The sequence below is a fragment of the Lepidochelys kempii genome, chromosome 1, assembly GCF_965140285.1.
Source record: "Lepidochelys kempii isolate rLepKem1 chromosome 1, rLepKem1.hap1, whole genome shotgun sequence".
NCBI classification, from domain to species: Eukaryota; Metazoa; Chordata; order Testudines; family Cheloniidae; genus Lepidochelys; species Lepidochelys kempii.
Window position 1 is genome coordinate 312,033,789 of NC_136380.1, and position 254,008 is coordinate 312,287,796.

The 254,008-nt window shown below is 41.6% G+C and overlaps 1 protein-coding gene across 6 annotated transcripts; it reads right to left on the minus strand.

Annotated features, from left to right (window-relative positions):
* Positions 1–16,500: 16,500 nt before the first annotated feature.
* On the minus strand, positions 16,501–165,509 carry POT1 (protection of telomeres 1). 6 transcript variants are annotated; one of them, XM_073328241.2, is made up of 20 exons: positions 165,214–165,509; positions 157,880–158,004; positions 146,092–146,164; positions 142,756–142,847; positions 117,381–117,491; positions 111,247–111,294; positions 101,540–101,654; positions 76,596–76,726; positions 67,453–67,743; positions 62,816–62,971; positions 46,330–46,493; positions 45,453–45,541; positions 43,414–43,455; positions 41,927–42,083; positions 38,673–38,878; positions 34,590–34,725; positions 31,895–31,986; positions 26,879–26,970; positions 21,699–21,804; positions 16,510–20,478 (listed from the first exon to the last, which is right to left on the minus strand). In XM_073328241.2, the coding sequence occupies exons 2-20, from the start codon at positions 157,991–157,993 to the stop codon at positions 20,366–20,368; spliced, it is 2,328 nt and encodes a 775-aa protein (XP_073184342.1). In that variant the 5' UTR covers positions 157,994–158,004; positions 165,214–165,509; the 3' UTR covers positions 16,510–20,365. The 6 variants fall into 6 exon arrangements, with proteins under 6 accessions (XP_073184347.1, XP_073184348.1, XP_073184346.1 ...); XM_073328242.2 differs by lacking the exon at positions 111,247–111,294; XM_073328243.2 differs by lacking the exons at positions 38,673–38,878; positions 41,927–42,083 and having other exon boundaries at positions 16,502–20,478.
* Positions 165,510–254,008: the final 88,499 nt, after the last annotated feature.

Below are 254,008 nucleotides of genomic sequence, written 5' to 3' on the forward strand. Positions count from 1 at the left end.
CAATGTCTTAATCACCATGTGCTCACTAATGCAATGTGCTGAAAAGAAAACAAAATGCCTCAGTGGAAGTATCCTTGTTAAGTGCGTGGTTTGGCTTTTGCCTTTAGCTAAATATTGGAAGCTGATATTGTGGTTGCTTTTTCTCCACATTTATTTATAAAGTGGCGGGTTCTGGGACAGATGAATTTTGTAATGAATGAACTTCAGTTTATAACAATGGATTGTATAATATACATTTACCAGTGAAACACTATTCAGCTGTTTTCTTAATAATCTTCCTTTATCAAGATGTTTAATTAACTATAACTGACAGATCTGATATTACATGGCATTTAATACTTTAATAAACTTTTGAATAAGCTTGCTCTCCTCTTAGCCAAATTGTGGACTGTAGTTTTAATGGTCACATGTGACACTAGTCATCATTTGTATGTAGTGCATCCTGAATGATTTTTTTTTTTTTTTTGGAAATGCAAGGCAGCAATAACCGCCATTAGAGGTAGGTCACCCTTGCTGTGCCAAGATAAAAATTATATCCCTAAATCTGCAAGGATGCTGTGGTCCTACCACAATATGAGCAATAATGACCAAGGCCTTTCTACATGACTGATCCCACTTCGTGCACTTACCAATCCTCCTTCTTGATCCTGCCATGGGCAACAGTGTAGCAATGCAGCCACCAGAGATCATTCTTGTGCCAGAACAGGCCCATCCCACAGCAGCATTTGTCATTCTAGTCTCCCACATCCATATGAAAGCTTGGCTCTGGCCCTGAAAATACTGCCCCCACCTGCAGCTCTCTCTCTCTCTCTTCGTGCATGTGTGTGTGTGTGTGTGTGAGTGTGTGAGAGAACTGAAAGTGATAATAGATCTTCGAGTAAGGACTTGGTCAACCATGCTTTGAGTTAGTTACAGTTCAGTATTTAGTGATGACTGTAAATTGCCTCTTTGTAAGTCAGTTTTACCTATGCACATTCAGATACCACCAGTTTCCACTGGAAAGTAAATACAATATTTATTTCCTTATAATTTCCTTATAAAAATCCCTTCTACATTTGCAATGACTTTCCCATACTGAGAAATAAAGTTGTGACATGAGAAAACACTGCAATTACACTGAAGGAAAGTACAAAACTGCTCAACCAGAAACATGGTGAAGTGGTATAACCAACTTGACTTGCTGCTCATAGAATAAAGAGTAACCTAGATCTGCTAGAAGCATACAATGATGTTCTTGTCACTAAAAGTACAGACAAAGAGAAGGTATTATGCCCTGATTAGTAGAGATTAAAGAGCATTACAATTTGATAACTGTCCAATAACTTATGTGAAGTAAATTGGTGATCTAGGACAAGTTCTTAGTCCACAGATCTACACACCACAGTGGGCACTTCAAAAAGGCTCCTAAACCATGTATGAAGGCTGACATTTTCAAACTTCCCTAGAAAGCTAAAATACAGCCAATTCAAGGGTCATCAACACAAGGATCTCACCACCATAAAGATGTTTTTATTCTTATCCTAGTCTCCGTGACTGCCAACTCTGTTTGAAATATACAAGTTTCTTCTAACAAAAAGACTGTCTGAATCGGGAGGTTCTGGAAGCCAAGATTGAAACACAGCTTAAGACAATGTATAAATGAATCCAATGGTCTCAGAAAAGTCCCTAGAGGATACCTATCCTAATTAAAAGAAATGAATACTGTTCAAAATTGTATAGTCAATTGCTTGACCACACTTGGTTTGCTAAAACAGACATATTTATGCTAAAGAATTGGGAAAATCAGAACAGAAGCATAGCCTGTGTTAGAAATGACTTGGTCCCTATTACACTGTAAATAAACTAAGTTAATCTTTGTATAAATGTAGGTTATTGAAAACAAGAGAAATGTAACACACTGTGGTACGATGTCACGATTTGGCAGTCCAAGATTAGAATAGTAATGCTGTTACAGATCCGGGTTAAAACATGCCTCTATTTTGAAAAGTGATTCTGTAAACCTGGAACCTTCTTACCCAAAAGATCTTGTGTATTCAGAGTCAGATCTGCAACTGTAGTGACTAAAATAATGCCTTTTACTTAATCTCAGAGAGCCAATGCAACTAAGGGTATGATTGGACTGAGTTGCTTTGAAATTTCAAGTGCATATTTCCCTGCTTATTTTGCTCCAAATTTACACTCATTTAAAAATAAATATCTATCCCTTATTGTTGTGAAGAAAACTTGAACTGAATACAAACTACTGCAGTGCTGTTTGCCTAACTCTGCTAGGAGATAACCTGAAACAACAGCTCTGAAAGATGTGTAAGCTGTTCCTATTCATCTCATTGATGACAATTTCATGATAACAATTTATGTCTGTATTGTTAACTACTTCACTGCTGATCAAATCATAAGAACATACGCAAAATCATGTTATGAAGGTCTGCACAATCCACTGTGAGTGGCAAAGTTTGGCTTGTCTGTAGAACTTTGGCACGTACTACCACTAATTTTTTGCCCAAGCTGACACCTGGTTAGGAAAGAGTCAACTGAACTCTATTTCTTCTTGGACATTGGCAGAATTGTTTAATAAGCTCTGATCAATTGTATGCAAGCTTGTTGGAGCCAAAAGGCTGCACAGATGTTACTGAGGGTATTAGCTGGCCTACAAGAATCTCTATCTTTGGTGATGACTTATGAGAAGACAAGAACCCAGCTCAATTTTCAGATCCCAGAAGAATTTTGCAAGACTGCCGGATCCAACACCAAACCAAAACATCTTTTTACATATAAGCAGAACACATTTGATCTGGAGGGCCTGACAGTAGATTTGGAAGCTCATTATCCCATTTTCACAGAGTCACTTTTCAGAGTGCACACACACACACACAGAGTTCAAAGAGTGCAAAAATGCAAAAAAAATCCCACCCTAATCTATTACAGGAATAATTCTATCAGATTAATTATTTGCTATATACCAAACCAATACATAATAAATTGGGGGTGGGGGGTTAATATATAATAATTACATTTTTGTTGTCAAGAGTTGAGCTTCAGCCTTCTGCCAATGAAATAAATGTTTTTTTAGGTGTAATGGCCATACCTATTGCTTTCCTATCATTGTTTTTGAGAACAACTCCGGAGCTGATGGCATTAAAATGTTTCTATTTGTTCATATGAACTAGAGTTTTGTTAGTAAGGCTAAAAGTCTAATTTACTGAAGCACTTTGAGGCCAACATCAGATCTTTGTTACTGTCTGTATTAGCTTGACGTTACAGCAGAACCAAACTCTGCTCACCTGACTAACATGAATAGTCCCAAAGGCCCAAATTTATGCCTGGTGTAATTCCTTTGAAATCTGGGGATAGACCAGGCATGAGTATAGTCCACTGACTTCAGTGAAACAACTCATATGAATAAGGCAAGAGGGATTTGGTTCCAAATTTCTAAAGATGATTTACCTGCAGTGATACAATAAAGTGATATTGTGATGCAGTGATACAATAAAGGCTTGATCTTCCGATGTGATGAGTACTCTCTGGCCTTGATTCAGCAAAGCACTTACTGACTCCAGCGGAGTACTCATGTGCTTAAAGTTCAGCATGTGCCTAAGTACCTAATTCTTATCTATTATTTATATTTACTGTAGCTCCTATAGGTTCAGTTGAATTGGGGCAGATGATTGTAACTTGCTGTGGATTTTATGAAGAAAATGTGTCAGGTTACTTAAAAATCAACACCTGTCTTATTGAATTATGCATTATTGATAGAAACTGCAGAATAAGACTGAAGTGCTATGAATACTTCTGCCCACTACAAACTTCAAATGTGATGTCTCCTGGTAGATTGTAATTTACAAATATTTTTTAAAGTAATGTTTAGATAGGTGCACATGCAGTAACATTAAGACGGTTTATATAGAGAACTTTCCTGCATGTGTTTCTTAATTATTTTTAAATTTATTAAATGACACACTTGTTTTGCCCTTCTCCACACGCCTAGTTCTCCTGTTAAATCTTTCAACACAGAAGAAGGCCTATTTATAATACTATTCTGCACGTCAATACAACTTTTCATTCAAGAATCTGAAAGTGTTTTACAACATGATTGACTTCATCATCACAGTTAGGGAAACTGAGGCACTGAGCAGTGAAACGCCTTGCCCATGATCATGCAGCAAGGGATATGTTTTCAAAAGACCAGCTCAGCATGCAACACCTCCCATTTAAGGACTTCTGAAAATCTAACCACTTCTTTTAGGTGCCTAAGTGGGAGGCGAGTTCTTTTGAAAATCAGACCATAAATCTGTGGCAGAATAAGGAATGGACGCCAGAGCTTCTTGACTAATCTCAGCATAGAATGAAGTCACACAACTCAGGCAGGGGTTGTGGTTTCCTCAGTGGCTAGCAGGCGACAAGGTGGGCCTATTGCCTCCCATGCACATTTTGCTAGTTTTACCTGTATCTTGACTTCCTTTCCCTCTCCACCCACATTTGTCTGCTTCCTCCATCTGTTGCACAGATTATGAGCTCTCTAGGCCAGGGACAGTCTCCATGTTGCTTGTGCACACAGTGCATAGTACAATGGGACCTTCCTTGACTGGGGCCTCTAACTGTTATGCCATATAAATAATGGATAATTATTAACAATAATATTAAAAGATTTCCAGGCAAATATTCTCCTTTTCTTTTTAGAGAGACAAGATGACTGAGGTAATATCTTGTATTGGACCAATTTCTGTTGGTGAAAGAGAAAAGCTTTCAAGCTTACACAGAGCTCTTCTTCAGGAGGTGTTAACTGTTCCACCTTGTATTTAGCTGTGACACTTGAAGTACATTTCCCAGCCCTGTTATATTTTATCTACACAGAGCTCTTATCTTGTTATATCGGCAATATCTCTTATCTTGTTATATATGGTACTGGCAGCCACCCTTTTCTCAGCAGCTATGAAAACACTAACCCGAGACTGTCTACCAAAGGGCATTGGCATCCAATATTGGATTGACTGCAACCTCTTCAATCTTTCTCATCTCCGTGCCAGAACTACAGTAATATCGGCAACAATAAACAAATTCCAGTGCACAGATGATTGTGCTGTAGTTGCACACTCAAAGGAGGATCTTCAAACAGCCCTTAATTGCTTCTCTGAAGCTTACAAAAGCCTAGGGCTAACTCTGAACATCGGCAAAACAAACTTTCTCCATCAGGCAGTTCCCGGTCAACCATCAGACCCAGCAAGGAAGATCTATATCGACAAAGAAGAACTGGAAAATGTAGAATACTTTGCCTATCTTGGCACCCATTTCTCAGAGAGGGCAGACATAGGCGTTGAGATTCAGCTCAGAATTCACTGTGCCAGGCTTGCCTTTGGCAGACTATCTTGCCAGGTGTTCAACAATCACAGCATCAGAACACATACTAAACTGTTAGTTTACAACAGGGATTGGCAACCTTTGGCACGCAGCCCGTCAGGGAAATCCGCTGTGGGCCAGGACGGTTTGTTTACCTGCAGTGTCCACAGGTTCAGCTGTTCGCAGCTCCCACTGGCCGCGGTTTGCCATTCCAGGCCAATGGGGCTGCGGGAAGTGGCATCCAGCACATCCCTCGGCCCACGCCGCTTCCCACCGCCCCCATTGGCCTGGAGCAGTGAACCGCAGCCAGTGGGAGCTGTGATTGGCCGAACCTGCAGATGCTGCAGGTAAACAAACTGTCCTGGCCCACCAGCGGATTTCTCTGACGGGCTGCGTGCCAAAGGTCGCCGATCCCTGGTTTACAAAGTGGTGGTAATCCCAACTCTCCTCTATGGCTGTGAGATTTGGATGACCTACAGAAAACACCTGAAAAACCTAGAATGCCAGCACCAGCACTTTCTTCGGAAGATCCTCATCATAAAGTGGGAGGATCATCGCACTAATGTCAGTGTGCTCACAGAGGCCGACATCTTCAGTGTTGAGGCCCTGATTATCCAGCACCAGCTGAGGTGGAGCGGGCACTGTGTGCACATGCCTGATGTACGCTTACCAAAACAACTCCTGTATACCCCACTCACCAAAGGAGAAAGGAAACGAGGAGACCAAAAGAAACGCTTTAAAGACACCCTCAAGATAAACATCAAGAGATGTGGCATCGACACTGTACGCCGAGAGACAGCAGCCCAGGATAGGGATAACTGGTGAAGACTTGTCAGAGAGGATAGACTTGTCCACTTTTGCGGAAAATCGCCTTGCCCTGGTCACAGAGAAATGCCAGAAAAGAAAGGAAAGACAACAGTTATGCAGCAATCGCGGCCCAACCCTGTCTTCCAACACCACCTGCAATGTCTGCCAATGAGTATGTGGCTCAAGAATCGGAGTCTTCAGTCCATGAAAAATAAAACGTGAAAAAGATCGACCACAAGGGATCGCTGCTGCTGCCGCCACCCCCGGGCTGAGAAGACATTTCTGATTACTTATCTATGGGCATCAAACAACTAGTACTTCAAACTGGATTGTCTTTCTAACCAGCAAATATGATTGTTCCAATTTTCAGGCTGTGTCCTCATTCTCTTAAGTAAATTAAAATGAAATACGCTTGCTGCTCTGATTGTCTAGAGGCATTTTCTGAGTAATGTGTGTTCTCTTTTGGACTGTTGTGCCAGGATTTTCCTCCTTGCTCCACTATGTTGTTTTTCCTGTCTCTCACTTTGTCTTATATGCTAAGTTTTAAATAAAAATTAAAATGCTAATGCTATCACCTGCCTACGGCTGGAAAAAAGTCAAGTAAACATTATAATTTCCGAATATTATAAATCATGTACACCCGGTTGAAATCTAGATCTGATCATTTAGAATAACACTAGTCCAGCCCCCCACTGCTGCTGAGAGCTCACTGCAACTGTTCATGAATGTTTTGTTCTCGGTTGCTCATCAAGCCAATAGAGAATAGCCTGAGAGGACTGGAAATCATCTATGTTTCGATCTGTCACTCATATGGCCCAGACTCAGCAAAATACTAAGCACGTGCGTAAATCTAATTGAAATCCAAAAAGATGTAAAGAAGTGCATAAGTGCTTTGCGGAACAAAGATGGGATTACTTGTGATTAAATCTAAACACGTTTAACAGGTGTGACAATTCAGGGCATAAGTCTTGGAATGCACTTTATTGCATATGTGTGCATAGATTTGCTTTAAGTATGCGAAGCAGCAAAATTTGCAGATGATACAAAATTATTCAAGATAGTTAAGTCCAAAGCTGACCGCAAAGGGATACAAAGGGATGTCATAAAACTATGTGACTGGGCAACAAAATGGCAGATGAAATTTAACACTGATCAGTGCAAAGTAATGCACATTGGAAAATATAATCCCAACTACACATACAAAATGGTGGAGTCTAAATTAACTGTTACCACTCTAGAAAGAGATCTTGGACTCACCGTGGCTAGTTCTCTGAAAACTTCAGCTCAATGTGCAGCAGTGGTTGAAAAGGCTAACAGAATATTAGGAACCATTAGGAAAGAGAGAGAAAATAAGACAGAAAATCTCATAATGCCACTATCTAAATCCATTGTACACTTACACCTTGAATACTGTGTCCAGTTCTGGTTACCCCATCACAAAAAAGATATAGTGGAACTTGAAAATGTTCAGAGAAAGGCAACAAAGATGATCAAAGGTATGGAATGGCTTCCATACAAGGAAAGATTAGGGCTGTTAAGCTTAGAAAAGAGAATTAATGGGAAATATGATAAAGGTCTCTAATATCATGAATGATGTGGAAAAAGTGAATAGAGAAGTGTTATTTACCTTTTCCCACAATACAAAAACCAGGGGTTGCCTGATGAAGTTAATGGGCATCATGTTTAATACAAACAAGAGGAAGTACTTGTTTTACACAGTTAACCTGTGGCCAAAAGTATAACTGAATTCAAAATAGAACTAGGTAAGATCATGGAGGATCGGATCACTTATGGCTATTAGCCAAGATGGTCAGGGATGCAACCCTATGCTCATGGCAACTCTAGCCCTCTACCTACTAGAAGCTTGACAGGGAAGATAGGGGTGGATCTTTCAAAACTGCCCCATTCTGTACACTTCCTTTGACGCTCCAGTACTGGCCACTGTAAACAGGGAGAGATGGGAATGGGCTAGATGCAACACTGGTCTGACCCACTTTGGCAGTAGTCATGTTCTTAATTATGGAAAACCCATGTTCTTCCCCTAAAGAACTACAGGAGGATGCAAACAATATTACCAACAAGCGCAATCTATCTCAAAAGGCTGGGTGGTTAAAAATGTTTTTAAACTTGCTCTTGCACTTGTACTCTCTTTATTGTAGATTTGATATTATTAAGTGTAATTTTAGAGTTAATCATGGATTTAGGATAGTCTCATGTTCCTCATCGCTCAAGATCTGTGTAAAATGTCTAGTAGAGTTTCAAGTTGTACATTTTCATAATGAGCCGATTCATCATCATCATAATTAGGACAATTTGTTGAATCAAAGCCTTAGAATCACATGAATGGTAGTTGCTGCACATTGAGGAATCTGGCTTCCATGTGTTCAGTGGAAGACTCAAGCACACAGATCTGATTTTTCGGTTGCTTGCCTTTAAACAGAAGCTGTGGGTCCTTAAAACTTCTGAAAACCTGGCCAACTCTGTTTACAGCAATAATCCAGGATACAATTCTAACTTCACTATTAATGGGATGCGTGTCCTCAGACAGGATTGGGAGGGAAGAGGTTGGAGAGGTAACAATTCCTAACACACACACTACATACAGATAGTATGAAACATGGAATTTTGAATAAAGAAATTGTGAAGTTCCCAACATCAGTCCTACAAAGAAAGTCACTCAAATGGGACCTTTTCTGGTGTGGTTCCCTTTGCAGGATCAGGGCCTTTAACTTGACAGATAAAGATGAACTGCTCATAGAACTAAAAATTAATGGCAGCTTTAGGTACATGTGCTCATGACTTGATGATATTTATAATGTTCAAAACTGAGTGAAGTCCAGCCCAGTAATATTTTTATATATAAAATCATAAATAAATATGATATATATATATCGCTCTGAAAGGGCCAGTTTCACAAAGCTGAAAAACAATTATGAGCCAAATCATCTAGAAGGAAGAATTTAATCAGAAAAAATGTGAATGATAAGTGGGAATTGTTTACCTTACTAGATACCCCCAAAGCCACCATCCCACTATCAAGGAAGAAGGCCATATTAGTTAAAAGCAAACTAGTTTAGAGGGGAAGTAAAGGCAGCTATAAAAATAATATATAGCAAATGGAAGAATGGGGACGTGGACAGTAATAACTATAAATGACTATAAATCAGAAGCTAGGAACTGTAGAAATTTGATATGGGAAGCAAAGAGACACAAGGAGAAATCTATGATCACCAGAGTTAAGGACAATAAGAAGGAGGTTGTTTTTTTTAAAGTATTTTAGGAACAAAAAGAATTCTAACAATGGTATTGGTCTATTAATAGATGGAAATTATAGAATTATCAATAATAATGCAGAAAAGGCAAAAATATTTCATGAATATTTTTGTTCTGTATTGGGGAAAACAGATGATGCAGTTATATTATACACAGTAATGCCACTTTTCCATTCCACTAGTATCTCAGACGGATGTTAAACAACAACTACTGAAGTAATTTTTAAATCAGTAGGTCCAAATAACTTGCATCCAAGAGTCTTAAAAAAAGCTGTTTTAGGAGTTTACTGGACCATTAATGTGACTTTCAATGAGTCTCGGAATGCCAGGGAACTTCCAGAGGATTGGAGGAAAGCTAGTGTTATGCCAATATTTACAAAGGTTAAACAGGAAGACCTGGGTAACTGCATTAATCTCAGGCAAGATACTGGAGTGGCTGATATGGGACTCGATCAATAAAAAAAATAAATAAAGGAGGATAATATAATTAATGTTTGTGGAAAATAGACCGTCATACTAACTTTCTCTTTTTTTAAGTACAAGTTTGATTTACAAAGGTAATAGTGCTGAAGTAATATACTTAGCCTTCTGTAAGGCATTTACTTGATACCTCATGACATTTTGATTAAAAAGAAAGATATAAAATTAACATGGCACACATTACAGGCAATAAAAACTGACTAATTGATAGGTCTCAAAATGCAATTGCAAACGGGGAAGCATTGAGTGAGCTGGGTCACACAAGGGATCGGTTCTTGGCCTTATGCTATTTAACATTTTTATCAATGATCTGGAAGAAAACATAAAATCATCACTGATATAGTTTGCAGATGACACAAAAATTGGAGGAATGATAAAGAATGAAGAGGATGGAGAGTGATGTGGGTTGCTCAGTAAGCTGAGTGCACGCAAACAATATAGACTTGAACCCGGTGAGTGCTGTAACTGTTGGACTATAGAATCAGTTGCTATTGCCCTCTCTCTCACCCAATGAATATTTAATTATTTATACAAAGTGGAACAGCTACAACAGGAAAGATTGACATACTCTCTCCTAAAGTAGCCCATAGCATGGTGGTGAGGTCATTCATCCAAGAGCTGGGAGACTCAGGTTTAAGTTCCTGGTCTGTTTGATTTGGAGCAGGGACATGAAGTTGAGTCATTGGAATAAACGCAAGACCTTTTGGAGTTCACAATGTGGAACAGCAATTTTTTTTGAAATCTCAAAAATTTTCAACAGATGAACAAACTGTTTCATGCCCAGGTCAACTAGAACCCTTGCTACGAAAAGTTCATTTATAAGGGAAGTGCTTATAGTGTGATGGGCTCTATAGATAAAATAGAAGATGAGATCACTCAAGTCACGTGAGAATGGCAGAGAACTTTCTCCACTTTTACCTTATCTTTTTGTGCCTAAAGAAAACAACATTTCCTCTCTTAATATGCATACCTTTGGGGCTGCTTTTAGTCTTCGGGAAGATTAAAAGACAACTGTGATGAAGTATCAGTTTTCTAGGTTATTAAAAGCCCTTGGCTTCAGTTTGCATCTCACATAGCACTAGACAAACTAATGGATAGTAATGCCAACTCATGACTCACGGTTGGGTTGTGGTGGACCGTCTCATTTCTAAGGGCTCGATTTAACACTACCATTATCTTTCTGGTTTCTGCACAGTGCAAGACAGATGGGTTATTTGTGGAATTAGGCCCTACGTGTTAAATTCTTCACTTAATGGAAATGTCTAAGTTCCATTAATGCCGGTTACCATTAGTCAGAGTTATGTGTGCACATTAAGAGGGAGAATGTGCCCATAAGTATTTAATAATGTGTTAAGATGTCTGAAAACACATCTAAGGTAAAATACTTAATATTTCTGCTAGATGGTATTTCATTTCTTAATTTGGGAAATCAAACCATTTATGACCATAACCAAACACATTTGCCTTTGCTAAAACCTCATTTCTGTTCATTTAATGCTGGCACCGATCCCTAAATGAACAGAGTAGAATATCTGGGTTAACAAAACCCTTCTTCTGGTTTACTCTTCAAAATATTACACTACTGTTTTGTTTTTTTTCCCATGTATGGTTCTTTACCAAAAGTCAGAAATAATCTCAGCTACTAATGGCAGTGTTTTAGTAACTAACTAGACAGAAGAGCCAGAGTCTCAATTACACTAAGGTCCCTTTACACTGCCAGTCACAACCAACTCCTTTGCATGCACACACACCTTTTAGGTACAAAATTTACTGGGTGGGTAGAGGTGCTTATCTGGCTCTGGGGAGCCACCCCCAGTCCCCGCCAAGATTTTTACGTACGAATTTTTGGGTGAAAGAGGCTTTTTATTCACATGATTCACTGTGAATAAATTTCAGCCTCCCAAAAATTTTACTAGAAAATCTACTTTCTGAAGGCAGAGAAATTAGACACCCATGTAAAGCTATGTGACAAGATACTTCACATTAATTTTCACTCTCCAAAAAAGAAGGAATCACCCCTTTCACACACCTTTCCTAGCCCCACTTGAGTGAGATGCTAATCATACTAAATTGTGGGACATGTTCAGGTTACTTTGTGATATCTACCAGGGAACGATAGAGAAAACCAACCTTATTTTCACCTATGAGCTAAGCTTCATCTGTGTACTGGTCTCCAGACCATGAGAAGATACAGTGTCTCAGACAGGTACTTTTTATAAATCAAAATTACGATATCATATGTTGACACTGAGGGAGGCAGCAGAGTCTCAGACTCTGGGAGACAGGAAATATGGCTCTATTCCCAGCCTTCACACCAATTTATTATGTGACTTTGCCTGAATCACAACACTCTGTGTCTGAGTTTTCCCTTATCTGTAGAATGCAGATAATGTTCAACATACCTACCCTCTTGCTTTAATGTTTTCAAAGTGCTCTATAAGTATTATTATTGTTCCATTCTGTTATTGCATCAACCCCCTTAAGATGTTTAATTCTAATAAAACTGATCATATTACCATTTCCCACTAGCTGCTAGTTACTGCCTCCATCATCTCCTTTACCTGACCATGAAATTGAGATTTTTTTTAGCTAATCAAGTCATGTTGTAACCAGATGGAGAACGATTCCATCCACCATCTGGTAAACATTCACAAACTCTTCCTTAACTTCTGGTATTATGGGGCTGATGCAGGCTTTCATTTCAACCAAGGCTGACTATTGTATTTTTCTAACATTATGTCTTCCTCAATAAGTTTAAACAACAGGGGTTTATGGGAGAAAAACATGGCTAAAGCAATTGTTGGTGAAATATTCAGCATTTTTTCCTTGCCTGCTGGATTCAGACTGCCAATCTAAATCAGTAAGTAACCCAAAGGTGTCAACAACTGATAGCTTTACAGTGGATTATGAGGAATATATAGATTGTTTCAGTTCAATGCCTAGTAGATGTGTCTATATGACACAAACCACAGCTGGTGACCAATTGACACCCTTGCTGACAATCTATGCAGGGACGCCAACCATTGCATGGGAATGGAGACCCTAAATACCCAGGAGTAGAAGCTTGATCTGTTCTGTACACAGATAAGATCAGTCTTTAGGATTGTCAATCCAGTACCTTTCATGGATTCTAAATTCTAGCTAACCAAGTACTTTTATGGCCCTCATCACCTAAGTAGGTGAACATGTTTAAAAACAAGCTTGCCAGTCCAGAATTCTCTAACAAAGCTAATTAACAAGCAGAAAATATCACATTTCCACCCGCCCCAGATTTCCAGTCATTGTATCAATTCCCTGCATTTCTGAATAAATTTCAAAATTCTTCTGAGTTACCATATGTGGGCTTGACCTTCCATCCCAACCTTGTGCTCTTCTGACCCACATTAATCAGCGTTCTCAACATTTAAACTGAAGATAACAGTACCTGGTCTAACAACCTCTTTGAAATGTGTTTCAAAAGCATGAGAATTTGCTGCCCATTTGTATAAGATTAGATACCTCTTTGCCCAGATTGAAAAGTAGGCTAAAGACATTCATGTTTTCCTCAAGTCCTAGAGGAATGAGCTTTGAAAATTTCCTATTTTTACTATGCCTTGAGATGCTTTCTATGAAAGGGCATTTTATAAGTAATGCTTGTGTGACCAAGTCCTTGTCAGAGAAGTGACAGACTGGTAACAGACTATAACAGTTGGCAAGGTGAAAGAGTTTTTATATTCAGTGAAGGGGTTTTACATTTTAATTCTGCTCAGAATTTTGTCCATAGTCAACTTAACACTTACAAGAGAAGTAAACTGACCCTTTTATAGGAGATTGTTACAAAGATACAAATTCCACGGATGGTGTGCAAAGAAATAGTACTGACTTCTAAATAGATTTTAATACCGTCTCTAAAACTATACTTTTTTTCTGGGTTTGTACACTGTGCTCATTACTGTAGCATCTGGGCACCTTCCTGTAGTGCATTAAGCAACATGACTATGCAGCTGTCACATAATATTTGTTCTCTTATCCTTTTTCCGGAGGGAGATGATTATGCAGTGAAGTGTCTTGTTTTGGTAGGGTTTTTATTTATTAATATTCATGCTATGTTTTTATATTAGAGAAGGGAAGATCAAAGAAATGCATCTTACAGTTGGAGTAGAAAGTGGTGAACTTTGTGATAATCCTTAGTTCCAGGGGAAGTTCATTCCACGGTTGCAGACCACCCTCAGAGAAGGGTATGTCTCCAGTACAGATAAACGTCATGCTTATTGTTGAAAGTTCCACTGTACCGAGGAGTGAAGTTGTCGACCACGGTCCTCATCGTGGAGCTTTAAATGGTCGTTTAGGTATCCTGGGCCCAGGCCATGGAGTGCTTTGAAGAGGACTGAGACTTTGAACTTGATTTTAAATTCTGTGTAGCAAGCAGAGGACAGATGTGATGTGCTCGTGGTAGCCTGTGTTACTGAGATGTGCTGCTGTGTTTTGTACAGATTGTAGTTTCTCAAATGCTGAAGGTTTCATGCCCATGTATATTACATTGCTGTAATACAGCCTGAGAGGTGACGAAGGTGTGAGTAAGTGAGGCCAGGTCTTTGTCCACTAGATGGGACAATTTCCCCTAGCCACTTGATATAGTAGAAAGCATTACTCATAGCTGTTGCAATGTGGGTGCTCAGCATCACTAAGGAATCCAAGATTACATTTAAGAATACGGACTGAATTGACCAATTGTGGATGTGAACCTTCGATCTAAGGAGATTGCACCGTGGCTACAAACTTCTTAAAAGGGGACAGTTTAGTAATGGATAGGAATAGTCTTTAAAGAGGTAGTCAACGTACTGATCAAATTATAGAGATAAAAATGTGTAGCAATTTTGCACCAAGACTTTTGGATTAAGAGATTGTATTTTGGAAAATGCACTGTCAGTTTTCATAGGAACTCAAGAAAACTGGATCAGTTTTAAACTAGATACTACATTAAAAAACCACCAAGAAACAATTACTATTTTCAAATAAAAATAAGGCCCATATTTAAACAGACAAAAGCAATCAAAGATTAAAAAGACATTGTCAATCTAAAATTGAGATATGAAGGTGGTTTCAGATACGGCCCCTGCCTCTAAGTGTCCCTGTGAAATTTTGTGGTTTTACAATCAGATTTTCCATGTTTAAAAATGTTTTTGTCTCCCCCATGGCTGTGGGAGGGACCCACACAAACACCAGGCGAAACTGACTATGGAGGGGAAATGGAGAAAGCACTGGTGTGCAAGGTGCTATCGAATGCATTAACAACCTGGAAGGGGATAAAAATTATTCCTCTCTTTAGTATCTTTCAAGTTATAGTGCTCTTAGGTGTTACTTGTAGCAACAGCAGGAAAAACCAAACCAAACTCACAATTCAGAGAGTAGATTGATTTAAGTAAATGGTGTTGCTTTCATACAGAGATGCTTAGTTTTGCAGTTCTGAAACTGTGGATTTCTGTCTCCAGAGATAACATGCTTGTTAACAGCAAAAATGTTTTAAAATAAATAATATATAGAGCTGAGAACAAATCTGAGAAGAAATTTAGAAGAGAGTGAAGAGTCCCAAGTTAATAACAAACGGTTGCAGTGCTCATAAAAGCACATCATCTGAAGAAGTGGTGTTTTACCCACGAAAGCTTATGGCCAAATAACTCTGTTAGTCTTTAAGGTGCCACCAGACCTCCTTGTTGTTAAAATGCACATACCATCTCATGTTAAAGGGAACAGGTACATAAATAAGAAATAAATGAAGAATAAAAGAAACATCTGAGATGGCAGCTCTTCAGTGAGTGATTGCTAACCTCCTTTTATCATAGCAGGAACCAGACACACAGAAGACTTGGAATCCTTTGTTTATGCTTCCCACAAATCCTAAGATTACTGAGGAAGAGAGGAGGAAGTGAGACTTGGAAAAGAGATAGTGAGGCAAAAGATTGCAACAGGAGAGAGGATTTCTTGTCTAAGCTGGGATGAATGGTCCATTCTATGGGGATTCTGCAGCCACAGAACTTCAGTAACCATTGAATTCATCACTGCAGTACTCCAATTATGCTCAGTCTAACTTTATTTATTTCAAAGGAGCTACACTATGCAGTGGTGAGTAGGACAGAGGACAATAAAAGAACAGAACCAATACAGAGAATATGGTGCACTCTTCAGATAGTAAGCATCTTGGAGAGAGGCTTTGTCATATGTTTTTTCTGTGGGCAGAGAGGGGAGTAGATGTGAATGAGGGTTATTCCAGGTATGTAGTGATCAGCAAGTAAGAAAGGAAAGGAATTTAAGGAACAGTGAAAGGGACAGGAGGAAATTATGGCAAAGATGTGATACAGATCCGATGGCTCACACGCAGACCCATGGGCCCATGTGAAACTCCACTGATGTTACTGGGACTCTGATTGGTACAAAGGTCCACCTGCATGCAGCAAGTCTCCAGGATCAGACCCTAAGTGTCTTAAAGGTGTAGAGAAAAAGCTGAATTGTTTACAGCAGAAAAAGAGGGATTTAAGGGTGTTTGAACCAGTGCTGCAGTGTTCTGGGTGGACTAGAAGGAGGAAAGAGTTTCCTTGACACCATAACTGCTTTACTTTATTGGACACGGATAGTTTCTGACATGGTTATAGTTTATCTTCTCCGTATACATGTGTAAAATGGTGTTTCAAAAAAGCTGCTGTAACTTGGTCATTTGTCTTTAATTCCAGAGATCTGAAATTCTTGAAACTGGTTACCAGCCCTCCATCCAGATGCTTTCTTTGTTTGCAAAATTTGTCCACTTTTGAGTTAGGGATGTTCAGATATTCTGAGTTTCAGATGCAGCTTAAATGGTTGAATTTTGCAAATAAGTTAATCTTTACAGAGGAAATATGGATGACAGCACTTACATAGCTGTCTGAAAAAAAGCTGAAATTTTGATCTGAAAAGCTGTTAAATTGCATTTGCACTAGCCTACTCCTCCTGTTTCTGCATATGCATTTTGTTCCATACTGTTTACTATATATGCAGTATGCAAAATGTCAGTAATTTAAATGTGGCTTTTTGTATACAATGATTTACATCTTCACAGATCTGTTCATTTTTAGCTGTAATTTCTATAGACTGATTAGACTGACTGAATAGTAGCTGTGAATTATAGGGACTATAACTTCATTGAAGGGATTCTGGTAACACTGTCAATCAAAGAGTACAACTCAAGTAGTTTACGTATCACCAGAACCCCAAAATGGAACACTATAACCCACTCATTAAAAATATACTGTATTTTAAAAATAGATCTGATCAAGGTGGAATTGATTTAAATCATGATTTAAATCACTAGTCAGGAAGACTCGATTTAATCATGGATTTCTACATAGAAGTGCATTCTTGTTGGTTGTTATAACCTTAATACATATTCTTCACAACTCAGAGACCGCTGTAGGTTTCATTTTTAGAAGTGATTTATTTTGAAAACTTTTCAGGTTAATTTTACAGCTGTATCAGAAAATGAATGATTGTTTGGTTATTTCATTTACCAAAGGTAACTGAAGGAGATATTTATGAAGTCATTGGGAGGTGAATTATCTTCAATTCAACAGGTTAATCATTAATCAGCTTTGAAATCACAGATATCAGATTCACCTTTCAAAGCATTCTGATTTTTCCCACATTAATTATATAAAATGTTAACATAACATTTTAAAATGTCTTTAATAAATTAATTCTATGGATAGCTACTATATCATCGATGGATCTCAGCAATCTCATTCACTCAATTCAGAAAGACAGTTTTGATTTATTTTTAAAATATGTTTTGAAACTAGAGAAATGTGACCAAGGGCCTGAAAATGGGAGATAGAATTTCTTGCTTCTGTGCAGAAGATGGTATCTGGTCCAGGTCGGTAGTGACTGAAAGTCATTACTGTAACAGGTGTGGCCTACAGTAAGTTGGTGTGAGTTTGTGCTCTCAATTCAGATCAGAGTGAAAACTGCCTGCATCACAGAAACTACTATCCCAATTGGCTTCCAAGTTGGCAGTCTCCACAGAAGCATTAAGGAATAAAACAGTCATGGAGATTGAACACAGCTCAATCACCCCTATAGAAGGATCCTTCAGGTCAACATTGAGACAAGTTTTGTGAACCGTGATCTTCGGTTCTGACAAATTCAACATCTTCCAAGAGCACTGAAAATCTCAAATAAAATACATCTGGTAAGACAATTAACTATTTGGGTTCCAATTCAACAAACTTATCTAAGAATGTGCTTTGCTGGATGAGGCCATTGGCAGCAAAGAGTGTTTGTGAATAGATATCCAAAAGTTAAGTGTGAGAAAAGAGCACATTATTTTAAACTGTGTTTATCAATCAGCTGAATATTACAATATTCAATAGCCAAACAACTTTAAGTGTCATATTTACAATCATAAAATGACTTGAAAACGTTCTGCCAAGAATCTCAAACATTAGAGATGGTGAAAACAAATATACACTGAAGTGTGACCCTTATATATTCTGATCTATTATTTTTCAAAAGGGTTACTTTAAAATAGATATTATTAATACCTGCAATGATGTATAGGAACATGACTTTTTATTTATATAAAAAACATTTACAATTTAACACTTACTTTCTAACAACGACTGGCAGTGCATAATATGGTTTGTGATGTCATGTAACACAACCAGAAATACAGGCTTCTATACAAATCTTATTCCAAAAGAGGTTTGGCTCTATAGTTTTTGTGATTAAACTATCCATTACCTAGCAAACAAACCCTTGTATATTTCTTATGGATGAGCACTTCAGGAGTTAAATTCCACTGAAATTATCTGGACACCCAAGTAGGTGTTCAAGTCTTAAAAATAATTCACTTATCAGTATCTCTCATCAGGCCAGGGGTAGGTAGGCAGCTGCTTTCAGAAATATTGCCAGTTTTTTTCCTTGCTTGGCAAGCTGATGGTCCCATTCAATCAGGCTGACAGTTTCTCCTCTCCTTGAAAGCGAACCATCGGCTTCCAATGTTAATGTACCTTCTACCCACATGATAATTGATAAAGCATATAACTTCTAGGTTCATGGCTCACTGTTTCCATTGCTCAGAGTGATTTTTAAAGTAACACACAAAATCTATTGACATTTGTATGAAACTAAGTGGATATAATAGCTTATTCTACTAATCATTTCTTAGAACACTGTAAAATCATTTGTATTTAGTATCAAAGTACTAGTCAACTGTTAGCACTATTTTAAATATCTCCATACTCCATTTAAAAAAGTCCGCTGTGCAAGTGTTATGTAATTTTTTCCTTGATGACAAGAAGCATATTCCCCTTACAAGAATTTTTACATTAAAATTATTCTCTAGAAAATTATTCTGAATTTGGGGCAAATATTAGAATGCAAGGTAAAAGAGCACGCATGTTTTTCACTGTGGTAGCCAACTAGTCACTCGTTGGCCTGAAAATGCTGTCTTAAAATTTAGCCATCCAATCCAATTATATAAAAGAGAAAAGCAATCGAGACAGTATAATCGGACACTAAATTTAGCCAAACTATGTGCAAGAACCTCTGCAAATACACACACAATTTAAAGGAGCAGCAATGTCAGATATGGTCCCAAATATGTCTGACTTTACCATCCTTACAATCTAATAAATATTAGTATTCATTTTAATATTTTAAATATCCCTGCTTTTATGGCCTGACTTTATGATTCTTAACCAGATGAGTAATTCTAACTCATGCGTATAGCTCCACTGAGGTCAGTAACACTACCTGTACACATAAGGATTGCAGGAAAAGCTTGCTACAATCTACATATCAATGAGAAATTAAAGTAAGGAAAAAACCCATGGTTTTTCAGAATCCTAAAATAGGTTTGTACAGAATAAAGTGAGGAAATACAAGTTAATGGAAGTTTATGTTAATGGAATACAAGTTAATGGAAGTTTCCACAGCTGTGCTCAAATCACACTCTTTTGTATTAGAATAGGTAAATAAACAAAGCATAATCATGCTGACTGTTCTTCATACATTACAAAACATGTTTACATTTTACAATGTTCCTTTAAATTCGATGCTGTAAGTCATAGCAGAGTTTAGTAACATTATTGATAATTTTCAATTGCGTAATAGCTTGGAATGTTTGGATATTAAATCACTTTTAACAGTTTCAACCATGCAGTGATCAATCCCATGAAGTACTGAGCACCTCAACTACCACTTGACTCACTGGGTTGGGCCCAGAGCAAGTAATAAATACCTCTTAGCATATGTCCAATTAATTTTAATTCAGAAACAGAAGAGCTAAAACCTTCATGCACAAGTGAGATGCAGAAAAAGGCATTTGTTTTCCTGATTAATTTTTCTCAACACATAACATGATACATTAAATGTTATACAAAACCTTTTATGGTTTTTATAGCTTCAAAACTTTTTTGTAATCAATGTCAATAAATTGCATGTCTCTTAAATTGCAATACATATCACTAGATAACATCTTCAGCAACCATAGTGTCAAAAATTTGATAGCAAACTTGCTGTTCCATTCCATCTTTGACATTATAAGACCTGATGAAGCATTCCAACCATGGCAAGTCATCTGCAAATCAAAAACAAATTACACATTTTGATAGTATTTCCAGCTCTTATAAGAAAAGTGGAACTTTAACACAGCCTTTAACTAGGAACACTAACACATAATTCAGCTGACTGAAAATGGATTTTGAAGTTTCTTATGCACAGAAGGGGTTGATCAGTCCCCATTGAGAAACACTTCTCCTCTCTGCTGGTACAGAGAGCCACCTGGGAGGAGGCTGCAGAGTGGGATCTGTATCATTATTCTCCCTCTGTTCTCACCAAAGGATTGTACTTGGAGAAGATAATGTAGCCTAGGGATATAATTTCTATTCCATGGAACACCCACTGCACTGGGTGGAAGAAGGTCCCCAGGGACAAAGGTGCCTGGGTGCTTTGGACTTGCACTGTGAGGAAAAAGAAAAGGAGTACTTGTGGCACCTTAGAGACTAACCAATTTATTTGAGCATAAGCTTTCGTGAGCTACAGCTCACTTCGATGAAGTGAGCTGTAGCTCACGAAAGCTTATGCTCAAATAAATTGGTTAGTCTCTAAGGTGCCACAAGTACTCCTTTTCTTTTTGCGAATACAGACTAACATGGCTGTTACTCTGAAAACTGTGAGGAAACAGGCTCCTAAGGGCCAGAGCTATGGCAAAGACAAACAGTTCTGTTCAGACAGCCCAAAGGACGCTTCCATTTTGGGCCCCCAGATGAAATGCTCAGAGGAACTCTGATGGGATCTTCATGAAGATTTCCTTACCCTGAGTCACTTTCCACAGGGATTTCCCACAGGAAAGGGTACTCCAACATTCTGTGTGCATTCAATGGAAGAATCTGGCCTAAAGTGAGGGGCTCAGACTGAATTCTCTATCAATTGTCACTATGCTTCTGTGACATTTTAAATAAAGGTCTTTTGGTTAACTTCCATATAAATGTGAATTACACATCTAGCTCTGCCTCGACATGCATATATACATACCAAACTGAATCTATGCCAACATGAGTGAACAGCTGCACACCCTCATTACCCTTTTAGGGACTGAATTATTACTCCTGTTCCCAAAGGCCCCTTTTTTTTAAAAAGGGCAAACCAAACATATTACACTAAACAAAAGTAACAATTTCCTTACAATTCTGTAGTATTGAATTTGGTCTGTGCTCTCATCATATTTATAATAAATTAATGGTGAATACAGCTTAACTTTACATATATAGTAGCAGATTACAAAAAGTGACAGCTGACCTAGTTTTGTTCCTGGAGGACAAAGTATATTCATGATCATTTCCATCTTCTCCTGAAGAAGACTACTGGTAAGGACTTCGGAGGCAGGAATCTGGAAAAACTTTTCCTGAGGAAAGGGAAGGGTTTGAGGAGAAAAGAAGAGAAAAATAAATCAGGTTGTCATTAGTTAGTGTCATTTTAGAAAGCTCTTGAATCTTATGAAGAGACTAAAATGACAAAAGGGAGCAATATATTCAGTTCTGTGTTTTTAAAATGATCCAAATACAGCTAGAAACAAACCAGAACATGCATGAGTAGGGCATTAACCCTGAGACATGTAGTATGCGCAATGACTTAGACCACCAAAAAAGTGCATTAATGCCTTACTAACACACATACTGCATGAAGATAAATCCAATAAAGATTGTGAGGTGCTCAAACACTATTAGAGCTGAGTGAATAATAGATTTTTCAGTTGGCAGGGGGCTGACTCAAAAAATGTGAAAAAACAAATTGGTTTGATTCAAACTGAAATTCAGTTTTTCATTTTTTTTTTCTGTTTTGAACCAATTAAAATGTTTTAGGTTGACACAAGATGATTATTTTTTTGTAATCAGTGTTGATTCAGTCAGCTTTGGGTGTTTTTCACCATTTTATACGGGTTTTTTTAATGGCACAAAATTTAAAAATGAAACATCATTTCACAATGAAAAGTCAAAAAGATATTTCAAAATGAAACATTTTGAAACAAAGTCAAAACAATATTTTCAAATGGTTGAAATGAAAAAATTTGACTTTTCGAAAAAACATTTTTATTTTCTTTTTTCAGGCAAAACTTTTTGACAAATTCATCACAAATTTGTGAATAGTTTCAGAGCCCCCAAAATGCATTTTTTTTTTTTTGGCAAAAATAATACCTCCCCCCCCCAACCCAATTGCCCAGCTCTAGATACTATAGTGATGGGGGCCATATAAGTATGATAGACAAACAGACAGAAATTATAGACAGGATTGTGCTATCCTTATTTAAATTCAACCTTACACCTCAAATAGTCCCACTGCTATGAATGGAAATCCTGAGGCATAAAATACCACTTACTCCTCAAGATTAAGGAGGTGAACAGGAGTAAGGGTGTCGGAATCTGAACCTATGCAAGTAGAACTCTTGTTTTGAATTTCATTCTTCTGTTTGAAAAGACATGTGGGTGGGTTTTACACAATTTATCCTCCCACTATAAAGAGTAGCTCAAGCAGATGATGAAATAAAAGAGTAGGGGAACTGTATAAAACCTACTCCCAACAATTTTCACTACAGCATAATTATTTTAACATAACTTTGACCAGACTTTCATTTTGTTCCTCTTTCCCCCACATTTCTTGGCCAACCTCATCTCTTTTTCTCCCTGGAGCCCAGCTGATGTGTCACCTAGCAAAATGGGGTCCTTTCTGGTTGACCTCTAGATGGCACTATAATATAAATGTTAAAGAACAACCGTTTACGGCAAAAGAGACACATTTTCAACTCATGCTTTCTCTTAAAAGAACTAATGTGGGAACAGTTTCTCCTCACTTTAATTTTTAAACTAGAAATCTAATGGAAAATGACCAAAAGATGGGGACATGTCAGAGAGGGACAATTACTCCCTCTGACCTCCGAAGTCCTTCCTGCTACCATACCATAATTTTTGCTGACTCTTCTCCCCAGCTCCTTTAACTCAGACAATCAGGTTAAGAAAATGAACTGGGAGCATGACTATAGAAATCTGATTGGAAGCTAGTTTAAAGTCACAATTCAAAGCAGCCCAGGTTCTTCTCAAGCACTGTTGGAGCACCTTAGTCTGAGCAGAGGAAAGTGGCAGTTTCCTTTTGAAGTGCAGGTAACACTTCAAAAGAAAACTACCTTTTCCCCCTGCAGCTCAGCTGTAGCACTCAGCAGCTCCCCCAGATTAGTTTCTCAATTTAGAAGAACAGCTTTCAAAGAAGGGGAGAGGGGCCGTGGAAAGGAAAGAAGAGGAGAAAGTGGGGATTGCTGGGCTTCAGCTTCCTTTTGCAGCTAAAGACCTTAATATTTTACGAGAAGAGCCTTTTAACCTGTTATACAGAATGTGCTAAAGAAATGGGAAAATATTTCCCCCTGATTGTCACTTGACACAGTGGGTAAAAATATATTTCTATATTAATTTGTATGTATTTGAGGTGAGGATGTTGCAAGCTGTGAAACACAGGGATCAAAAAGCCCAACTTGTTTTAGATAATTCCAAAGCTGCTGTGTAATACATTACAAATATAATGTTACATTAGATTGGTATTATCAGCATCTATTCATCTTATCAAAGTCCTCATACTTCTTAACATTTACATTCCTACCTGAAATTATCAGCAGGTATGCAACAACTGAAAGGACAGCTAAAACAAATGTCTATTGAATACAAACAACTATCTAAATGAAACATGAAGGCCCAACTACTCAAAATCTAGGACATGCAGAGTACTCACAACTAATTTAACTCTGCCATCATGAACATATGAAATAGGATTTTCCATTTCTTCCACAAAGTAATACATCTATTACATATGCATATGAAAAATAATATTGCATATTTACATAGCACTTTAGAATCATTTAGTTAATCCCTCACATTCCCATGGGCAGGCCAATATCATTTCTATTTTAGAAAATTGGGAAACGGAGACATGTAATTTAAGCAAAGTCTGTAAAGTCACAAAGAGTGAATGTATAATCTGATGTTAAATGTGGAGACCAAGTGTTTAGGTAAGACAAACAATCTTTCTAGAGCAGGGACTATTTGGAGGCTAGATGAATAAAACCTAGGAGGCACTAGTCAGTTCATGACAAGCAAGAGCCCCATTACCCAGACCTTTAGATCAAACAACTAGATTTAGAGGATGGACAGCTATATGGCTTTGGCTAGAATCTACCCAGTAAGGAAACAGAGTTTATACAGATTCATAGTTATTAAGGTCAGAAGGGACCATGATGATCATCTAGTCTGACCTCCTGCACAATGCAGGCCACAGAATCTCACCTACCCACTCCTACAATAAACCTCTCACCTATGTCTGAGCTATTGAAGTCCTCAAAACATGGTTTAAAGACTTCAAGGAGCAGAGAATCCTCCAGCAAGTGACCCGTGCCCCATGCTACAGAGGAAGGCGAAAAACCTCCAGGGCCTCTTCCAATCTGCCCTGGACAAAATTTCTTCCTGACCCCAAATATGGCGATCAGCTGAACCCTAAGCATATGGGCAAGATACACCAGCCAGAAACCCAGGAAAGAATTCTCTGTAGTAACTCAGATCCCACCCCATCTAACATCCCATCACAGGCCATTGGGCCTATTTACCATGAATATTTAAAGATCAATTAATTGCCAAAATCACATTGTCCCATCATACCATCTCCTCCATAAACTTATTAAGTTTAATCTTAAAGCCAGATAGGTCTTTTACCCCAACGCTTCCCTTGGAAGGCTATTCCAAAACCTCACTCCTCTAATGGTTAGAAACCTTCATCTAATTTCAAGTTGTCAGAGTAGTCATAAAATCCTGAGCTAACCCCCCAAAATAGTCACTCTCAATGATCAGATTGAAAGCAATCAGACAGGGTGATTTAACACCATGACAGAGAGAAACTCAGCCAGCTCAACCAGGGACTTTGTGGAAAAACAGAATGCTGTATACCTGTGACATATTGTACTTCAAAATAGCACTCTGTAGCCTACATATTCACCACTTGTGTATGGTTATATTTTGTACCAAGAATGTCTTGTTTCAGCAAATCATGAGTTTTCATAGGATATCTTAATATCCTATGAAAACTCATGATTTGCTGAAACTCATTGTTCTGTCAAAATATGTATGTCATCATTGTATATAGAATTATGAGATTTTGCTATATGGTTGTTACTTAAATATGTTGTGAGTGTAGGAGATGCCCATAGCAAGCTATCCAGTGGCAACAAAGGGGGTGACCCACACCCAGATGGGTGTTAAACGACCCTCCCTACCCGTTGACCAGTAAGGGAATTTCAAACAAGAGATTTACAATTCAGTAAGAGACAGTTGCTCAAGCTCTACATAATGGGGATTGCTTAACTCAGTGACTCAGCAAGGTATCAGGACTGGTGATGCTTGACTCCACGTTTGAGCCAGTATTTTTCCAGACACATGAACTGAGTATATAAAATAAGGGACAGTGGCATTAAGAGTCTGCCTCTTTCCTCCCCACCTACTCTGAAGGCAACAAGAACGTTTGGCAGAAAAGACTTTGAACTAGGAAATTGGTCCCAGGTTGAGCAGGGAGTTCAGCCTGTGTATTAAGAACTGTGAACTGCTTGCAACTTTGAGTGGGGTGAGAAAAACTGCTTGATTCAACTCTTGCTTAGTCTGATAAAGTTCATGATTTAAACTTTGATTTTCTCTTTTATTTCTTATGTAACCAACTCTGATCTCTATGCTTACAACTTATAATCATTTAAAATCTATCTTTTTGTAGTTAATAAACTTATTTTAATTCTTTATCTTCACCAATGAATTTGTCTAAAGAGCTCGGGGAATCTGCTCAAATTACAAAGTCTGGGGCACATCCACTATCCTTTGAAGGAGTGGTGAATTAATTAATGAGCTTATACTGCTCAAGACCTTCTTAATCAGCGCAAGATGGTACATTTTTGGGGTGCAAGACTGGGCCCTGGGGATTTGCTGGGGTCTCCCTATGTATAGTTCATGACAGGCTGTGAAAGCCTGCATGTAACTTTGGGTGTACCCTCATGTGCTAATGGCTATGTGACAGCAAAGCCAGAAGGGGCTGCTAGTTACTAGCAGAGCAGTGTAAGAGTACCCTGATCCAGAGTGTTAATGGGGACATACCAGTCCCACAGTCGAGGTTGTGCCCTGGTGGGGGGAAGCAGGAGGGTGTCCACAACTGCCACTCTAGTTCCTCTCTTCAGTCCATTTTAAGACTTGAACACACATTTTTCTCCCATTTTACCTTTTATCTAGTATTGACCTAAACAGCATTTTCATCAAAGGATAGTGCTAATAATTTGTACATTCATTATAATAGTTTGTTTTAAAACACTGCATATGACAAAGAGAATGTACAAATTCATATATACATGCATACATCTCTGAGATGATACTTAACAAGAACCATCATCTATTTACCCTCTGTTTACTTACATAATCAAAGAGGTATGCATCCAGTGTTCCTGTGCCATCATCAAGTGTAAACTTCATAACAAAGACATACTGGAGTGGCTCAATACCTAAAACTAGTGTGGGAAAAAAATTTTGCTTTAGGTACTGAGAACTCAAGACAAAATTATCACAACACAAGGTAATTGAAATGACTTGCTTTTAATGATGTGACTTATTGTAAGATCATAATTTAAAAATATAATTAGATACTTGGACAGGTGGTGGTTGTGGATTAATAATTAGAGCTGTGCGAATCACAGATCTTTCAGTTCAACACTGAACTGAAAAATAAACAACAAAATCTTTTCAGGTTGACCTGAAACAAAAAATTTTCAAGTTTTTTTTTTTTAAGCAAACAATGGAAATGTTTCATTCAATCTAAAACCAGACATTTTGTTTTGATTTCAAGGTTTTTATTTTTATATAAAATTGAGGGAAATTCCAAAACAAAAGGCATTTCTGAAATGAAAAGTTGTTTTTTTCCTCTCTCCTCCCACCAATACAAAAAATTCACCAAAATCTACTTGAATTTGCTGATTGTTTTGGTTGAAGCAAATCTGCATTTTTTCAGTGAAGCATGTATTTTCACTAAACATTTCACATAGCACTACATATATGATTCATGACAATGTTATTATACACTAAGTGAAAACATTTTGTGTTGCAGGTTAAATGAGATGCCCAGAAAGATTTACATATAGAGTACCACATTAGAATGGAAATTCAGTTTTGCTCAGGAGTTTAGAAAAATACAGAAAATGCTCCAAAGTACATCTTTTCTCTTTAGTAAAAATGTTGGAAACATTTGCATACATCCTAACTTCTATGTGTTAGGATCTCTTTCTGCCTGATCTTCCACTGAAATTGGTGAGAGTTTTGCCTTTGGTTCAGTGACAACAGGATCATGTTCTAAACTAACATACTGCAATATATTTGGTGAAATATATTATCTATGGGAAAACAATTTATTCCATATGATGTAATTAAAATTCCTGGGCAAGTTCTACTCAAATAAAAAAGCTGCCTGACCGGTACTCTGAAATTAACTAAACCCATCTGTGAAAATTCAATGGCTAGGTACATTCTCCCACGGATATTAACTATGTCATCTGTCAGACAAAAATGATCCAAAACTATGCATCTAATCTATATAATTATTGCAGCTACTTTCCAATCACACACTCTCCTGACTATCTTCAATTGAAAGTCTGTGTGTGGTTTATATTTGAATACTGCTTTAGATTCCTATTGGGTTCTGCAGGGGCCTGTCCAGGGTCTGGTCCCATTTAATATTTTCATTAATGACTTTGATAATGGAGTGGAAAGCATGCTTGTAAAATCTGTGGATGACACTAAACTGGATGGGGTTACCAGTACTTTGGAGGGCAGAATTAGAATTCAAAATGACCTTGATAAACTGGAAAATTGGTCTGAAATCAACAAGATGAAATTCATCAAAAGACAAGTGCAAAGTACTACACGTGGGAATGAAAAACTAAAGGCACAACTACAAAACAGGGAATAACTGGCTAGAAAAGGATCTGGGGGTTTAAGTGAATCACAAACTGAATATGAGTCAACGTGATGCAATTGTGAAAAGGGCTAATATTTTGGGGTGTATAAACAGGAATATCATATGTAATAAGACATGAGAGGTAACTATCCTGCTCCACTTGGCACCAGTGAAGACTCAGCTGGAGTACTGAGTCCAGTTCTGGGTGCCACACTTTAAGAAATATGTGGCCAAATTGGAGAGTCCAGCAACAAAAATGATAAAATGGTTAGAAAACCTGACATACGAGGAAAAGTTAAAAAAATGGGCATGTTAGTTTTGAGAAGAGACTACTGAGGAGGGACCTGGTAACAGTCTTCAAATATGTCATGGATGTGTTGTTCCTTGACTTTAGCAAAGCTTTTGACACGGTCTCCCACAGTATTCTTGCCAGCAAGTTAAAGAAGTATGGGCTGGATGAATGGACTATAAGGTGGATAGAAAGTTGGCTAGATTGTCGGGCTCAACAGGTAGTGATCAATGGCTCCATGTCTAGTTGGCAGACGGTATCAAGTGGAGTGCCCCAACGGTCAGTCCTCGGGCCGGTTTTGTTCAATATCTTCATTAATGATCTGGAGGATGGTGTGGATTGCACCCTCAGCAAGTTTGCAGATGACACTAAACTGGGAGGAGAGGTAGATAGGCTGCAGGGTAGGGATAGAATACAGAGGGCCCTAGACAAATTAGAGGATTGGGCCAAAAGAAATCTGATGAGGTTCAACAAGGACAAGTGCAGAGTCCTGCACTTAAGACAGAAGAATCCCATGCACCGCTACAGACTAGGGACCGAATGGCTTGGCAGCAGTTCTGCAGAAAAGGACCTCGTGGTTATAGTGGACGAGAAGCTGGATATGAGTCAACAGTGTGCCCTTGTTGCCAAGAAGGCCAATGGCATTTTGGGATGTATAAGTAGGGGCATTGTCAGCAGATCCAGGGACATGATCATTCCCCTCTATTCGACATTGGTGAGGTCTCATCTGGAGTGCTGTGTCCAGTTTTGGGCCCCACACTACAAGAAGGATGTGGAAAAATTGGAAAACGTCCAGTGGAGGGCAACAAAAAGGATTAGGGGACTGGAACACATGATTTATGAGGAGAGGCTGAGGGAACTGGGATTGTTTAGTCTGCGGAAGAGAAGAATGAAGGGGGATTTGACAGCTTTCAACTACCTGAAAGGGGGTTCCAAAGAGGATGGATCTAGACTGTTCTCAGTGGTAGCAGATGACAGAACAAGGAGCAATGGTCTCAAGTTGCATAGGTTTAGGTTGGATATTAGGAACAACTTTTTCACTAGGTGAAACATTGGAATGCGTTATCTAGGGAGGTGGTGGAATCTCCTTCCTTAGAAGCTTTTAAGGTCAGGCTTGACAAAGTTGACAATCCCTAGTTGGGGATTGGTCCTGCTTTGAGCAGGGGGTTGGACTAGATGATCTCCTGAGGTCCCTTCCAACCCTGATATTCTATGATTCTATGTTTGGGCTGTTACAAAGAGGATGGTGATCAACTGTTCTCCAAATCCACTGAAGACAGGACAAGAAGTAATGAGCTTACTCTGCAGAAAAGGAGATTTAGATTAGATATTACACACAAAAAAATGTACTGGAATATGCTTCCAAGGAAAGTTAAAGAATCCCTGTCATTGGAGGTTTTTAAGAACAGGTTAGACAAACACTTGTCAGGGATGGTCTAGGTTTAGTTGGTCCTGCCTCAGCACGGGGGGCTGGACTAGATAACCTCTTGAGGTCCCTTCTAGTCTTACATTTCTAGGATTCTGATTCTATGCGCAAATGATATATAATCAGCTAAAACTAGAAATATATTCACATACTTTTAAAATCAAATTGATAAAATAAGTAAAAATAATTGCTTGCAGTATATGTTTGAAGTTATGTGAGAATAAACATCTCTACAGAAACATTGTTGAAGTTTCTTCCAAGAAAAAGGTGGATGACCTGTTTACACACCACTTATTCAGTTTCTCCTGATGATTCCAGACTAGGTCACCTTCACGAAATTTTGTTTAGTAAGAGTCTAGACTCCACTAAAAGGAGTCCACAATTGTAAAATAGGGAAGACTTTGCATTTTGGGCTCTTACAGCCCATCGATATTTGAATATAAACAACTGATGCTTTTTAACACTCTTCTTGCCTTATAGACCTTCATATGAATTCAAATTCTTACGGAAATATTAGTTATATATTATATGCATTACTTTTGTATTATAGACGTTTATATATCTCTCCATTTTATACCTGTGCTATCTTTAATTGGACAATTCTGGGGAAAATGTAAATAGTCGATCAAGTATTTACCTATAAACAAGTCATGTACACTGTTTATGCTGCCATGATCCACCACTCAGTGACTAAAATACGTCAGGGAAGTACATTCTGAAAGCAAAGGGTTCAATCTAACCAAACCAAAGCTATTTATTCAGCCAGACAAAATTGGTTTTCATGCAGTAGCCACATTGATATGTTGATGAATTATGCTGTGAGGAATTACACATCTCCCAACTACTGCTTTTATTTAATTTGTTGGAAAGCTTTCATTTAATGAATTTAGTTGTTTTTTTTAATTTGGGGGGGAAAGTAAATTTCTAATGAACACAATTTGATACTGTAAGTTATGTGTTAGCTTATATTTACTAATACAGAATAAACATGAGAGGATATTTATGAGACACATCATGCTTCTGCAGTAGTCTGTATTCTTTAATAAAATCAGTCAGATTTAGATACTACTTGAGATTGCAAATCCTTATTAGGATGTGAACTGATTTAAAATAATTAAATTTAGAAACAGTTCAAACTGTTATCTTCTTTACCCATTGTATTTCCCAGGGCTCTGTTTTCCTTCCATCAGTTGATGAGACTATCTAAAGCAACACAAGGAATAGACAGGGAGATTTTTCAAAAGCAGAAAGGGGACTTAGGGGCTCAAACCTTTTTGACTTGGGCGATGAACTCTTCACCAATTCCCTGGGTTATGTAGTAGGCTAGCGTTTATGTCCTCTAAGGGTAGTGTTTAAAAAAACGATACAAACCTTACTATCATTTACAGCTAAGGAAGATTCACATTTTGCTCAAGTGAAAGACTTGTGCATGGTACAAATTTTATTCCTGATGCTACATATGTGTGTATAGCTCATCTATATACTCATCTATAAGTACAAAGATTCGTTACACCTGCACTATCTTAATTGTTAAAAATGTCACCTGGTTAGGAAAAAACACTAAACAATGAGCTCACATTCCAAAAGGTAAAAAGTTTTTCAGTTCATCTTTAATATAATATTCTAAAAAGGTAATCATATATGCAAATACACATGCATCCATAGGACACAAAGATCCGAGCAAAAGTGTAATCCATTCAGTGAGACAATTTGTATCTACCTTAAGAATCAAGACACAATCTAGTTCAGGTCATAATGATGTTAGCTAACCTCGTGCTATTTCAGTGGGCTCCCATGATGGTTCTTCTACTGCAAGGGAACTGAGACTCTGGATAGTCTTCTGATTCGAACACTGTTTGCACCTGACATTTAAAATAAGATGCTGTTAGTGTACAGACTTCAAGGTGATGAACTATTAGCTTGTTCATTCTATGCCAAACAAGTTTATTCAAATAAAGTTACTCAGTGGAGATGCAAACCATCTCCACTATGAAAAGGTCCACAGTGTACAAATCAGGTTTTTTAAGGCAGAGAAGCTTCGTACAACATCTAAAGTACTAAACTACATTAATGCTCCTTATGAATCACCAGCTACAAAAAGTAAGTTATTTTGACCCACAAAAGAGCCTAATTGAATAAAAAAGGCTAACTGTGCACTGATACCAACTGAGCACATATTCATACACTAGCACTTTTGGTTCTTTAACAATACTTATAAAGTGCAATTTTGTAACAACAGTAATAAATCTGAAACTCTACTATGTATTAAAATACATGATAGGCTTATAAGATTATTAGTATAGGAATTTGGATTAACCTGTGCCTAAAATATTTTAATTATGAGTTATTAAAAGAACCTCTCCTTTTTATTCCTGGAGTACTAATGTACCATCATCAAACCTTTACAGAATGTAAGACAGCAACTAAAATACTGTAAAGTGAATAAAAATATCTAATGTTGAGAGATGTCCATATAAAGTTATTTTCATTTGCCCTAAGAAACAAAGTTATGGTAGCATTATTCTGCCCTCAAAATAAGCTTCTGTGCTAGTATGTTACAGTTATAACATAAAATTGACATTTATTATCTTTAAGATTAGCTTTAAAAGCAAATTTGTCATCAGTGGACCTAATTCTGCTCCCACTTACACTGGTGTGAAGCAGATATCAATAAAGTCACTCTGGTTTTACAATGGAGAAAATATAGCAGAATTTGGTTTAATACGTTGCAGGAATATAATTCATACCTTTAAAATATGTTACATAGAATATGTGGCATTCAGAGTTAGGACAACTACATGGGCAATAAGATAATACCCAAAAATTCTACATAGATGAAATGTAAGACCGTTAATGAAAATTGCAAAGGCTGAGATTTTAGACGTACAGCTGTCAGGGAATTCAAGCATCGCCCCTACACCAACCATACCTTGGTGCACATTTAATTTTACTGTAAAGGTCTTAACGCACACAAGTGAGACTTTGAAACATCATGAACCTTCAAGTTTCCTAAATGAACTCCCAAGTTTGGAGGCCTTTGTGCCTACTATTATTCAACGTGCTGGCTGTGGGATGGGCTTCTCTTCGAGACAAACTTTGGGAGCTTTCACTACAAAAGAGAATCACGAACCTTCTGAATAAGGGAAACTATAATGTACAGGCCATGATTTGGTCTACACAGTAGACTGAACCACCTCTGCAAGGGACACATCCATACCCATGCAAAGAGGGCAACAAGGGTACAACCTGCCATCAGGCCAAATGAAAAACTACTGCTCCTGCTCCTCTGGACCTGACTAGGTTTACTGCCTGAAGATCTCAAATCCTGTTCTGGGCAGAAAATCTAGGGCTCTTGTCATATCTAAGATGGCTCCTAGGAAGGTGAAAGACTGCGTAGGAACCAGTGTGATTTTTCAATGTTTACAATAAAACCCAAAGATTTAAAGAGGGAAAATATCTCCTGTAGGGCATAGTTATAAGACTGGGCTCTTATGAGACAGACATCTCGGAACAAGGAAACACCTGCAGGCCCCATCTACGAAGCTGAGCTGCCAAACAGTTAGTGATCACATGGGGCATGCTGACAGCTCAAAGGGTGGTACTTTGTACTGGTGATGACCTGTGCCCAGCAGAAACCAATGCCTTTGCCTCAATGAGGTGTGTAAGTAGGCATGTCTTTATGATCAAGAGCGTTTCTATTTTTTAAGGCAGAAAAAACTAATAAGTTCAGATAACCATCTTTTCATAGGTTTCAGAGTAACAGCCGTGTTAGTCTGTATTAGCAAAAAGAAAAGGAATACTTGTGGCACCTTAGAGACTAACCAATTTATTTGAGCATAAACTTTCATGAGCTACAGCTCACTTCATCGGCTGCATACGAAAGTTTATGCTCAAATAAATTGGTTAGTCTCTAAGGTGCCACAAGTACTCCTCATCTTTTCATACCATCAAGTAGGGGCTGTAGCACATCATTTAAAGTGCATGGGAGGGCATATATGCATATAGTCAAGCATGACACCCCTAGCCCATGAGCTCCTATACCCAACGCCTCCTAGAAGCCTTGACCCTTGAGGAAACCCTCCTACCCCTCGCTACCATCCAGAGAATTATAGGAAAGTCTGTGGGCTGAGAATAAGGTTTTTTTAACCTAACGGGTAGTTTTTTTTAAAAAGCTGTCAGCTCCTGAAAATAGAAGTGTACCATGTAAGTTTCTTTTCTCTTAACTATAGTGGTGGTAGCATAAGTTTCACGGTCAGGATCCAGATCAATGTCTTCTTCTTCCATACAATTTTAATTTTTGCAATTATCATGGACAATTCTTTTCAAGAACAAGCTTTAGAAGGTAAAGTTATATCTGTTTGCAAGTGACACTGGAATTAAGTTACTGAAACAAACTAACTTACTATACATCTATTAATTGCAACCACTTCTAAACTATTAAGACTTTTTTTTTCTTTTAACATACCCATAATGCCATATTTTCCCTTGCAAAAGGAAGGGAGCTGAAAGGTCTAGTAACTCAAGATCTTCTTTTGTGGATCTCACAGGTATAATACATTTAAATCTTCTTGAAAGTTTTCTGATTTCTTTTAGCGTCCCTCCTATTAAATGTAAAAAAAAGTGTTTTCTTAATTGTATTTAATCCTAAATTACTTGATTCATCTGTCTTGGCCTATCAGATATCCATTTCAGCATCTGTAATTCATCACTATACGCAGGCCAGTGTTGACGAAACTCCTTAATGTACTGCATGTATTAAAAGTATAGGAACAACCACACAAATTTTTTAAAAGCGACTCATTACTGCATGCAAAGAGAACAAAATGTTAACACAACCACATGTGCTACATGTTCAATCAAAGCTGTAAGTTACCATAACATATGTTTTAAATATATGTCATGATAACAATAGTAGCTAACAAGATAACAGACCTTAAAGTAACTTTACTCAAGTTACATTTTGTTCTTTCTTTCACTACATTTCCAGAAATTTTAGTGGTTGCTGTCTTGAGAACAATCAGAACTAGAATACACTTTATACCACTAGAAAACAGCTTGACATTCCAGCTTTTAAGTGGTACAAGACATTAAATTTTAGCTAGCAATATGAGAGCAAGTGGCTGTTAAAACAGCATCAGAACTGAAAAATGCAACACAATAGTAAACATGATAATATGATTTTAAGTACTATGTGGTAACTTACCAAGACTAGAAATGAATGCTTTATATTACTGGAGAAGCTAGGATTTTCTGAGTCTAGCACAGGGGTGGGCAAACTTTCTGGCCTGAGGGCCACATCTAGGTATAGAAATTGTATGGCGGGCCATGATTGCTCACAAAATTAGGGGTTGGGGCATGGGAGAGGGTGAGGGGCCAGAAATGGGGTGTTCAGGGTGTGCGATGGGGCTCCGGGCTGGACGGGGCTCCACTTCGGTGTGGGGGCTCCGGCTGGGGGTGCGGACTCTGGAATGGGGCTGGGGATGAGGGGTTTGGGGTTCAGGAGGATGCTCTGGGTTGGGACTGAGGGGTTCAAAGTACGGAGGGAGATCAGGCCTGGAGCAGGGGGCTAGGGTGCAGAGGGGTTGAGGGCTCTGGCTGGGGACGAGGGGTTTGGGCTTTGGTGGGTGCTTTAGGCTGGGACTGAGGGGTTTGGAGGGCAGGAGGGGGATCAGGGCTAGGGCTGGGGCAGGGGGAGGGAAGGGCTCAGGCTCCAGGCGGTGCTTACTGAAAGCACAGCCAGGCAGCTCTACGCGCTGCCCCGTCCGTAGGCACCTCCCCCGCAGCTGCCAGAAGCAGCTGCACGCCCCTCTCCAGCTCCTACGTGGAGGCACAGCCTGGGCGGCTCTGTGTGATGCTCCGTCCACAGGTGCTGCCCCTGCAGCTCCCATTGGCCACAGTTCCTGGCCAGTGGGAGCTGTGGGGGGTGGCCCTTGGGGCAGTGTGTGGAGCCCCCTGGCCTTGGCTGCCCCTATGCATAGGAACTGGAGGGTGGACATGCAGCTACTTCCAGGAGCTGCACAAAGCCCTCAACCCCACTCCCCAGCAGGAACTTGAGGGCCGGATTAAAAGGTCCAATGGGCTGGATGTGGCCCGTGGGCCGTAGTGTGCCCACCCCGATCTAGTATCATGAGACATGCATTTTATCCCTTAGAGATACAGGAATGTAATTTCTTAAAATGATCAAAGGTCCTTCAATCACAGCCGTGCTTGTCTGATATGGTTGCTGGATTGAATCTAGAAACACTCTGACCTCAGACCAGTATAATTCTGTTTCCTTGTAATTTCATGAACCAGTTTGATACACTTAACCCTGTAATTATTGTTACACACGTAATAACCACCAGCTTTTGGCTAAATAACATTTGAATTAATTAGTTCATGAATGGATAATAGGAAAGAAATATAGCAGTGAATTTCCTGAAATAAGTAACTTTCTGCAAAAACAATTTTAGTTTAAATTAGATTTAAGATCTTACAAAAGCATTATTATATGAACTATGGCTTTGTCTCATATATTTTATTATTATTATTGTTATTACAGTTATTTATCATGCAGGAGTGACTAGAGAAACCAACCAGATCAGGGCCCAACTGTGCTAGGCACTGTACAAATACATAGTAACAGACTACCTACCAATAATAAAATCATAAAAGATGAATAAAACTTGGGAGGGGAACAGAGGCACAGAGACATGAAATGACTTGCTTGGGGTTACATAGCAGAGCCAAGAATAGAATCCAGTCCAGTGCCATAGCAACAACCTCTTCAGAACACAATGCTTGAAATGTTATGGTCAGACAAAGGATTTAAATCATGTGTTAAGCATAAAACTCAGTACAGCCTTAACTATGGAACCATTGGGATGCCTCCATAATTTAAAGGTATTTGGAATACAAAGTCAATCTAGACAATGTTTTCAGTGTACTAACAAATTAACATCAACAAATGTGTCAGATTAACAATAGCTGTCCTTTGAAATGAATCAGAGTGCATTTACTGGATAAAAACTGAAGTAAATGATAGTACATATTAATCTAAATATAATCAATATCTTAAACTACATCTTTTTTAAGGTTTGCCACAAATTAGTTCTATTTATGTTCATTAAAAGTTGTCTAAATAAAGGCTGACCTAGCAGTGAATCTGTTTCCTGGGTTTAGCTATCTCAACTCTCAGCTCAACAGAGGCAAAAAAAAATCCTCTCTGGGGAAGGGAGGATCTCATACTGTACTAAAGCAAGCTGCTTATGCAACACCAAGAGTAATATTTAGATCTACTTGGCCAGAAGAATAGCTGCTGTTGTGTGTATGTGCAGAAATTAAGGAAGGATGTATCTGGGAACACTCAAAAAATTCCTCCCAGAACTTGTAAATGAAAAAGTAAAAAGCCCAAATTCTGTGAGTAGCCATCTTTTTTAGAGACATTCCATTGTCAATATTCGGAAGGAGAAAAGAAAATGAACTGACATACTGGTCAGCTAAAGTTTCTTTTAGTAAACATATGAAGATTTACAATTGTGTCTTTCACTTCCACTCCACATGCTCTCACACACACACACACACACACACTCAGCTGCTGGGGCTTTAATATCTTCCAGTGATTTGCAGAGCAAGGTATACTGTTTGGTTATTTTGGGGGAAAAAAAAACAGACACAGAACTGGGGAGACAAGGTTTTTACAAAGGAAGAAAATTATATCAACAGACTGAAGAATGTGGGGACACACCACAAAGCAGACTACTGTTGAAACTAGTCAGATAATAAGCTAAGTAGCAAACAGAAGGGGCTTTGTCATTAACCCTAATGATCTGTCCACGGAAAGGGCCAACTGACTCACCCTTGCCCTTCTACCTTGATCCACTTGGATACTGTGACCTTGTTTTAAATTCAGAATGTGAAGCTGTGCAAAAATTTCTTATTTACATTCTATCCAAACATTCTCATTTATATCTTTGCCTAAATTGCTTTGTTTAAAGTTAGGTGGCTTTTTTTCTTTCCCCCTAAAAAATCAATCAGATAAAAAGCACACTGCTTCAGCTTTATTTATGTGACACAACACTGACATCCAGAGGCTGACAAAGTAAATAGTAGGTCTGCATTATCAGAAGCCTTTTATTTATCCAGCCACGTTTGCAGTCTTGCCAAAAATCTTCAATCACATTCCAAATCAGAATACCTACCTACCTAAAAGTCCAGCTGGAGACCGTACATTTTTTAAAAAAACTGCATCATGAATAAGCTTCTTGGTTTGGATCTATCAGATACAAAGGTATCTGACTCCTGTCTGGTTTACAAGAAATCCAACCCACTATTTTTGCAAGTTTAGATTTTATCTGAAAACTTCAGAGACTCAACCAACCACCTCTAACCTTAAAATTCTAATGGATTTTACCATCTCTTAATGCTGATTCTAATATGTGTGTGCTTGTTTCTAAATACAACTCACTAACTTTTTGTTTTTAAATCAGAGATATTTAAATCCTAAATTTCTAGTGGTAAAGACCACTGTGCCATCCTAGGTGGTATAACTGTAATTTAACTATCTTACCTTGTACCATAATTAAAGTATCTTCTGGCTCTTGAAGCAGCTCATCATGTTTTACAAAATGAACAGCTATTTTTCTTTGCCCCTGATTTTCTGTATCCCACACTGCAGAATCATACCACAATGAATTATGTACTTCTGGATTTGGAGCTGTAGCTGCACAGTCTCTTAATATTAAGTCAAAATCATCTCCATCTGGAACTTCTTGCCTAAAAACATTTGAGAAATCAATAGGTAAATAGTAGCAGCTTCTCTTTCAATAGTCTAGTAGTTGAAATGCAGTACTTTAAATAAAATTAAAGATACTGAAATATTATTATAACAGCATATACAGGAAAATTCACCTTTCCACACTGATCTTTGACAAAAGATAATATACAACAAGTTGTAGCAAAGGGTTTGATGGTGCACAGCAAAGGCGTGGAGTGTTGTGCATATAAGCTCAAGGAAAACTAGTCCTGCATTAATGAGCCTGCTGCTGCATGCCAAGAAAACTAATCCTGTCTATCAGCAGGGGTAAAGCCTAATACCTTCATCCAAGCCCACACTGAAATCAACAGAAAGATTCCCACTGACTTCACTGGGCTTTGGAATAGGCCCTAAAATGGCCACATAGCTACATATCTCTTTAGCACTGAAACCCAGATTACCCTACTCTATTTTACCATGCATTCTGCAAAAAAAAAAAAAGAAAAAGAAAACAAGAGCAGCAGCTGTTTGAGACCACTTTCCGCTACAAGACAATACCCTTACGTTGTGCCACACATAATCACTGTTTGCACTCGTGCTGGAGTGCAAACACATTGCATTCTTTGCTCTGCATGGTGGAATAGTTTGCAGGATCAAGCCAATGTATAAGTGTAACCATGAACACAAAGATAGTGGATTGCTTATGAAATTTTAACAGGAAATGTTCTGGCACACTTTCTGTTGGGGGGAAAAAGCCTTGCTGGCTTTGAGTGGAATAGCAACAAGGAGACAAGAAACATTGTTACACTGAAGAAAAAAAAAAAAAAATCTGTGGTGCTTTTTTTTTTTTTTTTTAAAAGATGTCAGAAACTCAGAATATCTCTATTTAAAAAAGCATTTATCCACACCAATTCCCTGCTCCCAAAGAAATCAAGGGCAAAATTCCAACCAGAGCATGCTTCTGAACGCATAACTGTACTGCATGAAAGAGTATTCAGTATTAATTGTGTCTGTTTTTTTCTTCTATTGGCATTTGTATTTATTTATTCATTCATTTGCTACATGATTTTTAAAGTATTTCATTCTGCATTGGAACTTATCAAATTTTGAAATTTTCTCACCAAACAAAATTTTTCCAGCTTTTTTGTTCTGGGTCAATCAAAACATTTTGGTTTTAAAATTTTCATTTTTAAAAATATTTTATTTAAAATAAAACAAAAATAAAAATAAAATTAAATATGAAATAAAATTTTGAAATGAAAAGTAACTGAAATAAAATGAAAAATCAAAGTGTTCTGATTTTACTGAAATGCTTCAATTTTTTGTCGGAAGTGACCTATGCCCCTGGAATGTTTTGATTTTGATGAATCGGCATCTTCCTATAAAAAAAATGTCCTATCAAATCTGACAGCTCTACTCAAATGAAGAACCCTCTCTTTTTTAAACCAGTAACATCTTTAATTTAATTGTAATTTAATTTTAATTGTAAAACACAGATGTTTGTCTAATACAGGACAACTTTCTTAAATTGTTAGAACTGAACTGTACCATTGATTATTAAAATAAAGCTAATTTCCTTGAAGACTTCACTAACTCGCCGTAGGTAAGGGCCTACTACAGAAGTGGGTGGCTGAGGCCAAACTAGATTATCATTATGGCCCCTTCTGGCCTTCAAGTCTATGATAAGAACACTTAGCTCTCATATAGCACTTTTCATCAGTAGATCTCAAAGCAAATCACAATCTTTACTGGATTTATCCTCACAACAGCACTTTGAGGTACGGAAGTGCTATTATTCCCCATTTTATAGATGGGGAAGTGGAATATATGGGTCCCCCTGATACCATGATGGAATGCCCCTCTCCTAAGCTCCATTTACAGAGCAACTTCAGAACAGTCCTTCTGCAGATTGTGGGGGGGAGGGCAGGAACAGGATAAAACTCCCCACTCTGGCTGTGACTTTTCAAGTGTATGTCCAGATGCAGTCAGAAGTTAGCCCAGTTTGTAAAGTACCTTGGGCTGAAAGCTTCTGTATAAATAACATATTGTAAGAAAGTCTCATAAGAGGACCAGTAAGCACTGATAATACTGCACAGTGATGTATACAGTGGTATACAGATGTATACATTTTCACCACAGAGAGGGCTCGATCTCGAAAGAAACTGAGTGGTCCGGCCGCATTTTAGCAAGGCATTTCAGCACATGCTCAACTTCAAGCATTTGAGTAATCTAAAGTTAAGCACGTGCTGGGGCAGAGAGCTCATCAGTTTTCAGGATCATCCTTGAATAACATTATTAACCCGCACAACCCTCCTCTATCAGAAAGGCATTATCCTCTTTTTAAAGATGGGACACCGAGAGATGTTAAAACTCTTTCCAAGGCCACATGGTGATTTTATGAGATCTAGGATTAAAACCCAGAAGTAAGACTCTTAAACACACATACTACTCTGCTCTTCATGATGTGCTAGAAGGTGAAATGATGTTAACGTCATTTAACACATTCAATGCACTTTCTTGAAACATCAAAGATTTCCTGAATTTTTACTTAACTTACAGTAGTGAGTTTTGCCAAGACAAAATTGATATCTGACAGTTTTCAAATGGTATTTTTCCCCCTTAAATAAAATAACTTTAAATAAAGCAAAACTCTGTCTCTAGTTGTACTGGCAGTCTCCACCATTCTAGAATTCTAAAAGCCAAAATACAGATAGTTATGTGGATACCAACAGATTATTGTGATGGGATACTCAAAAAATTGTAAGAGTAGGGTTAGGTAAATCTTGCTTCTAGGTCCAGGGCATAATTGAGTGCCATATTTGCAAACTGGAACAGAAACTAGAATTCTGGAGCCACTGAACAGAACTTATTAAGCATATCCCATATGATTACAGTTTTCCCCAACTAATTTCAGTAAGCTTCTAAGCCTTTGCTTGAAATGAAATGGATTTAAATTCAACTCATCTTCAGTGTTAAAAGAAAGATGAAAATATTTAAAAGATTATCTAAGACTCCTAAAACATACTGAGCAATCTGTAACTTTTACTGTTATTATGTAAAATACTTACAGTGAGTTGCATTTTGAACAATAAAGTTTAACAGACTGATAGAGCTTCTGGGGTTTAAAAGTTCTCAGTTTTGCTCTAATGCGATACTGTTGAGGAGCTGCGCTGTTCAAAATAATATTCAGTGCTGTGTCATCTAAATGCTGATGATCTGTTAATACTATAAAGCAATAAAAATACAACCTATTAAGCAATAAAACAATACCTAGAACAAAAAAGTGCACAATAAGGTGAGTGGATGGGAACATCACAGGGATGTGTTTAAAGAATTTTCACTGCTGTTTTTTTAATTTTAGAATTTTCTTGAAAAAGGAAAAGATACTCTATTGGATCTTAAAGTTTGAGAAATTACTTTTGCAGAACCTGTGTGCAGCTGTAGCTAAAACTGATAAAGGTTCTAAGTAAGTCAGCTGATAGCTGAAATTACAATTCCCATGGAACTGATTGTTAGATTTGCAAACCCTGGTAAAGTAAAATGGTCTTCTTGCAGCACTTAAGCCAGTTTTGACAAATCACATGTCCATTTTTATGAAAAGAGTGGCAGCAACAGGTATGAGCTGAGCTGACAGAACTCTTGAGAAATGTATTTGTGGCTGCAGCCTCCGCTTTACAAGTACAATGTTTCAAATGGTTCCTTTGGCCTTTCAGACACAAGACATTCCCAAAGTCTGCCGTGATTTAAGCCTGGGTGAAAAGGATTCAAGTAGGGAAAAATTCTACATATTTTAATAAGAATGTAATTTTGTAATTTCTTAAAATATTGTAATTTCTTCCCATTTAAAAATGTTCCAATACAATGAAACAAATACAATACGATATTTCAACAAAGGTGACTAGAACAAGATACTGCCAATTGAGAGGATGAAAATACAAGGCTGAATATATTAGCATCCAATAGATATAACTGCCCAATTTGTAGTGTGGCTTTATCTACATCTAAATGCATATCTTCCTTAAAAACAACATTCATAATGGTAATTAGACAATTACATTTACTTCAACAGTTTTGTAGCTAACATCTCAACATCCATCTTTATTACTTATAAGTAGGGTTGGCAAAATTTGATTTTTATTTTCTTTTAATTTTGATGGATAATATCTATTTTTATTTTTAAGCTTTTTCTATTTTTATCATTTTAAATTTTCACATATATTGGAAATTATGGGGGGGAAGTGGTCAGACAATTGGGAGGGTTCAGACAGTAATGATTCAAAAAGTTAAGCTTTCTAACCATTAAAACACAAATTGTCAACATCACATGTCAAAATATACAAAGCAAATATCCTTAAATTAAACTCCAATAAGTTCTCTAGCAGCATTTTTGTTACTTGGACCATCTGTAAATTCTGATGATCATCAATGGAAATATTTTTTCATCAGTATGTGTGTGTACACTGAAATTGAAATTTACTGAAATGTACAGATAAACTTCTAAGACTATTTATACGAAGTCTACCACCTTGGTATAAAAAAAAAAAATGCTTCCTACCTGTAACAGATAACTGCTGGCATCTCTCTGAATATGACTGGTCTGTTAAAAAATGACATATTTTGAAGGAAAAGTAATTGTGTTAATTGAGTATAACATTGCTACTAACCACTTAACATTGTACGATTGTTATTAATTCTGAGTTATAGATAACTGCTGCATTTCAGTTAATAGGAAAAAATTAATGAAATCACTGATGAAAACTTGATACTCTACATAAAACTACATTTATATTTGTCTTGATGTCATTTGTAGTTGAGAAATTTATATTTTTTTAGCTGGGCAAATCTCTCTCCTATCTACACTGCTAATGGTATAATTAGGCACCCCCTAATCATTCAAAAATCCACTTGCTTTTGATCCCTGACTTACGCCTTGTGTTTTATTTTATTTTTCATAGGTGTTTGTTTGTCCACTAACTAGACCAAATGTGGTCCAATGGCAGACAATTGAAATGTATGATCATATAAGTGTGTCAATTAAAGTGTTTTAAACCATGAAAGATGCTTTACAATAGATTAATACCTACATCTGATAATGCCTCTTACTATAAGAGGGTCCATTCCATTCTGTTTAGGCAAGACCTATTTTTCATTATCACAGTATCCTTTAGGTTTTGCTCAAACTGTATAGGAGAAGAGACTAACAGTAAAAGGCTTCATCAGGTGCAGGTATCTTTATTCATATATAATAATATTTATCTTAGATTTATGTTTACACAGTGCATATTAGTACAGCCCTCGTTACTTGTCACATTTGAGCTGCACTTTTACTTTCACCCAAACCTTGTTTTCTATATTTGTTAACAAAGAATGGCATTACAGTTAACATCTCTGCAATTAGATTCCATACACTATAGGATATCTGGTGCCTTTTACGGACATAGATTTCTGTTGAGCTCAAGGACACTAAAAAGTGTTTTTTTCCTGATCAACAGCTCTGGACATTAACTTCTCCTGCCTGGTAGACTGAGTTCTAGGAATAATTTATTCACTATTCTCATTGTTCCGGACCTCATCAAAAGTTCAGAAGTCTATAACTTCATAATCCGACAGCTAACAGGTAATTTGCTTTAAAATAAACCCAAGGCCTTATTTCTTAGTCTTATAGCAATTCTGAGGTTCTGTCTACAATGGTGTTCACCACAGCGGAATCTAAGAGCAGTAAGGGTCTCCTAAATAGATTCAGTTCCACAGGATTCCATTCTACACAAAAAAGAATTAATATAAGAGATAACTATTGAAAAGGTATATTAAGTATGAATCCAATAGTAGCTGCAAACTTCTCCCTCCAAATATAAACTTTTTTTAAAATAAAAATGTACTGAATTTCTAAAACCACAGCACCATTCCCTTGAACATCTGTATATTAGCTCATAAGAGTCTATTGTTTTTTTGATGAGTGAGAGATTTATGCAGGTAACAGACACAGAATGAAATGGAAGCAACACTCGTGAAATACCCAGAAAGGAGAATAGATTCTTGAATCTTAGTTCTTCGAAACAGAGATAGTGAGTATTTTGCTACTATTCCTATGTGTCATCATAGGCAAAGGATAGGCTCTTTCTTAGGTAGACACCTTACTTTTGATGTGAGTTTCCTTAAACCAGCATTCTGTTTTTTATGAACATGCTTCCTGTTAAGGGTTTGTACACAGTGGGGTAATGCACACTAGTTGCACATTAATTGGTGTGTACACCCTGCTGGTGTGCACTAAATGTTCTCTAGTGTGTTTTAACATAGTGCTGTTTCAAAACAGTGCTACGTTACAGTGAAGTGAAGATCTTACCCTCTGTGTTTAAATTAACTCTTTACCAAGTCCTTTTTAACATTCATTTATTTACATGACAATCTTCTGCTGTGAAACAGAACAATAAGAGAATATTGGTTTCTGGTCTAATAGAAATGTATCTTGTATCTCCCAAATACTTTTTGTTTAAATGAAAGAAAAACATTCCATGTCTTCTTTAAAGCAATAATAAATATAACATGACCAGTATTATTTTCATGTAGCAAGAAATAGTGAATCAATTTCCTTACATGATAGACTGCCAAAAATGCCATCCAATTCCAGTGAAGACATGCTCTCCACATTTTGACTCTCTGTGAGATTCACAGAATCCATGAATCTATAAAGAAAGAACAAAAGTTTTAAAGATATACATTTTCTGTGGTTTTCAATAGATCTTAAAGGTATCAAAGATGTGAACCTTTTCTTCACAGAGTCCAGCTAGAAGTTTAGGTATAATAGAAACTATTGTACGGACAGAAAACAGAAAAGAATCCAAGGGCTATAGGCATGTTTACTGAAGATTCAGTAGGAGAGACCCTCTGAATCAATATCCTATATAGCACAGAGAGAGAACTGTGCTGCTGGAAGTGCAGACTTTCTGATGAAATATAAAATTGAGACCTTGAACCTGAGCTATTCTTTGCCTATGGGCCCTAATTCAATACAGTATTTATTGATGTGCCTTGCTTTAAACATGGACTTAAATCTCACTGACTTCAATTGGATCTAAGGACATGCTTTAAGTGAAGCAAATGCTTAATTACTTTGCTTAACTGGCACCTTCATCATTAAAAGACTGCATGCCACTTTTAAAAAGAGTATTATGTTTACAACACCTGCTAGCTTGGCTAAATCATAACTTGGACCATTATGATTTGTTAATCTAAACTCCTCTTATAGTTTCAATTGGAAAATTTAATCCTCACTTACCTACCCTCTTTTGAAAACTGTTCTGTGGTATGGTAGTGCCAAACGGCAATCAAATTCCACTCCAGAAGCACTGGGTGCTTACATGTAATCAACCCCCAAAGCACTTACAAATGTAAATAGCTTCTGTTTACTAAAATTCTAAAATACTGCAATTAAACTTCCAGACTAGTCTCAAAGATTATTTACAGAACTTACGCTTTTAGTTCTTTGACATCTGGATTATTTTCTGGCAGGACCCTAATTCCTCGACCATAACAGGTGCCACCATGAAGATGAAATTCTACATAGGAAACATCAGGCTGGTTCTCAGCACTGGCTTGTTTTGTATGCAGACTGTAAATTCTCAGAAAGCTTCCAACCTAAGCAAACACATGATTTCATAATATAAAATGAATAGAATTATCATGCTTTTCTCCTAATAAAAGCCTCTGAACCCTCAGAATCAATCCCCTTGTCTACTTTTACTCTCAATGTTAAGCTGGTGTGCAACTGTCCCATCAGTTGAGAAAGACTGGATCTGGCTTCTTGCAAAGTCTGCTATCAATTTTGCTCTCCAAGCAGCCAAAGTAAACAAGCCCAAGTACTTCCTCCCTGTAAGGACAGAGTACATTTTTATAATTGCAATAAGACTCTCCAGAGACAGATCTGTGTTGTAATTTTCATGTCCACATGGTTCATTTGATAGAACTCAGTATTTGGCTTTATGTCCACCACATCACTAGGAGTAAATTAATGCAGTAAGTTTCATGCCCCACCATGTGTTATTGTTCAATGAGCAAATAATTTACTTTGGGGCATCAAAGAACCAACACCTTTCACAGCTCCAAACCTTTGGCACCACTTCTAACTCTGCCAGACTTCCTCTCCACGGATCAACAGTAGGTAGAGTATTTCCCCCCTTGCTTAGAATCAGTTCTGTGATATCAAAACACAGACTTGCCAAATTACAAAAATACTTTAAAATCTATTTACAAAGATGACTTCAAAGACAAAGGAGGTCCCAGAGGATTACTGGTGTTTCACATATTTTCAGAATGAATATTTTTTATTATAACAAAAATAAATGACAGTTTTTTCATAAGGTAGGCACATTTGGGGGGTTAACTATGTTCATTTTCCTTTGACTTATTTTAATGATTTAGGAATATAATTTACTGTTTTCCATATCCTTGTTGAAAAACATCAGCCAGGATTCAGTTGATAGGCTGACAGTTAAGGCAGCCTTCTTTCAAGTTGCAAATATTTAATAATCTTGATTTATACTTGCTCTAAGTACCTTTGAAACATGACTCATATACGTAAATTACAGAAGACTCTAAATTCACACTGGATTAACCTCAATATTGCAGGGGTAACACTTAAAAAGTTCTGTTTTGACTGCCTGGTTTGAACACATAATTGCCCACATGGGCAGAAATTTCTTAAGTGCACTCATAGCACTTATTGGGCCTGATTCTCAGCAGGTGTAGACTGGAAAAACTCCATTAAAGCCAATGGATTTATGCAGATTAGTATTAACTAATGGTGTGGCCCATTATTTTTATAGCCACATCTGTTTTGCATTACAGTTTACAGTGGGTTCACTCACAGTTCATGAGACACTCTTTGTTTCTTACATACCTAGATAATTATTTTTTAAAAATAAAAATGTATGATTAAGTGTTTTGCATTTGTTCACTTAGATGATAAATATTTAAGGTTTGAGGGAGCAAGAGGGAAGGGGCTGGAGATAATGGCCTACACCTTTAAAAATCAATGGGAGACTTGCAATTGTCTAAGCACAGAACCAGTCCCAAGACAGAGAGGGGCTAACCAAACTAACGAGTCTTGGAGACAGATTTAAGAGTCTACAAGGTGCAAAGTGGCTGGGAGTGCATTCCTGGAATATGGAGAATGGTGACAGATGGCAAAAAGTTGCTTGTGAAAGGAGGCTATCAACAAAGCATTGAAATATGATGAGTTGGCAGAACATAGGTTGTATGTGGAAAAAAGGAAATGTAGTCAGGAGCCACACTGTACAGAACTTTGAAGAGGAGGTTAAAGAGTTGAGCTTGATGCAGATGAAGACCAGAAGTCAGTGCAAGTTTTCAAGAGAGCAATACATACGCACACAGGTAAGTGGAACAGTGAATAAAGATGATGATTTTTCCAGTAGCATGATGGGTAGACTGACTGGCACAGTGTGAAGGCTGAAAGCAAAGCTATCCAAGTCTTTACAAATTAAAAAAAAATAGTACTGATTTTATTTCCACTACCTCCAACTACTCAGGATACTGATGATTTAGAAACACCATACCATTATTGTAATAAAAATCACACTCTTCAAATTAAATTGGGACAACCAGAGCAGACTTAACATAAGAACAGCCATACTGGATCAGACCAATGGTCCATCTAGCCCAGTTTTCTATCTTCCGACAGTGGCCAATTCCAGATGCTTCAGAGGTAATAAACAGAACAGTGCAATCAAGTGATTCATCCCATGTCACCCATTCCCAGCTTCTGGCAAACAGAGACTAGGGACACTTCAAAGCATGGGTTTGCATCCCTGACCATCCTAGCTAATACCTAGTGAGGGACCTATCCACCATGAACTTATCTAGTTCTTTTTTGAACCCTGTTATAGTCTTGGCCTTCACAATATCCCCGTGCAAGGAGTTCCACAGGTTGACTGTGCATTGTATGAAGAAATACTTCTCCTTTTGTTTGTTTTAAACCTGCTGCCCATTACTTTCATTTGGTGACCCTTGTTCTTGTGTTATGAGAAGTAAATAACACTTCCTTATTTACTTTCCCCACACCAGTCATGATTTTATCAAACTCTATCATATCTCCTCCTTAGTTGTCTCTTTTTCAAGCTGAAAAGTCCAAGTCTTATTAGTCTCTCCTCATATGGAAGCTGTTCCATACCTCTAAGCATTTTTATTGCCCTTTTCTGAACCTTTCCCAATTCCAATATATCTTTTTTGAGATGGGGTGACCGCATCTGCACACAGTATTCAAGATGTGGGCATACCATGGATTTATATAGAAGCAATATGATATTTTCTGTCATATTATCTATCCGTTTCCTAATTATTCCCAACATTCTGTTAGCTTTTTTTGACTGCCGCTGCACATTGAGTGGATGTTTTCAGAGAACTATCCACAAGAACTCCAAGATCTCTTTCTTAAGTGGTAACAGCTATTTTGGACCCTGTCATTTTATGTGTATAATTGAGATTATGTTCTCCAATGTGCAATATTTTGCATTTATCAACATTGAATTTAATTTGCCATTTTGCTGCTCAGTCACCCAGTTTTGTGAGATTCCTTTGTCTCTTTGGAGCTTTTGATTATGAAAGCTATGATATCCGAATGACCTGAAATGCACGGATTACATTCAGTTAGTTTTCTCACTAGAGATTCTACAGTCTTCTGAGTTTCCTTTGAGGCTAACCACTTGTTTTTAACCATCTTGATAACTTGAGATTTGCACATTAGCTCCCATTACTGACAGGCATTATCAACAACTTACTAGGCAAATGATAAAGTGCCAACTATCTTTAAATTCTAGGATCATTCCTTTTACTAAGAAACCAAGTTTGGACCATAAAGAGCTTGCCTAATTACTGCTTACTCTCAAACCTCCCATTTTATGGATAGTGTTTGGTAAGTCAGTGCTTATTCAATTCCAGGTGCACTTGGACACCAATGATATAGGAAGTAGATTCCAATCTCCCTCTTGGCTTTCCTTAGAGTAGAGACTATTTTAATCAGAGTCTTAAATTATCTGCTGAGTTTAAAATAAACAGTTGAATGTTGGGTTTATGTTGCATCTCTCAGTAGTCTTTTTATAGGCCAGACCAGTCACTAAACTATATTGCTACCCTTCATTCCTGGAATGTGCCTTGAAGTAAATCAGTGATAATGGAAAAACGTGTTTCATCGATGAACTGGAAGTGTGGTGTCTCTCAAGTTCTATACTATCTGTTTGGCTTAGTCTTTCTACCACCGTGTCAGAAGTCAGCAACAGACTGCACTTTTCTAGGGAGGTGCTATGGAGTGGAACCTGCTCTCTTCCTGAAAGCTGTCTGTCTCTTCGTCCTTTGAAAAAGTATAAAAATCCTATACACCTTACAGCTTTGGATTCAGAGATGTTTACATTATATTTGTCACCACCTCTTCCAATCCTCTTCCTCTCTTTTTTAAAGTTGTATTTCTCCATCTGATTTCCCGTCTTTGTATTTTAAGATGGTATTTTATTAGTTTCATCAGACTGTTAACAATGGTAAGCTTTCTCTTCTTCTCTCTCTTTTTTAAACTGAAATGAGAACTGAGAAATTCATAAAAATTAATAAAAAATTTTTACTACCTTGTTGAACAATCCTGAGATAAAGACAGCACAGGGTAAAAGGCAGTTGTTTGCAGAAATTAATACACCGTTTCGGGAGAATTTGGAGGAAGTAAACAGTTGGTAGTTGAGGAAGTGTAAAAAAGTAACGGTTCTGAAGATGTTAAAGAGTAACAGTTGTGGTGATATAAGTAAGTTAGTTTTTGGTTTGATGATAAAACCCAGTTATGTAGATGTAATTATTTGTGCACTCGGTACAGTCACATTGGGTGGAACCCTGGCAGTTAAACAGATTATACAAGGGGGTCAGGTGGCTACTACCATCACTATGTTTTTGTCCCCAGGAGGCTTTATAGCTATTCTGTGGGAAAATGGGCGCTTTTCCCACAGAAATGGTCTGTAAAGGACTATCTGGCTGCCTGCAGCACTCTGATCTATATTATTTGACTATTGGATGAGTTAATCAAAATCATTAAAGGAATGCAAGGGGTTTCTAGTGGAACTTAACTTGACTGTCTCTGATTGTACAAGATGGGAGTGTAATCAGGTACAGTTGTGTAAAAAATAATAATAGCAGTGCAAGGAATGTTAAGATCAATGGTTGTGAAACCCTCAGTTCTGTATTGTTTTATCTTTATGGCCCCCACTTTTCTATTGTTATTCTATCTGGTTCTCTAATTGTTTCTGTCTGCTGTATAATTAATTTTGCTAGGTGTAAGTTAATTAGGGTAGTGGGATATAATTGGTTAGAAAATTACGTTAGGATTGATTAATTAATTTTTTAGTAAAATGACTGGTTAAGGTATAGCTGAGAATATTACTATATAAACGGGTCAAACAGGAAGTGGAGGGAAGGGAAATTGGAATCATGCTTGCTAAGGCAGGGGAAGGGAGCAGGGAATAGGAAATGGAGAACAGGGACACAGGCAAGACTCTGCAGTATCAGAGCTGGGAAGGGGGACAGGGTAAATGCTCTGCGGTGTTAGTGGGGAACACTGGGGAACAGACGCTATCAGCATATAGAGATAAGTCCGACTGGTGTGAAGGGCTTCAGAATATGCTTGCTTGCAAACTAACCCCAATAAACATCGTATTGTCCGCACTTTGGATTTCTGTTCTTTTGAGGCTTGCTGTCTGTGTGACAAGAATCAGGGAAGTGGGAGGGCAAGGAAAAGCCTTCTAAAGTGTTTAGAAAGATAAATGCTGGTATTTGTTTTTCCCCAGCTTTCCAAGTATTGGTATAGTAAGATGACTGCACGAGCCTCCAATTTATCCATATGTAGCAGCCCAGTAGAAATAAAACACATGAATCCAGCCAGAGACAAGTGGGAAAATGTCACTGACTTAAGCAAATTGGCAACCTGGAGATTTTGCAGTTTCACTTCCATTTTCCCCAGAATCAGTTTAAGCATGAATCTTTTTACAGGTCAATTCTTAGCAAAGTAGGAATAAATGTGAAATGAACAGCCTGAACTTTAATGAGAAATCATCTAGGGGATAAGGCTACCTCCCTAAAAATCCAGAGATAATTTCCATCTCATACATTTATAATCATTTGGGCTTGGTCACCCAATAATCTCATTTGTATTTTTTTAATCGTTATCCTGGATTTAATACAAAACGTGATATATCCTGGTGTGTGTGTGTGTGTGTGTGTGTATATATATATATATTGTGACAAAGCTCTGTCCTTGCCTCCGTGGGTCGTGTGTTTCCTGGCGGATTTCGCTAGCCTCAGAGGCTCACCGTGACCCTGCACGTAACCCTTCTCTCTCTCTCGAGACAAGGGTCACAGTCTACTGAGCCATTTTCATCATAAGCCAGCAAGGGAGGTGAGGAGAAGTTATCCTTCCTTGCACAGTCTCTGTTGTCTCCCAGTCTCGTGATTAATCAGGGGGCAAAGGTGTGGGGCAGGGGGAGCCCAGGCCCACCCTCTACTTCGGGCTCCAGCCCAGGGACCCTAATAGTATCAGCTATGGTAGCTGACCTTTTAGAAACATGACATGTACAATTCCCTGGGCTACTTCCCCCACAGCAGCCCTCACTTCCTCAAGCTCCACTTGACCCTGACCTCAGGGCCTCCTTCCTTGTGCCTGATATGGTGTGTACTACTCAGCCTCTCCAACAGCGCAACTTCCTCCCACAGCTCCTGACATGCACACCCACCTAACTGGGAGCCTTTTAACTAGTTTCAGCCAGCCCCTGATTGGCTTCAGATGTCCCAATCAACCTAGCCTTCTCCCTGCCTTCTGGAAAGTTCTTAATTGGCCCCAGGTGTCTTAATTGACCTGGAGCAGCTGCCATTTCACTTATACTGGTGCCAGGGATTTGTTTAGCCTGGAGCTAATATATCTATCTCCCACTACTTTTCTATAGCCATCTGGCCTTGCCCTGTCACAATATACACACAATGAACAATTTTTTTTTCTTTTTTTTTTGCCTACTGAGTAGGTGCAGAAGAAAGCCTGAGATATGTGATCACTGCGTGATTGATCTTGTTGAGTTAGGGATAAGTATGTACTAGGCAAGCAGAGGTAGAGGTTTTGCTGGTGCCAACTGCCCTTTTCTTGGGCTCAGCCTAAACACCAGGCCACTAGAATACTGGGATGAGAAGAAAAAAGAAAACACAGCTTTGTACACAGAATCTGATTCATCCAAAGAAAACAGAACTCTACTTGAGGGAGAGGGAAGGCCAGGTTCCTTTTCTCTTAACTTCTTTTGTTTTCCTTTCCCTTCTTGCCCTGAGCCCCAATATGCCAAAGCACTTAAGCATGAGAGTGGATCCACTGCAACCAATGGGACTATTCACATGCTTAAATTTGTTCACATCCTTAGGAGCGTTGCTGTTGTTGTGGGAACTATTTCCCCCTAAAAAGTTAATAAAATACAGTTTAATACATACTTATTAATTACCTTCCCTAATATTACTTTTCCCCATCACACACAAACAGTTGCTTTTATTGCTGGTACAATGGTATCAAGAATGAAGGGAAGCTGGTCCATACAATTATGAATGTGAAAGGAGTTGGTTCATGAGATAATCTCCCTATTAGGATGTAGTCCATGCTGTGAAAGCATTTGTAAGCCCCATGATCTACAAAATCATCAACCCCACCATTAACTCAAACTAAAAACAGGATGAGCATAATCCAAGAGTAATTAGGATTAATCCCTCAGTGAGACCATAGGAAGCCAGAAGAAGCCAATTAGAAACAACTGAAAGGCTGTCAAATCAGGAAAGGTAGAAGGTCAAAGAAAAATATGAGAAAGTTTTGAAAGAATACATCTTACTTGTATGGAATTCTTTGCATCAGACTTAGAATGAAGTATGAGAAGTCCCAAAAGTTGATACATCCAAAACATAAGGATGCTGTTGCATAGCCTTGTAGTGCTATATAAAGAGCAACTTAAAAAACAAAACAAAACCCTAAACTCAAGGAAAAAGATGACTACTTACCTTACTACAGTACTATAATTGCTGTTCCTCAAAATGTGGGTGCATATGTATATTCCACTCAGATGTGTACATGCCCTGTGCACCAAAGCCAGAGAAGGTAGCCTAGTTGTACCCAGAGGGGTAGCAGTCATACCCTCTGGCCCTTTATCTCCTCCCCAATTTATTTAAGGGTAGGCCAGTGCCTACCTTCCTCAGTTTCCACACTGAAAAGTAAAGAATTGAGACTCTGACGCAGAGGGGACAAAAGGTGGATCATAGAATACATATCTGTACCCAAATTTCAAAGAACAGATACAGTACAGGTAAGTACCAGTCTTTTCTTTGAGTGGCTGCAGACCTGCATTCCACTCAGATGAGTCACAGGCAGTATTAGAAGGAGGTGGGGCTCTGCGTCTCCTTAAAAGCCCGTCTCCTTAAAGAGCATCTGAAAGACTGCCTTTCCAAAATTCACTTCTGATTTGGATGTAGTTGTAATAGCATAATGCTTGGTAAATGTATGCATGGAAGACCAAGTAGCAGCCCTGCAAATGTCCAATGTCAAAACATCACTGAGAAACGTGATCTATGTTGCATGGGACCTTAACCTCTGTGGAAGTAAACTCTGAGCTATCCCACAAGCCATTGTAATACAGGATGTTATCCATCTGGAAGTCGTCTGTGCAGAGACTGTTTGACTGTTTATGCAATCTGCAAATGAAACTGAAAGATGAAGAAGTGATGAAAAAACTGGCTTAGTTCTTTCCAAGTAAAATTCCAAGCATCATCTCACATCCAAGGAATGAAGATGCTGTTCGTCAGCATTTGATTGAGGTTTGGAAAAAAACCAGAGATAAGCAAATTGTCTGGTTAAGATGAAATTGTGACAAAAGCTTTGGATGAGGTCTCAAGGCCACTTTGTCCTTGAAAGACCGGGTATACATTAAGAACTGAAGCTCACTAACTCTTCTCATGGAAGTTATGGCCACAAGACACAATGTCTTTACGCACAGGAGAGATAGAAAACAAGTTGCCAACGGGTCAAACGGAGGACCCATGAGAGCAACCAACACAATATTAAGACTCCACTGAGAAATCACTACCATGGAGTTTGAGTAAACTGATTTACTTGAACTGGAGGATGAAATGCTGAAATCACCAATAAGTGCATGTGGTCATAAGACCTAACATCTTCAGGCCCACTTGGGTAGTAGTCGAAGGGTAAAATGGAGAGACAGATACAGGTGATGAATTGCCCAGAATTGCTCATTTGGTAGAAATGCCCTCAAGCTCAAGCAGGACCCCAACAAGCTTGCTTTTTTGATTTGGTATTAATGTCAACTTCCCCATGTTTAAGATCAGACCCAGATGATCAAAAAGGAGTAATGTGAACTGTACATTCAAGTGGACTTGTTCCCCTCACTGACCAATCATCCAGGTATGGGAAGACATGAATTCCTCTTTTTCTAATTTTTAGCCTGGAGTTTTAGTCTGAATCATACATAAATAAAAGACCCTTGAATATAAGGGAATTTTTTGGAGTTGAATCTTTATAAAATATACAAGAGACACCACCTTACAAAATTTGCCTGATAGCAAAAATTTCTGAGCTGGATAAATTTTTAATAGTTAAGTGCTGTATTTCTCCTCATATCCAATGATCCTAAGGAATAAATCTAACTGTATGATTAGCTCTGAGCAGCCATTTTTTAGAGACTAAAGGTGAGAGTCTACAAAGATTTGAGGCAGTTAAACATGAATTTTGGCTCTGATCTTAAAAAAAAACAACAACTTATTATAGCGACAATTAGAGAGCCAAATGAGTAATTTATAAAGCTATTTTTGCTCTAGCTGGTTCTATGGAGCACAAAATAGCGTATCATTATTCTTTCCACCCAAGCAAAAGAGAAATGAAACTGCTGGATTAAAAGACAGACAAGAGTTTGCAAGCTAGCAATACTCAATGTCATTATAATACATTAAGGATGGATATTGTGTTGTACTTCAAGCAAAGCCAATCGAACCACATATTGTACCATATTAGTGAATGATGAACCTCTCCAAGTTTTTTGATCACTACAAGGCATTGCTTCCCCCCGTATTTATATTTTGATCACATACACATAGATGTCTTTTCATTCTTAGTGATACTATTAATTTGTTTTAGACATTTGATAACTGCTTATAAGTAAAGTGATATAATTATAACCAGCAGCGTCATATATGAAAACGGTTGTACAGGTTATGAATAGCAACACAGTATAACATTAATTGATTATACCCTATGTAAGAAAGCGTAATATATATAAATTCCTTTGGGAGGCAGCATTGCATATTGTTAGCATCATGTTAAGCAAGAAGCTTTGAACATGCTAAGTAATATCAACTCCCAATTCACAGAATGCTTGTACAAAAAGCGTATGACACTTCTTTATATTTTAGCCGGTGCTAAGATATAATCCACCAGGAAAAAAAACATTAAAAAGAGCACTGCCACTATCAGTCTCTATAAATGACATCTTCAATTATAGATGTCAATGACTAGAGACAAGAAACAGCTCCCCTTACTTGAACTTGAACTAGAACAATCCTCTTAATGAACTACAGCTGGTACCTGTATGACAAGTATGTTTAAAAAAATGTTAAAGAAACATCAAAATGGAAATCAACAACAAAACATTCCAGATAGCATTCAAGAACATACCAGAAGTAGGTACCAATATAATTAATAGATGATGATTCTAAAAACGACAATAAAAGAAAATATGACAAATAAAATATATGATAAATAACAAATTTACATCAGATATTTAAGGCAAGTAAAATTAAAAGCTAAAGCAACTTTTCAGCAAACAAAGTTCTCCCCACTATCCTAAGCCATACAGGACAATGCCTATGTTTGTTAAAAAGAATGCACAGTATTTTAAAGAACATTTAGAGTGGCAGTCATTAAAAAGCCAATACTGGCCAATAATTAGTGTACACTGGTATCTAATGTGATCAGTTTCCAATTAACTTTGGTGCCCTCTATGGTACCAGTGATCAAATATTAACTTTCTAATCCACTTGCAAAACTCAAAATGATTTCTGTTCGACATATATTGATGACCATTCTGTCTTATCCACATTCTACATAGCCATACATAATGGGTTAAATTGTGTCCAGTCCTTCAGAAGTGAGCGTCAGGAACAAGCAACACAATCAGAGACCTTGCACTGAGGAACAAAAGACCTAAAGAGATTTAGAACTCTCTCTCTCTCACATACACACACACGGTAGAAGAGGTCGGGGTAGGGAAGGACCATGGCCCTGCCTGACTGTCTTCCCTGTTCAGAAGGTGCCATGTTTTCTTATATTCCAAGAGATAATCTGCTTGCTGGTACAATAAATACAGGAGCATCTGCTGGGACAATGTACATTTACATCTCTCCCAATGCAGCAATGCTGAAGAGCTATCTTCTGACCTGATGGGGAAATGAAGGCAGCAACCGTACATAAAATAAAGCCTATTTATCAGTAGTAATTACAGCGTAGTCATAGTCTTACTAATCTTTAGTTTTCCCAACAGAAAACCCTATTCATAATCTGACTGGAAAAAAAGATGTATATAATATACTCAGATATTTAGTTCTCTCTGGCATATACTGAAAGACAATATAGTTGTTTTGACAAACTCTTGCAGGGAATAAGCATGAAGATATATTCTGATGCCATGCTTCATGATTTGTTATAAATTGACTATACTGTACTACCCAATTTCTCTACTATGATCTTTTCTTGCTCCTTGTCAGAATGCTTTCAAATGCATACAATTTTAAAATAAAATTAAATATTTTGTTTTTATACAGTCTTTGCTATTGACTTCTTGATAACAAGTCTGGGTAAAGGAGATTATTCTTACATTAAAACATCATTATTCAAAGCTGCTGCTGTTATTCCAAACAGTACATGATGATACTGGAAAGTGTAACCTACCATTTTAACAGCAATTTACATGAAAACACAATTCTAAAGGAATTTCAAAGGAAAAAAGGATGTACCAACAAATAGTGTAGTATTTTATTGGTTCTACCATCCTGAAATTGCCAAAACACCTCCTAAATCGCAATACCTATTACGGGCATTCTTATATTAATACCTATTCTGGAAAGCACTTAGATTTTTACTTAAATCACATTGACTTCAAAAGGATTTTAAGCATGTGCTCAGAGTTAAGCACACAGGATTAGGTGATTTCCTTGTCTGTGCATAACAAAAGCCTGTATTACATGACGTATTACATGAAATAATATGACCACAGATTATTTCAGTCACGTCTCTTGCAAACATTCCCTCATATGTATAGCAAGTCCTTTATTAAAGCATCTCTCCCTTTTACTAAGAACATCTGAAGTTTTAATTATGAGTCTATTCTGTATGACAAATAAGCAAAATTGAGTGCACACAAACATTAAACTTCAAAGATTTGTAAAATTTCAGCATGCAGCAGCTGGAATCCACATTTTTACTGTAACCTTACCTAAATTAGAACCACCTATTATAGCAAAAATTTAAGTCTGTAAATGAATACAAAGAAGGCTCAATGCCTACAATTCTGATTTAGCCTGTAGTTAAGAAAATGTATGTCTTAAAAATTCTAGTGAATTCCAGCGATATATGAATGCTTACTTGACGAATCATACTGTGCCATCAATATTTCGGGCAGGCACAGCTCCCTGAACTTTGCAGGTTCACGATCTTGGGGTAATTTTCCAATACTCTTTCTGTCCTCCTAGTTTCAAATCCAAATTTGTGCAAAGTGCTGTCACTTCTTCATCTATAACACATACAAAATGTGCCCCTTCCTTTATCTCCACGGCCAAAAGTCTTGCTCAGGCAAGAGATAACAAGGATGTGCATAATGCAGTCTCCTCTTCTCAGGTCTCCCTTCTTTCTTCCCAGGTCTCCCTTCTTTCTTCCCATCTTTCCCCTCACCAATACTTCTAATAAGATGCAGTACATTCTACCTCTGCTGCTATGTGTTCTCATTTTCTATTGCACTTCCCATTAGTGCATTTTGCTTTATCAACGTTTTCCACCTTACCAAACCCTTTTTCTTCATCACCATCATTATTATCATCAATTTCACCTCTAAACATCCCCCATCCCCACATTGACACTACACTTGAACAGTCTCCAGTCTCCCAGGGTCCAAACCATCTCAACTCAAGCCCTTCCTAGAAATTCAGTTATTTTGGCTAGTCTTCCATTACCAACCAGAGAGAAAGGATTAGGCTGGGATTTGGTTAGGCTGGGATTTGGGAGACCAGGGTTCAATTTCCTGCTCCACCACAGGCAAGTCACCTAGTCTCTATGCCTCCGTTCCTCATCTGTAAAATGGGGATAATAGCACTTTCCTCCTACCTGATGATAAATACATCAAAGATTGGGAGGTGTTCAGATAGTATGGTATCATGAGCCATATAAGTACCTAAGATAGATTTAGTTTTGCCTGTAATAGAAATTTCAAAGATATATACTCATAAAATTGCAACATAAACACACACACAACAATCTGGACCTACAAGATATGTACTAAACCTAAGCATGTAAAACACATTCTTGTTACATATGTGTGCCCTAGTGGACCTGGGGTAGCCCTCACTGGAAATGCTAATGTCAGGGCAGGCTGCAAAAAGGGAAAGCAGATACTCCCAAGACTGGTGGGTAACACTGAGTTAAACTCCCCAACAAGTCCCAAACTCTTCTTCTGATCCCCCACACTGATTATCAAGAAGCAAAAAAAGAAATTACACAGCCCCCCTGATTGCATTCCAGTTCTCTGGCTCCAAATCAGCACCTAGGTCCGGTGAGAAGTTATTTAAAAAACACTGCTCACACGTACAAAATGTTTTTCTGACCCCAAAGAGTCAGCCATATCACCAGGTCAGTAAAGGTTTGGATGTTACCCAAAATACCACACTCTCAGCCAATCCTTTAGTGTCTAAAACTAAAGGTTTATTATAAAGAAAAAAGGAAGAACAAGAAGAGAGATTTTAAATGGTAAAACAGTCACATACATACAAAGATTTTGAAGTCCATATATCAGATTCCTAGCAGTATTGGTTAGTTTGCTGGCTTGAAAGTCCCTCTAGAACACATCCACAGCTTGGATGGGTCATTCAGTCCTTTGTTCAGAGCTTCGTTTGCAGAAAGGTTATACCAGAGGTAAGAAGCAGGAATTAAAGACAAAATGGAGAAGATGCAGGTGCATTTTATAGTCTTTTGCCATGGGGCTTGTGCTACCTTTGTCCCAAACACAAGCTGCCAGGCACATGGCCTGGAAACCTTAGAGTTCTGTCCATAGGCATGTCCCTGCATGCTTTGCCAAGTCAGAAGGCACACCCCTTGCCTTCTCTCAATGGGTCAATTGTATAGCTGATGGTCCTTGATGGGCCACTTAATGGACTAGGCAGTGCTGATGCCAGACTGTCTGGGGGTGTCACCCAGAAGCATAGCACAAGTTTTGAAATACAGACATACATACATATCTATAACTCATAATGTAAAGGTGATACAAACATATAAACAAGATTATCATATTTGGCAAATTACAACATTTTTGCATATACCTTACATGGTATATCTGGCATAACTCATCGCAATTTTATAATATTGGTATTCATAATATCCCAAAGTGTCCCCCAAACTCCATACAGTGTCACAATATGTTCTTCCTCATCTCCTTTACCTGTACTTTTACTGCAAGGTTCTTGGAGCAGAAACCTTGGCTTACATAGGATCAGCAAAACCCTTTTATTGTTACTCTGTATTAGGAATTCAGGTTCCTAAAATCACCTTATGGTTCTTGCAAGCTGGGCCAAACAGGGCAGCAAAGCACAGATATCACATTCTCTCTGAAAGATGTTTGACTAAGTTGTGTCTGGAGAGACCTTCCTAGGGCTTGTCTTCACCTGTAAATCTAATAATGCTATGCAAATGTGAGCAGACAAAACAGATGATAGGAACATAAACATAACTTGCTGGTCAGCATAGACAAGAACAGATGTATGAGATACAAGAAGGAAACCGGAAGAGATAAATGGGAAGAAAAGTAGAGACAGCTTATGAAACCATCCCACGTATTATGTTCTTACATTAAAACCTGGATTCAGGAGGGGAAACTTCTATTACAAACATTACTGGCTGAGAAGGATTGGGGTGGTGCTACAAACACCCAAGACTTCACAGTAAAAGGAAACTGATCATCTTTAGAATCTTAAAAAGTGTAGACTTTCTCCTCCTAATTCTCAGACAGTACTGTTCAACACTGTTTTTGGAATGAATCTTTTAGCAAGAGATAAATCTATATTTGGGAAAAAATCTAAGATTAATAAAAATAACTGTGTGACCAATATAGTTAACAATTCTTACATAAACAAGAGCCATCTTCTCATCTGCAAATTACTCATGAACATGTCTTTATTTATTAATGTATCAGTATTGTAAACTGATTTTAAGTCTACCCATAACACTGGATTAATATTTTCAACATAAAAATATATCTACATCCTCCCCTCCCCAATTACTTATAAAATTGATCCTAAAACCAAGGATATCTTAAATAGTGTAATTAATAGTCATGCTGTAAAATGAAAGCTACATTTTCTGCTAATCTATTTTATTCAGAAGCAAGATGGTACTGTTGCTAAAGATCAAATGTTTAATTATTAAAAGAAAAGGAGTACTTGTGGCACCTTAGGGTATGTCTACACTACGAAATTAGGTTGAATTTACAGAAAAGTCGGTGTTTTAGAAATCATTTTTATATATTCGAGTGTGTGTGTCCCCACAGAAAATGCTCTAAGTGCATTAAGTGCATTAACTCGGCGGAGTGCTTCCACAGTACCGAGGCAAGCGTTGACTTCCGGAGTGTTGCACTGTGGGTAGCTATCCCACAGTTCCCGCAGCGTCCGGAAATGAGATTCAAAAGTTTGCGGTTCTTTTCGTACCTGGCCAGTGCATCTGAGTTGAGAGTGTTGTCCAGAGCGGTCACAATGGAGCACTCTGGGATAGCTCCCGGAGGCCAATACCGTCGAACTGTGTCCACAGTACCCCAAATTTGACCCGGCAAAGCCCATTTAAGCGCTAATCCACTTGTCGGGGTGGTGTAAGGAAATCGATTTTAAGAGCCCTTTAAGTCGAAAAAAAGGGCTTCATCGTGTGGACGGGTGCAGGTTTACATCGATTTAACGCTGCTAAATTCGACCTAAAGTCCTAGTGTAGACCAGGGCTTAGAGACTAACAAATTTATTTGAGCATAAGCTCAGGAAAGCTTATGCTCAAATAAATTGGTTAGTCTCTAAGGTGCCACAAGTACTCCTTTTCTTTTTGCGAATACAGACTAACACAGCTGCTACTCTGAAACATGTTTAATTATGTTGTTCTTTTCCCTAAGTATAATCAACATTACTGACCCACTAAAACAAGATATGTATTGCAGAATGCAGCAGACTTCACAGAATATGCAATACCTTTTTGTAGACTGTAGAATTATCATTTAATTGGGCAACAAATTTAACTCCATTTTACATCAGTTCCAATAAATAATTTTCAACTATAGAGTACATTTTTCATAATGCATTACGTTCACATGGTAATGAATGACATTACAATATTTGGAAAGAGCTGTTTAATTGGAAGGATAATTTTTCATAGTGATTTTAAGGTAATGAGGCTGTTTCACACCTGCTGAAGGTGATCTGCACTAAAATAGTGTGTACAGGAAAGATCGTAAAGGATAAAAAGCACATTGGAAACAAAATCATCACATGTAGAAGTGGATAGCTAGCTTTCTTGAAATGAATCCAAAACAAAAAAACAACAACAAAAAATCCAGTAAAATTAAAGTTAAAAATACTGACTTCTCTGTTACCTTCAGTGATTTTGCCAGTTTCACATGGTTATCGTAAACTAGAATGTCTACAATCAGATTTCTCAGCTGATGGATAAGAACTTTATCTCCCTCAAGGTCACTTTCTTCCACAAGCACCTTCCAAGATGGGTAGGGACATATTGTACCATCCCATACCTGCCATGAAAAGAAATTATTTCAACAATCCCTTTTAATACTTTTAATGTGCAAAATAAAAGGTTTAAAAAGTTGATTACTTTAGATTAAATTGTTACAAACATATGTAACTACTTACCTTCACATGATTAAATATTGTGAGTCAAAATAGTTACTAAAGTTACTTTCCTCCTTAACTAAGAAAAACACTCACTTGGTTCAGCAGCAATTTTTCAAGTTTAAGTAGTGTCGATCACAGCCCCTATATATTTTTTTATGCTACACATACTCTAAATTGGTATTCACTACTTTTTTTTCCCCTCTCCAAACTTTGTCGGTCTTTATGATGAACAAGCCCAGTCCTTCAAAAGGTAAATTTAACATCTTGGCCTGAACACCACCTTAAGAAAAGCCAAATTTAAAAACCAAGTAGTAGTGGTGGAGAGTAAGGGGAAGTGCCACAGATCTGGTGTAGTATGTGACACAAAGACTGCTTGACGGAATGTCTAGAGACAATTTGGCCCTCTTATTAACATGGACTTGATTTTCTAGGATGCTTATCAGGCAGGTGGACTGGGAGAAGGAAAAAAACTTCTCTCAAGCATAAAAATTGTACCTGGACTTAAGAACCCAGCCCTGGAAATCTTTTGGTGGGTTCTCTCATGGTACTTAGTTGGAGGAGATGCACCCACTGGTGTTTAGCTGGCCTTTCAAAGATTCCTCTCTGTCAATAGACGTTTTTGCTACTACTGCTGTGGAAGGCAGACCAAAGAAGGAAAAGTGAGTACATGCTAGGAACTCTCTAAAAAGAGTTGTTTTCTCCCAGGGCTGAAGGTATCTGGTGCGGTGGTTCATTATGGACATTTTATTGTCATTTGATATATATCATGTGTATATATATATATATATATATATATATATATATCATGATAATCTGGTATTTTGTATGTAGGTCCACATGGGGATAATTGGCAACAGAGCAAATAACCAGTCTAGGGCATCACAACAACAGAGACCTAAATTAAAGGCTAAACTATTAGCAGTTACTAGCTTCTTAAAACTACAATTTATACCCTATGAAATAAAGTGGCAAGGTTATTACCAAAGTAGACAATAATGGTTGTAATAAAATAATGGTTCAGAAAGCTGCTGTTTACAGTGTAGGAAAGAAACTAAGGGTAGATGGGGCCATAACAATTAAATGTTGGATCTACAAGGAGACACGTTTACAACCCCAATGGACGCTGTTTTCTAGACAGTTCTCAATACATGGTGCTAAAGCATGTTTTCCCAAGAGTTAGCATCTGTAGAGGTAATCTGCAAAAGAAAAGACAAGACTTTTCCCTTTTTGTCTACTTCCTGTAACTTAGACGGAAAGATATCTCCTGTTTGGAGGGCCCTCAAGAGAAGCATTTACAAGAAATACAAGTCATGTGCAAAAAAGCTAGAGAAAACACATGTGCTCAACCTTACAAAGCAGACAAAAGAAGAAAGCCACCCACATTGAGGACCCAGAGCAGGAAAAGGAACTTGCTGCCATGGATCCTAAGAAGTTCTAACTTCCACAGACAACTGCACCCGGGCATAACTGGAACCAACTTTGGATCCAACATCTTACCTGATTTTGCATATTGGTGCCTAAATTACCTGACCTATTAAAAAGTTGCCAGTATTTTTGTACTTTAAAGAAGTGGACTAAGGCACCAAGGATTTCTTTTACGGTTGGTCTCAGGAGTAGAGCTGGTCAATTGACAGAAAAAGCAGCAGTGTGTGTGGATTTTGATAAAATTTCCCCCCCCATTTTCCACCTGGCTGTATTTGGAACAACTCTGTAGTCCAACACTCAAAAGAGGGAATTGATAAACTCTGATCCAAAGAGCTTATTCCCCAGTCAGATCTAAGGACAACTATTTAATTTAATTTTTGATAGCTGGAGAAACTTGAAGGACCTATGGATTCCTTTTAAGGATATCCCTTTTCATACCCATTAGCCACTAAGGCCTCTTCCAAGAAAGGTCTTTAATCTGTGGTTCCTTCTCTACTTTCACAGATGTGAATGAAGCTCAAGCTTCCTTCTTAAGCAGTTGAAACACTGGGAATGAGTAGATGGAACCAATATTTTGCTAGAACAAGAAGCCACTGACACTTTTTCTTTAAAGACCTGTCCATTTCTCCATTTCTGCTACCGCAGGGACCAACTCCTGTTATACTATGAACCAAAAATTTGAACATTAGGCTATTTAAAAGGCTAAAAAGGTTATTTAGTACGCTAACTAAATCAAACATGTGCAGGAAACAGGAACTGGTCCTTCACAGCTGATGGAAAGACAGGGACAGCTTGGGGTGGAGGCCTTTTATACTCATGGATACAAAACGCTGCAGTAGGAAACATCCATGCATCCCTTAGTTGCTTTACAGCTTTGAATGGTTCCACGGCAAGGCACGCTATTCTTATGATAGAGGTGGGCAGAGGCAATTTAATGAAGGAAGCGATAAGTCTTTTAATCTTGTAAACTTCATCTTGTTTATGCATTAAAAATTCAGTTTTATTTTTCCTTCTTCATCACCTGCTTCTGATAGCTTTTGCTCCAGTGTGAGGATTTGAGTATCCCCAATTTAAACAGAAAATTCTCAGAGCAGTTGGTAAGCACTTGCCAATTGCTCTTTGCTCATTTTTTTGCACAGCACTGCTACTGGTCATTTGGTTTATTAGTTCTGTGCAACAAATACAATATCAAAAACTGGTTAAACAAATACTATTGGCTACGCACAAAGCCCTGGAAGTAAGTTTGATGGTTTCTCTGAGAGAACATCAAAAGGTCTGTTAGGCCACCACAGTGATGACTACCTTCACATACTTATTCATTGAGCAGCTGGACTGCAGAAAATTATAAATAGTCAAATTAATCATTGCTTTAAATCATAAGAACAAAGACTTAATCAAGAGCACCATCTGAACTATATGAAATGGTGGTGGCATGGACACTACCTTTTAGCAATTCAGCACAGGCTAGCCAAGACCCTGCCAAAAGTATGAGCCTTGCTTATAGCAAGATCAATGTCTGACAGAGAATCAGATAGACTTTAGCACATAGGCACCAAGGAGTGCATTAACAATGCCATAACAATATTAACCCCAAAATTAGCATTTCTGAATTTGTCTAACTGCTATATTTAAATGCAGTTTTATGTGGTAATATCTTTATGCTACTCCTACAAAAATGACACTGTCAAGGTTACTAGTACAAATAAATTGATCTAACATGCTTCACAAGTCAAGCCTTTATTTCCCCCTCTCCCAGTTGTTCTTTTGCTTATATAAAACTGACACAAATGCAAGAGTCTATGGAACTTAAAATAAACAAAAAGCAATGAAAGATAAACAATTTAATAAATTACTTGCCTGTGTCCTTACAAAAGGATCTCACAGCACGAACGTGTGCTCATTGAGGTAATGAACTATGAACGTTTTACCTCCAGTTCATAAAGTACTTAAATCATTTTATTAGTCCTTCTTTGACATCCATTTTACATGGGTTTGTTTGAATTAAAATGTTTGTAACAGCTGTAGGGCATGTTGCAGGATGTAGTTTAAATAACATTCCTTTTTATGTCATGTAAACAATGTTCTTCATGAGAACACCTATGCTGCTTAAATGAAGGAATAATGCACTATTTTCTGCCTATCTAAAAATACTAAAATATGGCTTCAGATAATTGTTTCTTGGCTTTACTACACATAAAAGCAGAAATACTCAGATGGAAAACATCAGACTGTCTCTTATTTGTTAACAGTGAACTCATGGAGGGGTTTCAGGATAAAATCAGTCCACTGTTGCTGTTTCTAATTCAGGAAAATTACACACACAGATCCCTTTTCACTTAGCTGATGTTAAGTATTAATTCCCTGAAAGTGCTTTCAAACAGCGTGACACACTGTATTTTGTTTCTTTACTCAAGCACTGATTCTGTAAAGAATTTAGGCATAACTAATAAAGGCTAACTCAAATACCTCAAAAAGATAGCATACTCAATCCATCCATCCATATGCTAAACAATGCTACATAGTGCATTAAATTATATCCTGCTTCTGTTCTAATGAAACATAATACAGAGAAGTGTACATAAAAGAAGTCTGTTATTTAACTAGCCACAATGTAGAAACTTAAAACAGACAATATCATTTTTTCAGCATTAAGAAATTCTGTAATTTCAAACTACAAATGCTTGTGAAATCCTATTCTGAACACGTACCTTGTCACACAAATATTTGTGAATAATTCTAGAGGAATAGGTGAGCTGAATGTCTTTAAAGACAAATGAATTTGTATGAAAGTGAACTGGCTGAGGATCATATATTTATTAAAATAATCCTTAGATGTCGAAAAGACTCCTATATAACATTATTTAAATATAAGATTGAGTGAAATCATTAAAACCCTGAAACATAAAGCCTTGAAATAAGAATCTGTAACAATTATTTAAATTATTTAAAAATCCACCTTGAGAAGAAAGGAAGATCCATCCACTTCTGCTTTCCCTACAAGTTGGCAAGTAAGGTCAAAAAACAGCATTGGCTGGACACCAGACAATTTTGCTGTTGGCCCACAGACTGAAAGATTACTAGCTGCCCACATACGTAGTTCTTCTATTGTTTTCTGTTCTTCTTCTGTGAAAGAGTACGATTTACTAGAGGTTCGAGGCACTATCGGTGCTCCTACGGTTCCATCAAATGTCAAGGATGCAAAGCCAATACCAGTAATCCCCTGCATCTGTTCATTGTATTCCCTGATCTACAACACAAAAACAGGAAGAAAAAAATATTGACTACAGTGCATGAAAATGTATACAAAATTCAATATTTTATATGCATAAAAATGATTGTTGCCTGTTATTGCTCTTTAAAATGTATTAGTCCTACAAAATAAGAACACATATGGAGGGAGGAACCAAATGAAAAAACACCAAAACAAATGAATACACCCAGAAAACCAACCAGACAAGCAACAGAAAATGCAACCTAACACCAATAATTCCTGTACTGGCAGGATCCAAAATGCATATGTAAATAAATTATAAAAATAATTAGCTCCCATATAAAGCTTTTCATTCATCGACCTCAAAGTGCTTTCCAAATGGAGGTAAGCATCTGCCCTACTACCCTTTACAGATGAGGAAACAGAGGCACAGGGTGAGGTGAAGGTCAAAAGTATAACTGGGTTAAAAAAAATTAGGTAAGTTCATGGAAGATAGCTCCATCAACGGTTATTAGCCAAGTTGGTCAGGGATGCAACCCCATGCTCTGGGTGTCCATAAACCTTTGACTGCCAGAAGCTGGAACTGAACAACAGGCAATGGATCACTCAATAATTGTTAGTTTCAGAGTAGCAGCCGTGTTAGTCTGTATCCGCAAAAAGAAAAGGAGTACTTGTGGCACCTTAGAGACTAACCAATTTATTTGAGCATAAGCTTTCGTGAGCAACAGCTCACTTCATTGGATGCTGTGTTCTGTTCATTACCTTTGAAGCATCTGTCACTGGGCACTGTCGGAAGACAGACTAGTGGGCTCAATAGGGCTGTTCTTATTTTCTTATGGCTTGCCACAGGTTACTAAGCAGACCACTGATAGAGCCCCAGTATCATGATTCCAAGTCCAGCTCCTTATACACTAGACCACACTGCCAGCTAATAAAGTAGATTGTTGAACATTGCCCCTTCGGTTCCTCAATAATAAAATACACCAATTCTGTGAGCTACACTTCTACTCTTATGACAACACAATAAATAAATCAATTTCCCCCTTGATTCATGCATGTAACTTACCTTAATGGGAGTTCCGAGTCCCAAATATTCTTCTTCCTGCAATGGACACCTGCCTGCCAGATGACTGATTTAACTTATGCTTGCCACTATCCAATGCATTCTGGAAAGCTCAAATCCTGAAGTGTTCCCTCAAGCAGCAGACAGTCTGCTCCTCATATTTTCCTGTCTCTATGTGATGTCAATAGGACATGCTCACATACATGATATGATCCATTAACAGGAGCTCTAGGCACTGGCCCACTTCGCCAAGTGGGTAATCCAGCCCTACATAATTTAAGAGTTGGCTATCAAAAGGTAGTAATTGTTCAGAATAACTCATCTGAATAATTTTGCCATTTCTACATCCTAGATCTTAGCCATGCTGTAAAATGATCAGTACAGGGTTCCCAGTGCCCTGTTTTCAGGCCAATTAAATACTTTAGCAATTTAGAAAATAGCACAAACCCAAAAGAACCTGTACTACAAAACTGCTCTAAACAGCAGGAGACTTAATCAAGAATTTGCCAACATTTCCAGAGCATAATTTGTAACATAAATATACAAATAAATAAATAAACATTATCAATTTGTAAACAAAGCAGCTAAAGAGGGCTTGATATCAGGAAGTCCCTTAATCCTTGCTACTTTGTCTACAATTATAAATGCCTTAAGTATCATTTCTAGGATAAAATCCAAACTTACATGCACTTATATATTCTCTAGACCCGACAGATAAAGTAAGCAGCATTTCATGAGGTAGCTTTTCCTAAAGATAATGTTATAAATTTTAATCTTTTGACCTTTAGCTAAAACCAACCAACCAAAAAAAAAAAAAAAAACCAACAACAGAAGAACAAAAGATATAAATCTGGAATGTATGCATTTTTCATAATTCTTTTGAAGTGAATCAACTCTGTCTCCTAACTCCCACCTCAATGCAAAAAAAGAAAACTTCTATTATAAACAGCATAGACCCATGATAAATGAATAGCCTTTAGCTCTGCTGCTGACACTGGCAATATATTCTATACTATGCACAAAACTATGCAGCACTGAGGGAAAAGGAAAGCCTTCTTTCTTCAGTTTTATTCATTTATCTATGATCAAAAAGATTTCAGCTATATCATCAAATATTTTATGTGGCATTTCAAATGAATCCCTCTCACAGATGATTTGCTTTTATTTCCCATTTATTTGTTCAATAATTTATCAAGTACCCATTGCCATAGTATCTCAGCAACTTACAGACTGAAAACTCACCACTAGACCTAAGAGAGAGAAGTTTATGAAGCTCTTAACTTCCTGTGTAAGTAAGACAGGAAACTATACTGGCTCATGTGGAATCCTTTGAGCTTTCATCTATCCCTTCAATTTAGACTATTTTCGCTGACTATAGCCTTGATTTCATGCTCCTTTCTTATGGGCTCTGTTTGTGTGTGCCATGCTCCTACGGTCTCTATGAGTAACCTTAGTTTATTACAATTGAAATCAGAGACAAACACAGTTAAGTACAGTAATTAAGCAGTAAAGGAAATGAAACATAAGAGAGTAGACCTCAAAAAGCATGATGGAGGACATTAACAAATGACCTTGAAGTGAAGAGTTTTTTCTGTGAAATTCCTTAAGTTTGGGTAAGTGAGGAAGCCACTCACAGGTCTCAAAGCTGTTCGTTCATAAGGTAAATAATGCATGGTACTATTTAGCAAATGACAATTTGAACAGAAAAGTACATAGAGCAGAGGTTACAAAGAAAAAAAAATGACCTAGCTGAGAACATCAGAACCAAGGAACAGATGATATAGAGGGAGAATGTTCTTGGCTTGCCCATTGCAAAGGACTGTGACTAAATAAGTGGAGTGTAATCTAAAGAAAATTCATGGACAGAGTTCCATCAAATGTGGCTTGTTAAAGCACAGTGAATAGCTCTCAAACCATGGTAAGCAATGCTACACTATAAAATAGCTATGTTTAAACTAATTTTAGTTTTAATTAAATGTAGATAAAGCTAACCTGTGAATTTAGTAAAAGATGACAACCTTTTCCTACAAGAAATGCTTTTTATTATTCCTGGAATCTTGGCTGGCAGCAAGACAGATACTCTCTGGAATAAATAATTATCACTGTAGCAAAACATCTACTGGGGGAAAAAAAATACAACGAAACAGATGGTGTGGACCATGCTTGCAATGGCAAGCAACTACCTTCACTTATGGTTTAAGGGAGCTTCTGGATAAGTGATTTTAAACCTGAAGAATTGAGTGTGAAATCCTGACCCCACTGAAGTCAAAGATAAACGCCCATATACTTCAATAGGACAGGTTTTCACCCGGAATATATTTACACAACAGTTGCTAATCTCCAAAGCTTCATGAATAGATTTTAAAAAGCCAAATACATCTGGATTCAAAAAAACATTATCTATCTAGTTCAATGGAAGGGAAAGTGTGATAATAAATTGAATATTAGACTGGGATAATTTTGAGGTAATTTTCCATCAAAACTGATAGTTAAATTATAAAGGCAAGAGCAATGTAAGAGACTTTACAAAACTACTGCTGTCATAGATCATCAAAATGCCTCACAAAGACAACATAAAGCTAGTTTATAACTGCTACAGTAAGAAGAATCTAAACTAAATCTGAAAGTTGATTTCCAGCTGGATTAGGAATCGAAGACAGCTTTTTCAAACCTGGATGCCACAAGTTCAAAGGCTTGATCATAATTTACATATTTCTCAAAAGAATGTCTGGTAGTTTCAAGACAAAGGGTTTGTTTGTTTCTTAAATAGAAAAATATTTCACTGTAGATAGTCTTCTCTGAGGAATTCCTTCTTAAACTGAAACCAGGCAAAGAATACACTAAATGTTGCTATAAGGCATTGGCAAAACAGTAAAGTTATAATTTGCTTTAGCATCTTAAAATTATTATACGCAACTTAGTTAACTTTTACTATTCTAAATTTGCCAAGTGATCGAACCTTGACCAGCTCAATCAGATTTTCAGATTATTCCTGAGATAGAGGATTGATGCCTGTGACAGCTACTTTTATGAAAACATTTTCCTTCCCAAAATAATGTCTTCTGGAACATTACCTTATATTTTGTAAATGTTTTGTCACATTCCTTTAAGTGTACTAATCCACAATTTAAACTAGTTTTAATAATATGGTATCCTGATCATATGCTCTCTCTTATATTTGGGTTTTACTATTTTAATTCCTTTATCCTAATAGCTGCATAATAATTGAGGCCATATAAGAAGGCAGGTGGTAATGGAAGAGAGAAGTAACATATAATATTTCAGTATATACGTTGTGTTCCCAATGTTAATTAAATCTTTGTGCATATATTTAAACAGAATGCTAACAAAAATAAATTACTACAAGCAGCTGTAATGATTTGAAGAGAATATCCACCAGCTTCTAAAATAGGACACATTTAAAAAGACACAATTTGGACATTATGCTGTGCAAGCTTCTCCATACAGTTTTGCCAATGCACTTATTTATCAAGTAGCCAACACCAACTATTGTACAGAAATTGCTGATCTGGGTGGATAGTTTCAAGCTTGTGAGTGTGCATTTGTTTCAAAAGTGTACAAACACTAAATAGGATTTGCATCTAAGGCAAATGCATTACACCACTATGGCACTTAGTCCCCTTCATGGTATTGTGCTATAAATGTGGTGGCCTCAGTCCAGGTCCTAGGGGACAGATGTCCACACCAAACACACAAAAAGTCACAAACAGTGCCATCATGACTGTTGGCATCCTTATTGGAAGTCTCAGTAGAGGATTAAGGATGAAAAAAGTATTGACACTAAACTACTCTTAACTTTTGCGATGGTCCCACCAAGTCAGGATAGAGTAACATGAAGAACAGCCATGCTGGATCAAACCTGTGGTCTGTCCATTATTCTGTCTCAGAGAGTAGCCAGCTCAACATGCTTCAGAGGAAGGTTAAGGAAACATGCAGTAGGTGGATGTGGGATAATCACCCCCTCCATGAAGGTCTTATGCTAATCCTAAATAGCTAGAAATTGGTTTAAGCCAGTATTGCATTTTCTTGTGTTACAATTCCAAAAAGCCCAACACCATTTGTTTTTGTTTTGTTTTAAACTCAAGGATGAAAGTAGTATTGTGGATGAACTATGCTTTAATTCCTTTGCCTGATTGAACGTTGTGGAGGTGAAGAACCACCTACTTATTACAGTTATACAGCAACCCTGATATTCTATGAAAAGAAAAGGAGTACTTGTGGCACCTTAGAGACTAACAAATTTATTTGAGCATAAGCTTTCGTGAGCTACAGCTCACTTCATCGGATGCATTCAGTGGAAAATACAGTGGGGAGATTTGTATACATAGAGAACATGAAACAATGGGGGTTACCATACACACTGTAACGAGAGTGATCAGGTAAGGTGAGCTATTACCATCAGGAGAGCGGGGGGGGGGGGCGGCGGCGGAGGGAACCTTTTGTAGCGATAATCAAGGTGGGCCATTTCCAGCAGTTGACAAGAACGTGTGAGGAACAGTGTGGGGGAGGGAGGGAAATACCAGCGGAAGTTGGTCCAATAAAAGGTATTACCTCACCCACCTTGTGTCTCTAATATTCTGGGACCAGCATGGCTACAACAACACTGCAAACAACATTCTATTGAAGAGACAACCCTAAAAGACAGACAGACACAGCACACATTTCTCTGATAATACTGTAGTTAAGAAACAATTTGGAATATTTTAAAATTGTGAAAGACTTGGCAAAATAACACTAAAGAGGATTTCCGGTAACACGCTAACAGAAAACAGATGTACCAGAAACAACAATCCCTAGTTATAGGCATACCTGGTCACACTGTCCACAGTTAAGGTTGCCTGACACATCCCATATTAAGATCCTGTTTTCAAGTTCCTTATAATTTTGTCAGACTTTAGCCATTTGGACTGAATTACTTCCATGCCAAATGTGTGCCTCAGGCTGAATATTTTTCAAGTTTCAGCCAAAATGGTTTGGTTGTTTCTTTGAATGAGTTTGGGAGAATATATACCGTTTTGCCAATATTATAAAAAATTCTTACAACTGTTTAGTTGAGTCGCTCTAGTACTCCCATGCATGAAGCAAGGGCTTGAAATTTGGCAGGGGAGAGTTTTCCTCATGCTGGGGATGTGCTTTTTGCCATTCCTTGAAAAAGCACCTAAATTTGGTCAAGTTTTCCACTCTACACATTACTGTAAAAATCTTTGTACAAAATATGCCTTGTGAGGTATCATTTGAAACCTAATAACTGACTGGTCAATAATATTATAGTGCAATGTTTGTAGCAACCTTGTGTGTACAGTTATGAAATCCCCCGCCCCATGATGCTAAAGGCACATATTCAAACTCACATAGCCCCAGTTAGGTAGAACTGGTCAAGAAGGCCTGTATTAAACAAAGAAATGTGTGTGTACCTCAATTTGCATATACGCTGAAAATATACTCCTCAGACAGTGAAAGAGGGAAGAACCAAGACAAAGAAAATGTGCATTTCCATATGCACTGGTGAAAAGAGACAGAATGAAGCCACTTTCCCACCAGACTCCAAGTCTCTTTGCTCTCAGCTGGAAAAAAATTTATCTCAAGAAAATACATTTTGAAAGGGTGACTGAACTATAAAATTGAGGGACAAAAATACCCCAAGTTATCTCTCCCTATCCACCTCTCTCTTAAGATGACAAAAGAAAAAACAGCCGTTGGAACTTGGGAGAAGATCCTGACCAGAAATTTGGTCAGCAATGCTACTGAAAACATGTGGTAAGAATTTCATCTTGACCAAGTCTAATTTGTTAAGTTTAGTAGTAAGAAGCTTTTATTTTTATTTTTCTTGTAACCATTTTTGACTTTAATGCCTAAATACTTGTACTCATTTAAAACTTATCTATTTGTAGTTACATAAACTTGTTTTATTCTTTAATCAAAACTAATTCAGGGTTATGAACTGTATGTGTAACCCCATTTGAGGTGGCAACCTGTTGTATCTTGATCTCCTTAGAGAGGCAATGGACCTAATATATCTGGACTGCCCAAGAGAGGGTTGGACAGTGCTAAACACACTTTTGGGGGGAAATTCATGACTGGGAGTGTGTTGGCGTCATCCTGCATGTGGTAACCCAGGCTGGTGGAAGCCAGATTGTGACTGGAGTGTGGCTAGCAGGCTGCAGCTATACACAATCACTCAGGGTGTTATCTGCGTGCTGTTTGCGAGCTGCCCAGGTGGAAGCTACAACAGTGAAGCATTGTTAGGCATCCTAGGTTGCAGGGCACGGGTGACACAGCCCCTCACTGGTCTGGATTGCATCCTGAAATGTCACATTATCATGTAATTAAAGACTGTATCATAATACATACCCACAAGAGGGCCAAATTAATGTTGCATGGGCAACCTCAATTCTGGTATTTCCTAACGTTTTGAGCGCTGGACTTGTAACCTCAACATTCATTTAATGTAGTTTAGTGTGTGTAACATAAGGTCAAAAGGGGAGTACAATATGTACGGTGTTGATAGAACACAACATTTTGAGACCGTGTGCTTCCACTGTTAGGGAGAAAGCTAAACTTCCTTCCCTCCACTGTGTTCCGCCCACAGTAGTAAGAGGTACAGGTATATCTGTAGTAATTGATGCAGTAGAAGGCACAGGTATATTTGTAGTAATTCATTAAGTATTAGCTTAAATCATAAAATTACAAGAAATATTAACAGAAATATAATTATGCAAAACAATTTTTCAATCCTGTTATCAAGATGCTTGCAATTTTCATTTCCTGAAACATTGAGCAAATCAAGTGATTCTGTATTTAGACTAATCCCAACTGAACTCTTTTTCCCCATTACACTATTAGCTCTGACCCACAGGGCCTTGCCAATACCTGTTTTAATTATTATCGTGGTGCAGTAGCACCACTATAATAAAGGGTATGTCACGACTTTGGTCTAAAGGGCAACTTTCTACGGCCTCTTAAATTGGCATGCTTAGTCAGCTTCCTTTGAAATATGGTGTGCCTTAGAAGGGTGCAGAATTGGCTTAGTGACTCAATTTCGGGTCATTTAAGACAGAGACTGTGGAGTTGTAAACACCCCATAACAGACATTTTTCAAAAAAAGTTTCTAGGTTTTGTTTCTTTTATTTATTTTTGGCTCAGAGCTACAGATAAAACTATTGATGTAATGTTGGTCTCAGTCTGTTGAATTTTACCCAAGGTGGTGCATGGTACTCACTAAATCTTTGGGAGACCCAAATTGAGAACAGTATTTAAGAATATGTAGATTTTTACAGTGCACGTGTGCCAATACATAAAAACGGCTAGAGGGTTTCCACTGCCGTCATTTTATAGAGGACTATGGCTAGCTAGTTGACTTTAGAGCAGCCTCCAGATTGATCTAGCATGCCCCAGGGTTGGGGTGACATTCAAGGTAACTAGCTCAAATAATTCTAATAGTTTGAAGAGGCATGGTTTTTGTTTACACAATCCGTGGTGGCTTATTCCTATCATATTCTGTTCACATATGAATTCTCTAGCTATCTTTAATAATTTTATTCATTTAGTTTACCTAGTCCTCAAATAAGGCTCACTGTTCTGGAATTCCCAGGATTACCTCTAACTTTCTTAAGATAAAAACTACCAACAGTATGCCTATTAATTATTAGTAGTAGTTTTTGAAATCAATTTAGTCTTGGTTCATAAACTAGTGAACGTCTTTGTCCCGCATCGGGCTTTTACAATATGAATGAAGTTATTCCCACGCTGCTGATGCCTCCCACCGCCCCCCGAAAAAAACCCAAATGTATTAAAAACAACGTACCTTTATTCTATGAAATCGAACAATATCTCCAATTTTGTAGATTTTTGGAAGGGCATCTAGATTTCCATTAAAAAGTGTGCATGTTAATTTCACATTTGATTGGTCCACAATTGTTACAACAGAACAATAATCTGTAAAATATAAAAAAGAATGTATAATAGGACTTAATGACATTTTAGTATTAATATATTCATATTTGGATTAACACATAAATCAAAGGAGTAATGCTAATAAGAAAATTTGTCCCATCATATGCTATGTAAGCTGTTAGAATAGCTGAAAACCGGTATGGTTGCTTGTGCAAAGAGCTCTGAGTCAGAAACTCCCACATTCTGTTGTTCTGCCATGGGCCCACTGTAGGGTTTGGAGAATGTTACATCTTCACAAGTCTCAGTTTCCTCATCTGCAAAATGGGGAAAATAGCTATTTACCTCACAGAGTTGTGAGAATAATAGTGTTTCCACTGTACTTTAAGAGATAAAGAGCTGTGCAAGTGTCAAGAGTAAATTAAAACATTAATTACCACCCCACACACAGACATAAGAAAAAGAGTTGCAGGCACATATCAGTGGTTTGAAAGTTTATCATCTTTCAAGCTGCTATTTTATTTAGTTTTGGGAGGTAGGCATTGGAGACCTAGGAAACGACACTGCACTTCCACAACAAGCCACAGGGTCAAACTCCAAAGACTATATGACCTTTATTCTGCCTCACTAGAACTGTAACAGTGTATTATGTATGTTACAGACTTCCCTAAACAGAAATGTAAAAGCATGTGCTCAGTTGGACATCTTTAAGTGAGAAATCTGTAAGGAAGTAATGGTGAAATTGTTGTCTTGATCTCAGGAGTTAGGTGCCTAACTTGCTTGGTTGCTTTTGAAAATACCATTAGGACATCAGTAATTTTTAAATAGGTAATAGGCAGAGGAATGGCATCACAGTCTATTTCTATGTTGATATACGACTTTGCCAGGCATTTATGTACGCAAAACTTTGTTTTGAAAATGGTTTTAATAATGTACAGTAAGACCTTAAGAAAAGCATATCATTACATGCAATGCATTAACTAACAATACACAACATTTCCATTTTTGAAGTACTGACTCCTGAAAAGGGGGAAGTGCACATTGGCTTTGAATGTGAAGATTGCTATCCCTAGGTGCACAGTGCCAGAATGTACAAAACTAGCATTCCTAAGAGTGAAGAAATTAAATTAAATTCTTACATTTAAAAATTGTATTTCTAAACACCAGTACATAAAAGTGGGCCTACTTGCCCATTCATGATTTTTTTACCCCAGCCCTCGTTCCATTAGTTACTTTACTTGCCATTTATACTGAGTGTGACATTTATAGTGGAGTTGAAAATGTTTGCTGGAAAAGTGAACTGAAACATTTTATGCTTTCAGACTTGGAAGGCACCAGGAGTTTTTGGGTTAATTGGTGCTGCTAAGTATTGTGCAAACTAAGGCCATGTCTACGCTTGGAGTGCTTTACTGGTATAAATGTAATGGTATACTCTACTGGCATGCAGTCTTAGCTGGATACAGCTTATGCCTGTGAAACTATGCTTTTAGCATTGTAACTTATTACACACTCCTTTCCCTACAGTAGTGTGAGACAAGCTATGCTGGTAAAAGCACAGTTTTGCTGATATAACTGAGTCTGCAAAAGCTCACTTTCATATACAATGAAAAGTTGTTATACTGGTAAAGTGCTAACTTGAGGAGTAAAAAGTTCAGATTTACAGCCTGGAAACAGAAATCTTTCCCCTCTTGCCTACATCTCAGTACGTTTGGTATGGTCTCCTCTCAGAAACCACGCTGAAGGGGAAGAGTTAATTCTGCCCTCTCGGTATTATTTTGTGTACTGGCAGCAACCAAATCTAGACTCCTGAGCTCAATCAGAAATGGTTGTAGTACTTCAGATGTTAAGATTTATATAATCCCCTTGGAGTCCCTTACTCAGAATTTAGGACACACTACTTAAGCCATCAGCAAGTTGTCTAGGTTATTTTTAAAATTTAGATAGATAGGGCTGTCAAGCTATTAAAAAAAATAACCGCTATTAATCACACGATTAATGGTGGGGACTGACTTTTCCATTTTGGTTTTAGCAACCAAACATACACATTGGAACACTCCACCTTATTACCAGGTAACCTCCATGTATTAGGAAGATATCCAAGAATAAAACTTAAGGGAGAGGGCTCCAATTTAGCATCCAAAATCAGATTAGTCATTTGACCTGCCACAGACCAGAAATTCTTGATAGAATTACACTACAATTGTATTACGCTACAGAGATAGTTGTGTATCCAAATCTCTATTCCAAGCAACTCTCAAATTGTCAATCTTTGGCAGAATTTTTGCATCAGAAAATCATAAAAGGATATTACTGGGTGAGTAAATCTAGGAAGATTTGCTCCAAAATAATAAAAATGTTATGGAGGCTCTGGAGCTTCCAATGCATTGGGTCTAAAATACATTTGAAAGTAAATGCTTTAATTGGAGATATTTCCATGCTCCAGAGCAGGGAAAGCCAAATTGTTGCTGAAGATCTACAAATGGTTTAAGTTTATCATTGTCAATTAGCTGCGACAAAGTCATAATTCCTCGCTCCATCAATTCCTCCACATCATTTTACCACCGATTTTATGGAAAGATTACTCCACAGAACCATCTCTACATGGAAGAATGGATGGAAGCAGAACTTTCTAGCCAAGTTTGACCAAACTTGTCTCACAGTTCTTATTGTGAAAGCTCAGGAGCCATCCAGCCCATAATAATTCCATCCTATAATGCCCAAAATGGGGAGAGGATATACCAATTCTCATTCAATCTGAAAGCAGGTATGGTCTGCATGGTCACCTCTAACAGTCACAAAAATGACTGGCATAACAAAAAGGAGATATGATAATTTTTCAAGTTGGGAAAACAAAATTATTCCAGAGATGGAGGGAGTTGTAATTTGTTCAGAGCCAGTCTAAATTCCTCACTTCCTCAATTCCTTCCTCCCCAAAGAAGCATTCTGAAAATATTATTTAATTTCTCAAAATATATTTGAGGAATCGAAATAGGGAGACCACTCTGGACATACAGAATTCTGGGAAGGACATTCATTCTCAATATACTAATTTTATCCCACAAACTGAAGATTAACGAATTCCATCTCCAAAATCACTACCCAGTTGGGAGATAACTGGTTATATATTTATCTTAGGAAAAGTTCTGAATATCATTGTGAATCAGTATTCCTAAATATTTCATGTCAGAGGATTGCCATTCAAAGTCCCAATTTGAGAAAAGACCTTTGTGGACAAATTTGTTAATTCCTAGGATTTCTGATTTACCCCAATTAATTTTATTTCCTGAGAAGTGTCCAAACTTTTTAATAGTGGTTAGGGGGGTTAGGAATGGTGCCCTCTGGCTTAGATACAAGAGCATCATCCACACAGAGCATAATTTGGTGCTATGTTTGGCCTCCTCTGATACCATGAATATGTTGATTTGCTTGGATGGCACTGTCTAAAGATTCTAAAGCTAAATCAAAGAGAAGAGGAGAAAGGGGGCAGGCCTGCCATATTCCTCCCTGTAATGCAAATGGGGCAAAAATAATATTGTTGGTAACTACCCTGGAAGTCAGATTAGAGTATCTAAGCTTAATCTAAGCAATAAATTGGCTACCAAATCCAAATTTTGCTAATACTTCAAAAAGATTGTCCTGTGCTATGTGGTCAATGGATTTTTTGGCATCTAAAGAAATTACAGAAAAGGGTTCTTTAGAATCTCTTGAAGTGGCAATAATATCAGAGCAAATTATTTGAACCCTGTCTATTACAAAGGAACCCTATGTAATGTATATGTATAACCTGAGAGAGAACTTTGTCCAACTGCATAACAAGAGCTTTAGCTAAATCTTATAATTCATTAAAGAAATTGGCTTGTAATTACTACATAGTCCAAGGTCTTTCCGAGGTTTATGATAACTGAAATTACAGCTTCTTCCACAGTAGGTGGGTACATTTTCTCATTCTTTGCCTCATATTCAATAATCTAGGTGTGAAAACTATTGTAAAATTCAACAGGGAACCTTCTTATACCAGGAGTCTTTCCAACCTTCCTTTCTTGTATAGCTCATCAGTTCCATGATTTCTAGAGGGGCATCTATAAGTTCCTTCTGCAAGTCAGAGATCTGTGGCAGAGACAGTTGACTAAAAAAGTTACCTTGGGCATCTTTACTGATTTCCTCTTCAGCTAAACATAGTATTAAAAAACTGCTGAAATTGTTTATTAATATCTGACTGGTATATATAAATTTGTAGGTACTATAACAAGTAGCAGCTATTTATTTGTATTAGCCTTAAGCTTAAGTCTTGTCCTCTCTCTCACCAAATTCTCAATAGTTTTGCTTGAAATAGAATAAAGCAAACTCAACCTTTTGGGAGAGAAGTTTGTTTATTTCATATCTTAGATGGGTCTTAGTTTCTTTGGGGCAGAGGCAGAAGCATAGTTTACACTCAAAGTCTTGATTTCCATCACAAGGGTAACGATTCTATGTTCTGTCCATTTCTTTTTAAAGGTAACACATGAGACATGTCCTCTGACGAAGGCTTTAAGGCACCCCAAAACGTGGCAGTGATCAAGCAGAGAGGGGAATCGTTTAAAAATAAAATAAAATAAGAGTTAACAAATGATGTATCAACAGAAGAAAGGTATTTCATCTCCACATCTTAGTTGGGGATGCATACCATTGGGGCCTAAAAGACTCACCTAGCAGGGTCAGATATAGCAACAGTACCAATGCCACAATCTGTGATAGAATTTATCCAGTCTTGTGACACTAAGAAATCGTCAAATCTTGAATATGTTGAAAGAGCTGCAGAAAGAAGAAAAAACAAAACCCTACAGTCTCCGGCTGTAAGATTTCCCCTATCTCCACCCATCTTGTAAGCCTAAATAAAGCCACGTATGTAAGCCTAAATAAAGCCACGTATGTATGAAGTAGCTGATAAGTATTAGCGTTTCTATGCAGAAATGGAGATTCATAGATTCATAGATATTTAGGTCAGAAGGGACCACTATGATCATCTAGTCTGACCTCCTGCACAACGCAGGCCACAGAATTTCACCCACCACTCCTGCAAAAAACCTCAACCTATATCTGTGCTATTGAAGTCCTCAAATCGTGGTTTAAAGACTTCAAGGAGCAGAGAATCCTCCAGCAAGTGACCCGTGCCCCATGCGACAGAGGAAGGCGAAAAACCTCCAGGGCTTCTTCCAATCTGCCCTGGAGGAAAATTCCTTCCCCAAATATGGCGATCAGCTAAACCCTGAGCATATGGGCAAGATTCATCAGCCAGATACTACAGAAAATTCTTTCCTGGGTAACTCGGATCCCACCCCATCTAATATCCCATCACAGGCCATTAGGCCTATTTACCATGAATATTTAATGACCAAAACCATGTTATCCCATTATACCATCTCCTCCATAAACTTATCGAATTTAATCTTAAAGCCAGATAGATCTTTTGCCCCCACTGCTTCCCTTGGAAGGCTATTCCAAAACTTCACTCCTCTGATGGTTAGAAACCTTCGTCTAATTTCTAGTCTAAATTTGCTGGTGGCCAGTTTATATCCATTTGTTCTCGTGTCCACATTGGTACTGTGCTTAAATAATTCCTCTCCCTCTCCAGTATTTAGCCCTCTGATATATTTATAGAGAGCAACCATATCTCCCCTCAACCTTCTTTTAGTTAGGCTAAACAAGCCAAGCTCCTTGAGTCTCCTTTCATAAGACAAGTTTTCCATTCCTCGGATCATCCTAGTAGCCCTTCTCTGTACCTGTTCCAGTTTGAATTCATCCTCCTTAAACATGGGAGACCAGAACTGCACACAGTATTCCAGGTGAGGTCTCACCAGTGCCTTGTATAACGGTACTAAAACCTCCTTATCCCTACTGGAAATACCTCTCCTAATGCATCCCTCCTAATGCATTAGCTTTTTTCACGGCCATATCACATTGGCGGCTCATAGTCATCCTATGATCAACCAATACTCCAAGGTCCTTTTCCTCCTCCGTTACGTCTAATCGATGCGTCCCTAGCTTATAACTAAAATTCTTGTTATTAATCCCTAAATGCATGACCTTACACTTCTCACTATTAAATTTCATCCTATTACTATTACTCCGGTTTACAAGGTCATCCAGATCCTCCTGTAGGATATCCCTGATTTATCAAGGACTGGGTCTAGAGTTTTGTTAAAATCTCCAGCTATCATCGTCGGCTATCCCTTGATATGAGAATGATGTCTGCCGGGGGAAAAGTCATTGACGAGACTTAAGATGGCTAAGAAGTGTAATCCATGCTCTATAGGTTTTTCCATATATGTGTCAGGTGTTGGCTTGGAGAGAGCACAACTGGTAGCAGGGATGCTGTACACTTTTCTTCCTCCTCTGCCGTTTCTCAGCCTCTTGAGTAAGGTGATTCTCTTCAGAACAGGTTGAGGCTTGACGTATGATGCAATGCTATTGAAGTCTATTAACAGCCAGTGCTTTCCAATTCATGGAGTCAATGCCTCCCTTGTTAAGATATATTTTCAGGGTGTCCTTGTAGCATATCCTCTGTCCCCCATGGGTCATCTTATCATGATTAAGTTGAGAAAAGAGGACTTGCTTCAGAAGATGAGTATCAGCCATCCGCACACAATGACCAGACCAGTGAAGTTGATGTTTTATAATATTCACCTCAACACTGGTGGTGTTAGCTGGAAAGAGAACGCTGGCACTGGTGTGGTGACTTTCCCATCTGATATGGCAGCACTGTTGGTACCACTCCAGACACTTAAGATGGCTTTCGTATGTCACCCATGTCATGTCCTCATAAAAAAGAGTGGGGATGACCAGGATTATAGACCAGGATCTTAGTTTCCATCCGCAGATTTCTGTCACTAAAGACACAATGAAGTAACTTTCCAAAGGATGCATTGGCACAACGGATCCTATATTATATCTCCACATAAAGATTGGCTATCTGGGAGAGGTGGCTATCAAGGTAAGGGAAATGCTCAACATTTTCCAGGAGTTCACCACTGATGACAATTTGTGAGAGAATGGGGGCAACCTGTGCTGAGGCAAGCCTTCCCAATATTGAGGGAAAGTTCTAGGCTATGATAGGAGCCCAAGACAAGATCTAGTCAGCCTCGGTGTGCGCAAGGATAGCACAGTCAGCATACTGAAGGTAGTAATAACAGTCCTGGTGACCTTAGTTTTAGAATGAAGATGCCGCAGGTTGAAGAGCTGGCCATCAATGCAATACTCAATCCCAATTCCAGAAGAAAGACGATCACGAATAAGAGTCAAGATCACGGCAAGACAGATGGAAAAAAGGGTTTTAGGCAATAACAGTCCTGTTTAACACCAGCATGGATGGTGAATGGGTCTGTCTCCAATTCATTACAGAGGATGGTGGCGGCCACCCCATCATGAAGTAGCCTAAGAACTCAAATGAACTTCAATGGACAACTGAACCTAAACAGCACCTTCCATAACCCTTCATGATTGATGGAATCAAAGGCCTTAGATAGGTCAATAAATGCCATAAACAATGGCTGGTACTGTTCTCTACAATTCTCTGGGAGCTGTTGTGCAACAAAAGTCATATTGGTGGTGCCCTGAGATGGTCTGAAAACACATTAGGATTTTGGAAGGATGTCTTCGACAAGAGGGACGAGACGGTTTATACTCACAAAAATTATGAAAAAAATTGGGATCACACTGGTTTGGCCTGCAAATTTGATTATCAATTGCCAGTGTCAGCCTTGAGGATAGTAAACCTGCCCTCATTGTCAAACCTTGTGCTCAAAATGTTAACATTCAGGATTTTTTAATATATTCGTATAGCAACACCTTTTGTTTTAGAATTAAAGTAACTAGAAATTGAGCGGCCCACCCAATCTCTATTCACTTTAGAAGCTTCAAGTTCTGTCAGATATGTCTCCTAGAGAACAAAAATGTCAACATTCTTTATTTTTTAAGCACTGGTGCCCCTTTAAGCCCCTTTTTAAGCCCCTGGTGCCCCTTTAGCTCAGGATTCTGCCCCAACAGTACCCCCACACTCTGGGTCTCCCCTCCCAGGGGAACCCCCAACCCTCTAAACCTACCTTGCCTCAGTGACTACTGCCAGTCATCATCTAGCCCCTGCTCTGGGGCAAACTGCAGTCTGTCACGGCCACTCATCATTGGCAAGGAGGTTGGACCAGCTGCCTCTGCCGAACCCTGGGCTGCATTTCTGCAACCCCCGTACCTGTGTAGGCCTTCACTAAGGCCTGCAGCCTGGGGATTTATCAGGCTGGAGCTCCCCAGCTCCCTTGCCCTATTCCCCAGCACTGCTCCAGTTTCAGGTACCTTGCTCCCAGGCAGCTAGCCCTTCCCACTCCAGGGCTAGAGTGAGCTTCTGACCCTCAGCCCTCTTATAGGGCTAGCTGTGGCCTGATTGGGGTGTGGCCCCAGCTGTGGCTGCTTCCCCTAATCAGCCTAGCTTTTCCCCAGCTGCAGCCCTCTCCAGGGCTGCTTTTAACCCCTTCAGGGCCGGAGTGGGGTGACCACCCCGCTACACAGAGCCATCATTATTAAAACATAATGGATAACATATACGCTTTGTGAATAAGTGAGAAATTGCAAATTTTCCTGAGCAGCATACAGTTCTTGCACATCTAAGCAGCAAAAGTTCTATCATCCAGATATAGAGTGTCACTTCCCGATACATATTCTACAGAAGTGGGAAGGGAATTCTCAGCATGGAAGGGAAAGAGGAATTAAATACATGAAAAAACAAAACAGAAAAGATAGTGGAGAAAGAAATACACAATAGCACCATACAATCAAAAAGAAAAATCTATTTAAACAATCCAAAAAACCACATTTGACACCTACGAGGCATCCTGGATCAGTTGAAACTTGGAGACCCTCTCCAGCCTTGGGGGCCCAAACATCACAAGTACAGTAATCACCTATTACCAATAGAACTGTGAGGACGCAATGATTTAAAAAATATAATTACTAATCAAATGATTGATTTTACATTTTGAAGTTCCTTTCGCATGAGCTAAGGCAATAGGAAGTAAATTGATAACCCTTTAACCGCAATGAGAGAGAGAAAAAAAAGAAAAGGAACTAACATGTCAATATCAGCTAGTGCCTATCAACTTGTTTAGACAAGCCATATCTGATCTGAGAGAGCAAAACTAATTCCATATGGTCAGATCACTCCAAAGACATCTCCTTTTACAAAGGAGGAGGTGGCAGATTTGTGAGGTATTTTTCTGCCTCCTGAGAGGAGCTGAATGTGACTATCTTCACACCCATGCAGGGGGCCTGTAACCTGATACTGTTGGGCTTTGGCCTTGGGTGGTGGTTCTTGGGCCCCGGGTGGTGGGGCTCGGACTTTGGCCCCGGGCACCAGCAAGTCTAAGCCAGCCCTGGGGACCCCATTAAAATGGGCTCATGACCCACTTTGGGGTCCTGACCCACAGTTGGAGAACTGCTGAGCTAGATCAATTAGCTTGGTCTTACTAGTTTTGATATTATTACAGTTCTTTATAAACTGTAACTTGTTCCCTTTGAGATCATCTTCCACATCAGAAATTCTGTGTTCAGCTTCATCCATCTGTCTGGATAGAGCTTGTAGTATACTCTGAAACTCAGTCACGGTGGTCTGTAGAATGGAGACTGTAGATTTAATGTCAAGAGTGTCCGCAGGCACCTGTTGTAGTACAGCCATCAGCTGCACTCCATCCGACTCAGGCACCATTTTGTTTGTCAGGGTGGGGAAGGCAGATCTTCTCTGTCTTCTTAGAGGAAGATGCAGAGCTAGAGAGCATCTTTGGGGTTTCAGAGTAGCCAAGTGCAATATTTCTCAGGGTTGGATGGTAAATTTTAGGAGACAATGTTTGGGGATTTCTTGAGGCCTGCATCCCAGTTCAAGCAACCTACTGCTAACTCGGTTGCAACTCTGGTGACCCAAGTTGTCTAGGTTCTTCAGAAAGCAGTGTATAAACAGAATGTACCAGGCATCAATTCAAACTTCAAGAAGCTAAATTATGAAAGCAATGAATAATCCAGTTTAAGAATTATACTGTTAATTGCAACTAGAACAAACAGCAAGAACAGAACACACACACCAGAAATGTGAAAATGCTAAGCATCTGCCTTGTTTGAGTGACAACATGAATGTCTTCAGCTTCTGTAATGACTACGTGAAATGGCAAGAGACTTTATAAACACAGCCCAGGGATTTAACTAATTACCATTACAGAGAACTTTTCAAGTCAGACAAACAACATTCAAAGTCAGTGCTGGAAATATGACCACCACCTATTTTAGAGCAATGTTAGCTTCAGTCATATTTCATATGGCAACCAAGAAACTACACAGGCCATGTCAGTTCAATCAAATTATAATAATTAGTGCCACAAACCAGTCAGCAATCAGAAAGGCAAAGCTATCATTTTGTCTAATATCACAACAGCACCTACACCCTGTGGGATAATATAAAAATATCTTATACTAATACCAACAACAGTACAAAAGTTAGTGTAAACAATTTACAGCAAAAACATTTGCTATTAAGGCTCAGGTCTTTCCCCCAATAGAACAATTTACTTTAGCAGTAAGCAATTAGTGATACACACATTTCCCCTTGGTTAGTGTCACTGTGATCCTCGGGAAAGGCAAGAAGTGTGCAAAACACAACTGACTCAGTTATAATTCTTCTCTGTTCAGTTCCTTAGGTCACCTCTCATAACTTGGTTTTAGAGCTAATCCTCAGTAAACATTTTATAAAGCAATAGAAGCACAAATAAACTGCTTAGAGGAATCAAAGACACCATCAATCCACTGTGACAGCTTCACCATATTAAGACTGTGAAGTCCTAGAAGGAAACAAAGGATGTCACGTTCCATTAATTAGATGAAGCTGGCACATGGGTCACAGAAGCATGGAGAGCATTAATCAGACTTGATATATTCTTCTGATGAATATGTACATATGACAGTTTTGGATCCATTTAAAAAGATCTTTCTTTTACCAATCTCTATATGAATGAGAGAAACGCTGACAGGAGATATCCCATATGCAATTTAAAGAGCCAAAACCCCACATCTTCCCATTTCTAATACAAATATAAATAATTGGTACAGCATTTCTATAAACATGATAACTGATTTTTCAATAATCTGGCATAGATTATACAATTCTTAATTCTAACATACTAGATGCTTTCAGAACTGGTTCTACGTCATTACTGAAGATTCTTTTCCCAATTCCTATCAGCAAGAATTGGTACACCAGACCAGATCACAGGTCCATCAAGTCAAGTATCCTATCTCTAAATGGGATAGAAAAAGGGGCAGGAAACCTCAAGATTAGTGGTTGGCCTTTAGTAGGAATATTTATATTCCTAAAACATTTATTTATCCTGACTAATGTACCTGTGGATGTTCTCATCTTACATTTTTGATACCTTTTTGGCCTCAGTTATATTTTGTTCGAATGAGTGCTACACATTAACTCATTTATTAGCATAAATGAGTTGTATTCAAAATGACATTCAAAATCCTTAGTTTCATCCTGCTTCTGACGTTAACAGCAGGAAAGTTTGATAAGATTTGAAGTTATCCATCATAAAAGTATTTTATCATATTCTCTCACTTACAACTACATTTCACAGGGATATTTATGAGCTACTATCATCTTAATTAATTAGCCTCTTACAGTTTGTATGGCAACTTCCACCTTCTCTGTATGTGTATATCTATCTATCTATCTATCTTCTTACGATATGTTCCATTCTATGCATCCGATGAAGTGGGCTGTAGCCCACGAAAGCTTATGCTCTAATAAATTTGTTCGTCTCTAAGGTGCCACAAGTACTCCTGTTTTGTTTGCGGATACAGACTAACATGGCTGCTACTCTGAAAAATGAAAAATTAAACTCTCTGTTAGGCATTAAAGGCAATTTTGAGCAATTCACCTAATTTCCTTGGTCTGAATAAGTGCAAATTGCCTGGGAATTTTATTGTAAAAGAAAAACTGCTAGTAATACTAAATCAAGTCTTTAATCAAAGAATTAATGAATATATACATTTATATACTCTGCTAAAATACTTGCACAGAATTATTTCCTTTACTTGCACAATATGCGTTTTTAAGATCAACAGTATTTAAATTAGGAACTGAATAATATACTGTTTAAAAAATAAATTCAAGTAATTATTGTCACTAGTGGCTAGTAGAATGTTTCTAATCAACTTATTGGTATAGTTGCTCCTAAACCAGATGCATTAAGAAGTCAATAGTTACCGGGCAGCCAACAGCAATTTTCAATAAATCCTACAATTTTACTATGGTTTTCCAAGCTGTATGAAACTTAGGACCCTACCAAATTCATGGTCGTGAAAAATGCATGACAGACTGTGAAATCTGGTCTCCCCCCTGAAATCTCTACTTTTGTGTGCTTTTACCCTATCCTATATAGATTTTATGGGGGGAGACCTGCATTTCTCTTATTGGGTGTCCTGACCCAAAAAGGAGTTTCAGGGGGGATGCAAAGTTCTTTCTTTGGTGCGGGGAGGGGGGAAGAGTGTCATGGTATTGCCACCCTTACTTCTGCACTGCCTTCAGAGCCCAGCGACCAGGGAGTGGCGGCTATTGGCCAGGTGCCCAGCTCTGAAGGCAGCATCCCGCCAGCAACAGCGCAGAAGTAAGGGTAGCAGTACCGTAACACCTCATACAACAACTTTGCAAACCCTCTCCCCCACAAAACTCCTGTTTGAGTCAGGACCCCTACAACTACAACACCATGAAATTTCAGATTTAAATAGCTGAAATCACAAAATTTATGATTTTTTAATTGACCAAAATGGACTGTGAATTTGGTAGGGCCCTAATAATACTGTATATTTGCATTTCTAATGAGATCTAATTTGAATCCTGTAAGCAGCAGGTAAGGAAGTGATTTTCCAGTAACTGGAGTTATCTTAAGGTACTATCCTCAGAGGAATAATACTGAGAAAATGTGTCCTATTAAGCAGGACACAGGGAGATAGCTAATCACTTCCAGAGTTCCAATATCCTCTGCAAAACATAAAAGTACAGAAAATGTGTCATGGAGGACGGATAAAGAAGAGAGAGAAAAAGAACTACTACACAAGCACCATCAAAACCTCAGATTTCCTTTAGAACTGAAATACTGTATTCTACAAGGAACAATACCTACTTTCTACGAAAGGAGGGCAAGAAACTGCATAGCTGCAGCATTTACTGTATCTGTGAAAGATCAAATTGAGGTCTGATTTCTGTATTCTCAGATAAGCAGGCTCTCAGATTGCCTAGTTTTGAGAACTGCTGAACTGGAGGGACATCTCAGTACAAACAAGCACTGCAAAATGGACATTGTACAATCCCTTTACTAAACAGATTTCATATCACTTAAGGAGTTAAACTGTTAGCTCAACAGCCTAAAGCCTGCATTATGCTACCACATGATGTAGTACCATCTGGAGTCCAGGTACAACAACTGCTCCAAAGTCTCTTGTACATCCAGTAGCCTGTATTATTATGTGAAGGAACCTTGGCCACTTCCAGTCAGGCTTCAGATCAGTGTAAGTCAGTAGTTTTTACCTGACTGGCTAAAATAAAGTATGCAAAAATTTGGTTTAAAAAATATGACAGAGCATCAACACGTCACTTGCTAGAGTGAGTTTGTGTAGTTTAAAATTGAGAAAATTTTGATTAACTAATTAGATTAAAGTTCGATCCAGGTTGGACAAGGGAATACATTCTACTGTCTAGCATTCATGCCAGGAAGACACTAGACTGGATCAATAATCTCCTACTGCAAAGGGAGAAAAGGTTATTGGTACAAGGATTCATTATAGAGACTGTTTGGATTCTAAATTGCAATAATATAAAAAGACAATTGTAGAAAACCACATTCTCCTTTAATACCTATAGCAACATTTTGTTTTTCATTATGAGGGTAATCAGTATACAAACATCCTTGTACTAAACTAAGTGACTGAAACGATAGATTTATGAAATACTTATAACACATCCTAGAAAAAAATCTGAACGAGAATTTTGCAAAACTCCAAAGAGAACACTCCAAAGATTTAAGCTTAATACAGCTTAATTGTTATTTCTAATAAGGGAATAAACTTAAGAGACACTCACAAACATTCAAAAACTATGAGCAGCATCTGGCTAAACAGATGCTTTAATGCCAGTGTTTGTAAATTGTAGATCACAATAACTGTTGTGGGATTTCTTTTCATTGCCTAAGTGACTGAAACGATAGGTTTATCAAATACTTATTAACTATTTATTAAACATAATAATTTTACTTTATTTATTTTTACCAAGCATCAGAAGAAATATTGGGTATTTTATAGAAAATAACACTTTAAACAGTAAAGAAACTAGTTACATGCCAACGACATCTATAATTATCTTTACAGTGGTTTTCTTGCTAGGCTGGAAAAATTTTATACTATCTGCCTAGTTGGACTATAATAAATACTCTTGAGTGAGGCATATATCAGAATTACTGTACTGATAAAATAAAGTAACTTACTTCTGCCAGTTTCCCCATCTAGAGAATGAGAATAATACAGACCCCTTCATTGGTGCACATGTGTGTGTGATCGGTGTTCATATAGCATTCTGAAATGTTCGTGCTATTATTTATTGCAGGGTGATGATAAATTAAAGTGACCAAGCATTATAGTTTGACAGTGCCCCTTTTCAAATACATATAGCTCAAACAACTGTTGTGCTAAAATTTTCCATGTTCTCAGCCCAAGATAAATCCTTTGTTGAGAATTCGAGCAAAAACTGTTTATGCAATGTTTTTGCAGCCATGTTGGTCCCAGTATATTAGAAAAAAGGTGAGTGAGATAATATCTTTTATTGTACCAACATCTAGAGCGGAGGAAGAGCTCTGTGTAGCATGAAAGCTTGTCTCTCTCACCAACAGAAGTTGGTCTAATAAAATATATTATCCAACCCACCTCATCCAGTAAAAGAGTAGAAATCAACCACACAATTTTGCAACCTTTTTTTGAAAAGCAACTACTCTGCATGGGGTAGAATCCTGAAACTGAATAGGGACTTGGCTCCGAAACAGTAATTTTTTTAAAATTTACTTCGTGCATATATTGGATTTTTATATATATGAGAATGCGGTGGTGGGGGGGCTAAACACACTATCCCTTAATGGACATTGTGTACATATGTTTAAGCTGAGCTGACACTTTAATTCAATGTACAATATATCTTAATATAATGGTTCTGTGTATGTTTTGCAAACAAGTGTAATGGAGTTTCCCTCAGGAAGACTCTTGGTGCTACTTCTATGCCTCCCATTATCTAATGGTACAAAGATCTCTTTTCACAGCAGTTTCCCATGGTAGGAAAGGGTAAGATGGATTGGAGTATGCCACGCCAAGGGAAGAAATAAACTTGCACCTTTAAAAGTACTCAGGTGTAGACATACCAGACTAAACCTCTTAATCTGAATACGGAGCTCAAATATCCTAAATTAACATTAGCTCATTCCTATGGATTATCAAAGAGTTTATGACCATACCAAATACCCCTCTCTAGCTCACATCAATGTGCTGCTTATATGTCATTGAAAGCCGTTCCAATGACATTGCATCTTATGAACAGCTAAAACCTTAGCTGGTTTAATATGGCATAGCTTCTAAGGAAGTCAGTACCCAACTCCAACTGAAATCTTTGCTATAGACATTAACATGTATAAAATGGAGTTTTAACTAGGTTGTTGAATACCACAGCAATATCTACCTGAACAGTGGGAATTTATTCTTGCTGTAAATAGCAAATCAAAGCTGAGAACTATTTGAAGCACAGAGAGTTTAGTAATAAAGTAGTAAGTGAATCAATCACAATTACATCAAGGAATGAAATTGCTCTTGATAACAGTAAAAGCAGTTTACAAAAAATTAGGCCAGATTCTAACACACGGTGTCTGTCCAAAAAAATACGCTACTGAACAAGGGAAGCAGTAGGAGCTTCCAATTTACCCGGCAATCTATATTGAATAACAGAGGTTGCCATCTGGCCCACTGTTTGAGAATTAGTAGTTGAACTTGTGTATGTTATTTGCTCTATAAGAAATCTCAAAGGAAAGAAGAGTGCACCAGTAACTAAAAATATGGACGATACAAAAATATTTATTGCATTTGGAGTAAAACTGCAGTTTGCTTAAAATATACAGCCACTGCTGTTGCCACATTTCTAAAGCCATAAGGAACAATACATATTGTATCAAAAAGTCAAGAAGAGGGAAAGAATAAATATAAAAACAGAAAATAAAAGGTTAGCACATTTATTAAAAGTGCAAGAAATTTACACTGTCTGCAGCATTTGAACTTTTCAGTCAAATGTGTAAAATATAAAATTAAATATTTAGCATGCTGTTTTTGCATTCAAAGAAGTCACATCTTTAAGAGTGACACATATACTTCTCTCATGGTTTGTTACTTTCTTTTTTTCCTTAAAAGGATGCTTGTACTACTGTAATCTGTTGAATGTCGCTCGTTCATAAACACACCAAGTTCTGAGACTTGCCTAACTCTTCTAAACAAATAAAGACACATACCCATCAATAATTAACACTAATGATCAATTCTAATCACTAAGGTGGGAAAAATCCCTTTTCGAGTTAGGGAGATTTCCTTTGAAACTTTGAAGCGTTCAGTATAGTCATAGATAAAGCCTGATACACATTCTCGGTTTTAGGAATGTCAGATAATCAGCAGCAATTTCCAGAGAATGGAAACCACAGAGAATAAACACCCTTCAGCATTATATCACTTGAGTAGGAAAGGTGAGAAGGATAAAAAGGATATACAATAAAGTAAAAAAGAATTCTCCTCAATGTGATCATTATGAATAGAGAGGCAAGAAAATTAAAAACAAAACACTTCAGTTACACTAGACCACCAAAACTGCTTAGGCATCACATTGTATATTAATGACAGGGTTTTGCAAACACTTTTGCACATGAGTAATCCCATCAATTTTAACAGGACTTCCTATATGAGTACTCAAGTGCCTGTTTGAAAAATGGGGCCCAAAATATGGAATTACTGTCTTATTCAATTTCTTGAGAGTTTAAAGTGTGACATAACATTATAGTAATTTTAATTGATTATTATATATTTTCCAGGACAACCTGAAGGACTGTGAGTTTCATATTTCTGAATATATGCTGACCTGAGTTAGTTTGAAGCTCCTGAAGGCAGCTTTAAAATAAGGGAATTTCTTTGTTTGTTTTTTGTTTTCTTCCCTCTTACTCCACTTGTTGTGTGTTCATCTGTGAACTTCATAAATTGAGCTTTATTGCCAACATTTTTTTCTATTAATGTATTGTGTATAAACTGCTGACTGTTAGAGACATATAATACACTCTAGTATTGCATTAGGAATTCATTTGTAAGTAAACAGTGTCTTCAAATTCAATGTTATTTTATTTAGTCTTCCACATTTGAGTAATAGTTTTACAGAGACGTGTCATTTAAGGTCCTATGAGATACCTTAAAGAGTATTTCGCAGCTTTACATATTTTTTGGACTGATCACAAACAAGCTGCACATTGTACATGTGTTTCATTTTTTAAAAAAAATTATTTATTTATTTATTTTACAACAAATGCCATCTCTGACAACTACTAAGCAATAACAGAATGAACTGCTGATTTTTTGGTTTGTTTCCTTGGATTTATACACTATGTTTCTACACAGAACACCTACAAGGTTTTTTAGAAGAGGGGAGGCTCTGCCACTGAAGATACTATAAATAAAACATGAATTGTACGTGATAAAAAATGAAGATGGACATAGCACTTTGTTTCTCAAACTATAAGTGCCATAGGATGCACAAGAGAGACAAGGTGGGTGAGGTAATATCTATTATTGGACCAACTTTTGCTGGTGAAAGAAACAAGCTTTCGATCCACACAGAGCTCTTCTTCGGGTCTGGGAAAGGTACTCTAAGTGTCACAGCTAAATGCAAGATTGAACCGATTGTTTAGCATAAGGAGTTAGAACATATTCTAAGGGACCATTCATGATAGAATGTCCCATTAACACCTCTGCAATCATAGGACAAAAAGTGGGGTTAGCAGGTTACAGACTGTTGTAATAAGCCACAACTGACAAAACATCAACAATCTCTGTCAGAACACCCTCCTTGCCGCCATGGATGTCACTTCCCTATACACCAACATCTCTCACAATGACAGCGTAGCTGCCCACCTCAAATATTTACACAATGGAAAGCTCTCAGATATCCACCCCAAATACATTGTCAAACTCATCCATTTCATCCTCCCCATAACAGTTTTACATTTAACAACAAACCCTTTGTCCAAACCATGGGAACAGCCACGGGTACGAGGATGGCTCTCCAATACGCCAACCTCTTCATGGGCCACCTTGAAGAAGCATTTCTGGGCAAACGCATTGCAAAACTAGTGATATACCCGAGACACATCAATGATATTTTCATCCTCTGGACAAACAGCTTAAATTCCCTCTTAGATGTCCATCACAACTTCAACAACTACCACCCGCCCATTAAACTCTCTCTTAAACACTCCCACACTAACAGCAACTTCCTGACGCCACACTCAGCTCCAACAATGGAACCGTACAGACAACTATACACATGAAACTAACAGATCACCACACCTACCTTGATAGGTCCAGTAACCACCCCAAATAAACCAAGAAATCTGCTATCTACAGCCAGGCATGCAGACACCACAGAATATGCTCCAAGTTGTTGAGCTTCACAGAACACAGAAAAGTCACAACTTTTTAATACAGCACAATATACTAGATTTTCATACAGTTACCCCCTTCCTCCCTAAGAGCAATTGGATAAAGTAAGAGATTAGATGGGGAGGTGACAGACACCAAGACAACAGATAATCTAAAACATGTTATGAAGCATAGAGGGTATCAGGACTGGGATGTGGTGGTCTGACTTAGTGGTTACAGCTAGATGACAGGAGTGAGAAGCTAGAGGCACGTGCCAAAGCCAGAATCAGAAAACAGAAATCAAGCCAAAGATTAGAGCTGGAGTCAGAAGACAGGCAAGGGAGCAGGACTTGAAAAGGGTAGCAGCAGACTGGAATAGTACAGGAACAAGGAAGGAGCAAGGCAGCGACACGAGCAATCGTAGCTCCGGGTGTAAGTGTTGAGCAGCCAGAAACCTGCTGCTGCGCTTAAATGCAAACCTGTTGGCTCCTTCAGTCTTTCAGGTGGACTGTCCAATCAGACCATTCTTCCACAGGCCAGCTGGATTCATTAACCTGCCTGAAGGCTGTACCGGCTAGCCCCAGAATCAGCTGAGGGAACTCAACCCCAAGGTTCCTAACAGTGGGAATGATGGATTTTCAAAAAAAGAGGCATGGAGAGAGACATCAGATTGAATGACCCAGATTATGTTTTGTGGCCCTAATATTATGCATTTATATGAAAAGATTTACCATTTAATTTTCTTAGGCCAAAAACAGCATCTATGATATACTATACTATAATATAATAATCAAGGTATACCAGGTATAATACATATAATATAAACATATCTTTGTGAATAAAGTAAAAAAATCAAGGTATATTAAAGGTATAATATGTATAATATATACATAGTTGTGTGCGTGTGCACATTTATTAATTATTTTATAATATATTTCCAACTCTACATGTTGGAACAAATACCTATTCATCCCCAGTCTAAATAAATTAGATTTGGGCAAAGATTTTTTTTTCCAAATTTTCCCCCAATTATTGTCTATGTAAACCTAGGAATATATGGTGTATAATGTAACAGCCACAATAATATTCATAACATAGAACAGCTGGAGCTTCTTCTTCTACATTTATTCCTGTATTAGTCTACAGTACCATCAAAAAGGATCATTTTCAGAAAACACAACCAGTGCTGTCTGACTCTCTCACAGAGCTCTCTACCAGCAACATAAAATAACCAATAGCCAACTAACTCATCTTAAATAAAGGACCCTGAAATGTATAGGTTAGACACACACATATATATATATGCTAAAATTATATTACAAGAGTGTATCAAGGAATATGTTGACATGAAAGTAGTGATAATCATTTTAATTTAATTTCAAGAGAAAAACTAGCAAAACATATGCTATGATCTCTGTGATGGCAGATGAATCACTATTAGCTCTTGATTCCTGATTTAATGACTGCATCCATTTTTAAAGATCTGACATCTAAATTACAGTATTTCATGACTTCTTTTTTTGTTATACATTATGTTTCACAATTGTCCACAGGAAATACTATTATTACACTTCCTGATAACTCAATAGCACACAAGAGTTATATTTTACCCATACGTGTAGAGTTAAAACAGTACAACCCTTGTAATATGGACATAGTTATAACAATATATAGGTGTTTTATACCAGTAGAGCTATTCCCATATGAGAAGGGAAATATTCTAAACTGGCATAGGACATAGGGTGACCATGTGTCCAGTTTTTGATCGGAAAACCCGGCTGAAAAGGGACCCTGGCCCCTCCGGTCAGCACTGCTGACCGGGCCATTAAAAGTCCCATTGGCGGTGCTGCGGAGTTAAGGGAGGTTAGTCCCTTCCTGTCCTGGGGCACCACACTGTGCCCTGGAAGTGGCCAGCAGGTCCGGCTCCTAGGTGTGGGAGGTTTACAGGGCTCCATGCACTGCCCGAGCACTGGTTCCGCACTCCCATTGGCTGGTTCCCAGCCAATAGGGGCTTGGAGGGGTGTGTGGTGCCTGTGGGCAAGAGCAGCGTGTGCTGCGGAGCCTCCTGCCCACCTGCCGCCTAGGAGCCGGACCTGCTGGCCACTTCTGGGGCACAGCATGATGCCCCAGGACAGGCAGGCAGCCTGCCTTAGCCCCGCTGCACCGCTGACTGGGAGATGCCTGAGGTAAGCCCATGTCCCAAACCTCTCATCCCCGGTCCCACCCCAGAGCCTACACCCCCAGCCCAGAACCCGTGCCCCCTCCTGCACCCCAGCCCTTAGCCTCCAAAAAACCCAGAGTCCCCTCCTGCACCCCAGAGCCTAAACCCAGCCCAGAGCCCTCACCCTCCCTGCCCCACCTCAGAGCTCCCTCCCACACCCTGAACCTCTCATCCCCAGCCCCACCCCAGATCCCTCACCCCGTGCTGCACTCCAAACCCTGCCTCAACCCACTGTCCCCTCCCGCACTCCGAATCCCTCGGCCCCAGCCCAGAGCCCTCACCCTTCTCATACCCAACCCCCTACCTCCTCCCATATTCCTAATCCCTTGGCCCCACCCCTAAGCTCGGAGCCCCATCCCGCACCCTGAACACCTCATTTCTGGCCCCACCCTGGAGCACTCACCCCATTTAGAGCTCTGACCCCCTCCTGCACGCCAACCCCTTGCCACAGTGCAAGTGAGTGAGGGTGGGGGAGACGAGCCACCGAGGGAGGGGGAATGTAGTGAGGGAGGGCAGGGCCTTGAGGAAGGGGCGGGGCTAGGGTGTTCGGTTTTGTGCAATTAGAAAGTTGGCAACCCTAATAAGACATCTTTTTATTAACATAACTGGGTCCACACTAGGGGTTGAACATTTATAAATATCTGAGTTACCAAAAAAAAATCACACCTAAACTGACATAATTATACTGATGCTAAAAATGCATAAATCAGGCTTCTAACTTTAAGAGACGTTACAACAGATAATTTACCTTCCCTTTCAGTGGTAACACAGTTAGCAAAAAATCCTTAAAATGTATTGAAGCCTTTGAACAACCAGCATAGGCTTTCGATTCACTCTGAATAAACAGAGCAGGCACTCTGTCTACCTCTGTGTTTATGGAGCACCTATCACAATGGGGCCACCCGAACTTGAGTACAGCCTCTGGGCATGACACCACAAACAACAAGTGTTCCCATTATGAGTAAAATGAATAATTTATGCTCTGAACTGCTGCTTTGTGTAAGAGACACAACGGTGTCACATTTACAGCATAGTATAATTGCATTCATTGTTAAATCTCAAAAAAGAATTATTATACACAGTAGCAGAGCAATCTATTCCCCACAAGGATAAGTTCTGGGCTTCAAATCTTCTGCCCTAATTTGTATGGACTATTACCGTAAGAGATCCATTTTCTACTTTCTTTCTCCACTCGTCTGTCCAAACTGAATCTTACACACTGGGCAAAATAGGGAAAGTTTAAAAGCTCTATTTTGAGGAATAAAGCTCAGATGTCATTCTGTTATTCTCCTTAGTTTTACCCTCCATAGCTAAAGGCATGAAAATATCAATAAATTGAAAATGGCTTTTTGATTTTTTTTAATGCTGTAAATGCAAAAGGCCTAACACCCCCCCACACTTGTTTATTGTGATGTTGGCTGAGCAGACACCAGCTCTTACCAAAGCTTCTGGCCTCAGCCAAGCACTGACAAATTCATCACAGGAAACCAGTCTGTTTCACCTGTGTGTTAATATGCTGAAAATGGGTGTTGAACTTATAACAATGTGTTTAGACTTTATTAAATGCTTGTAAATTTTTTCCTGCATCAATCTCACTTATTATATCTTTATTACATGCTATAAGGTAATATTTAAGTTTTTGCTTTATAACTCTAAACAATTTTTTTCCCTGAAACTGTTAACTTTTCAGAAGGAATCATCCCTACTGTTCCTCACACTTTCTTGTCAACTGCTGGAAATGGCCCACCTTGATTATCACTACAAAAGGTCCTCTCCCCTCCCCCCCCTCGGTAATAGCTCACCTTACTTGATCACTCTCATTACAGTGTGTATGGTAACACCCATTGTTTTATGTTCTCTGTGTATATAAAATCTCCCCACTGTATTTTCTACTGCATGAATCATAGAATCATAGAATCATAGAATATAAGGGTTGGAAGGGACCCCAGAAGGTCATCTAGTCCAACCCCCTGCTCGAAGCTGGACCAATTCCCAGTTAAATCATCCCAGCCAGGGCTTTGTCAAGCCTGACCTTAAAAACCTCTAAGGAAGGAGATTCTACCACCTCCCTAGGTAACGCATTCCAGTGTTTCACCACCCTCTTAGTGAAAAAGTTTTTCCTAATATCCAATCTAAACCTCCCCCACTGCAACTTGATGCATCTGATGCATCTGATGAAATGAGCTGTAGCTCATGAAAGCTTATGCTCAGATAAATTTGTTAGTCTCTAACGTGCCACAAGTACTTCTTTTCTTTTTGCTCATTAAGAACGCTATCAAAACTATATGGGCCATTTTAGGACATCACAACAAGACTTTGTTAATTGCCCCTTCACACCCATGAAGAGGCTACATGCAAAAAGTCCCATCAAGCTTGAATTCTGGAAGAAGGAAATAAAGATATTGAACAAGAAATTTTTTCATTTCTTTTGCCTTTTGGACTCTCACAGGGCTGGAACTGGGAAACAGAAGCAGAGTTCTTGAGGGTCAACATGGGTTGTCCCTTGTCATGCTTTCTGGAGTGGCTCACCACTGTAAGAGCCTATCTCGGAAGACTGTCAAAAAACAAGGGCAGACACCCCAAACTGGTGGTATGTTCTGTAGTTAGATCTCACAAAGCAAATAACAAGTGTGAACTCCTGGATCATTACACCAGTCTTATCATGGAGTCACAGACAGTCCCCTTAGCCTCTCCAGTCTATCTTGCAACCCAGACAAACTGAACTTTGTGACAAAAGGTTACCACACCACATCAGATTTCTCCCTGTCCCAAGAGACCAGTCTCTTAACACAGACCAATTGGTACTCCAGATCTTAAACCAAAGACAATGCTGGCAGCCAATTCTATAGTAAACTAACTAAAGATTTATTAGATAAGAAAAAAAAGTGAGAGTTATTGAGATAATAAAGCAGGTAAAATATATGTACAGATAAATCACAATTTGTAACTCCAAATGGTGGCAGTGATAAAATAAAAAAAGTCTTTTCAGGGTATCCAGTCTGTCTTTGGGGAGCTCAACTTTGCATCTGGCACACTTCCCTGTAAGAGTCCATCCTTTCTTGAATCCATATTTATAGCTCCTTTACACATTGGAGTTTGATGGGTTATTTACTCACAGGTGTACAAACAATGTAAATGTTTGCTATTGCATTGTACAGGAATAGATAAGTGAGAACAGTACAAGTAACGGCCCATTAGTTTCCATGAAGTTTAAACACCCTATACACTCTTTTGTATTCAACAATTACTTCATTCTATCCAAATAGAAAGTAAATTGGCCTCTGGCCCTGGACTGACCTGGTCTGCCAGGATCACAGCCCTAAAAGACATTTAGGGCTGACAGATTGCTACAACTCTATCACCTTTTAAAACCATAGACTGCAACTCATTTTGGTATATATGTTTGCGTGCTTCAACCTGTAAATAACTCTCTCATTTCTTTTTCCTAGTTAATAAAGCCTTAGTTTACCAAAGGATTGGCTACACATGTTGTCTTTGGTGTGAGATCTGAGGTACAAATTGACTTCTGGCAAATGACTGGTCACTTAGGACTGAAAGCAACCCAAATATTTTGTGATTTTTGATGTCTGGCAACAAGCTATCATTAAGTCCAGCTTGCCTGGCTGGCAAGACAGACTGGAATGGTCAATGCAACAGTCTGTGACTCCATGGAAAGACTGTTCGAGTGCTTCAGGAGTCCACATTTGTTACTGGATTGGTGAAATCTAATTATAGAGCACACAGCAAGGTTGGGGTGCCTGCCCTACTTTTTCATAGTCTGCCCTGAGCTTGTCACTCATGGTCATGAACCACACCAGACAGCCTGAGATATATTAAGAGATTTTAAATTTTCTGTTTGATACAGTACATACCCGTTCCTTTGCTTATATATGGGGGCTTGAAGAATTTCACAGCACCATACAAGTTGACTATAGTTCCGCCTTTAAGATGACTCAGAGGGGTATATGTGTATTTTGGTGCAACAGGCTGGAAAGAGACAATAAAAAAGTGGATACATATGAAAACATTACTCCAAAAAAAAAAAAAAATCATCAATCCAAAATTATTTCTTTTAACCCTCCCGCCCCAAATCCTGCCCTTTTCTTGCCATTTTTTTTAAAAAAATAAGCACTATCTAGTCTAATCCCCTCAGGTGTTAGAGCAGGAGTCTACCTTATTTATTTTAGGAGCTCAAAACAAATATGTCCACTACCCACAGGCAGCAAGCAAGCATGAGGAGATATTTGATTTTCATTCTCCATTTCTTTCTGTGATTGTATTTTCCTTGTTATAAATACAAACTAATCAATTCAACTTATTTGAATTTGCCTGTCTCTATGTGACTGCAAACAGTATAGGCATGACAGAGAACACATGAAAATATATTTTTAATCAATTTTAACTTTAGCCATCGTGCTGGCATCTGAGGACATTTTAAAGATGCAGTAGTAATCTGATATAATATTTTTGTAATTCTTCTTTGCAGAGATACCACGCATCATTACTGCTCTTGAGTCTCACATCTCCTGCAACAGTCATCCTGTTGGATCATATTAAAGAAGTTCTGTATTAAAATCACAAATGAGTTTGATTCCCCAGAGTTTAAATTCCAGGGTATTACTAATTAAGAGGTCTCTTGGTTTTTGGTACTGTTTCTCTCCCTCTATGTGTGAAACTTGCAAGCTGCTAACTGTGTTAGTACATTCTAAGACAGAGTCTGTTCTCAAAGCAGTTCACAGAGAGAGAGAGACTCAAAGCAATACTCTAACAACAGAAACAGCACCCAGAGACTCCCCGCCCTTTTGTTGTATTAACAATTGTCATTAAAATAGAGATAGAGGATGTATGTGGATGGATGCTTGGTGTGGATAATAACTGAATGATCAGGGAGGTGCCAGCCTAAGAATCCAGTGTCCATCGGCTGAAGAAAGTGTCAAGTGGAAATAACCAGAGGACCCCACCCGGAGGGCAGACTGGAATCCACCCAACAGCCTCAAGAATGGGAGAACCAAAGAACAAGATAACATCTTGGAGCCGTCAGGAATGTGCTATCTGCTGATTGATTCAGCAACAGCATGATGAAGCAATTCCCATAGACTGGCATAGGAAGAAATTCCTATAAAAATAGACTCTAAAAAGTGAGAACTTTGGGGGGTCTGATTCTGCAAACCAACTTCCAGGAGCATCAGATGAGCATCTGACAAGGCCCTGCTCCCTCCTCATGTCCAGGCCACCTGGCCAGTGACTTGGCATGAGCAACTCTAAGGCTGGTAACTATGATAACAACCTTGCAGAACCTGTGTGTGTGTGTGTATGTTTGTATGAATGAATGAATGTGAGAATAAATTTGAGATTGAATGGAATGTTATAACTATAACTAACTGCTTACTATGATTCTTTCTGTATTCACAATAAATGTGGTATTTTGCCTTTTTCCCTTTAATAAGATCCTGCTGGTTTTTATTTTATTGGTACAACATTTTGGTGGAGAATTGCGAAAGGGGGAATATTGGTAAAAAACCTCAGTTATTGTAAATATTGGTGTGCACACCGCCAGCTCTAGTGAGCTAGGCATTTCTATTAGGTTAACCAGACCTGCTGGCCTCCGAGAAGGTAGCAGGGGACCTGCTGGCCTCCGAGAAGGTAGCATGGAAAACAGATTAAACCAGACCTGCTGGCCTCCGAGAAGGTAGCAGGGGACCTGCTGGCCTCCGAGAAGGTAGCAGGAAAAACAGATTAAACCAGACCTGCTGGCCTCCGAGAAGGTAGCAGGGGACCTGCTGGCCTCCGAGAAGGTAGCAGGAAAAACAGATTAAACCAGACCTGCTGGCCTCCGAGAAGGTAGTAGGGAAAACAGATTAAACCAGACCTGCTGGCCTCCGAGAAGGTAGCAGGGGACCTGCTGGCCTCCGAGAAGGTAGCAGGGAAGAACAGGTTAACCGGACCTGCTGGCCTCCGAGAAGGTAGCAGGGAGAAACAGGTTAACCAGACCTGCTGGCCTCCGAGAAGGTAGCAGGGAGAAACAGGTTAACCAGACCTGCTGGCCTCCGAGAAGGTAGCAGGGGACCTGCTGGCCTCCGGGAAGGTAGCAGGGGAAAAACGCATAGATTAAGCTATGATTTCAGAATCTAGGCTGTGTCACTTGCTAAGTAATACCAGCAGTGACAAAGAGATTGAAATATCCATGTTAAGATGTTTAAAAGAAAACAGGGTAAGCCAGTACTAGAGGGAGGAATGGAGTCAGAAGGAACTCCAACCTCACCTTTTGTTAAAGAAATTACACCTTTTAAACAAATCCTTCAAAAATTTGGGCACAGTCCTTGGACTAAACAAGCCCTAGCTGATGTCTGCACTATTTCGGACCTAGAGGATAGATTGGCTCAGTATATCCTCATATACAAACCTTCTAGTGCTGCCAAAAGAGATGCAGCAGCAATTTGGTTGTTGTGGGAGGCATGTAAGGATTCTTCCCTCCGCTTGTCTTCATGTAAAGAGGAAAAGGCACAAATGGAAAAGGGAGCAGACAATTGGAAGGTGCTGGCTACAAATATCCAAAGCCAGCTGAAAATAGTGAAAGAGGCACTCCAGGAATACAAAAAGAGTGAAAAAGTTAACTCTGCAGAGGCTGGAGGGAGGCAGGTAAAGGGGGAGAAGGTCCTATGTACGGCACCCCCAGGCATAATTACAAAGAGAAAAGAGAGTATAAAAAAAAAAAAAAAAAGAAAAAGTTAACTCTGCAGAGGCTGGAGGGAGGCAGGTAAAGGGGGAGAAGGTCCTATGTACGGCACCCCCAGGCATAATTACAAAGAGAAAAGAGAGTAAAAAAAAAAAAAGTTAACTCTGCAGAGGCTGGAGGGAATTAAGCAGTTAAACTTTGTATTTCACCCAAACAACTTTTAACCCAAAAATGTTAAAAAGGAAAAGTGTTAGAGCATTCTTGGTTTCTTTGCAGCCATTCTGAAAGAAAAATGGGCCCTTTTCCAAAGGAATGTCTGTAAATTAGCCAGGCAAAAATAAACTATCTGATTAAAATCATTTGACTGGACAATTTAGTCAAATTTGCTAAAAGAACATAAGAGGGTTCTATTGGAACTTAACTGCCTCAAATGTATAAAGGGAATGTAAGATGTAAAAAACAGAGCAGTGTGGAAGGGATGTTAAGGAAAAGAAAATGTGTATGTATCTGTCTGTGTGTGTGTAAATATGTAAAGTTCTAAGGACCAGTTAGTTTTGTTTTTGTTTTAAATAATGCCACTAAAAATCTATTTGACTCTTTAATTCAAAGTTGCAAAACTGACACACCTTTTTGCTAGACACAGGTAATTAGTGTTGTTTGGCTTTGGGATTTGGCATTTAACCCTTAAAAGGTAACTCAATGCTTTACAAAATTTAAAATGTTTTTAAGTTGTGGCTGCAGCAGGGCAGTCAAAATCAGGAGAATATAAAAAAAAAAATTTTGGATTCTTTTTGTTTGTTTTTTGTTTGTTTGTTTTTGTAACAAAATAGCAGATGAGAGTTGTAGTAAAAAAAAAAATTAAAAAAAGACAGTGCCTCTCTGAAGCAACAGCAGGGGTGAGGTGCACAAAACAAAAAGAAGCAATGTTAGAAACACTGAGTCTTAAAATGGCTCTGAGTAATCAGACTGTCACTTTGATAAAGGTACATGAAAACTCTGTAAGCAAAAAAAAAGAAATAGTGACACCTTATGTAAAAATGGATCTGGATAATGTTATAGAAGTTAAACTATGGAAGAAATGTGCATTTGCCCCAGAACATGTGCAGGGTATATTGTAGAAGGGTCAAAAGAAATGCAAACATACCATGCTACTTAATTAAAATGCTATTAGGGCTCCAAAGGGAGCCACAATAGGTTGGGTTTTCTTTTTCAGATTGCTGTGTGTTTTGGAAGCAGAAGTTAAAAGTAATCAAAACTCTGGTGAAAGTTGATTGTGTCCCTAAGACAGAGTCTCTGAGCTGCTGATGGCTTTAAATCCAAAAGCAGGAAGTTTCTGTGAAAATGCAAATTACCTAAATGATAAAGGAAGGAAAGAACTAGCAGCACAAAGGAGCTGCAGATAAAGGACATACCTGGTCAGCAAACAAATTGTCTAAATAAAAGGCATGGGATAACAAGATAATTTTAATAAATGTAATGATAATAAGTATCCCTGTAACAACGTATAGTGTGTATGATTTTTGGAAAAATCCTTTAAGGTCGTGTGGTAATGATGCTTCTCAGTTATTACCTGTAAATAAAACTTAAAGCTTAACACAGCAGGAAAAACATTATAAACTTGGTCTGCTGTATAAGAAGGAAAACTCAGGGATTTAATGACTAAACAGTGGGATAATTTCCCCATAACCCTTAAAAGATAAAAGCCTTTGAAACCTGGCCTGCCTATAGAACAAAAACAGGAAAATATGGGGGCAATTTCTCTGTTTTGCCTGCAATCAGCAAGGGTATTTGTAAAAGAAATATTTTAAGCAATAATCTGCCACCCCAAAAGGGGTAGAAACATGTTCTTTTTGTCTTTCAGAAAATCAGGAAAAGCTGCCAGCTGAAAAGCAACCCAATACCATGAATCTACTGTCACAATAGAAATTGTGTTCTGTGTTCTATGTTTTGTCTTGTGTTTTGTGTTGTTGCTAGCACTGTTGTGTGTTTAAAAAAAAAATACTGAAGACCTGCAGGAACTTAAAAATAAATTAAGCTTTCTGTCCCAGCTACAGGACAGCCTGATACAAAAACAAGTACATGCCAATGTAGACTTGGTCCAAATTGGTCTGGGTAACCTAAAAGGCCAATGGAATCTTTAGTAATGGCTTAATACTACCACATGGCTTATCCATAAGAAAAAAATATATATATTAGAAATAGGAAACTACACAGCCATAGCTATGGGATGCACTGAAATGCAGATACTTGCACTAGCTACTTTGGAACACAAAATGTTCTGGGTCATATTGGGAAATATTAAGGGTTTGATGCATTTGTTAAAAAAGAAAGAGATCATTGTTTGACACCTATCAATATGAATGGATGCAATATGTTTCCACTATTGTAAACCAGACTTGTTAATCGGAGAAATTGTTGTCAAAATTGCACACCAACAGTCCCTGGAGGCAAAGGTATTGAAGGTTAACCCACTCCCCATATTACACATGGGATCCTTTTGGCTACCCTGGACCTTGAGCCAGTGGGCTGGGGAGGGAGGGAAGCTATTGGACACTAGAGGTTGTACCGAATGGACTCCTCAAAAGTGGGTGTGCCTCACCTTGCCTGTTTCCCCAGAACCTTGTAGTAAAGATACATCACTAGGATCATGTATGTGGCATGAATTGGAATCACAAACTCAAATTGCCTCACAGTACTTTCTCTTGAATAGGCTACATAGAAAGTGACACTGATGATTATAAATCTTAGTGTCAAAAGGGGGATTATGTTGGATCATATTAAAGAAGTTCTGTATTAAAATCACAAATGAGTTTGATTCCCCAGAGTTTAAATTCCAGGGTATTACTAATTAAGAGGTCTCTTGGTTTTTGGTACTGTTTCTCTCCCTCTATGTGTGAAACTTGCAAGCTGCTAACTGTGTTAGTACATTCTAAGACAGAGTCTGTTCTCAAAGCAGTTCACAGAGAGAGAGAGACTCAAAGCAATACTCTAACAACAGAAACAGCACCCAGAGACTCCCCGCCCTTTTGTTGTATTAACAATTGTCATTAAAATAGAGATAGAGGATGTATGTGGATGGATGCTTGGTGTGGATAATAACTGAATGATCAGGGAGGTGCCAGCCTAAGAATCCAGTGTCCATCGGCTGAAGAAAGTGTCAAGTGGAAATAACCAGAGGACCCCACCCGGAGGGCAGACTGGAATCCACCCAACAGCCTCAAGAATGGGAGAACCAAAGAACAAGATAACATCTTGGAGCCGTCAGGAATGTGCTATCTGCTGATTGATTCAGCAACAGCATGATGAAGCAATTCCCATAGACTGGCATAGGAAGAAATTCCTATAAAAATAGACTCTAAAAAGTGAGAACTTTGGGGGGTCTGATTCTGCAAACCAACTTCCAGGAGCATCAGATGAGCATCTGACAAGGCCCTGCTCCCTCCTCATGTCCAGGCCACCTGGCCAGTGACTTGGCATGAGCAACTCTAAGGCTGGTAACTATGATAACAACCTTGCAGAACCTGTGTGTGTGTGTGTATGTTTGTATGAATGAATGAATGTGAGAATAAATTTGAGATTGAATGGAATGTTATAACTATAACTAACTGCTTACTATGATTCTTTCTGTATTCACAATAAATGTGGTATTTTGCCTTTTTCCCTTTAATAAGATCCTGCTGGTTTTTATTTTATTGGTACAACAATCCAGGGAAATTTCTCTAGCTCTTAAGATTTTTGAACCTCTGAGGTACTTGAAGCTCAAGGGCTCTGTCTTACTGAGCATCCCTCAACATAAAGTCCCACAATGTGCCTGCCAGGTCCTTTCATGAACAAAAAAACAACAGTTTCCCCCAAATTAACTGAAGATGATAAAGAAATTATAAAACATTTTCCTACAAAAAACAACATAAAATGGACACATAGATGGAAGACCCAGGTCACACCTCAAAAAGTTGAATCTCCAAACCGTGGGAGGGAGAGGGTGGATGAGTGAGAATCCTGTGTGATACTTTCAAAGAATTATATAATTATCCCTTCTTAAAAAATATCTTACAAACAACATTTCCACTCTGTAGGTCTACGGATGTTTCGATTAAAAATCAATCACTGCAATAGGCAGTGTTAGGTGGAGGCTAGTGTCCAACAAGAACCAAGTTGTGTTTTTAAAATCAAAGGAAAGGAAAGTAGAGAGTGCTCTAACTTGTGAAAAGCACAAATATAGGCACAAGGATCCTTCACCTTTACCTTCAATATCGTGGTGCAGAATACATGAACACAGATCACTATCTAGCTGTCGCCAGTATGGTGTTGATGCTCCAACGAGCAGGTAAATCCTCTGTGATGAAGAGGTTTGACATCAACGCACTCCGTGTGACAGATTTAGCCAACAGGTTTTGTATTGATGTCAGCCACAGATTCTCGGCTCCAGCTATTCTGCAAGACAATGGATGTTGCCAGGTCCCTGTTCACTTCTATCGTCAACCAATCTGCTGAGCAGACAATTGGCTACAGGCATGCAGGATGCTGACCATGGCTATCAGAGGAGGCCTTCCAGATAATTAAATTGAAGGCTGCAGCCCGCCAGTGTAGTGATAAGCAGACTCGTAATCAGCTGAAGCAAAAATTTAACACCCTGGCACTCTGCGATCGTGAGGCATATTATAACCAAGTGGTGAATGATGCTGAATTTGGCTTAGCCATGGGCGACTTTAAGTCAGCATTCCGAACCATTTGCGACCTCAGCGGTCAACAGATAGTCACTACAAACGGCATCGTGAATGACAACAAAGGCCATACATGTAAATCGGATGATGATATTCTCTCACACTGGGTGGATCCAGACATTTGTACTAATGCACCTACATTGGATGAAGTAAAGTGTGCCATCTCTAAACTGAAAAACGGATGTGTAGCCGGTACTGATGACATCCCCTCAGAGCTGCTAAAATGTGCTATTGATCCTGCACCAGAATCACTTCTGGCCATCTTTCCTCTGGTGTGGAGAACTGGAACCCTGCCAACTGCCTGGAAGGATTCACTCCATAAGGGCAACAGACCGTGCAGTGACTGTAAGAGCTACAGCCGATCACCTTGCTCTTCGTTCCAGGGAAGGTGCTTGCGTATTTTTGCTGGCAAGCCTAGCGCCTTTAGTACATCGGAACATTGTCCCCAACAGTCAGGCTTTACAAGGAACAGGCTTTACGAGGAATTAGACGCCATTTTGGCCCTTCACTTGTTGTCAGAGATACAATGTGAGTTCACGAAGCCCCTGCATTTAGTGTATGTTGATCTTAAGGCTGCATTTGATTCAGTAGACTGTGTCGCGTTACGGAAGGCTTCACAGGGCGTAGGACTTGTTGGACTTGATTAGAGAGCTGCATAATGGAACCACTGCCCATGTTCGTCTGGGGAACCAGATGTCAGTGCCTTTTAAATCAATATCTGGTGTTAGGCAGGGTTGCATTTTGGCCCCTACACTCTCTTGTCGGGCAATGGATTTCATAATGCAGCATTCCGTCAGGTCCATAGGCACTGAGATCAGTGATCTCTCACTCACAGACCTTGACTGCACTGATGACGTTCTTTTAGTACAAAGCCCCGACATGTTTTGTGAGGCAATCCAGCATATGGAGGAGGAGTCAGCTAAGATTGGTCTCCATGTTTTATGGTCAAAGACAAAACTGCAAAATCTAGGACCAGGTCCACCTGCGACTCCAATGTCTTTGAACAACGAAACTGTTGAATCAGACTCCAGCTTTTGCTACACTACACTTACCAACTCCTCCAATTCTCACACTGAGGTTCTCCATCAGATTAACATCACGGTATCCGCCAAGGGCTGTTTACAACGGACATGGAATCAACATCATCTTAGTATGACAACCAAGTTCAGGATTTATTCGAGCTATATCCTTCCCATACTGTTGTACAGCTGCGAAACATGGCCTTCCAACAAAATGTCAATGTCGTATATTGGACATAAAGTGGAATGACTTCATCTGCAATGTAGATGTTTATGGCTGCTCGGGTCTACAGACTACTGGGGCCATTGTCCACAGGTAGCGCCTTATGTTTTTTGGACATGTTGCAAGGATGCCACAAGATGTTCCAGCAAACGCCATTCTCCGGGTGACTTGTCTGGGATAAAATTCCACCAACCGAGGGGTGGAGGCGACCCAGAGGCAGACCCCCTATTACATGGGTTCATCAAGTCTGTTCCGATGTTGGACTCTCAGGCCGTCAAGCCTTTGCAGTTGCACAGGAATGGACCAAATGACAAACAATCGCTATGGCCGACTGTCTGGCTAAGCATTCAAGGGAGAGAGATCTTTCACCAGAGAAAGAAAAACTTCCAATATTAAGCTAACTCAAATAACTGCCAACCCAAAAGAAACAAAAATTCTAGGAATTGGAAGAATTTGGGTTCCCCTACTTCAGTTTCTGCTTTTCATTTTCTGCCCTGTTAAAAAGCTGTGTTCCAACCCAGAAGTCCATTTTTTTTCCAGAGGTGAGTAAAGTGATCCATGTTCCTACTTCACAAGGGTGCTGCGATACCTACTTTGGTCCCATTCCTGCAATGTTTTGTGTATGGGTGGACTCCTGAACCTGTGTGAACCCCAACTAAGTCGACCTTTTGTAGGGTGCAGGAGTTTGTCTAGATCAGGGCCCTAGTTGCACTTTTAAAGATTTTGGCAAGAAACGCACTGGAGAAGCGTGAAGTACTATTTAAAAACTTTTAGTGTATTTTCCATGCACGTCATTTTCAAAATACAAAGCCAAAGAAATGGCCACTTAAAAATTATGTTCCAGTAAAGGAGATAGAAAAATTTTCTACTCATTCACATTCAGTGAACCTTTTAAATTACATATGCAAATTAAAAAACTACTAGAATATAAACTCACCATGGATGCTGTTTCTGAAGCTGTGACTGTACTTGGCTTAGTATAAATCTGAGGAGAAGGAAGTCAGCAGATTTATGGATTACAAATCTGAAAACAGTACAGTAATTGTAATAACAAATACAATTTCAAACTGCTTACGCAAGTATTTTTAAAATTCTTTATTCTCCGACAAAAGACAAGTCTGACTTCAGGTGATAAAGGAAAAGCCAACACAATGCCTTTTTTCTCCTTTCCGTCATAATTTATGAAACTACCAGAGTAAGACTTAGCCTTACATAAAAACAGAAAGGCCGGTGCTGGGTGCCTAGAAGTGGGGAGAGCAGAGTTCAGGTCCCTGCTATGCCCTGCATGTGTCCTTGGGCAAGTCCTACGTGCACAATGGGGTCCTGACTCCTAGCCCTGCCATGTTGGGGTTGTGTGAGGAGAAACAATAATGATCATAAGTCCTGGAACTAGGGATATGGGAGGTGCTGCAGCACCCCTTGGCTTGAAATGGTTTCTATTATATACAGTGTTTACAGTTGGAGGTTCAATGGCTATCAGCACCCCCATATAAAAAAATGTTCCAGCACCCTTGGTAACGAGTGCGAGACACTCACAGACCCAGGAACTGGGTCACTGAAGAACCTATGGGAGACAAATAACCCCAGCCCCATACCCTGAGTCTCCTACTCCCCCAGGAAATGACTCTCCCAAGCCTCATCTCAGCATCCCCATTTCCACTGCCATCACACTCTCCCTCATGCCAGCACCACCTCAGCAGTAGTACTGGGACTGAGCAAGGTTTCCCCATGAGTTTCTCCCCATATTGAGCTGACTCAGCTAAGGCTTGAAAGACCATACTCAAAGCATATTTATGGTTCGCAGAGAGGGTGTACTAGTGGAGTTCTGCAGGGGTCTGTCATAGGTCTAGTACTTGTGAATATTTTCATTACTGACTTGGATAATGGAATGGAAGGTATACTTATAAAATATGTGGCTAACACCAAGCTGGGAGGGGTTGCAAGCATTTAGAATGACAGAATTGGAATTCAAAATGACCTCGACAAATTGGAGAACTGGTCTGAATTCAACAAAATAAAATACTATAAAGACAAATGCAAAGCACTTCATTTAGGAAGGAAAAATCAAATGTACAAATACAAAATGAGGAATAGCTGGTAACTGATGGTCATGGATCACAAACAGAATATGAGCCAGCTGCAAAATAGGCTAAATATTATGCTAGAGTGTACTAACAAGAGTGCCATATCTGAGACTCAGGAAGTAATCGTCCCACCCTACCTGGCACTGGTGAGGGCTCAGCTAAAGTACAGTGTCCAATTCTGGGTGCCACACTTTACAAAATATGTGGACAAAATGGAAAGAGTACACACAATAGCAACAAAAATGATAAAAGATTTAGGAAACTTGACTTATGAGGAAAGATTAAAAAAAACCCTGAGCTTGTTTAATCTTGAAAAAAGAAGACAAAATGGGGAAGTAATAACAGTTTTCAAATATGTTAAAGACTGTTATAAAGAGGATAGTAACCAATGGTACTCTATGTCCACTGAAGGCAGGACAAGAAGTAATGGACTTAATCTGCAGCAAGGGAGATTTAGGTTAAGAATAGTTAAAGACGAGGATAACTTGCAATAGGTTTCCAAGAGACATTGTGGAATCCCCATCATGGGTGGTTTTTATGAACAGGTTGGACAAGGGATGTCTAGGGATGGTTTAGTTTACTTGGTCCTGTCTCAGTGCCGGTGGCTGGACTTGATGATCTTTCGAAGTCCCTTCCAGCCTTGCATTTCTGATTCTACATCCCTCAATATTCAAACAGTCAGCAAGCTTAAGCAATTTATGAGCAATTTAAAAGATCTGGAAAATTGATATTTGGTTCACTAACGTAAAAAAAATGCAGGCTAATTTAAAAGACACTGGTCGATAGGACTACTCTTGTGAGTAAAGTTAATGTGTTTGGACGACTAGAACCAAAACCACAGAATTATAACACAACAACAGGGTCCACATGGACATTTATTGTACGGCAGGCTAATCTGGGATAGATTTACATCATAACTTGCTGCAAACTACCTGTTCATCTAGACAAGCCCCTAGTCTACTAATATATCTGTTTAGCATGTGGTTTGTTTTACAACTAATAAAGCACTATTTTATTTATAAATAATTATAGCAAGATGTTTGACATTGGTTTGTGGTTAGTTGTGATTAAGAAATTATATTACACAAAGTGGCTAATACTTTACCTACCCATTGTTTCATGTATATTACTTTTAAGTGTGTTTAAGCATCCTATATGTACATCATCACTGTCACCAACAACTAATGCAACAAAACAGTTTGCATTATAACTCTTTTTCACTGGTTAACAACTCTACAGTGGCCTTAAATAACCCATACAGGTTTTTTAGAGCCAAAATTTCATTCAACTTCTTTGAATTTAAAGAGTTAAAAAAATCAGTTAAAAAAAGTTCCTGACAGACAAAAGTTTGGAGCTTGATACTTAGCATATAACTAGCCACTAATGAGGCTGTTTGGTGTATGATTTGGGTTGAGAAATTTTAAAATAAAAGTTATAAGTCATTGAAAAATCATTTCTAAGCCTGATCAGAGTAGCCATTAGCTAAAATGTTTTCAGCACACCATAATACAGTCCTACTTCATTTCATATCACAACAGTGCTTCTAGAGGGAAAAATGCATACATTCACTGTTTAGCCTGCCAGGTACTAGAACTGCTGCTTGGATAATTTGCATGAGGGATATTGAAAAATTGTCATTAAAATGCAGCAAAGATAATAAGAGCCTGGCTTATGAAAGACAAAAGACAATAACAGATCTGAAATAAAGATCGCAGATCCTGCAAGGAACATTAGTATCTTTTCAATAGAAAATATACAGTCGTAGCTATGTAAATACATTAATAATAAATAATAAAAAATAATAAATAATAAATAACAGCAGAAGCAAAAGAGGATAATTACCATTCCCACATCTCGGTAAGTTAGAAGTAGCTAAGGCCAACACCATTTAAGTGCTAATATTATTAAAACAATTTTTTTTCTTAATAAATGAAAAATGAGACGTCTAACTGTAGATTAACATACCCTTTAATGCTACAGAGGTAAAAATATAACCCCACAACAGCCTGGAAATGAATAGTTACGGTGAGATTTTACACTGTGCCTTTAAGGGTACGCCTACACTACAAAATTAGGTCGATTTTACAGAAGTTGATTTTTAGAATTCTATTTTATACAGTTGATTGCGTATGCCCACACTAAGAGCATTAAGTCAGCGGAGTGCATCCTCACTATCGCGGCTAGCATCGACTTACAGAGCGGTGCACTATCCCTATCAGAACACTTCTGAACTAGGAAAGGTAACCAGAGAGTCACAACCACGGCAAGCATGGAGCCCGCTCAGCTCACTGTCAACATATGTCTCCTGGGTGCTGCTGGCAGATGCGGTACCGCATTGCTACACAGCAGCAGCTCCTTGTCTTCGTGGCAGACGGTGCAGTAGGACTTATAGCCATCGTACATCTCCTGGGTGTTCCTGGCAAACCTCGGTGAGGTCAATCAGGGCCCCTGGACAGACATGGCTATCGTTCTCTTAGAGCACCAAATGGGAGTGACTCCAGGTCATTCTCCTCTTTAAGCTTTGTCTCATGGAGATTCAGTCCTGCCTGGAATATCATGCGAGCTGGAGGCTTCTGCCTCAGGCTGCTCTCCCAGGCGGCAGCACCATGCAGTCACACCTATCCCAGCCTGCCCCTTGCTCCCATGACTCATGAAGCCTGGACAGTAGTAAGGAGCAGTTCAACTTGTGGAATGACAAATCCAGAACAAAGGATTGCATTCTATGGGCCACATTAAGATTATTTCAGAGTCCTAGATAGCATTGATCTCTATAAAAGGCTTCATGAAAATTTTCCCCTGCCCCTAACAAAAATGTTAATTTATCAGAGCAGTTGAAAGCGTAAGGAACCCAGGACTACAACTTTGAGAGAGCTTCCATATTATCTAATTCATAATTGATATAATTCAAAGTAAAATTTCACAGCGCTGTCTGTTCTAAGACTAAAAATGCAGGAGGGGAGTCAGAGAAAGAAACAGTGACCGGCTTCCGCCCGTTTTTGAACTGATGACCTTTCGCATGTTGGGTGATAACCACTATACTACGGAAACCCAACTTGAATGGGGCTTCTCTTTTTTTGCCACAGACTTTGCCGAATGCACAGGAATATTTTCTCTAGCTACAGAAGCTACCTAATGCAATGTCTATATCTATGGCCTTCCTGCTCACAAAGTGGTCATGCCCCCACCCAAGGCTGACACAGCGCGGACTGCATGTGACACAGCGACCTGGCTTGGGTAGGATCACTAGCGAGGCATGATACTTTTGCTGTTAAGCAAACACAGCAATTCTTTCCTGGCCTCTGCCGCTGAATGCCTCCACGTATTAAGCTGTGCCCTATCAGTGCGGGAGGACTGCATGAGCTCGGAAAACATGTCATTGCGAGTGCAGTTTTTTTGCCTTCTAACCTACGATAACCTCACGGACAGAGATGATAGGGAGAGCATAGAAACATTCTACACTCTACGATTCTGGGGGGGACTGCATGGTCACCTGTGCTGCTGAGTTCGTCATGCTGACCAAACAGGAAATGAAATTCTAAAGTTACCGGGGCTTTTCCTGTGTACCTGGCTAGTGCATCGGAGTTCAAAGTGCTGTCCAGAGTGGTCACAATGGAGCACTCTGGGATAGCGCCTGGAAGCCAATACCGTTGAATTGCGTCCACACTACCCCAAATTCAACTCGGCGGTGTGGATTTTAGCGCTAATCCCCTCATTGGGGAGGAGTACAGAAATCGATTTTAAAATTTAAGTTAACAAAAATGGCTTCATTCGTGTGGACGGGTGCAGGGTTAAATCGATCTAACGCTGCTAAATTCGACCTAAACTCGTAGTGTAGACCAGGGCTAAGAAACATCGTGCTAAAATAGCCAAGGTACAGGGGAATTTATGATGATTTAAACCACCTTCCCACCCTCTCAATTCTTGGCTGCTGCAGGACCAGTGCAGACCACAGAGTAACTCAGACAGCTCTGGAGGGCTGTGTAAATTGCAACAGCCCATTGCTGGCTGCCTATGGGCAGAATCGCCAAAGCACTACACTCTCTGACCCCAACCACAGCTCCTGATACATCCCTGCCATGTCAGCCCTTCCCTCAACATGTCATCTATATCTGGGGCCTCACTGGGCAGTATAAACTGCCTTGCATAAAGTGTGCATCAGGGGAAATTCTCCCATGGCCGGATCCAGCACATTAAGATACCCATTACTCTTCCACAGCTTTATAAAAGGGCTGTAGCAGATAGGACTCCCATCTCCACCCCCTGCCAATTCTCAGGTTCCTACAGCAAGGAAAAACCAGGACCCATTGCACATCCTGTATATTTTATAGTATAAATTTTCTTGACAAGCTACACCACTTTGAAAAAATGGGCTAGGAAACGTGTCTGCCATATGTCCAAATGAACATTGCTGTATGAACTTTAAAAAGTCAAAGCCAGTATTAACTATGTTATCTGTACAACCTTAATTTTGCATTACAGTATGTTTTTACATTTAATTTTTGATATAAAGTGACATACCATGAAGTGCCTCTCAAACCTAAAAACTTCCAAGGTTTTGCACCATAACTGGCTATTTCTTAGTAAGCAAACAATCTATGAGCTTGTCTACATGGCCGAACAATTCGGACTACTGGGGAGTGAACTGCAGCACTCAAAGTGCTTTTCTGTAATTGCCCAACTGCTAACGTGAACTAAAAAGTATCTGGTTAGTGTTAACATAGTCCTCTTCAAATAGTACTAAGGAAACGCAAACTAGGTACCTGTCAGTTCACGCCAGCAGTGTCCACATAGGATAGTTATAGCACAGCACTTTGGTGCACACCACAATTCACACCGGCGTAGTCAGCACTTGCACAATGTAGACATAGCCTATGGTACTTACAGTAATGTGCTTTTTCTATCAGTACTTTTTCTCTTCTGTTAAACAACAAATTAATGACAACTTGGACATCTAAAGTGGAAAATTGAACCCTGGGTACCCACGTACGTAAATGGTTGATCCTGCATCTTCAGATACTTCCAGATGACAGCAGTGTCGGTCATCTTCATTTGCAGAAGGGGACTTAGCCAAGTTAAATCCAGCTACAACCATGGTGTCCTATTGAAAAGACAAAATTAAACCAATAACTGACATTGTTCTTTATTCGATATGCAGCACTTTAATGTCGTTGCCCCTTTTGCCCCCCCCCCCCCCCCGCTACCAACCGTCTTTGGCTTTACTTTCACCTCTGCTTAGAAGTCTACGAAGTCCCTTGAAAAATGTGTCCTTTCTTTATTTCAGACATTGTTTGGAACCCCAAGTCTCATACCTTTTGTTTGTACAATGAAAGTAGTTCATAATATAAAGCATAGCCATGGTCCCCTACCCCCACCACTTTTACTACTTCTCCTTATTTGAAAGGAAAATATGTCCACCACCAGTAGCAAAATCAGAAATGCCACCTGAAGGAAAGGAGGAGAATATTTTTTGTTGAAATATAATTCAAAGTTCAAAATGCAGGAATATGCAAGCAGCACATCTTTCGAAAAAGAATTTCTAACTACTGGACTATCAAAAATAAAAGTATCAAGTGTTCTAGGGACTAACCTAGAGAATGGCACTAACAAGATACAAATATTCCATGTCCTTGAAATGTGCAAATCACACATTCATGGGTCCTTTAACAATATAGGTAATTTGCAAGTGGTATAATTTATACACAAAATTCCAAGCTGAATAATATATATGTATGAACGTTTTTAAAAGATTCTTCTTCAATGTAAATGTTTAAATCAGAAACACACACACATATGCCCCTCAATCTCTCTCCCTGTTCTTTTTCAAACAAAACTGTTTGCCCAACAGTCAATCTGGAATATAGCCAAAGGGAAGTTATTTTATGGAGACTGCCTTTTGTACAGACACTCTGTTATGGGTTTTTTTTAAAATAGCTTTTAAATGTCAATGATTTCAAAACTATACTAAACCCATAATGGAATATGCTTGCATGAAATGAGTCTATTTGAGGAAGAATGTTGTACCATTGGCCTGTCAAAAAAGGAATAAAGAAAGTTATTAGTCACAGGGGGAAAGGAGAAGAAAAAAGATTTATATACTTCCTGGGTTGAGAATGAAAATGAGTAAGAAGTTTCCATCATCTGCACACTTCAGCTATTTTACACCTATGAGGTAACTATTTACACAGTGATGCATCCAACAGAAGTGGCACATCAAAAATGTATGTGACACACACACACACTTTAGTCAGGACCTCAGTTGGGAAGGACATTTAGCATCAAAACCAAAACTGAATAGTTTCAACTGGTTTACTCATTCACCAATGGCAGAGTATGCAATAGTGGAGTTTAGCCAAATGTGAGATCATACAATTGGAAATTAACTACAACATCATGATGTAGAGAACAAAGGTGTCACAGAATGTTTACTACATAATGATTATGATGGATGGTTTAGACCCATCCTCCATCTTGGCAGGGGGGTTGACTAGATGACCCTTGAAGTCCCTTCTAACCCTATGATTCTAGGTGTCCGCTCACTGTAATATATTAGCATCTGCATAGTAGTGTCTAGAGACCCTAACCAAGAATGGGGCCTCTTTGTGATAGGCACTGTACAATCACAGTGAGAGAAACTCCCTGTGACAAAGAACATACAGTCTAAATTAACAAGGCAGACAGCGAAAGGGAAATATTATCAACTCCATTTTACAGAGGGGAACTGAGTCACAGAGAGACTAAGGCCCAGATTTAGGTACCTCCAGATTTAGGTACCACTTTAGTTTCAACACTAAGTGACTTAGGAGCCTAAGCCTCATTGAAAGTCAATGGTACGTAGTCTAAGTTCCTAAGTCACTTTTGAAAATTAAACTTAGGTGCTGCAATGCTGAGCACAGCAATGCCTAAAATACCTTTAAAAATCCGGGCCTAAATGATTTAACCAAGGTCACTCAGGGAATCTGTGGTGGGAAAATGGAAATTGACCCTAGATCTCCTCATTCCCAATGCAGTATCTTAAAATACTTTCCTCTCAATGGAAAGACTCCAAACTCACCAATATGTTTCAGAAGCATTATTGGAACATCTACTCATTTCAGCAGAATCAGGACAAGCAATGTCTCAATGTACCGTCCTCAGAGGAAAGTAAGTACTTTGCAGAACATATAGATAGATATGGTTCATGCCATAAAGAGCTGTAAATCTATATTTTAGACAAGGCAGAAAATGAGGGCAAGAACGAAACAAGGGAAAAACTGGGCATGTTTCCCCTGTTGTGATACTGCTACAGATCTCAAAGGTGGGTAAATTTTACAAATAGGCAAACTAATGCAGAGAGAAGTTGAGACTTCCTCTCGGTCACAGCAAATCAATGACAGAGTTGCACAAATAGATGCTCAGTCTCTTGCTTTACGTGCTAGGAATTTTTATTCATTTTACTTCAAAATATAAAAAATGTAGGGCCTCTCCTTCACCTGTTCCAATCCCTAAAATTAGTAAGTAGCACAATTTCTTTTTAAATTATTTAAATTATGCATGTAGATATGTAAAGTTAGGCTGGCCAATTTAGTATCCCTCTTCCCCTCTTATATATAGCCACAACTTTAAGGAAGTCTGATACACTGATGGAACAAAAAGAAAAGGAGTACTTGTGGCACCTTAGAGACTAAACAATTTATTTGAGCATGAGCTTTCGTGAGCTACAGCTCACTTCATCGGATGCATACCGTGGAAACTGCAGCAGACTTTATATATACACAGAGAATATGAAACAATACCTCCTCCCACCCCACTGTCCTGCTGGTAATAGCTTATCTAAAGTGATCATCAGGTTGGGCCATTTCCAGCACAAATCCAGGTTTTCTCACCCTCCACCCCCCCACACATATTCACTCTCCTGCTGGTGATAGCCCATCCAAAGTGACAACTCTTTACACAATGTGCATGATAATCAAGTTGGGCCATTTCCTGCACAAATCCAGGTTCTCTCACCCCCTCACCCCCCTCCCAAAAACCACACACACAAACTCACTATCCTGCTGGTAATAGCTCATCCAAAGTGACCATTCTCCCTACAAAGTGCATGATAATCAAGGTGGGCCATTTCCAGCACAAATCCAGGTTTTCTCACATCCCCCCCACCCCCATACACACACAAACTCACTCTCCTGCTGGTAATAGCTCATCCAAACTGACCACTCTCCAAGTTTAAATCCAAGTTAAACCAGAACATCTGGGGGGGGGGGGGGGTAGGAAAAAACAAGAGGAAATAGGCTACCTTGCATAATGACTTAGCCACTCCCAGTCTCTATTTAAGCCTAAATTAATAGTATCCAATTTGCAAATGAATTCCAATTCAGCAGTTTCTCGCTGGAGTCTGGATTTGAAGTTTTTTTGTTTTAAGATAGCGACCTTCATGTCTGTGATTGCGTGACCAGAGAGATTGAAGTGTTCTCCGACTGGTTTATGAATGTTATAATTCTTGACATCTGATTTGTGTCCATTTATTCTTTTACGTAGAGACTGTCCAGTTTGACCAATGTACATGGATGGAACACTAATGCAAAGCTGTGTTTAAAATGTGCCCAAGTATATATACAAGGTAAACACAAAGCACTTTTGGAAGATGAATCTAGACTGAAGAACACACACACAGAAGAATCTAGTCTTTAAATGTTCATTTTTTCTCATGGGGAAAAACCCTCCCACTCACGTTTTGTTCTTAAAAGAAACAAACGAATCATGGCTTGTAGCACTATTAGGCTATGTCTACATTACAGCCGGGATCGATGCTGTGAGATCGATTCACCGGCAGTCAATCTAGCGGTCTAGTGAAAATCTGCCAAATCGACAGCAGATCGTTCTCCAGTCGACCCCTCTACCCCCAACGAGAAGAGTAAGGTAAGTCGATGTGAGAGTTTCTCCCGTCGACCCCCCACGGTATAGACCCCGTGGTAACTCAACCTAAGATACATCGACTCCAGCTACGTTATTCACCTATCTGGAGTTGCATAGCGTGGGTAGACTTACTGCCGTAGTGTAGACATAGCCTTAGTTTGTCATTTCCATGTGGACATTAACATTAAGAGGAGCCACAAAAGAAATTACCTAAAGAGGTCACAACTATATTATCCTTGTGGTATGTGAAATGAACTGCATTAAACTTGTAAAATAATAAAACATTTGTTGTAAGCAGAAAGCTTAAGACAGTGTTTAATTAGTCTAAAAAATTTCCTCAGCATTTAAAATGCAATGATTTCTTCAATGAGGCGGTGGCATTCTGAGAGCTTTAAAAAAAAAAAAAAGAGGTAGCTGAAAATATGGTCCAGTAAATTAAGATCAAACTCCCAATATTGGAAAGTCAACTATATAAAGGTGCAGATTAATTAAACAGATGGAGAATAAAAGTACATCTTGTACTTTTCCATATCTTATGCCTGTAATTATTTTTCCTATTGTACTGTAAAACTTTGATCTTGATTAATGAATGGAGGATCAGTAATGATCTCAGAGGTACAGTTAATATACCACTGATTTTCCTCTGGGCTTTTCAGACTATTACAGAAAGAAAATCCTGCCTCTGAACTGAAAATATGAAGTGATCTGCATTTCTCTGGTGAATCTTACAAGGATCATTCAGCTAAAACTTATTTTCAATTTTTTAAAAGGTAACAATATAAAATAAATGCTGCCAGATATATGTGCTTCCTTCAGACATCAATGGCCCCAGGATCTCTCATTACAGGGTGGGTGGTTTATACGCAGAGGGCTCCACACAAAAAGATGGGTCCTCCTGTAGGAGTCCTTCCTCCACTGCCCAGCTTGATTCACCCAGGCCTGCTCACTCCTAAAGCACAAAAGGGGCAAATGGCAATAATGCTCCAGAGGCTGGCTGATTTCTTCAAGAAAAGAGACATTTTCAAGAATTTTCTGTAAAAGTAAATGCAGGTCAATAGCTTTCCAAGTTTTGTACATTAAATTTGAATCTAAAAGCGTCAAGTCCTAATAAGGTTTCTCTTTTTCTTCTACATGTTAATATACAGGAGAAGCACACTGATGGGTGTGCAACTCCTGTCCAGGAGCATATGAGCCACTTGCCCACACTAGTGTGACCAGGGACAGCTGCCAGTGACCCCTGGTGTTTGCCCCACTGGGCAGGGCTGAGGGTGGTACAGCCATGCCAGTGGAGCTGCCTGGCCTGGGCACTGGCTCCTACGAGCAGTGGCCCAACATGCTGCTGCTTTCGCCGCTGCAGTTCCTTACCTAGTCTTCTATATGTATACACTTGGACTAAGATTGATATGGAAATAGGAGACAGACTTGTTGAAAGTCTCTGGGTAACGATAAAAGGGGTAAAAAAACAAGGGTGATGTCATGGTAGGGGGTCTAACTACACACCACCTAACCAGGAAAAAGAGGTGAACTTTTTTAAACTAACAAAATTATCCAAAGCACAGGACTTGGTGGTGATGGGGGACTTCAACTACTCAGACATCTGTTGGGAAAATAACACAGCAGTGCACAGATTATCCAGTTATTGGAATGTACTGGGGACAATTTTATTTCAGAAGGTGGAGAACGCTACTAGGGGAGAGACTGTTCTAGATTTGATTTTGACAAATAGGGAGGAACTGGTTGAGAATTTGAAAGTGGAAGGCAGCTTGGGTGAAAGTGATCATGAAACGGTAGAGTTCATGATTCTAAGGAATGGTAGGAGGGAGGACAGCAAAATAAAGATAATGGATTTCAAGAAGGCAGACTTTAGCAAACTCAGGGAGCTGGTAGGTAAGATCCCATGGGAAGCAAGTCTAAGGAGAAAAACAATTGAAGACAATTGGCAGTTTTTCAAAGGAGACATTATTAAGGGTACAAGAGCAAACTATCCCACTGCGTAGGAAAGATAGGAATTATGGCAAGAGACCACCTTGGCTTAACCAGGAGATCTTCAATGATCCAAAAATAAAAAAATGAGTCCTAAAAAAAGTGGAAACTAGGTTAAATTACAAAGGATGAATATAAACAAAATAACACAAGCATGTAGGGACAAAATTAGCCAAGGCACAAAACGAGATCAAACTAGCTGGAGACAAAGGATAACAAGAAAACATTCTACAAATACATTAGAAGCAAGAGGAAGATAAAGGACAGGGTAGGCCCGTTACTCAATGGGGGGGGGGGGGGCGGGGATGGAAACAATAACAGAAAATGTGGAAATGGCAAAGGTGCTTAATGACTTCTTTGTTTCAGTTTTCACCAAGAAGGTTGGTGGTGAGTGGACGTTTAACAGTGAATGCCAGTGAAAATGAGATCGGATCAGAGGCTAAAATAGGGAAAGAACAAGTTAAAAATTACTTAGACAAATTAGATGTCTTCAAGTTACCAGGGTGTGATGAAACGCATCCTAGAATACTCAAGGAGCTGACTGAGGAGATATCTGAGCCATTAGTGATTATCTTTGAAAAGTCATGGAAGATGGGAGATTCCAGAAAACTGGAAAAAGGGCAAATATAGTGTCAATCTATAAATAAAGGCAAATAAAGACAACCCGGGGAATTACAGACCAGTCAGCTTAACTTTTGTACCCAGAAAGATAATGGAGCAAATAATTAAGCAATAAATTTGCAAACATCTAGAAGATAATAAGGTGACAAATAACTGTCAGCATGGATTTGTCAAGAACAAATTGTGTCAAACCAACCTGATAGTTTTCTTTGACAGGGTAATAAGACTTGTGGATGTAGGGGGAGCAGTAGATATGGTATATCTTCACTTTAGTAAAGCTTCTGATACTGTCTCACATGGCCTTCTCATAAACAAACTAGGGAAATGCAACCTAGATGGAGCTACTATAAGTTGGATGCATAACTGGTTGGAAAATAGTTCCCAGAGAGTAGTTATCTGTGGTTCATAGTCATGCTGGAAGGGCATAATGAGTGGGGTCCTGCAGAGATCAGTTCTGTTTAATGTCTTCATCAATGATTTAGATAATGACATAGAGAGTGCACTTATAACGTTTGCTGACGATACGAAGCTGGGAGGGGTTACAAGTGCTTTGGAGGATAGGATTATAATTCAAAATGGTCTGGACAAACTGGAGAAATGGTCTGAAGTAAATGGGATGAAATTCAATAAGGACAAATGCAAAGTACTCCACTTAGGAAGGAACAATCCATTGCACATATGCAAAATGGGAAATAACTGCCTAGGAAGGAGTGCTGAGGAAAGGAATCTGGGGGTTGTAGTGGACCAAAAGCTAAATGAGAGTCAACAGTGTAACACTGTTGCAAAAAAAGCAAATATCATTGTGAGATGCATTAGCGGGAGTGTTGTAAGCAAGACACGGAAGTATTTCTTTCGCTCTACTCCACGCTGATTAGGTCTCAACTGGAGTATCGTGTTCTGGGCACCACCAGTCAGGAAAGATGTGGAGAAACTGGAGAAAGTCCAGAGAAGAGCAACAAAAATGATTCAAGGCCTAGAAAACATGACCTATGAGGGAAGAGTGAAAAAAATGGGTTTATTTAGTCTGGAAAAGAGAAGACTGAGGGGACAAAACAGTTTTCAAGTACACAAAAGGCTGTTACACGGAGGAGGGAGAAAAACTGTTTTTCTTAACCTCTGTGGAAAGGACAAGACGTAATGGGATTAAATTGCAGCAAGGGAGGTTTAGGCTGGACATTAAGAAAAACTTCCTGTCAGGGTGGTTAAGCACTAGAATAAACTGCCTAGGGAGGTAGAGGAATCTTCATCATTGGAGATTTTTAAGAGCAGGTTAGACAAACACCTGTTAGGGATGGTCTAGGTAATATTTAGTCCTGTCATGAGTGCAGGGGACTGGCCTAGATGACCCCTCGAGGTCCCTTCCAGTCTTATGATTCTATGGTCTGGGATATGATTTTTGGTTCAGCTATCTAGGTATTTACATGGCCCTCAATACTATATTATTGAAATGCCACCAACGTAATTAGAAATGGAAAAAACAATACTACCATGGCTCTGCTGGTCTTGCTTGTTGTTGCTAGAGCCCTGCAGCTCCACGGATATCTGTGGATATGAATTTTGTATATTGTGCAGGGCTCTAACCATAAGCTTATATTTCATAGATTCGAAAGTGACTATGATTGCCTGACCTCCAGCATATATCACAGGTCGGAGAACTTCCCTAAATTAATTTCTGTTTGAACCAAAGTGTATGTTTTATACTGATCAAATCACCCCTTTACATTGTGTGTGCCAAGCTAAATAAATTGAACTCCTTGAATCTGTCACTGACATGTTTACATGCAAATTATGCACAAATATGCAAATTACCTCATTACACAATTTGCATGGACTGTCACACATATGACAGTGGTTCTCAACCAGTGGTCTGGGGCTTTCTGAGGGGCCGTCAATCAGGGCCAGCATTAGACTCACTGGGGACCAGAGTCGAAAGCTGAAGCCCCACCACTTGCGCTCAAGCCAAAGCCTAAACAATGTAGCTTCATGGTGGCCCCTGTAGCATGGGTCCCCAGGCATTTGCCCTGCTTGCTATCCCCTAATGCTGGCTCTGGCTTTTATATACAGAAAACCAGTTATTGTGGCACAGGTGGACCGTGGAGTTGGGGGGAAGGGGGGAGCTCAGAAAGAAAAATGTTGAAAACCCCTGATGTATGGTACAGAGCAAAACTTGGAAGCTATAATATGTAGCTGAAATACTATGAGGTATTTGGGAAAGCTACTGTTTGGAAGCATTTCCTTTACATCTTGTTTTGGCACAACAGTCAAAGAATAGAAGTCTTGGAAAAAAATCTCACCTGGATTTTAAAAACTTCAAAAGACCTGTATTAGGATAGCAAAGATCCCTTAACCGACGCAAAAAACCCCACTTAGTATATAACACTTTCTAAGCCTTTCAAAGAGACTAGCTATCAACCATGTGCTGTGCAGATTGCCTCTTTTGCTGGAACAACTTTAGGAGTCCTAAAATGAAATAAAGAGATCACTCTCCTTTTAGCTTCCCCTGCCCCCCCACATAATACTTGTTAAAATATATTGGAATATACATGCTGATTATATCTGAGAATATTCATTTCTCTCAGACACAAAACCTGCAATGGCTCTTTCCTGATTTCCTGGGTAGCTCCCAAATTGGTTTGATAGGTGGCAGGTGAACAAGTGAGTGTGCGAAGACCTGTGTACACTGAGGGCAGGTCTACACTAGAAGCGCAACATCGCTCTACAGCTGGTGAAGATGCTCTATGCTAATAGGAGAGCGATCTCCCGTCAACATAATTACTCCAGCTCTGCGAGAAGCAAAAGCTTGTCGGTGGGAGAGCATTTCCCGTCAACATAGCACCAGCATAGACATTGCTAAGGTCACTGCAACTTGCATCACTCAAGGGGGAGGGTCTTTTTCACACCTGGTTGATATAAGTTAGATTGACTTAAGCAGTAGTGTTGACTTGCCCTCAGTAAAGACCACAGGAGGTTCATGCAGTGGAGGTGGGGTTGAGGAGTTCAGAGTGTGGGACAGAGCTCAGGGCTGGGGCAGAGGGTTGGGGTGCAGGGGTGTGAGGGCTCCAGCTGGGGGTATGGGCTTTGAGGTGCAGGAGGGTGCTCTGGGGCTACGGTGGGGAGAGAGGACTCCCCCCAGCTCTCTCCCTGCGTAGCAGCACCTGGGTTGTAGGGGAGAGGCCTCTCACCACCCCAGAAGCTCCAAGGCTGGGGCTGCAGGATAGGTGTCCCTCCCCTAGCCCCAGCAGATCCGGGCCAGGGCTAGGTCCAGGCCAGGGGAGGGATGCCCCAGCTGCTCCTGGGTCCTTAGAGCTAGACCATGGGGGGTTTTTTTTTTGCTCCTCAAGCTGTCCCGGTGCCTTTTGGTCCATGGCCTTGGGTGCCGACAGTACCGGGGTAGATTTGGCAGTCGGAGATTGCCTTTTCTGAGACGATTCTCACTGAGGTGAGGAGTGAGACAGCTTTTTTGTGGCTTTCTGCAGGACTGGGTCCTTTGTAGCTGTTTTTGAAGAGGATCCCATGTCCGATGCCACCACGGGTGAGTGCTGGTGCGGAGAGCTCCTGCGCTCAGGATCAGAAGCAGGTCGACGGGATTTCTCCAGCATTATAAGTTTTAATTGGAGATCCCTAGCTTTTCTAGTCCCCTCTGTCAGCTTTTTGCAGTGGTGGCACTTCTGTGCAATGTATGTCTCTTCCAGACAACGGACACACTGCGAGTGACTGTCTGAGACTGGTATTGACAGTCTACATGTCAGACAGCATTTAAAACCTGGAGAACCAAGCATGTCAGAGAGGCTATTCACAAAGAAGAAATGGGAATAGGCCCTTCCAAGTGCCTCTGGGCTGTGAGGTGGATGGCCGCCTCGGGAGAGAAAAAACGAAAAAGGTTTTAGGGAAGGGGTGGGCAAACATCGGGGAATAGAAATCGTATGACAGGCCATGAATGCTCACAAAATTGTATGATGGGCCATGAATGCTCACAAAAAAGGGTTGGGGAGTGGAAGGGGGTAAGGGCTCTGGGGTGGGGCTCAGGATGAGGAGTTTGGGGTGTAGGAGGGTGCTCTGTGCTGGGACTAAGGGGTTCGGAGGGTGGGAGGGGGATAAGGGTTGGGGCAGGGGTGCGGGAAGGGGTGCAGATTCCGGCTGGGGGTGTGGGCTCTGGGGTGGGGCTGGGATGAGAGGTTTGGGGTACAAGCGGATGCTCTGGGCTGGGACTGAGTAGCTAGGAGAGTGGATGGGGGGGGATCAGGAGTGGGGAGATGCTTCCGGAAGCAGAGGCATGACCCTTCTCCAGCTCCTACATGGCTTTGGCTCCTACACTGTCCCATCCCCTGCAGCTCCCATTGGAGCGTGTAGGAGCCAAAGCAGGCCTGGTGCCGAAGCGGGGCTGAGCAACCTGGTGCGGCTTGTGGGCTGGCTTAAAATGGCTTGCGGGCTGTAGTTTGCCCTCCCTTGTTTTAAGGTTTTTGTTGTTGTTGTGTTTTGGTTTTGGCTTGGTTTCAATAGAGGAAGAATAAAGAAGGATAAAACTATGAGGGTTGAACTAAAGGAATAGCAAGGTTTTGAGGATGCTGCTGTTCTGACCAAAGCCAACGGTGACAGAGAAGGAACTGGAGGGTGGATGGCTGCACACGCTGGGTAGCCACTCGGAGCAGCGCAAGACGGCTGCCGCACGTGCGCCCGACAACCAGGGCACTGCTACTACAAATCTCTGCCTAGAAGCGCAAAGGCGCACAAACACCTAAAGTGGAGCACCCACAGGGACACTCTTCAAAGAAGCAACAAGACATCTTGCTGAACAAACATAGGGCAGTTTAAAGCTCCTTTACAGTAGGCCAGTTTTGGCACCAGCACTTTTCAGCAGAGCTGCCTCCAGTGTGGTCCATATCCGCCAAGTACCTTCAGACTGATGGACTCCTGTCAGGCTATAAACATGTTAGATTAACAGCCTTCTGCTTTCTATTTTACCTTGTATCAACAGCACTCCCATAAGCTTTTACTGCATGTCTTTTATTCATGTGTTTGTTTGATTACAACAGATAAAAGAGCTTTCTGATTAAAGCTGACCGTTTTTAGCCAAATACTGCACTATGAATGCTTTTTGCTAATTCAGCAGTCTCTCACAATGCTATTCTAAATTATTTAAGATCCTAAATCTTAATGTTTTCTGCAGAAAAAAGACTGCAAGCTTAAATGTTTGGGGTATATTTGGTCATTGAAGGATTTGCTAAAATTTTTCCCTGAACACATAGGTGAGAACAGACAGCTTAAATAAAATTCCAGGGGATGGGGAGTTTTACATAGCATCATAAATGGAAACAAAATATGTGTTTTGCTGCCTAAAGGTACTGTATAAGTCACACAAACTGTAAAACCCACTCAAACCTAAATAAATTAAAATAGGTCAAAAAGATTAGATAATGTAGCATTCCCTGCCTCTACACTGATGACATATATTAATGTTGCCTTACACTTACCCAGTGTGTATACACTAAAACAAAACAACTGAAAGAGACCCTAACATATACAAGCATTGCTAAATTGAGCTGTTTTGCCCATACCAGGTGTTGTATGTTGTGCATCATTGCTTTTACTGCTGCTGATGCTGTTTACATTGTTCCCCCAATAGTGAAATCAACCCTAAACCAAAAAGCTATGCCCCTGTATATATTATTCCTGTTTCAGCATTTTACCAGATTACTGGCTGCACAAAAGTGATTCTGGAACTTCGTTGCTGACTCAGGATTAGAGTTCTGGATAGCTGACTGGACTTGTCTTGCACTGGAAAGAAATTTTACCATTGTACAGGTTCAAATAGTCACACAGTGACCAATTAATAAATCGAATTTTTACTGTGAACATTAAATCATTGTCAGTAATGCACAATTTAAGTGAAGAAAAAGAAATCTGTCAGCACTGTATTATAAAAGACAACATGATTTAGGCCAGCATTTCTCAAACTGGGGTCCGCAAGGGTACTCCAGGTGCTCCGTTGATCAACTCCTTCCCCTCCTCCCAATGCCACCAGGGAACAGCTGTTCAGTAGCATGCATGAGGTGCTGGGAGGGAGGCAGAGGAGTGGGAATGGGGCACGATCAGGGGAGGGGGCAGAAAGAGGAGGGATGGGGTGGAATGGGGACAGGAAAAGGTGGGGTGAGGCGTTGGGGGATGGGGTGGGGCATAGGGCTGAGCAGGGACTTTGGGGGTCTGCAAAAAATTTGAAATCAAAATGGGGGTCCTCAGGTTTCTAAAGTTTGAGAACCGCTGATATAGGTTATAGAAAGCAGAGATCTTTTCTCAGCTCTCCCACTGATTTACGGTAGGACCTTTGGGAAGTTACAGCCTATGTGACTGTTTCTATATGTGAAAAATGGGGTTAATATGTACACAACTTAAGGAGGCGTTATGAAGAGTTAGGCAATGTGTGTATAGTGTTTTAAAGATGTGAACTGCTATATAACGTTAGTTTTGAAAATAGAAACTATCAGTTTCACAGCGATGATTTACAATGCCCTATAGATAAGAGGACTTTTAAAAAACTACTTTTATCGTAATTGGGTGGACAATCAAATTCTTTACATCAAGCATGTGGGATTTTCAGGTCATATGAATACACTGTGTATACAGAAATCACTAGATTCAGCAGACTATTTTTAAAACAGTGAAAATAGAAAATGCATCCCGAGTTAGAAAGGAGAGAGAGAAAGAATAGAAATACCTAACCATTTCTGGAAGGTTAATGAATGCCACCAACTTATGGCAGACATGGAGAGCACTATAGTTGGGAGCCAGTGAAAAGGGAATGATCTGTTATCACCACTTCTTCCCTTGTGTTAGCTAAAGCTGCCAAAGGAAAGCCAGGTTTAAGAATGCCTATAAGTGCAGAGTTTGTAACTGTAAGGGTACGTCTACACTATGAAATTAGGTCGAATTTATAGACGTTGCTTTTTTAGAAAGCGATTTTATACAGCCGATTGTGTGTGTCCCCACTAAGTGCATTAAGTCGACGGAGTGCGTCCACAGTACTGAAGCTAGCGTTGACTTTCAGAGAGTTGCACTGTGGGTAGCTATCCCACAGTTCCTGTAGTCTCCGCCGCCCACTGGAATTCTGGGTTGAGCTCCCAATGCCTGATGGGGCAAAAACATTGTCGCGGGTGTTTTTGGGTACATGTCATCAGCCGCCCCTCCCTCCGTGAAAGCAACGGCAGACAATCGTTTTGCACCTTTTTTCCCGTGCAGGTGCCATACTGCTTTCAGCAGACGGTGCAGTAGGTTTGCAAACCATTATCATCCACCACTTCCGCTGCAACTCTGCTCTCCTGATGCTATGAATCCACCTCGCAGATCCTCTATATGACCATCATCATCCACTACTTCCGCTGCCACTCTGCCCTTCTGGTAGTCTCGCAGGGCTGCTTCTGCTGCCACTCTGCTTGGCTGCTCCTGTCTTGCCATACCACGGCAAGCGTGCAGTCCACTCAGATGTTGTGTCCTGGCAGCAGACAGTGCAGTAGGTCTGCAAAACTGGTCATCCAACCACTGCTTCCCCTGCAACTTTGCTCTTCTGCAGACGCCATACCACGGCAAGCATGGAGCCCGCTCAGATCACTGAAGCGGTTATGAGCATTGTAAACACCACGCACATCATCTTGCAGTATATGCAGAACCAGAACCTGCAAAAGCAGGTGAGGAGGCGATGGCAGCGCAGTGGAGAGAGCGATGAGGACATGGACACAGACTTCTCTCAAAGCACAGGCCCCGGCACTTTGGCCATGCTGGTGGCAATGAGGCAGGCTCATGCCATGGAATGCAGATTCTGGGCCCAGGAAACAAGGACAGACTGGTGGGACCACACAGTGTTGCAGGTCTGGGATGATTCCCAGTGGCTGCAAAACTTTCGCATGCTAAAGGGCACTTTCATGGAACTTTGTGACTTGCTTTCCCCTGCCCTGAAGCGCAAGAATACCAAGATGAGAGCAGCCCTCACGGTTCACAAGCAAGTGGCGATAGTCCTCTGGAAGCTTGCAACGCCAGACAGCTACCGGTCAATCAGGAATCAATTTGGAGTGATTGGGCAAATCTACTGCGGGGGCTGCTGTGATCCACGAAGCCAACACAATCACTGAGCTGCTGCTATCAAGGGTAGTGACCCTGGGAAATGTGCAGGTCATAGTGGATGGCTTTGCTGCAATGGGATTCCCTAACTGTGGTGGGGCCTTAGACGGAACCCATATGCCTATCTTGGGACTGGATCACCAAGGCAACCAGTACATAAACCGAAAGGGGTACTTTTCAATGGTGTTGCAAGCACTATAGGATCACAAGGGACGTTTCACCAACATCAAAGTGGGATGGCTGGGAAAGGTACAGGATGCTCGCATCTTCAGGAACTGTGGTTGGTATGAACAGCTACAGCAAGGGACTTATTTTCTGGTCTGGAAAGTAACTGTTGGAGATGTTGAAATGTCTATAGTTATCCTTGGGGACCCAGCCTACCCCTTAATGCCATGGCTCATGAAGCCATACATAGGCACCCTGAACAGTAGTCAGGAGTGTTCTTGGGTGTCTGGGTGAGGAGTCTACGGAACTTGGGGAGGAGGGCAGTTGGTCACACAGGGGTTGCAGTGGCGGTCTGTGCCTTTCCTGCACCTCAACCATACGCCGGAGCATATCAGTTTGATTCTCCGGTAGCGTAAGCATTGCATCCCGCCTCCTTTCATCATGCTGCCGCCACCTTTCCTCTTGATCCCGCCACCTCTCCTGTTGCTCCATCTGTCCTCGCTTTCCTGGACTCTGCCGTTGTCTACCTCCACGCATTCTGCTGGGCTCTTTCAGTTTGGGTGGACTGCATGAGCTCAAAGAACATTTCATTGCAAGTGTGTTTTTTTCGCCTTCTTATCTGCCCTAGCCTCTGGGATGGAGATGCTAGTCGCAGCGTTGAAACATTCGCAGCTGCGGGAGGAAAAAAAGGGAGATTAAAATTGAAAAAGACACATTGGCCATTTAAAAGGAGCGGCTGATGTTTTCAGGTTAACGTGCAGCACAAACCCAACTAAACCCCGCCCCAACTCTCTGCGATGATTGCTTCACCCTTCCCCCCACAGTGTGGCTAACAGTGGGGATGATCTCTTTTCAGCCACAGGCAAACAGCCCAGCAGGAACGGCCACCTCTGATGTCCCCTTAATAAAATCCCCCATTTCAACCAGGTGACTACGAATGATATCACTCTCCTGAGGACAACATAGAGAGAGAAAGAACGGATGTTGCTTGAATGCCACCAAACAGCGGGACCACACGCTGCCATGCTTTCTTATGCAGTTATTCCAAACTACATGTTACTGGCCTGAAGTGGTAAAGGGTCCTACCAGGGAGGATGCAATAAGGCTGCCCTCCCCAGAAACCTTTTGCAAAGGCTTTGGGAGTACCTCCAGGACAGCTTCATTGAGATGTCCCTGGAGGATTTCTGTCCCATCCCCAGACACGTTAACAGACTTTTCCAGTAGCTGTACTTGCCGCGAACGCATCCCAATTCTTCAGGGCAAATTAATTATTAAACACGCTTGCTTTTAAACCATGTATTATATTTACAAAGGAACACTCACCAGAGATGCCTTCTCCACCTTTAAGGTCTGGGAGCCCAGGTTGGGAGGGTATTGGTTCCAGGGTGATAAACAGTTCCTGGCTGTCGGGGAGAACGGCTTCTCTGCCTGCCTGGTGTGTGTTATCTTCCTCGTCCCCAAAATCCTCATCCCTGTTGTGTGAGACTCCCTTGCAGGAGTCCACGTACAGGTGTGAGGTAGTTGTAGGGGCACACCCTAGAATTCCATGCAGCTCATCATAGAAGCAGCATGTCTGGGGCTCTGATCCCGAGTGAGTGATTGCCTCTTGGGTTTTTTGGTAGGCTTGCCTCAGCTCCTTAAGTTTCACATGGCACTGCTGCGGGTCCCTGTTATGGCCTCTGTCCTTCATGCCCTTGGAGATTTTGACAAAGGTTTTGGCATTTTGAAAACTGGAACGGAGTTCTGATAGCACGGATTCCTCTCCCCATAGAGCGATCAGATCCCGTACCTCCCGTTCAGTCCATGCTGGAGCTCTTTTGTGATTCTGGGACTCCATCATGGTCACCTCTGCTGATGAGCTCTGCGTGGTCACGCCACAGTGGCCAAACAGGAAATAAAATTCAAGAGTTTGCGGGGCTTTTCCTGTGTACCTGGCCAGTGCATTGAGTTGAGAGTGCTGTCCAGAGAGGTCACAATGGAGCAGCGTGGATTGCTCCCAGAGCCCAATACCGTCAAACTGAGTCCACACTAACCCAAATTCGACCCGGCAATGTTGATTTCAGTGTTAATCACCTCCTCGGGGAGGAGTACAGAAATAGATTTTAAGAGCCCATTAAGTTGACAAAAATGGCTTCGTTGTGTGGACTGCTGCAGGGTTAAATCAATCTAATGCTACTAAATTCGACCTAAACTCGTAGTGTAGACCAGGGCTAAGTGTCAAGCAGTGCTAAAGCATTCAACCTTCTTGAACTGACTGTGTTTCTCTACTGGCCAGCTACATTTTCTATTTCTTTTTAAAATAATTCATTAATAGGAGCTTCATAGTACCGTAGTACAGTGATGATACAAACACGAACAAAAGTTGAGTGAGAATTTAGTACTGTGCTTTTAAGGAAGCAAGACCTCAAGGGGTATCTAAGCCCTCGTCAACACTAGGACTTTAGGTCAAATTTAGCAGCGTTAAATCGATGTAAACCTGCACCCGTCCACACAATGAAGCCCTTTATTCAGACTTAAAGGGCTCTTAAAATCGATTTCCTTACTCCACCCCTGACAAGCTTAAATCGGCCTTGCCAGGTCGAATTTGGGGTATTGTGGACACAATTCGATGGTATTGGCCTCCGGGAGCTATCCCAGAGTGCTCCATTGTGACCGCTCTGGACAGCAGTCTCAACTCAGATGCACTGGCCAGGTAGACAGAAAAAGAACCGTGAACTTTTGAATCTCATTTCCTGTTTGGCCAGCGTGGCAAGCTGCAGGTGACCATGATGGAGTCCCAGAATCGCAGAAGAGCTCCAGCATGGACTGAACGGGAGGTCGGGGATCTAATCACTGTATGGGGAGAGGAATCCGTGCTATCAGAACTCTGTTCCAGTTTTCAAAATGCCAAAACCTTTGTCAAAATCTCCAAGCGCATGAAGGACAGAGGCCATAACAGGGACCCACAGCAGTGCCATGTGAAACTTAAGGAGCTGAGGCAAGCCTACCAGAAAACCAGAGAGGCGAATGGCCGCTCTGGGTCAGAGCCCCAAACATGCTGCTTCTATGATGAGCTACATGCCATTTTAGGGGGTCAGCCACCACTATCCCAGCCGTGTTGTTTGACTCCTTCAATGGAGATGGAGGCAACACGGAAGCAGGTTTTGGGGACGAAGAAGATGAGGAGGAGGAGGAGGCGGCTGTAGACAGCTCACAGCAAGAAAGCGGAGAAACCGGTTTTCCCGACAGCCAGGAACTGTTTCTCACCCTGGACCTGGAGCCAGTACCCTCCGAACCCACCCAAGGCTGCCTCCTGGACCCGGCAGGCGGAAAAGAGACCTCCAGTGAGTGTACCTTTAAAAATACTATACATGGTTTAAAAGCAAGCATGTGAAAGGATGAATTTGCCCTGGCATTCGTGGCTCTCCTGGATGTACTCCCAAAGCCTTTGCAAAAGGTTTCTGGGGAGGGCAGCCTTATTGTGTCCTTCACGGTAGGACGCTTTACCGCTCCAGGCCAGTAACATGTACTCGGGAATCAGTGTACAACAAAGCATTGCAGTGTATGTTTGCTGGCATTCAAACAACATCTGTTCTTTATCTCTCTGTGTTATCCTCAGGAGAGTGAGATATCATTCATGGTCACCTGGTTGAAATAGGGTGCTTTTCTTCAGGGGACACTCAGAGGAGCCCATTCCTGCTGGGCTGTTTGCCTGTGGCTGAACAGAAATGTTCCCCGCTGTTTGCCATGGAGAGGGTTGAGGGGGTAGCCACACGGTGGGGGGAGGCAAAATGCGACCTTGTAACGAAAGCACATGTGCTATGTATGTAATGTTAACTGCAAGGTTTACCCTGAAAAAGTGTAGCCACTGTTTTATGAAATGTGTCCTTTTAAATACCGCTGTCCCTTTTTTTTCCCTCCACCAGCTGCATGTGTTTCAATGATCACAGGATCTTCTCCTTCCCAGAGGCTAGTGAAGATTAGAAAGAAAAAAAAAAAAAACGCACTCATGATGAAATGTTCTCTGAGCTCATGGTGTCCTCCCACACTGACAGAGCACAGACGAATGCGTGGAGGCAAATAATGTCAGAGTGCAGGAAAGCACAAAATGACGGGGAGGAGAGGTGGCAGGATGAAGAGAGTAAGTGGCGGGCTGAAGAGAGGGCTGAAGCTCAAATGTGGCGGAAGCGTGATGACAGGAGGCAGGATTCAATGCTGAAGCTGCTGGACGATCAAACAAGTATGCTCCAGTGTATGGCTGAGCTGCAGCAAAGGCAGCTGGAGCACAGACTGCCACTACAGCTCCTGTGTAACCAATCACCCTCCTCCCCAAGTTCCATAGCCTCCACACCCAGATGCCCAAGAACGCGGTGGGGGGGACACCGGCCAACCAGCCACTCCACCACAGAGGATTGCTCAAAAAACAAAAGGCTGGCATTCAATAAATTTTAAAGTTGTAAACTTTTAAAGTGCTGTGGGGCATTTTCCTTCCCTCCTCCACCACCCCTCCTGGGCTACCTTGGTAGTCGTCCCCCTATTTGTGTGATGAATGAATAAAGAATGCATGAATGTGAAGCAACAATGACTTTATTGCCTCTGCAAGCGGTGATCGAAGGGAGGAGAGGAAGGTGGTTAGCTTACAGGGAAGTAGAGTGAACCAAGGGACGGGGGGTTTCATCAAGGAGAAACAAACAGAACTTTCACACCGTAGCCTGGCCAGCCATGAAACTGGTTTTCAAAGCTTCTCTGATGCGTACCGCGCCCTCCTGTGCTCTTCTGACCACTCTGGTGTCTGGCTGCGCGTAACCAGCAGCCAGGCGATTTGCCTCAACCTCCCACCCCGCCATAAACGTCTCCCCCTTACTCTCACAGATATTGTGGAGCACAAAGCAAGCAGTAATAACAGTGGGAATATTGGTTTCGCTGAGGTCTAAGCGAGTCAGTAAACTACACCAGCGCGCCTTTAAACGTCCAAATGCACATTCTACCACCATTCTGCACTTGCTCAGCCTGTAGTTGAACAGCTCCTGACTACTGTCCAGGCTGCCTGTGTACGGCTTCATGAGCCATGGCATTAAGGGGTAGGCTGGGTCCCCAAGGATAACTATAGGCATTTCAACATCCCCAACTGTTATTTTCTGGTCTGGGAATAAAGTCCCTTCCTGCAGCTTTTGAAACAGACCAGAGTTCCTGAAGATACGAGCGTCATGTACCTTTTCCGGCCATCCCACGTTGATGTTGGTGAAACGTCCCTTGTGATCCACCAGAGCTTGCAGCACTATTGAAAAGTACCCCTTGCGGTTTATGTACTCGCTGGCTTGGTGCTCCGGTGCCAAGATAGGCATATGGGTTCCGTCTAAGGCCCCACCACAGTTAGGGAATCCCATTGCAGCAAAGCCATCCACTATGACCTGCACGTTTCCCAGGGTCACTACGCTTGATATCAGCAGATCTTTGATTGCATGGGCTACTTGCATCACAGCAGCCGCCACAGTAGATTTGCCCACTAAAAATTGATTGCCAACTGACTGGTAGCTGTCTAGCGTTGCAAGCTTCCACAGGGCTATTGCCACTCGCTTCTCAACTGTGAGGGCTGCTCTCATCTTGGTATTCATGCGCTTCAGGGCAGGGGAAAGTAAGTCACAAAGTTCCATGAAAGTGCCCTTACGCATGCAAAAGTTTCGCAGCCACTGGGAATCGTCCCAGACCTGCAACACTATGCGGTCCCACCAGTCTGTGCTTGTTTCCCGAGCCCAGAATCGGCGTTCCACAGCATGAACCTGCCCCATTAGCACCATGATGCATGCATTGGCAGGGCCCATGCTTTCAGAGAAATCTGTGTCCATGTCCTGACCACTCATGTGACCGCGCTGACGTCGCCTCCTCGCCTGGTATCGCTCTGCCAGGTTCTGGTGCTGCATATACTGCTGGATAATGCGTGTGGTGTTTAATGTGCTCCTAATTGCCAAAGTGAACTGAACGGCCTCCATGCTTGCCTTGGTATGGCGTCCGCACAGAAAAAAGGTGCGGAACGATTGGCTGCCGTTGCTCTGACAGAGGGAGGGGCGACTGACGACATGGCTTACAGGGTTGGCTTCAGGGAGCTAAAAATCAACAAAGGGGGTGGCTTTACATCAAGGAGTATTTCAGGCAGGACTTCCCGGAGGGTTCCAATAAGAAATGGTACACCTAAGTTATTGTTCTTATTGGTCTCTGATTCATACATGGCTAGATTTACCTCGCTGCACCTTCTCTGTGAGTGACTGCAGTGTGACCTAGAGGAATGAGTCCCCTAGAGAGGGGGCGGGTTTGCAAATGAGTACAAAACAAATCTGGTCTATTTCTTGTTTTGATCCACTCCATCTATCTTTTACATCTTTGGCTAGCAGCAGACGGTGCAGACGGACTGCATGCCATCCACAGCTCATGGCTGCTCGGCAGAAGATGGTACAATAGGACTGCTGGCAATCCGTATTGCCTGCCTGCTCACCATAAGATGGTTCAATAGGACTGACTGCAGGACTAAAGAGAATGACTTGATCAAGTCACTCCAAATTTAGTCCCTGCGCCCATGTCTGCCCAGGCGCTCCTGATCAACCTCACACAGGCGACCAGGAGCACCTCGGACATGACGATGACGGCTACCAGTCCTATTGCACCGTCTGCTGCCACAAGGCAATGGGTTGCTGCTGCTGTGTAGCAATGTAGTAACGCGTCTGCCAGCACCCAGGAGACATACGGTGACAGTGAGCTGAGTGGACTCCATGCTTGCCATGGTAAGGTGTCTGCACAGGTAACTCAGGAAAAAAGGCGCGAAACGATTGTCTGCCCTTGCTTTCACGGAGGGAGGGAGGGAACGGGGGCCTGACAATATGTACCCAGAACCACCCGCGACAATGTTTTAGCCCCATCAGGCATTGGGATCTCCGCCCAGAATTCCAACGGGCAGCAGAGACTGCGGGAACTGTGGGATAGCTACCCACAGTGCAATGCTCTGGAAGTCGACTCTAGCCTCAGTACTGTGGAAGCACTCCGCCGAGTTAATGCACTCAGAGCATTTTCTGTGGGGACACACACACTCGAATATATAAAACTGATTTCTAAAAAAACGACTTCTATAAATTGGACCTAATTTCGTAGTGTAGACATACTCTAACTCATATTGACCTTTGTCTCCCAGAACAGACTCTGCTGGAGATGTCTACGGATTACTGCAGTCCAAAAAGTATTTCAGATCAGGATCTTGGAAAGGAACTGTTGCTATCAAAGTATTTTCCTTTCATTTTGATCTTTATTGCCTTCTGTATCTTATCAGGAGGGGGGCTTGTGTATCGAGAATAATAATCTTGCTTTTTAATTAAACCCTGCTGAGTCACAGCTCCGTTCTTTCCAGAACTCAAATTCATCCACTCAGATTATCACTGAACAATTAAAAAAAACCACAACCCAACACCACATTTTAGAAGTGGTGTAAGTATAATGAAGTTCTAAGTCACAACGGAGGTTTGAACACTGATGCTGGTGCACTCTGGACATTTGAAATTGGCTGTTCAGTGGCTGCTGTTTGCTGCTCCGCTCTCTGATCTTCTAATTACTGCATAGGGCCTCATTTTGCTGCTTATTTTGCAGCTTGTATTTCTGCCAGGAAGGGCAAAAACCACCAGATCTTTAATTTTCAGAGGACTCAGCCACTGGTGACGTGGGGAATCGGCTCTGGAACAAGACTATCTGAACCTGGATTTGTTTCTTGACGTCACATGACTTTGACAATCTTCGTATAAACTACCGTGTAGTTGCTTTGCAAATCTGCTGCAGAGATTTGAGGCTGTCAGCAAAAGCTACTCTGCCCCAAACTGCATGAGACTTGACGTGACCTTTAAGCTCTAGGCATGCCAGTCTACAACAGTGAAGGATTCAATCTGAGAAACAATTAGACAAGACTCTGAGTTACATCAGAACCCACAGAAATAAGTCACATGGAACAAAGCTCACCCTGTGACCCAAAGTCTTTACCAAAGTCTGAAATGACCTCCCATGTACCCTCCTTGAGCTCATATGTACCAAATGGCTCAAAAGGACCCTTCATCAGCTTAAAGACCAAATTAATATACACAAGCTCAATTTCACAAAAAGGGGCTGCTGAAAAACTGGTCTACCTTGGAAAACATGCCTTTAAGCAACATAAAAGCAGCTCAGTCTATTTAGTTATCCAAGAGAAGGTTAAGAGGAAATTCAATCATGGTCTGCCAGCACTTAAATGGGAATGAGATTTCTGACAGTAGACAGCACTTTAACAGACAAAAGCATAACAAGATCTAAAGGTTGGAAATAGCAGCTAGACAAGTTCAGACTAGAAATATGGCACAAGTTTTTAACAGTGAGGGTAACTAATAACTTACTTAGAGATGTAGAAGATTCCCCATCACCTGAAATCTTTAAATCAAGACTGGATATCTTTCTAAAAACATGCTATAGCTGAAACAGAATTATGGGTTTGATTCAGAAATTACCGCTAAGCCTCTTTGACCTGTGTTACAGATGCAATAAGACTAGATGATTATAATGGTTCCTTCTAGCCTTAATCTAGGACTTTACATTTGATATATTTGTGATGGATCGATATTTCGGCCAAAAGAATATTCATGGATTTTTTTTAAGCTAGTCTCATAGAGACTACATCGGGGGTGCAAAACTGTATGAAGGGCTGGGTAGGGAAAGCTGTGCCTCCCCATCAACCCCCTCCCACTTACCACCCCCGACTGCCCCCCTCAGAACCTCCGACCCATCCAACTCCCACTGCTCCTTGTCCCCTGACCACCCTCTCCCAGGCCCCCCTCCCCAACCACCGCCCCAGGCCCTCCCCCATCCAACCACCCCCTGTCCCCTGACTGCCCCAACCCCTATCCACACACCCCCCCCCCCCGACAGGCCTCCTGGGACTCCCACACCTATCCAACGCCCCCGTTCCCTGTCCTCTGACTGCCCTCCCCCACAACCTCCGCCCCATCCAACCGCCCCCTTCTCCCTGTCCTGGACTGCCCCCCGGAAACTCCTGCACCTTATCTAACCTCCCCCCACCCCCCTTACCATGCTGCTCAGAGTGGCAGGACTGGCTTATTGGAAAGCCTAGTAGGTGGGCAGGTGCAAGCTGCGCTGTCCGCGTGGCAGCATACCTACATGGGAGGAGGGCAGCAGAGGAAGGGCCGGGGGCTAGCCTCCCCATCCGGGAGCTCAAGGGCCGGGTAGGACAGTCTGGCAGGCTGGATGTGGCCCGCAGGCCGTAGTTTGCCCATCTCTTAAATCTCAAGGATTTTAAAGCTCTCAGTGTAGCCCTGGAAACCAGCAGCTTCCATCCCACCTTCCTCATGGTCTGATGAATGAATCTTTGAAGCTGATATGGTTTTGTATTAAAGCTTCTCTTGAGAAGTATAAGTCTATTCTTTTTTTTTTTTCTACTGAGAGCCAAGTTTAAGTCATAACTTGGCTCGGAGTTAAAAAAAAAAAAAAAAAAAAAAAAAGCTGGTTGGTCTTTAAAAGAGCAGAGCTAGCCCAATACATATGCATTTCATACACTCCACAAATACAGAGTAACTCAGGCTGAAGCTGCCCATTTCCAGACCCGCCCTGAAAAGTGGTCAGTTGTGTGCGCGCATCCGTGTACCCCATAGGTTAGTACAGTGGTAAAATGTAGTGACAGAGTTGTGCAAAGAAGCTTGCCAAGTACATTACCCAAGCCATTGGTCTTTCCACACTAAATTCACACTGATTTTTGCTTCAAATTGTTTACTTCAAAAATGTTGAATCATTAAAACACAGCTATGTACCAGATTCACTTTTTTCTGGCCTTCCTTTTTTTAGTTTAACTACTGATCTGCACATCAGTTTACTAAAGCGTCATCATCATCCAAGCTAACCAATATTTAGCACATTCGTTGTTTAAAATTGTTTTATTTTCCTTCTTTAGGCCCATAACAACCAGCCTCTTGTGCTGATTTGACTTAACATGCATCTCACTGGTATATTAAACCAAACATGTAACTCTGCTGCATTATGAAGACAGCAGCCAGCCAGTGAAGGAAGTGCCATATGTGGTTTTATATACAAGAGATAGGCATTACTATTATATTGTATGTATATTCTACTGCTAGATTCATTATCCACAAAGAGTAAGGTACACCAATTATACTGCATAAATAGTAAAAGTTACACAATTTTAGGCATTTTCAAAACACTTTTTGCTTGATAGTGTCATTTAAATCAACTCAGTGATTAATCTACTGTCTACGTCAAACTACAACATAAATGTTACTTATATTCATAACTGGGCAGCCTCAGTCACCATTCACCAATATTCATCCACATTCATTTGCTAGGTAAACAGGACGGTATTCTGATAATATAAAATAATCAATTTCTTAGTTTACTTTTTGGGTTAATAAGAAATTAACATAATCAAAACTATATTTTCCTTTCTAGTTAATATTTCTAATAACGACTCAATATGTCGCTTAAAATCTATTTTAAATGACAGCCATACAAATTAGATAGAATAGTAAATTAAGCTACATCTTTAGAAAAGCCACTCAGAAAGACGAAGAAATAAAAATTTTTACCCCTTGATGTACAACTTTTCCACAATCGTCTGCCAACCTTCCAAAGAATAAAACATTGACGGTGCTGGTCTTTGAACATGAATTCTCTGACTCTATAACAAGAAGCATAAACAAACCAGATTACTACAAATCCTTTTATACCAAAATGGTGACAGAAAAGTCTCTACAAAAACATTCTATACAATGCAAAACACATTTTTATTTGAATAACGAAAACTGATATATACATGCAAAATATTTTAAAAGGCCCAGAAAAGCAGCTATACAAACAATACTGTCTATATGAAATAGAATACTTTTCATGTGTTTGATCACAATTTAAAATGTGCATGTACAGAGAAACAATGTATATTAAACATAGAAGTGACAAAGCTCCCACTTTGGATGATGTTACAGATAGAATACACTACTAAGTTATATTTAATTCTCTGTATTAGCAAAGAATATATTGTATAACTATTTTATATGGAGATAATCCATGACTTATCATAGAATCATATCATAGAATATCAGGGTTGGAAGGGACCCCTGAAGGTCATCTAGTCCAACCCCCTGCTCGAAGCAGGACCAATTCCCAGTTAAATCATCCCAGCCAGGGCTTTGTCAAGCCTGACCTTAAAAACCTCTAAGGAAGGAGATTCTACCATCTCCCTAGGTAACGCATTCCAGTGTTTCACCACCCTCATAGTGAAAAAGTTTTTCCTAATATCCAATCTAAACCTCCCCCACTGCAACTTGAAAAAAGTCCCTTCATGCACTTGTAAGTACCAAGAAGTTTTCCCCGGGGAGCTGGGAGACCTAGGTTTGAATATCTGCTATAATTAAGCTTTCATTTTAAAACATATTCTAGCTGTTATGGTTACAGAAATGACCATCCATGTGTGAATCGATACAGTCATTTTTTTGAAACTGTAAAGAACTCCAGTGCCCCTGCTGAGGCTCATAGATAACCTGACTCGCAGCAGAGTGCAATTAACAAAACTCTGGGGAAGTTTCAGGTCTATTCAGACCTGAGTAGGTAGCAGTGAAACTGACAATGACTGCATCAAATTCACCTGCTGCTAGGACGGCGTGGGCAAACTTTTTGGCCTGAGGGCCACATCGGGGTTGTGCAACTGTATGGAGGACCAGGTAGGGAAGGCTGTGCCTCCCCAAACAGCCTAGCCCCCGTTCCCTATCCACCCCCTCCCACTTCCCACCCCCCTCAGAACCCCTGACCCATCCAACCCCCCCTTCTCCTTGACCCCTGACTGCCCCCTCACAGGAGCCCCCCACCCCCTATCCGCCCCAACCCACCCCCTATCCAACTCCCCCCCACTCCCTGTCCCCTGACTGCCACAACCCCTATCCACATCCCCACCCCCTAATAGGCCCCTGGGACTCCCACGCCATATCAGACTGCCCTTGTTCCCCGTGCTCTGACCCTCCCCCCAAGAACCTCCGCCCCAACCACCCCCCGGTCACCCCCATCCAACCTCCCTCCCCTCCCCCCCCGGCTCCCTGCCTGTCCCTTGGGACCCTCTGCCCCTTATCCAACCCCCCCGCTCCCTTACCATGCCAGAGCCAGCCACGCTGCCCGATAGGAGTGGCAGGCCAGAGCACCGCCCGCGTGGTGGCATGGCTGTCTGGGAGGGGCCGGGGGTAAGCCTCCCGGCCAGGAGCTCAGAGACCAGGCAGGACAGTCCCGTGGGCTGGATGTGGCCCACAGGCCATAGTTTGCCCACCTCTGTGTGCTAGGAGCATCAGCACTGCAGATAAGTTTCATCTACACTGCATGCTTTTCAGGGGTGTATAGTGCACATACTCATGTAGACCCTGTAGCACAGGTACAAACAGCAGGGTAAATGGTGAGGCATGGCTTAGGCAAGTAGAATAAAGACATGCTTGAAGGGTGTGGGTATATACTCAAGTACACATCCAATAAGGCTCTCAACTCACCCAAGCCGTGCCTCCCCATCTACACTGCTATTTTTGTCAGCGCGGTGTCCTGTTGCTTCCCCACTGATAGAGCCTTTCTCTGCTGCCTCCCCTCTGCCAGAACTTTTCATTGGATCATCTAGCTGCACACCGCAGTGTGGACACAATGTGCTTTTCACTCTGGCATGTAGCTACGTGTACACAACACGCTGCTGAAAGTGATGTGTAGTGTAAACGTAACTAGAGAGTAGAGGACAAGAACCACAAAATAACCCTTGAGGCTGGAGAGGTATAGTAATAGATTAGCCCCCCTTTCCCTACCCTCATACAACAACCAGGAGACAGAGAGGAGTCAAGTAGCAGAGATCCTCTAGTGGAGGACAGGATGGGGGCGAGCAGAAGTAAAGTGGGAAGGAGGAAGACAGAAATAAAATATTTTCTTCTGGGCCAGAAGAGGGACTTCAAAACTTAAGGCTAGTCTACACTGGCAACGCTAAAGCACTGCCACGGCAGCACTTGTGTGGTCTTGTGTGGTCGCGGCGCAGCGTTGGGAGAAAGCTCTCCCCGCGCTCTAAAAAACCCACCTCCATGAGGGGCATGGCTCCCAGTGCTGGTGCACTGTCTACATTGGTGCTTTACAGCACTGAAACTTGCTGCGCTCGGGGTGTGTTTTTTCACACCCCTGAGCGAGAAAGTTGCAGCGCTGTAAACTGCCAGTGTAGACAAGCCCTTAGACACTGTATTGCCAGAGTCCAATACAAGAGTTAGTGCCCCGAGCAGTATCTAGGAACACCATCTGCATTCTTTCTCCACAGGAACTGGGCTTCTCAGCAGTTGTTTTGAATCTCACTGGCAATCTTTCCCTTCCTCATCTTTTGTTTCAGCTTCTAGCTGTGCAGTTTAGTCTTGACTACTAAATGTCTCTTTTTTTAAAACCCAAGTCAATTAGTTAAAGATATAGCTTTAATCTGTTCAACCTGGAATAGGACTCAATATGTTATACATTATATCTTCTGTCAGCACAATGGCCACAATAAATGCTTTATTTTCATATATCAACCATGGTGATTACTACTGAATTTGATTCAGTTGCTCTTCAGTTTTTCAAGTGGTTACAAACTGAAGAAATGCAGCATTAAGACAGTACATAAAAGTAATATATTGCTGGAACAATCTATAACAACAGATTACAAGGTTGCATAACTACAAGAAGTCTGTTGAAGCACTATGGTCACGTTGCTTCAAATGACTCAGTGGCATGTAAATTTAAAATACCATATTCTGAGGGAACGTATACAAGTGCTGAACACAACAAAACAGCTCTTTTCCAAGGTTTATTAATACTGATATAGCAAAATTTTAAGAGATGCATTAGTAATTTCAACAGAAGTAAAGAATTGTATGTTTAAATGGGAATACCTTGAAGTACAATCTTGAAAAATTCTGTTCCATTTCCAAGTTTAGTTAAAGGGTAGGAGAGAATAACTGTTCCCTGAAATGAAAGAAGAGACAAAAAAAAATTGATTAACAAAAAACTCCAAAATAAAGCTATGAGCAACTCTGGGTCACTGCAATAGAAATAACTGGTAGAAGCTTCAAAGCACAAAGCCAGCTTTTGCTCTGGAGTGTCCAGCATGAATTAATGTTATTGTGGTTTGACAAATAGATTGTGGGGGGAGGTTTAGAGTAATTTGGTGGTAAAGGTTAAGAAGATATGAGAGCAAGTAAGTGAATTTTAACCAAAAGGTGTCAGTTCTAAGAGGGTGTTTGACATTGAGCAATTTAATCATCTAGACTAAAGCAACGAGAAAGGAAGAAAGCAAGTGGCTAATAGGTGACCAAAACTAAAATAATCACTGCTTTTCATATATATGTTCTTGGACTTTCCACTCGGAGAAAAGCAGCACATATCCGGTGAGAAGTTAACTAAAGCAAGTAAACCAGAGAAGGCAGGAAAACAATAGCCTCTCAGAATATAGGAAATAATATTTAGACAGAGGAGCATAACAAAATAATTAACTGAGAGTTACAAACCAGGAGATAAAAATATGTAGGCATTAAAAATAAATTTGATTTCTGACAAAGATTCAAGTGGACAGACACATAAGCAACTCTCAACAACATTTCTGCAAGAGTTGTTGTCAGTAGTTGCTACACAGATGCTAACGAGTACCTCAGAAATGTAGGCCATGTACTTAAAGTAGGTACCACAATGATAGGTTTTGCTAGTTAAGGGCAAATGAAGGGCTAATTCACAGACGTAAAAAAAGTGGCTAAAGAGGTGATGCAAAATAATCAGAAGATACAATGGATTGCAAATATTCTGGAGGAAAATATTGAGATGCATGTGAAATTAGAGTCAAGAGACAAAAATACAGAAATTCATATGGGAATAAATAATCCTCTGTATAAATGGTACTTAAGATGTGGAGAACTGATCAGAATAGTGGTATCATCCAAACCCGGGGTTTGTAGCGTTGAATCACACCATTGTGTGAACGTTGCAAATACTTTTTGGCTGTACAGGGTAACCTACTAACAATCAAACTCCGTTTACACTGAAGTCAAATGGAAGCACAGAATTATATCATTGCATTCCAATTCTAGTTATACTGGACATCTGCTTAGAATGAATGAATGGGGCAAAAAAGGGATTTTACCATAAAAAGGTTAATTAACAGAACATGTAAGTCAACTGAGTGCATTCCTCCACATTTGGCAGGTTTAGTACTATGCCCATTTTAAAAATAGAACAATATGGAGAATGGTTCAGGGGGAAGAAAAACATAAGGTTTGAAAAATCAATATATATATCTATCTATCTGTAAGAGAACTGGGTATGTTCAGTATGGAGAAAACATGGTTGCAGTAGAGAGGGAGAAAGACAACCTTCTATAAAAACACAAAAGGAGCATTACCAAGATGACAGGTATGTTATTACCAGCCAGCCAGGACAGAAAGAGTCATAGTGGTCTTATATTGCATCACGGGAAGTGTGGGTTAAATATTAGAAGACAGTGTTAGGCAGTGGAAACAGCTGTCACAAAAGGAGGAGGCACAAAAGCTAAATGAAGTATAGACTACCTATCAATAGCCATCTATTACAGACACTTTAAGAAATAAACAACATTCGGCAACTAACCAGTAACCGAAATAGAAGTCTCCACATTAAATCCAAATAATTTTTCTTCTTTTTTTGTCTAAAAAGGTAATTATTAAAATAAATCCAACTACCCCTAATCTTCAACATATTTCAAATAGAATAGTGATTCAGAACATGTTGTACAGCTTTATTTCTGCCAAAGCAGCAATAGTGTTTCATTTAGAACAAAACAAAGAAAAAGTTATAACATAGGCTGTATTTTATCATGGTAATAATGCCACTTTTCAGGAGCAAGATGGCAAGTTTATGGGGCAACATGAAATGTTATAAATGCACATTTTAATCACCAGCAACCACTAAAACTATGCTTTATAAAGGTACTGGAAATGTCCCTAAAAGTACCTGAAGAAACAGATTTTCCACTCATATTTTAATTTGGGGATTTATTTAAAATTACAAGTAAAGGATAACCTGTGTACAAGTTGTTAAAAAAGATTCACTAAATTTTGTCTGTTGCCAGTAACATCAGTCTAAATCCATAGTTCCATTGAATCTAATGGAGCTACCAGTGTAAAAGAGCAGAAACTGATTAAAGATGGGGGGTTGGGGCGGAAGGGAGAAAGCAACTGAAGAGTTAATGACAATCTGTGATAAATGAAAGGCGGGCTCCCTTCTATGAACACTCAGCGAGCCAGTTAGCTATAAAATCCCTCTTAGTAGCTGTTCTCTACTTGCTTTACCTGTAAAGAGTTAAAAAGTCTCCCTATTATGCACAGGTAAAAGGAAGGGAGTGTGCACCTGACCAAAAAAGCCATTGGGAAGGATAGAACTTTTTAAAATTGAGAAAAAACTTCCCCTTTCTCTGTCTGTTGTTCTCGGGGAGAGGCAAACAGGGAGCAAGTATGCTGTAAGAAGCTTGGGGCCAGGTATGAAAAATCCTCGGTATCATACCTAAAACTACTCATTTGAAATCCCAGATATGTAAGTAGATCAGGAAATGTCTGGGAAGATGCAATTAGGTTTATGTCTTTTTATTTCTTTATGGCTTGTGGACTCCGCTGTGATAACCCCAAATGCTTTTGTTTTGCTTTTAACTTTTAAGCTGCACCTCAAGAAAGTTGTTCTTGATGCTTACTCCTTGAAAGTGGGTTTTTTGTTGTTTTTTTTTTAAATCTAGCACTTGCCTGAGTTTCCAGATGTATTTTCTTTTTGTTTCTAATAAAATTTACATTTTACCCCACAGGAAGGAATTCCCAAGTGCGCCTTCCTGGGTTCTCAAAGGATTTTGCACTTGGGTGGTTGCAGCATCTACCCATCCAAGGTCAGAGAAAAGTTGTAACTTTGTGAGTTTAATACAAGTTTAATACAAGCCTAGAGTGGCCAGTATTAATTTTTAGAATCCTTGCAGGCCCCCACTTCCTGCATTCAGAGTGCCAGAGTGGGGAATCAGCCTTGACACAAGCAAAGGATAACCTGTGCACAAGTTGTTAAAAAAAGAGACACCAAATTTTAATAAAAACAAATGAGCAAGAATAAGTGTTCTGGAACTTTTGTTGGAGGAACTGTTCTTCATTTGAGTTCATTCTGTTGCAGCACTATATGCTGACCTAAGTTCTCTGGTTTCATGCCCCTGCATTTAACATCTAGCATTAGTATAACACAGTGGTCCTCTGGGGGGATGCAGAGGAACATGCAGGAGCACAGGGAGAGGCAGCCCTGCAGTGAGGCCTGGGCCAGCCCCCACAGGAGTGGGAAAGGAGCTCCACCCAGTGCCACTCTCCCCCAGCCCAACTCTGCTCCACTCCCTGCTCCACCCCAATCCAATTCTGCCCTCATTCCCTCTCTGCCCCCAGGCCAGCTTCGCCTCTAGTCTCAGCTCCTTCCCCCATCCCCAGTTCCGCCCCCAGCTCCACCACTGAGCACACTGTGCAGTAATGGAGGGAGGACACAGACAGATTCCACTACTGGTGGTGGTTGGACGGGGGGGGGGGGGGGACGCACAGCAGGAAAACTTTGAGCACCACTGACAGAACATAAAAAGAAGGTTTAATCACTTGCACTATGGACTGGCACTTAAAGAAAACTTTCAAGTCTGGAAAACATTCTGTGCTAACCTGATAAAACTAAACAACGTCCTTTTCACTCAATCCAGTTGTGCTTTCACGGCGATATAATCCTCAGAAGCTGGTTTACTAGAAAGATATCTGATAACCTCCAAGGCTTCCTATGTCGATAAAGTACTTGCACTGCTTCAAATTAGGTGCACCTGGCTGATATAATCAACCATTTTGCTGCTTATGCTCTAATAAATTTGTTAGTCTCTAAGGTGCCACAAGTACTCCTTTTCATTTTGCTCCAAGCACTCCTGCAGTGTCTGGGTGCATCTTACCATGGTGTGTGTGTTTTGGTTTGCTCCTTTCTTTTTGCATCTCAGTACTCAAAAGCTTATCTGTGTCTTCTGGTAAAGTGACAAAATCCAGTTTTGTGACATAAATCAAGTGGGCTTTCAGTTAGTCTGCCTCATGTTTTGCCCATTTCTACTGATGCAGATACATACTATGTATTCTACATCCTTAAAATTACATTTGATAGACAAAATTTTGATTTGACAAAATTACACCATTGTCAGTTGCTGTACCTTTCTTTGGAAAAGGAGCTGTCCTAATCCAAGTGTCCTACGTAGCAAAAAGTATCAGGAAATCAAACATTGCAATGACCAACAAGGAAAGCAATACTAAGAGCTTGTCTACACTACTGGGGTAAGTCGACTTAAGTTACACTACCCCAACTCTATGAATAACATAGCTTAGGTGGACTTAACTGCAGTGTCTACATCATGCTGCGTCGACAGGAGACACTCTCCCATCGACTTACCTTCCTCCTCTCTTTATGGTGGAGTACAGGAATCGACCAGAGAGAGCTCTGCGGTCAATTTAGTGGGTCTTCACTCGACCTGCAGCAGCATCGATTCACAGTAAGTGCAGACGTGGCCTAAGTATTTGCAGTGACACTGCAAGAACTGTTTGTAAATGGCTTTCATTGGAGTAGCTATGAATTGCCCTATTTTCTTTCTTCCCCAACTACCACTAGAAAACTTACGTTCCTAAAGCTCCTCCTCCAAATGTTCCCCAAGAAGTACAGGAGATGTGCCAAGATGTTAAACGTGTTCCATTAAGTAGTATGTGTTTCAGGCTTTTGCCCAGTACTTGCTCACTTTCACAGCACTGTCCCTCACGTATCCAAACACCTTCGTGAAAAGGTTTGGAAAATGGTTTACAATACATAATCTCCAGAATAACACATTCCAACAGAATAGCTTGGAATGTGTTATTTCATTTCAGCTGGCAGTTAAACTTAAGAAAATCAAATTTTTGTCTGAAAATATTTGATAACTTATGCCTAAACAAACATCTAAAATTAGTTGGTCTACTCTTGCAGTTTAGTACTTCGTATCTAGTCAGTTTCATTGATTCCCCTGAGCAGTCAGCTTCATACAGCAAAAGGAGAGGGGAACTTTAAAATAAAAAAAAAACAACAGGAAAATGTGATTGTAAAACTACAAAAGACAGTGGGGAGACTCAGGGCAGCTGTAGCAAGAGGATTTTCTTTTTAAACTAGACTAAATTCCATGCTGCTATGTGTTCCTTTATCACCTTTGCTGAGTCAGGATAAATTCATTGAGGACAAAATGAATTTAGACATTGGCCAAAAAATTAAAAATTGATTCGGCTCATTTCCTTTTAGCTCTGCAACATGGTAATCCCTCTGGAGAGCGACAGTAACTATGGATTCAGAGTAGCAGCCATGTTAGTCTGTATCTGTAAAAAGAAAAGGAGGACTTGTGGCACCTTAGAGACTAACAAATTTATTTGAGCATAAGCTTTTGTGAGCTAGAGCTCACTTCATCAGATGCATTCTATGGAGTTCAACCACTGAGATGATCTCAGGCTATTTTAGGGTTGCTCACAGCTAGCCATGCAAAACTGGATTCTCCAGAGCACTTAGCATTCAACATTGCTTCCTCAACATTAAAAAGGATTAGTTTGCTAACTGCATTGTTTTGTGCCAAACAACTCTTTCACGGTCACCTGCTTATTCCTAGAAGAGGCTGCAGCAGAATCAAGCTCTCTCAATGTGAGACAAGGGTCCTAAAATGCGATTGTATCTAGCTTCTCCTTTACAATCAGCGAAAATACTGCACTATCACCAGACACACTAAGCCCTGGTCTACACTAGGACTTTAGGTCGAATTTAGCAACGTTAAATCGATTTAAACCTGCACCCGTCCACACAGTGAAGCCCTTTATTTCGACTTAAAGGGCTCTTAAAATCGATTTCCTTACTCCACCCCTGACAAGTGGATTAGCGCTTAAATCGACGTTCCCAGCTCGAATTTGGGGTACTGTGGACACAATTCGATGGTATTGGCCTCCGGGAGCTATCCCAGAGTGCTCCATTCTGACCGCTCTGGACAGCACTCTCAACTCAGATGCACTGGCCAGGTAGACAGGAAAAGAACCGTGAACTTTTGAATCTCATTTCCTGTTTGGCCAGCGTGGCAAGCTGCAGGTGACCATGCAGAGCTCATCAGCACAGGTGACCATGATGGAGTCCCAGAATCGCAAAAGAGCTCCAGCATGGACCGAACGGGAGGTACGGGATCTGATCGCTGTTTGGGGAGAGGAATCCGTGCTATCAGAACTCCGTTCCAGTTTTCGAAATGCCAAAACCTTTGTGAAAATCTCCCAGGGCATGAAGGACAGAGGCCATAACAGGGACCCGAAGCAGTGCCGCGTGAAACTGAAGGAGCTGAGGCAAGCCTACCAGAAAACCAGAGAGGCGAACAGCCGCTCTGGGTCAGAGCCCCAAACATGCCGCTTCTATGATGAGCTGCATGCCATTTTAGGGGGTTCAGCCACCACTACCCCAGCCATGTTGTTTGACTCCTTCAATGGAGATGGAGGCAATACGGAAGCAGGTTTTGGGGACGAAGAAGATGAGGAGGAGGAGGAGGTTGTAGATAGCTCACAGCAAGCAAGCGGAGAAACCGGTTTTCCCGACAGCCAGGAACTGTTTCTCACCCTAGACCTGGAGCCAGTACCCCCCGAACCCACCCAAGGCTGCCTCCTGGACCCAGCAGGCGGAGAAGGGACCTCTGGTGAGTGTACCTTTTAAAATGCTATACATGGTTTAAAAGCAAGCATGTGAAAGGATTACTTTGCCCTGGCATTTGCGGTTCTCCTAGATGTAGTCCTAAAGCCTTTGCAAAAGGTTTCTGGGGAGGGCAGCCTTATTTCGTCCTTCATGGTAGGACACTTTATCACTCCAGGCCAGTAACACATACTCGGGAATCACTGTAGAACAAAGCATTGCAGTGTATGTTTGCTGGCATTCAACCAAAATCCGTTCTTTCTCTCTCTGTGTTATCCTCAGGAGAGTGAGATATAATTCATGGTCACCTGGTTGAAATAGGGTGCTTTTCTTCAGGGACACTCAGTATAGCCCATTCCTGCTGGGCTGTTTGCCTGTGGCTGAACAGAAATGTTCCCCGCTGTTAGCCATAGGGAGGGGGGAAGGTTGAGGGGGTAGTCAGGCGGTGGGAGGAGGCAAAATGCGACCTTGTAACGAAAGCACATGTGCTATGTATGTAATGTTAACAGCAAGGTTTACCCTGAAAGAGTGTAGCGACTGTTTTATAAAATGTGTCTTTTTAAATACCGCTGTCCCTTTTTTTTTCTCCACCAGCTGCATGTGTTTCAATGATCACAGGATCTTCTCCTTCCCAGAGGCTAGTGAAGCTTAGAAAGAAAAAAAAACGCACTCGCGATGAAATGTTCTCCGAGCTCATGCTGTCCTCCCACACTGACAGAGCACAGACGAATGCGTGGAGGCAAATAATGTCAGAGTGCAGGAAAGCACAAAATGACCGGGAGGAGAAGTGGCGGGCTGAAGAGAGTAAGTGGCGGGCTGAAGAGAGTAAGTGGCGGGCTGAAGAGAGTAAGTGGCGGGCTGAAGACAGGGCTGAAGCTCAAATGTGGCGGCAGCGTGATGAGAGGAGGCAGGATTCAATGCTGAGGCTGCTGCAGGACCAAACCAGAATGCTCCAGTGTATGGTTGAGCTGCAGCAAAGGCAGCTGGAGCACAGACTGCCACTGCTGCCCCTCTGTAACCAACCGCCCTCCTCCCCAAGTTCCATAGCCTCCACACCCAGACGCCCAAGAACGCGGTGGGGGGGCCTCCAGCCAACCAGCCACTCCACAACAGAGGATTGCCCAAAAAAAAGAAGGCTGTCATTCAATAAATTTTAAAGTTGTAAACTTTTAAAGTGCTGTGTGGCATTTTCCTTCCCTCCTCCACCACCCCTCCTGGGATACCTTGGTAGTCATCCCCCTATTTGTGTGATGAATGAATAACGAATGCATGAATGTGAAGCAGCAATGACTTTATTGCCTCTGCAAGCGGTGATTAAAGGGAGGAGGGGAGGGTGGTTAGCTTACAGGGAAGTAGAGTGAACCAAGGGGCGGGGGGTTTCATCAAGGAGAAACAAACAGAACTTTCACACCGTAGCCTGGCCAGCCATGAAACTGGTTTTCAAAGCTTCTCTGATGCGTACCGTGCCCTCCTGAGCTCTTCTAACCGCCCTGGTGTCTGGCTGCGCGTAACCAGCAGCTAGGCGATTTGCCTCAACCTCCCACCCCGCCATAAACGTCTCCCCCTTACTCTCACAGATATTGTGGAGCACACAGCAAGCAGTAATAACAGTGGGAATATTGGTTTCGCTGAGGTCTAAGCGAGTCAGTAAACTGCGCCAGCGCGCCTTTAAACGTCCAAATGCACATTCTACCACCATTCTGCACTTGCTCAGCCTGTAGTTGAACAGCTCCTGACCACTGTCCAGGCTGCCTGTGTACGGCTTCATGAGCCATGGCATTAAGGGGTAGGCTGGGTCCCCAAGGATACATATAGGCATTTCAACATCCCCAACAGTTATTTTCTGGTCTGGGAAGAAAGTCCCTTCCTGCAGCTTTTGAAACAGAACAGAGTTCCTGAAGATGCGAGCGTCATGCACCTTTCCCGGCCATCCCACGTTGATGTTGGTGAAACGTCCCTTGTGATCCACCAGAGCTTGCAGCACTATCGAAAAGTACCCCTTGCGGTTTATGTACTCGCCGGCTTGGTGCTCCGGTGCCAAGATAGGGATATGGGTTCCGTCTATAGCCCCACCACAGTTAGGGAATCCCATTGCAGCAAAGCCATCCACTATGACCTGCACATTTCCCTGGGTCACTACCCTTGATATCAGCAGATCTTTGATTGCGTGAGCTACTTGCATCACAGCAGCCCCCACAGTAGATTTGCCCACTCCAAATTGATTCCCAACTGACCGGTAGCTGTCTGGCGTTGCAAGCTTCCACAGGGCTATCGCCACTCGCTTCTCAACTGTGAGGGCTGCTCTCATCTTGGTATTCATGCGCTTCAGGGCAGGGGAAAGCAAGTCACAAAGTTCCATGAAAGTGCCCTTACGCATGCGAAAGTTTCGCAGCCACTGGGAATCGTCCCAGACCTGCAACACTATGCGGTCCCACCAGTCTGTGCTTGTTTCCCGAGCCCAGAATCGGCGTTCCACAGCATGAACCTGCCCCATTAGCACCATGATGCATGCATTGGCAGGGCCCATGCTTTCAGAGAAATCTGTGTCCATGTCCTGATCGCTCACGGGACCGCGCTGACGTCGCCTCCTCGCCCGGTATCGCGTTGCCATGTTCTGGTGCTGCATATACTGCTGGATAATGCGTGTGGTGGTTGATGTGCTCCTAATTGCCAAAATGAGCTCAGCGGCCTCCATGCTTGCCTTGGTATGGCGTCCGCACAGAAAAAAGGCGCGGAACGATTGGCTGCCGTTGCTCTGACGGAGGGAGGGGCGACTGACGACACGGCTTACAGGGTTGGCTTCAGGGAGCTAAAATCAACAAAGGGTGTGCCTGTACATCAAGGAGTATTTCAGGCAGGACTGCACGGAGGGTTCCAATAAGAAATGGTGCACCAAAGTTATCGTTGTTATTGGAACAAGGAGGTTAGCCTGGCCTCTGATTGATACATGGCTAGATTAACCTCGCTGCGCCTTCTCTGTGACTGACTGCAGTGTGATCTAGACAGGGGAGGAGGAAAATGAGTACAAAACAAATCTGGTCTATTTCTTGTTCTGACCCACTCCATCTATCCTTTACATCTTTGGCTGGCAGCAGACAAAAAAGGCGCGAAATGATTGTCTGCCCTTGCTTTCACGGGGGGAGGGAGGGTGGGAACGGGGTCCTGACGATATGTACCCAGAACCACCCGCGACAATGTTTTAGCCCCATCAGGCATTGGGATATCAACCCAGAATTCCAATGGGCAGCGGAGACTGCGGGAACTGTGGGATAGGTACGCACAGTGCAACGCTCCAGAAGTCGACGCTTGCCTCGGTACTGTGGAAGCGCTCCGCCGAGTTAATGCACTTAATGCACTTAGAGCATTTTCTGTGGGGACACACACACTCGAATATATAAAACCGATTTCAAAAAAACCGACTTCTATAAATTCGACCTAATTTCGTAGTGTAGACATACCCTAAACATTCTGCTTTCCAACTGCAGATGTAGATTTTGGCAGAAGTATTTCCTAATTTAGAATCTGCTTTTGTCTGCCTCAACATTTTACTACATGTCCAGTAATTCTGTACAGTCTGTCACACTTGCTTGCAGAAGTGGCTGTTGCTTGGCAGGCTGAAAAGCCAGAATCTATATTACTCCAAAGAGCACACAGATATCCATAAGTGGGAGGAAAGGAGAAACGCAGAACTTAGGAGAATGTGTTTTTTCCTGAAAGACTTTAGGGGGTGGGGATATCATGTCCCTTTTCACTTCAATTCTCAAAATATTTCCTCTCATCCTCCTGGGAATAATTCACTCCACCTCAAGAAACTGCAGCAACAAGCCCTTCCTGCAGACTAAACCACCTAGCACATGGAAGATTGAAGACAATGCAAAAAATACAGAGAAAGGAGGCCAAGACCTCTCTTGGCCACACACAACATGATAGCAATTTGAAATTAATTCTCTTTCTTTTAAGCTCCTGTGTTTTCCCCTTTTCCCCCCTATTATTCTCAGTGATCTGGTCCGCAGGTTCAGCCCCCCACAGAAATAACAATCAGGCCAGATGGCTTGTGGCAAGATCTCACTAGCATCCCCACACCTTATGGGAAACGGATCTCTGTATCACATCCACCTCACAGGTCTCTCTCTGAATGTGCACAGTATGCAAAACAATGATCGAAAGTTTGAACTGCCTGGCTTGTTTGGCTTTTTCTTCTAAACAGAGATTGTTTTTCACAGCAGACCTAATGAAAGTTTAGGATATTGATTCACATCCCCCCAAGTGTTTGGGACGATAAAACGGATTTAAAGTTACATTCACAGAAATCTTATTAAAGTAAACCTTTTGATAAAAGAACACAATATGGCCTCACATTTTAAGAAACAGATCTAAGGTGTCTATTTCACTAATATTCTGTGCCTGCAGCTGAGAACACACTCCTAAATGTGAACTACTCCATACCCCCTACATTTCCCAGTCTGGAACAACTAACTACTTGGCAACCAAACATTGCTATTATCAATGTAGCACATTTTATGGCAAGGGAATAAAAAGGAAAAAAACAATTACATTTTGATGTGGTAGCTGCTATTAGAATAATTGTCTTCATAAAACTGGGAGATTGAATTGCTTTGTATAAGAAATGAGAAACGCCTTTAAAAATCACCAGACCAGAAAAGTGATTTTAATCCATAGTGCTGTCATTTTAGGTTAGGTGTTTTTTTTCCTTTGTTTGATTGTTTATTTAATCAAGCCCCAAAAACCGCTCCAAAAACTGCAATTTTTTGGAATACAAATGCTATAAAGAAAATGGTAATGTGTTTTAAACAACAACTTAGATCCAGTGAGGATATGCAGATGCCGGGGCCATGTAAGGGGAGCTTACACATGCCTTATACATTTAGCTTTTTTTTTTTTTTTTTTTTATTTTAAAAAAAGATGACAAATATCCTCTTGCTAGTAAGTTACCTGAAAGTATTTGTTGGCCTGATCACAACCCATTTGCAGGTATTTTAAATCCACTTTCTGCAGATGGCTTAGTAGTAGAGTTTCAGGTGAGCCATCAATGACTTGAACAGGCATAGCTGCTTTACCTAAGTGAGATTAAAAATAAAAACACCAATTAGTCACATATTACTAACTTGTACAGTAAAGAAATAATTCAATCTTGTTGCAACTTTGGTTTGAATGTGAAGTCACTTCAATTGTGCTGGAGTTCAACTGCTTCATTTGGCATATTTATAATCTTCAACAGCAGATGAGCTCAAATATCTTACTGATGTTAGCAGGAGGCAAATCATATCAAAGGAGCACTTGCCTGACGTGAAGTCTCAAGTTAAGCCTTTTCAATTCACAAGCTTTTCAGTATTTTTTTTTTAAAGAATTCATTTTATATTAAGTTTCTGTAACAAAATAATGCTCACACATAATACTTAAATCCAAATAAAGAACAAAGTGGGCATCATGAGTATCATCTGCTCATAAAATCCATATAAAATAGTAAGTATCAGACCCTGACCTGGGAAGCCAGAATAGATATTTTTATGTCCTTACCAGCAGTTTATTGCAATTCAAAAAAGCTACAACAATTACTGTTGGGGGGGGAAAAAAAAAGTCATTCAAAGTGTAGCATGAATTTGGTATAAAACCAATTTTAATAAGATGTGAACATAGTTCTGTACAAGTTCCTATACAAATAAGTAGACATAAGAATAATGCATATAGTGATTTAATAAAAACTAGGCTCAACTGATTTTTCAAGATATCAGATGATAAATTAAATTTTATTTAGAAAGGAGCATAATCACTGCCAAATTAAATGTAAAAATGTACTAAGAAAAGCCAAAAAGGAGTTTGAAGAACAGCTAGCCAAAAAACTCAAAAGGTAATAAAAAGTTTTTTAAGCACATCAGAAGCAGGAAGCCTGCTAAACAACCAGTGGGGCCCCTGGACGAGAGACATACAAAAGGAGCACTTAAAGACAATAAAGTTATTGCAGAGAAACTAAATGAATTCTTTGCTTCAGTCTTCACACCTGAGGATGTTAGGGAGATTTCCAAACCTGAGCCGTCTTTTGTAGGTGACAAATCTGAGGAATTGTCACAGACTGAAGTGTCATTAGAGGAGGTTTTGGAATTGAGAAACTTAATAGTAACAAGTCAGCGGGACCAGATGGCATTCACCCAAGAATTCTGAAAGAACTCAAATGTGAAATTGCAGAACTATGGTTTGTAAACTGTCCTTTAAATCATCTCCCGTACCCAATGACTGGAAAATACCTAATGTAACACCAATATTTAAGAAGGTCTCTAGAGGCGATCCTGGCAATTACAGACCAGTTAGTCTAATGTCAGTACCGGGCAAATTAGTTGAAACAACAGTAAAGAATAAAATTGTCAGACACATAGAAGAACATAAATTGTTGCACAAAAGTCAACATGGTTTCTGTAAAGGGAAATCATGACTTACTAATCTATTACAGTTCTTTGAGGGGGTCAACAAACATGTGGACAAGGGAGATCCAGTGGACACAGTGTACTTAGATTTCCAGAAAGCCTTTGACAAGGTCCCTCACCAAAGGCTCTTACATAAATTAAGTTGTCATGGGATAAGAGGGAAGATCCTTTCATGGACTGAGAACTGGTTAAAAGACAGGGAACAAAGGGTAGGAATAAAAGGTAAATTTTCAGAATGGAGAGGGGTAACTAGTGGTGTTCTCCAAGGGTCAGTCCTAGGACCAATCCTATTCAACTTATTCATAAACCATCCAGAGAAAGGGGTAAACAGTGAGGTGGCAAAGTTTTCAGATGATACTAAACTGCTCAAGATAGTTAAGACCAAAGCATACGGTGAAGAACTTCTAAAAGATCTCATAAAACTAAGTGGTTGGGCAATTAAATGGCAAATGAAATTTAATGTGGATAAACATAAAGTAACCCACATTGGAAAAAAACAACCTCAACTATAGATACAATATGATGTTAGCTACAACTAATCAAGAGAAAGATCTTGGAGTCATCGTGGATAGCTCTCCGAAGACGTCCACACAGTGTGCAATGGCAGTCAAAAAGGTAAATGGGATGTTAGGAATCATTAAAAAAGGGATAGAGAATAAGATGGAGAATATCTTATTGCCCTTATATAAATCCATGGTACGCCCACATCTTGAATACCGCATACAGATGTGGTCGCCTCATCTCAAAAGAGATATACTGGCATTAGAAAAGGTTCCGAAAAAGGCAACTAAAATGATTAGGGGTTTGGAACAGGTCCCATATGAGGAGAGTTTAAAGAGGCTAGGACTTTTCAGCTTGGAAAGGAGACTAAGATATGACAGAGGTATATAAAATCATGAGGGGTGTGGAGAAAGTGAATAAGGAAAAGTTATTTACCTGTTCCCATAATATAAGAACAAGGGGACACCAAATGAAATTAATGGGTAGCAGGTTTAAAACAAATAAAAGGAAGTTCTTCACTCAGCACACAGTCAACCTGCGGAGCTCCATGCCTGAGGAGGTTGTGAAGGCTAGGACTATTTAAAAGAGAAATTCATGGAGGTTAAGTCCATTAATGGCTATTAGCCAGATGGGCAAGGAATGGTGTCCCTGGCCTCTGTTTGTTAGAGGGTGGAGATGGATGGCAGCAGGGAGGTCACTTGATCATTACTTAAAGAAAAGGAGTACTAGTGGCACCTTAGAGACTAACCAATTTATTTGAGCATAAGCTTTCGTGAGCTACAAGCTCACTTCGTCAGATGCATCAAAAGCTTATGCTCAAATAAACTGGTTAGCCTCTAAGGTGCCACAAGTACTCCTTTTCTTTTTGCGAATACAGACTAACACGGCTGTTACTCTGAAACTTGATCATTACTTGTTAGGTTCACTCCCTCTAGGGCACCTGGCATTGGCCACTGTTGGCAGACAGGATACTAGGCTGGATGGACCTTTGGTCTGACCCACTATGGCCATTCTTATGTTCTTAATTTTGTTTTATTTATTCATACTTAGTCTTTTTAGAAGATGTCCACTTTAAATAGAACTTCTTGCCCTATTAGTCTTGTCCTTCTGTTGGTTTCATGCAAACTAACCAAAATACTTTATATTTTCTAACTCAGAAATCACTCAGAAAGCACATCCCTCGGCCCACACCGCTTCCCACAGCCCCCATTGGCTTGGGACGATGAACCATGGCCAGTGGGAGCTGTGATCGGCCTAACCTGCAGATGTTGCAGGTAAACAAACCAGCCCGGCCCGCCAACGGCTTTCCCTGGCAGGCCATGTGCCAAAGATTGCTGATCCCTGATATACAGAATGTTAAAAAACATCAAGAAACTGATTTTCTGCACTTTCCAATTAACATGAATCCTTTTTCATCTCACTACTTAAGAACACTTAAAACAATATTTCATTTTACTTTAAGAAAATTATCTGTTTTCATTACTTTGGTCCATACAAATTGCTAGTTTCCTACCATTTCTTTCAACTCTAGGCTTCTTGAATCATCACATAACACTAATGATCCATTTGCAGTATGGATCATACGCTTTTGCACTTTCTAAAAATGAAAAACAATAATTAATCATGTTGAAGACTAAAAAGCTCACCAGTGCATATGGAGCCAGATGCCTTCTCATCTCAGTTTTCTAGCAATTCAAAACCCATATCAAGTAACAATTCCCTCTATTCCTTCCCAAGTTAGTTCCTCCCTTCCCAGCATCCAAAGTTAGTTGAGTCCATCCACTATTCACACCTCCCTCACTAGTCATCCACTTCTGTTCCCATCTAAGCTACATCTACACTGCAACTCAGGTTGTAATCTGCAGCTCATGGGGAGCTACCCGTGCTAGCTTTAATCTAACTACCTCACTAAAAAGAGCAGTGAGGATGTGGCAGCGCAGGATAGCAATGTGAGTATATACTCGGCAGGGTCAGGCAAGTTCGTGCAACCATGTTCTTGTACTGAGCTCTTGACACACCAATAAACCAAGGCAACTGCAGTGGGGGAAGGCTTGACAGTTGTTACTGTACCTGGGACCCCCTTATTTGTTATACCTGTAGGGCAAACTATTTACAATTGTTCTCTGAGTTTTTAGTCTAGTTTTATACCTTGGCCATAAAAGGTTCAGCTAACTTCTAATTATGGTAGAAACTCAGAGTTACAAACACCTAGGGAAGAAAGGTTGTTTGTAACTCTGAAATGTTTGTAACTCTAAACGAAACATTATGGCTGTTCTTTCAAAAGTTTACAACTGAACATTGACTAAATATAGCTTTGAACTTTACTGTGCAGAAGAAAAATGCTGCTTTTAACAATCTTAATTTAAATGAAACAAGCACAGAAACAGCTAACTTACCTTGTCAAATTTATTTTTTTAACTTTCCCTTAATTTTTTTAGTAGTTTACGTTTAACACAGTACTGTACTGTATTTGCACTTTTTTTTTTGGTCTCTGCTGCTGCCTGATTGCATACTTCCCATTCCAAATGAGGTGTCTGGTTAACCAGTCGGTTTATAACCCAGGTGTTCGTAACTCTGAGGTTCTGCTGTATCGATATCAAATCTTCCTTCAGACAATAATAAGTTAAAAAGCAATACCAGTAAAACCAATTTTTGGCTTCTTTACCTACTGTATCCATGCAACGAAGCATGGATGAGAAATCACAATATATTCTAGTAAATCTGTCAAGTTAGCCCTCACCTGAGAATACTTACTCCTTACTTTGGGGGAGGGGTTGGTTTATTTACACTGTAATGCAAATTTTGAAAAAAATACCTTATATAACCAAGTAGGAAAATGAGAGCTGAAGTCTCAGTAAGTAACAAGACCTCAGGAAGCTCTTGATATCACATCTCACCAATTTACACAGTATCCCACTAACATACAGAATAAAATGATGAAAATATTTCCTAGGCCAATAGTGCAACTGCCTTTTTCACTACTTTCTTCCTAATAAAGAGGCCTTGCAATGTAATGTATAGAAGACAGAGTCAATAAATCCTCAGCATAATACTCAGAATATCATACACTTTGAACTGCAAAGAAGGTTAGACCCACATTTATGGAACAAATAAACAAGCAGACACTCCTCGACTGACGACGATTACATAGACTTATTTTATTTAGCCTAGATAGACAAAGAAAGCAACTTTGAAAACACTGATATTCTACAACATTACAAAGATTTTACAATTGAAATACCCTGTGAAAGGAGCACCCAGCCCCCCAAAAAACCAGTGGGTGAGGAGAGGGAGGTGAGTACAATGGAGTGCGTAGTAGAGGCTTCCCCTACCAAATGACAAGGAGGAAACAGGTAGGAGGAGAATGAAAACTCTTTCTATTGGCTATTGGAGCTTCAGATTCATCAGACATCACCCTTGTTCTATTCGATATGAAATATGGAACCTCCCCAAGCAGGCTCCAAGATGGTAGAAATCTCAACACCCTACTCATTCTAGTGCTGAAGGCAGAAGTTTTGGGCTTCCGCCTAAAGAGTCACTCCTAGAAATCACCAAAAATGTCCCAATGCCCCTTTTTATGAAGGATTGCCAAGCATCAGGCATCTCACGTGACAGTCCTGTCATGCATTTTGACATGTCAGTTGCATTCTCACATTCTGCTGAGCTGTAAGAAGGCAGGAAGCATGGGCCTGCAATTCTGCCTTTTGGCTGCCTGTTGCAAGAGCCTGAGACAGATGAAAGTGTGTACAACAACAGAAGTGTTTATAACCACTAGAAGACACTCTCCTACAGGATCTGGAATTGAAACTGGGATTCCAGAGAGTCTCAATATTCCTTTTCTGACTAGCAAATAGCTGTGAAATCTACTGGCAAAGTATGTGTTTCATCCCCTTTTGATAGCTTCCAGCCCATACAGAGGACAACAGCCTACTACTGTTAGCAGTCAATCCATTAGCTCAGATAGTAAAGGTCTGTGCTGGGATTTGAAGATCCAAACCCTGCTGGATGACCCATGTGAGGTTTATTATGGTGCCGCATAATGGAATTTCTGTATTTTTCAGGATTGTTTTACATTAGCAAGTTACAGTAAAAAACTACATAAAAAGAATATTATGTTTGCAACATTAAACAAAGTTAGGAAATGCTGAAATCAAGGTTAATTTGGCCCCTTGTGCTTTATTATATAACTTTTAATGATATGATTGCATACTCTTTTTTCCCCATGAGGACCCTTGCCTCATTTCATGCACAAAACGGACTGTGCTCTGGCAATAAATCTAGGTTCAGTATTTAATGAGACTGTTGTCTGTATGACCCCCTTCTTCATTAGTTGCAGAAGCTGGAAGGCATGTAGTGAATGAAGCTGGAGATTGCAGGAAGATTAAGGAGGGTCTCATAGTTAAGGCAGCTGAATGCTGTCCTGGGGAATCAGATTTTATACCTGCCTCTGCCACAGAGTTCCTATGTGATGCTGAGCAAGGCACTTACAAACATTTCACAGGAACATTTCATGTGTGTTCCTCATTTTCTGAGTACCTGCGCTGAGACCCTGGGGTCTGATTTGCAGAAGAATTGAATACTCACAGCTACAACTGAAGTCTACAAGAGCTGTGTTTTGAACATACACAGTGCTATAAAGTAGTAAATGCTCTGAAAAATCAGGTCCAAAGCATCTCAAATTGGGTTCCCAGAATTAGTGGATATTTTTTACATTAAAGTATCTGTGCCTCAGTTCCACATTTATAAAATGGGGATTCCACCTCCTCACAGGGGATTGTGAAGATTAATTAATGTTTTTGAAGCACTCAGATATTATGGAGAACCACAGAAAAGTCCATGAGGAAATTAATAATTCTGTTTTTATAGGGTTTGGATGGTGCGCAGTACATGAAATATGGGGTCACAGACACTGAATGAAGATAAAAGCACCCATTCAGTGCACAGAACAATGCAAGGATCCTGTGGGAGGAAAAAATAGTATGCAATCATATAAGTAAAGACTATCATAACGCATACATGACAGGAAGAATAATCTAATGATTAGGGCACTAGCCTAGGACATGGGAGACCTGGCTTCACATCCCTGCTCCACTACAGACTTCTTTTGTCTGTGTTTATAAGTGTTGACTTCAGAAAGTCATGTATCTTCCCTGTGCCTCTGTTTGCCATCTGGAAAAAACCCAAAGCAATTTGTACAGAATCATGCACTGTTTAGAGGGGAGGGGATCTCAAACCCCACCCCTCCCAAATGTAAAGGGATGCCTCCCTAATGTTTTAACTCTTACTAGGAAACCCCCTTCCCCCTCGGCACCTTGGCAGGAATGATAACCGTAACAGGAGACTCACCTGTAATGATCACAGGCCAGGCAGCAGCTCCCCCTTAGCTGAGCCCCTTTCCTATCCCAACCAAACCAATGCAACGGCCCCACTGCGGATGTCCCTAGCCTGGGCAGGACGCAGCCCTCAGCTGACTCTGACAAAGAGGAGTGAGCTGAGGGGGTCCCCCAGACCGGCTCCGTACCCAGAACCCTGCAGGGAAGCGCCTTTGCCTCGGGACCCGTGTACAAACCCCCCTGCCGCCGCCACTGCTCCCGCCTCCCTCCTCTCAGCCTCCTGCGCTCCCTCTACGTCACTGCCTCTCTCCGGGAAAATGGCGTCCCCCGCGCTGCGCTGCGCTGCGCTGCGCTCCCCTCCCTCCCACTCCACGGGGTGCGCCCGTCCCGCCCGCCAGGGGCAAGGTTACCAAGGCGAAGCCAAACAGCCGCCATTTTGCTTGTGGGCTGAAACGCCGTCTGTGTCCGTTAAGTGCTCCCTCGTGCCATGTCCATTTCACAAAACGGGGTCTCCTGACGATATTCAATGGTTCGAGGGCCGGGGGCCAGGGAGCGCGCCCCGCGATCGAAAAATGCCAGGAAGGGGCAGGCTAGGGAACGGCAAGGGCGAGGGAACTGTGTCCGGGTGGAGACTCGGGGCGATCGTGCAGCGGAGTCCACAGGCCAGGGGCAGGAGCTCGGGCCCCAAACGATGCTGCGGGAGACCCAAAGTGCGTAGCGAGACCCTGTCTTCCGCAGGGACGCAGGCATCGAAACCTGTCTTCAGCCTGCCGGCAAGCAAGCCCCTGCGCCAGCCTACCCTCCGACCTCTTGTGAGACTGGCCCAGCCCTGCCGGCACACACACGCTTTGCGGGAGGCGGCCAGACCGTGGCAGTCTCCCCCACGCAGAGTGAGACGGGGGGTAAGGGACTGAAGCCCATTCAGTGAGCGATGGAGGGTTGCTGGAGACCTGAGGCAGGTCTGGCTGAGGAAGTCTCTCCACAAGTGACTGAGGTTTAGCGCAGGCCTGCCTAGGGGAACCTGCTCCAAGGGCCAGACTGGGGCACTAGTGTTGGGAACACTGGGGCATGGCCACTAGGTAACTCGAGGGGATGGAAGACCACGAGTGTCGATGAAGCCCCCTTGCACTAGGCCCTGGTGTCCTTGCCCCCCCCCCGCCTGGAGGCACTCGCAGCAGCTCTGCGTGCTAGGCCCAAGTGTCCTTGGCCCCCCCGCCTGGAGGCACACACAGCAGTTATGCTGAGAATCTGCAACAGTATGTTGCAGAGTCAGACTGCCTAAAACTAAGCAAGGCCAAACAGGGGAGATATGGAAGAACAATGCTGAATAAAGCAGCTTTATGTATAGTTTAACAAATGATACAGAGAATCAGGGAACTAGCTGGGAACTGGATTGGCTGGCTATATGGATACTTGGGACAGCTTGCTATTGGATAAGTATGCTGGGAAAAAGGATGTATAAAAGCCTGTGTAACTTCCTGCTCTGTTGTACAGGATTTGAGATTCAAATCTCCCTGTACCTTTTTGAAGCTTCAAATAAACTTTTCTGCTTCTCCACCCCGTTGTGATTATTGGGTGTAGCACACCGGGTAACGAACCACTCAAGCTGTTGTTCAGCCTCTCGGCACTGGGTGCCGGCAACACTAGGGCCAGCTTTGCCTGCCAGGTTCCCCTTTAGTGAATGATACCTGTGGGGGCAGTTCTGGGGCAGCCCTGATCTGGACTCGCCATGGGCAGAGCAAGAGGTAAGTGTGTGTGAGACAGGCGCAGCCCCTCTGTTTATGCTGAGCTACTGCCCTTCCCTCGTGCTGCCCACACACCGCCCCGCATTCCCCACCTGGCTTCAGCCCCTCCAGCAATGGCTGAGTGAGGGAGGGGAGGCGGTGGCTGGGGTTTCATTCGATGCCCACCAGGGCCTGAGCGAGCCTCCTTCAGTGCACAAACTCGGGGCACCACATAAAAGCTGGGCTGGCAGCTCTTTACCCTGCCTTGATGGAGCCGCCACAAGCGGGTGACCAGAGTAGCTACTAGCAGTGGTGCCATAGCCTACCCTTCCCCGTACCTTGGGCACAGAGGGGCTGTAAAGAACCGCTGCTGGGGCAGGAAGGAGTTGAGATGACGGGATCTGGACGCAGAGGAGGTGGCTATAACGAGGCATCGAGTATGGGGGGAGGGAGTGATTAAACGTCTTGTGGCTATGGCGGAGTCTGAGGGTATTTTTTCCTGTCTAACTTGTGTGTGTATCTCTGTCTCTCTCTCTCTCTCTCTCTCTCTCTCTCCATAGGGCACTTGGTTGGGCTACTCGCTCAGGTTTGCCTGTTGTGCGAAATGGCGGCTGCTGTCTTGGTGGGTTTGGTTTTGTTGTTGCTGTTTTTTTTCCCTTCTTTCCCCTCCTATTCCTCTCCCCCACCTCTGACTTGGCCACTTCTCCGCAGCGAACCGCAGTGAGGACTGAGTCAGGAAGAAGAGGAGGAGGGAGCGGACCGCATTGAAGCCAATAGCCAGGCTGGGTGGGCTGCCCAGGCACGCCCGGATTGGCTGCTGCTGCAGGGGCAGCTGCAGCTGGGCAAGTCTGAGGAGCTCTCGGGGGAGGCTGGTGCAAAGGGAGAAAATGGGCGCCATGATCCCAGCGCTGGGGAATTTGTGAGGGCACGGAGACTGAGTCACGCTCATGGAAAAGGAATGAGAAGGCCCTGACAACCATCACCCAAGCAGTGCTGAGACTAAGGAGATAAGCTAGGGGAGAGGGCCAGCCTGCGCCTGTATTTGTAACTGCATCAGTACAAGATGGCACAGGGTCTCCCTGGAGAGGGATGGGAGTCCGCCGGAGGTCATGTGACCTTGTTGCATTTTTGTGGGGTTGTCTGGCTGCAGACCAAGCTGGTGAAGACAGCGGCTGCTGCTGGGGAGAGTCCGCGCTTCCTCAGGCTGGAGAGTCTGGGTGGATTTTTATTTCCCTTCCCTATTACCCGTCTGCAGAAGGGTGTATCTGATGCTGCGGAGGATGGTTCTCGCTTCTCGTCCCATTCCCCACCTCCAGGATGTGGCAGCTCCTTCTGGGGCAAGTTCATTCCTCCTCCCCCTCTTCTCTGCATTGAGCTTAGCTGCTGCAGAAGAAAGTTCTTGTTCCTCCTCTCCCTGCCCCAGCTGCCAGTATGGGGGCGGAGAGTAATGTTTTTCACAATTCCCGGACAAGGTTGTAAGGTGTCTGATTGCTGCTATCTAAATTAGGTCACATTTGCAATCCTGTCTTTGACTCTCCTTATTTCACTTGTAAGAGCAACTCCTTTGTTGGTTAGATTTCTTGTGGTAGTGCTTGTTGGTGTCTCTTCATCTTAGTAAGATACTTAACTATCCGAGTCCACCTCTGTACAGTTTGCAAATATACTCATTTTTGTGAGCTGTTGCATGCTCCCTCTCAACATTGGACCAATTTGCAGAGGTGGCTTACTAGGAAAAATGCTGAAGGTGCTTCATAGGATTGACCAGTCATGAAAATTGACTAATATTTTTTGGGGTGATATCCGCTTTTTCAGTGGAACAGCCTCTCACTCAGAGAACATGATGCAGTTAAATAACAGGTAGTTCAGACCACAGATATACAGAACAAATCTATGATTTGAAGTATTGTAATTGCACCAGTGTATTAACTCTTGGGGATTTGCTTATATATGAATAGTAAAAATCTTCCCTGGAAATGTTATGTAATCCTGATAGTCTTTTAAAGATGCCATACTTAAAACTAGACTGAACGAAGAATTAGGAAATTTAAAACTAGAGGATTCCATGGTTTCTCCATAGAGGGACTAATGTGTTATCCCTCTTAAATTGTTCATTTATATTCTGTTTGCTTCTACTTGTCTTTCCAGACAATAGTGAGTGAGGAAGGAGAGCTTAAAAATGCATTGTCTGACCTCTTATCCTGGAGGTTGTATACTGTCGCATTAAAAATAGTACTGCAAATAAATATTTGCTACCAACTTGCACAAATCAATGCTTATCTGATCTGTAAGTCACATGGGGGAGTTGGAGTCTAGTTACATAACTAAATGTGGTCCCAGTTACAGCCCCTGAGCCTGACATGTAGCCCTAGAGTGAGTGGCATCCGAGCTACTTTGAGAGGTACCTTGAGTAGTTTTGCATAGTTGCAAATAACTTCGCTAAAGGAGAGGGGCCTCCTTTCTATTCAACATCAAATAGTGTTGTCTCTCTTTTCCCCCCCCCCCCTTTGAATTACATGTAGGAAATTTAAAACAGAAATTCAGAGATTAGACACTGAAATATAGATGGCTAACTTAATTATTTGAGGCTCAAAGGTTTAAGAACTTGGACTGTCAAACTTAATTTATTGTTAAGACAGCATCTCCGGGATTAACTTCTGTATTCATAGAATCATAGAATACCAGGGTTGGAAGGGACCTCAGGAGGTCATCCAGTCCAACCCCCTGTTCAAAGCAGGACCAATCCCCAACTAAATCATCCCAGCCAGGGCTTTGTCAAGCCTGACCTTAAAAACTTCTAAGGAAGGAGATTCCACCACCTCCCTAAGTAACGCATTCCAGTGTTTCACCACTCTCCTAGTGAAAAAGTTTTTCCTAATATCCAACCAAAAGCTTGAGACCATTACTCCTTGTTCTGTCGTCTGCTACCACTGAGAACAGTCTAGATCCATCCTCTTTGGAACCCCCTTTCAGGTAGTTGAAAGCAGCTATCAAATCCCCCCTCATTCTTCTCTTCCGCAGACTAAACAATCCCAGTTCCCTCAGCCTCTCCTCATAAGTCATGTGTTCCAGTCCCCTAATCCTTTTTGTTGCCCTCCACTGGACTCTTTCCAATTTTTCCATATCCTTCTTGTAGTGTGGGGCCCAAAACTGGACACAGTTCTACAGATGAGGCCTCACCAATGTCGAATAGAGGGGAATGATCACGTCCCTCGATCTGCTGGCAAAGCCCCTACTTATACATCCCAAAATGCCATTGGCCTTCTTGGCAACAAGGGCACACTGTCGACTCTCATCCAGCTTCTCGTCTACAGTAACCCTAGGTCCTTTTCTGCAGAACTGCTGCCGAACCATTCGGTCCCTAGTCTGTAGCGGTGCATGGGATTCTTCCGTCCTAAGTGCAGGACTCTGCACTTGTCCTTGTTGAACCTCATCAGATTTCTTTTGGCCCAATTCTCTAATTTGTCTAGGGCCCTCTGTATCCTATTCCTATCCTCCAGTGTATTCACCTCTGCTCCCAGTTTAGTGTCATCTGCAAACTTGCTGAGTGTGCAATCCACACCATCCTCCAGATCAATAATGAAGATATTGAACAAAACTGGCCCCAGGACCGACCCTTGGGTCACTCCACTTGATACCGGCTGCCAACTAGACATGGAGCCATTGATCACTACCTGTTGAGCCCGACAATCTAGCCAACTTTCTATCCGCCTTATAGTCCATTCATCCAGCCCATACTTCTTTAACTTGCTGGCAAGAATACTGTGGGAGACTGTGTTGAAAGCTTTGCTAAAGTCAAGGGACAACATGTCCACTGCTTTCCCCTCATCCACAGAGCCAGTTATCTTGTCATAGAAGGCAATTAGATTAGTCAGGCATGACTTGTCCTTGGTGAATCCATGCTGACTGTTCCTGATCACTTTCCTCTCCTCTAAGTGCTTCAGAATTGATTCCTTGAGGACCTGCTCCATGATTTTTCCAGGGACTGAGGTGAGGCTGACTGGCCTGTAGTTCCCCGAATCCTCCTTCTTCCCTTTTTTAAAGATGGGCACTACATTAGCCTTCTTCCAGTCATCCAGGACCTCCCCTGATCGCCATGAGTTTTCAAAAGATAATGGCCAATGGCTCTGCAATCACATCCGCCAACTCCTTTAGCACCCTCAGATGCAGTGCATCCGGCCCCAGGGACTTGTGTTCATCCAGCTTTTCTAAATTGTCCTGAACCAATTCTTTCTCCACAGAGGGCTGGTCACCTCCTCCCCATGCTGTGCTGCCCAGTGCAGTATTCTGGGAGCTGACCTTGTTTGTGAAGACAGAGGCAAAAAAAGCATTGAGTACATTAGCTTTTTCCACATCCTCTGTCACTGGGTTGCCTCCCTCATTCAGTAAGGGGCCCACGCTTTCCTTGACTTTCTTCTTGTTGCTAACATACCTGAAGAAGCCCTTCTTGTTACTCTTAACATCTCTTGCAAGCTGCAACTCCAGCTGTGATTTGGCCTTCCTGATTTCACTCCTGCATCCCCGAGCAATATTTTTATACTCTTCCCTGGTCATTTCTCCAATCTTCCACTTCTTGTAAGCTTCTTTTTTGTGGTTAAGATCAGCAAGGATTTCACTTTTAAGCCAAGCTGGTCGCCTGCCATATTTACTATTCTTTCTACACATCGGGATGGTTTGTCCCTGTAACCTCAATAAGGATTCTTTAAAATACAGCCAACTCTCCTGGACTCCTTTCCCCCTCATGTTATTCTCCCAGGGGATCCTGCCCATCAGTTCCCTGAGGGAGTCAAAGTCTGCTTTTCTGAAGTCCAGGTCCGTATTCTGCTGCTCTCCTTTCTTCCCTGTGTCAGGATCCTGAACTCGACCATCTCATGGTCACTGCCTCCCAGGTTCCCATCCACTTTTGCTTCCCCTACTAATTCTTCCCGGTTTGTGAGCAGGAGGTCAAGAAGAGCTCTGCCCCTAGTTGGTTCCTCCAGCACTTGCACCAGGAAATTGTCCCCTACACTTTCCAAAAACTTCCTGGATTGTCTGTGCACCGCTGTGTTGCTCTCCCAGCAGATATCAGGGTGATTGAAGTCTCCCAGGAGAACCAGGACCTGCGATCTAGTAACTTCCATGAGTTGCCAGAAGAAAGCCTCATCCACCTCATCCCCCTGGTCCGGTGGTCTATAGCAGACTCCGACCACGACATCATCCTTGTTGCTCACTCTTGTAAACTTAATCCAGAGACTCTCAGATTTTTCTGCAGTTTCATACTTGAGCTCTGAGCAGGCATACTGCTTTCTTACATACAATGCAACTCCCCTCCCCCCTTTTTCTGCCCTGCCTGTCCTTCCTGAACAGTTTATATCCATCCATGACAGTACTCCAGTCATGTGAGTTATCCCACCAAGTCTCTGTTATTCCAATCACATCATAATTCCTTGACTGTGCCAGGACTTCCAGTTCTCCCTGCTTGTTTCCCACGCTTCTTGCATTTATGTATAGGCACTTGAGATAACTCACTGATCGTCCCCCTTTCTCAGTACGAGGCAGGAGTCCTGCCCTCTTGCACGCTCCTGCTCATGCTTCCTCCCGGTATCCCACTTCCCCACTTACCTCAGGGCTTTTGTCTCCTTCCCCCGGTGAACCTAGTTTAAAGCCCTCCTCACTAGGTTAGCCAGCCTGCTTGCGAAGATGCTCTTCCCTCTCTTCGTTAGGTGGAGCCCGTCTCTGCCTAGCACTCCTCCTTCTTGGAACACCATTCCATGGCCAAAGAATCCAAAGCCATCTCTCCGACACCACCTGCGTAGCCATTCATTGACTTCCACAATTCGACAGTCTCTATCCAGCCCTTTTCCTTCCACGGGGAGGATGGATGAGACGACTACTTGCGCCTCAAACTCCTTTATCCTTCTTCCCAGAGCCACGTAGTCTGCAGTGATCCACTCAAGGTCATTCTTGGCAGTATCATTGGTGCCCACGTGGAGAAGCAGGAAGGGGTAGCGATCCGAGGGCTTGATGAGTCTCGGCAGTCTCTCCGTCACATCGTGAATCCTAGCTCCTGGCAAGCAGCAGACTTCTCGGTTTTCCCAGTCAGGGCGGCAGATAGATGACTCAGTCCCCGAGGAGAGAGTCCCCGACGACAACCACCCGCCTCCTTCTCTTGGAAGCGGTGGTCGTGGAACCCCCAACCCTAGGACAGTGCATCTCATGCCTTCCAATCGGCGGAGTCTCCTTCTGTTCCCTTCCCTCAGATGTATCATTTAGTCCACTCTCCGCATTAGTACCTGTGGAGAGAACATGAAAACGGTTACTTACCTGTATCTGCGTTGCTGGTACATGGACGTTCCCCTTTCTTCTTCTGGAGGTCACATGCTGCCAAATTTCTTCACCGTCCTTCTGTTCCCGCAGTGCAGCCTGCTCTGAATCTTCAGAACGTTGTGTCTGTAGAAGCATATCCTGACATCTGTCCAGGAAATCTTCAGTTTCTCTTATGCAACATAGGGTCAATACCTGTTGCTCCAGACCTTGACCCTTCTCTTCCAATATGGAGACCAGCTTGCACTTTGTACAGACAAAGTCGCTTCTGTCCTGTGGAAGAAAGACAAACATGGCACATCCAGTGCAGGTCACAACAGCTGAACACTCCCCATCCATATTACCTTCCTTCTAAGAGCTTCCTCAGGAGTTGTAGTAACTACTCAGAGAAGCCGGCAAGATGTAAGCCTCAGTGGGCTCTTCCCAAGCAAACTCCCTCTGTTAGCCTCTCTACTGTTCCAGTCCCCTAATCATTTTTGTTGCCCTTCGCTGGACTATCTCCAATTTTTCCACATCCTTCTTGTAGTGTGGGGCCCAAAACCGGACACAGTACTCCAGATGAGGCCTCACCAATGTCTAATAAAGGGAAATGATCATGTCCCTCGATCTGCTGGCAATGCCCCTACTTATACATCCCAAAATGCCATTGGCCTTCTTGGGAACAAGGGCACACTGTTGATTCATGTCCAGCTTCTCGTCCACTGTAACCCCTAGGTCCTTTTCTGCAGAACTGCTGCCTAGCCAATTGTTTGGTTTCATTTTCTTATGAAAAGATGCAGTATGACAGCTGAATGTCTGGCAATGATGTGGACTGAAGGAAATGATTTATTATATACATATCCAAAATATTTTATTCTAGAAACATGATTACATTTACAAAAGCATACTTGCTTAATTTAGATATTTGAAGCTAGTGGAGTTGTTGGTCTATCTGGATCTACAAAGATTTGATCCATAATCACAGCAACTTTACTATTCCTCTCTCCCTGTCCCTGCCACCAAAACAGCGGAGCATGCCTGTGCTGTTCTTACCCACAGTGCATATCTTACATTGTCATAGGAGCACAGTAAAAACAAATATACTTACATCTATTGACTGTGGTGCTTTGGTATTTATGCCACAAGAGACGTGTAGAGCCCATATGAGCAACCTTGGCACAAGCTAGGAGTGGGGAAAGCGGAAAAGTAGCGAGGCACAAGCAGAGCCTTACAAAAAGGGCAACAGGACAGAGGAAAAGAGGGCCAGATAAAGGAATTTGTTCACTTTCAGAGTAGAGACTATCCCCTTTAGACTAAATAACTCAGGGCACGCCTCCACTACTGCATAAGTCTATCTAACTTGCATTGCTCAGGAGTGTAACAAAGCTCTCTTCGCCCCCTTCGCCCCCAGAAATATGCCTTTTGCACTGTCCACACTGGTGCTATTGCGGCTTCCACTTCTTGCTGAGGTGGAGTAATTATGCCAACCGGAGAGCACTCTCCTGTCAGCATAGCATGTCTTTACCAGATGTGCTACAGTGGCACAGCTGCATCAGTGTAGTGTAGACTTGCCCTCAGTCCCCTTAAATTGGAATTGTACCTCTTGTATTCAGTCACTTCACATTAAAGAAAACTTTATTTGGTGAATGAGGTGCACTTAGGACTAGCTGGTGCCCCTTGGATTTCATGTTGGAGCTGAGGGTTCTGCTGTATGTAGACCTATCCCATTCCATTATGATAGGCAGTGTTGCCTGCACAGCACTACTTCCTTCTCTCCATCCAGCCCTTGTAGAGGGGTAGCCAGGGGTAGATGAGTGGGGAAAGATGAGAGTATGACAGACACAAGGGTCCACTAACTTTTCTGTACTATATAGCATAAAGAGTCCTGGGCGCACTGTTGGCTGAGGAAACTTTAGTGGTACAGCTCCTCTGAAGTAATGGTGACTTGGACGGAGTGGCCTCTAGAACTTGAGGGAGGGCAGAGGGGAGGGAGAAGGTAGAAAATGAAGCCTTAAATGCTCAAAAAATCAAAATATTATCTGGAGTTGAGCATTGTTAATATTTTTAGTTTAATATAGGTCATAGCTCGGATGTAGTAGCCTTATTCAAAATAGCAATTTTATAATGTGGCTTTGTATTATAGAAACCTTCAGTTGATTGTTTAACTGTAGGCTAAACTGAATACAACTCCTTCCAACAAAAAAATGGAAGAACCAGGCTAATGGAGGAATGGGTTGTTGACTTAACTGTGGTACTATCTTGGTTTGAAACCGGATGGTTACACTGCAAGCAAGTAGTGAATAAAATTGAATTTTGGGGATTACCTGCACCTGCTGAAGTGAGGAGCAGCTAGCTGCTCAACTCTTCAAAACTGAAAGAAGAATGGATAGTAAAAACCCAGAGGGGAAAGATAATCTGATACTTTGTGTATTTTCTCAGATCTCTGAATAAGATCTGTTACCTCCCCCAAAGTGTCTTAAAGACATGATAGGTAGAGGTGACCTGTTCCAGAGATAACTGCAACAACTGGATTATGAGCCTTCTGTCCAGAGTTGAAGTACCACTTAACTGTAATTGTTCCTCTTGTGTGTTTTCTGCCATTAGGCAAGATACTAGAATGTTCCATTGGAGGTATCTGGAATTGGGTTAGAAAGATGTTGCTTATGTTGGTGTGAGCATTTTGTCTGAGTATAAAGACCCACTGTTGAGGCTCTGACTCATGTGATTGACACATTGGATACACTGGGCCCCAGGAATATTTTGGCATATGCTCGAACCTAATCTAATTTCAGTAGCTGGTTTTCTTGTGTTTATTGAGAGCAAAACATCTTCACCGTTGTATCACATCTTAGAAGTGATACCGTTTAGCAGATTCAACCTGTTAGCAGCGGCGGAAGAGTCTAGGAAAGTTTAATATGTTGTCTTATTGTAGTTTTAAGCATTCTGACATGATCAAATGTGCATCCCTAACTCCTGCAATAACTCCTTCAGCATGGTTTATTTCTTAATGCTTGATAAGTTTACACCAGGGTTCCATGTATAATGACTAAGTTTCTGTGTAAGAAATCTGCCTATTGTTAGCTTGCTACATAAAACAAAACATTGCTGCCTCCTGCTCTTGTGCATCTATACTTGACACTTCTTCCCCTCCCACTTTTTTTGACCCTTCCACAAAGGGAGTTCAGTGAATTTCTTGTGCCTGTTCCCATGATGCTGCGCTTAACGGAGGGAGACCCTTCCAGAATAGACACAGCATAAACCATGATACTGCAAAACAACAGCCTTCAGAGAAGTATGTGGAGAGGTATCTCAGAATTCTAGGTATGGGTTAAGTGAGGAGAGACTTGAGCAAAAGGTTGTAAACTGCTCCCAGATCTCAGCTAGCTCCAGCGCTCTGCAGGAGATAGACAGTCAGTCACTGGTGTGCAGGGGGTTCAGTATATTTTTGGAATTGGGGAGGCTTCCATACGGTAATGACAGAGCTTCTCTGCCCTACTAAAGCTGTTTGCACCTCTCTCTCCTTTACAGTATCTGCATGACCAAAACCAATATTGGTAGAAAATCCAAACATTTGCCCATTTTGGAAGCATTTTATCACGTGTCAATGCTTAAATTATAATGTGAACATACCATAATTTATAGTGTTTTAGGAATATTTCAATAAAATTTTATTTTAGAAACTTCAGTAAAAGAGTAACTTTAAGTTACTCTAACTGAACAGTGGATAAAATTTGTCAAACTGTGTGGCTCTAATGTATTACCTGTTGAAGGGGCCTGGGTTCATATTTTGTGTTAAGGAGGGAAATGTAAGTGGCTGTTCAGGTATTAAATGCAAACTTCTGCATTCTCAAACACTGGGTGCTGAATGCTGTCTCTGAACTAGGATGAATAGCAGAGCAGACATCAGTAGATCAAAATCCTGATGCATTCTAGTGTGTATCAAGGATTTTTGATCCTAAACATGGCATCTCATTCATTTGATTGGTAGATATCCCTCTTCTCTTCCCCACCCCAACCCCCCTTAAAACTAGCTCACTTTGAGACAATTTTGCTTTCTCTTCCAATTTTCTCTTCCACCTTACTAAAGGGCTGCCGTCTAATTCTGGGCTCTCAAGTCAGAACCTATTCCCCCAAAAGAAGCTGTGCCCCAATTTAAGGACAGCTGTGCAGCTTTCATTTTGTTTAGCTAGTGGTGTCTAGGCAAGACACTTTCACTCTCACAGATCATCTAAAGGCAAGGAACCAAGCTTCTAGACCCTATCTCAAACTAGAGAACTATAGTGGTTTAAACAGTTACACACCAAACTATAGGCGCCATGCTGACTTGTATTCTGAGCCAGACCTATTTTACCCCAGTGTCTACATAAGCACAGTTCTAAACAATTCCTGGCACAATAAGTGGGACTTTACCAGACACAGCTGCTCAGGCTCTTAAGGTTTATCTGTGTGGGGACATTCAATTGATTTGCCTTAACTTTCCTGAAGGTGTGAAGTCAGCACATAAAGGATGTTAAAGCTGTGTATGCTCTCAGGAGTACAGTGTCCTGAACTAAAACTACTTTATTCCTGAGTGAAAGATCCACTCAAGGATTTAACACCTTTTAATGTATGTGCATAACTTCATACCTTCAGTTGACTTACTTTATTGTAAACAGGGCCTTAGGCTTTGTCTACACTAGCACAATTGCCAGTCGGGGTGTGGAAAAAATACACCCTTGATCAACATAAATTTCATTAACAAAAGTACCAGTGTGAACAGTGCTATGTGGGCAGAAGACATAGCTACCACCGCTTGTTGGGGTGATTTAATTATGCCAGCAGGAGAGCTCTCTCCAGCAGCATAGAACAGCTACACGGGAGACCTTACAGTGGCACAGCTGTAACAGTACAGCTGTACCTCTGTAAGGTCTGTAGTGCAGGGACAGCCTTAGAGTGGTAACTTAAACCTAGTTAAAATAGTGGTATTTGCCTTCTCATTAAATCTCAAATCAGCAATTATTTTGGTGAAAATTTTTCACTTCCAAAAGATCATTTTGTTTATTTCACTAATATGTACTGTTTGCATTTGTAGTTCAATTTTAAAACTACTTCTCAGTGGTTACCATTCCAGGGTGATATGCTGGAACAAATTCACATGCATATAAAGGCATAGCCTACAGTTGTTTTTAGGCTCTATTTTTAAACTTGTTCTAATAGATTAAGCAATGTTTAACAAATTCTATTCCACAATCTTGTTGGTTGAAGGGGGAAAAAAGAACACACTTCATTTTAGGAGCCACAGTGTCTGGATTCAGCTAGCTAGCCACTCCATTTCCTTAAACTATAGTGCTGGGACTACTGATCCTTACCCTCAAAGACAGCAAGTAGAAGAGCAATGTTGATTTCTGGTGCAGAAGGGGAGAAAATGACTGAATAGATAGTGTTGTCTCTTACCAGTCAAGTGACTAAAACTTTATTCTAAAAAGGAAGAGGGTTACTCCTTTTAAAACAAAAACAGCAAAACCCACATCAAACTCTGCTATGTGCAAAATTTCACATTTAGGTATAACTAGCTCTGTTATTGGTTAGTCTCTAAGGTGCCACAAGTCCTCCTTTTCTTTTTGCGAATACAGACTAACACGGCTGTTACTCTGAAACCTAGCTCTGTTATAAAAGCAAGGAAAATTCCTTTGTTAGTGTCACTGTTGTCACCAGTTTAGCATGCATGCTCATTTGTCTTTTATAATCCACTGATACTAGTGTCGTGGATCTGAGCTTTATTAAAAATGGTACCTTTCATCCTAATAAACCTTAAAGCATTCCATTTGCTCCCAGACCCGCATACTAAAATGCAGTAACTATTAATGCATGATATGATTACACAACAAACTGAAGACTGTTAATGAAGGCTACCTAATAGAAACTTCAGTGGGAGGCTAAATGGACAGAATGTAAATATACATACTGATTCCTGTTGAGATAAAACTTTTTTGTGTTTAAAAAAATAAAAATACATAGGATGTATGTGGATGGTTAAGAGTTTGGTTTAGTGTCTAATCTGAATATGGACCCTAGAGTAGTACAATGTAACCTCTATCACCATTACTTCAGAGTAGAAAGACTTCTACGGATGTACTGTTCAACCTTGTCCTAGGCCTAGCTGCTGAGATCTGACTGAATCTCATCACAAGGGGAGATGGTGATGTGTTCTGGAGATTTTGTGGTAAGTGGTTTCTGTTAGGCTTCTATAAAGTGAGCAGAAAAAATGGACTAATTGATAGCCATGCCACTTAAATATGAAGAGGTTCAGGTCTGTTTAAGTTCTTTTTATAAGAGCATTCTGAAACTGCTGGATATAAATACAATATATAAAATAAAAAATTAACATGCTGACAATTCTCAAGTGAACCTATCTAATCCCCCCACTCTTGATTCATCCATCCCTTATTCAGGTTTCAAAATCTCAATAAAAAGAAAAGCTTAATTTTTAATTACACCTAAGACATTAACTCAGGCTTTGCCATAGTGATAAGGGAAATAAATCCTAAAATCGAAGGTCTAGCCTGGAGAATATTCAGTCTCCATGTGCTCTATTCCAGTGTAGGGTATAAAGTCTGCTGCAGTTTCCATGGTATGCATCCGATGAAGTGAGCTGTACCTCACGAAAGCTCATGCTCAAATAAATTGGTTAGTCTCTAAGGTGCCACAAGTACTCCTTTTCTTTTTGCGAATACAGACTAACACGGCTGTTACTCTGAAAAGTGTAGAGTGTGTTACCATAGTCCTGAAGATGCCCTAGTCATGGAACAGTGCCCTGTTTATGCTAGGTGCTGTACAAATATAGATAGAGCTTGCTTCTACTTCCATTTCAATTGCACAACTCTTTATTTATTGTAATATTAGCTACTGGTACAGATAAGCAGCTGCTAACGAACTCGTAAGCCAAATGTTAGTGCTTACACAGGGAAACTTGCTATTGAGCCTGCTGTAGCTGTTGTGGGCAAACTAAAGTGAGGACGGGATTTGGGGGGAAATTAAAGTATTTGTATGGAGTATATATAAAGACTTTTGAACAATTCATAAATTTCAACTTTAAAAGTAGAGACAAATAAGATACCTTGAATTCATCAATGTGGCAGGTTATGCAAACAATATATTGTTTAAAATATCAAACATTTTATGAATGAGTTTTCCTTTTGTCTTCTTTCTAGCTTCTCTAATGGAGACCATCAAAGCTGAAATGTTCATGACTTTGTAATTTTGAATGGATTACTTTTGTTAGTAGTTACAAGAGTAACTTTTTTTCAAATTGCAGTCCATATTTCTTAAAATATTTAGCTGTTTCGTAAAAAGTAGGGAAAGGGACTTAAGATGCTAACAAGTCCACTTTTTAGACCTGCTTTCACATGTCCAATGTATAAAGTTAAAGATTTTTAGTAGGTTACTAGCTCCTTAAATAACAGGAAGCATCTGCCACATGTTCGCAACAAGCTATTTCTAAAAACTTCTCAGATATTTTAATGTCACATCTGTTCAGTGTTTGCCCTTACTGTACAATCTGAAACCTTTAAATGATGTCAGTATACAACAGCAGAAAAATTTGGTGGAGGTTGCAACTGAAAGCCTCCAGTTTGTACGTGGGCATGAGGGAAAAAGGACCTACTTGGAAATGATGTGCTTCGGTAATAAGCCCTAAAGTAATATGTGAGTGCCCTTTAAACATGGTTCCCTAAAGGAAATTCTAGATATGACATTTGTTATACTGCATTAAAAACTAACCTACAATAGAATAAAACCAAAAAACAGAGATTATTCAAAAACTGCAAATCAGTGGATTGGTAATGGTAGCAGAAAATATGTCCCTATATCAAAGTAGATATCTGATCTTTTAGTTCAGTCCCTTTTGAGTGCTCTTCTCAAATCCTGTGAGTCTAGTCCAGCAGTCCTGAAAAATCATGCACGAACCTGAACATGGATTTAGGAAACTAAGCCCTGGTCTACGCTGCGGGGTGAGGCCAAGGCCTGTTCTGCACACACCTCACAATTCAGATTGTCAGAGATTGGTAAATCGATACAAGAGGTTATGTACTCCTGTGATACCTGAACAATGACTGAAGTGCAGTGTGAAAGATAAATAGCTCACATTGTAGCTTTCTTTTAGAGGTTTTTCTTATGGCTTTGGCATGCATATGAACTAACTTGCATTAGTTAGTTTCCTACAGGGATAGGCAACAAAAACTCTCTGAAGTTCTTTGGCTGTGCAGATCATTTTAATTTTATTACAGTTGAGTATTTGATTGCAGTCCCCTCAGGGCTAAGCATGCTGTCAGTCCTTAACAAAATTACTTTGGGCCACATTGTACTGTCCCTGGTGTTCAGAGCTTTCCCAAAGAGCAACAAAGTGAAACTGACAAAGTCTGCCAAATTTCTCTGCTGATGTTCAGAACTGCTGGCAATAACAAGGCTGGCAAGGATCATGTCAATTTCACTCTGCTATTTGAGAAGTCTATGAGCGGGGTAGACAGAGCTATTCATAGGAAAAGAGGACTTAAAGTGACTGTAATAGAGGTAGGTGGAGCATCATAGAATTCTTCCTGGGTGGTAGACAGGAAGGTAGGGAAAGGTATAAGGAGAGTAGCAGGCATCTCTCTCTCTCTCACACACACACATCCACCCCAGCAGCAACCACAAAAACAACCACTAACAGGAAGCTCTGAGTTGGCAGGCCCAGAGGGTAAAAAAAAAAAAATCTCATCCTTCCAGTAGTTAGAAAGTGCCAGGAGGATGGAAAAAGAGGGATTGATATTTATTAGTAACCTTAATAGCCAATGGCAGATATAAAAAATGAAGCCCCCAATAGAGTCCAGGGACAACACTCTAGAAGAAATCAGAGCAACCTTCCAGTCTCCAGCAACAGATATTTGGGTTTAAGTGGAGAAGGAAACTCATTTCCTGAGTGTTGGCCTGAACTTTTACGAATGACATCTGCTGCTGCATCCTACCCCAAACTCTCCCACAATGGCTAGTAGGTGTCTGACAAATTTTTCAACTCCTGGCCATCAATAGGATTTGAATTCTCACGACAGAACTGTACAGCAAAGTTTGACTACAGTTTATCCTTATTGTTGGGAAAAATTAATATCCATTCAAACACAATGAAAACTGTCTTAATCACCACCCAGGGGCCTAGCAAAGCACCTGCCTATTAGGGATGGTCTTAAAAAAAGGATCAGCCTTCGGCCTAACCAAAGCAAACACAACCACTTTAGGATTTGTTCATCTGGAATGGGGAACACATCCCATTCATGTTCTGCAACTCACAGACTGCCCTCATCTGCGTATCCAACAGTGAAAGCAGGAGAGAAACTCTATGGCAGGCAGCAGGTCCAGAGGGGAAAGCAACTCCTAGGGCAGGTCTACACTACCGGTTAAGTCGATCTAACGTACGTTGCTCAGGTGTGTGAACACCTCCCGAATGATGCATGTTTCGTGCTGTCCACACCCGTGCTATGTTGGTGGGAGACGCTTTCCCTCTGACATAGCTTCTACTTGTCACCATGGTGGAGTAATTATGCTGATAGAAGAGTGCTTTTCCATCAGCATAATGACAGGTTTCAGAGTAGCAGCTGTGTTAATCTGTATTCGCAAAAAGAAAAGGAGTACTAGTGGCACCTTAGAGACTAACCAATTTATTTGAGCATAAGCTTTCGTGAGCTACAGCTCAAGCTTATGCTCAAATAAATTGGTTAGTCTCTAAGGTGCCACTAGTACTCCTTTTCCATCAGCATAATGTGTCTTCACGAGACGTGCTAAAACAGCGCAGCTGCATCGGTGTAGCTCTGTAGTGTAGACTTGCCCTTAGCCCGATTCCTCTCACCAGCAAGTGGGGACTTTGCAAATCATTGTTTATCCCTATATTTATGTGGTCATAAATACTGCAATGGAAATGTTAGGAATAATTCAGTGTGAACATTTAAAACGGGTTTGCTTACTGGATGTGACCTTTAATGAAGGTATCACTGTATTCATAGAATCACAGAATATCAGGGTTGGAAGGGACCTCAGGAGGTCATGTTGTCCAACCCCCTGCTCAAAGCAGGACCGATCCCCAACTAAATCATCCCAGCCAGGGCTTTGTCAAGCTAGGCCTTAAAAACCTCTAAGGAAGGAGTTTCCACCACCTCTGGAGGTAACCCATTCAGTGCTTCACTACCCTCCTAGTGAAAAAGTTTTTCCTAATATCCAACCTAAACCTCCCCCACTGCAACAGAACAGTCTAGATCCATCCTCTTTGGAACCCCCTTTCAGGTAGTTGAAAGCAACTATCAAATCCCCCCCTCATTCTTCTCTTCTTCAGACTAAACAATTCCAGTTCCCTCAGCCTCTGCTCATAAATCATGTGCTCCAGCCCCCTAATCATTTTTGTTGCCCTATGGCTGGACTCTTTCCAATTTTTCCACATCCTTCTTGTAGTGTGGGGCCCAAAACTGGACACCCTACTCCAGATGAGGCCTCACCAATGCTGAATAGGGGGAATGATCACATCCCTCAATCTGCTGGCAATGCTCCCACTTATACAGTCCAAAATGCCGTTAGCCTTCTTGGCAACAAGGGCACACTGTTGACTCATATCCAGCTTCTTGTCCACTGTAACCCCTAGGTTCTTTTCTGCGGAACTGCTTCCTAGCCACTCGATCCCCAGTCTGTAGCAGTGCATGGGATTCTTCCGTCCCAAGTGCAGGACTCTGCACTTGTCCTGGTTGAACCTCATGAGATTTCTTTTGGCCCAATCCTCTAATTTGCCTAGGGCGCTCTGTATCCTATCCCTACCCTCCAGGGTATCTACCTCTCCTCCCAGTTTAGTGTCATCTGCAAACTCGCTGAGGGTGCAATCCACGCCATCCTCCAGATCAATAATGAAGATATTGAACAAAACTGGCCCCAGGACCGACCCTTGGGGCACTCAGGTTGATGCCGGCTGCCAACTAGACATGGAGCCATTGATCACTACCCGTTGAGCCCGACGATCTAGCCAGCTTTCTATCCGCCTTATAGTCCATTCATCCAGCCCATACTTCTTTAACATGCTGGCAAGAATACTGTGGGAGACAGTGTTGAAAGCTTTGCTAAAGTCAAGGGACAACATGTCCACTGCTTTCCCCTCATCCACAGAGCCAGTTATCTTGTCATAGAAGGCAATTAGATTAGACAGGCATGACTTGTCCTTGGTGAATCCATGCTGACTGTTCCTGATCACTTTCCTCTCCTCTAAGTGCTTCAGAATTGATTCCTTGAGGACCTGCTCCATGATTTTTCCAGGGACTGAGGTGAGGCTGATTGGCCTGTAGTTCCCCGAATCCTCCTTCTTCCTTTTTTTAAAGATGGGCACTACATTAGCCTTTTTCCAGTCATCCAGGACCTCCCCTGATCACTATGAGTTTTCAAAGATAACAGCCATTGGCTCTGCAATCACATCCGCTAACTCCTTTAACACCCTCGGGTGCAGCGCATCCGACCCCATGGACTTGTGCTCATCCAGCTTTTCTAAATAGTCGTGAACCACTTCTTTCTCCACAGAGGGCTGGCCATCTCCTTGACATACTGTCCTGCCCAGTGCAGTATTCTGGGAGCTGACCTTGTTCGTGAAGACAGAGGCAAAAAAAGCATTGAGTACATTAGCTTTTTCCACATCCTCTGTCACTAGGTTGCCTCCCCCATTCAGTAAGGGGTTCACGCTTTCCCTGACCTTCTTCTTGTTGCTAACATACCTGCTACTGTAACAAACATTCTTGTTACTCTTAACATCTCTTGCTAGCTGCAACTGCAGGGGTGATTTGGCCTTCCTCATTTCACTCCTGCAAGCCTGAGCAATATTTTTTACTCCTCCCTGGTCATTTGTCCATGCTTCCACTTCTTGTAAGCTTCTTTTTTTGTGTATTCATCTCTAGGTATACTTTTAACATAAAGCAACTAGGTATGTCCTGACATATTTGTACTTGACGCACCTGCTAATTCTACTGTCCATATTAATCAGAAAAGAGCTAGCAGAAAATTATTGTACTCTGTGTAACCAAGAAGTTGGAGCAAATGTGGATGGATTAAAAACAGCTCAAAATCCTGTCTAGGAATGTTATGTGTCTATTTTTTCCCCCTTTAGTTTTGCAGTAAGCATGAATTTAAATGTATATGCAATTAAGATTTTAGGGTTGGTTTCATTTCAGCATCAGTCTTTTGGCTACTTTTCTTTCGGAAAGGAGGAGGATGGGCTCTAACAACATATGATCCACCATTGCTAAACTGCCAAGTAAAAGAGGCTGTTGAGGCAAAAAGGCATTCTTTAAAAACTGGAAGTCAAATCCTAGTGAGGAAAATAGAAAGGAGCGTACACTCTGGTAAGTCAAGTGTAAAAGAGTAATAAGGCAAGGGAGGAAAGAATTTGAAGAGCAACTAGCAAAAGTCAAAAATATAAAAGCTTTAAAAAAAAACAAAACATCAGAAACAGAAGCCTGCCAAACAGTGAGTTGGACCACTGGACTATCGGGGTGCTAAAGGATCATTCACAGAAGACCAGGCCATTGCAGTGAAGCTAAATGAATTATTTGCCTCAATCTTCATTGGAGAGGATGTGGAGGAGATCCCCACACTCGAGCCATTCTTTTTAGGTGGCAAATATGAGGAACTGTCCCAGATTGAGGTGTCAATGAAGGAGATTAGGGAGCAAATTGATAAATTAAACAATAAGTCACCAGGAGCAGATGAGTTCTGAAGGAACACAAGTATGAAATCGCAACATTACTAAATGTGGTACATAACCTATTGCTTACCTCAGGCTTTATACCAGATGACTGTAGGGTAGATAATGTAATGCTGATTATAAAAAAGGCTCCAGAGGTGATCCTGACAACTACGTTAGTAAGCCTAACATCCGTCCCAAGGAAACTGAAAAACTATAGTAAAGAACAAAATAATCAAACGCATAGAGGAATGTGATCTGTTAAGGATGAGTCAACACAACTTCTGTAAAGGGAAATCATACCTCACCAATCTATTAGAATTCTTTATGGGTTTTAATAAACACGTGAACAAGGGTGATACAGTTGAAACAGTGTAGTTCTACTTTCAGAAAGCCTTTGACAAGGTCTCTCACCAAAGGCTCTTAATAAAATTAAACAGTCATGGGATAAAAGGGAAGATCCTCTTATGGATCAGTAACTAGTTAAAAGACAGAGAATATGAATAAATGGTCAGTTTTCACAAAGGAGAAATAGAAATAGCAGGGTCTCCCAAAGATCTGTACTGGAACCTGTGCTAGTCAACATATTCATAAATGATCTCGAAAAAGGGTGAACAGTGAGGAGGCAAAATTTGAAGATGATACGCAATTACTCATGATAATTAAATCCAAAATTGACTGCAATGTTCATTGAAGATAGGTTCATCGATGGCAGTTAGCCAGGATGGTCAGGGATGCAACTCCATGCTCCAGGTGTCCCTAACCTCTGACTGCCAGAAACTGGGATTGGACTACAGGGGATGGATCACTCAGAATGCCCTGTTGTGTTCATTCCTTCTGAAGCATCTGGCACTGGCCACTGTCAGAAGACAGGATTCTGTCTAAAGAGACCATGGTCTGACCCAGTATGGCAGTTCTTATGTTCATAATATACTGAATTTTCTTAAAGAAGGGATATAAGCAACCTGCACACAAATAAGTCTCTCGTTTTCCCTTATTTATATTAATAATTTTTCCCCATTTTCTTTGCTTCCTCCCTTCTTGAGAACAATAATAATGGTCATAAATAGCCAAAACATGCCAGTAATTGATGGAAATGTATTGAAAACCATACGGGAAGTCTTTTGTCCCCTATAACTTTATGCCCTTTATAATCATTTGTCCTAACTGGAATGCACTGTAGTATGTCTTGAATACTGGAATACAAAATACTGGATTTTGCCTTAAAATGTAATGGATGTCAAAATGTTCAGACACTTTCCACATAAAAAGACTTAGAACTTTAGTTTGCTACATATCTGGACTCCCATTAAGATACAAATACAAAATTAAGATTTAATCTATATGTGCAAAGTATACTCTAGAAATAAAACTCAGATTAGTTTTTATCATCCCTTTATCTAGAACCATTAAGACTATTGTCATAAACATAAAGGGAAGGGTAACCACCTTTCTGTATACAGTGCTATAAAATCCCTCCTGACCAGAGGCAAAGTTCTTTTACCTGTAAAGGGTTAAGGAACTCGGGTAACCTGGCTGGCACCTGATCCAAAATGACCAATGAGGGATTAAGATACTTTCAAATCTGGAGGGGGGGGGAGGCTTTTGTCTGTCTGTGTGATACCTTTGCCGGGAACAGATCAAGGATGCAAGCCCTCCAACTCCTGTAAAGTTAGTAAGTAATCCAGCTAGAAAATGTTAGGTTTTCTTTGTTTTGGCTTGTGAAAATTCGCTGTGCTGGAGGAAATGTGTATTCCTGTTTTTGTGTCTTTTTGTAACTTAAAGTTTTGCCTAGAGGGATTCTCTGTGTTTTGAATCTGACTGCCTGTAAGATTATCTTCCATTCTGATCTTACAGAGTTGTTCTCTTATCTTTTTTTGGTTCTTCTAATAAAGTTCTGTTTTTTAAGAATCTGATTGGGTTATTTGGGTCTTAAAAATCCAAGGTTGGTTTGTTTTCATCTTGTTTAGTCTCAGGCCTCCCCAGGAAATGGGGTGTAAGGGCTTGGGGAGATATTCTGAGGAAATAGGAACTCAAAGTGGTCCTTTCCCTGTTCTTTGTCCAGATCACTTGGTGGTGGCAGCATACTGTTCAAGGACAAGGCAAAGTTTGTGCCTTGGGAAAGTTTTTAACCTAAACTGGTAAAAATAAGCTTAGGGGGTCTTTCATGTGGCTCCCCACATCTGTACCACAACTCTCAACTTCATTAGCAAGTTATGGCTTAATACTGCCTGGACATAAACAATACAGTAACATTGACCTGAAAGCAAGCACAACATGACTATGAGATAGGACAAAAAGGAAATTAAACTGAGCCAGAAAGACAACTATTATTTGTGTCAAGACAATCCATTACTGTTCTTCCATGCTTCTTTCAACAGCATGAAAAAGCTGTATCCTAGTTAGTAATTAGTGTGGTAATAGGTTATAATTTTTAAAAGGTTTCAGTACAAACATGTAGGTAGCAAACAGTATAAAAAACAGTTCTTGCACAGGGACTATGTTCTACCACAGCTAGCAGTACACAATAAGTTAAACCCTAAGTAAACATTTTAGCAATGCAAATTGTCTCTCTTACTCCTACTGACAAAGATACATTTGACCTCCTATTACAGCTGGGAATCACACACACATTCTGACTACCAAAAACTTGCTGAATACATTTCTACATTTGGTTATTTTTAACTTTTCCTTTTTTGGGTTATTTAGTAATTGGGAAAATGAAGGTCTAATAGCAATGGCTTCAGCCAAATAAATAAAGTGAGGGTAGATGCTATACAAACTTACCCAAATAACTCTGCCAGTATACTTCAGTCTAGATCTGCAAGTCCAATCACTGCCCTTCTTGAGCAAACTATGCAGTAGCTTTGTCAGATAGTGGAGACCAAATGGATTTTTGCATGTGACCTAAATCAGAATTTAGAAACAATCCACTGGAGATGAATCACTGGTAAATCCTCTTTGAGAACTATAGAGGAACAGGTGTTTTTAAATAAATAAACAAATAGTATTAAACTTTAAGAAAGGAAAAAAGAACCAATAGTTAAAGTCTAAACTCTGTGCCTACTAAAACAACAACATATAATGGGGGTACAGGGTGTTGTAGCCATGTCAGTCTCAGGATGTTAGCGGGAAAAGGTGGGTGAGGTAATATGTTTTACTGAACCAACTTCTGTTGGTTAGAGAGACAAGCTTTCAAACTACGCAGAGCTCTTCCTCAGGTCTGGGAGTTGCAGGGGAAAGAGGAATCCATATTACAAACCAAAACCTTGATCCTACAAACACTTCTCTATATGCTTAACTTTACACACTCAGTAGGCCCATCAGATATGTCTTCCATGTCTGGTTCTATGTAATCCTGTTTATGGTTGTTATTTCCTTGGGCCCCTATCCAGCAAAGACTGACAAACCAGTTTCATTCTTAAGCAGATGTGTAAATCTTTGCAGGATTGGGCCCCCAAAAGGAATAACAGAACCATAAACACTGAAGACAAATTTGATCACTTTTTAGATCACACTGCAAAATGCAATGGGAAAAGGAACTGACAGTAGATGACTATACACAATACAAACCTTATCCTGCAAATTTTCCAAATTTTAATATTGGCTCTCCCTTATTCTATTATTCTATTATCACTATCTAGTCCAGGGATCCGCAACCTTTGGCACGCGGCCTGTCAGGGCCTGGCGGGCCGAAACACTTTGTTTACCTGCAGCATCTGCAGGTTTGGCCGATCGCAGCTCCCACTGGCCACAGTTCGCTGTTCCAGGCTAATGAGGGCTGTAGGAAGTGGCGGCCAGCACATCCCTCAGCCCATGCCGCTTCCCGCAGCCCCCATTGGCCTGGAACAGCAAACTGTGGCTAGTGGGAGCTGCGATCGGCCGAACCTGCAGACGCTGCAGGTAAACAAACCATCCAGGCCCGCGAGCAGCTTTCCCTGACAGGCTGCATGCCAAAGGTTGCCGATCCCTGAACTAGTCAGACACAGAAAGAGACTGAAAAAAAACCAAGCAAAATAAAATTCTCCACAACTACAGCAAGCTCTTTCTTGCCATTTGAACAAATTCAAGAAAATAATTTGTGTTAACAGCTCGTTCTACTCTTCTATCTAGGTGTAAAGTTAGCCAGAACATGCTACTGACAGGAGGGGAGCGGAGGAGGAAATCTTAGGCCATTTCTACACTTACAAGCTTGCAGCGGTACCTATACAGCTGTGCCGCTGTAACCACTCGTGTACCCGCATTATGCATTTCACACCTCTGAGCAACAAAAGTTTGGCTGACATAAGTGCTAGTGTAGACATGGAATTACATGTAGTGAAATTGTTTTCATGAAGCATAGAGCTTCTGATTGCAAAGATCTAAAAATCCCAAATACATTTTAGCACTAATTTGTCCAATACCACTGCTAAATATTAGCAGTTTCCTAATATTCAGCTATTGCCATCCTTAATTGAATGACAGCCACCAGAGTTTTTTTCACTTCACTTCAGGCTAGATCAGCTCTACTTAATAGGAGAGTCTCTGCAAACTTTGTAGCCTCTTGTCTGAAGCAATTTTTAATCCAACAACTCAAAAAAGAGGAGGAAAGAGATTGGTGAAGGGGTAGAAGAGCAGAGAAACCTCATAGCAGCTGAGTGGTGAATAAGGAGTAAAGCAGGCCTCCTATACCCAGAGAAGAGAGAACAGAAGAGTCTATGAAGACATTAAGGACCTTAAAATTAAATCAAATTAATTAATATAGAAATCACATTGATGCTTCATTCGTGGTGGTTCTAGATTCCACACAGTCCAATAGTCAGAAGACTCTAACAGACAGAGATGGGAGCGGACTTCACATTTATCAGAAAACTAGACAGAGGCAGATACAAGAGGAGAGTCCTCAAACCAGAAAGCAGACTACAGAACTTCTGGAAGAATTCTCATCAAGATGTTGTGAAGAATGAGGACAACAGCAAAACCAAGTGCATCAGCATTTGGCTGCTAGAGGTCTCGCCAATATAATTTCTGGTTATATTTCAGCAAAAATTGGGACAAGCTGAAAGCTTTAAATACCTGCATGAAGTATGCCACTTTAACAATATATAATTGATGTTTTTAAACTACAGTTTTCATGTAAAAACAAATAGAGCAAGCACAAAACAGATTACAGACCTGATCCTGCAAATAGTTACACAGATGTTTAACTTTATGCATGTAAATAGTCCCATTGGACGACTCATATGCATAAAGATAACTGGTTTGTTTGTTTTGTTTTTGCTTGATATATTGGTGCCTATAAATTTAAGTTTTTGATGAATATCACTGTAGGATATCAGTGTGCAGGGTAACTGGCTCAAGGGCAACATAAGGATCTCATGGTCTTATAACCACAAAGGCTTAGTGAGCTGCTTCTCTAGCGCTTCAAGCCCATATCTAGTCATGGGGCTTAGGACATTCTTATTCTAATAACAGCAACCATTCAGAGACCCTTTCACAAAATAATGACAATGAAAATTCCCTTATATTTATTGTTTTCTAGAAGAAACCATATTTTAACCCCATGTTATCATTTGACATGGAAAGTTCTGAATAGATTTTTGCATTTATCTAATGCCACTCATTCAAAAGAATTTAAAAAAATATTTTCTAGTCATATAGCACCTATACAGTTCTGGGATGGGAGGATATTAACTCACTGGCAAGCTACACATCAGTGTGTGCATGAGCTAAGCTACTAAAAGTTCTATGGGATCTTTAATGTCTACTCAGAACAAACAAGATCTCATTCTGTAAAATGATCATTACTGAAAGACACACATAAACTGTGACATGAATGGATCTCAAAATCAAACGATGATGCTGGACGGATCCTTTCAGGATGCGAAGTATACCTGTTGCTGAGAACCCAGGACTGCAAAAAGCCTGGATTTAAGCCTTTGCCTCTCTAAAACAAGAATCACTCAGTGAGAAAATAAATAACCACAACTGCACAAGGAGAAGCATGTATTTTACGCTCTTTGTCCGTGCAGATACCAACCAATGATAGCAGGACCCAGAGAGAGACACTTGAGGGCTGTGTTGGTCAGAACCGTTACAACAGCCCAGGGCAGTGGTCAATTTCAGTCCCATTCACAAGAGTGCACAGCTCTCTTTGCAGCGAGGAAGTTCGGGGGAAGAAGCGTTTTCACGCTGGAGACCAGAGACCAGATAAAGTGTGTCAGAGGTGCCCAGTGAAAAACGCGGAAGGAAAGGGTCCAGCAGCCCCCCTCCAGGGAGAGACAACCAGGCCGATGAGGAGAGAGGCTCAGAGGAGGCAACTGGACCTGCCTCTCGCCATCTTGCCCCAATCCCCACAGGGCGGTGCACAGCGAGGCTGCACGAGCCACCCGTCCGCCTGCACTGGGTGGTGAACCCACCATCACTACCCCTGGCAGTCCCTCACCTGCCCCATTATCCCCCTCCCCACGCCACGTCCTCTCAGCAGGCGGGCAGGTACCTGTCGTGGGGCACAGAGCCAAGAGGGCTGCACGTATCAGTTTCAGACTCAGCTCCCCATTGCATTGCTGTTATTGCACATGCCTCCGCGCTCTGAGCATGTGCGGTAACAACCGTGGAAGCGGCGGCCCGTAACTCCTGAGGGCTTTGAGCATGTGCAAGAATAACTTTGGAAACGGTGCCCCTCATTCCCGAGCACCTGGAGCATGCGCAGTAACAACAGTGGGCAAGCGGTTGCTGTTGCCCGAGCGCCGCCTTGACTTGTTGCACTCGCTGTTCCCACGCGTGGACGAAAGCGGGCCGGGAGCAGCACACGGGGCAGACACAGAGGGGGCGGGGCTGAAGGAGGGAGGGGGCTCAGCATCTTTCTTCCACCTGCTGACTCCAGTGTCATGTCGAAGCAAGGTGTAAGAAAGAAACCCACTTCCCCGGCGACCCCTGGTGGCATGCACACCGAGGGGAGCATGTGAGAGATGCTGTTTATGTACAGGCGTGACTACCTGCCCTTTCCTGGTTACTATAAGCAGCCAGTCCATATCCAAGTCCAGTGAAAAGAATAATTTAAAATAGGATATCAGTCCAAATTTATAAGTATTTATTAATGACTTAAAACCACTATCTGAAAGGACAAATTGATAAATAGCAATGGATATGAAGGTATTGATAACTGATAATCCATACATTTAAAATATGGAAATAATCGCTAAAATATAGTAATACACTTCTACCTCAATATAATGCGACCCGATATAACAAATTCGGATATAACGCGGTAAAGCAGCGCTCCGGGGAGCAGGGCTGCGCCCTCCGGTGGATCAAAGCAAGTTCAATATAACGCAGTTTCACCTATAACGCAGTAAGATTTTTTGGCTCCCGAGGACAGCGTTATATTGGGATAAAGGTGTAGTAGGATACATGGAATGGAGCTCCAGGATCTCTGCTTGTCACGGAACATAGCCATCATATCTGCAATGGCATATAAAACGAGTCTACAAAGATTTTCCTTAAAATTTTTACCTCTCTCAATTCCTAACAGCTTTAAAAGATCATCATTTCCTTCGCTCCATTGGCCATGAGCCCCAACTATGAGACCAAAGAAGTGGACATTTATACCTCCCATTAGTTTCTTAATATCTTCCTCCAATTCGAGGTAATAGGTGACCTTCTGTTTGTGGGCTTTCTCCAGACTATCAGAATTATCCTCCCAGCGAATTGTGACATCTATCACGACCACAATATCTCCTTTTATAAAAACAATATCTGGATTTCTCAAATTTCCTTCTTTAGTTCTCAGGTGAGGTTCTATTATTGATTTCCACCCCAATTTGCACACCTTATCTACTACTGCAGAAATTACCCTATTATGTCTTCTAATCCTAGCCTCTTCAGTTTTAAAACATTGTCCCGATATATGTGGTATTGTCTCTCTAGTCTTACCACACCATCTACAGATGGCATTTAATCCTTCTCTCCCTCTTGCCAATGTTTCCCTTGTAGGGTACATGTTAGCCCTAAGGTGTAATGCATCAATCAATGAGGAGGATTTAACCATATTAGCTCTTTTCAAAATCAAATTACTAATTACATCATTTTAAAAATATTTAATACCTACCCCCTGGCACCTTAACCCACACCATCTAGAATATTCCTCCTCCCTCCATTTCTTAGCATTTGGTATTGCTGTACTAAGAACCAATGTTTTATCAACTAAGTTTTCTCCAGCATATAGATAGGATAAATCTATCCAATTATCTTTAGACACAATATGTCTTCTCCCCTTGTGGATAAGCAGGTTGGGTATTTGTACACTGAATTTGGTTAATGCAAGTCCTTCATCTCTTCCCCTTGCATAAAATAATACATCAGTAGTACATTGTGGGAGATGTAAAATCTGTTTTACTATTTTCCTAACTAAAACATCCAACTCATGTAAAAGACAAAAAGGGGGCTCAATTAAAAGTAAATTATAAAATAGCATAGGTAAAATATACGTTTGTAAAATCATCAGTTTTGGGGCCGGTTTAAGAGGAGCCTTTCTTAAGTTCTCACTCCATTCAGTCAATTTGTCCTTAAGAGGCACTCCTTCAATCCCTATCCAAGAATCTATCCTTGCACCCAAGTACTTTTCGAATTCTCCTGACTGTACATAATCAATAATTTCGGTAGCCATTCTCCAATTATCCTTGGGGTTAATCACATAGGTTTTATATTTTGCTAATATGTGAAATCCCTTCTTTTTTTTCACATTAACCCAAAGATTAGTGTTTCTACAGAAACAATCTAAAATTCCCAGATTTTTGGCCATCCCTTGATACGACCCACTTAAAATTGCCACGTCGTCGTCAAATGCCAACGACGTGACGCTATTTCCTTGGATATAAAACTTAATTAGTAAAGGATCCATGGCAATATTAAATAAAATAGGAGATAGAGGGTCGCCTTGCTTAACCCTACTCCTAATTAAAATAGACTCAGTGTTCTTTTCACCCACCCAAACCCTTGTAGTGCAGTTATCGTAGAGGTCTGTTATAATTTCTATAAAGTGCTCATCTATCCCAAAAAGAAAAGGAGTACTTGTGGCACCTTAGAGACTAACCAATTTATTTGAGCATAAGCTTTCGTGAGCTACAGCTCACTTCATCAGATGCAATGATGTAGTTCACGAAAGCTTATGCTCAAATAAATTGGTTAGTCTCTAAGGTGCCACAAGTACTCCTTTTCTTTTTGCAAATGCAGACTAACACGGCTGCTACTCTGAAACCTGTCATCTATCCCAAACTTTCTTAGGCCAGATATAATATGTCCATGTCCCACCGAATCAAATGCCTTAGCCAAATCCACAAATACAATGGCTAATTCCTCTCCATTTTGCTTTGCTCCCTTTATCAGGTTGTGTAACATTGAGATATTCCCTTCACAGCTTTTTGTCTATTGCAAATTTTGACTGCAGTCATTAATCTTTTAGCTAAAATTTTCGTATACAGTCGTATCCACACAGAACCTATTGTTAATGGCCTTCAGGAGGACAGTTTCTTTAATTCTTCCTCAATTTGCACTTTAGGAATTAAAATAGTTTTCTTTTCTTTAAAAGTATCAGGGACCTGCCTATTTAAAAAACATATATTAAAATTTTTCATGAGAATTAAGGAGTCCAGATTAAAAATATCCCATAAATCATTCACTGTTGTTTTATCTGGGCCAGGGGCACTATCTTTGCAAATTTCTCTCAGGTCCTCCCTGATTTCATCCACAGAAATAGGACTCATTAATAAATCATTATCCGCTCTCTTTGTGTCCGGGGGCCATCCTACCGTACTTCCATGTCCAATTTTTTCCAATATATCTACATAATATTTTTCAATATCTTTGAAGGGAATATCACATTTAGCCCTATCTGGTTCCCCCATGATTATGCGGGCTAATCTTCTTTTATCCTTAACAAATAATTGTTGGTAAAATTTGTATCTAGCCTTTTTATTGGCATATCTCCAAATAGAGTTAGACTGTCTCTTTCTATCATCCACCCCTCCATTCCCTTTTCTATTATTATTGTTCATCTGCTGTTGTTCCTCACATATTCGACATTGGTGAGGCCTCATCTGGAGTACTGTGTCCAGTTTTGGGCCCCACACTTCAAGAAGGATGTGGATAAATTGGAGAGAGTCCAGCGAAGGGCAACAAAAATGATTAGGGGACTGGAACACATGAGTTATGAGGAGAGGCTGAGGGAGCTGGGATTGTTTAGCCTGCAGAAGAGAAGAATGAGGGGGGATTTGATAGCTGCTTTCAACTACCTGAAAGGGGGTTCCAAAGAGGATGGCTCTAGACTGTTCTCAATGGTAGCAGATGACAGAACGAGGAGTAATGGTCTCAAGTTGCAGTGGGGAAGGTTTAGATTGGATATTAGGAAAAACTTTTTCACTAAGAGGGTGGTGAAACACTGGAATGCGTTACCTAGGGAGGTGGTAGAATCTCCTTCCTTAGAGGTTTTTAAGGTCAGGCTTGACAAAGCCCTGGCTGGGATGATTTAACTGGGAATTGGTCCTGCTTTGAGCAGGGGGTTGGACTAGATGACCTTCTGGGGTCCCTTCCAACCCTGATATTCTATGATTCTATGATATACTAATATCTATCTCTACCAACGAGTTACACAACTTTTCCACCATTACCCTCCCAACCGATATTGTCTGATTTTCCTTTAATAAAATTTCGATCTCCTCTAGGCTATTCAATATTTCTCCAGCTTTCCTACTTTGTCTCCCTTGCCTACAAACCTTCCCCACTTGTCCACATATGGATGCTCCTTTAGTGGCAAAATTATTTCTCTCGGAGGCAGAACTTCCAGTATATTCTCTTCAATCCTATATCTACCTCTCCCACTTCATCAATACCTCTGTCTTTCTTGATCTTCCTCTTAGCCAATTCATGCCTTTTATCTGAAATTTGTTTATTGGTCTTTGTTTTTAATTCGCTGTCAATACACTTATTTATATTCCTTTCGCCTAGATATTTCGTCTCCAATTGAATAAGAAACTCAATCTCATGATCCGTCCAGATTTGAGATCGAGAAAAGGTTGCCTCTTTAGCCTTACTCCTAGCTGCTATATTTTCTTTTCTCTGTTCATTTCTAATAGCGGAATGTCTATGTCTACAATGCTGGCTTAGGCCCAATTTAGTGTGAAAAGCCAGCCCACAACTTGAGCAGGTATAGCGTTTCACTGGGGTATCCACTTCCTTGGGCATGCATTTGGGGTAGTGGCATGCTATATTGTGGAATTGAGAGGATTTTACACACTTTTTGCAGACCACTCTTATGGCCTTGCTTTTATGTACTACAAGATAGGTTCTAATGGCCATTCACCACTGTTGAGGTACTCCCCTTTGCAGGAGAGCATATCCTGCTTGCCATTGGAGCCCCCAGATTGGTAGCATAGAATAAACTCAGAACAGGAGAAAAACAAGGACTACTGGATCTGGCGTTGATTGAAGGCCTTCACAGAATGCAGGTACTCCAAGTTCTTGTGATCGGTGAACATTTGAATGGGGAAGCATATGCCTTCCCCCTGGTGTTGCTGCTCCTCAAAAGCAGCCTTGATGGCCAGCAGCTCCTTGTCATAGATGACATAGTTTAGTCTTGTGGGTGTTAGCTTCCTGGGATAGAATGCACAGGGCTGGAGTATGCTAGGTGACCCCTGCTGTTGTGATAGTATGACCTCGATTGTGTAATCAGATGCATCTGGCTCAACGATGAGAGGCTTGGATGGGTCTGGGAGCATTAACACAGGTGCTGAGGTGAAGGCCTTCTTAAGTTGTTCCAAAACCAGTTGGCCCTCCGGCATCCAGACAAAGGCAGAGGTTTTTTTGGAGGATTTGGTCAAGCAGGGATACCACTCTGGAAAACCTTTTGATGAATTGCAGATAGAAATTAGTGAACCCCAGGAAACACTGGATGTCGCTGGTAGTTTTTGGTATGGCCCAGTGACCAATGCCCAGTGACTATGGCAGAGACTTCCAGGAGTCCATACAAATCCAGTCAGTCGAGATGACATAACCCAGGAAGTCAATGGTGATGGATTCAAACTCACACTTTTCAGGTTTTGCATATAAGCCATTTGCCCTGAGGTGTTCCAGTATCTGTAGGATGTGAGAAATCATGCAGAGTTGGGTTCTCAGAGAAGATGAGAATGTCATCCAAGTAGATTATGATGAACTGGTCTAGAATACCTTTAAAGATGTCATTCACAAAGTGTTGGAATGTAGCGAGGCACTGAAGAGGCCCAAGGGCACAATGAGGTATTTGTAGTGGCCATATTCAGTGGAAGGTTGTCTTCCAGTTGTTGCCCTCCCAGATGTGGACTAGGTTGCAAGCACCATGCAGGTCGAGCTTGGTGAAAATTTTAGTTGTGCTGACCCATTCCAGAAGTTCATTGATCAATGGGACAGGATCGTTGTTTTTGATAATAAATGCTGTTCAAAGCCCAGTAGTCAATGCAGAGACACGGTGTTCAAGCCTTCTTCCTGACAAAAGGATCAGATCTCCAGCAGGGGATTTGGAGATCTGGATGATATTCTTGGCCAGGCTCTTATCAAGATATTCCTGTAGGGCCTTGAGCTGTGGTTCAAATAGAGGGTAAATATGCTTGAATGGGATTTTAGGCTCTGGCTGGAGATCCATAGGTAGGGACCTACCAAATTCACAGCTGTGAAAAACTGGTCTCTCCTGTGAAATCTGGTCTTTTGTTTATTTTTACCCTATACTATACATTACAGGGGAGACTGGGGGTCTCAACCCAAAATGGGGTTGCGGGGGGTGTTGCAAAGTTATTGTAGGGGGGGTCATGACATTGCCATCCTTACTTCTGCACTGAATGGCCAGAGAGCAGCGTCTGCTAGCCAGAAGCCAAGCTCCTGAAGGCAGTGCCCTGCCAGCAGCAGCAAAGATTTAAGGTGGCAATACCATACCATCCTACCTTTACTTCTGCATTGCTGTCTTCAGTGCTGGGTGGCCGGAGAGTGGCAGCTGATTGCCAAGGGCCCAGCTTTGAAGGCAGAAGCACAGAAGTAAGGGTGGCAATACCATACCATGTAATCCTTACTTCTGCAGTGCTGCTGGCCATGGCACTGCCCTCAGACCTGGGCTCCCAGCCAGCAGCCATGGCTTTCTGGCTGCCCAGATCTGAAGACAGTGCTGCCGCCAGCAGCAGCACAGAAGTAAGGGTGGTAATACTGCAACCCCCCTACAATAACCTTGTGCCCTCCCCACTGCCCCTTTTTGGGTCAGGACCCCTACAATTACAACACTGTGAAATTTCAGATTAAAATATCTGAAATCATGACATTTGCAATTTTAAAAATCCCATGACCATGAAATTGACCAAAATGGGCTGTGAATTTGGTAGGGCCCTATCTATGGGGCAGTAATAGGGATGGTGTGTGGGGAGGACATTAGCATTCTTTTTATCAGATATATTGGCAAGGTCGCTATACTTTGCTGGAATTAGGGGACTGGTATTTCCTGATGCTGAGGTGCACAGCGTGGAGGACTCCTTCCTTTCAGCTCCCCCATGCTAGGTCTGATTCGACATCACAGCTGGCAGAACCTGGCATTAAGTCATACCTCCTGTGTTGCCCAGGAAATGCTCTGGTTATGAAGGGAAATCCAGGGAAGGCTCAGTATGACTGGGAAGTAAGATGAGAGGATCAGGTTAAATTGCAGGGTCTCTTGGAGGACCTGAAGAGATTCTGTCTCATAGGAGGTGGTGCCATTCTGGTACCATTGCTCATTCTCTTGATCTATGAAGCATCTTTAAGTGGCATCAGTTTGCGTGGGCTCTTGTATTGCTCAAGCAGCCAGTTGTCAGTTTGAATAAAAAGCTTGATAGAGGATGACAACTCGGGGGAGGAGAGGTGGGGCGACCTGAGCAACCTCATCCTTTATGGCATCATTTGGCCCTCAGAAAAAGTGGTAGATCTGCACTGCCTCATTCCAGGTAGTGTAGGCAGCCAGGCACCAGAAGTGGGCTGCATAAGCTGAGCCTGTGAACCCTGTGTGAGGAACTGCAGGGAGGTTTCAGCGGTGTGGGCCTGGTTATGGTCATCACATAAGAGCAAGAAAATTGGATGAATTCTTCAAAACAGCCAAGAACTGGGTCTGCCTGTTCCAGAAGGGGTGATACCCAGTGCAAGGCTTCTCCTGTCAGAAGGCTGATGATCAGCCCCACCTTTGCCTTGCCATTTGGGTAAATGGTTGTCCAAATCAAAACATCAGGTGGCATTGGATAATGAACCCTCAGAACGTTCAAACCACTTTGGCAACAGGACTTTTGGATTGTGCTCTGTGGTTGCTGCCATGACCAATCGCAGAGGCTCTGGAATGGTCTGGACCTGCCCTCAGAGGAAGACATTTTCCAGCTGCAACGGGGCCCTGTGGTTGCTGGGGGAGGGTGGCTCGGCTACTTGGCTCCTTATCTTGCGCCACACCTCCCCCAACCCCCAGCAGCAGCAGCAGACTTTTGGTGGTGGGAGGGGGCAGGGGGTTGTGGCATGGGACAGGGTGAGGTGGGCTCTGGGTGGCGCTTACCTGGGGGTCTCCCCAGAAGCGGCAACATCCCCCTTGTTCAGTTGCTAGGAAGAGCCATGGCCAAGCAGCTCTGTGGGCTCTCAGTTGAGTCTAAATTAGCTCTGTTATTACACAGTGGAAAGAGTAAGGGTAAAATGGTGTCTGGGGCACGGCTCACACCATGAGATATAAGTACCTGTCCCCACCCTCTCTCTACTCATTGGGCTTTGGTAATTCTTTGTAGTCTGTTTTGCAATTAATTATCTTAAGTAATTTTTTATCTTTTCTGCAAACTTTGCCATCTCACTGTTTACCCCTTTTTTGCAGATCATTTACGAATATGTTGACCATTTATTCCTACCCTTTGTTTCCTGTCTTTTAGCTGGAGTGCCTCCGAATGCTTTTAGGATCATCTACGGATCCTTAATTTAATTTAATGACCAGCTTTTTGTTATCTTAATCACTCTGCCTCTGTTTATAAACAAATTCCCTGCCCCAAGGGCAGAAGTTTTTAGCAGCACAGAACTCATCGCATTCCACACTCAAGCTCTGGCTCCTGGGTGTTAAGCACCCACCATTTTTTTAATGTGGGTACCTGAGCCCCAGAGCACCTACACAGGGAATCAGCGCCTGTGCATGGGAGACCAGAATTGCACACAAACAGTAGTCCAGATGAGGTCTCATCACCAGTGCCCTGTATCCTAACACTTCCCTGTCTCTACTGGAAATACCTTGCCTCATTCTGCAGCTGCACCCCAGGACCAAGTTAGTCTTTTTCACAGCCACACCACATTGACAGCTCATAGTCTTCCTCCTGTGATCAACAAACACACCCACCCAGGTCTTTCTCCTCCTCTCTGTCCCATCCAACTGATAAGTCCCCAGTTATAGCAAAAATTCTTGTTGTTAGTCCCTGAATGACCTTCCACTTTGCACTATTAAATATCATCCCATTTCTATTACTCCAGTTTACATGGTCATCCAGATTTTCTTGTATGATATTCTTCCATATTGGCAATACCTCCCAACTTTGTGTCATTCACAAATTTCCTACTTTTTTGTGCCAAGGTCAGTAATAAAAATGTTAAATAAGATTGGTTCCAAGACTGATCCCGAAGGAACTCCAGACTCCACCAGGAACCTCCCTGCCTGACAGTTTGCTTTTCAGTATGACCCATTGTAGTCTCCCCTTCAACCAGTTCCTTATCCACGTTTCAGTTCTCATATTAATCCCAATCTTCTTCAATTTAACTAATAATTTCTCATTGGAACTGTATCAAATGCCTTACTAAGATCCAGATCTACTAGCATTTCCTTTGTCTAAAAAATCACCTATCTTCTCAAAGAAAGATATTAGTAACATTGTTACCACCTCTTGAATCCAACAATTGAAACAATTGTAGAAAAATCTTCAATTACTTCTGTCATTTAGGCGACTCACTTTTTGCAGTTCATAAAGCTTGAGTTGGAACAGATCATTTAACTTTAGGAAAAATCCTAACAGCCCTTTATTGTCTTAATCACCCATTAATCACTCTGTTTATAAACACAATTCTGACTCCCTGCCTCAGGGGCCAACCAAGGAAGTTTTTTTAAAGGCTTTTTAAGCTTTCCCTAGAACTGTGTGCATGGACACAGCAGAGCCTGGGGCCTTGGCTACACTTGCAAGTTAGAGCCCATTTAATCAGCCCGGGGCCCCTAACTCCTGAGGTGTCCACACTGGCAAGGCACTTAGAGCGCCTGGACTCTGCAGCTGGAGCACTCCTGGTAATCCACCTCCACAAGAAGCATAGAGCTTGCTGCACCCTGGCTGAAACGCCGGGGTGTCAGTGTGAGCAACATGTTGCATTACTGCACTATGATTGGCCTCCAGAAACATCCCATAATCACTTGAAGTCAAGTGGCCACTCTAGTCATTGTTTTGAACTCGGCTGCAGGCATGCAGATATCCCCCTTTCAAAGCTCCATTTCTGACAGCAGGCATGCTTATCTGCTCAGGGACAAAGCAAACCATTACTGTGGAATGCTTGTGCTGCAGAGGCAGGCATTTGTGTGAGTGTGTGTGAGAGAGAGAGAGAGAGAGAGAGAGAGGTGGGGGGGAGGCTGATGTCGGGATTTCCCCCTGCCGCTGTCTGAACTTACAAGACAGCATGCTGACACACTCTCTGCCCCCAAAACACACCGTCTCTTCCCCCACATACACACAACACACTCCGTGTCATACTCCACCCCCCCCCCCACCATTTGAAAAGCCTGCTGCAGCCACTTGCACACTGGGATAGCTACCACAATGCACTGCTCTCTGTGGCATTGCAAGAGCTGCTAATGTGGCCGTGTCACTGTGCTTGCAGCTGACAGTGTGAACGCACAGCAGTGCTTTCCCTGTTGCTGTTTCCCTGTTTAACTCCCGGCGCGCTACATCTGCAAGTGTATCCGTAGCCTGCATGAGGACGAACAACAAAAAGTGGAAGATCCTCACCCCCAAAACCTGCAACCCACTACTTATAACACATTATGAACAATTAAAAAAACAACAACCCAAAACCATTTATCGTAAGTGGACTAGACAATTTTGCTTTGGAACCCATGTCCCCTGCCTAGAGAGTGCTGTTTCACTGAGAGTGAGTCCCTCAATCGGGATATGCCAAGTACAGTTCTGCTGCCCTTGATTAACACAACAAGGATAACAACCATTTATTACTCCTGCCCCAATAACAAGTAGACTGGGGATCCAACACCAGCCAAAAGTGATCATTTGGGCAAGCAATCCCATCATGCTGAGCATCTAGGCAGGGTGGGTCTGCCCATGCAAAGGAGATCAGCCTGAAGTCCTCTTCCACAGCTCACCACTAGATGTCAGGGGTGAGCTCATTCAGACTCTGCTTACAGTTACACTTGTGTAAAAGACACAATACAAAATAAAGTTGAATTGTAAAGTATGTGTTAAGTAGAGGAATTCTTCAGGGAGATTCTCTAGGATTTATTTCTCTCAGTCGTTTTCATTATTGCCAACCGAATATAAGAACAGATTTATTCTTGTGGATCACCACAACTCTCAAGTTCCAGCTCTTAATCCCACATTTCCCTATGGCAACTAGAGTGCTTGATTAGAGTGCAAAAGTAATATTAGAACAGTGTTATACCAACATGCCAAAAAATAACCCATTTTTGGATCTGTGTGGATAAAGGATGTTACATTTACTAGTACTGAATCTTCCCTGATTGCCTGCATTTCTCACTGTTCTCATCTCTCCAGGTCACTTTTTGGTTTACTTCTTCCTCCCATGTGTTTGCTAGCTAAAGCTGGCTGGGAAGTGGAATTTCCATCCAGTGAAAAATTTTGAGTTTTCAGAATTTTTTTCATCCCAAATCAGGAAGAAAAGCCCAAAATGCTATTTTTGGCAATGTTTTGATGTTTCCAAAACAAAATATGCTCCCCAGGATCTGTGGCTGCCTGGGAACCCTGGAAGTCACAGCTCCCCAGCAGTCCAGCAGGCAAACTGTGGGGGAACTGCTATCCCAGGGAGCAAAGCACACTTCCCTGCTTGGTTTCCATTGAAAGTTTTGATGGAATCAGCACCTTCTCACAGAACGTTTTGATTGCATCTCATCAGCATTTTTTAATGGAAAACTGTCCTGTAGGAACATTTTCAACCAGCTCTGTTGCTATCTCTATTGCTAATTTTGAAAATGACACCAAGTTTGATCACAGCTGAATTTAGAAAGAAACACCTGATAAAGAAAGGAAGCAACTATGAAGGTGGTAAGGAGATTCTTGGAGGGGTATTCAGTCCAATGAGTCAAAAAAGTCTCTGGAAACTGTAAAAAAAGGCTTAAACTGGGCAAACCCCATACAAGCCCCCATTCAAAGGGTAGTTGATCCCTGAATTAAATCATAAAGCTATTATCCTCTTCCCCAAAGCCTTCCTTAAGACCCACTTCTTCTGAGATATCTTTAAGAAATCTGCCAGTTGATGCTGAGCAGATGCAGTCATGGACAACTGCATTTATTTATTTATCTATAAAATACATTTTTAAAATGTCAAACAATTTGGAACCATCAACTGTGCTCACAGCTAATCTAAATTACCACACAATCTTCTCATAGGTACCCTCATTTTTCCTCCCCGGAATACTGTTTATGATGCTTTTAGCATTTTTTAAAAATAAGATTGTAAAACTCAGAGCACTCTAGGCTTTCATGAATAGTAAAAAGAGTTGACAATGTGCTATCATGTATACAAGTGAATAGGGAAGTGGGAATGACTACAGCACCAGTGCATCAGAAGAGCTTAACAAATGCAGCTAGATTCCAGCTGGCTGTGTCAACAGGGCATTTTCATACTTTCAAATGTTTGGGTCTCTTAAACTTAATCTTAATTCTGAATTTCATGGGTTTCTAATGATTCTACCTGTAGAGAGGTTAGCTGGGGCTGGTCTCCCACACCACCTCACTAAATTGGGGAATAGGTCTTGTGGGGAATCAGTTTGGCGGCAGGAGACGTTCTCTGTGGCCTTTGTGAAGGAAGAAATAACAGAGTAAGCCCAGGCCCTAGGTCAGGGCGGGGCAATGGTGAGTCAGGCACTCAGGCAGGGTCTGAGCAACAACAGTATATAATGGCAAGCCCAGGCCCCAGGTTCCAAAGGGCCTGGGAGAGGGGAAGACTGCCACCTGCTAGTTGGGTGGCAAGGCGGACGCAGGCCCTCCCATTTCCCTGCGTCCCAGCCCGGGACCCTAACAGCAGCAGAAGACCTGTTGCTGCGTCAGTGGGGATCCTGGCCGCAACACACTGACATGGGTTCTGGCAGTGCTGCAGCAAGACTAGGGTCAGCTGCCCCAAGGCTACTTCCAGACTCCCCCTCTTGAGGTACCTGGGTTGGGATGATGTCCTCAGGGGGTTCCAATATCATAGGTTCCTCGGGATAGCTGGCGAGAGGTAGACTTGGCAACTCCTCCTGGTAGCTGGTACGAGGCAGGCTCGGCAACTCCTCCAGATAGCTGGCGCAGGGTGGGTCAGGCCAGTCCTCGGGTTTATCGCAGGCCACTGGGGTTTCCCAATCGCGAGCTAGGTCGAAGGCATCTGGCCTCCCCGGTGGCATCTCTCCCCGTGAGCTCTGAGGTCGGGCCTTTATACTTCCAGGGCAATGTCTGACCTTCTGGGGGGCCAGCTCAGAGCTCCCTGGCTCCGCCCACTCTGGTGTCCAGAGGGACTCGTCTCTCTCCAGAGTGGCGGAGAGCCACACCGCCTCACTACACACACACCCCCTCAAGTCTGGCTCCCACTCGTCGGGGCCAGCCTCTTCCATTCCTCCTAGGCGGGACAGTTCTTTGACGGCCCTATGCAGGATGGTGAAAGCATAGGGCTGTAACGCCAGGTTAGGCTGTAACGCCAGGCTGTAACGCACATTAGTCTAGTGTTGTTGTTTTTCATTCCTGTTAACCACTGGAGTGAGGCATGGTCCGTGACTAGTGTAAATGGGGCAAACTGGGGGATGAATCACCGATAGTAGCTGGCGAGCCGCAGGAATTGTCGCACTTGATGTTTCATGGTGTATGGCGGGCAGGCCGCCAGTGCTTGAACCCTCCCCATGAGGGGATTCACTCGTCCTCCCCCTATGGTGTATCCAAGGTACGTTGCCTCTTTCCGTCCAATGCAACACTTTTTTGGATCGGCCGATAGTCCTGCCTTTCACAGGAATTTCAGGATCGCGGCTACGCGTTCCAGGTGGTCTTCTCACTGGCAGCTGTAGACTACAACATCATCCAAATATGCCGCTGCATAGTCGTGATGGGGCCATAGAAGGCAATCCATTCGTCATTGGAACGTCCCCAGGGCCCCATGGAGGCCGAAGGGCATCCGGGTAAATTGGTAAAGTCTTGTTGGGGTGGCGAATGCCGTCTTCTCCTTAGAGATGGGGTCGAGTGGGATCTGCCAATACCCTTTACTGAGGTCGAGGGTGGTGATGAAACGGGCCTCCCCTAGCCGGCCAAGCAGTTTGTCCACACGGGGCATAGGATATGCATCAAACCTTGAGATGGCGTTGACATGCCAGAAGTCTATACAGAAGCGCCATGTTCCATCGGGCTTGGGTACCAAGACCACCGGACTGCGCCACTCACTCTGCAATGGCTCGATGACTCCTAGGGATAGCATGGCCTGTACTTCCTCCTCGACCTCCTGCTACATTCGGTGCAGCAGGGGCCTGGTCGTCTCCCGGATTACCTTCCCCGGCTCAGTCTGGATGGCATGATGGACCAGGGTGATGTAACTGGGTAGGACCGTAAAGGTTCTCCTGAAAGCCTGCAGGAGACATTGGGCCTGCTTTCACTGTTCGTCTGTGAGCATGTCGCTGAGCTGGGGGCCTGTGGGGTTCTCTGTCAGGGGTGTGCAGGGACCCAACTCTGGTTCTGGCGGGTAAGGGCCTTCCCACTCCCGCCATGGTTTCAATAGATTCATGTGATACCGCTGGGTCTTCTTGCTCCAGTCGGGCTGGTGGACCTCATAGGGGATGGGTCCGACCTTCTGGGCCACCTCGTAGGGTCCCTGCCAACGGGCCAGCAGCTTCGATTCGCTCAACGTTAGGAGCAGGACCCAATCTCCTGGCTCAAAGGCACGAACCCGCACTTCCTGGTTATAGATTCGTGCCTGGGCTTCCTGCGTGACTTTTAAGTTTTCATATGCTAGGGCTCTGGCGTGAGCGAGGTGCTCCTGGAGCTGGAGAACATACTTCAGGAGGCCTTGGGTTGGAGATGAAGACTGCTCCCATGTCTCCCGCATTAAGTCTAACAGGTCCCACAGGCGACAGCCATATAGTAGCTTGAATGGGGAAAATTTTGTTGATGACTGGGGTACCTCGCGGATTGCAGCAGTAAGGGTGGGAGTAGCTGGTCCCACCGGCATAGCTCCTCTGGGGGGAACTTGCGCAACGTCTCCTTCAGAGTCCAATTCAATTGTTCCACCAGTCCGTCAGTTTGTGGGTAGTAGACGGAGGTGCGTAACTGTTTAACTCCCAGGAACTCACATACCTGCTGCAACAGCCGGAAGGTGAAATTGGTGCCCTGATCCATTAGGATTTCAAGGGACAGGCCCACTCGAGCGAAGACCTTCACTAGTTCCCTGGCAATGGTTCGGGCGGTGATGCTCCACAATGGCACGGCCTAGGGAAAACGGGTGGCATAATCAACGATGACCAACACATACTGGAACCCTGTGGCACTTCTCAGGAGTGGGCTCACCAGGTTGATGGCCACCTGCTCAAATGGCATCTCCACTGTGGGCATGGGAACCAAAGGGGCCTTGGGCACCCGTGGGGGAGCTGCTAACTGGCACTCCGGGCAGGAGCTACAATAGTTCCTCACCTCCTGGTGAACACCGGGCCAGAAGAACTGCCTCAAAATCTGGGCAAGAGTCTTTTCATGGCCCAAGTGCCTGACAGCAGTGATGTCATGTGCGAGCTTCATTACTGCTCGTCTGTGGCACCGAGGCACCAGCAGCTGTGCCCGTGGTTCTTCCGTGCGTGGATCCCATTCCACTTGGTAAAGATGGTCACGGCATAGCTTGAAATGGGGCCACTGGTTTGCGCGATGTGGGTTGATCATGGCCCCGTTGACAGTGGCTAGTTGTCTGTAGGCCTAACTAAGAATGGGGTCTGCTCTTTGATCATGGCAAAAGTCAGTGTTAAGTCGGGGTTCGACAGTCGGCCCAGGCTGGGGGTCCTTGGTGTCCTTGGTCCCTGCCTCAGGGTCCAGGGTCTCCTTCTCCTCCTCCTCCAGTTGGGCCTCGGGGCAATCTCCTTCCAGTGCAGGGGCTGAACAGAGGATCTCTTCGAATGCTGACCAGTCCCACCCCAGAATCACCGAGTAGGCTAGTCGAGGAGCCAGGCCAACGACGATATGTCGTGTGACCCCGGCCACCGTTAGCGGGATCCAGGCACTGGGGTAGGGCTGCACATCGCCGTGCATTGCATTGCATTGCATCGCAGCCAAATCATCCCCACGTGGGGGTTGGCCCAGGGCCCCAAGGTCTGACAGATTAGCTTCTGGCCACAGCCGGAATTGATCAGGGCCAGGGTTCAGTGGTCCCCGACAACTACTAGAACTGTGATCTTGGGGACCTGTGGCAGCCAGGCCTCGGTCTCCCCCGCACAGACGTGGCTAAAGCTGCAGTCCATCTCAGTGCAGTCATGCTACAAGTGTCCATATCTCCCGCATAAAAAACAGGGCTCGAGTTCCAGGTGACCACCCCTGGCCCGGGGGGTGGACTCTGGTAGCTGGCCTCACCGGTGCTTCGGCTGCGAGGAAGTATTCCATCAATGCAACGGCGGTGGCTAGCATCATTGGCCGATGGTGAAGCACCCAGGCCCTTCCTCGCACCGGGAGGATGTGTACGAACTGTTCTAAAATAATTTGTTCCATGACCTCATCTGCAGTCCTCCTCTCTGGCTGTAGCCACTGCTTGCACACTTCCTTCAGCACTTGGGCCACCAGCCGGGGTCTGGTGTGTGTGGGGTAGGTCTGGCTCCTGAACCACTGTCGAAATGTTTCCAGGCTAATATCCAAGGTGTCCAGGATCACCGCATTTACCTGGTTATATTCCCTTGCATCCTCCGTAGACAGCCCTCTGTATGCTGTTTGGGCTGTCCCAGTCAAGTACAGGGCCAAGAGAGTGGCCTGTTGGTCAGGGGCCCACCCTGCGACCACCACCACCCTTTCAAAAGTTACCAAAAAGGCTTCGGGGTCATCATCAGGTCCCATCTTGGTTAGCCGCACCAGCCGCGTCTCCCGGCTGGGGCTCCTCAGGGCGAGGTGGTATCATTACCAGCTGCTGCATGCATTGCTGCTGGTGTTCCTGGTTCTGAACCCCCAGGTCCCGAATCAGCTGCTGCTGCTGTGCTCCCAGCTGCTGGATGAGCTGCTGCCGCTCCTGGCACTCCGTCAGGAGGTTGATAAGTTTGTTCATATCCATGGCTTTTTCTGGGGTATGTTGCCCCCACAAGACTCCTTCTCACAGGAGTCGAGGGATCGTGCCCACATTCTCCACCATGTGTAGAGAGGTTAGCCAGGGCTTGTCTCTCTCTGGGGCGGCGGGGTCCCACACTGCTACACTAAATTGGGGAATAGGTCTTGAGGGGAATTATTCCAGCCGCAGGAGTCATCCTCTGCGGCCTTTGTGAAGGAAGAAATAACACAGTAAGCCCAGGCCCTAGGTCAGGGCGGGGCAATGGTGAGTCAGGCACTCAGGCAGGGTCTGAGCAACAACAGTATATAATGGCAAGCCCAGGCCCCAGGTTCCAAAGGGCCTGGGAGAGGGGAAGACTGCTACCTGCGAGTTGGGTGGCAAGGCGGACGCAGGCCCTCCCACTCCACTGTGTCCCAGCCCTAACAGCGGCAGAAGACCCGCTGCTGCATCAGTGGGGATCCTGGCCGCAACACACTGACGTGGGTTCTGGCAGTGCTGCAGCAAGACTTTTGTTCAATATCTTCATAAATGATCTGGAGGATGGTGTGGATTGCACTCTCAGCAAATTTGCGGATGATACTAAACTGGGAGGAGTGGTAGATACGCTGGAGGGGAGGGATAGGATACAGAAGGACCTAGACAAATTGGAGGATTGGGCCAAAAGAAATCTGATGAGGTTCAATAAGGATAAGTGCAGGGTCCTGCACTTAGGACGGAAGAACCCAATGTACAGCTACAGACTAGGGACTGAATGGCTAGGCAGCAGTTCTGCGGAAAAGGACCTAGGGATGACAGTGGACGAGAAGCTGGATATGAGTCAGCAGTGTGCCCTTGTTGCCAAGAAGGCCAATGGCATTTTGGGATGTATAAGTAGGGGCATAGCGAGCAGATCGAGGGACGTGATCGTTCCCCTCTATTCGACATTGGTGAAGCCTCATCTGGAGTACTGTGTCCAGTTTTGGGCCCCACACTACAAGAAGGATGTGGATAAATTGGAGAGAGTCCAGCGAAGGGCAACAAAAATGATTAGGGGTCTGGAACACATGACTTATGAGGAGAGGCTGAGGGAGCTGGGATTGTTTAGCCTGCAGAAGAGAAGAATGAGGGGGGATTTGATAGCTGTTTTCAACTACCTGAAAGGGGGTTCCAAAGAGGATGGCTCTAGACTGTTCTCAATGGTAGCAGATGACAGAACGAGGAGTAATGGTCTCAAGTTGCAGTGGAGGTTTAGATTGGATATTAGGAAAAACTTTTTCACTAAGAGGATGGTGAAACACTGGAATGCGTTACCTAGGGAGGTGGTAGAATCTCCTTCCTTAGAGGTTTTTAAGGTCAGGCTTGACAAAGCCCTGGCTGGGATGATTTAACTGGGAATTGGTCCTGCTTCGAGCAGGGGGTTGGACTAGATGACCTTCTGGGGTCCCTTCCAACCCTGATATTCTATGATTCTAAGACTAGGGTCGGCTGTCCCTGGGCTACTTCCAGACTCCCCCTCTTGAGGTACCTTGGTTGCGGTGGTGTCATCAGGGGGTTGCTCTCCCAGTGAGCTCTGAGATCGGGCCTTTATACTTCCGGGGCAATGCGTGGGTGGGCTCAGAGCTCTCTGGCTGCACCCACTCTGGTGTTTGGAGGGACTCATCTCTCTCCGGGGCGGCGAAGAACCACACTGCTTCACTATACTACTCTTGAAAATTCTGCTCCCTCCGCCCCCTCCTCCTCTTTAACTCACCGATAAGTCCATACAAACTTAACTCCAGTTTATCCAAAATTTTTCTCTGGTAAAAAACTGTAGCTCATGTGAACAATAGGTAAACACTAGGCAATGAAGTACATTACTTAGATCATTTTAAAGAATGCAGCAAGCAGGAATGATATGCTCTCATGATACTTTAAATGTTTTTGAAATGTACTATAATTTTTCAGTAACAGAATATTTCTGCAGAGAAGAGGACTGAGAGCCAGTGTTCTATTCTTGACCGTGGCACTGACTTGGTGTGTGACTTTTAGTAAGTCATGTAGATTAAACTTTTGATGACTAAATTTAGGTGCATACATTTATAGTTAGGTACCTAAATAGTGGCAGTATTAAAAGGTGGGATTTTCAAAAGTGCCTAAGTGAGTCAGTCAATGAGGTTTGTGTTTCTAACCTTCTTCAGTGCTTCTGAAATCTCACCCTGGAGTGACATCCTGGCCTTATTGAAGTCAACAGCAAAACTCCTATTGACTTCAGTGTGACCAGGATTTTGCATTGGGTGTCTAATGTGGACTTCAGAGCCTAATTTTACGCACACAGACCAAGATTTTAAAAAATCAGACCCTAAAGTTAGAGTATTAAATCTACATTTAGTACTACTGAGGCCAATAGAAGTTGCTGGGTGCTCTACACTTTTGAAAAATCATGCACAAACCTGAACATGGATTTAGGAGACTAAGCCCTGGTCTACACTACGAGGTTAGGTCGAATTTAGCCACGTTAGGTTGATTTTATAAGCAATGCACAACCAACCCTGTTACGTCGAGCTAAAGGGCTTTTAAAATTGACTGCTGTACTCCTCCCCGGCAAGGGGAGTAGTGCTAAAATCGACCTTGCTGGGTTGAATTTGGGGTAGTGCAGACACAGTTTGATGGTATTGGTCTCCGGAAGCTATCCCAGAGTGCTCCAACGTGACCGCTCTGGACAGCACTTTGAACTCCAATGCACTAGCCAGGAACACAGGAAAAGCCCTGGGAAATTTTGAATTTCACTTCCTGTTTGGTCAGTGTGGCGAGCTCAGCAGCACACGTGACCATGCAGTCCCAGAATTGCAAATGAGCTCCAGCATGGACCAAACGGGAGACACTGGATCTGATTGCTGTATGGGGAGAAGAATCTGTGCAGGCCGAACTCCGATCAAAAAGAAGAAATGCTAATATATATGCTAAAATCGCACAGGGCATGGTGGAGAGAGGCTACAACAGGGACACACAGCCGTGCTGTGTGCAAGTTAAGGAGCTCAGGTAAGACTACCAAAAAGACAAAGGAGGCAACGGTCACTCTGGATCAGAGCCCCATACATGCTGCTTCTATGATCAGCTGCATGGCATTCTAGTTGGGGACCCTACCACTACCCCACCACTGTCCGTGGACGCCTGCAAGGGGGGAGTCTCACGCAACATGGAGGAGGATTTTTTGGGTGAGGAAGAGGAGGAGGAGGAGAATGTGCAGCAGGCAAGCAGAGAATCCGTCTTCCCTGGCAACCAGGACCTTTTCATCACCCTGGGGCCAATACCCTCCCGAGGCAGGTTCCCGGACCCTGAAGGTAGAGAAGGCATCTCTGGTGAGTGCACATTTGTAACTACACTACAGGGTTTAAAAGCAATTGTGTTTAATGTTTGATTTGCCCTAAAGACTTGGGATGTATTTGTGGCTATTACGGCTATTGGAAAAGTCTGTTAACGTGTCTGGGGATGGAGTGGGAATCCTCCAGGGACATGTCCATGAAGCTCTCCTAAAGATACTCTGAAAGCTTTTGCAGAAGGTTTCTGGGGAGGGCTGCCTTATTTTGTACTCCATGGTAGGACACTTCACCATGCCAAGCCAGTAGCAAGTAGTCTGGAATCATTGCAGCATAAAGCATGGCAGCGAATGGTCCTGGGTTTTGGTCACATTCAAGCATCATTCGGTCTTTATCTTTCTGTGTTAACCTCAGGAGAGTGATATCATTCATGGTCACCTGGTTGAAATAGGGGAATTTTTGTAAGGGAACAGTAAAAGGACCCCATTCATGCTGGGCTGTTTGCGTTTGGCTAAAAGGGATCATCCATGAGAACAGCCATGCGGTGGGGGGAGGGGTGAAGGGCTCATCCCAGAGAATCACCACGCAGTGGGGTGGGGGGCGGGGTGTGCTGCATATCCACCTGAAAACTGCAGCCCCTCCTTTTAAATGTCCAATGCAACTGGCATTGCTTGCTATGGGAAAGGAGGGCGCTGCAGTTTGAAACCATTCCCACATGTTATGAAGGCGTTAGAAGCCAAACCCTTGTACCCTTTGGCCCAGCCATGTGTGATGTGTCACCATACCAGCAGGTGCTCCATATAAAAGGCAAAATGCAACCTTGTATCTAAAGCACATGTGCTGTCTGCTGTGAATTGCTTGATTGACTGTGAAAGAGTCTCCCTTTTGTTCTCAGAAATGTATCATCTTAAATTCTACTCTCCCTTTTTATCCCCCCACAGGTGCAAATGTTTCTACGCTCCCCCATCATCTCCGTCCCAGAGGTTATCGCAGATTAGAAGGCGAAAAAAACGCACTCACAATGACAAGTATTCTGAGCTCATGCAGTCCTCCTGCACTGATAGGGCACAGCTGAATGCATGGAGGCATTCAGTGACAGAGGTCAGGAAATCATACAGTGAGTGTGATGAGAAGAGGCAGGATGCGATGCTGAGGTTAATGGGGGAGCAAACGGACATGCTCAGGCGTCTGGTGGAGCTGCAGGAAAGACAACAAGAGCACAGACCACTGTATAAATGCCTGCCCTCCTCCCCAAGTTCCATAGCCTCCTCACCCAGACGCCCAAGAATGCGAGGCTGGAGGCTCCAGGCACCCAGCCACTCTGCTCCAGAGGATGGCCCAAGCAACAGAAGGCTGTCATTCAATAAGTTTTGATTTGCAGTGTGGCTACAAAAAGCAACGTGGCCTTGTCCTTCCCTCCTCCCCCACCCCACCTGGGCTACCTTGTTAGTTAGCTCACTTTTTTTTAATCAATAAAGAAAGTATGCATGGTTTCAAAACAATAGTGACTTTATTTCCTTTGCCAGCTGTGATCGAAGCGGGGAGGGTGGTTGGCTTACAAGGAATTAAAATCAACAAAGGGGTCGGATTTGCATCAAGGAGAAACACACACAACTGTCACACCGTAGGCTGGCCAGTCATGAAACTGGTTTTCAAAGCCTCTCTGATGTGCAGCGTGCCTAGCTGTGCTCTTCTAATCGCCCTGGTGTCTGGCTGCTCAAAATCAGCCGCCAGGTGATTTGCCTCAACCTCCCACCCTGACATAAATGTCTCCCCCTTACTCTCACAGATATTATGGAGCACAGAGCAGGCAGCAATAACAATGGGAATATTGGTTGCGCTGAGGTCTAACCTAGTCAGCAAACAGTGCCAGTGAGCTTTTAAATGTCCAAAGGCACGTTCTACCACCATTCTGCACTTGCTCAGCTTGTGGTTGAACTGCTCCTTACTACTGTCCAGGCTGCCTGTGTACGGCTTCATGAGCCATGGAAGCAAGGGGTAAGCTGGGTCTCCAAGGATAACTATTAGCATTTCAACATCCCCAACAGTAATTTTCTGGTCTGGGAAGTAAGTCCCTTCTTGCAGCTGTTCAAACAGCCCAGAGTTCCTAAAGATGCAAGTGTCATGCACCTTTCCCGGCCATCCCACGTTGATGTCGGTGAAACGTCCCTTGTGATCCACCAGGGCTTGCAGCACCATTGAGAAGTACCCCTTGTGGTTTACGAACTGGTTGGCAAGGTGGTCTGGTGCCAAGATAGGGATATGCATTCCGTCTATTGTCCCACCACAGGGAACCCCATTGCAGCAAAGCCATTCACTATGGCCTGCACATTTCCCAGAGTCACTACCCTTGCTAGCAGAAGGTTAGTGATTGCCTTGGCTACTTGGATCACAGCAGCAGCAGTCCCCACACACGATAGCCCCCACAGTAGATTTGCCCACTCCAAATTGATTCCTGACTGACCAGTAGCAGTCAGGCATTGCAGGCTTCCACAGGGCTATCGCCACTCACTTCTCAACTCTCAGGGCAGCTCTCATCTTGGTATTCCTGCGATTCAGGGGAAAGCAACTCACAAGTTCCAGGAAAGTGGCCTTACGCATGCGAAAGTTTCACAGCCACTGAGAATCATCCCATACCTGCAACACTATGCGGTCCCACCAGTCTGTGCTTTGTTTGCCGGGCCCAGAATCGGCGTTCCACTCTATCAACCTGCCCCACTGTCACCATGATGTCCCAATTACCACATCCCGTGCTTTCAGGATCGTCTATGTCCATGTCCTCCTCACAATCATCCTCGTGCCGGCGTCTCCTAGCCAGGTTCTGCACATACTGCAGGATAATGCGAGAGATATTTACAATGCTCACAACAGCAGCAGTGAGCTGAGCGAGTTCCATGCTTTCTGTGCTACGGCGTCTGCATGGGTAACCCAGGAAAAAAGGCACAAAATGATTGTCTGCCGTTGCTTTCTTGGAGAGAGGGAGAGAGGGAGGGGAGACTGACGACATGTACCCAAAACCACCCGCGACAATATTTTTGCCCGATCAGGCATTGGGAGCTTAACCCATAATTCCAATGGGCAGCAGAGACTGCGGGGACTGTGGGAAAGCTACCCACAGTGCACTGCTCTGTGAGTCGATGCTAGCCATGGTATTGAGGACACACTCCGCCGACTTCATGCGCTTAGTGGGGACACACACAATCAACTGTATAAAATCACTTTCTAAAGATCGGTTTCAGAGTAACAGCCGTGTTAGTCTGTATTCGCAAAAAGAAAAGGAGTACTTATGGCACCTTAGAGACTAACCAATTTATTTGAGCATAAGCTTTCGTGAGCTACAGCTCACTTCATCGGAAGTGCATCCGATGAAGTGAACTGTAGCTCACCAAAGCTTATGCTCAAATAAATTGGTTAGTCTCTAAGGTGCCACAAGTACTCCTTTTTTTTTTCTAAAGATCGACTTCTGTAAAATCAACCTAATTTCATAGTGTAGACACAACCTAAGTTTATTTTTAAACTATTTTTAAAAAAAATCCTGGCCCCAGTTTTGGAAGTATTGGGTGAGATTTTCAAAAGTGCCTTAGAAAAGGCAACTTTCCATGGGATTTGGGTGGGTCTAATTCCCTCAAGCACTTTTGAAAATCCTACCTTTCGGCCCCTGTTTTCATGCAAATACTTTGGTAATAAATAAAAACAAATAAATAAAAAATAAATATATAAAAACCAGACAACACTCTATGACTGGAATTGTTCCTGTACCATATAGAATGCTTTATTTCCATAAGACATTAGTTATTCTTTAATAGTCCTTTGAAATGTTGCTAAATTAAAATGCCACACATTAAAATTTGTAAATAATACAGTCCCCAGAAAGCATCAGTCATTTCTATTGAGAGCTGTTGTAACAGAGCAAAAGGAACAAAAATTATCTGGATCTGCAAGTATCTCACACAGCTAGAGTCAGCCCTTGTTGGCTGGCTAACTTGTATTATTGATGGCAGCATTTTAGATAAGGTTTTCTAGAAATTTATTTACAAAGGCCAAATTCACTCAATTATGGGAAGGCAGAGATCAATTTAACTAAATCTGAAATAATCTGTTGTTCATTTGACCTACACTTTATAGCAGCAAAAGATACAAATTTATAAGAATGATTAAAATTGTTACAGTATGTTTAATAATTTCTAGATGTTTTCCAAGAATGAAGTTCTACTAATTGCATCTCTATAAACAGACTTCATCACTAATTAATAAATAAGAAATCACATAGTTACTTTGTGCTTGTCATCCTCAGGTTTAGTGTTTAATAATCCACCTGCTGTAATTGACAGTAAGACACATGGGCTTTTGTTACCTCATTGCTAGAAAATCCAGAATGCAAAGCCTAATACCAATTAAATTTCAAATAAAATTATTCTGCCTAAAATAATTAGTTATTAATGTGTATTTGTATTACAGTAGTGCCTACATGTCTTGCCTATGCTGAGATTCAATTGTGCTAGGCACTGTATGAATATATAGTAAGAGACAATGCCTGCTCTGAAGAATTTATAATCTAAATGTAATACAAGATGCAATAATTGTTGTAATAAGCAAATGGGGGATGGCAGTAATACAAATATGTTTTGGCTTAGACGAGCTGTGTGCACAATTTGGATGTAGCAAAGAGTTTCTTTTGAAATAATTCAGTGTATCAGTAGCATTGCTCCCAGCTATCCACATGCTTATTCAGTATCTGCTAGCAGTATTCACCATGAGTCTCGGGGGGTGGGAGCGGGGGAGATGGGGGGAATCTGATGTAGGATGGAGTCATAGCTTTACATGTTAGTATGGGAAGGGTGTTGCATGCATAAGAAACAGCATGGAAGAAAGTGCAAAGGCATTTGGGAAGAAAAGAAAAAGTAGGTGATGAAAACTGGTTAGTTGTTAAATAACAGGACCTATTAAAATAAGAATTTTCAGTACTGGAAATAGAATTAAAACAATGAAGCTCTCAGAAATGAATAGTTAAGTATTGTAAATAATTAGCTGGCAATCCGATTTTTCAGTTCTACAGTTTCCTGATATCTATCTTGCAGAACACTATTCACAAGTGCGCCTAACAAAATGGATCCTGGTGTAATTGAGATCAACATCTCAACCAGTGTCTCATTTATTATTACCATTTGTTGTGCCAGACAAAAAGAACTTCAAGATGAAGATAAGCCATTCTATTTCACCTAAACTCATAACAGTATTATAATTTAATTCCTTGTCTACAATAGTCCTTGAACCTTGCTAACTGCAATTAATGACAACTGTTTTCTGATATGCTTGCTACTAACATGGTTATAGACTGTTTGTTGGTTATAATGCTATGGCTATAGAATGCTTTCAAGTCCACTGTCAATATTTCAAGGTGACGTCCTTACTCTTGGAGCAGACTCACAAATATAGCTGCCAGGTTCCGATGGCTTATCCAATGCCCAGGTTTCAATGGCTTATCATTAAAGTATAGGATGCAGAAAGAGTCAGGCTGACCAGAAGAAAAGTTTTCTGCCTTACCAAGAGAAAAGGAAAGAGAAACAGTAAGGGACCTAGGGAAGACTGAGAGATTAAGTTGGGGGACTGACTCTGTGGACGGGGCACTGTGCCAGTCCATGGCTTGTCATGTGATTATGGAGGAACCTGGTAGCAACTACATTGTTAGGGCTGTATTCTAAAATGGATTTAAAAGCAAGCAAAAATTCTCAGTTTTTCTGTAAAGGTAGGTGGCCAGTTAGCATGGAATTTCACATAGGATTAGTTTTTATGCTCTTTGAATAAACCAATACACCTACGACTGGCCCTGCTAAATAAGATGTATGTTCTGTTAGCATCAACCATCACTGAAGTCAACATAAACTTTTGGAACCTGATCAATAAGGATCTTTCCATTAACTTCAATGGACTTTGGATCATGCTCCCCTTAAAGAGAAGTTTCAGGAGCAGAGGGTAGGGAAGATTGAATTAAAGACTGAAAATTGTTTGCCAGAAGTACAAGGCAGCATCTACTCTTTTGTTTAAAATGAGAAGTCTTTTTCTAAATTAATACACTCACTAATTATCCTCTCGTTGCAGTACGATAGTTGGCTAATTAGCTTAGCAGTAGCATCCTCTTGTCAACTTTGCAAATGATTCAGTTAATCTTATCTTGCTTCCCAATAGCCCTCTGTAGAAGTGAACAATAACTAGATATTTGTTTGCATCTGTCTTTGTCATAATACCTATTCTACATTCAGCTGTGTTCCCTTGCTAAAGTGACCAGACAGGAAGTGTGAAAAATCGGGACGGGGGTGGGAGGTAATAGGCCCCTATATAAGACAGCCCCAAATATCGGGACATCTGGTCACCCTATACGTAGCTCTGAAGATGGTACTGTATTGCTCTTTGTACTTAAACCTAAACTGTCTGACTAGTGACAGTGGTTTGTGTTGTCTTCACTGATAAAGTAGTTTGTGTGTGTATATTTATTACTGAAGCTACTGCAAAAAATAAATCTCTTTTGGACCATTTCCCTTTGAGTTAATGTCTTACCATTGACACACATCCTGGGATTAGGATAATGTAATAATAAAAAAAACTTTAGAAGCAATGAATCCTTGCTTTCACTACAAACCCAGGAATAAATACAGCATGAGTACATACAAACTAATTAAAATCAAAATGGTATTACTGGGGGTGTTTAATCTTTAACATGCTTATATATAACAGTGGAACAGTCATTAGTATGACACATGCTCATGGAATGTGAAATTTAGCAAGTGCATTCAGGTGGCAGAAGACAATAGATAAAAATCTCAGGCATGCACCTTAAGGGCTATATCTTCAAAGAAAGCATTGAAAGATCTTAGTCAAGTGCAATTTGTGTGCACAAATTAACAGAACTATTTTAATAAGAGCTACATAATGGTGCCCTGTACTTTTTTTTAAAATTGTGCCCTAATTTGCTTCTTTATGGTATATTTCAATGTCTGGGAACATTTTCGGTGGTCCTCCTTTTACATTATTTTACTACTGGGTTATTTCCTTTAGAAATATATGGGGCACGAAATCTGGTCTTCCTGGTTTAGCTGAAGGCCCTCTGGGAGATGTCTGGGATGATTAGTCAAACTCTACCACTTAAACTGATATATATTCAAACTGTTAATTGCCACACAGGTTACATAGGTATTAATGAAAACAAAACAAAAAAAAATTAACAATCTTACCAAAAATCCCTTCCCTGCTCAACTTTCACTCCCTTGGCATTTGCGATGTCACCCATTCACTGTTCTCTAGTCCTTATTGAATCTTCCAGCCTAGACTGGTCCTGAATTTACAATATAAAAATCAAACTGAAACATATTTTAAGAAACCCCAAACTTTTAAGACCTTCCATATACATCCTAAAGAAACAAAACATGGCACCAACCCTGTTTATTTCCTTTCCAGATCACCCTTAGGCTTTTGGAGCTTGAGCCTGCTGGGTGCTTAACACCCTTACCTCCCACTGAAGTCAGTAGGAGGAGATGTATTCAGCATCTTGCAGGATTGGGTCCTTAAGCCCTAATTCAGCAAAAGTACTTAGACATGCCTAATTTAAGCACACAAGCAGTCCAATGACTTCAATGGGACTCCTCACACAGGTAAAATTAGGTATGTGTTTAGCACAGCTTTTCAAAGCTATTTAGGTATATCTGAAGATGCAGATATGCACTTCTGAAATGCCACTAGGTGAATAAGCAGGTTAGGCACCTAAATCTCATTGATTTCAATAGCAGTTAGGTTCCTGACCTGCTTGGCACTTTTGAAAATCCCATTAGGTGCTTATCTTTAGGTGTCTAAATATCTTCCAGATATCTCTCAGAGCCTAATTATTCTGTCTTTATGCACAAATAGCCTAGACTAACAGCTTTTGTCTTCATTAGAAATGAAATGCACACATAGAAATAAGAGATTTGGGGTAAAATTTATTGTTGATTTATACCATGTTAGTGCTCTTTCAAAAAATGTTGATAGAGCCATTTTCTGTCAGTAAATACAGTGCCATCAAAATCAAAATGCTTTGCAAAATCATGTCAATTTTGCCAAAAATCTTTTAGGAGAAGAAACATGAAAAAACTCCCAGCAATGTAGAAATGTCCCATTTTGACATTTTTTGTTTTGAAATTACTTTTAAAAATTTGGATTATATTATATATATAAGATAAAATTTTAAAAATAAAGAAGTTGTAACTGATCCAAAATAATTTTTTTTTCAAAAATTTCCTTTGCGGAGGATTTTAAATGTTGGGGGTTTATTCTGAGTCAAAATGAAGTCAAATTCAGAAATTTCACAATCCTTTACATAATGGCATTGTCATTCTCCAGCCAGCTCTACATGTGATACAATGTTGGATATTAAAATGCTGGACAAGTATAATTAATTCAGTATTCAATATTTCATAAATGACTATATACATTTTGCTCTAACTTGAAACAAAACAAAATAACCCTCTAATTAGATCAGTCACGGAAAAGTTCTCCCAAAGCACATAATCCCCCCCCCAGAAAATGGTATACATAAGGTCCTGGTTTACCGAAGTTCTTAAGTGGGTGCTTTGCTGAATAGGAATGAACTTAACTATAGCTTGAAGTTAAGAATTGGTTAATTGCTTTGCTTAATATTGGCCTAAATGTAAATTTAAACATATACAGTATGTGCAATGTGGTGAAGCACTGTTGCTGAGAGTAGTTTAACTTCCTAAATGGATTCCATTTAAATGTGCTATGATAATTTTACATTAACATATATATGTAGCAATTAAATTATATCCCTATTTGTTTTAATAAGAAAAAAAAGAGTGAAAGAGAAGGAATATATAAATGTTAGAAAGTAAGACAATAATGGAGGAAAAAAGGGGAAAAAATTCTGTTAACTGTGCCTCAGCATGGATTCTTTAGAAGCACCTCAGTGCTGTTCAATATCGTTAGAGCCAACTGACAGCTGCTTAATCACTTTAACAGTGTGCCCTTATATGAGGCATCCTAGGCATTTACTAAGACATCTTTAATCCAGACAGTCTTAATTCAAGAGGTCTTAACCAGCTAAAGGTGCCTGGAAGCTAAAGCGGTTCAGTGAGCACCAGAGTCCTTAACCACTTCAGCTTCAGGGTTCTGTGAAAAACCAAACAGAAATTGTTCTATCATGCATGAGAGACCATTCCATTCTCAAACTTTCAGAACTTTAGAGATATGGTGCTATTTGCCTTTAATCTTCCATTGTTTTTCATTCCTTAAGACAGATTTTAAATCTAGTGAACTTTGAAGTTTCTATTTTTAGCCATTATTGAGACGTGCAAGCCCAAATATTAATCAGACCATGGAAAATGTGTATATTTTTCACATCTAGAAACAGATGATAAGTTGAACAAATTAAAAAAAAACTCTTTTGGGTTGAGACCATAATTTCAACTCAAAAGGAATTTGTTTGAGCAACTGAAAAAGTGGGGGTTAGAATGGAAACTGCTTCTCCAGCATCTGACATAGCAAATGCTATGATAAGCTACATTAATCTTTTCACCCAGACACTGCCCTCAATTGGATAGAGTATCGTTGTTGGACTTGTTCATAAATAATTGTGACCATTTCACCCTCTACTGGCTGCATCTAGGTCTTGATCCTGAATAGTGCTCCTGCATGGTACTGAGCATCCTCCATTTGCACAAATTTCAATGGGAGATAAGCTTAGGGTTTTTCTGGATCAAGGACCCAGCAGGTCAGTTGAGGCTGAGATCCAGTTCCATTGATACTGAGATCTTCTGAGAGGTACCGAGTCTCCTCAACTTCTGTTAAAGTCAGTGGGTGTTGAGGGTGCTCAGAACCTCTCAGATAGACTCAACACGTCTAGGACTGGGCCATAAGGAAAAGAGTGCATGTGTAACTCATTGGTGAATGTGTGACTCACCCCTTCTGTGCCTAACTGCAGAAGATATGTGTTGTTAGTGCTCCTAGTTAGGGTGCTTTAGCTCAAGTTATAGCAGTTCATGGTTTTTAGTTCTGAAGGTCCCCAGTTCAATCACTGGTGTATCATCCAAGAGGACAACCATCACTTATGCTGCTACGATGGCTCCCTAATTCAGCAACCTATGGGAAGCAAGGCAGCCTGAAGAAAGAATCCTGAAGAGACTCATATGCTGAAGTTCTTGACTTTTTGTTGCCGTAAGATTTCAAGCTATTAACCTCTGTTTACTTTATATTCACTTCTTAGCAAACTATTTTACTCACACAATTTAAACTGTTGTCCTGAGCCATTTTAACACCGGCCAAAACCAGTTGGCAGCTAATGACAGGACCCTTTTCATATTGACTTGGACTGTGAAATAGATTTTGCATTTGTTTTTTGTTCTCTATTTGAATATGCACATTTGACTGGATACGGTTAATGTGTTTATTAGGCATGATTTTACCTTATTTTATATAATCTTGCATGATTTTTCAAGTTTATACTACTTTAGTTCTTTGTTCTCTTTTGTATATTGACCATGATGGTTTTATGTATGCTTAATTGCTTTTTAATAAAAAAAATCTTACCATGAAAATATTTTAAATTATTTCCAAATTGAATATGTCCTTTAGTAATTGTATTAGTAGCAAATGGAAAGCAAGCACTGCACACAGTGCTTTCCCATAAATCATAATTATACACACCATCTAATAAATCGACTAAATTTAGTTGCTCAAGTAGGCATCTAATTATGTTGAAAAAAATGCAATTGGATGCCTAAATACATGACCATGGATACAAGCCCTTGCCACTTGTTTCTGTGACCTAATTCAAGAAAGCCATGAACCACATGCACCTCTCTATGTAGCATTCATTGACCTACAAAAGGCCTTAACCACGGTTAGCAGGAATGGCATCTGTAAGATCCAGTTGAAAATTGGCCGTCCACAAAAGGTTCTCTCGCTATTCAAGAAGTTCCACAAGGAAATGAAGGCAACCATCCAGTATGAAAATGAAATATCATCCTAGTTTAGTATTGATACTGGTATGAAGCAAGGCTGCGTCCTAGCGCCCACTGGCTTTTGCATCTTCTTCTATGTAACCTGAGCCCCGCTGCCCAGGGCTGAAATCCTCAGGCTTCAGCTTTGACCCCGGGAGGTGGGGCTTGGGCTTGGGCTTCATCCCTGGCCCCAGCAAGTCTAAGCCAGCCCTGGCGACCCCATTAAAATTACCACAGTTTGAGAACTGCTGGTCTAAATCATGTCCAGACAAAATAAAAATATTACTTGCTGTCAAAAATATTATACATCCACTTACCCCACCCAGGAGATGTTAGAAATTAGACTTTTTTGGAGATGCATATTTTATAAGTACTAAGTCAAATGCAGGCCTTTGATACAAGTGCACAACTTCCACTGAAGTTGATGGGTGTTATATGGATCCATATGAGAGTTTAATATATATTCTATATAAACTGACAGTCCAAAAATTAATATTTGTGGAAAGTCATGAACAGTTCTCACTGTAGTGATTTTTTAACTATCACAGTAGTTAATCATCTTCTCATTTAGGCAAATCTAATTGGAAAGTAGGAGAAAGTTGATGTGAAGGAATAAGAAGGAAAACAAAATAGACAATAATAAGACAAGAAAAAGGCGACTAGAAAAAATATAATAAAAGATATGCTTGTTTGTTTTAATTCTGTGTCAAGACAATTATAAAGTACTGAGAGTGATAAAATCCATACCATGCCTCTTAGAGTACAAGCTAGGATGATTAAAAACTTCAAGAAAGCGGAGACTAACAATAGGGAATAAGGAATATTGATTACTTAAGCAGAAGCAACCCCAAAGTAGACTTTAATATTTTATAAGACTCACATAAAAGCTAAAGGATGTTAACAATTGCTGGGCCTTGGGAGACATCAGAGCTCATCATGCTGGGCTATGGTCTGACTAAGATATTGCTTTTCCTTTATATCAATGCGAAAGTAATTATTTTCCTTTTAACTACAGTTGAAAATTATCCAAGATTTCTTCTACAATTTTAAATCACAAAGTTCATATGGGCAACAAAGTTTTTTGTTAAGAACGGCCATACAGGATCAGATCAGTAATCCACCTAGCCAACTATCCTGTCTTCTGACAATGGCCAGTGCCAGATACTCCAGAGGGAATGAACAGAAGAGGGCAATTATTGATTGATCCATGTGTAGGAAGTGTCCCCATCACAATACTACTGGACTTTGGAAACCTTCCGGAAGGCACTGCCCAGTGGGGCCACGAGCATCCTCTCAGCATTGAACTTCCAGAGCTGTGGTTACAGAAAGACCATCTAGCCCCAGTCACCTCAGTTCCTTCTGGTGTTGTCCCCAGTGCCAGCTTCTGGCAGTCAGAGTTTTATAGCATGGGGTTGCATCCCTGACCATCTTGACTGATAACTATTGATGGACCATTCCTCCATGAACTTATCTAATTCCCTTTTTAAGTCAGTTATACTTTTGAATTTCACAACATCCCCTTATGTTTGTTTAAAACCAGCTGCCTATTAATTTAATGGGGTGACCTCTGGTTCTTGGGTTATGTGACGGGTAGATAACACTTCCTTATTCACTTTCTTCACACCATTCATGATTTTATAGACCTCTATCAGATCATCCCTTAGTCATCTCTTTTCTGAGAGTCTAAGAGTGCCAAGTGTGCATATGTAACCCACACACCTCCAGGGTGTGGTGTTCTGACCCATTTAGTGGCACTGAGACCACTTAGAGAGAGAGATTAATGAGCCTGCTCTACAGCCTTAGCGAAGAGGCAGCTGGCTTTTAGCTCATGTGGTAGAGGCTTATGCACTAAGCTCCAGAGGCCCCAGGTTCAATCCCACCCACCAACGACCCGTGTCTGTCGGTATTACACATATACTGGATTAAATTCTAATCTCAATTCCATCCATGCAAACTGTGGAGTTGCATAGATGTAAGTGAGGGTAAAATTTGGTACCATAATTGTAAAATACACATTTTCAATTAGATTACTACTACTTATTTTTATTACTATTGCTAACATATACTGTGTCCAAAAGTGTGCTTGGTGCTTTACAAAATGAATATAAAGATATGATCCTTACCATGAAGAGTTTACAGTATAATTTTGGACAGAATGGACTACATTCTGGCCTCAGCTCTGACCCCTGTGTATCACTGTGGTGGCACAAAGGGGCCAGAAAGTCAGCTTTAAAAGGTCACTGGGAATTTCCTGGTGTAAGGGAAATCCTGCCTGGCATACTGCAGCTGTAGCTGGCTTTATGCTTCTCTCTCCCAATCCCTTAGATGTAATGGTTGGTCACTGCTCTTCAGGGATCCTTTCTTTTCTTAATGACCCAAAGGAGCTGTTACAAGCCCTGATGGAGTTCTGAGTTTTGTTGAATGGGCCTGATATGCTCCCAGGAAAGCAGATGGGGAGGCAGAAAAGTGGCTTCAAGCTCATTCACAAAATATCAGTGACCTGATTATCAAAGGTGTTGAAACATCAATACAGCTCCCACTGACTGAACATTTGGCCTAAGGGTTGTGCATGTGTTCAGACAGGTGGGCAGAGCCGAGGTGATGGGGATGAGGAAGGTCACAGGGGATGTAAGAAAGGGAGGCTGGGGAGGCAAAGAGGGGAAGGACAGAGAGATGATGAGAAGTGGAGGGACTGGGACAGGGAAGAGGAGGGAGAGGGTAGAGTAATGACAAGGATCAGAAAGTAGCAGAGGAAGGCAAAGGAAATCAATCTCAGGCAGTAAAAAGACAAAGCTGTAAAGAATCAATGGACATTGGTGGAATCCAGATAGCTAAGATATCTGGTGGTGATGGACTGCTAGTAGGTGGGAGTAGGGATTTGTGGCTTACTCAACAGTACCACAAGTGTTGGTACTACTGTAGTGGAGGATGATCTTTAACACCTGCAGTCCTGGACCCTGAGGAGTGTAGCAGTGAGGGGCTCCAGTGGGGAGGCTTTATTGCTAGTCCCTGAAGAGTCCTAATTTGGGGGTTGTGTCTTGTTTGGGTGTACAAGACAGGATTATGTCAGTGGAACATCAAAAACTGTGGGTAAAATGAAGACCCATTCCTCTCCTGCAACTACAGCAGCCTAAGGACAGAGTCGAAAAACAGTGAAAATGCTTCTCCTTCCTTTCCCTAAAACACTGCCATCCTGTTGCTGTTCCTCTCTCCTTAGCACTTCTTGGACAGGACCATTGTCTCTTGAGCACTCAGATTAAGAGCAGCAGAACAAGGACAATGGACTTCAAAAAAGCAGACTTTAACAAAATCAAAGAACTGTCAGGGAAGGTCCCATGGATAACGGAATGCTAAAACTGTAGTATAACTTTAGCCATGAGGTGGTGTCATGAGCTATATACCTTACCTGAGCTGGTAACAGCCAGATCTGGCAGTGCATTAAGTATATTAAAAAGAACTAGGGCTGTCAATTAATCACACTTAACCCACACGATTAACTAAAGAATTAATCAAGATTAAAAACATTATTCATGATTATTCATAATTTTAATCGCATTGTTAAACAATAGAATACCAATTGAAATTTATTAAATATTTGTGGGTGGTTTTCTACATTTTCAAATATATTGATTTCAATTACAACATGGAATACAAAGTGTATGCTGCTCACTTTATATACTTATTTTTATTACAAATATTTGCACTGTAAAAATTATAAAAGAAATAGCATTTTTCAATTCACCTCATATATGTACTGCTCCCTTACATACAGTGCTACTCCCCCACCTTTTCTGCCCTGCCTGTCCTTCCTGAACAGTTTATAAACATCCATGACAGTACTCCAGTCATGTGAGTTATCCCACCAAGTCTCTGTTATTCCAATCACGTCATAATTCCTTGACATCACCAGGACCTCCAGTTCTTCCTGCTTGTTTCCAAGGCTTTGTGCATTTGTATATAAGCACTTGAGATAACCTGCTGATCGCTCCTCATTCTCAGTATGAGGCAGGAGCCCTCCCCTCACAGACGTTCCTGCCTGTGCTTCCTCCCGGTATCCCGCTTTCCCACTTACCTCAGGGCTTTGGTCTCCTTCCCCCAATGAACCTAGTTTAAAGCCCTCCTCACTAGGTTAGCCAGCCTGCTCGCAAAGATACTCTTCCCTCTCTTCGTAAGGTGGAGCCCGTCTCTGCCCAGCACTCCTCCTTCATGGAACACCATCCCATGGTCAAAGAATCCAAAGCCTTCTCTCCGACACCACCTGCGTAGCCATTCGTTGACTTCCACGATTCGACGGTCCCTACCCAGGCCTTTTCCTTCCACAGGGAGGATGGACGAGAACACCACTTGCGCCTCAAACTCCTTTATCCTTCTTCCCAGAGCCACGTAGTCCGCAGTGATCCGCTCAAGGTCATTCTTGGCAGTATCATTGGTGCCCACATGGAGAAGCAGGAAGGGGTAGCGATCCGAGGGCTTGATGAGTCTCGGCAGTCTCTCTGTGACATCGCGAATCTTAGCCCCTGGCAAGCAGCAGACTTCTCTGTTTTCCCGGTCAGGGCGGCAGATAGATGACTCAGTCCCCCGGAGTAGAGAGTCCCCGACCACCACCACCCTCCTCCTTCTCTTGGGAGTGGTGGTCATGGAACCCCCAACCTGGAATAGCAACTCACTAACTGAACAACTGATTTTCTCACTCTATGGGGATAACATAGTGATGGTAGTGCAGCAGTGTCCTGAACAACAGGAACAGTCAGTGGTAAGGAATCAGATGAATCTGGTATGGAATCAGCTGGCTCTGGTACCAAAGTTTCTTCCATCAAGTCATCAAACTTAGGAGTAGTAATGGAGGTTCAGCTGGATGAACAGAGTGTCCTACTGGATCATCCCTGGACTCCAATACTAGTCAAGACTGAAACTGGTCCATATGTCAATTCTATAAAACACCATCAGAAAATATTACTACAAACTGAACAGGTCCCATGCATTTTACAAGCTCTCCAGTACCCATTTCATTCCACAACCATAGCTGTGAATCCACACTAAGTCTCCGACTTGAAAAGAACGATGATGAGTCTCATATCTTTGGGGAATTTGTATTGGGATTTGGCTACATGTGAGGCAATATCAGGATGTAGCAGGCCCCAACAGGTAGGCAAAGATCATTTCAAGACAAGAGTTGCAGGTGACTCCTGGATAGTATTATGTGGTGTGTTCATGTAGACAAACAATAAATCGTCCAGTTTCTGCTGATGACTCAAAATACACTTGTTAGCTTTGAAGGCATGCTTAAGTGTTTGTACACATTGTTCCACTAGTCCATTTGTAGCAGGATGGTAAGGAGCTATGCGTATGTGCTGAATTCCATTTGAAGCTAGGAATCTCTGAAATTCTTCAGGACAGAATTGAGGTGAAATGCTTTCAAAACCTGACACTGAAGTTATTTCAGAATGATCTCTCGCTATTCACATTAGATGCAACCATTAGTCACAGATAATTCATATTGACATAACATGAATTGAGTAAACTGGAGACATTTTTGATCCAACACTACCTTGTAGTACCATTCCCTTCACAAGAGAAAGCACAACATCTTTAGCAGTTTTGTTGTTAATGTCTGTGCTAGTGATGGGTAACCTATGCATCAAATTAAGTTAAAACACTTTGTCTGAAGTTTTCTTGGGTTGATGGGAGCTTAGGCATTGCAGGCATGACAGCCCATCCGCATTGCCAAGCTAAGTTCCTTTATAGAATTGAATAGTGTAGGAATGAACTGAAAGTAGCAATGTCATTGTTGCATATGAGCAGCAGCTAGTGACGGAATTTTATGTTTCAGTCCAAAAATTGAAACTAATGGGTGGTGATCCATCAGCAAGGTAAGATGTATATTAGATATGGAACTTTTGAATTTTGAATCCAGTGCCAAGAGCTTCCTGGTCTATTCAAACATATTTCTTCTCAGGTGTAGTGAGTGTGAAGTGAAGGCAATTGGTTTCTCCATGCCAAAAAATTGCACCCACTTCATATTGTGAAGCATTACAAGCCAACTGCAATGGCAGTGAAACATCAAAGTGTATAAGAACTTTGGCTGATATTGACAGTTTCTTTGCCTCTTTAAATGCATGATCACTCTCTTTAGTCCATTTCCGTTTTTTCTTTGCTTGTAACAACCAATGTAAAGCCAATACTGTTGCCAGATTAGGAAAACATTTACCATAACACTTAAGGAGTCCTAAGAATGAAAGTAATTGTGACACATTCTCTGTCCAGTGTTTCTTGAAGATTTCAAGGTGCATTCACAGTCCCCTTAATCTTGGTCCAATTCACCTTGAGCTTCTCAAACAAGATATGCCGATTAATGGTGGATACTTTTCTTCAATCACAAATGGATTCATAGAATCATAGAATCATAGAATATCAGGGTTGGAAGGGACCCCAGAAGGTCATCTAGTCCAACCCCCTGCTCAAAGCAGGACCAATTCCCAGTTAAATCATCCCAGCCAGGGCTTTGTCAAGCCTGACCTTAAAAACCTCTAAGGAAGGAGATTCTACCACCTCCCTAGGTAACGCATTCCAGTGTTTCACCACCCTCTTAGTGAAAAAGTTTTTCCTAATATCCAATCTAAACCTCCCCCACTGCAACTTGAGACCATTACTCCTCGTTCTGTCATCTGCTACCATTGAGAACAGTCTAGAGCCATCCTCTTTGGAACCCCCTTTCAGGTAGTTGAAAGCAGCTATCAAATCCCCCCTCATTCTTCTCTTCTGCAGGCTAAACAATCCCAGCTCCCTCAGCCTCTCCTCATAACTCATGTGTTCCAGTCCCCTAATCATTTTTGTTGCCCTTCGCTGGACTCTCTCCAATTTATCCACATCCTTCTTGAAGTGTGGGGCCCAAAACTGGACACAGTACTCCAGATGAGGCCTCACCAATGTCGAATAGAGGGGAACGATCACGTCCCTCGATCTGCTCGCTATGCCCCTACTTATACATCCCAAAATGCCATTGGCCTTCTTGGCAACAAGGGCACACTGCTGACTCATATCCAGCTTCTCGTCCACTGTCACCCCTAGGTCCTTTTCCGCAGAACTGCTGCCTAGCCATTCGGTCCCTAGTCTGTAGCTGTGCATTGGGTTCTTCCGTCCTAAGTGCAGGACCCTGCACTTATCCTTATTGAACCTCATCAGATTCCTTTTGGCCCAATCTTCCAATTGGTCTAGGTCCTTCTGTATCCTATCCCTCCCCTCCAGCGTATCTACCACTCCTCCCAGTTTAGATTGTCCATCTACTTGAACTTTCACCTGGAGTATCCCTTTTTGGAACTAGTTTGTTTTTGGTATATGCCTTCAAAACCATGGAGGGTTTTTTCAGCAGAACTTGTGACAGTGTTTGGTGATAGGTAGATGCAGGAATCTATTAAATAGCAGCTCCAGTATCAAGCTCCATTCTTGTAGGAATTCCTTCAGTCAAGGACCCAGATGCCATGTCTGACTCCAGCTTCCAATAACATGTGTACTGCTAGGTCTTGGTCAGTATGACTAGAGCTTTTGACTTTTTCCACATTATGAATTCCTGATGATCCTTTCATAGGTTCAATCTTCATAGATGTCTTCTTGGATGTATGGTTACTCTGTGTTGGTAGTCATTGAACAGTATGACAGGTCATCATGATGCGTCCTTTCTTCTGACACTTTTTAAAAATAACCTGATGTGCCTAGCAGTCCTTCTCACAGTACGTAGTTTGCCCACAATGGCCAAACAGGAATTCCTAATGTTTCCTTGGTTTTCTGTCTCGCTGATGCAGGTGGTGAACTTCTCAGTTCACACTGAATTCCAGAGAATCCTTTTCTGCCATCTCCATTACAATACTACTTCAACAGCCTTCTTGATGTAAGAACTGATATAGTCAATAATTTCTTCTGAACCTGGTCACTGTGTAATCTGGAGACTAATTAGTCATGCATGTCGTTATTTAATGTTTGTCCAAAGTGACAACGCTTTGACAAATTCCTTAAAGCAGCAACAAACTGTGCTACTGACTCTCCATTTCCTTGATGTTGCAGATGGAACTGAAATTGTTGTACTGCAATCGATAGGGGTAGGAGAAAAATATTCCTGAATTGCTGCAGTAACTGCTGTGTAAATGGCAGTTCCAGGCACAATTGGAAACAATAGGTTATACAGCAGTCTTCATTTGGACCGAACGCTGTCCGCAAGGTTGGACCAAACGCTCTCCGCGAGGTTGAAACTTTTTGTCCTTTTGGAATGGTGTCACAGGTTACAAATTGCTCAAAATATTTGTGATACACCACCCTTTGTTCACAGTTTTCATCAAACTCACCAACATTGCCCACAAAACTTGCCATATCATTGATCTCCTGTTGGGCTTCACACTTCCTGGGCACCTTTTCCACAAGAAATTCTCCCCAACTCCTTTACTGTGCACTATCTGCATCTGATTGCCCTCTGCTCCCTGTGTGCTTGTACACTCCTTTGGCTGTACTTGGACTCCCTCTACTGGATACAGGCCCTCAGTTCAGGCTAAAGCTGTTGGTCTGCCTGTTTGCACATGTGACCTGAAGAAGAGCTCTGTATAGCTTGAAAGCTTGTCGCTCTCATCCACAGAAGTTGGCCCAATAAAAGATCTTACCTCAGCCACTTTGCTTGCACTTGGTCAGTCAATATGGCTGCTAGTTTTCTCTTCACAGCTTCTGTTTGAATAGTGCCACCAGTTACGGCAGTACACTTATCCTGTGTTCTCTCTTTATTTGCCTACTTCCCCCACTCTAGCTAGATGGCATATGCTGTCCCAGAAGCAAAATGCAGCATGAGTCTGCCTGCCACTGCCTGTGTCTCTAGGTGAACTTTGTTCCCTTTTTCATAGTACCATTTGCTTCCTTTTTCTTCTCCTTGGTCAGACAACGTGAGCACTGGACACTTGTGGGATATAAATTCCTCGTCACCAAATGTTATCTTTCTGGAGTCAGCAGAGAAAGAGACAGAAACACAACTGTCCAAGCTGCAAATCTGAAACTAACAGAAAAGGCAGGCTTTGCACTGGGTAGGGAGGAGAGTACAGACCCCCTAACATTTAAAGGGACAGGACACACAGGGGGAACCCCACCCTGTGCAGAAGGTTGGAAAGACTTTGGCCTAGTAGGGCCCCATAAAACTGGTGGGTGGCTCCTGGTATGTTTAGTGAGTTTAAAACTGTTTATTGTTTTTATTACATTTTCTCTATAAATCTGAAGAATAAATGTGCTTGCTTAGAAAGAGCACTATGGTAACTTGTAACTGCTGGCATACACTGTTCCCAGCCCTCGATTCTGGCCAATAGGCAGACTGGCTTGCAGGGGATATCACAGTATAAGGCAGGGAGCTGTGCAGCCTTAAAACTCCCTGGTCAAAAGGAAATGGGACAAGAGTCCCTACTCAGAGACAGGTGATGGCTGGAGACCTGAGAAGTAACTGGGCAATGGGTGCGGGGGGGGGGGGGGTAAAAGGTGCAGTTAGCTTGAAACTGTGACAATATCAAAATGTTCAATAGTAGATGAACCTTTTAAAAAAGTAGTTAATGGCTACAGTGTAAAATTCCACATTTGCTCCATCTTGGTTGACTTCATCAAATCATGCAGTTTTGCATGATTCTGCTAAGAAATTCTGAAGGGGATCCATTCTTCAAACTTAGTGCTTATTGTTTTCATCTCTCACATGAAGTCTGGTGAGATAGTTCAGCCTTTTTCAAAAACTGGTTTGGCTTTTTTGAATAAGGATAATGGGCTTTAAAGAAAGACAAGATCAATTTCACTGCTTAATGGAACTGTTGCAATATATATGGCATTCCTTCAGAGAACAAGAAATGGTATTTCAAAGCTGGCCAAAGCAGCAGTCATTCAATTACTGGCAGCGTGACGAAGTTCCTCCTCTGCCTTGGTGGGTACTGCACTTTCCAGCCGATTTTGCTTGCCTCAGAGGTTCACAGAAGCCCTCAGTTTGGCCACTTTTGACACTGGCTCAAACCTGCCGTTCACTCAGCGAACCTCATCACTGGCCAGCATGAGGGAAAGGGAGGAGAACAATCCCCGCAGTCTCTGTTGTCCCACCCAGTGGGTCGGGCACAGGCCAGAGACCTTCCCCTCTGATATGACTCACAGCCCAGGTCAACTCCTCTTGTGTCCAATAGGGAGTTAGGGGGATGGGGGGAACATGTGCCCACCTTCTATTCCAGGTTCCAGCCCAGGGCCCTGTGGATCGCAGCTGCCTACAATGTCTCCTGTAACAGTTGTGTGACAACTACAACTCCCTGGGCTACTTCCCCATGACCTCCCCCCAGCACCTTCTTTGTTCTCACTGCAGGACCTTCTTCCTGAAGCCTGATGGCGTTTGTATTCCTCAGTCCTCCAGCAGCATGTTCTCTCACTCCCAGCTCCTTACGTGCCTCTCCCTAACCAGGTGTCCTAATTAGCCTGCTTGCCTTAATTCGTTCTAGCAGGTTCCTGATTGTTCTGGAATAGTCCCTGTCATTTTATGCAGTGAAAAGGGATCGGCTTAATCTATCTACCTTCCACCATTCTCCTGTAGCCATCTGGCCTGACCCTGTCACAGCAACAATATAAACCAGTGAGTTGTTGACTGTGTGGGCAGAGAGGTGTAATTGATATTCACAAAGTCACAAAGGTCCTTGAAGGATTTATGACACAAGTAGGACCAGAAAAATGTGACTTGCAATCTTGGATGCAATTGCTTCCTTCTCCTAGGCTGGCACTCACCAGCATGCCTGGCTCTCTTCTAGCAGTTATGTGTCATGGAGCTTAGTGTAATAAAAAGATCCTTTTGCTCTCGTTACATTTGTGCAAATGTTATTTGAGCCAGTTTGACTTGTGCCACCATACCTGACATTTTCATTGTCGGCAGAGAGAGCTACCAAGTTTGACAAATTCAATACCTTCTTGCTCAAAACACTTTTCAGAACGTTGGAAATCAATTCAGCTGTTTCACCCAGCAAGTTTGTAACTTCCAAAAGCTTGACATTATGTCCTTGAGATGAAAAATAGTGTGAAGTTACAGGACAATTTGACTTCCTTCTGGTCTGAGGCATTTGCTGCAACGGAAAGTGGTTTATTCACAAGGTCTTCCACAATTTCCTGCACTTTAAGACTGCATACATTCTGTTATACGATAACAGATGCAGTGAAATTAGAGGGACACCAGGGTTCATTGTTGAGGCAAAGTTCACAGACTGCATAGCATCCTTCGTTCTGACTTCTCCTACTAGGAAACAGCTTCAAATATTCCTTGCGTATGTTCTTCAGCTCAGGATCATGAGCTGCTCACTCAAGATGTCTCACAAAAGTGGTACTTGAAAGTGGTAGCTGTGCTTGGACACAGTGGAGAGGGGCAGCTGCAGGCTGGCTCCCTGGCTGCCTGGATCCAGTGCAAGTTAAGGTTGCATAGGGGCAACCCTAACTTATACCACTAACATAATTAGGGACCCTACACCCAGGGCCGTCCCTGGGGGGGCGGGGCCCAGGATGGAAGTGATGAATGTATCACTTCCGGGACTGACCACGCCGGGCGGCGGGCAGGGGAGGCGGTGCCATCCCAAACAACCAGGTGTGGCCCCAACCACACTCTGGCCCCCACCCACGCTGCCCACCTTCCTGGGGCTGCGGAGGCTGCAGCGGTGGCGCTGTGTGTTCTTCCTCCCAGTGCGCTCTTCCTCGGGTGGAAGGGAAGAGGCTGGGGCTGCTAGCCTCTCCCAGTCAGTGGTTCATGTGCCGCCCATGTGCGCCGGCCAATCAGGCTGGCCTGCAGGGCCCCCCAAAGTGCAGAGTCCGAGCCATCGCCCCAATTTGCCGTGACCTAGGGACAGCTCTGCCTCTGCCAATGGCAGAAGAGGTGTAGTGGAGCTCTGCTCTGCCATGCTCTAACACAACTCCTTCTTTCTTTTATATCGAGGGTGAGTGTCACGATCTTGGGGTTCATTAAATACCAGTGAATGAGAAAGGAATAAACCTTTAATAAAACAAACTAGAGAGCTACTGTGGTAACTGCTGTACACAGCCATGTGTGTTCCCAACCCACGCCTTCAGGGTACATCTCCAAATTCCTATGTTCATAAAACTGTCCCTTTTGAGGGAGCGTCTCTAAATTATAATCTTATAGCTCATAAAAGCTTATGCTCAAATAAATTTGTTAGTCTCTAAGGTGCCACAAGTACTTCTTTTCTTTTTGCGGATACAGACTAACACGGCTGCTACTCTGAAACATCTCTACAGTGAGTGGCCAGGATAGCTGGGGATTGCTCTGCTGCCTTCCACAACTTTACACCAACAAAGAGTACCTCTGCATGGAGTAATTCCCCACTGGTTTTCTCTAGCCACTTACATAGCTCAAAGTAACCTTAGCAGACCAAAAAACCTGGGTCATTTTGTTGCAGCTGATATCAACCGTCTCCCCTCCCCTCCCACTTTAACATCAGACTTCCCACATGGAACACTTGTCTGCCTAGATTGCACAATTGTCTGTGAACTGCTTTGGGGGTCTCTACTGCCTTTCAACTCTGCAACTTTGTAGTGGTTAAAACCCACACTGGATGTAGTATCACAGAACGTGGGCCTGCTGAGGCATCAGAGTCCAGGGAAAGCTGCCATCCCTGGGTTTTGGCAGTACCGGATTTACCATGGTGCCAATGGTGCCATAGCACTGGGCCCAAGCTTAGAAGGGGCCCATTACACTCACTTCCTCCCGTCTCGCAGCACTGCAGAAATGGAGCTTCAGAGCAGCAGGGATCCAGCATGGGAGCTGAGAACCCAAGCGGCCCTTGGAACTGTAGTTTCTTGGCCAGCTTCCTGCCTATAGTGCGGGCCCTGGAGCAGGGAAGGAACTACATTACCCAGCATTCCCTTGGCCGCTATCAACAGGAAAGGGAAGGGGAGGGAGTGGGGAAGCTGTGAGACTCCATGCACCGCAGCTTGCTGTGACTGGAGAGCTGGCTGCTAGAAGGGGGTGGTACAGTGAATGGGGAACAAGTATGCGCAAGGAGTAGAAGGCTTTGGCCCAGATATCACCCTCAGAAGACTTCCCCAGATTGGATTAGGGATGCTGGTGTGACCTCGCCTGGCAGCCCCCAAAGAAGGAACTGGTGGACTAAATGGACAGTGCACCTCTCTATCTGAAGCTTAGCAAGGGAAGTATGTGGATCCCACGAGAAGTTAAAATGAAAAGTAAGGGAGGGGAGGCGGACGTGGGCAGCTTCAGATGCAGTACAGGAGGATTTCCACTTCTGAGCCATGAAAGTAGAAATTGACTTTTCCTTTCCAGATGTACCTAATATTCAGAAAGGGAATCTAGTACCTGCCTTCCACTAGTGCTCAAGCTCAATTTGGGAAGCTGTTACTACATTTCTCCCAAATCAAATATGCTGATCCACTGTAATTTGCTGTAGAAAAATTGAACAACAGCCATTACCATTTTGTTTTGTTTGTTTAAAAGGGAGACAGTGATAGTGCATTGGCAAATTCCCCATAGAAATGAAGATTGGAACAAAAGAATAATAAAGACACCTCAGCTTTTCCTCATTTACGTAGGACAGTCTTATAATATGGATCTAGATATCTTCCAATCACACAAACTGAAAATTGTTCCACTTTACTGCAGTTCCATAACCATGTGGGAACCAGTCCGGTCTGTGTTCTGTGCACATCCAAAATTCTTACTGAAGTCAGAAGTGCCTTGCTTTTGTGACCATACGACCTGATATTTTCAGCCCTTGTAAGCGAAGCAGGTTTACATTTAGTAATTGGGTGGGAAGCTTCTCAGAAAAAGTTTGGTGCTGTAGGAGGTGTTGCTTATTCATGAGGTCATGTGAGACCTTCCTGTTACAATAGTAAACCAGTGCCCCATAGAATGCACTTTACTCCTAGAGTCTAGAATGAGGTCCTTTGTTTCTATACACAGCCCATTAAAGACAACGAAAATACTCCCACTCATTTCAAGAGGCTTCGGACAGAGCTGGTTATACACAGGGTAACTCCACTGTCTTCACAGGGTCCTGGTCCCATGGGGGGGGGGGGGGGGCGGCATGTGAGCTTGTTGCAGAGCTGCTGCTCAGGGATGGGAACCTCCTGGCACCCCAGCCTCCAAAATCATTCAGGCTGCACTTTCTGCACGACTATGTGTTAGATGAGGGGTGCGTGGGAATTGGTGGCCTCTGCTGCAGGTGATGGGCATCTCAGATACTTAAAGCCATGGCCTAGAGGAGATCTTGTGGTGATAAGGTACATATGCCCCAGAGGTGCTTTCAGTCCTCAAAGCATGATGCAGACTGCTTCAAGCACATCACAAGTATCTTTCTGAAGATACCTCTTTTTGTCCTTCTGTCTGATTCCATTGAAACCCCACAGGAACATTTTCCATGATTGAACTTTTACTAAACTGCAGGTACAGAAGCAAGCAGACTCAAAACACATGCAATAAATAGTAGCAAATTCAACACTGCCAACACCAAGTATTCAGAAATCCTAAGCCAGCTCCCCAAATTTTGTCATTGGCTTAAAAAAATCAGACAATTTTAAAAAACAACTTTAGGGTTCTTTTATTTGTCTTCTGATGTTCTAGTCTTTTATGGTTTACATTTTTAAGCTTTGCTCTACTACTGTGAAGGATAGAAACATGCTTTTTAAAAAATGATTTTCACATAATCATATGAATCCTGGAGACAGGGCTTTAAGAAAAACACCAAACATCAGAAGACTCCCAATAAACTCGGGCAAGTGACAACACTGTGAATACTATACAGAGTAAAAAAAAAATCACGAACTATCAGATCCGCATAACATTAGCTTCAATGACTTAATACATGTAATTATTTATTTTACTCTATTATTTGAAATGTTTTGCAATAATTGCTATATAAACTGTACTGCTAAAGGAAACAAAAGTCGGCCACAATCCAAAGGCTTATGTATGTGCTTAACTTTATTTACATGAGTAGTTCCAATGACTCAGTAGGATTACTCCTAAGGCATAAAGTTAAGTACATACATAAGTCTTTGCAGAACTGGAGCCCAAGTAAGTAAGAAGGGCTTTGAAAACACAAGGCCAAATCTTGAAGTCCCTACTTAGTCAGATGATGTCAATGAGAATTTTAATGAAGTGAAGACTGACTAAGAACTGAGCAGTGACTTCAGGATTTGGGCCATAAAAATCACAGTAAACCACAAAATAAAAAGGGAGTAAGTGTCAGGTCATAAGAACATAAGAATGGCCATATTAGGTCAGACCAAAGGTCCATCCTGCTCAGTATCCTGTCTTCCGACAGTGGCCAATGCCAGGTGCCCCAGAGGGAATGAACAGAACAGGTAATCATCAAGTGATCCATCCACTGTTGCCCATTCCCAACTTCTGGCAAACAGAGGCCAAGGACACCATCCCTGCCCATCCTAGCTAATAGCCATTAATGGACCTATCCTGCATTAACTTATCTAGCTCTTTTATGAACTTTGTTATAGTCTTGGGCTTTACAACATCCTCTGGCAAAGAGTTCCACAGGTTGACTGTGCGTTGTGTGAAAAAATACTTCCTTTTGTTTGTTTTAAACCTGCTGCCTATTAATTTCATTTGGTGACCCCAAGTTCTTGTGTTATGAGAAGAAGTAAATAACACTTCATTTACTTTCTCCACACCAGTCATGATTTTATAAACCTCAATCATATCCCCCCTTAGTTGCCTCTTTTCCAAGTTGAAAAGTCCCAGTCTTATTAATCTATCCTCATATGGAAGCCGTTCCATACCCCTAATAATTTTTGTTGCCCTTTTCTGAACCTTTTCCAATTTCAATATATCTTTTTCAAGATGGGTCGACCACATCTGCACACAGTATTCAAGATGTGGGCATACCATGGATTTATAGAGAGGCAATATGATATTTTTGGTCTAATTATCTATCCCCTTCTTGATGATTCCCAACATTCTGTTTGCTTTTTTGACTGCCACTGCACATTGAATGGATGTTTTCAGAGAACTGTCCATAATAACTCCAGGATCTCTTTCTTGAGTGATAACATCAAATTTAGAACCTATCATTTTATATGTATAGTTGGGATTATGGGCATTACTTTGCATTTATCAACATTGAATTTCATCTGCCATTTTGTTGCCCAGTCACCCAGTTTTTTGAGATCCTTTTATAGCTCTTTGCAGTCTGCCTGGGACTTAATTATCTTGAGTAGTTTTGTATCATCTACAAATTTTGCCATCTCACTGTTTTACCCCTGTTTCCAGATCATTTATGAATATGTTGAATAGGATTGGTCCCAGTACAGATCCCTGGGGGACACCACTATTTAACTCTCTCCATTCTGAAAACTGACCATTCATTTCTACCCTTTTTCCCCCTATTTTTTAACCAGTTACCGATCCATGAGGGGACCTTTCCCTCCTATCCCATTACAGCTTACTTTGCTTAAGGTCCTTTGGTGAGGGACCTTGTCAAAGGCTTTCTGAAAATCTAAGTACATTATATCCACTGGATCCCTCTTATCCACATGCTTGTTGACCCCCTCAAAGAATTATAGTAGATTGGTGAGGCATGCTTTCTCTTTACAAAAAACGTGTTGACTCTTCCCCAACAAATCATGTTCATCTATGTATCTGACAATTTTGTTCTTTACTATAAGAAAAGGAGTACTTGTGGCACCTTAGAGACTAACCAATTTATTTGAGCATGAGCTTTCGTGAGCTACAGCTCACTTCATCGGATGCATACCGTGGAAACTGCAGCAGGTATGCATCCGATGAAGTGAGCTGTAGCTCACGAAAGCTCATGCTCAAATAAATTGGTTAGTCTCTAAGGTGCCACAAGTACTCCTTTTCTTTTTGCGACTACAGACTAACACGGCTGTTACTCTGAAACCTGTCATTCTTTACTATAGTTTCAACCAATTTGCCCAGTACTGAAGTCAGCCTTACCGGCCTGTAATTGCCGCTATCGCCTCTGGAGCCCTTTTTAAAAATCAGCGTCACATTAGCTATCCTCCAGTCATTTGGTACAAAAGCTGATTTAAATGATAGGTTGCATACTACAGTAAGTAGTTCTGCAATTCACATTTGAGTTCCTTCAGAACTCTTGGGTGAATACCATCTGGTCCTGGTGACTTATTACTGTTTAGCTTATCAATTTGTTACAAAACCTCCTCTAATGACACCTCAATCTGGGATAGTTCCTCAGATCTATCACCTAAAAACAATGGCTCAGGTTTGGGAATCTCCCTCACATCCTCAGCCGTGAAGACTGATGCAAAGAATTCATTTAGTTTCTCCATAATGGCCTTAGCATCCTTGGGTGCTCCTTTGGCATCTCAATTGTCCAGTGGCCCCACTGGTTGTTTAGCAGGCTTCCTGCTTCTGGTGTACTTCATTTTTTTTGCTATTACTTTTGGAGTCTTTGGCTAGCTGTTCTTCAAATTCTTTTTTTGGCCTTCCTAATTATATTTTTACCCTTCAATTATATTTTTAAGAATATATATATATAATCTCTTAAAAAAAGAAGTTGCCAGTTTGATTTCTGTATGCCAGTGGGTTCTCATGTAAGAAAGGAGACAATTGTCACCTTAGAATTTAACCTCAGGTTTTAAATTTTTAATTTACAGATCTCTTGCCATAAAATTGTGATTCTCCTCCTAGGAAAGTCAGGATTTTATTAAAGAGCACATGTGGGTTATTACAAACCCTTCTGGCTAGTTTGAATGTTGTTTTATTTTAGTATCCTAGAATCCCTGAAGGAGAAATCATTGGCTGGGACTCAGAGACATATCGATCCACTTCAAGACACACAGAGTGACAATTGACTATTTTAAAAAACACTTTATAGTTGTATTAAATAACACTGAGATGGGAGTAGCACTGAGATGGGAGTGGTATTATGGGTCTAAACTCCTTCTTATAAGGCCGGAACCTTGGATCCAGCAAGTTGTGCTCAAAGCCAGCGTTGTATACTCCCTATCCTGGGGAAAGCCAGGAGCCAGTTTAGCCCCTGTTACAAATAAGAGTAGCCGTGAGGCTTCCCTAGTTTACAGCAGCGTCAATGGCCTGTATGAGTCATTGCTCCAGCACTCAAGCCGATTGTCAGGGCTCAAGCTGCTCAAGTCATGACTTCTCTCATCTGTACCACACTTCTGACACACCTGTTTGCTAAGTATTGGGCTGGGAGACAAATAGAAAGGGGCAGTGTAAAGCTGGCTAAGTCAGTTTTATGCCAGCTGGAGATTTTTCCAATATGGGAGTTTTCTGGTCCCTTGATGCCACAGGAATAGCACAGAGGGGCAATACCAAGGGTCAAGGATCTGGCCCATCTAATATGATGTTCCTATGCCTGATTAGACCATTGGTCCACCCTGTTCAATAAAGTGCTTCAGAGAATGGCCAAGATCATTAGCTTTTTAAGAAAGTTGAAACACTCCATCCTCCACCCCAGTAATGAACCTGGCTAATTGTGTACTATTGTAGATGATGGAATATTCTTTCCTTCTCCCTGCACTGAAAAGCTGATTCACTGAAGCATGAGAGTTGATCACCCTTATCTTAGCTTGCATAATTCATTATTATTCATCATAAAATTAGCCAACTCTTTTAAAAATCCAGGTACAGCATTTGACTCTAAGCTGTGCTGTGGTGCTGAATTCCACTGGCTGACTACATGTGATACAAGGAAGTATTTCCTTTTTATTCGTTCTAAATTTAACTGTCATTTATCCTGAGTGACAGAGGTAGGGAGGGAGTGTTGCATCTAGGGTGACCGGATGCCCCGATTTTATAGGGACAATCCTGATATTTGGGGCTTTGTCTTATATAGGAGCCTCTGTCCCTGTCCCAATATTTCATTCTTGCTGTCTGGTCACCCTAGTTGCATCAGGAGGGAAATGTGGAATGTGGGGCCTGTGGATTTCATGCTTTTATGGGAACTGGTTGGTTCCAAATTTTGAGTGGTCTTATTTTGTTTTTTATGACGCCTGGATCAATAAAGTGAAAGTAGTAATAAGGAGCCTCAATTCTTGCCATAAAGTCTTAAATCAGTTTACCAAATAATAGAAGAGCCTCCCCCCCGTCTCTCCATTTTCTGGAATATCACTTATCCATGAGGGCTTCTTTAATTATTGCTCTGATTTTATGGGACGTGAGTTTACAGACAGTCAGCTACTTTTGTCTTCACACTTAGTCGCCCAAAGTAAATCCTACCTCTCTCTATGGCTGCCCTGGTACAGCAGAACTGGGTTTATTCCACTTCAGAATTGGGAGGACAGGTTTTGAAGACCTAGCACAGGGGATCCACTCACTTTGAGAGCTGTGAAGCCCTGCTCTGTTGGGGACTGCCTGCACGCTGGCATGGAATGGATTTGAGGGGATGAGGAAGAATGGGAGTAAGTCCTGTGGATCCATAATTACCTGGATTCACTGGCCTTTCTACCATGTGAAGTGGGAATGCACTAGTTGCTGGGACTGCTGCATCCCTGGTGCTCTGTGGCCAACATCATGGATTCCAATGAACAGTTCAGTCACAGCAGGTGTGTGCTGGGGTCCAGGGTTTGTCATGGAATGCATAAAGATGGTCCATCCTTGTCATCTCATTTTAAGATCCCTACTTTTCTGTCTCACAATTGTTGTTTTCAGGTACAGGGCAAATTATCCATTTTGTCAAATTCTTCACTGCAGGAGCTCTATATATTTGGGGTGGGATTTTCAAAACCACTTGGCATTGGGCTAGCTCAGCTCCCACTAACATCAACAATAAATCCCCGTTGACTGAGTTGGTCCAGTGGTGACTGCTCTTGAAAATCCCAACCTGTGATGCGGCACACTTGCTCTGCACTGTATGGAAAAGAGTTAACCCTACATTGTGGTTTGAGGAAGCCATGCCTCCTCAACTCTACTGGGCATGCTCCAAATGCACTAATATAAAAGGGAGCAGCTCAGCTCAGTTGAGGCTGGTCACTGGAAAGGAAGGATGCACATTGCAGGCTCCAGCTGAGGAGTGGCTGAAGCCTGAGGTCAAGGGAGCTGGAGATGCTGCAACTCAGGCAGATGCCAGGATACCCATGGAGCCCTAGCAGAGTCCAAAGTTGCCAGGGACAGTGCAGGCCAGGGAACCCGGAGACTGCGGAGACACCCAGACTGCTGCAGCAGGAACCACAGTAGGAAGCAGTCCAGGGGAATTAGATAATGGCCCAGTTAGTGAACTGGAACTTTGAGTCAGTGTGCTTCGGTCAGTGCCATGCACCCTTGCCACTACCTGGGCTGGGGCCTGGTGGAAAGGGAAGACCTGTGCCCCCCTACCTGGGCCATCACCACTCCCCTTTTTGTACGTGGTGGTCCCCCGTCCCTGACTGAGGTCACTTGGCCACTAGGCCTTACTGCCCTGCTAAAAGGGGCAAAGCCATTGACTTTGGCCACTAGGCCTTACTGCCCTGCAGACTGGGGCGAATCTGTTGACATGCTGCCCTGCAAATACATTCACTTTGGCCATTAGGCCGTAGTGCCCTGCTAATAGCAGTGAATATATTGACCTTGGCTACAGAGGCATAAACACGGGCTACTTATACCCCAGCCCTACATCCTGAGGGAGATAGGATGCACTTGACCTGCATTGGATGGTGTCCCCCATCCTTTCACACATCCTTAATAGCCATTATAAAATCTCTTACTTTAGATAATTAGCCGGTTGCTGCTGGTAGCACGTAGGAGGTAGGATGTCAGCCTGGTATCAGCATGTAGATGCCATAGTGACTTAGACAGAGAGAGAAAGATGGCACAAGAAAGCTATACTTCTAGGCAATTTGCAAAAATGACATATGAGCAGTGGTGAGCTGGAGCCGGTTCGCTAGAACCGGTTGTTAAATTTAGAAGCCCTTTTAGAACCGGTTGTTCCGCGAGGGATAACCAGTTCTAAAAGGGCTTCTAAATTTAACTGGCCAAAAGTGGCGCCTTAGGCGCCAACTCCATGGGTGCTCCAGCCCTGGAGCACCCAAGGGGAAAATTTGGTGGGTGCAGAGCACCCACTGGCAGCTCCCCACCCTACCCCCAGCCCTAGCTCACCTCCGCTCTGCCTCCGCCTCCTCCCCTGAACTTGCCGCCCCGCCCTGCTTCTCCGCCCCCGCAGGCTTCCCGTGAATCGGCTGTTCATGTGGGAAGCTGGGGTGGGCTGAGAAGCAGGCTGTGGCTTCCCGCTCAGGCCCAGGGAGGTGGAGGTGAGCTTGGGCGGGTGGGGGGGGCACGAAAAGGGCCGCCCGCGCCGCAGCAGGTAATCCGGGAGTAGAGGGCGCAGGGGAACTGCTCCCTGCCCCAGCTCACCTCCGCCACCCTCGGCCTGAGCGGGAAGCCGCCACCTGCTTCTCAGCCCTCCCAGGCTTCCCGCCGAACAGCTGATTCGTGGGAGGGGGTGGAGAAGCAGAGTGGGCAGTGCGTTCAGCAGAGGTGAGGTGATCTGGGGCCGGGCGCAGGGCAGGGACCTGCTGGTGGGTGCTCTGCACCCACCCAATTTTCCCTGTGCATGCTCCAGTCCCGGAGCACCCAGGGAGTCGGCACCTAAGGCGCCACTTTTGATGTGATCAGTGGGGGAGCAGCCACTCCCCCTGCCTCCCCCCAGCTACACTCCCCTGCCCCTAGGAGCCAGAGGGACCTGCCAGATGCTTCCTGGGAGCTGCCCCAGGTAAGCACCGCCAGGACTCCCCACCTCGCCCCCGGCAGGTGCCTCTGGCTCTTAGGGTGGGCACCCACTACGGTGGCCCACGAGACCCTCCTACCCGGTTCTGGGGGCAGTCAGGGGACAGGGGAAGGGGGTGGATGGGACAGGGGTCCTGGGGAGGGGGGGCGTCAAGGAACGTGGGGGGGGGGTTGGATGGGGCAGGAGTCCCGGGGAGCGGAGGTGGGCAACGACCCCCTCATGGGGTGAGGAGGGAACCCGTTGTTAAGATTTTGGCAGCTCATCACTGCATATGAGCTACGCATATCAAGGGCATTCTGAACTGTTGGGCATATTGGCTCAGCCACTAAGCCCTATGGTATGGAGAACAGAGTCTACATCCACCATCATTTCAGCTGATAAAGAACAAAATAAGTAATATACATGTGATGATAAAACAAAATACTGAAGAGCTATTCATACCCATCCTGTGCACTGAATGATGCAGGGATCCTGATAAAAAATAGTGTGTTATCATGTAAATAAAGACTGTATAATAATGCATACACACTAGGGGCCAAATTAAGGTGACACAGGTAACCTTAGTTTTGTCATTTCCAAACTTTTGAGTTCTTGTATTTGCAGCCGAAACATTTTTTGTATGTAATTTTCTATCTTTTCAAAAAAGGCAACTGGAAAAAAAAACATTTTTTTTTCACGTGGAACGTCATGACTCCCACATGGTTCATCAGTAGGGTTGGAACATTTCTATTCATAGCAAGATCTCTACTATTGGAGCTAACAGAATAACTGATAGCATAATAGGGAACCACCTTCTGTATGGGCTAGCCCACAGAAAGAGATGAGGCGTATATTTTGACAGTGGGCTTCACAGATATTAGCTGACAGCAGAGGAATATTAGAACCCAGAAATCTTGTGTTCCATTCCAGGTTCTGAAGGGACTGTACTCTAGCGGTTACAGACCCTCTGTCTCTGTCCTGGCCACTCATGACCCCTTCTGTCCCTGGCCCCAGCAGTATGCCCTCATCCCAGTCCCAGTCTCTCCCTCCCATCCGAGTTGGCTCTTCATTCCAGGCACAGTCCCCCCCAACATTGCTGCCTCATCTCAGAAAGCCTGTCCCAGTCTCCCCCACCCTTCAGCTCTTCATCCCATTCTCAGTGTCCCCCACCATCAGTTCCTCTTCCTAGTCCTCATCTCCTCACCTCACACCCACTCAGCTCCATGTAGCAGCCCCAGCATCCTCCCACATTCTTGCCCCTATCTCTCACCCCCTGTTCCTCATCCCATATACTTCCTTGGTTTCTCAGACCCAGTGACCCCCTTATCCTGGTTCCTCAGTGCCCCTCATAATCACCCTCACAGGTCCAGCTCCTAAACCCTTTATATTCAAGTCTGGCAGTTTCCTCTTCTCCTCACTGCCTGGGTGCCAGCTGTGGAAGCACTGAGAACACAGGAGATGTAGTCTCCCAGCTCCATGCTCCTGTACCTGGCACCATAGTAGCCTCGGCTGCTGGGAGGAGCAACTTTAGGTAAAGCCCTGTGCGGTAGTATTCTCAGTGCAGATGGCTATTCAGAAAATTTAGCTGTCAAAATCTAACAAGTTGCTACTGACCATGTGAAGTAACCTTTTTCAAAGGCCAAAACTTAGCCAAATTTGTACTTTTTTCCCCAGGAACAGAAAAAGGCACATCCTTGATACCAAAGCAATGACTTCTGTAAAATTTCAAGTCCCTGTTCCAAAACCCAGAAGTAATACAGTTTCTCAGTGAAATGACTGTAGGAATTTAACGTAACAATATATTTTCCCCTAACCTAATTTGGAGAAACACCAGAACCATTGTTGCTGAAATTTTCCAGAAACATTTAGCCTGAGGCAGACACCTGGGATGTAAAATTTCAGCTAAATAGGTTAAAGTCTGGCAAAGTTATAACCATTGTGAACAGTATAATAGAAATGTTAGGCATCTTAACTATAGGTGTTCCTATGTGTGTCGCCTATAATATATGCATTTCTAATTATATAATAGAGATGCCTAACATTTTCTAAGACCTTGTTTCCAGGTGCCAAATTTTAACCATTTGAGCTGAAATTTTCCATCCCAGGTGTCTGCTTCAGGCTGCATTTCTTTGGAAAATTTCAGCAAAAATGGTTCAGATGTTTCTCCAAATGAGGTTAGGGAAAAATACATTGTTGTACTCATGTAAAATTCTCACAATCATTTCACTGAGAATCTGTATCACTTCTGGGCTTTGGTGCTATAGCATCTGGTTGTCTCTCATTATTGAGAATATACACCAATAACTAACAATACTACTCATATAGGATAAGGTGGTCAACTGATTTCTTTCCCTGCCTACCTGCTATATTTATTTGGGTGAAAATCTTTTAATAATGGCACTTCACACTATTATTAACATTTCAGCTAAAAGCCTACAGCTTATATAAGCCATATTATTATTTCATTAGAAGCTCCCCTTTCCCATATTGTATACAACTCTAAACATTATCGAACCAGGCTTTTTATGTTTACAGATTAATAGCTTCCTATTCAGACTGCAATATTCTCCTGGTAACCAAAAAAAGGCAAGGGTCAGTCCTGTTCTCAAGTACATTGCAGCAAACCCCAAGTTACATGGATGTAACTCAGAGCAGTATTTGGTCCTTGGGCTTCTCTATAAAATGTAAATAATCAGAACAGATAAAGAGGAAAGCTTTCCCCTTTAGAAAATGTACCCTTCTTTTCCTCTTGTTTCAGAAATGTCCTGATAACACAGTATGCCAGAATAATAAGTGAACTTCAATTCATTTTAGAGCAGTCATTCCATGGTTCTACATTATTCAGGAAGCATAAATGTGAAAGAAAAAAAACCCTGTGTTTTCTAACAATGGAGAGCGCTTCCGTTCACTTCCCTGCTTTTGTAATTTTAAATCCAAAATGAAGCGATTCTTAATCTATAGCCTACGTCAACTCTTCCTTGGAACAGTTGTGTGTGGCTTGCCAGCTAGTTGCCCTTCCAGCTCATCTTGGTCAATATCTTCTACAAACGCAGTTAACTGCCAACTGCCTCTAAACAGCACAATGTCATTTGGGTTAATTTTTTTCTCTCACATTCGGTAACAACAGGTATCCTTGGCATTCAAAATTACTAGAAGGAATGTGAATTAAATGAAAGAGCATGGCTGTCAATAAAATGCCATCATCCTTCCACTGGCTACGTTGTGCAAGAACCTTTTCTGTGTCTCCAAAAAAAGTGAACATAGATACATTTTTTTTTCAAACAACTTACTATCATTTCTATCTTTTTCATTTAGTCCTCTTCAGTAACTACTGTATTTCAACATTTAGTTCAGAAATTGGATGCCTTGGGGCTTGGAGTTATCATGCACTAGTAAAATGAAGAGAAACAGACCTTTAAAAAATAATTGCCAAAATAGATTCTGTCAGCAAGCATTAGACTCAGATGTGGTATTGGCTTGAAAAGGTTATGTCACTTAGAATACATTAAACGTTTATTGGCTTCACTCCAGGTAAAGGTGCAGCTGTTTACATATCTGCAAATTTGTATAGGCATGCGTCTAAATGAATTTTAAAAACAACATGTTTATAGATTTATAACCTCCTTATTTATGATCCCCAAAGTGTAAATAACTAAAATTTCCTCTTTGGACTAGGTTCTCACATCCCTTACTTGGCTACGTAGGGGAGTATAGCCTATTGCCTTAACCCCCTGTTCAAATTGCACAATATTACTAACCTGGTACTCTAACATTCTCCCCTCCCCTGCAAGTAAGTGGGCTGGGAGAGAACAGTCGCAGGAAGTGATATGAGCTCTGGCTCTTCTCTTATTAGTAAGAGCAGGTGTCCTAAAACAGTGAGGAAAGACGGCCAGTGGGTAGGGTGCTAGCATGGGAGTTGTAAGAGTTAGGTATAGTTTTCCAGTCTACCACAGACTTGGTATGATCTTGTGATCTTGGTGTGAGAGTCACCTTTTTACCCCTCTCCATCCAGCAAGAGAGATTTGCTTGTGCTTAACTAGGTATCAACTCCCAGACACCACCAGCCTGTTAGTCACCCCAACAATCTCCTCTGGGCTATGCCAGGCCTTACTTTGCCTTGCAGGTTACTAATAGGTATAGCTAAGTGTAAGTGTGCCTCCTTGCCTCTAGGACGCCCTCTCGTGCCTGGATGCAGCATTGCAGGGGACTTCACCTTCTGCATCCCCACAGTGGCCAGTTCCTTGGCTTGTAATGACCTTTCTCAGTCTGCATCTTCTCCTGATTCCCCCTCTGTGGCATTCTGTGGCTTGGCCCTTTGGTCAAGTTACATAAAGGTCTAAACCCATTCCATAGTAGGAACAAGTCAAATAAAGATTCAAACAAGTCTTCAAATTAATAGCTCTTTGACTCCACGCATGCTTCACTATAGTTCCCTTGATGTATCTTGCCTGTTATACCCTAGTCCAAGGCTTCTCTCCATTAGAGAGATCTGCCTTTCCTGAAGTCTCCCTCCAACTGAGTTCCTTTAGTCTACTTATATGGCTGAATTCTGTCTCCTTTATCCAGGAGTCCATTAATTTGTCCTCCCACCCAGTGTAGATCATGACTACCTGGGTCCTTTCCCTTGTGTTGCGGGTGATGGGAGTTAAGCCCCCTTATGTACCTGTGACACTGCACCCCATATTCTTCACAGTGATATTATTATGATATGATTATGGCATAATTCTGATGTATTTTATGCAAGATAGGACATGTGACATATCGTTGGAAAGGTTATGATTTACTGAATATGATTATCCTATTTGTATGCATGTTATTATCTTTGCATCTGAAGTTAGGAATATTGACTATATCTGTATTACAAATGTGTTTACATCTATGGAACGCCCACTAGGCAAAAGACTGTCAGTGTAGATGGCTGGCTAGGAAGGGCCCATTCAGGTTAAAGGGCTATTAGAAGAAAACAGTAGGCCTTAGAAGAAGTTTATCTCCCACTAGGGTGGGGGTGGGGGCCTACCTGAGGAGGCTACAAATGTCCTCTGAGCAATGGCTGCTGTGGCACTACAGGGACATCTAACCAGGTCACCTGGTACTGGACTCCATCTTGGAATACCAGTGTTTTTCCACTGACTGACGTGGGAACTAAGCTTTGAGATAAAGGGTTCCTGCCATATGCAAAAGCCATTTAAGGCGGGGAGTGACATCATCATGGTTCTTCACTGACTCTCTGCCCAAAGAAACTCCTGGAAACACCTGTGGAACAAAGACTGAACTGGGGGGAAGAGCTGGACCCAGGCCAAAGGGATTTGTAACCTTTGAAAGGAATACCTGGGGTTTTTAAGCTGTAAGCAAGTGCAGCTGGCCCCTCCAGCCTGCTTAAATCATCATTTAGGGTGAGAATTTGCTACTCATATCCAATCTCTTTAGTATATTAAGCTTAGTTTGCGTGTTTTGTTTGTTTGCTAGGTAATGTGCTTTGATCTGCTTGCTAACCCTCACAATCACTTAAAGTCTATCTTTTGTAGTTAATAAACTTATTTTTGCTTTGTCTGAAACCAGTGTGTGGTTTCATAACTTGGGGTAGAAAGTTGTTGCATATTTCTTTCCACATTGAGGGAGGGGGCAAAGTTTGAGAACCGCTCCTCTAAATTAATCCCTTGTTTGGGTGGCTTGGCATTATCAGTTTCCATATAGGTCTCATCAGTACAAGTTGGCCAAAACCTCCAGACCCAACTTTGAGCTCAGGCAGGCAAGACCCTTTGGAACTGTTCCAGAAATATAAGGTCTACCACCTTGTCTAATCAGTTTGTGTCGGGCTGAAACCATCATGTTGTCATAACTCATAAACCCCCAGGCTTACCCGCTGGAGAAAAAAGCTGTGTTCTAAACTAATGGTGGTATGCTTCTGGGGTAAATCCCAGTATAATCAGAATGGTCTCTTGTACAATTTTGTAGGATTGCTCCTGCTTATTGGACAAAGCTTGGTAGGTTGCCCGAGCTTCTCCTAGGAGAAATGGGGCCACTTGAGCTGGCCAAGAGGATTTGGTTACTCTCTTAAAAGTATGCAAAAATATCTTCGGGGTGTCACCTGGGCCCAAATTAGCCATACCTCATACTGGTCTGGGCAGATTCTCTTCCAAAACTATCTGGGTCCTGTGGGACCAATTTTCTAGGCATTGCAGGAAATGTTTTTGCTGAGTCTGTTGATCCTCTTGCTGTTGTTGCTGCCCTTGTAGTAGGTGCAACAAAAGAGTAGGTGTCTGCTCCCCTTGGTTGGTTAGCATGTAGACCATGGCATCCATCTTCCCCCCTCCACCCCAAAAAATAAGTCTTAGTCTGTCTCTCACCTTTAAGGTTGTTGGTATCTCTTCTCCTTCTTTGGAGGGGGATCTCCAAATTCCACTCTGAGACCACATGTAAGTGTGCATCCTCACATCTAGGATGCACCCTTGCACCTAGACACAGTGTTGCAGGGCACTTTGCCTCTTGCATTTCTCCCCCTCCCAGTGGCCACATCCTTGGTATGTAATGGTCTTTTTCAGTCTGCCTCTTTTTCTGACTCCCCCTTTGGGGTGTTCCATGGCTTGGTCCTCCAGTCAAGTTACATTAAAGTCTAAATCCCTTCCGGGATAGCAGAAACAAGTTCAAATAAAGATGCAAATAAGCCTTCAAATTAATAGCCATTCAGCTCCCACAGGCCTCACTGTATTTCCCTTATTGTATCCTGCCTGTTAAGCCATAATCCAGGGCTTCTCTCCATTCAAGAGACCTACATCTCCTGTAGTCTCCCTCCAACTGAGCTCCCTCAGTCTAATTGTACAGTTTAGCTCTACCTCCTCTATCCAGGAAGCAATTAGTTACTCCTCCACAGGTGCAGAGCATGTGTCCTTTCTCTTGCCTGACAAGTGATGTGGGATAAAGACCATCACACCTAGTCCCCAAACCCTTTTGAGGCATTCCCCTGTAGTTTCCAGTTCTTTCTTCACTGAACACTCTCAGAAATACCAGGTCTGCTGTCCCCAGAGGAACAGAATATACACCTGTCTGATTCAGCTCAGGATCACCACTTTGTTTAACACCACAGTGTTTAGGTATATTTGTAGTGAAAATAAGACAAAAGAAAGTGAGTAAGGATAATGGAAACAGTAGCATTACATATAAAAAAAAAAAACCATAACGCATTTCAACCAAGCTTGGTAGAGATCCCATTTTCATGAATGTAATCATACTGCACAATTACTTCCTGAGTGCATTATAACAGGATGTTTCCTTGTTCCCCAGTTATAGTCCAGTAAACCTTTGACATGTACCCTCAAATAAGGCTATTCTTCATTTCCTGTTAAATTGCGCAAGCCTCATCTGCTTTTAGCTCAGACTGGTGATTGTGAATGAAACAATATTCAGTTTACATTTCAAGAGATAAATAAACATGTCTGGTCTTGCAGGAAACCAGTTTTTCAGCTCTGCTGGGGATTAACACCTTGATACAAACTTTAAGAACATATTTCCCAAAGTATATACATAACTCCTAACATAGTAGCAGTACATACATTTTTTGATGATATTCATAACCGTTGTGACACTGGCTTTTCTTTGATGCCCTACATGACAGTCTTTGGTGAACCAGGATATATATATAGCTGAATAAGTATATTCTTGTAACCTCTTTGCTTGTTTTCATGGATGGTTTTGTGGGTCACACTTGGGCAAGTCATCTATAAAATGGGACTAATAGCACTTTCCTACCTCATAGGGATGTTGAGAGGATAAATACATCAATGACTATGAGGTACTCATATACTACAGTGATAAGGGCCAAAGTACCACCTCTATAAGATATCTAGAGTAAGATGTTCCATGAAAAGGGTTCAAGGAACTTACTCTGGATTGTAACATTACAACCTAACCCATTGTGCAGTACAGCATTTAATTTAAATACTTACATTTGTCTGTATGGTATGTAAAGTATTTTTAACTTTAAGGTTTTTAATTAAAATGTTAAGTACACTAGATTCTGTAGAACATCTGTACAATTGTTTCCTTTATGGGCCTTATCCTTTTAATAAAGAATAATCTTAACAACCACCAAAGTTTACAGATATTACAGAAATATTATAGAAATCCAATGGAAAAACGATTTCTGGGACACATTAATCTGTTTTAATGTTAAAGCTCAAAATGAAGGTGCTTTACAGTTTCCCTAAGGGCCATAGTTTGTCATTTGTTTAGATTGTAATAAAATGAATAGTTTTCTCAGTTGGTCACAAAGGATTGGAGCATACTTCATGTTATAAATGTACATAATTTGACAGAATTGAGTCAGAATAGCCTCATATCTTTAGATGCTCAGGACTACGAGACAGATCATTTCAGCAGATCTGCAGGGCATCAGATAAGCATCAGACATGATGGATTATTTTAGCTGCAGCACATAAATACTGCTGTGCTGGATGCTTCTACCCTTCAAATTCCATTTTATATGATCTCAGTAGGGGCAACTTTCCGCTGCTGCAAACAGAGGAAATGGTTTGGTCAAAATATGTGAATTGTAGCCCAATACACCACAGAGTTGTATCCTCTTGTCTTAGTGCAGGCTTAAATGAAAGCCATAGTAGGCATACAAGCTATTCTGTCCCACTGATTTG

Excerpts from the sequence above, each read along its gene's own strand:
- POT1 (XM_073328241.2), bottom strand. The coding sequence starts at position 157,993 with ATGCCTGTTCAAGTCATTGATGGCTCACCTGAAACTCTACTACTAAGC. Across the intron at positions 142,848-146,091 it reads TTTCAAGATTGTACTTCAAG|AGTCAGAGAATTCATGTTCA; the intron begins GTATTCCCATTT and ends TTCTTGTTATAG. Across the intron at positions 20,479-21,698 it reads TCCTCCAGGAACAAAACTAG|ATGACTTGCCATGGTTGGAA; the intron begins GTCAGCTGTCAC and ends TTTGATTTGCAG.